The sequence below is a fragment of the Acanthochromis polyacanthus genome, chromosome 21, assembly GCF_021347895.1.
Source record: "Acanthochromis polyacanthus isolate Apoly-LR-REF ecotype Palm Island chromosome 21, KAUST_Apoly_ChrSc, whole genome shotgun sequence".
Taxonomy (NCBI): domain Eukaryota; kingdom Metazoa; phylum Chordata; class Actinopteri; family Pomacentridae; genus Acanthochromis; species Acanthochromis polyacanthus.
In genome coordinates this window covers 24791714-25029806 of record NC_067133.1, presented here as the reverse complement: position 1 = coordinate 25029806, position 238093 = coordinate 24791714, and the positions used below count along the sequence as shown (strand labels likewise).

The 238093-nt window shown below is 39.8% G+C and overlaps 11 protein-coding genes and 3 long non-coding RNA genes across 19 annotated transcripts; 10 read left to right on the top strand and 4 right to left on the bottom strand.

Annotated features, from left to right (window-relative positions):
• Window positions 1–4873: 4873 nt before the first annotated feature.
• On the top strand, window positions 4874–16309 carry LOC110956704 (ras-related protein Rab-37-like). Its single transcript, XM_022202347.2, has 9 exons — window positions 4874–5507; window positions 6557–6667; window positions 8624–8665; window positions 10118–10184; window positions 10350–10402; window positions 10809–10874; window positions 11690–11746; window positions 11824–11900; window positions 15570–16309. Exons 1-9 carry the CDS (start codon window positions 5397–5399, stop codon window positions 15673–15675), a joined length of 690 nt encoding a protein of 229 aa, XP_022058039.1. The 5' UTR covers window positions 4874–5396; the 3' UTR covers window positions 15676–16309.
• Window positions 16310–19456: 3147 nt separating this feature from the next.
• LOC110956702 (Na(+)/H(+) exchange regulatory cofactor NHE-RF1-like) lies at window positions 19457–62240 on the top strand. 2 transcript variants are annotated; one of them, XM_022202346.2, is made up of 6 exons: window positions 19464–20559; window positions 48629–48799; window positions 54359–54512; window positions 58586–58629; window positions 60685–60804; window positions 60889–62240. In XM_022202346.2, exons 1-6 carry the CDS (start codon window positions 19903–19905, stop codon window positions 61024–61026), a joined length of 1284 nt encoding a protein of 427 aa, XP_022058038.2. In that variant the 5' UTR covers window positions 19464–19902; the 3' UTR covers window positions 61027–62240. The 2 variants fall into 2 exon arrangements, with proteins under 2 accessions (XP_051797225.1, XP_022058038.2); XM_051941265.1 differs by having other exon boundaries at window positions 19457–20559; window positions 60685–62240.
• Window positions 37929–222230, bottom strand: LOC127531599 (uncharacterized). Its single transcript, XR_007938735.1, has 2 exons — window positions 221276–222230; window positions 37929–38136 (listed from the first exon to the last, which is right to left on the bottom strand). It is a non-coding gene; the product is annotated as an uncharacterized LOC127531599 (long non-coding RNA).
• LOC127531598 (uncharacterized) lies at window positions 50228–58813 on the bottom strand. The gene is made up of 3 exons (XR_007938734.1): window positions 58641–58813; window positions 58361–58466; window positions 50228–53934 (listed from the first exon to the last, which is right to left on the bottom strand). It is a non-coding gene; the product is annotated as an uncharacterized LOC127531598 (long non-coding RNA).
• LOC110956695 (uncharacterized) lies at window positions 74234–76983 on the bottom strand. Its single transcript, XR_002596052.2, has 2 exons — window positions 76515–76983; window positions 74234–75134 (listed from the first exon to the last, which is right to left on the bottom strand). It is a non-coding gene; the product is annotated as an uncharacterized LOC110956695 (long non-coding RNA).
• atp2a1 (ATPase sarcoplasmic/endoplasmic reticulum Ca2+ transporting 1) lies at window positions 84670–113146 on the top strand. 3 transcript variants are annotated; one of them, XM_051941263.1, is made up of 26 exons: window positions 84670–84825; window positions 84922–85058; window positions 85989–86006; window positions 86833–86915; window positions 90366–90470; window positions 96818–96956; window positions 98074–98154; window positions 98241–98326; window positions 99583–99738; window positions 100039–100180; window positions 101615–101781; window positions 101874–101962; window positions 102045–102147; window positions 102241–102372; window positions 103450–103575; window positions 103731–103949; window positions 104061–104172; window positions 104261–104484; window positions 104591–104811; window positions 105702–105904; window positions 106294–106379; window positions 106541–106674; window positions 108737–108854; window positions 110660–110777; window positions 111435–111479; window positions 112849–113146. In XM_051941263.1, the coding sequence occupies exons 2-25, from the start codon at window positions 84941–84943 to the stop codon at window positions 111437–111439; spliced, it is 2985 nt and encodes a 994-aa protein (XP_051797223.1). In that variant the 5' UTR covers window positions 84670–84825; window positions 84922–84940; the 3' UTR covers window positions 111440–111479; window positions 112849–113146. The 3 variants fall into 3 exon arrangements, with proteins under 3 accessions (XP_051797223.1, XP_022058036.1, XP_051797224.1); XM_022202344.2 differs by lacking the exon at window positions 111435–111479; XM_051941264.1 differs by lacking the exons at window positions 84670–84825; window positions 84922–85058; window positions 85989–86006; ... (1 more) ...; window positions 90366–90470; window positions 111435–111479 and adding an exon at window positions 95628–95725.
• si:ch211-11k18.4 (uncharacterized) lies at window positions 113828–121571 on the top strand. Its single transcript, XM_022202342.2, has 12 exons — window positions 113828–114111; window positions 115156–115267; window positions 115613–115706; window positions 115937–115991; window positions 116618–116758; window positions 117170–117330; window positions 118036–118134; window positions 118264–118409; window positions 118633–118804; window positions 118899–119011; window positions 120695–120779; window positions 120860–121571. Exons 1-12 carry the CDS (start codon window positions 113994–113996, stop codon window positions 120917–120919), a joined length of 1356 nt encoding a protein of 451 aa, XP_022058034.1. The 5' UTR covers window positions 113828–113993; the 3' UTR covers window positions 120920–121571.
• Window positions 127736–138791, top strand: rabep2 (rabaptin, RAB GTPase binding effector protein 2). The gene is made up of 12 exons (XM_022202341.2): window positions 127736–128054; window positions 132147–132302; window positions 132938–133020; window positions 133098–133484; window positions 133671–133766; window positions 133857–133955; window positions 134471–134584; window positions 135058–135136; window positions 135253–135264; window positions 135522–135676; window positions 136300–136416; window positions 137012–138791. Exons 1-12 carry the CDS (start codon window positions 127766–127768, stop codon window positions 137114–137116), a joined length of 1692 nt encoding a protein of 563 aa, XP_022058033.2. The 5' UTR covers window positions 127736–127765; the 3' UTR covers window positions 137117–138791.
• Window positions 142135–161040, bottom strand: nudt9 (nudix (nucleoside diphosphate linked moiety X)-type motif 9). 3 transcript variants are annotated; one of them, XM_022202338.2, is made up of 8 exons: window positions 160841–161040; window positions 158181–158468; window positions 157870–157980; window positions 149357–149443; window positions 149006–149117; window positions 146073–146219; window positions 145864–145948; window positions 142135–144948 (listed from the first exon to the last, which is right to left on the bottom strand). In XM_022202338.2, the coding sequence occupies exons 1-8, from the start codon at window positions 161023–161025 to the stop codon at window positions 144803–144805; spliced, it is 1161 nt and encodes a 386-aa protein (XP_022058030.2). In that variant the 5' UTR covers window positions 161026–161040; the 3' UTR covers window positions 142135–144802. The 3 variants fall into 3 exon arrangements, with proteins under 3 accessions (XP_022058030.2, XP_022058031.2, XP_051797226.1); XM_022202339.2 differs by having other exon boundaries at window positions 157870–157959; XM_051941266.1 differs by lacking the exon at window positions 160841–161040 and adding an exon at window positions 160021–160037.
• Window positions 161883–180424, top strand: mapk3 (mitogen-activated protein kinase 3). Its single transcript, XM_022202336.2, has 9 exons — window positions 161883–162105; window positions 163564–163746; window positions 166458–166647; window positions 170178–170294; window positions 170371–170485; window positions 170568–170699; window positions 172573–172682; window positions 173224–173350; window positions 176866–180424. The coding sequence occupies exons 1-8, from the start codon at window positions 161897–161899 to the stop codon at window positions 173341–173343; spliced, it is 1176 nt and encodes a 391-aa protein (XP_022058028.1). The 5' UTR covers window positions 161883–161896; the 3' UTR covers window positions 173344–173350; window positions 176866–180424.
• Window positions 186730–197785, top strand: gdpd3a (glycerophosphodiester phosphodiesterase domain containing 3a). The gene is made up of 10 exons (XM_022221771.2): window positions 186730–187329; window positions 187891–187933; window positions 190418–190553; window positions 191727–191772; window positions 191916–192034; window positions 192349–192438; window positions 192633–192766; window positions 193059–193118; window positions 193410–193461; window positions 196282–197785. Exons 1-10 carry the CDS (start codon window positions 187191–187193, stop codon window positions 196408–196410), a joined length of 948 nt encoding a protein of 315 aa, XP_022077463.1. The 5' UTR covers window positions 186730–187190; the 3' UTR covers window positions 196411–197785.
• ypel3 (yippee-like 3) lies at window positions 200632–206871 on the top strand. The gene is made up of 5 exons (XM_022221769.2): window positions 200632–201008; window positions 202369–202487; window positions 202670–202713; window positions 204280–204388; window positions 205646–206871. Exons 2-5 carry the CDS (start codon window positions 202371–202373, stop codon window positions 205733–205735), a joined length of 360 nt encoding a protein of 119 aa, XP_022077461.1. The 5' UTR covers window positions 200632–201008; window positions 202369–202370; the 3' UTR covers window positions 205736–206871.
• On the top strand, window positions 211400–219161 carry atp6v0ca (ATPase H+ transporting V0 subunit ca). Its single transcript, XM_022221770.2, has 3 exons — window positions 211400–211649; window positions 214368–214551; window positions 218028–219161. The coding sequence occupies exons 1-3, from the start codon at window positions 211577–211579 to the stop codon at window positions 218230–218232; spliced, it is 462 nt and encodes a 153-aa protein (XP_022077462.1). The 5' UTR covers window positions 211400–211576; the 3' UTR covers window positions 218233–219161.
• A 2821-nt stretch (window positions 222231–225051) lies between the features above and the next one.
• LOC127531687 (uncharacterized) lies at window positions 225052–228827 on the top strand. The gene is made up of 3 exons (XM_051941519.1): window positions 225052–225078; window positions 225676–226479; window positions 226602–228827. Exons 1-3 carry the CDS (start codon window positions 225052–225054, stop codon window positions 227037–227039), a joined length of 1269 nt encoding a protein of 422 aa, XP_051797479.1. The 3' UTR covers window positions 227040–228827.
• The last annotated feature ends 9266 nt before the right edge of the window (window positions 228828–238093 follow it).

Genomic DNA, 238093 nt, shown 5'->3' with positions numbered 1-238093 from the left:
GAGACAAGCTTCCTCTGTGTTATTCTCTTCTAGCAACAGTCCTAATGATGTTTACATGTCAACATCAAAATTTGATGTAAGAGGCATGAAATAGTAATATGTTGATTTCCCATTGTCCATCTAAACACTGCACTAGTTCCCCTTCACACAGAGCCTCGTCTCGAGTTTGCATCATTTGTAATTTAACAACAATTTCTGCTTGTTCCTACTCCCACTGTGGAGCAACATCAGCAGTCGACCTCCACAAACACTTTATAAAATAAAAAGCCTCATTTGACAGGATTGTTCACATTCTGCATGTCAAGTATGATCAGTCACTGTCTAGTTGCTGGATTTTTGAAGCTTTTCTGTATTTGCAGTGTGGAGATTTATGCTTTACTCAGCGTTTTAGAAGGCTGCATCCTCAAAGAGCGAGTGAGCAAAATCCACCACGATAGCCTCATCCTGTATATCTGCTCAAACTGTCACCGAGTTGGGTTTTTAACGGGAGAGCAAATCGAATGTGCAGAACATGAATGTCAGCGATTAAAGTAAACGCAGTGCGAGCGGCAGGGAGCTGCAGCCTGTCACTCTGCACCGTATGTGGGCTCTTTGAGGCTGCAGATAAGAGGCAGGCAGCAGAGTTGGGCCTGCAAATGGAGGCAGAGTTATATGTGTGCTGGGGAGGAGGGTGTTAAGGTGATACATGTCAACAACAGAGGCAAGCATCTGCTGCCAAGGAGCTCCAGGCTGGGTACACCACGGCTCCCAGTCACACAGTGAGATATCCATGGCGACAGGGCAAGTCGAAGCTCATGTCCAGAGCTGTGGTGGACAATCAGCTGATCGCTGCTGGAGGGACGGATGACCCTCAGTCATGAGCGCCGACGGTTATCGCACCAGCACTGACTGTGGTTTTCATTTGGACGCCACTCCAAAATGTATTTTACTTATTGTTACCTCACTTACATGCTGAATGAGCATAGCTTTGGAGGCTGATGAAAGTGGACAGCTAAGCATTCATTTCAGCAAATTCTGTGATACAACAGCTACTTTGGAAGCCATTTGTGGTCCAGCTTTCAGTAATGTGATGTGCAAACCTCCCAGTTACATACAGCGAAAACAGGGTTGACTATAACAGTTTACCATAATCAGGATTATGTGATGGGATTACAAAAATCCAACAATTAATAATTATATTCAGCCCTGAACATATTTCAGAAATGTATAATCCAACTGTTTTTACATTGTTTACACCTTTTAAAATATGAAAATTTCAAAAATGATACTGATTTTTATGCTACTACAAGTCAAAATTAATTTCTTCTTTCAGGCTGCAAATGTTGTTCATGACTTACCCTAATATTTGTTTTTGTTTTATGGCACGTGTAAATCTGCCTAGAGCTTGCTGTCCTCAACAACTGAGTGACTGTGCAAGAAAGAGACTAGTGAGGGAGGCCACCAAGACGCCTGTGACTCCTCTGAGGGTGTAACAGGCTTTAGCCGCTAAGGATTCACTGTTGCTAGTTCCTGACCAGTCAAAGCCTTAAAGCAGAGGGGCAATGAGAAACCCGCTGCTGAAAAAAGGCTCATGTTAAATCTCGACTACAGTTCACTTGAAGGCACATGGAAGATTCTGAAGTCAACATTAAGGAGGTTGTCTGATCTGATAAAACAAAAATTGAGCTTTTTGGCCATCAGACCAGACACTGTGTTTGGCATACAGCAAACACTGCACATCATCACAAACACATCATCACCCACCAAAAGCAAAGTGGTGGCAGCATCATGATGTGAAGCATGGTGGAGGCAGCATCATGATGTGAAGCACGGTGGTGGCAGCATCATGATGTGAAGCACGATGGAGGCAGCATCATGATGTGAAGCACGATGGAGGCAGCATCATGATGTGAAGCACGATGGAGGCAGCATCATGATGTGAAGCATGGTGGTGGCATGCAGGTAAAATGATTGGAGCAACGTATCCTGAAGGACAGCCTGATGCTGCGTGCAAGAGAACTGTGACTTGGGAGAAGATTTGTGAATTGGGTAAAATTACAGTGTTCAGAAGAGCAAAACAGGCAGCATATAGCACTTGAGTTAATGTACTTTCCACCACTGCTGGTGAACGTGTGAGTGATGGACGAAGTTACAAGCTCTTGTGTATATAAGCAAAAGTAACAATAACAGAACCACAGTGTAAAAATACAAGTTAAAAATCCTGCCTTCAAATGTTTACATATGTAGGAGTGCTAAAGCATTGTATCAAAATGTGCTTAAAGTACCATTTCAGAGTCACGGTATAAGTGGTTTATAATTACGAATTTATTTGTCATTTTAATCTTGCTTGTGGTAAATGTGAAGCTGATTTTAATAGTTTTATCTTCATCTGACAATAGCACATTGTAATTTAATTGGTGATTAGATTTTTAGCATTAATTGGAATATGCAGATAAAATTCACTCTGGACTGTTGAGGAGGAAGCATCAAAAACAAAACACCCAAAAGTCTACTTGAGACTTAGTTGTTTTACACCACTGAAAATGAGAAGCAGAAGAGAGATACTGGAGGTTTGTCTTCCCAAGAGGGTGCAAGAACATCAGTCCAAAATATCATAAAATTTCAGGCCTAAATCCAAGCACACTTTCCCTTTATCACTCCCAGGTCACTCGTCCACAGTGCCCTTCCCTCTTGAAGACAATGATCCGAGCTGTCACAAAGCATCACAGAGGACAGAGCTGTAAACTGAGCAGCAGATGAACACATCCAGTAGCCTACATTATGTACAGGCCTCAGGCAGCAGTGGATAGCTGATGTCGCCTCCCTTTCTTTATGTTCCTCTCTGCAGACGATCCGAGTGGGAGACAGTGGAGTGGGCATGATCTCTCTGGTGGTTCAGTACTACCAGGGCAAGTTCATCGCAGGGTCCTTCACCGCCACCGTGAGCATTGGCTTCACTGTGAGTCCACATGCTCCCTCTCCTCCACACACCCTGGATTTGTTTGGGCTCACTCATCTTTCTCCCTTTGCTCACACTTTCCCCTCATCTGTTTTCTCTCCCTCCCTCCCTCACCCCTTCTCGTTATGCTGTTGACTTCACCCGGGTAAGAAGGACATGTCACCACGGTCGGCTGTTTGTGCAGAAGTTGTGACATAACAGCTGAGCAAATCTTCTCTGTTTCCGTGCTGTGGAGTGTTTGACTTCCTCAGTGTGTCAGTGAAGTGAATCAGTGATGCTCTCCAGTGTGGGATGTTGCATTTTCTCACTGCATTCATTACAATCCGTAACACTCTGATTGGGGGGGTGGGGGGAGTTCTCGATAGAGGGTATGTTATTATTATGCTTAATGATGCCAATGCTATGATTAAATTACTGTGAAGAGACCACAACTAATGAATGTCATGGCAGTGGGCTGTTTGCTGCTGGATATGTGCAACAAAGCCATTTTAAACAAGACTGATTTTATGCTTGCCTGTGACAAGTTTTAGGGGAGGTTTAGGGTCTGTAGCAAATGGAGGCCAAAACAGGAGAGATACAAAACCCCATTTTGATTTTTTTTTCCTGCTGCTACACTGATAACTTTGGCTTTGTGTCATTGGCATTAGTGCAGCAAAGAGGAGCCAGAAATCTGTGCGAAGGTATAAAATTGGCTTTGCCATTTCATATTAGCATAAGTGCATGATTCAAGGTTCAAAAACCCTGCAGTAAATGCACTGTGAAAAAAAGAAGTGCTGTATATGTCTGATGGGTTTAAAGTCAAGGGGAAGACGACGCCTGCAAAAATGCCTTCATAATGTTTCTATTGGTGTCTTCAGGTGTCACTTTGATAGCGTCTGGTGGAGATGATCAAAATGAAGTTCCTTGAATGCACACAAGGGGGAAATTCCTCCTGCCTTCATCCTCGCTGTTTCATGAGTTGTGCTTAGCCAGCTGGAATACATTTTCACCTTCTATATTTAAGGCTTTTTCTGCCTCTTTGCTCATTCTGAGATACTAAAGATGTAACTCCTTACAATAAATAACAAAGTAGAAAAAACAGGCAGATTCAAGAACACACAGCATATCTGGGAGTTAATTTGCTGTTGTGTGTGAGTGACAGTTTGGTTGATATCGTCTGAAATGCTGAATTGACTCACCTTGTTCACAGCGCATCTTTGGGCTCTAACATCTCTGTGACCCTGCTCAGGATGAAATCACTCACCCAGCTCCATATACAAATAAATGCTTTGCCATTATTCATGCCAGAGGGTGAGATGTTGCCTGCAGATGCCGCTGACAGGGAGTGATGAGTTCATGTATGAACAAGAGATTGCATGGCGGTTATATAACATAACTGATCTCTGACCATGTCTCAATGCTCTTGTCTCCACACAGACGAGTGGAGAGGCTCATTCTGTTGACTTGGACACTAGGGGGAGACAAACACTGTAGCATTTTCAGACATACTTGGGGAAAGGACTCTGTGAAACCATTTTAGACATATATGACATGCTAATTAAATGGTGGTATTTATAGAATAATCTCGACAAAAGAGTCTTGGATGGTTGTTAATTTGTCTGTTGTGAAGAGGGATCATTTAGGAAAATGGGTTGATGAGGAAAATAACCAAGGATTGGAAACATTTCATTGTGATATAAAATGGTTTTAAAGGCATCTCAAGAAGCTAGAATTAAAGGACGCGACGAAAGATGTTTGGTTAAGACTGTGGAACATCTTTACGCACGGATGTTTTGTTTTTGTTTGTTTGTTTTACCTCGATGAACAGTTTATCCATATTTATGAGCAAAATAATGTCATTTATGATTTAAATTTATGGGTCGCAGTTCATGGTGCTGACTGCTGTCCGGGTGTGTGACTCTTTGATGAACCTCTCAATGAACACCACCTGTGGCAGATGAGTCAGCCTTCAGTGCCACTGACCCCTGCAGCCACTGAGGGGACGGTGTCACCACCAAACACGCGCACTTGCCCTTCCACTCCTAAGAAAATTCATGCTGGAGCTGTCGACGTCCTCGCACAGCTACTCAGTTAATCATCTGCCCACGCCAGGATGCACCGCTCCGCTCTGCAGATTCAGAGAAATGTTTCCGCCTGTTTGTCATTACTGCTTTCTTGACTGCTGGACGTAGACGCCGAGGCGCCGCCGCCGCTGCTTCCGTTCAAGTTTTGATCATCGCTTCAGTCTTTTCACAGTGTCAGCAAGGTGCGATCTGTGTTTTTTTTTTTTTCCTTGGAAAGCGCCCGGTGATAATTTTTGTGTCCACAGCCAACGCAGTATGCAAGCAGAGGGGCTGGAGGTTGGCGGACACCGGGACTGAGTGCGCGGCGGAGATCTCAGACACCGTGCGCGTCTTTCTTGGACACATATCGGGAGATAACTGAGTGTTGGGCTCTCACAGTTTTCCTTGGCATTGCGATGTCCACGAGAAAAGCATCGTTGACGGACAAGCAGACTAAAAACGGCACATCAAAATATGTGTTGGAGAGATGCGCTTCTATTAACGAGTATTATGATATTGCTTTCAAGGTGTGTATTTCCTTTATCGTCATGTGTGTTAGGTTTCTTTTTGTTCTTTGTGGTTCTTCTGGTGGAACAGGTGCGTAAAATTGACACTGTAGGTTTGGCACTGAATCCAACTGGGTGTTCCTGCAGCAGCAACAACATGGTTATTGACTCTTCACATCTGGAGAATGTGCAGCGCTCCCTGCTAATCTCAAGTGAAAACCATTAAGTACCAGCTGATTGGTGTGTCTTTATTCATTCTGCTTGTTAAACCATGTTCAGTGTTTGTACACCCACAAGAAAGCCAGTCATCGACCTGATGGTTTAATTTTATCACTGTCAAGTCTCTGAGCCTGTAGATCTTTGTCTGCCCTGACTGATGCAAATATTTACCAAGGGTGGAACTTGTTGCTCCTTGCAAACCTTTCAATTGAATATTTATTTAAAAAAATAAGCTGCACGGGCACACATCTAACTGTTGATTAAAGACACACTGACAAATGGAAAAGTTACATATAAGTTTTAATTGTATTATTACCTCCATTTCCACTTCATGTTTTATGCAACTATATGACTCTGAGCTGTAATATTTTCATCACATGCTGCTGAATTGATTGTGTAATTGCACATCCTGTTGTTGTAATTATATTGATTAGTTTTGGAGAAGGGGATGCATGCTGATAAACGACGAGAGTAAAATTACAGAGTTGGCTGCAAACATCTTGAATCCCCTCTCCAGTGCTGGCAAAGTGTCACATGTTGGTGGCAAATAAGTCGGCAGTGGATCACAATACTGTCTGTACTGAACTTTAGCTGTATTTGCCACCATGTCTTTTTTTAAAAGCCGACACCAAACAGCTTACCAAAGAGACAATATGGTCATCAAATATTATGATCCCATTTGTAAAATACTCCATTCTTGTTTGCAAAATAATTTATGCAACACATCTGTCGGTTTTGTTTATATCTTCACGGTGTTTTTAGTGTTTATCCACCTTCATGTATAGAGTCAGTCTTGTCTCTGACCAGCTGTAACCTGCTGTCCTTCTTCTCTGGTGTTGGGTTTGCTCCAGGTGATGCTGCTGGGAGATTCAGCCGTGGGGAAGACGTGCGTGTTGGTGCGCTTTAAAGACGGGGCATTCCTGGGAGGCAACTTTATAGCCACCGTTGGAATAGACTTTAGGGTGAGAGAGATGCTGCAGAGCCGTCCTAGTCTCACTGAATGCCTCATTATGATGTTCATTATTTCTGTGTGAGCCATTAATGGCTTGTTGTTTGTGTCATATTCCTACCGAGGAAATATTTTACATTTGAAAAACAACCTAATGATATTTACAAAACACCAAGAGATCCATTTGCACGGAGTGACATCGGGCCAATTATCACCTAATTTCCACGATGAACACTTCATCATTCCGCGATGATGGCACCCGATGTACGAATCCTCTCACCAATCAGTCAAGTTCACAGACCACTTGTGCTGCTAGGCGCTGTGGACAGCCTCATAAATGTCTTGGCAGATTCCTGCCCACGTCTCTGTCTCCTGGAAAGATTGGCTGCAGCTCTGTTCAGTCCTGGAGGAGTAACCCTGCTGACAGACATGTGCACACACACGTACCCACACAGTGACTGTTGCTGAATTTTAAGCAAATGTCAACTGTATATCTCCCTCTTACTGGTGCAAGCAGGCTGTCAGGAACAAGTGGACACGCTCCCCCTTCAACCTTCCGTTTTCCTCCAATCAAAGCAAAAACACTCACACTAATGACAAGTCAAGTAAGAGTGCCTGGTTTGAGGAGGAAATTGTGTTACATTAGCCAAAGTGAGGCAGTGCGTTCGTTGAATGGCAGTGACGGAACATAATGGATGTCTGACAGATATATGGACACTCTCTATTCAGTGGCATGAACATTCCACTTTCTCTCCACTTAAGCTAAAGCAACAGGTTCTGTAGCTAGAACAAATTCATAAAATGCATTTAAAAGACAAGTGACCCTGAATCACACATGCATTCATTAAAAAAAACATGATAGATTCAGTGTCACACTATTCATTCTGAATGGCTGGTGATAATGTAAGCAATTACCCTTTGTGTTTGTTTATGAAAAGGAGACGAAAGCTTCAGAGTAATCTGAGATAACAGTTGAGTCAATATGCTGAGGTTGTTGTCTGTGCATGGATAGGCAGGCAGGCTGTTGTGGCAGCTTGTAACATGGCCGGTCTATTTTCGGCATGCTTCCTTGTAGCAGTTACTCAGCATGCAGGCTCCTCTCACGTCATAATTGGGGGAAAAATGGAAACCCATGGCAACTAATGCAGGGGTTGAACCATGTCCATTCTGCCAAGGCGAAGGATTCAGCAGGTGGCAGTGATGGCTTTGCACATGTCGCAGTGGTTTCTGTTGTTACTGTGCAGGTTTTTTTTTTGCATTTCTTTAAAGGCCTGTTTGTGCTTTTGTGGCGGAAGGGCAGGGGCTGTTTGTGATGACTTGTCACTAATGCAAAGTTGTGAAGTGATTCAGGAAGTGCATTTGCTTGTTTCACTTCCTCTCCCTGTTTGGTGGTTTCTGCTGTGCAAAGTTGAAATATAATTGTGACCTGGTTTGTTGCTGCAGGTGGCAATAACATTTAAAAAAAAAAACACTAAAAATAGTCCATGAAACAGTTTCCATGGCACATGAATGTTACCTTACTGCTATTTTCACCATTCTCTTATACCCTCAGATTTTTTTTGTTTTCTTCTCTTTCTACACATTTAACAGTCACATCATTGAGTCTTTTTTAGCTCAGGTACCTAAACTATTTCAGACGTATCTTTGCTCCAGGAAATCAGAGGGCACCCCTACAGGGCTGAAGGAAATTAATGAGGGAGTCAGTTGTTATGCTGCCAGTCGTCTTTCTCGCTGTTGTGTAATTAAGTCTAATCCCAGGACCTTGTTGTTGTGTGGGTGTTGCAAATTACTTTCTCCGCCAGCATTCTAAGACACTTATTGTTGCCTTGTTTCTTTTGCCACTCGCTGAGTCTCTGAGCTTTTTTTGTCTGCTGTGATGTTCATCATTCTCGTCTGTGCCATTTTCCCAGCACTCCAGCCTCTGAAGCATATGGTGAATTGTCTCTCACAGCTCTTCTTGTTTCCATAGAATAAAGTGGTAGATGTCGACAACTTCAAAGTCAAACTCCAGGTGAGTGCATGCGCCTTTTTTTAAGACGATGTCTACATTTAGATCAATCTCATGCTTCTGGCAGTTGTTGGTTAAAAATATCTGAGGTAATTTTATAAAACGGTTAATCTAGACATGGTTTAAATTTCACCGCAATTGTTGCTGTTGGCAATCCAGTTATAGCCTGATATTGTGGCAGCATAAAGGACTCTGCAGGGTTATGTGCCAACAGCATGCTGTTAATCTAAGGCACATACACATCTATCATCATGACCTGTTCATTCAACACTGAGTGGGAGATGACAAAATTAGATTCCTCTGCTAGCTTCAGTAAATCCTCAGCTTCTCCTGCCTTGCTTGAGCCTTGCACCTGATAAAATCCTATGATTTATTCCAAGACCGACTCTGCCACCAGGAGTCGATGCTGTCCTGCAGAGAGAAATTACTGCAGGAAATCTGCAGATGTAAGAAAGGGGTTGTAGCAGAAGGATAGGATGTAATAGATTCAGTTTTCTAATTTCCTGGAATAATTATTTTACTCACTGACACTGTTAGTCTGCTATTTAGGGTATTTTTAAAAAAAATTAGGCTGGATATTTCTATTTGGTACAGATTTAAGGAACAAATTGTTTTGGGTTTTTTGTGCAGGGGGAAATGGTAAAGAAGCAAGTGAGCTAGCTGTTGGCTGATTTGTAGCTGCTTTGTTAGAAATAGCATGATGGCTACTGTGTGGTATAAATCTTTTATATGTTTAAACAAAAGTCATATTTGGGTGTTTGTGGCCTAATTTTTGTTTTATAGGGTGGGATAAGTTACACAGTGACTGAGAATGTTGCTGCTAAGCTAGGCTAAGTAGCAGAACTAGCAAAACTATTATTTATGTGTGATAAACTGAATTACCAGGATTTACGTTCATTTCAATTACAGGAAACAACTGAAGCATTAGAGTACAAAACAAAGAACAGTAACTTTTTACTGAAGCAGCAAGCTTTAGGCTGACTAAATTTAGCTTTTTTTGGTTTACCCATTTAATTTTTTGTTTGTTATTAGTAATATAAGAGGGGCAAAAAGGGTGAACAAACCCTGATTTGAGATGCTCAGTTTTCTGAACTAGACGCTTTGCTAGGCTGGCTAGCAAAACTAATTATTTATATGTGATAGCAAGCTTAATTACCAAGATGTAGGTTCAATACTGTGTATATATTTTAATTATATCCAAAGCAGAAAAGAAAAGAAAACAATAAATGTATTTATTTAGTTTTTTTGTATGTTGTTAATATTAAACACACAAAAATGTGAACACGTCAGATTCTGGCATGAATTAAATATTGACTAAAATAAGTTGCTGTGCTTCAGCCTTGTAGAGCAGTATAATTTTATGTTTCTGCTTTAGTATTGTGGATTTACTGTGAGGGTTGTTCGGGATGTTTTTTCCATGTTGGCTGCTGTGTAATTATGTGGTTTGCTATGCAGATCTGGGATACAGCCGGCCAAGAGAGATTCCGCAGTGTAACGCACGCCTACTACAGAGATGCCCAGGGTAACCTTTGCTTTTTATATTCCACTTCCTCATGCTCCCTGTGTGGGAAGGCCTAGTGTAGGTAAAGGAGCAACGGTTCAAACATGTACTCCTTTATTTTTGTGAACAGAAGGCATGTCTTCGTATATGAATGAGTGACACCTGCGCTTCTGTTTCCTTTTACAGCTTTACTTTTGCTTTATGATATCACCAGCAAGCCATCGTTTGACAATATCAGGGTAAGACTGTTTTTAAAATTGCATTTCTACTTTCACTCTCCCTCTTTGTGTCAGCTCTCTTCAGTTTCACTTCCTTCTTCTAAACCCTCACAGGCTTATACTTTGTCTATTTACATGCAAAGTGTTATGGAGGCTGCTAACATTTTCTCACGGACCTCTTTAGAAATGACACGATGTCGTCGTTCGTTTTGCTCCGCAGCTACTTGTTTCTGTAATGAAAAGCAATAAAAGTGTTGAAGGATAAGAGTGATTTGATGTCATTGGGATTTACTGGAGGACTTTAATAATGCACACCTCAGGTGGAAAAAAAGAAAAATGCCTTCAAGTGGTGCTATTTGTTTTGTTAATCCACCAATCCCTCCTTCTCATCCCCTCCTCTATCCATCCGTCTTCTCTACTTTTGAAGGCTTGGCTGACTGAAATACATGAGTATGCCCAGAAGGATGTGGTCATCATGTTGCTCGGCAACAAGGTGAGCATAGCTTCCTTTTTGTCGTTGCATAAAAGATCGGGAGGATAACTGGTCCCTTAGCACAATTTTTAACACACTCTTATCACACTCCGGCAGACGTGAACGCTTAAAAGCCAGAAAATTCTTCAACTGTGCTACATGTGCAAGACTGCAAAGTCTCCCTCGCTTACTTTGACATTTACAAGTGAAACATTATCTTAATTGTGTTTTTTGTCTTCACAGAATTGTGATATTAATGTGGGCATTTTTGTGTGAAAATAGAGTTGGTCTGTTTACAGAAGTGCTGCTTTTGAATGCACACATGTACGTATTATTTTTAATCCATCACCTCGTTTTATTTCATCATTCTGACTCGGAAGAATAAATTCAAAACACTATCTTGCTAACTGCTGTTTTTTTTGCTTCAACCCCTCGACGCATGAGACATTTTCTGTACAGTGCTGCTGGTGATGAAGAGAGAAATGTTCATGTGTCATTGCAACCAGCAGTCAGTGCTAATATATCTAAAGGCTCCCTCTGGTGGCTCAGAGAGGACTGACTTGTCTCAGGGGTCGTAGATGTCACGTAGCAGAAGCTCAGATCGTTTGCTGTGAACACAGTAGGACTGGCAGCATCCGTCTGTGGGAGTGCTGCTCTTCTGCTTTAGGTGGAGTTTCTAACATCTCGTAGGTATAAAGGAGCTGTGGGTCTGCAGCTGGTGGCAGATCAGATAACAGGATGTGCAGGCCTGGCACAGTGGTGCATCACAGTAGCTAATGGCATGTCCAATCTGTGACCCCTCACCTCTGCTTTGTCTTCCTGCTACTGTATTACAGTCAGACATGGCTGCAGAGAGGGTTGTGAAGACGGAGGAAGGAGAGAAGCTGGCGAAGGTAATGGAGTAAGTCTTCAAGCGGCTATTTTCTCCACAATAGTCACTCCTTGTGCTTCTAATGTTTTTCCATCTTAGGAATATGGAGTTCCGTTTATGGAGACCAGTGCGAAGACGGGAGTCAATGTGGATCTGGCTTTTCATGCTATTGCAAAGTAAGTTGCAAACTGTTGCACTTTATTTTTTTATATTAACAATGGATGAAATGAGGGCTGCACAGTGGATAGGTGGTTAGTACTGTCACCTTGCAGCTAGAAGATCCCCAGTTTGTGTCCCGGCTTTCCCGGGATCTTTCTGCACAGAGTTTGCATGTTCTCTCTGTGCATGTGTGGGCTATCTCTGGGTTCTCTGGCTTCCTCCCACAGTCCACAAATATGCTCAGGTTAATTGGTAATTCTAAATTGTCTGTAGTTGTAAATGTGAGTGTGATTGTTTGTCTCTATATGTAGCCCTGTGACAGACTGGCGATCTGTCCAGGGTGTCCCCTGCTTTCACCCTAAATCAGCTGGGATAGACTCCAGCCCCCTTTAATGAGGATTAAGCGGTGTAGCGATAATGAATGGATGAAATGGCCAGAAGAAATGTAAAAGAAGTCAACTGTAACGATGAACCCACATTAGGCTACACAGCTGCCATCCAACTCTTCAGTTCCTCTCAATACTGCTGAGTATCTTTCAGCTGATAGTTTGCCGTTTTACTGTTTTGACGCTCATAACCTTGTTGTACTAAAACTTGTTTCTAGGACAACATCTTCAGATTATGATACACTACCAGTCAAAAGTTTGGGCACACCTTCTCATTCAATGCTTTTTGTTTATTTGTACAGTATTATTTTCTACATTGTACATTAATATTGAAGATGAACACTTTTTTGTTTACAACATAATTCCTTATGTATTCTTTTATAGTTTTGATGTCTTCAGTATTAATCTACAATGTAGAAAGTAATTAAATAAAACCACTGAATGAGAGGGTGTGTCCAAACTTTTGACTCGTAGTGTATATCATTGGTATTTACAACTTATTGGACTGGCCTCAATATAAACCAGTTAATACAGGTTTAAGAGATGCTATGATTTTCCATATCTTGTCAAAGGCCGATGCTTTATTTGCAATGCTATTTCTTGTTCCACAAAACGTTTAATAATTGGATATGAATATTTTTTAGAAGAGTGTGATCATACATAAAACATAGCCTTTGTGTACTTTTGATTTTCTGATGGGGGAAATAATCTTACACATAAAATTGTATATTTTAACTGCTGGGGTTAGAGTTTGGTGTTTAAAAAAAAAAAAAAGAAAGAAACAAAAAAAAACCCAAACTTGATTAACATGCACAGAGCAAATTCCTGCAGCCAAAATTTAAAGGAAGGTCTTTTCAGAAGAGTATTTGCTTTTATCGCAGTTACCCATGGTTTTAGAATATGTTTATTAATCAGATATGAGTGGAATGTCAGTGTGCCTTGTAGTGTAATTTATGTTGTACTGTGATTGAAAGTACTGATGCAGTAGGTTTCAGGCAGAGATGTACTTAGCTTAGTCAAATGTGTCTTTCCCACCCAATGAAAAGTTCAGTCAATATAAAAATAGCACAGAAAATATCAGTAACTTTTTAATTGGGTCTGCAGGCTGCAGCCCATCTCCAAATTCACCCACTGCATAGTGTTTCCCAGAACATGCAAAACAAGTAAAAGGACAAACAGGGTCCCACAGTTCGAGGGAAATCAGTCACTCAGACTCATTAACTGCTCAAGTTTACACATGACTGGGAGCAAATAAATGTTGTATGTGCTTGTTCAGCTTTAGGTTTTAGCTTTTATCATGCTTATATATGTCGAAACGGACCTGGCCTCAAACCAGCAACACACTGATGACTCATCCACTTCACTGACCTTCTGCCCAAGTTGCCCACCTCATATTTCCACCTACCCATCATCATCTAGCCGCTAGAACTGAGTCTGATGTGTCACAATATGTGCATCCCATAAAAGACTGCATGAAAGTGTTAAATGTAATAAACCACAAGAGAGAAAAGCCTGAAAGAGGAAGATGTGATGTTTTCACTTTTGGAGACATTATGAGTCATCTGTATGTCTTTATTCAGGGCTTCATAGTTTGTTTTTTTAAAATGCAAAAGCAAATTCATACAGATTTTACTTGGGAATAATATAAAGAAGTCATTTTCATTTTCTCATTTCTACAGTCGTCTACAAGTGATTCCCACAGCTAACATTTTCCACTTCAATAGCTGCGTCTTTCTTTAATAAAAAAAACTCTTGCCAATGAGAAAATAGATTTATCAATAAATTGCGTTAAATCATGCAACTTTCTCCGTTTTGTAATACAAAAGTTAAAACAAATGAATTCAATTTAGTTTGGCTCAGGCCTCTGGAGTAATAAACGTTGAGAATTGAGCTGGGGAGTTTGTGTTTTAATCTGCTTTGTGCACACAGCCGCCTTCTTGTAAACACTGAGTTTAGTCTGGTGTTATTCTCTGGGTTGTGTATTTTTATACTTTTCTCTGACTTTGCGTTGATGCTATCAAACCCCTGTCTCACTCCTGCAGCCTATACACGCTAATTGTTTTAAGCTAATTTGGTGTTTGTTCCTGTTGTCTTCTTATAATGGGATTGTGCAACTCTGAGGCTCCCTGTGGATCCCAAACATCAACTGTGTAATTTGTGTTTTTGACTGACTGCCTTCTGCACACACCTTTCTTACTGAACAGCAGAAGCTGTTTATAAAGCACGTTCCCAAAGCTGCAGAAGGAAGTAAGAAAAGCACTCAGAGTGCAGTACTCCACCAAAGCTGTTCATTCTGCCATATGGCATCGTCAGAAATGCAGTTTTTTGTTTGTTTGTTTGTTTTAAATGCAGCAGTTATTAGTTATTGATGATCAGAAATTGCGACAACATAGAATGTGGCCATTTAATATAGATGTACCCACAAACAAATGACCTTGCACTGAAAACAGGCGTGTTATGCATGTGTACATTATGTAGGGATGCCGTAGAGCGAGACCTAAATATGTAGCAGGCTGCGGGAATTGATGGGACTCGGAAACACTGCCGCAATTTAATTAATTTTTCCTTGTATGATTTCTGACAGATAAGTCCGCAGCAGTCGATCTGTAGTGAGATCTCAATCATGTGACGTCAACAGGCAGCCGACGTAACGTTCGCTTGTTGTCATAGTTACAGTGACGCCATGCCGCTATCTCCCAATGATACAGAAATCTTTCTAAAATTTGTGGATCCAGCCTATAAGACGCATCACTGCCAAAATTTAATCATTTGGTTGTCATTTCTGACCTTCCCTGAATATTTCATCCAAATCTGTTTGTCCGTTCTTGAGTAATATTGCAAACGGACAGATAGAGAGACGGACAAACTAACAACGATCGCCACATAATTCTGCCAAGGCTCTGCCCTTACTGCCTAAAATGACACTGAAAAAGAAACTGAGATATTACATGACATGAGAGTTTAAAGGAACAGTACATGCACAACTATAAACTGTAGCCAAAGAAAAACTAAACCTTCGACCGAGATGCCATTTTGATTTCCGTGACAAAGGAATGGAATCTATGCATTACTATGAACCAATAATAATATAAGGGATATATTATCTTCGTGTTGGCAGGTTTAAGTGGAAGTACATGATATCATGCCAGCACCGTTTTGATAAAATCTATGCGCACGGCATTTTTTTTTTTTTCCCCTCTTCCTTTCTCATATTTCTTGATTTGCTCGCCCGGTCTGTGCTCCATCCCACACATCCACCCCCTCTCTAACTTCCAGTGTCTCCCTCTCTTTCTCTGCCAGGGAGCTGAAGCACAGAGCAACGCAGCAGCCCAACGAGCCCAAGTTCCAGATTCACGACTACATCGAGTCTCAGAAGCACAAGACCGGCTGCTGTGGCCTCGTGTAGCTGATGCTCAACACCAGGCAGAGAGAGACACGCATAGAAAAAGAAAGATAGAGGGGCGGGGGGGTGGGTGGGAGGGGACGAGGTAAAATCGTCTGCTCTCTCTTTTATGAAAGCCAATCCCAGCACCAAACCCTGAGAAGCAGACGCCCTCGTCTTCTCCACTGAGCTTTTTTGGCTGGAAGAAATCTGGACTGACTGCCATCCCTTAATCTGAAATGTGAATTTAAATCTTTTATGTCATGCGTAGAAACGTTTGTGGTCTTTGTGGTGACAGTTGTATCAAACTACAAGTCAGGAGTTACAATCTGAAATGCTATACCCATCTGCAGGGACTAAAAAAAAAGAAGACGCATTTATTGTTCTACTCTGGATAAACTGCAGGTTTCTATGAGCCATCAGTATGACCGCTGACGTGGATATAGCATTTTGCCATGCAGCTCTTAGTGTGTTTCATCCCAGTTTTACCAGGCTGTGAAATGAACCCCTTTTGGCCTTACAGTCTTTAATCTTTGACAATTTAGTGTGTTTGAGAAGTGGACTTGAGTCTCTCAGTCAGATTGTAGCTACAATGATCCAGTCTGTTCACATGTGTACTGCTGTTAGATAGAATAAAGCCAACGTTTGAGGCCGCTCACCCACTGTGTGTCTGTCTGTACATTCAATTCAGGGCAAGTGAGACTTCATCCAAAGTACTGTACATGTAACTGTGCTGGAGGATCATCCTGCTGTTGCACGAGGCTACATTCAAAGAGATTATTTTTTACTGCCTTCATGTCTCTGCTTATAGATTCCTCAGCATGCCCTTTTTACCATTACCTTACCATTCACACAGCAACAGCACAGCACTCCCAGACATTCCTTTAATGATGGATGTTGTTGTCTAGACTGTACTGGAGCTGTATTTGTTCATGCACTGCATCGTGTAACTCGTTTCTTTGTACAATGTTCATTATGAATGTTTGCTTGTCAAACTTGCTCAATGTCATGTTTGTCCCTCTTCAGTGATCACAAAGTGCCACAAAAAAGTGCTTTGTTATCATACTATATATATATATATAAAAAGTATATTTTGTAATGTACGTGGTGTCCTTTTATTGTCTTGTCTGTGTTTATCTGTGTGTGTTGGGGTTTTTAGAGGAGAAGGGGGGAGTTGGTGATGGATGACAGGATGCACTGAGGTTAATAAGCCACTGTGTGGCAGCAGTTGCCCTGTTTATTCTCCAGTGTGAACCACTTGAAAAAGTGAAGTGCTGTATCAATTAGACGAGTAATAAATGTTGATGCTGCACTTTAGAGTGTATTTTATGCCATTATGAAAGCACTCTGTTGTTGATAAGGATGCAGAATGTCTCTATCATGGCGTTTTTGTTCATACTGTGCTTGCAGTGAGGTTGCATTAATGTGCTGGGGGAAGCTGGAGGACATAATCTACTTTGAGCATATTCATGATTCACTGTACACCTGAACACTGCTCGCCTCCTCTCCCACTCACATCCATCTACAGTATGAGTCACTCTGCAGACTCACTGAGGAGTCTGTGCTCTTTCTGTCCTTCACTGTGAAAAAACACACAATTATTTGGATAAACTGAACCCCTGCTGTCTGTGTTCCACAGTGGGGAGATTCTCTTTCTGTCTTATCAGGTCTGGAAGTCTTCTCAGCTCACAAATCAAACCCTGCCCGAGGTTTAAGCAGCTTTCTATCAGGATTTATTTTGACTGTGGTGTTGTTCATATCTCTGAGGGGCCAGATGGGCTGTGGGGTGACTGGATCCAGAAGACTGTGGAGTTTAAAACCCAGGCTGATAAGAATCGTTGATAGGAAGGCAGATAGCCAGAAGTGAATCTCTACTTAGATGAGAGGAGGAATAAAAGTGAATTCAGTTTGATTTGATCATAAATATGTCCATAATTAACCACAACAAAGTCCTACTTCATTGCTAGAGCTAATTAAATTGTGGAAAATCATATTATTTCAGGCAGTATGCTTATGTAGGAATCAAGAATGGTGTGACTAAATAAACAATTAAAAATGTATTCTACAACTTTAACTAGATTCAAGAAACTGAATGGAAAGCAAGAGAATGGAAAATATAAGAAAAACAGCAAACATGCACGGGGATAAATGGTGTTTTTATGGCAGATTAGAGAAAATCTGCCGGGGAAAATAATTTTAATCTCGTATGTAAAAAACTAAAAACAAAAAGTTTTAAAATGTTTTTGAAATGAATTTACTGTCAGGTTACAGAGTTTCCAAGTTATCTGAAATGTGAAAATAACTAAGAAAAAATACTACAAAACAAATATTGATTTGCAATTTTAAAAAACATGCCTAAACTGTAAATAATGTCAACATGATAAATATGTAATTCATTCTTTTTGTAATGTCTGGAGGTAAAATTATTATTATTTTTTAAAAAGTTGTCTGGAAATAGTAACAAAATATACATGAAAATACAAATAGTGGTTTCTTTCTTTTTTTTTTTTACAATGTGTCACTGTAAAATTGGTTTTAATATATTATATTTAAATCAGAGAAGAAAAAGCTATTTAACAGATATTTGTCATTATGTATAATAAAAGTTATTTATAGCAAGGATTGAAAAATCATATGTATTTTGAAAAACTGTTATTTATTTTTCCTGTTATGTTCAATTACAGATAATATTCAGTAAAATCATAGAAAAACATATATGCAGTCTGTAAAAAACAACAAGCAAATATACAAAACTACAAATAGCTATTTGTTAGTTTACAATGTGTAGCTGTTACATGTGCTTTATTTTACTGTATTTAAATCAGCGAAGAAAAAAGCAATTTAAACTACAAATTATGCATAGCAAGGATTGAAAAATCCTATAAATAAAAAAACTCTTAGATTACACATTTTCCCTGTTTTATTAAATTACAGATAATATTTAGTGAAATCGGGGTGGGGGTGTGTGATATGCTGTCTGTAAATAAAAAAATACAAAAATACGAATAGTAATTTGTTATTTTGCATTGTATAACTTTAAAATTTGTTTTAATTTACTGTATTTGAATCAGAGAAGAAAAAAGCCATTAAACAGATATTTGTCATTATCTAAAATAAAAATTATACATAGTAAGGACTGAATATATATATATATATATATATATATATATATATATATATATATATATATACTGTTAAACTACAGAGTTTTCCTGATTTGTTAAATTATAGATGATATTCAGTAAAATCACAAAAAAATTAGACGGTGTCTGTAAATTGCAACAAAAACACACGAAAATACAAAATATTATTTTAAAATGTGTAACTGTAAAATCAGTTGATTTTGCTGTATTTAAATCAACTAATATCTGTTTTAATCAGCTTTTGATCAGCTATGTCTATTTTACAGACATTTGCCTGTTATTTTCACAGCTTCAATATTAGTTTTTATCATTTTTAACATATTTTTGTCATCTTTGCGTCCACATTTTTAGTTTGTTTCTGTACAGTTTTTTGTTGTTTTTTGTTGTGTGCGTGTGACTGACAGACTGTGATGAAGCCTGCAATATGTGGTATCTGACAGTGTCTTTGATTATTATATTAATTAAATGTGTTTAATTATGATCAAAAAGGTGTAGAAAAGGTTATTTTTTAAAAAGCTAAGTTAATTGGAGGGGGGGCGGACCCAATTTTAAAAAAATCACTTGGAAGAGAAAAGTTTTCACAACAAGATTTCAACGTGTCCGTGTTTACTGTGTGTGTTTGTGGGTTGACCAGGACTTATTTTTCATCTTCCTCCTCCTCATCATTCATCTTCCTGGACAACTTCGGTTAGCAGGAGTTCCTCCCCGCTCTGAACAGCAGCCGGCGGGGCTGTTCGTGGACGCACCTCCCTCTTCCTGAGTGGCTTTTCCACTTCAGCAGCAGCTCTGAAAGGCAGAAACCGCTCAGAGTTTATTCAGCCTCAGCTCAGTCTCCGGGTCAGGACCCTCCGAGCTCACAGGAGACCCACCGAGGAGGACCGGACCGGACCGCACCGGACCGGGTGTACAAGTGGACCCGAGTGGCACAACACCAGGACGCACCGTTTCCCACGGGCTGATCTCCCCAGCAGGGCGGGGGTTGGTGTTTTTTTCCTACAGGGGGACCTTTCATCCACACCCCCTCCTCAGCAGCATCCTGAGGAGCTTTTCTGCTCATTTCCACTGTGACCAAGCAACAGGTTGAGCAGCGCCGCCGAGAGAAGCCACCATGCCGAGCAAGAGCCAGGTTCTGCGGCCGCGGATGTGCACGCTGGAGAAGGGCGACAACGGCTACGGCTTCCACCTCCACGGGGAGAAAGGTAAGACCGGCCAGTTCATCCGTCTGGTGGAGTCCGACAGCCCGGCTGAGACGTCCGGGCTCCGCGCCGGTGACCGCCTGGTGTTCGTGAACGGGGAGGACGTGGAGAACGAGAGCCACCAGCAGGTTGTGTCCCGGATACGAGCCACCGAGGGCCGGCTGGAGCTCATCGTGGTGGACCCGGACACGGAGCAGCTGCTGAAGAAGCACAACATCAAGTGCCTGAAGGGCTTCGTCACCGACGGTGTCCCGTTACCGTTCGACGAGGAGGAGGAAGAAGAGGCGGCGGAGGAGAAGGAGGTGGTGGTGGTGCAGGCACCGGAGGAGGAGGAGGAGGAGGAGGAGCAGGAGCAGGAGGAACAGGGGGGAGAGGAGGAAGAGGCGGCGAAGGAGGTGCCGGAGGATGCGGAGCTGGACGGGACAGACAGCGGGGATGAGCGGCACGCCAAGCGGGAGGAGGTGGAGGAGGAGCAGGAGGAGACACCCCGGGAGTCCACGCCGGTCCCGGAGAGTAACGGAGAGATCCACGGACAAGTCGAGGAGAAGCTGATCATCAGCTCCGAAAAGGTGAGTGGAAGTTAGTTAAGGTGGAAAGTTTCTGCATCAGCTCACTTTCTGAAGTCTTTCCTTGATTCACACACTTCTATTTGTATTTTTTCAACACAAATTCATTCCACAAGTCTCACCCTCTCAGTCTTTGTTGTGCATATTTAATGGCACAAACACAAAAACACAGCATTTTTATGGGATTTTCATGAATTTATGGCATCTTGATTCTCTCTGTGATGACTTTGTTTTGTCTAAAACGGACTTATATGGAGACAAGATGATGCATGCACACTTGTTTTGTATTGTATGCTTCTTTTTCTCACAGATTCATACCACAAGTCTCACTCTTGCAGGCTTTTTGTTCATATTTTGGACACGGCCGCAAAAACATAACACTTTAATGAGATTTTCATTCATTTCTGGGATTAAACGTTTCTCTGGTGATGGTTTTATTTTGTCTAAAGGGACCTGGATTGAGACAACATGGTGCATATACACTTATTTTAGTATTTTGTGTTTCTTCTTCTCACAAATTGATCTCACAAGTCTCATCCTGTCAGTTTTTTTGTATACATTATTGAACACAAACACAACAAAACAACATTTGTATGGGATTTTGATGAATTTCTAGGATTTTGATTTCTCTGGTGATAGTTTTATTTTGTCTAAAGGGACCGAGATGGAGAGAAGATGATGCATATACATCTGTTTTAGTATTTTATATTGCATATTGCATACATATTGCACATATTCTTGTAGAAAGCATGTCTGATAGTTTGCGCAGCACTTACATGTGAACAGATCTGATTCAGTTTACAGTTAAAGGGCTGATAGTGGCATTAAAAGTGTCCTGCACACCTATAATTACAGTGCAGATAGGGACTGCTGTTTTCAATGCCACCAATTAAAGACCAACAAGCCAAAAATCAATCAAAACTGGGCTTAAAGGAAAATTCTGACATTTTTATGGGATTTAACATAATTTCTGTGATCTTGCTTTCTCTAGTGATGGTTTTAATTTTCCTAGCAGGTCCTTGATAGAGATATAATGGTACTTATACACTTGTTTTACCTTTTTAAACTATTTAAACATTACCCTGTCTTGCTTTTTGTACACATTTTTTGTTGCTGCCTGCCTGATCATTTGTGTAGCACTTAAATTTGATGTGAGTTTGGTTTACCTGAAGAGTATTGATAGAGGCATTAAAAGTGTCCTGCACATCAGTGGTTACATTACAGACACTGCTAATAGCTTATTCTGCATAATTAGAATGGCACAAGTGAAAAGTCAAGAAGCCAAAAAGCTCACATTAAAATTCCAGAATTTTTCTGAAATTTACAGCCATTTCTACGATAGTGCTTTCACTGGTGATGACTTTATTTGAGAAAATGAGACTAAAACTGGATTCAAAGGAGAATTCTGACTTTTTAATGGGATTTAGAGCAATAGCATAGTTTTCATTTTTCCAGAGGGCTCTTGTTGGAGACAGGATAGTGCATGGTTGTGTTACTTCTTTTAAACATTTTTTCCTTCAAACTGACTGCACAAGTCTCACCCTGTCCAGTTTTTTTGTCTATATCTTTGCTGGTGTCTGTCTGATAATTTGTGCAGCACTTAAACGTAATCACATTTGATTTGATATGTATTAAAAGTACAGATTGTTGCATTACATTTGTGGGTACGGTGCAAATGGGGAATACAAACAGCTCATTCTGCATACTTTTAATGGCACCAATATAACGCCAACAAGCCAAAAATTAGACTCAGCGTGTCTCTAAAGTCTAGACACAGAGAAACTCTCATTAACTGTAATTTTTTGCCTCCACAGATTAAATATGGATATTATATTTAATATATATTTGATTAATTATCAAATATAGAATAAATTCAATATATTAAAAAATTATATATTGAATAAAATGTTGTTACAGATTTCACTTCTTGAAAATCTGTATTTTTGTCTATGTGTCCAGACTTTAGGGACACTCTATAAAACTGGACTCAGCAACAACATAGTTTTAATTTTTCCAGAGGGCCCTTGTTGGAGACAGGATAGTTCATGGTTGTGGTACTTCTTTTAGTATTTAATTTGTATTTATTTTTTTGCTCTGTCCCAGTTTTTGTCCACATCTTTGCTGCTGTCTGTCTGAAAAATTGTGCAGCACTTAAACGTGATCAGATCTGATTTGATTTCCAATATAAGTGCTGATAGTGGTATTTGAAGTGTGCTGCTTTACGCTGGAACAGAATATGTGCTCTATGCCAATATCATGGGCAGCTGCAGCCACATGCAGAGCTGCCAGGCTGCGTTCGGGGTCAGCTGCTGCCTGTACAGTTGCTGTGGGCATTCAGGACAAACCCGGTTCAACTTTGGCATCATAAAATCAGGGGCCAAACTGGACCATGACCCCTCCCTCTATCACTCTGTTGCTCAACTTTCCTCTTGATGTTTTACGTGTGTCTCAGAGTGCAATGACTTGAAAATGTGAGGCCATCCTGCCCTCTGTTATTGCACAGACACGTTAGGCATTAAGTCAGCGACAATGACAGGCTTGCGAGTCTGTGCCAAAGAAAGCACAACAGGAGACAAAAAAAATGTGCCTTTGTGCTGTAAAGTGTAGAAAACAACCAGAACAAATAACTTACAGTGCTAAACCCTCGACAACAAACAACAGGAAATAGCTTGGTGCTGTTTTTTTTTTTTTTAAATCTCCACAAAAATGAATCCCACTAAGTGATTTTTTTCACCCCTTTGATCTTTGTCTGTTAAACATTATGGGCACATTCTCACTCTGCAGCAACTGCTTGTTGGTGTGCTTGCCCTGATTTTCCTGCTGTCACACTGTTTGTCCATGTGTGTGGAGCTCAGCGTCCCTCCAGTCTGGAACATCTGGGTCCTCCGTCCTGCATGTTTACCCCTGAGGCTGTTTGTGTCCGAGTCCCAGCGCTCATCCTCTGAACATTACTGTAGGCGGCAGGCGGCAGTGAGGAGGCAGAGAACGACCTGCTGCTGAGGGTTTATTTTTACTTAATGTAATACCGATTGATCCGCAAACATCCGCTGTGCTGCTGCTGCTGCTGCTCATTTGGGATGACTTCCTGAAGCCGACCGGAGGTCAAACTGGAGGTGATGCTGTGACCTTAAGGTTAAAGTGATACACAAAGCAATTTGGATGTTTTCTTTACGTTGGTGGCAAAAATGGCTACTTAGCTGTGCGATTTATTTACGCTTTCATGCTGAGATACAAATGCATGATTGTCTCAAAAAAACAGAGGATTCATCAACATATTTTGACTTTAGGACCTGTTCAGAGGTGAAACAGATGAATGTTCTTGACCGGGCAACATGACCTCAATCCAACTGAGAAGCCGTTTAAAGCTGATCGAACCCCTAAAACCTCATATTTTTGTATTGAAGTTGCATATTTAGTCTTCTCACCTTGGCGATGCCACAGTATGAAGACTTTGACTTTTCATGAAACGCTGTTGCTGTGGCTACACATCGTTGCCGTGGTAACACATCATTGGCGTGACAGAGTACTTTTTGACATGTTAGGAATGCTCAAAAGCTCACTAAAATTGCTTTACACATCAGAACTGGAAAAATATGTTGATATTTCAGGGGAATTGCACACGGGTGTGGCAAAATGACTCCATATCGCCCCCTGGAAAAATTCAAACAAAAACTACAGCCGGTGCACGTCACCTATAGCTATGAAATTTGGTAACTCGTCAAGATGCACAAAAATGTAATTGACACCCATGCCCGAAACACAATAGAAAATCAGCCATTTTTAATTATGTGTGATATTTTGGCCGGTTTTGGGTAATTTTTGGACAGTTTCAAAGGCTATAAGCTCAAACAGGGTAACCTTGACACAGTTCAAATTTGCCCATGATGTACACCAGACATGTGTGATTATCAAAATGCTCCACAAAAATCTGACAGCGTGGAAATGGCAACCAGTGGAATATCGCGATTTCGCCATGAAGCAGGAAATGCTGTGAACTACCCTGTACATGCTCCAGTCTGCCTCAAACTTTACATGATAACATGACCACACGCCGGGCATGATGACATTCACAGGCCAATATACAGTCACAGTGATAGCGCCACCTGATGGATGGACAGGAAGTGCTGTCTAAATAGCCTGTACATGCTCCAATCTGCCTGACACTTTACATGTGTGATCAGAGTCTGGCCTTCATTAGATTAGATACATAGGCTCAAATACACTCTCAGTCACAGCGTCACCTGGTGGACATGCTTGGATTTGCTGACCAGCAAGGATGCAAGGATGTCCATGAATACAAGCCTTCGATGTACCATTACATTCTACATAACAGAGATTTTTCATCAGTTTCTCGCTACATTTGTCTTTTCAAAGGAAAGTTAACAGCGTAATACGACAAAAGAGAGAAAGCAGACGTTTTACACATTTTTTGACCATGTTTGGGTGCAGAGTTCCCACAAAGCAGGAATATGTGTAATGTTGCACTTTATTCAATGCTATTAACAACCTCCAAATGTGCAAAAAGTAACCTAAATAGCAGATAATGGGCATAATACTGGAGTAAGCTTACTTTATATTTGTTTTAACTGACTGACTGTAATGTGATTATTAACAAAGAATCCCCAAATTTTTCATACTGCTGCTTCTATAATGGCCAGATCTAGCCACTCTCCACTCGCTGTAGCTCAAGCACACCAGCTCACCTCTGACTTTGGTTCAAGTGCAATGTTGGAGTAGTTTAGCCACACGAGTCTGAACTGAAAAACAATTCTAAAAAAAAAGAATGCCACAGAAAGCACGACCTAATAAGTCGACAGGATTAGTTCCTGATGTTTTTTATATACTTAACCCTGGAAGTCTGAATCTGTGCTTTTAAAATTGTTATTGTTGTGCAGCAGTTTAAAATTGGAAATGCTCTGCTAGCACTTTATCTGTTGATTTCACTCATAATTCATCATCTAGCACAGAAAAAGCAATACTTTAACACATTGAGAGGCTAAAAACAACTCAATTTCCATCAGAGAGGGTCTTTAATTTGCAGAGGAGCAGATTCAGACATTGAATAGGTGTGACTGCAGGACAGGCCAGAGTGCTTTGTATTGTCTTTATCTAGATGTTATCCTTTGTAAGATATGATGAACTATTTAGTCTAAGTATAGATGAGTAATTCTTTTTGTAAATGAGTAAAAATGTTCGGACGCCTTCATTCTTCAGTCTGATGTCATCAGTTAGCTTGTGTTCTTCTACCAGCTGTTCAACACATGCAACATGTTACACAGAAACTATTCTTAAAAGCAGATAGGCATCGATAAGTTGATTATTTGATTAATCGATTGCAGTGATTTTGAAGACAAGTGCGCTGTCATTACTGAACATCCTCTAAGCACATGGGTGGCCACTTGCTGCTTCCTTCCATCCGTCTTTTTTCAAAATAATGGCGTAATTGTAGCTTTTGCATATCCAGAGCATGCAGTGCTTTTTGGAATCATGTTTCTGGTATTTAGGAGATTTTTCTTTTTTTTCCCTCACATGAAAATAGCAACGGCCCACGCTCGTGCACAGCACTTGAGCAGTGCCGGGTTCTGTTGTTTGTCCTGGGAATATACAGCAATTGTTCCTGTGTTTACTCTCGATCCTCTCCACAGATGGCCTAATGGAACTGGGGCAGGACAAGTCACACTGGTACGCAAGCCACAAGGAAGTGGCATAAAGACAAACAACATCACTCCTAACCAATTCATTTTCACTCATTTAGAAGAGGAGAGTTTAACACATGGAGCAGAAATCCAGTACATGCTGAGCTGTGAGCCCAATTGGGAATTTCTCTTCTAAATAGGGGCACAAACTAAGATTTCACGGACTGAGGAAGTAACTTGGGGACTGAAGACACAGCAGAAAGTGTAAATTGGGCTCAAGGGAAACAGTTTTAGAGTCTGCTGTGTCTCAGCGTTGCAGTTTGGAGGCACCTCAGGGTGTGTTTTTCATTGACTCTACTGTTTCTGGAATTTTCTTCCTACATCCTGTCCGGCATTCCTGTGCCCGAGCCCTGTCGCCCAGCCATTGACACACACACAAAGACATGTAAAAAAGCTCAAACACACTTATGTACAGCCTTGGGGAGACGCACACGCCGTTGTTTTTTGCAGTTGTACTGACGTCCGCTCTCCGCCCGTCTGGCTTCATCTTTGAAGCGACACAAAGGAGGGTTCAAAGAGTGACGCCCTCTCCGGAAGCTGAGGAGCCTCGGTTGCTACAGTTACCCTGATGGCGTGTGTGTGTGTGTAAGCCATGTGGAGTTTGCGTGTGTGTATATATATATATATATTTAAATATATATGTGTGTGTGTGAGGTAGGCGAAAGTGAGAGCGTAGGGGAGGTGTGAATAAACAAATGAGCTGTGATGAAGGTCAAAACATTCGGAGCTAGTGCAGGAAAAGAAGAACAGTCACTGTCGTCATTGTGGCACAAAACACACAGAAAAACACATCACCGGTTCCAAAGGTTGGTGTTCTATTTACCAGGCAGTAAAATTTTTACTCTGCCATTGTGGAGTGCAGTGAAGTGTGCCGAGGAGATTCACTCTGAGCTCGTACAGAAAGACTTGTGGGAATACGTTTGGTGCTGTGGCTCAGCTGATGTCTGTTTATGAGTGCGTGAACAGAAACAAAAGAAACAAAACAGGACCTGAAACTATTCTTTGCTTGACCAACTGACAGAATGTTTACTTGCAACAACTATATTTTGAAAATGAACTGTTCTCTGAGTCATTTTTCAAGCAAAAATCACAATTTAAATGCCTTATTTTGGCTCTGGGAAACTGTTATGGACTTGGTTGTTGGTTTCTCATCCAAAAAATGATCCCACTATGTAAAAGAAGCTGTGTTTATCCAAATTGCTCTTGCTATTTCTTCACATAAAGCGATTCAAATTGCACTTAGAGATGTTTTTGGGATGTCCTTTCATGATTGCTGGCTGCTTGCTTGCATAAGTCTGTCTTTAAATGCTAATTACAGGAGAGGATGAGTGCTCGTGTCAGATGAAACTGACTGTGTCTAGATGAGATCTGGTACTTGGGAAAGTGTTTCCAAGAGAGTGTGTAACCTCAACTGTGTGTGATTCTACACTAGATAGAAAACCACAGGGCACGGAACAGGCCAAGACGGAGACTTTATGTCCATGCTGTCGCTGTTTGTCGCTGCTCTAATCTGCACATTCGTTTAAAACCTGCTTATTACAGAGCTTGAAACTGTGCTCAGCACACATGCTTGACTTTCTCCGCTTGGCTTTACATAGAAAGCGACGTGTTTTCCCTAAACAAATCATCCTGGAGCTGTTATGTGGGAGGATTCTGTCTCTATTTGTGTCCTCTCCACTGTATGCTGCATTAACAGTGCTCTTTTTAATTGTTTCCTATGGGCTGGCCAGAGAGCACTTTACACTTAAGACAACGATAGACTTCTTGTGTAGCAGAACTTGGCAGAAGGTATTCATCTAACATCCCATTAATGTGGCATTTTTGCCTGTGTGCTGTCACATCTAAAGTTTGTCTTATGTCCAATCTACATTCAATAGCATCTGATGTAATTCCTTGAGGAAGAGTCGCTGGATAAGGCTTTCTGTTAGGAGAACAGACGTCATCTTCCAGTGATCGTTTGTCAGGTATTGGAGGCAGAAGTGACCACACCTACAGTAACTATGTGAGCCAGGATGGTTGTGGGCGTGTTTCTGGCTGTCCAGGGGAGTCTTGGCCCGAGCTCAGACCCCAGGAAATTTGTGCCGGTTTCCTGTCATTGTTGTTGGTGGAAGATTCTCCTGCTTTGTTGTCTGGATCCTCTTTTCCCCTTCGGCCAGCAAGAAGAAGCTAGGCAGCTCATATCAGGGCAGTAAACTGGACTTCACTTTGCATTGACCACAGAATATAAATGGTAACAGACACTAGTTAAATAGTGTGTCGTCCCAGCATCAGTCAGTGATGGTTTAAAGTAAACAGAGCAACCAGCTAATAGTTTGCAGTGTTTGTCTGTCGGTTATCATTGAAGCCACCGTGACAAAGCCAGGTACTGTTCAGACTGTGTTTAGGTAATGAAGTGCGTGTCATTGTGTTTGTCTGACAGGATCAGATAGAGTCCATGATTCATCCTGCTGCTGCTTGACGTTCGCTCATATGTTTGGGCATGTGTTGGATTTGTGTTTGTTCTGTGTGGGTGTTTTCGCATTGATTTTAGCGCATGAAACGGTGTGTCTATGTGAGAGGGTCTGGAAGTCAGCCAATCCTACGCTTTGTTGAGTGAGAAGGTCTTGAAATTCATTGTGCTTCAACTAAAAAAGAATTGTGTATTAATAACAGCAACATGTTTCCTTATGAATATCAGTTTACGTGCAATCTAAATACTACAAGGAAAATATTGCTATGGTGATGTAACACATTGCTGCCTCTTTTTATTGATATGCTGGTGCAAGATTTTTATATTTTTATCAAAACATTCAGGCGATCTTAAAAATTCCCCAAACCAGTTTGAGTTACCTGAGTCACTACTTCATGTCAACTCAAGGAACCACTTATGAAATAAATGAGGCTAAAGTGAAGAGAAGTTCACTAACCTGCAGTAAAGAAAAAGAAACCTATGAAAGATAAAGGTAGTGTCTACAGATACGGACCCGTACTCATAGCCTGTGGGCTACGGATACGGCACTTGCCATTTGCCAGACAGATACGGACCCGTACGCGAGTCTCGTGACTCAAGAAGCTGCTAACCACTGCAAACTGTTGAAAGGTAAGCAAAGGTTAAGGTTAGGGTTAGTGTTAGGGTCAGGTTTAGGGTCCGTACCTGTAGTACCGATGCTACGGGTCCGTACCGCTAGCGTCTACCGGGAGTCACGTGACCAGATCTTGCGTATCTGATTGGCAAATGGCAAGTGCCGTATCCGTAGTCCACAGGCTACGGGTACGGGTCCGTACCTCTAGCAACAACCAAAGAAAAATGGCCGGTTAAAACATTAAAATCGAATAATAATGAAAATGCATTTACACTGTCACGACTGACACTGAAATGCAAGAAATACATAATTAAGTCCTTTTTTTACCTGATGAGGGACATTTTTTCTTCTTCATTTGCACAGATATCGTGATGTATAGCTGATGATTGTCTTTCAGTGTGTTCAACGTCACTGCATCACAGTTTCGCTGCTATCGTGAGTAATGATTCTATGATTCTAATGCTAACGCAGACATGGCCACATTCATTTTATTGGTCTGTAGCAGCTAAATGCAGATAAATACACTAAATCAATATGTCTTATGCCGTTACAATAAAGCCAGGTCAGGAGCAGATCGCATCCAGCTACCATTTTAAGTTGGTTTAGCTTAAAAGTGTGGCTTAACGTCATGTATTATACACAAACAACAAGTTTCTATCATGTCTGTTTTTGTCCTGCAACAAACTTACTTTGACAAAGTATGATGATTTCCAGCCCTTTTATTCATTCAACTAATCAAGTTAAAAGATTTTCGGTTAGAAGAATTCATGAGGCAGTTGAAAATTGAAGCTTAGTTAATTCCACTAAATTCTTCTTTGATGTTTTGCAGTATGCCAACCTGTTAAAATGAATAAACACAATATCTTCTACAGTTACATTAATAGTCTAAAGCCACATGCAGAGGCCAGATTCTGTGGTTTCATTTTGTGTCTCCATACACTGGCTTTCAGTACACGTTATACAGGCCTCTGTTGTCCGACAGCTTTCATTGACGTAGTTGTTTTTGTGTGTCTTATGGGTGGGTATCCCAGGGAAACTCAGAGTATAATGCTATCCCATAACACTGGCCAAGATGACGAGAGTATCATGATGCACGAGTCATTATGATTTAGAATCAACAAAGAGGTAAAGAAAGAATGAAACACACTGAAAACAGACAACCGAGCTCTAGAAATGTGTACTAAAATGCATTCTTTTTTATTAGAGAGCAAACAGTGGGGCGATGACAGGAAATGAGGGGAGAGGGACGCAAGTGGAGGCCATGAAACAAAGGTTTGTGTCTGGCCTTCAACCGGGAACATTGTCATGGTCATTGTTTTTACCCCTCAGGCCACCAGGACAAGCCAGTTTTTAATACCAACACATGCTCACATGCACTATTGTTTAAATGTCACACTGTTACAAACTGTCTGGCAGGATGCCATTTTAAATTTCTGCAGTAAATGACGGATCCGTGTGTATCACAGCAGAACAGCATGTCGTTGTATCGATCAGGGTTGTAATAAATATTTAACATCGAGAGTGTATCACAATATGTCGCAGTTTACAGTCTCACTGTCCAAACAACGGCGCCACTGTCCCCTCCGCAGAGGCCGGCGTGGCCCAGGTCAGGGGTGGAACCTGAAGCCTTAATGTGTGGGTGGTGGGTGGCTGCTGACTGGGTCCCATGAGATGCTGGATGGAGACTCCACAATGCCACATTCCATTTCCCGCCCCGTTCTGCCAAAGGTTCACCACCCCAGCTGGACAATGAGCCGGGGTGCCGCGCCCTGCCGGGAGGTGGGGTGGGGGAAATGACTTGCTGCTTACCCTGAAATAGACTCAGCTCCCCCCAACATCCACCTCACTTCCCACCGAGCAATGCAGAGACCCAGAAGTAGATATATACAGCAGAGACACGGCAAATGAATGCATGTTGTTGATGTGCATATTTACACAACCAAGTTTGAAGTGTTAATTTAGCCAGAAAAGGTTAATTAAGATTAGTAATCTTTTTTATACAGGGAGCAGCATAATTTAAGATATACATACATATTACAATTTAAACAAGAAAAGCACTTGGAGAGTGCACTACTCCGCCAAGGCTGCCCAATCGTACCATTTCGGATCGATGAAATCTTTAATAAAAAAGATCACCTTGTGAGCACCGGCGAGCACCGGCGTGTGTTATGCATGTGTACGTTATGTATGGATACCAAATCACATTATCTAAATAATGTAGCAGGCAGCGGAAATTAATGGGACTCAGAAACACCCCCACAATTAATCACTTGTTCCTTGTATCATTTTTGGCGGATAAGTCCCCATAAGTCCGCAGCGGTCGATTGTTAGTAGGATCGCAATCATGTGATCGTCAGCAGGCAGCTGGCGTAGTGTTCACTTGTCATAGCTACAGTGACACGTGCCGTTATCTCACGAAGATAAAGAAATCTTCAACAAATCCGTGGATCCAGACTATAAGCCGCATCACTGCCAAAATCTAATCACTTCATCATTGTGTCATTTCTGACCTTCTCTGAAAATTTTATTTAAATCCTATTATCAGTTTTTGAGTAATGTTTAGAACAGACAGACAAACAGACTGAGAAACGGGCACCGATCGTCACAGAACTTTGAGTAAATATTAGATTATTACAGTTCTCCACTTAGACCAGCTTCAATAGTGCAACACAGCCTAAAGGCATGTTTTAAGAAGTAAATCTTATTCTCTTGCACCTCCTAATGCCTTTGCCATACTTGTTATCCTCCACCTACATGAAATGTAGAAAATCATCATATACATACAGTAAATGCTGCATTGTCCAGTAATAGACACTGATTATATAATAGCACGCTCTTGTTTTTGCTTTTACAGTTGTCACTTCTGCTTCCATGTAACAATGACAATATTCTGAATCTTCATTGTTTTGTTGCCCAACTACTATTTTTTCTACATTTTCTTCTTATCTCTGTTGATGGATGTTCTAGAACAGGAGTGTCAAACGTAAGGCCTGTGGGACAAAACCGACCCACCAGAGGGTCCAATCCAGCCTGCGGAATGACTTTGCAGAATGTAAAAATTCCAGAGTTGAAAATGAATCCTTACTGTGAAAATATTTAAAGACACTGAGCATTGTGCAATATGAAGTGATTCAGCAGCTTCCGTAGTACAGAGTTTGGTTTGGTGGAACTCTTGATGATGTGTTGCCACAACTTTTATGCATTTTTTTAATGTATAAATTTTATACATTTACAAGGCAGGGGGATAACTTAACCTTTTCCTTAATAGTTCCCAGTTTAGTTTGTGAGTTCTGTTGTGTCAGTTCAGGTGGTCAGAATTAGTCCACAGATGTGTAAATGGGTGTAAATTTTAAAAACTTTCTAGATCTTGACAAGTAGTAAAATATTATATTGTTGAGTTCCAGATACCTGTGACTAAATGTTTTGTGCCTCTGTAGACACACTGTCATCTGTAGTTGTAATACAAAAACAATAAACAGAGGCATAATATTGTTGAAATTGCACTTATTTAACTTCAGGTTGTTCATAATGTTTTGTAAAAAAAGATAGTTAATTAAATGTCAACATTTTGCTTTTTTGCACAAAAACAAAGGAAAAAAAATGGAGTTGACATTATTTATTGGTTATACTTACTTACTTACTTATCCTCTTCATCCCTGGTGGGACATAAGGCCACAACAGTGCTACACCACTTTCTTTGATCCTGTGCTGTAGCTTTTATTGGTTATAATGCTCTGATTTTACTGGTTCGTCCCACTTGAGATTAAACTGGGCTTTATGTGGAACTAAAATGAGTCTGATTCCCCTATTCTAGACATTAATCTGTGCAGTGTGTTGTGTTGTGTGTTAAAGGAGGGAGGGGAACTTGTGTTGGAGTTTGTTGGACTCGTGCAGCGTCCAGGTCTGCAGGGGTGGAGGGTCAAGGACAGGAAGACTGGCTGAGGAGATAAAACTTGTTGACTTCTTGGTTTGTGATAGGACCAAACCGTCAGGCTTAGGGCTGGGCTGATCTAATGCAATCATGATTTTTAAAAATGAAAGCTGTACAGTGAGACTCTAGCTCCATTTTCAGAGTGAGGGTTTGGCCTCTTTGGTAATCAAGACCACTCCATTTGGACTTATCAGTGTCCGAACCCCTGCTGTGTTGACGGACGTTACTTTTCTGTTTTCAGGCCTTCCACCTAAAGAGACTATTGTAACGGGAACCCTCGGCAAAACCTTTCTTTGGTGTCTTTTGTAGAGCCAGTTAGTCCCATCCTCAGATGGAAGTAGGGGGGACAGTAGGGTGCTTTGTTCAACCCCTGTGCTTGCCTCGCAGCTGGTTCAGTGGTCCGGCTTGAAACCCAACACCCCCATCCTGCCTGAGAGAGTGGTGCGCTCCAAGCACTCAACAGGACAAAACTTGTGCTGTGGTTAAAAAGGAACCAGGTTTACATCAAACATTTATTAAGTCTGCCTTTGAGGCTGTTAATCTTCGTCAAAAACTGCACATGACAATCACAAGGGCCCCGAGGCCAGAGATTCGTCATGTCGCTGAGTAACCATGGTGCCTGGCAGTGTGTCGCTTTAGTGGTTATTCTTTATGTTGATCAAATAGGCCAAACTCATGGGAGAGCTGCCGTCCCCTATTAGAGCAAGAGAAGAAGCAGGGATGAAAGAGAGGCTGCTTTAGATGACATATCAGCATTCAGGGCTCAGCTGAGTGTGACAGGTCGCAGCTGATGATTTGCAGGACGTTGTGAGTTTGTTGGATGTCGTCAGCAGTCGAAAGCAGCTGTTTGAATAAAGTAGGAACCATGGAAATACGTCAGAGAGGCATTTATGTAATAGGAAATTTAAACATGTGACCTTTTATTAGTTTTTATTCCCTGCTGAAGTGAAACAAAAAGAGCAGTTGAGTCAGGCCTGCCGTAATAGGTGTCCTATATGTGTGCTCTTTTTATTAAGGCCTTTAGTTACACATCAAACCACCGGTCAAGTGTGAGGAAAATATGAAGTAACTGGCAGCCTCAGTGGCAGAGCTGCAGCTACTGGCACATCTAACGCACATTAAGTCACACAAACACACACACAAAAGCACACACAGATTGCTCCCTGCATGCCAGACAGTGAATAGCTCGCAGCTTCAGCTCTCCCCCGTTGAACATTATCAGCAGAGAAACTGGCAGATGCAGATCTCCAGTGGGCGAGTCGGAGGGTGATAAACATGATGGATAATGATTATGAAGGCTTGCTGCTCCCTGAAAGGAGGCAAACTAATCTGTCTGGCTGAACTGTTGGTACCTCCAGGGCAAATCGCTAGCACCTGTTGATGTTTAATCACCTTTATTCGGTGTGGGGCATCATGGCAATGTGGATGGTGAGCCCAGACCTTTAAATATCTCTGCACAGGGCTCCTTTGCAACGTGAAAGAGTATGAATTTAGGAATAAATGTAAATCAGACTTTCTACAAATATATTAATCGTGCAAGGTATTTTTACTGGTGTTTGGAGCAGGCAGCCAGTGCAGCATAACCTCTTTGTGAAAACTTGATGTTGTTTAAAGCAAGTCAAGAAGCCTGTCGTGCCCTAAATTCCGACGCAGAGCCGAGTACGTCACTGCCTGCACAACATTTCTGCCCCATGAGCCTCATAACTGCACCAAAACAGGATGTCCACTACCAAACTAGTCTGACAGACCGTTAAAAAAACGTTCAAAAGTTTGGGGTCTGTTAGAAATATGCTTGTTTTTGAAAGAAAGGCAGTTTTTCAATGAAGATAAAAATTAATTAATAATTAATCAGAAATACAGTGTGTGCCTAGCTATGCTGCAGGTGGTAACAGACTTCAGCAGAGACCTGGACCGCATGGTGTCCACATCAATCTCCTGACAAGATGGAAGCCCAAGAGATGAAACCTGCACGATGTCATACTGTCCAAAAGTTTGGGTCATTCAGACAATTTCATGTTTTTCATGAAAACTCACACTGTTATTCATTTGCTAACATAACTGCACAAGGGTTTTCTAATCATCAACGAGCCTTTCAACACCATTAGCTAACACAATGTAGCATTAGAACACAGGAGTGATGGTTGCTGGAAATGTTCCTCTGTACCCCTATGGAGATATTCCATTAAAAATGTGCTGTTTCCAGATCAAATAGTCATTTACCACATTAACAATGTCTCGATTGTATTTCTATTTAATTTGGTGTTATCTTCATTAAAAAAATAAGGACATTTCTAAGTGACCCCAAATTTTTGAACAGTAGTGATAAGATGATTGAATGGAATATGTTTTCTGTGTGAGGGAACTATACACTGTAAAAAAATGTTTAAAAGGGGCAATATTTCAAAAATATTAATGTATAATAGTACTGTAAAATATAGCAAAATAACCACCTCCATTTCACTAATAAACTTTTTTAGCTTTATTTTTCATTAGCTCGTGTATTATCTCAAATATATATATTGATACAAAGTGATAAATTGCAATAAATTTGCAAATGCTTTTCAAGTCTCTTCTGTCAAAAATAAAATCCTTTTTTTTCTTTTCACTGTTTTCATTTTCTGGTTGTTTAAAGTTACAAGTTTTAGAATGTTTTTTTTACATTGGACATGAAAATGCACTTTCTATTATGGAAAATTTTGTTGTATTTTTGTGTATTAAAAAATAGGAGAAAAACTTTAAACTCCTTTTTTTTTAAAGTTATGGGTTTTTCAGTTATATTTTACATTCAATGAAAATTTGCTTTCCGATATGGGAATTTCATTGGAATTTTTGTGTATTTTTTATGATATGGGGAAAAACTCACATGATCCAGAAACTCAGTTATTTCATTTTTTTGTGAACTCATTTAAGTTGTCATTTATAAATTTGGCTAAAAAAATATGGAGGAAATAACAATATGCTCTTTGTTGTTCAACATGTTAAGGGAAAGCCGTATTATAATGTAGTGCATGGAGCATGTTTCCTCTTTGGACAGAGATGTTGCTGCAGCTTGAATAAAACAAAACAGAACTGTAGGAACTTTGTCTGCACCGACTGAATTGTTGAATTGTAATAACTTCCTCTTGAGTCATGGTGATATTTTGCTCTCGTGTCAATATTGGACTAACATTTAAATTTGCTCACGACTTTAGTTTATGACTAAACACTGCAAAACTAATAACGTTCCCCTCAAGCTCAGCTCTGTTTATATTGTCTGCATTTTGTGCTTTTGTTACATGGTTAAACTACATGCTATGATCATAAAGCAGAACAACAGCGGAGAAACTGCAGCAGTTTGCAGTTTCATCTCTTGTCATGTGTACCAGTTAGGTTAATTTTCATTTATATAGACGTCTTGCAAAGTAATATAAATGACTCGTGGACTTTTTTTTACACATCTGTGACCTTGTGCAAGATATAAAAGGGAGATTTTCAACAGCATCCTTTTGTCAGATGCCTCTTAGTTGAACTTTGCTTCGATATCTTATCTCCTAGTTATCACAGCTTCCTGAGGAAAAACCAGAAACGAGTCTTAACCAGGGTCACACCAGTCTGGGTGGAGGGACTGTAAAATCTTAAAAACACTCAGACAAACTGTTCCGAAGCAGCTCTGAGTTCTGTGTGACTCAGAAGTGTGTTTGAGGAATATTAAAATGGGACCTGGTGTTGTTTTGGAGCGATTGGTATTCAGAGCAAATGCTTATTTTTTGGTTGCCAAACTCTTTGCAGTGGAGATAGAAACTATTCTCACATGTCGGTTTCCTGAAAGAAGGTGTTTCTGGGTGAAAAGCCGCAGCTCACTCTCAGCGGAAAGTGAAAATATTATGCAATTCTGCTTTCTACATGATAAAAAAGGCTTTATCGGCACTGCCCAGTGTTACTTAACGTTGTTAACGCTGTTATTGCTAAGAGAAGGAGATCTAGTGAGTTTAAAATGAACAGAATAATGAAATGAATTGTTAAAGTCATTCAAAGTCACATCAACTACAAATTTACATCAGTGTTTTAGTGCAGAAAATCACAATCCAACTAATGATACATCCCCAATGAATAACGGTGGTAAAAGATAGTTACTCCGCCAAGGAATGGAGTGGAGTTATGTGACAATTGACATACGTTTGTCTGTCTGTCCGTCTGTCTGTCTGTTTGTTTGTCTGTCTGTCTGTGTGCAACATTACTCAAAAACAGACTAACAAATTTGGATGAAATTTTTTGGGAAAGTTCAGAAATGACACAAGGACCAAGTGATTAGATTTTGGCAGTGATGCAGCTTATAGTCTGGATCCATGGATTTCTTTAAGATTTCTGTATTGTGAGATACACACGTGGACAAAATTGTTGGTACCCCTCAGTTAAAGAAGGAAAAACCCACAATTCTCACTGAAATCACTTGAAACTCACAAAAGTAACAATAAATAAAAATTTATTGAAAATTAAATAATCAAAATCAGCCATCACTTTTGAATTGTTGATTAACATAATTATTTTAAAAAACAAACTAATGAAATAGGGCTGGACAAAAATGATGGTACCCATAACTTAATATTTTGTTGCACAACCTTTTGAGGCAATCACTGCAATTAAACGATTTCTGTATTTGTCAATGAGCGTTCTGCAGCTGTCAACAGGTATTTTGGCCCACTCCTCATGAGCAAACAGCTCCAGTTGTCTCAGGTTTGATGGGTGTCTTCTCCAAATGGCATGTTTCAGCTCCTTCCACATATGTTCAATGGGATTCAGATCTGGGCTCATAGAAGGCCACTTTAGAATAGTCCAACGCTTTTCTCTCAGCCATTCTTGGGTGTTTTTGGCTGTGTGTTTTGGATGGTTGTCCTGTTGGAAGACCCATGACCTGCGACTGAGACCAAGCTTTCTGACACTAGGCAGCACATTTCTCTCCAGAATGCCTTGATAGTCTTCAGATTTCATCGTACCTTGCACACTTTCAAGACACCCTGTGCCAGATGCAGCAAAGCAGCCCCAAAACATTACTGAGCCTCCTCCATGTTTCACCGTAGGGACAGTGTTCTTTTCTTCGTATGCTTGGTTTTTGAGTCTATGAACATAGAGTTGATGTGCCTTTCCAAAAAGCTCCAGTTTGGTCTCATCTGTCCAAAGGACATTCTCCCAGAAGCTTTGTGGCTTGTCAACATGCATTTTTGCAAATTCCAGTCTGGCTTTTTTATGAGTTTTTTTCAGCAGTGGTGTCCTCCTTGGTCGTCTCCCATGAAGTCCACTTTGGCTCAAACAACGACGAATGGTGCGATCTGACACTGATGTACCTTGGCCTTGGAGTTCACCTTTAATTTCTTTGGAGGTTGCTCTGGGCTCTTTGGATACAATTGGAACGATCCGTCTCTTCAATTTGTCATCAATTTTCCTCTTGCGGCCACGTCCAGGGAGGTTGGCTACTGTCCCGTGGGTCTTGAACTTCTGAATAATATGAGCCACTGTTGTCACAGGAACTTCAAGCTGTTTAGAGATGGTCTTATAGCCTTTACCTTTAAGATGTTTGTCTATAATTTTTTTCGGATGTCCTGGAACAATTCTCTCCTTCGCTTTCTGTTGTCCATGTTCAGTGTGGTACACACCTTTTCACCAAACAGCAGGGTGACTACTTGTCTCCCTTTAAATAGGCAGACTGACTGATTATGAGTTTGGAAACACCTGTGATGTCAATTAAATGACACACCTGAGTTAATCATGTCACTCTGGTCAAATAGTTTTCAATCTTTTATAGAGGTACCATCATTTTTGTCCAGGCCTGTTTCATTAGTTTGTTTTTTTAAATAATTATGTTAATCAACAATTCAAAAGTAATGGCTGTTTTTGATTATTTAATTTTCAATAAATTTTTATTTATTGTTACTTTTGTGAGTTTCAAGTGATTTCAGTGAGAATTGTGGGTTTTTCCTTCTTTAACTGAGGGGTACCAACATTTTTGTCCACGTGTGTAGCAGCATGAGCACTTCCGGCTTGCAGCTGGAAGATCAGCAGTTTACATCCTTGCCTTCCCGGGATCTTTCTGCATGGAATTTGCATGTTCTCCCTGTGCATGCGTTGGTTTTCTCCGAGTACTCCAACTTCCTTCCACAATCCAAAAAACATGCTGAGGTTAATTGATTATTCTGAATTTCCTGTAGGTGTGAATGCGAGTGTGATTGTTTGTCTGTATATGTAGCTCTGCAACAGACTGGCGACCTGTCCAGGGTGTCCCCTGCCTTCACCACAAGTCAGCTGGGATAGGCTCCAGCCCCTCTGTGACCCGACTGAGGATAAAGCGGTGTATAAATAATGGGTGGATGGAGATAGTGACATGGCGTTACTGTAACTATGGCTACAGGTGAACACTACGTCAGCTGCGTGCTGACAATCACATGATTGCAATCCTACTGCAAATCCACCGCTGCAGACTTATCAGGACTTATCCATCAGAAATGATCCAGTCACTGAGCAGCCTTGGTGGAGTACTGAACACTCTGAGTGCTTTTTTTTGTTATACACTTGTAACGCTAGCATGGCTAGCAGCTTGTCCACACACCACATGTTAAACAGTCCCTGTTTGGTTCAGGTGAAAAAAAAGAAAGAAAACATGCAGAAATATACATTATTAAGATTATTGGTACTTAAAACATTACCAAGTTTAAACGTTTTCATTTTTTTTTCTTTTTTTGACATTATAAGCTTGTTTTCTATTAGATTATTGTCCCCTCTTTGTCTAAGGATAAACTCAGACATCCTGTTGGAATCTGTCAAGTTTCCAGACTTTGTCAGGTTGTTTTTGTTTAAAAAATATAACTGTAATATTAAAGAGGGTTCAGAAACTGATTAAAACTTATTTTATCTGTATCATTATTCATGATTCTGAATGTGACAAAGTGTGCATCTACTCAAAATGTTTCACTTACTGCCTTCATTCTTTAGCTGTCAAATACAGCAGCATAATCTATTTATCATCCCTTTAGAGGCTCTAAAGGCTGTTCATTTTTATTCACTTCATCCTCTACATGCAATCTAATGAAAATTTATTGTACCATGGCAGCATGCATGAGTGCATATGTGTTTCTGTGCATGTACTCTTTGTGTATTGATTTTTCTTTCATGTTGGGAAGTTAAACCAACGCAGAGGGAAGCATATTGAGGGAAGATGTGTCAACAGTTCCTGTTCAACACTTCCCTCCTCACAGGGAAAGTTTGTGTCACTGAGAGTGTGTGTTCATCTCAAAACACAGTTTTGTGTTGTTTAATTTTTTTAGAGAGGGCAGGGCAAAAGGAACATTTTACACAATAGGAGATTACAGAGTGACCTTAAAGTGATGCAGAAGTATTGATGATGGTGAGGAGTGTCAAACAACACGTGCACAGAACTGAGCTTATTTTGGAAGTGCCCAAAGTCCCCACAAAGATTTACAAAAATTTACTGGAATATTAATTAGATTGATGAGTGGTAACAAAAAATAGACACTCAGTGTAATATCAATCTTGTAATGAGTGTTTTTACAGTATTCGAAGTATTGAAGTATAGACAAAATCAAGAATCCTGTAGTCACTCAAGTTCTCTGCAGGTGCAACAAAAAATGTCTAGTGTGCTAGAAAATCTCTGTCTGTTCCCATTGATTTCTACTACAACATATACTTCTTGAGAATTCTGGACGTCCACTGCCCTTCTGTAGAGTCTCTGTAACCAAACAAAATCTGAAAAAGCAGCATCAGTAGATAATTTTATTGGCTTTCCTTCCACAGATCATGTACTCGCACATGCTTTGGGGCTTGGGAAAGTCTCTAAACTAAACAAAGTGTCAGGAGAAGCACATAAATGTTCCTGAACTGACCTGACCTCAGAACTGAGCCTGTCTGCTCTCATGCACAGTGTGAATGAGAGCAGATAAGGCAGCTGAATATATCACAGTCACAGCTGATTGCTTGAGGAGGACTTATGATATGAGCTGGGAGTTTATAGAACATCCCATGAATGTTCTCTCTGGTGCACGCAGCACATCAGCAGCTCATTTTCTAACTGTGACGTTATGGAGAACTTAGATCGCATCTGTTGTTGCAGAAACACACACGTGTCCGTCTTAGGTTCCCATGCAGGCTTGTGTGTGTTCAGCAGATTCCACAGATTTTAGACCCGCGTGGAGATTCTTCGGCCCTCCACTCCTCTCCGGCACAAACCCTCCTCTGTTGTCGCTGCCAGGGCCTCCCTCACCCTCTCTCTCTTAACATCAACCAGAGCGACCGATGAGTTTCAGGGAGTCTGATGCCAAGGCTGCAGGGTGTCTGGGTCAATGTTGCATCTCCAGACTTTCAAAACTGTGCACGTGGTGATCTGACTTGCTCTGAGTCATACTCGGTAGTTTGCTGTGACAGACTGAGAGCTCCTTGTTCTTTCAAAAATGCAGTCACATTCACAGCCTTCATGCAGATAAGGCTTTGCTGTGGCATCTCACAGCTCACAGTTAACTCTGTTAGGTGGCTTCAAGCTTTCAGATGAAGGAAAGTCAGTAATAAGAAACATTCAAACACTCACACAGCTAAACTAACCATCAAGGCTCAATAGAGACTCCTTTTCCTAAGTAATGAGGAAATTTGGATTGTCCCCCAAACTCCTTAGCAACTTCTACAGATGCACAGTGGAGAGTGTCCTGACCATTTCCATCACAGTATGATATGGGAACTGCAGCAGAAAGGACAAGAAGGGTCTCTTGTCATTAAGACAGCACAATTCATCTGTGGAGTTGCCTTCCACCCACTACAGAACATTTACATCAACCAGGTCACAAAGACAGCACACAATATCATCAAGGACCACACCCACCCGCAGCACACATTGTTCACACTACTGCTGTCTGGCAGATGCTACATGAGTGTGGAAGCAAGGACCACCAGACTGGAAACAGTTTCTATCCACAGGCCATCAGGCGACTAAATCACTGACTCACCTGCAGTATCTTAAAAATAGCAATATTTTGTACATTTCTCCTGTCTTTCCACATATCAACGCCTGTTCACATACAGTATTGTATTGTTTACATATGACAGTATAGCACAAGATGCCAACATTTGCACAAAGAAATTATTTTTGTAACTGTTTCTATTTTATTATATTCTCTTTTATTTCTTTTTATTTTAGTTCTTAAGTTGTGAGTGTGTGAAGGGAATTCGCAAAATAAGACTTTCATTATTCAGGGTAACCACTGTGGTTCTGCTGTGTGTATGACAATAAAGTTCTTGGAACTTGAATCTTGAATGCAACAGAATCAAAGAGATAAAAATCAGCCTCCACTTCTCTGTTTGGTCTGTACTTTCACATTTAAAGGACTCTTTGAGGAAGGGTGTTTTAGTCTGTTCTCGTTTGGATGTGACACTTCAAAAAGAGCTACTTTTTCTATAATCACATACCACCATGATGAAACTATAGCTGCAGGGCTCTTATCAGAAAACATCTAATCAGCTGTTCAGCTACTCAGCAGGCTCTTGACAGACAAAGATGGTCAATGTGCGTCACTGATGAGAACAGGTTACAGAACTGCCTGCATTTCAGATATCATATCTGAAGAAGTGTGGCATAACAGTGTTAGCTATCATAGAGCTTTTGGATGAGAAGCTTTGGGGCGTTGTTCATCTAGGTTTTGTTAATACTCCTGATCTGCATCTTGAACTTAGGCGTGATCCAGGACAAACAGATTAAATCCTTTGATAAAGGCTCTTTTATTTACCTCTAAGTTTGAAAGAATCCTTTCTTTGACTGATATACAAATAGTCCTTCATGCTTTTATTTCATCCAGACTAGACTACTGCATCTCTACAGCAGATTGCATTTAACTGGTAACTTTACCTTATTATTCCTGTTTTAGCTTTGCTTTTCTGGTTGTCTGCTATTTCCAAATAGATTTTAAGGTTTTACTGTTTGTGTTTAAGTCTTGAGCTTCAACATTTCTTTCCATTAATTCCAAAATCTGGGTTAAAAACAAATAGGGATTGTGCATTTTCTGTTGCTGCTACTGGACATCTTCACACCAGACTTTTACATCCTTGGTTAAGACATTTTAAAGACTCTTGCTTAAGAGTTTATTAATAATTTTGTGGTAGGGTGCAGAATGTTCCTGGTTACAAGTCACTCAGCTGGTTTTGAACTTTTGTTTCTTTATGCATTAAACAAATAAGATATAGCAGGTTAAATATTGAGCTTTAGAGTGGCTTGTTGTGCAGCCAGGCGGCTTCAGTGTTGATCAGTGATTGTGCAAAGACCGATACTGGATTTTCAGGGCTGATACAGATTATTAGGAAGTAAAAACTAACAATATCAATATATTTGTTGATATTATTTAAACATATATACATATGCACATTGTTACTTAACTTTCCAGTAGTCTATTTCACAAACTAGTTACTGCAAAGACACTGTTGGATTTTAACTGTGACGTGTGCTCTGCTACATGTGCTGCAGACTGGTGAAAATGTTGTAAACACTGGAGTTGGAGTTGCAATCTGAGGGTGTAACTTACAGGCTGAGAGGAAATTTCTTAATTTATTTGAAATAGTCTTTTCAGACTAGTCACGTCAGCATATTTATGCAACAATAAAGCCTTTCTGCCTCAAGACGCAAATGGTTTATAGGAGAATGAGCATTTTTATTCATTATTTGTCCACAATTTTACTCTGTTGGCTAGAAATGCATCTGAAAGTACACCATAAAAGTGAAGCTGCAAGTTATTGGGCTCACCAATTTAATTTCTGCCCCCTTTTTGGTGTCCTGAGTCCAGAAGTAGACTTGTACTAATAAACAGTAGCGCACTTTGGGCAGTGTGCTGTTGTCACATGACATGATTTCTAGGAAATAAAGTTCCCTGTTTTGGAACCGCCACTCTGCACAAGTCTTCATTTTTTACATCCCCTAACTATTTGAATGATGTTTACTTTAACTGGTTTCCTTGTTTTTCTGAAAAAGTTCCATTGGAAATAACATACCTTCCTTGTTATCGGTCATTCCTGGAAACAGGACCGAAGGTAAAACTTTTTTCAGGTGTTTTACTGAGAGAAAAGTCATTTTTGTTGGAGGTGGGATGGTGTCAGCTGACAACAATCATCTTATGTATCACAGCAGAGTGACAGTCAGTGACAAGTTGTATTATGAGAGAAAATGTTGAGTGAGGCTCGTTCAGTTTATTTAAATGTCCACAGTTCGTTTATGTTTGAAGTGCTTTTAATCAGCAAGGCGGCTGCCAGTGTTCTCTGTAGAAAATGACTCATTCACACTGACTTATTTATAGGAGCTTCATTGTCTTGGAGTGCTCAGTTGACTGAGGGTGGGAGCTCTGATGTGGAGGGAGTGTCGGGTCAGATCTGGTCACACTGACAGAGATTATCCCGACCTGACTGTCCCTCCTGAACTGGATGTGGCTCTATACACTGAGTTAACCTCTTGATGACAAGCCCATTAAAGTCCCCCTTCTGCTAAATAAAGAAACCACTTCATCCATACAGCGGAAGGGAGGTTCTGGGATTGAGCTTGAGTTTTTTCCTGAATGACAATACAGCTCTAACTCTTCCTGCCATCCCAGAGCAGGCCTGGGTGAGGGGAGGCGGTCAGAGGTCGACGCCCAGCTTCCATTGTCCTTCTCGGAGCCTGGAGCGAGCTGGGCTGCGAAACCCACCGGAACCGGTCCCTTCCTCAGAGCTCCCTCTCCTCAAATTCTCCACAAACCTTCCCAGCAGACCTCCAATCACATGCCTCCAAGACCCGCTTCCTTCCTGGCGAGCAGTCGGAGTCAGATGGACTCAATTCAATTCAATTCAATTCAATTTTATTTATATAGCGTCAATTACAGTCAAATCGTCTCAAGACGCTTTACAGAACCCATATGCCTGACCCCCAGAGCAAGCCCAAAGGCGACAGTGGCAAGGAAAAACACCCTTTTAACAGGGAAGAAACCTCGAGCAGAACCCGGCTCTAAATAGGGGGGACCCATCTGCCTGCTGGCCGGGCGGGTTGAGAAGGACAGAAGAGGGCAAGGGGGAGGGATGGGAGAAGAGGGAGGGGTGAGAAAGCAAGGAAAACACAACACACATTTGAATACATGCATGACAGGATATGTGACACAGACAAAGTATAAGCTAACATTGAAAACTGACTCATAGTTTACTCTTATGATGTACGGCTCTGACATTAAACATACTCCTTATATAGCTAGCAGTAAAATTCAAACAGTATGTAAGTTAGCATAACAGTATATTGAAGGCGATGCAGAGTTGACTCGTGGAAAAAGGGAATTGGAAGCAGAGGGCTGGTGGAAGGTCAGTAGCAGCATCCCACAGTGGACATGGTGGAGACTGGACCAGCTGGTGGAACATCGACCGCAGATCTGAAGCATCCAGCTCTGGGACCAGGGACACTCGGAGAAATAGCACAGGGGGAAACAGAGTGAATGTACTGCAATAACGGTATACATATTAAATGTAAAGGTAGATAGAGAAGGGCTCAGTGCGTCAAGAAAAGTCCCCCAGCAGCCTAGGCCTATAGCAGCATGACTAGGGGCAGAACGAAGGGACGTCCAAGAGGGGGTCAGCTGTACAATGAAGACACAAGCCGAACCTCTGTGGGTCACCCAGTCAGCCCCAACTATAAGATTTGTCAAAAAGGAACGCTTTAAGCCTGGTCTTAAAAATAGAGAGGGTGTCTGCCTCCCGAACCCAAACTGGGAGCAGGTTCCACAGGAGAGGCGCCTGATAACTGAAGGCTCTGCCTCCCATTCTACTTTTAGAAATTCTAGGAACAACAAGTAAGCCTGCAGTTTGAGAGCGAAGAGTTCTACTAGGATAATAAGGTACTATCAGATCTTTAAGATATGATGGAGATTGGTTATTAAGAGCTTTATATGTCAGAAGAAGGATTTTAAATTCTATTCTGGATTTAACAGGAAGCCAGTGAAGAGAAGCAAGTATAGGGGAAATATGATCTCTTTTGCTAACTCCTGTCAGTACTCTCGCAGCAGCGTTTTGGATCAACTGTAGATGTTTGAGAGAGCTATTTGGACAACCCGATAATAAGGAATTGCAATAGTCAAGCCTGGAAGTAACAAAAGCATGAACTAATTTTTCTGCATCACTCTGAGACAGAATGTTCCTGATTTTTACAATATTACGCAGGTGAAAAAAGGAAGTCCTACAGACTTGCTTTATGTGTGAGTTAAAGGACATGTCCTGGTCAAAAATAACTCCAAGATTCCTCACAGTAGTACTGGAGGCCAATGTGATGCCATCCAGAGTAACTATTTGCTTTGAAAGCGAGTTTCTAAGATGTTTGGGGCCAAATACAATGACTTCAGTTTTGTCTGAATTTAGCAGTAGGAAGTTAAAAGTCATCCAGGTTTTAATGTCCTTAAGACAATCTTGCAGTCTAGCTAACTGATCAGTTTCATCTGGCTTCATAGATAAATACAATTGTGTGTCATCTGCATAACAATGGAAGTTAATACAATGCTTCCTAATAATATTGCCTAAAGGAAGCATGTATAATGTGAAAAGTATCGGTCCTAAGACAGAACCCTGAGGAACTCCGTGATTAACTTTAGTCTGCTCAGAAGAGTTATTGTTGACATGCACAAACTGGAACCTATCTGATAAGTAGGATTTAAACCAATCCAGTGCTGTCCCTTTAATGCCAATTGAATGTTCTAGACGCTGTAATAAAATTTTGTGGTCGATTGTGTCAAACGCTGCACTAAGATCTAACAAAACAAGTATAGAGACTAGTCCATTATCTGATGCTATGAGAAGGTCATTAGTAACTTTCACTAGAGCTGTTTCTGTGCTATGATGCACTCTGAAGCCTGACTGAAACATTTCAAACAAATTATTCCTTTGTAGGTGTTCACACAATTGATTTGCAACTGTTCTTTCCAGAATTTTAGAGAGAAATGGTAGGTTGGATATCGGTCTATAGTTAGCTAACACATCTGGATCTAAAGTGGGCTTTTTAAGCAAAGGTTTGATGACAGCAACCTTAAAAGCCTGTGGTACATAGCCTGTTACTAGAGAGAGATTAATCAGATCTAACATTGAAGAATTAATTAAAGGTAAAATCTCCTTGAAGAGTCTAGTTGGGATAGGATCTAAAAGACATGTTGATGGTTTGGATGTAGAAACTGTTGAAATTAGTTCAGAGAGACATATAGGAGTGAAGAATTCTAAAGATTCATCAGGTCTAACAGCCAATTCAAAAGCATCTGTGACATTTGTAGGAAGGGCCAGATTAATTTTATCTCTAATCAGAACTATTTTATGCGTAAAGAAGCTCATGAAGTCGTTACTGGTTAAAACTAAAGGAATACAAGGTTCAACAGAGCTCTGACTCTTTGTCAGCCTGGCTACAGTGCTAAAGAGAAACCTAGGGTTGTTCTTGTTCTCATCTATTAAAGATGAATAATAAGTTGTCCGGGCATTATGAAGAGCTTTTTTATAGATTACTAGACTATTTTTCCAAGCCACATACACTACCTCTGAATTAGTGGAATACCACTTTCTTTCCAGCTTTCGGGATGCCTGCTTTAAAGTCCGCAGCTGGGAATTATACCAAGGAGCAAGTCTTCTCTGAGATATAACTTTCTTTTTACAGGTGCAACACTATCAAGAGTTGTACGCAGTGAGGCTGAAGCATTATTAACATAATAATCCACTTCTGTGGGGGTAAAATAATAATATTTGCCTTCTGATTTATCAGTAAATGTTGCTGAAGTAAACAGTGAGGGTATTATTTCCTTAAATTTAGATACTGAATTGTCAGACAAACACCTACTGTAATGATATTTGTTCTCAGCTGCTAAACAATCCTTTACTTTAAATTGAAATGTTATCATAAAATGGTCAGAAAGAAGAGGGTTCTGGGGAAATACTGTTAACTCTTCAATTTCTAAGCCATAAGTCAGGACAAGGTCAAGAGTGTGATTAAAACTATGAGTTGGTTTATTTACATGTTGAGAAAACCCAATTGAGTCTAATAATGAATTAAAAGCTGTTGTAAGGCTGTCACTGTCTACGTCAACATGAATGTTAAAGTCACCCACAATAATAACTTTGTCTGAACTGAGCACTAAGAGAGCAGCTTTGGTTTACTCATGATTGTTAAAAGCACAGTGCACAACACAGCAGCATGCGGCAGCTGGCTGCATGTTCAGCCTCGGCTTCATATTCATGGTTAACGACTCGCAGGAGCTCTCCGTGATCTTTGTGCCTGTCGTTCTTCCAGACCAGACACCCATGGTGGAGGTATTTTTTAAGAAAGCTAATATTATGGTGTGCTCCATACAAATTATTGACATTTTCTCTTCTGCTGCCTCTTCCAGGAGGTGTCCACTGAGCTGAGGCCTCGTCTCTGTGTGATCCAGCGAGGCCCCAGCGGATATGGCTTCAACCTGCACAGTGAGCGGGCGCGGCCGGGGCAGTACATCCGAGCTGTGGATGAAGACTCTCCAGCAGAGAGGGAAGGCCTGCAGCCCAAAGACAGGATAGTGCAGGTACTTTCATAACACTATGAGAGGCTGTAATTGTTCATGGTGTATAATGAGGGACATTATTTAGCTTAATAATAACTCTTACTTTCAGACCATTTTCCAGTTGGGAAACAACATGCACAGTGTATTAGTAGCTACAGCAGACAAAATACAAAATAACATCTCCCTGGACCGATGAATTTGAAAAACCAGGACAAGTGGTACAGAAGCTACCCTTTTTTGTGAAGGTTTAGATTTGAACTGAAAGACAGGCAAACGTAAATTTACACGTGTCTATTAATATAAATGTTCATACTTTTCCTGCAGTTTTTTTTAATTGAAATAATTTACAATTAGATGCTCAGCTGACTTTTAGCTAATCAGTTTTCTAAAAAGATTCCCAGAAGAAGTTCCCCTATACAGAAAGTGGAAAAATACAATATTCTTGACCTTTTTTTTCTCTTTTCACAGTCAATGAGTATTTATCAGACAGGTTCACAAATTAAATATTTGTCTGTTGGGATCAAAACATTATCTGCCAATCTGGAAGCTCCTTGAACAATATGGCATAAAAAGTACCATCACATTTATGTGAAAATAATTTTACCCCAAAATATCCCCGCTGCAAGTGTATCCTGATTAGTCTGCCGTACTTCCGCTCTAGACAGCCTCTAGTGATTTTCTTTACTTGGGTAAAAATAGAGAATAATGGCGTGGCGTCTAATCAGGGCTCCTGCAAAGTTAAAATAGGAAGTCTTTATTGTCTCTGTTCATGCCTGTCTTGTAATGCAATTATTAATTTTACAGGTACAAAGTATGAAGTAATCAAGTAATAATGATGTAAACAAAGATTGTTAAAATCTGTGCATACATTGTTTTCATTATTGACGTCTGTAGCCAAATATCATGTGAGAAAAAATAGACTGATACCTAATTTAACTGATACAAAGTTCTATGTACTAAGTAAATCATATCCACTTGATAAAACTTAGAGACAAGCAAGTAGTCCACCTTTAATTGATTGATTGAACTAATTAGAAACAATGCAGCACATCTGAGGGTTTAAGCTTTCATGTCAGTGGTTTTACAGATTCATGCACTTTTAATGCTCCATTATGTTACAGAGTGAATATTGAACCAATGCCTGACTGTGAAACACTGTAATAGACTACACCTGACTTAAAAACCCTCATAGTTTTACAAACAGCCCTGCAAACCCAACAGCTAACTGGATGAGTTGCTAGTTTCAGTGCAGGGAGCCAACGATGCTGCTTAAGAAACACAGGAAAAGCACTCAGGGAGCGCAGTGCTGCACAAAGGCTATACATTCCCCCATACTGCTTTGTCAGCAATGCAGCGTTTTTTGTAGCAATGCAGCATTTGTTTAATAGTAATGGATGATCAGAAATCTCAGCTACATAGAATGTGGCCATTTAATATAGATGTACCCACAAACAAAAGTACCTTGTGCTGAGAACAGTCAAGTGTTATGCATGTGTACGTTATGTACAGATACCGAAATATGACCTAAATATGTAGCGGGTGGCGGGAATTGATGTACCTCGGAAAGACACCAACAATTTAATGAATTGTATCATTTCTGATAAGTCTGCAGCAGTAGATTTGTAGTATGATCGCGATCATGTGATCATCAGCAGGCAGCTAGTGTTCACTTGTTGTCATAGTTACACCCTGCTGCTATCTTGCAATGGGAAATCCTTAACAAATCAGTGGATCCAGACCATAAGCCGCGTCACTGCCAAAATCTAATTATGTGGTCCTTGTGTCATTTCTGACATTCCTGAAAAGTTTCATCCAAATCCGTCAGTTCATTTTTGAGTAATGCTGCAAACAAACAGACAGACAAACCAACATGGATTGTCACATGCCTCTGCCACGTTCCTTGACGGAGTAAAAATATGAAAATAGACAAATCTCTCTTATCCAGTCTAGCTTTGTTGTACCTGAAGAGTTCATTTGCAAAAGCAGATAACTCTGTTTTGATAAATTTTCAGAAAACATTATTTTATTGTTTACTTGAGATAATATCAATGAAACTGAAGTTAAGTAGATTTGACTCAGTAGAAACATACATGACAAAATAGAGAAAAATAAATTATTAGTGTTATTATTATTATTATCTCAAGTGAACAATAAAATAATGAGTTTTCTGAAAACGGAGATACCTGTTTTTGTAAATGAACTCTTCATTTCTTTAAATCAAGCTAAGCAAAGGATGCAGCTTCAGTGTCCATTCACAATTGTGATGAGTGGAATTGTTTTGGTAGCACTGTCATTAAAAAAGATTATCAGTGGACAAAATTAGAAGGGAATGATTTACTGTACAATCCAAATCTTCAGTAAAGCTTGAAATGTTCCACTTTAGTAAAGTGAATTTTGAACCCACAGATAGTGAAGTGGGAGAACAAAGGCTTCTACCTGCAGCCTACATCCAGTGAGTCAGACTAAAATCAATCTTTCTTTGGCTTCTGACTCATAAAAGTCATTGCTGCATCCAATAGTAATAGAAAAGTGATCTGCATTGCATTGCTTTTTAATGGGGAATTCTTTATTTTCCATAAAATCAGTCATTGTCTGCCACTAGTTAGCTAATAAAAACAATCTAGGGCCTCCAAGGCAACCAGCCTACACTAGAACAGAGTAGAGCTTCACTAATCTGTAAAATAGTCATTTAGATTTTTAATCCAGTTTCACAGACAGTGTTAAATCTGAAACTTGATTTTTTTCCAAATCTCATCCGTAATGACTTACAGTCCAGCAAGTTTTAAATAAATACTGTTCTCAGAGGTGAAGAAAAGTAGTTTCACAAAGTTAACTGTGAGTTAAGAGGAATATAATGTGAACAACACACATAACAGCCTCTGTGTGGGGTCTTAAATCCGTCAGGGAGCTCGGCAGTAACAGCCTCACACTGGGGTCATCGACTTCTTAACTGCTCTGAGTTCAGCTCAGGAAATCTCTTTTTCTTTTTTATATTGTTTACCAGTCTGCAGAGATTGTGTGTGTGTGTGTGTGTGTGTGTGTGTGTGTGTGTGTGTGTGTGTGTGTGTGTGTGTGTGTGTGTGTGTAAGAGTTTGTATAAGCAAAAAATATCACTCAATATGCTGTCATAAAAACAATGACATTGCTAAAGTATTAAAGAAAAAAATTAAAAAGCAAAAAATACTATTTATTGTCTGGAATGAAGATATGAATAAGATGATAAAAGGAGCAACAGAATGGAAACAAAAAGAAGACAAACAATTAATTGTGTTGTGTTTGTGAATGTGCCACGTCTATAATAGGTTGTGTCAAGATAATTGCCATATTCAGTGATGTTTTAATTATGTGTCACTCAACTTCTGACATGCAGTCAGTCATTACGTTCCTCCACTAATAGAATCGTTTCCTTTTTGCTGTCGTCTTGCAGTCTAAAAGTTCTGAATAAAAAAATCAAACATTTCAAAGTGTTTTTCTCTTATACCATTGAGTTTGACACATTTGAACTATCATTCAAAAGTTTGGGGTCACTTAGAAATGTCCTTATCTTTGGAAGAAAAGCTTTTTTTTTCAACGAAGATAACATTAAATTAATCAGAACTACAGTCTAGACATTGTTAATGTGGTAAATGACTATTCTAGCTGGAAACGGTTGATTTTTAATGGAATATCTACATTGAGGTACAGAAGAACATTTCCAGCAACCATCACTCCTGTGTTCTAATGCTACATTGTGTTAGCTAATAGTGTTGAAATACTAACTGATGATTAGAAAACCCTTGTGCAATTATGTTGGCACATGAATAAAAGTGTGATTTTTCATGGAAAGCATGAAATTTCCTGGGTGACCCTAAACATTTGAATGGTAGTGTGAAAACAGGGAGTAATGTGCAAGATCTCTAAGTTAGATATATCGTATATCTAGCTTTGGACGAAGCTTTCTCAATTGCATTAATATAAAGACAGCAGAGAGGAATTATCTCTGCATACTGAGAATTATCCATCTTTAGAAGAGAAGAATGTAACTATAATTTGGTCTGATGAGAAACAAAACTTCATCAAAATTTTCAGGTCTAAACAAAAGTGAGAAGTATGGAGCAGAGACAAAAAATAAAACTGTAAAATCCCTACAGCACATGAATAAAAGTGTGAGTTTTCATGGAAAACATAAAATTGCTTGGGTGACCCCAAACTTTTGAACAGTAGTGTATTTGCATCTCTGATAATAAAGAGATATTTTGACAATTTGTTCTGAATTTTGTTGTTGATTCCTGCAAAGTTCCAGTTACGCATCTTTTATTAATGTCATGATGTTGTTGACTCTGATTTGCAGCGATGGTATGAGATTGTTATCTAATCAGAAAGTCTCAGGACCAGCTGACAAAAGGGACTTTTTGGTGTTACAGCTTAAGGGTTTGTAATTTCTCAAATCTCAATGTCTTGGATGTTTGATTTGAGATGGAATCACAATTTAACCTTAATAATCAGTGGATAGCAGCCTTATTCTGCCCTGAATGCTTTGGTTGATGTTTTTCTTTGGGTGTTTATTATAGACCTGCAGAATATAGACCACTATGTGATGCTTCTGAAGTCCTAATCGCTTGGGTTTAATTATGCTGTCAGATATTTTAGTCCAAACTCTAACTGGTATGTCTGTCTTGTTAAAATGTTTTCCTAATTGCATAAAATGTTCTGCTTGCTTTTTGTTTCGCTACATTCACTGTCAACATTTGCACATGTGTCTAAATGCAAAAACAAATAAGATTACATGCGCAGGAGAAGAAAGCCACCGACACGCAATGAACATCTCTGACTCATTCAGTGTAATACTTTTTATAACATGGTGAAATCAGTGTTGCTTTGTCCTCCACCTCCTCTCCCTCCCCGACAGAAAGTGAACAGACAGCATAAGAAACAGAGTAAAATGAAGGAGCAGAAAGAAAAGAAAATACAGAAGGATTAGAGGGACTGCAGGGTCCTTGTGGGAGCCTAGAAAGGGGTTTCCAGTCCCTGAGAGGGCCTCAGACGTTCACACCACCCACTGAGGAGCGGGGCTTTGTGAGGAGCGGACAGCCATTGTTACTGCTGTTACTGGCCGGGCAGCTATTGTCCAGCTTCCTCTGTAGGACTGGCTTAGACGTGCAGGTCCACCCTATGACCTAAACACACACACACAGACCCTTTGAGACATTTCTCACATGCTTTCCCATGGAGATTTTACACTAGAACACTCAGCTGGCCTCAGTAGAGCCACCTGACAGAGTTAAATGGCAGCAGTTGTAAATATGAGGAGTAATGAAAAGGGCCGTTGAGGACTTTGTGAAGATTGTTTTGCAAGTTGTTGAAAGTATGCGAGCGTGCGTTTGTGTGTGGACACACAGGATTTCCTCCCCCGGAGCCTCTGGCAGACAAAGTGATAATATTGAGAAAGAAACCCTGACAGTGATAAAAACAGTTTGCTCACTCCCGTGTGGGAACAAAGACAGACAGCCCAGAAAGAGAAACAATAGTGACTGAAGGATTTCCAGTCATGCCGCACAGTTTAAACGATGTAAAAAATAATATGTTCTCCTCCCTTCTCAGGTGAACGACGTGTCAGTGGAGGGGAAGACGCATTCAGAAGTAGTTGCTGCCATTAAAGCTGGCGGTCATGAGACCCGGCTGCTGGTGGTCAACCCGGAAACAGACGCCTTCTTCAAGAGGTGCCGAGTGACCCCCACCTCCCAACATCTGACCGGTGAGAGGATGAATTCAGCCTCTACTGTGAGGGATGGAGTGAATGACTGCAATTAGGCTGTAAAGTTTCACTCCGGGTTCATGGTCAGTCAGTGTTCACAGACACGTTAGAGACACCAGATGTACCCTCATCTCCAGTAAACAGCAGTAAATTAAAAGTCAGTCACACACATTCTTGGCTCTGCTTTACCCTCTCCTCCTTTATTTCTTTCTGTCTTTCTTTCTCTTGCTCTATTTCTGCTTTCTTTCTCTGCCAAGGATCACAGACAGACACAGAGAGCCACTTCCTGCCCCCCTCTTCATCCTAATATTGATGCCCTGTAGGGGAAAGTTAATCTTTTAGACATAAATAGAGCACATCAGAGTCAGACTGCACTGACTGAATGTATTGTTTTTAAGGTTTAAAGGCTTAGCAGTGGAGCTCTCTCACTAAAGTTTTGCACTGAAATTTGATACTTAAAAACAACTATAAATGCAAAAGTTACAAGATGCATCTGAAAGTGCCGGGAAGGGGACGTGGTTTTATTTAGTTTTTGATTGATGAAGGGAATATCAGATGGCATTTAACCCTCTGAACTCTGGGATTAAAAGGCTTGTTGTCTTTAAAAAATGGCCAAAATTACACCATTTATCAGAGCTCAAAACTGTCAAAACAGAAAGAATCATCAAATCGTTAGCTTTTCCATCAGGGAAATGAACCACATATAAGCTTAAATTCACTTTTTTTTCTACATTATCAGTCAGAATTTGGACACACCCTCTCATTCAGTGGTTTTTATTTAGTTGTTTTCTACATTGTAGATTAATACTGAAGACATCAAACTATAAAAGAATACATATGGAATTATGTTGTAAACAGAAAAGTAATTATCTTCAATATTAATCTACAATATAGAAAATAATACAAACAAATTGAGGCATTGAATGAGAATGTGTCCAGACTTTTGACTGCTAGTGTATATGTCTTGTTTTAAAGTTTTGCTAAAACGCATTGTTTACACTAACTTCATTCTATAAAAACAAATAGTTCTGCATTCCTCAACTGTGAAGATATTAATGACTCAGCTGCAATCAACAGTTACATGCCGAAAATTCAGGGAATTTTCAGCACAACTTGGTTAAACTGCAGGCTGTGTTGACACAAAGTAGATACTGTAGTAGACAGATATGGACATACATTGTATGGTATGGATATACGTTTTTCCAGTGTTGTGGGAAAAAATATTGCACATGTTGATTCCTGGTTCAATTGTTGCAGAATAAATAATCAAAGGAAATCAACTTTACTTTTTTTCTTAGCTTTATATCGGCTAAATGGCATAATAACTATATTCTCTCTATTTCTAGCCATGGTTGTGCTGTTTCCGTAGAGACGCAGGACCTTGTACTGCTGTGAAAAATAGTCTCACAGTGACTAAAAATGCCCAGAAACTGCCTGGAGTTCAGAGGGTTAAGTCTCATCCTGGTGTCCCTGCTGAGGCCCCCAGGGGGAGCCCTCATACAGCCTCTGATCAGGCTGGCCCCCTCACCATGCAGCAGGTGGTCCTCAGGGATGTGGGGGTTTGGTGGAGCGTCTGAGCACCAAGAGACTCCTCATATAGACACGATTCTGCCATCTGTTGGCATGGCAACAACAGGGGCATGAACGGAGGAAGCTGTATCCGTGTCAAAGTGGGAATAAGGAAATTTATTCACTAATTATACTTGTTTATGGTCCATAATGTTTTTCCAAGTAATTTTAATGAATTAACTGAACAGTGATGAAAGAAATTTCCATATAATTCAGTTCCAAATGTAAAAATACTCAATTAAATAAAGAATGTATTAAAAATCACAACTAAGTAAAATTACATAAATATTGTCTTCAAAATGCAGCCAAAGTATCTGCAGGTTGAGCAGTAAAATTGCTGCTGTTGCTGATATACAGCACTTGGATATATGACATTACTGCATTGGAAGTAGCGATACATCGTTGTGTAGCGGCAACGCGAATATTAATGAGGACTGCAAATAAAGTTTATGACTGATTAAAACTGTCAAACAACAGAAAAAAATACCCGTATAATTTTCCACTAGTCAAAATGAGGTCTTAAGATAACTTGGTTTGTCTAATCAGAAGTCAAAAATGCAAAAATGCTCAGTTTATTATCATATATCACAAAAAAAATCCATCAAATATTTGGTATTTTTCTTTTAAAAAGACCAAAAGGATTATTGTATCATTAGAAAAGTTTCTAATTAATAAGTCTAGCTGTCTCCTAATGGTCACAAGATAAGCTTGAAGGACCTTGAGATTAGTAATTGGTCAGAAAAAACACATTTAGATTCTGATACACAAATCTGTAATGTAGCTGCACTTTCGCCTTGCAACTAGAAGATCCCTGGTTCACGTTCAAGCTTTCCCAGGATCTTTCTGCATGGAGTTTGCATGTTCTCTCTGTGCATGCGTGGGTTTTCTCCAAGTGCTCCAACTTCCTCCCACGGTCCAAGAGTATGCTGAGGTTAATTTATTACTCTAAATTGCCCGGTGTGAATGCAATTGTGTTTATTTGTCTCTATGTAACCCTGTGATAGACTGTCCAGGGTGTCCCTTGTCTTGGAGCTGATAAAGATCTCAAACGTGACAAGAGCTTTCACATCAGCGTTTCAGTGTTTTTATGTGAAATCCTAATCTCTCTAGTCATTAGAGCTGGTAGATAACTGCAGTGCTGTCTAAAGCACATACAGTGTGTACCTACAAGCACAGTACTAATGGCTGTAACAGTAAAAACATGAAGTAGTGCGAAATGAAAACCATTTCCAAATTCTACTTAAATACACACTACCTTTCAAAAATTTTAGGTCACCCAGACAATTTCATGTTTTCCATGAAAACTCATACTTTTATTCATATGCTAACATATTTGCACAATCATCAATTTGCCAATCAACACCATTAGCTAACACAATGTAGCATTAGAACACAGGAGTGATGGTTGCTGGAAATGTTCCTCTGTACCTCTATGTAGATATTCCATTAAAATCAGCCATTTCCATCTAGAATAGTCATTCACTACATTAATAATGTCTAGACTGCATTTCTGATTAATTTCATGTTATCTTCTTTGAAAAAACTGCTTTTCTTTCAAAAATAAAGACATTTCTAAGTGACCCCAAACTTTGAATGGTAGTGTAGCTCTTGATCAACTGTAGTTAGCTTTTTCCTCCACTGTAGTTGAATGCACTGACTCTTTTAACCAGCAGTGTTTGAGTCCAGGATTAAAAATATTAACGCTCTACAGGGGAGATTCCACTGAGGAGTTTCCCAGGTAACTGCCTGCACTTCACATGCTGCCCACTCACAGGACACCTGCCCACATTGACTTTTCACATCCACACACACACACACAGCATCTCTGCGATCAGCCAGGCCGGCCAGAACCTTTGTTTGGTTTCCAAGGTGCTCTCTCCAAGTGGCCTCTCAGCCTAGAGCTGGAGCTGTATTAGGACCTGGAGAGGCTCCTCTCAGAGTCAGGGGACACAAACACAACAAAGAACCAAGGACTCACAGCTCAAATTAACTCTGAAGGACCAGCTGATATCTGCAATAATTAGCTCAGAACACTTTTTTGGCTGTGCAGAGGATCAGAGGGATGGAAGGTAAGCTGCAGGCACCGCATCTCTAAATGTGGTTTAATATCGCTTGTAGTTATATGAGAATGTCAGTGCATTTCTATGACAAACAAGACGGAAAAATGTTCCACTTTGGATATTTGAATGGTTTGTTGGAGGAGGAGGGGGAGGTAGAGTGGACCGGGAGCTTCTCATAGAAGATGACCCACATATGCATAATAGATAGTGTGCTCATACCTGTGCTATGTAACAGAGTAGGTGATGGTGGAATGAAAGGTGAGCTGCAGGAAGACTCTTGATCTAGCAGAGGGGATCTCTCTGCTCCAGTGGTGCCTCGCTGGGACTGAAGGACATAAAGTACCATGATGACAATAGGACCAGTGAGACAGTGAGGAAGAAAGGCAGGGAGAGCTGTATATCTGGAGACCATGAGTGATTGTTGTGTGATTTCCTTGTCGACAGGTCCGCTACCAGAGCCTGTCATTAACGGAGGGATGGAGGAGAAGGTAAGACTCACCAGCAGCAGCAGCAGGTCTGTCAGTCTGAGGGACACTTGAAGGTCTGCAGGACATCATTTGGTTTGAAAATCTGCTCCAGAGCAAAGCCAAAAGTAGGACTTGAACTTTGAAGCGAGGAGAGATTTGTCAGTCTCCCGCAGAGGCCACTTCCTCCTTTGCCGAAGCAGCACTGATAGCTCAGTCTTTAAAAGTTCTGCCCTGCAGCTCCTCGTGTGGCGCAGACGTACAACCCAGCAGGGGTCTTATTTTTTTCAGGTGTGGTATGCCACATCAGAGTTAATAATCACAGACGTGTACTGAACACACTTTCCTGTCATTGTCTAAACCTTCTGGTGCTCATTGTGTGGCGCTGCGTAGAAAACTCCACCCAGCTCCATTAACTTTTGAATTATTTGACACAGAGTTTACACAGAAATAGTTGATAGTGTAGCGTGTAGTAATTGGCGTATTAAAATGGAGCAGCTTCATGATAATCCTGCTGAGGGATTTGAATTTAATCCCAACGAGACACAACACCTTCCAGAAGGAGTAAAGGAGCAGTTTGGCATATTGAGTAAATACTTTCTGGTGGAGAGTTAGGTTCGTGTCTGAAAGAAAGTTCTCATTGTTAGTTGTATCACAGGAATGCTTTCTAAAAGGCCTCTCAGGTTACTGGAGTGTCTCGTTCCCATGTGAATACTTTTATGTAAATCAGTGTTGATGGGTCGAGATAATGGCAGCCTGGATGTGGACAAACTAAAAGAAAGTACTGTGTTTACGGTGCGTGTCAGCCTCGCTCTTGGGCACCCGGCCAGATATGCAAAGTGAAGCCTGACCCGGACTTCCCGTTACTTGTGGAACTGTATGTGCAGCAGCAGAGTTACATGTTCCACGTATTGTTGCGTAACAAGCGCAAAAGGTTGGAGGAGCGAGAGGTCAGGGAGAAGTCAGGTGGGAGACTGTAGGGAGGGTTAAAAATCTTAACTGCAATCAGGTTTTCAAGGTTTATGTTGGTGATATTGCAATTAATTGAAATTCCTCATCCTGCAACCTTATCAGCTCATTCAAACTGCTGCACGTTGCTGGGGAGAAAAATTAATGAGTGACGAGTAGTTCAGCCAGCAGGAAAAACAAGGAAGAGTTTTGTGAATTTCACGAATCTCTTGCACAACAAAGTTTAGATTCCATGACTTTTTCCACAGATATTCTCCACAAGAAATATCTCTGTTTAGTGATTCCTTGATCATTAAACAGACTTAACTGCAGAAATCTTTAATTTCTCTGGCATTTTTATACCTTTATTTGTGGAGATAGGCAGTAATGGAAGGCATTTTTATGTGTACAGCAAATTTCAACAGCAAGACAGTTCAAAGTGCTTCATACAAAACATAAAATGCAGCAAGACGATGTATAAATGGAACATAAAGCAATATAAAACAGACATTTCAGCACAATTAAGAATTATATAGTGAATAAAAATTAGATAGAAAATAATTAGTGCAAATAAAATATTCAAGAGCCTAAGGTTTGGTTTAATGAAAGGCAGAAACAAACAGAAAAGTCTTCAGGCTTTATTCGAAAGAACTGAGGGTTCCAGAAGACCTACAGTTTTCTGGAAGTTTGTTCCAAATCAGTGGTGCATAAAAACTGATAGCTGCCAGAATGTAGACCTGGGAGGTCTGGATGGTTCAACAGCAGATCACACATATATTTTGCTTCAGAAACATTAAATACAAAATCAAATCAGAAACTCACTGTTGAACTGAAGCCAGCTGAAGACATGTTTAACAGTAAAAAACCCTCCATCAGATTTTATTTCTACTTTTTTTAACAATCTTTCTTTGTGAAGCTCAATATATGTCTGAAAGGCTGGTTTGAAAACAGTTAAGCTATAAATGCCACTTCATAGGTCTTTCTAAGTGAAGTACACTTAAGCTTAATAGGAAAAAAGCAACTTAAATACAAGTCTGCCCCCTTGTGGTGAAGTCTGCAGCTGCATGAAGGCCAGATCAGGCTCATAGTAATGAAGTAAAGGAAGTGATGCTGATAAGTTTGTCTCTGCAGGTGAATGGTAGAGTGGCCAAAGAGGCGGAGAGGGACTCGAAGCTGTCCGTTAGTCCGTCTCCATCCAACGCCTCGTCCAACGCCTCGCTCACAACCCCGCCAGCAAACACCCCTCCTGAGGTACGACGCACAAAATACACCACAGCAGCATGTTCTCACCGAAATCTGTTCTCTATCACCATCTTTTTGTCCTTGTTTCTTCAGGGTCCAATCACAGATGCCATCCCAGCTCTCAATATGACCCTGCAGCAGGTCAAAGAGCTCGCCCACCAGAAACGCTCCAACAAGAGAGCCCCGCCAATGGACTGGACCAAGAAAAATGAACTCTTCAGCAACCTATAGGGCTCCTCACTTCACCTGGCACACATACACACACACACACACACACACACACACACTTTTATTTTGTAGGGATGCTTACCAGAAGACATCAAAAAGATCATTTTGTTAATCACCATGACAACGAAAGAGAATTTTAACTAAAGGCGCCAGACAAGCCATTGTGTAAAATATATCATTTTTCTTCTATTATTATTGTTGTTACTCCACGTGTTATTATAACCCAGATATTAAACGGTATAATGTGCTACTAACATGAAAGATACATTTGCCAATGAAAGAGAACTGGACCGTGTTGAAAATGTGAAAGGTCGGTCTTTTTTAAAAGTTTATACTAACATTTAAAACACTGAAGTGTCTTCTGTTAGAGCAACAACATTAAAAAAAAGACAGCCAGACAATCAATTCCTTTATCTCTATTTTGCTTTATGATCAGTTTTTCATGATTAAACAGCTGACAGAAGAGTTAAAATCACTTTCATTGCTTTTATTTCATTTGTGTAGTAATCTTCTCTTATTAACTTTTTGAGAAATATCACATTAGAGCTCTATTTGTTGTACTTTTGAAGAATCATATGATTCCAAAATAAAGGATGTCGCTTCCTTTATAAACTGATTTCTAATATGAATCTCTGATCTCTGTTTTGGGAAATACTTGCTGATGGCTTTAAACTGGAAATAACTGTATTTTAATGTATGTATATATATATAAATATATATCATATACCATGTATATTTTTACACTTTTGACATAAATTCATCTCTGAAACGAAGGTTAAATCCCGTGCTGCCACTCATCCGCGCTTTGTCTGGTCCACACTTTATTGAATGTGAACTACAGTATATTGTGACTAACTTATCCCACCTTTTATCAGCTGTCATTGCTGCTGTGAATGGCTCCTCAGTTCACATATTTAGAATATTGAATATTTTTATTGCTCCAACAGAAATGAAAATTTATGAGATTTTTACATGTTTCTGTTGATGTCTTAAAAACGATAACTGTGTAACTTTTAGATCACCAGAAGGAATGTCTGTGCTTGGGTAGATTGTATGCATTTGTCCAGTATTGACAACAGTGATCATTTTAAAACCAAATGGCTGAATCTATGAAGAGTTTTTTGTAGTTACTGTTAGCAGTAAACATTTTATTTACTGTAATGTCAGTCTTGAGCATTATCCTGTTATTTGAGAATTAATAAAACTATTCTCCAGTGCTCGCATGGTGTCTTCTGTGCAATATACACTCACCGGCCACTTTATTAGGTACACCTGTTCAATTGCTTGTTAATATAAATAGCCAATCAGCCAGTCACATGGCTGCAACTCATTTAGGCATGTAAACGTGATCAAGACAACTTGCTGAAGTTCCAACCGAGCATCAAAATGGAGAAGAAAGGGAATTTAAGTGACTTTGAACGTGGCATGCTTGTTGGTGCCAAGTGGGCTGGTCCAAGTATTTCACAAACTGCTCATCTACTGAGATTTTCATGAACATCCAGCTCTAGGGTTCACAGAGAATGGTCAGAAAAAGAGAAAATATCCAGTAAGCGGTAGTTGTGTGGGCCAAAATGCCTTGTTGATGTGTGAGGTCAGAGGAGAATGGGCAGACTGGTTGGGGATGACAGAAATTCAAAGGTAACTCAAATAACCACTGGTTACAACCAAGGAAGGCAGAATAACATCTCTGAATGCACACCTGTGAAGAAGATGGGCTACAGCAGCAGACTCCTGTCAACTAAGAAGAGGAAGCTGAGCTACAATTGGCACAGGTTCACCAAAACTGAGCAATAGAAGATTGGAAAAACGTTGCCTGCTCTGATGAATCTTCACTTCAGCTGTGACATTCAAATGGTCAGAACAAATAATGTCTTAAGTGTAACCCACCAAGCAACAGCATGAGTTTGATATCATTCACATTTTTGTGTAAGTGAACGCCTGTACTCTGTATTGGACAGAGAACGTCACCAACAGCTTGCGAGCCGTTGTGTGTTTGACCTTCTCCTACTTGCAAGATAATAAATGACTCAAAGACAGATCCAGTCTGATAGAAGCTTTTTTTTCTCACCTTGAGCCTGGTTAAACAGAAAATCCCACAACAACAGTTACCAGATCTCAATCCAATAGAACCTTTGGGCTGCATGGAATGGGAGATTCACATCATGAATCAAATCTGCAGCAGCTGCTTGATACTATCATGTCAGCAGGAACCAAAATCTCTAAGGAATGTTTTCAAAACTTTGTTGAAAGTATGCAATGAAAAATTAACACAGTTCTGAAGGCAAAAGGAGGTCCCACCTTTTTTTTTTAGGTGTACCTAAAAAAGTGGCCAGTGAGTGTACATTCAGGGGTGTAGGGTGTTCTCAGTTTGTTGTTTTAAGTCATGCTTCTATAAATAATGCACTTTGAGAGGAGGAAATAAAGGCATACTACAGTATATATTACTCATCTCTTTGCTTTCTCAACCTCTTATATTCTTTCTGTCAGCCATTTCGTGTCATGCATAACGCTTTGTTGGTTTTGTGGAGTTTGGAGCAGTTCCTGACCACATTTTGTCCTGTTAATAGTACACGGGGAGATGAGGATGAAGCATTGTATTGAGGACATCTTGGCTTGTGACCCACCCTCAGGTTAAATTCACTCCTTAGATGTGTAAATATCTTGATCAGCAACAATAAAACAAGTGACAGATTAAGTGTATGATGTTAAATTACACTGTGATGTTCTGCTGGATAAAATGGTTCCTGGTATTTATGTGGATATTGGTTTGATATACATCCACACACTGCAAAATAGCAACAGCACTAAGTGATGGCAACAGCAAAACAGCACCCCACCAGACCACAAAAACTACTCAAGAAAAGCTCGAGGAACCTGACCAAAAGCCTACAACATTATACCAGCATCCATATTCGCTAAACATTAGACAGCAAGAGAAATCCATATCCAGTAGGTCCTGTTTCCATGCCACAGTGGGGTAGAGCAGTTTTGGTATCTATATATGCAAGGATGGAAAAAGTGTGTTGAAGCTTCAATTGCATTATTAATCAATAATTCACCAAATGAGGAGAATTGTCAAAAAAAAACCAAACATTTGTACTAATGTGTTTGAAATATTAAAGCATTAACCAACATGACAGTTCAATTCAACTTTAGTTATGTAGCACCAATTGACAACAAATGTCATTTCATGAGCTTTAACACTGTAAGGTGAAGAACTTACAAATTTAGAACAGAGAAGCAAACAATCCAGAGTTCTCTTTGGATTTCAACAGTAGGAAGGAACCAAAACACCTCTCCGTTACTGGGAAGAAGTGCCATCATAACTGAGACAGCAAACATCCACTGCAAGAGCTTTGTACTTTACTGTGTGTGCATGTTTCTGCATATGATTTTAAGATAGAGAAGCTACTGTCAAAATCAAACAATGGACCATATGATTATTTGTAGTTACTATTCTGCAGACAACCATCACCCTGTTTCTATGAGTTCCATGGCATTTGACAGCATCTTTCAGCTCATTTCTTTCATTTTTTAGACTTCAACTTTACTATTTTTGATTCACTCAACTAATTTCTATAATTCTACAGTTTAATTTAGCACGTGTTTATGTAAAGCAACATGCATCTGAGAGTAGATACAACACAAGCACAGATCTAGTCAGGAGAAAACAACATGGATAAAAGTCATAGAACCAGTTCAAGTGTGATCCTAGGATGGTGGTGCCTACAAACAGTGTGGATGTAATAGGAAATTTGTATTTATTTATCTTTTTGCTTTCTTACAGTACAAACTACAAAGGTGTTCAGTGAAGAGCTGGGTTTTTGAGAGAGACTCTGCAGATCAGAGTTTGGTAACTTGTTCCACCACCGGGGAACCACAGAGGAGAAGAGTCGAGCTATCGACCCGCCCACTTGTGGTGGTTTCATCAGGAGCGTTTTGTTTGCCAAGCATAGTGAGCAGGAAGAAGTTAGAGGTTTCATTGTAGTTTTAAATGCAGGTGTTAGGGTTTTGAATTGTATATGGTCAGCAACTGGAAGCCGGTGAAGTGGTGACGTGCTCTTTTTAGCTGACTGAAAACCAGATGTGCCGCTGCATTCTGGATCATCTGCAGAAGTTTGACCGTGCATGAGGGGAGGCCTGCCAGTGAGGAGTGGCAGTAGTTGATGCATGACATTACCAGAGCTGAGACCAGGGGTTGTGCCGCATGTTCAGACAGGAAGGGTTTGATCTTCCTGATGTTGTACAGTGATAATCGACAGGACCAAACAACAGAGACCACATGAGCCTTAAAGGTTAGTTCGATCATGACACCCAAGTTTCTGGCAGACTTTGTGGATTTGAGTTAGGTTGATTCATAAATCTGCCATCCTTCAAGTGAATTGTTTATCTAAACATAAACCAAACTGATTCATTCCTTCAACAATTCCCACTCACTGAAGTTTGCTGAACATCCCCATCCAGTTTGACACTTGTGATTCTGTTCTCATAGTATTTTGCTCATCCGTTCTCAGACTGCGTTGATGTTTATTTATCACATGACTGGTACAGTAGCTGGGTGTCAGTGCTGGTCTTCTGTCCTCCAACATGTCACTCTGTCTCCAGCAGCTGTCTCTTACTAATGGCCTCGACCTTTCTCCTCCTCCACTCTCCTTGTAGCTTAGCTGTCATTATCACAGCTCACTGTCACACTCTGTCCGTCTCTGAGGGATCATTAACCTAATTGGACTTGGTGGCATTGATGGACATCAGGGTGAAATGAGGTGAAATGGTGACTAGGTATAGAAATACAATATTAAAGATGATGGTTGTCGTAATTGCTTATTATGAGATCTCTGTCAAAGATACAACAGCAGTGTGATTATTAATAGAAGTGGAAGGATTATGTTCAGAATGACTGTAATAGTCTCAAAGACAGAGATAATGATTCCACTGGAGTAAAGAACATTTTCATATCATGGAAGCAATTAGACACCTTTACTATGCACATAAAAATAGACTGGTCATCTTTAGTAATGCATATACTGTAACTTAACTCTGATGGTAAAATTTACACTAATTACAATAACAGAAAACTTTATGTGTGGCTGGTATATATGCTTTCTTGTGGGGACTGGATTAATGCCACTTAAAAAAGCATAAAATCAGAATCAGCTTTCTGTTTCTGTACCAATTAAACAAACAAGATATTATGCGTTAAATACACATCCTGCTAGGTACGTTTAATCACGTTTGCATAGATCCAGGGTGGCTGTTCTCCTGCTTCCGGTCTCTGTGTTAAGTTTTTAAATATTGATGCATATTAACAAAAAAAAAATACGGGAGCGGTTGTCATTGTGTCATGTAACTCTCAGCTGAAAAGATGTGGAGCATTTGTCCTTGTAATGTTATATATACATTTCTTGCATATACAGTATTTGAAAGCTATTTGGGCATTTGTACTCTCTGAATTTAAATAAAATTTACTTAAACAAATATTAGTAATTATATTATATTATATATTAATAAAATACCTCTGTCAAGTTAGCAGCTGATTTTTGTCAAAACCGAAAAAGCACCTAGCCAGGTAAATGTTTTCACTGTATTATTTCTTATCTTTTTTATTATAAAGAATTATCTCCAAGCCCAAAATAAATTCTATTATTAGAGTCAGTGTTACTCAGACTGACAAAATGCCTTCAGTTCTTCACAGAATATTTGTACAACTTCAACAAAGAACTCAGTTTGTTGCAAACTGCTCAGAGCAGGGGTGTCAAACATACAGCCTGTGGGCCACAACCGGCCCATCAGAGGGTCTCACCCGGACAGCGGGATGACTTTGCAAAGTGTACAAATTACAGAGGTGAAAATGAATCCTTACTGGTTTGGTACAACCCTATTGTTGATGCATTGCCACAACTTTTATGCATCTTTGTATGTATATATTTTATACATTTACAAGGCAGGGGGACAACTTAATCTCTTCCTTAAAAGTTCCCACTAGTTTGTGTGGTGTGATGTGTCAGTTCAGGTATTCAGGGTTACTACACAGATGTGGAAATGAATGTAAATTTAAAATAACTTCTAGATCTTGAAAAGTTGTAAAATGCTACATTGTTCAGTTGCAGATACCTGTGACTAAATGCTTTGTGCCTTTATAGGTACACTATGATCTGTAAGTTGTAATGTATAAATGAATTCAGGCACAACACTGTTAAAATCTCACTTGTTTTTCTATTAAAAACTCAGGTTGTTCATAATGTTTTGGAAAAAATAGTTCATTAAATGTGAACACTTTCAGAATGTACTTTTTTGCACAAAAACTAAGAGAAAAATTTGGAGTTATCATTATTGATAGGATATTTTGTCATGATTTACTGGTCCGGCACCCTTAATACCAAATTGGGCTATATGTGGAACTAAAATGAGTTTGACACCCCTGGTTTAGAGACTCATGTGATTCCTTTGTGAGCTGCAGAAATTCTGTTCAACTGCCACAAGATGTAGTCAGCGGTGGGTCTGATGTAGTTCCTTCAACGGCCACATGAGGCTTCAAAAATGAGTCACCCTCATGTTCAAATGTCTAATTTTACAGCACAAAATACACATGTTTATAGTGTGGTACAAAAACGGTTTTGGTCTCTAAAGCTAATTTCTCTCTTCCTGACAACCACATATTGTTTGAATTTTTATATAACTTACCTGTTTAAATTGAAAGGCTTTAAGTTATTTATAATTAAGAGCATAGCTGCTTTGAGTGACAGCCTTGTAGGTAATGTAGGTGCCTGGTTTTGTTTAGAAAGAAGATGAACTACTGCTATGATTTTGGTCCTGTTGTTTTTTGTTTTTTTTGGTGCTTTTTTTTTCTTTTTTACTGAGATTAAGCTTCTGCATAAGTTTAATAAGTGTGGTTGGTCTCCATATTTTTTTGTAAATATGGGCTCTTCCTTCGGCTCTGTTCTCTTCATCGGTTCCATTTTCCCACGTTGAAATCACTCCGCTCCCAGTCTGACCTTCGTTGATATATCTGCACATGTTCAACAAGCCTGAGCATCTCAGCCAGAATTTATCAGACATCTGCCAACTTCACTCTTCAAGTCGTGTCCTCATCCGCTTCCTTCATCTGGGACGTCACCGGCATCTAACTGCCCGATGAAACATGATAATGTTCCTGTAATAAACTTCATTATCTACTTTAGTATGAGCTCTCCTCATTGAGCTGCCTATTGTGAGACTAATAGAAATGCAACACTAAACAGTCAAAGCACATTTTCAAGAGAAAACAATTGAATTTCCTCATTAGCCATTGATGACTGAGCTTTCTCTTCTCCAGAAACTCCTTGCATACTTTAAACCAGCGTGTTTTCAAGAACACATCTCAGAATGTTTTTTACTGACACTGTCAAATATGCCAAATAAATTATATTATATATATTATAATACCAAACTTGGCATCAATGCAACCCTGCTTTAGGCTGAATGCATATTTTCTCCTCTCACTTGTCATAAATTTCGCATATGGAATGCAAATGTTTCAACACCTCACCAGACCGTTACATCCAGATTTTCATCTTCCAACTTTTACCTCCACTCCCTGAGATTCCCTTCCAAGACAGAGTAACACAACTTCACTCCTCTCCTGCCGCATTAACACCCCACGCTCAAGATAACGATGACGATATGAAGGAGGACAGGGGGCGATGGTGACTCCGATAATTAAGATGATGAAGGGCAGGTGTGGGTCGAGCGCTGGACCTTCACAGCTTAGGTGCAAACATGGCCGGTTGCTAGACAACCGTGTCCACCAGGGGGTCCTTGTAAGGTCTGGAGCTGGGGTGAGACAAGGGGTCGACACAACTCTACCTTCAAACCCCACAGCTGGCTAAAAATAGACCCGGGGTGTGAGTTTGTGTGAAAGCACAGTGGAGAAAATTACAGACAAAAACAAAGCTACATGGAATATGTGAGGAGGAGGATGGAGGAGAAGGTTTGGGGAAAGCGATACAAGGCAGTGAGCAAAAGCAAACTGTGACGCATGAAGCCCAGCAGTGCGTAAGGCTGCTGTAATACGAGCTTTTTCCTATGTGTCTTCTCTGAGAAACCTTCATCCCCTTCTGCCTTACTTTCCTCATGCACACACTCACACTCCTTTTATAAAAATACCCAAGGACAATCCTCACTATTAATAGGAAGTGTTGTCAACTGGCTCTGGAGAAATGGGACCTTCTGTTCAGCTAACTATTTTTGCAGTCCTTTGTGGTTGTGACCCCTTACACTGCCAATTACATCTATTTTCCAGATTTTTAAAGACAGTAAAACACAGTTCCCATGCACTACATACACAAATTACCCTTTTATGGTAGATTTCAACAAAATATATCAAAAACAAACCTGAAAAACTGCATTTTTCTCCTTTACAAAAACAACTAATGCAATCAAGTATTGCAATATTTGATTTTTCTAAAATGGACATGGCCATTGTTTTGTGCCTCAGAGAATAGTTCCAGAGCAGCAGTGATGCACTCAGTGTTATATTATTTACTTGGCTCCTCTTTCAGCACTTGGCTCTTTTGGTTCCAGCTCTGCAGCGGTAATCAAGCTCCGTGCATACTGCAGGTGATTTACAGGCCTCGGGGTCGACATCCACTGGTCCTGCTCCCAGCTATCCCTCAACTCTGACTGCAAACGCAATAAATAAACTGCAATTAAACAATGAAATACAATGGCAATGAGAAGAACCGTGTTTTACAGTTATGTAACTCTTCTGCATGGCACTAACTTTGTGTCATTGCTGTGATTTATTGTCTCATTTCTGATGTCTGGCTACTAAACTCACCAACCTCCTCAGTGTTTATTGTTTTTTTATGCATTGTTTGCCTGTTTTCTCAGCTCTCTTGTTCTCTCTCCTCTTCACCCTCACCCTAACCAGTCGTAACAGATGCCCTCCTTCGCTGTCCCTCGTTCTGCTGAAGGTTTGTTACTGTTAAAAAGGAGTTTGTTCTCCTCGCTTTTGCCAAAGAGCTGCTCCAAGAGAATACTTGGATTTGGAAGTGCCTTAGATGATTTATGTTGTGAACTGATGCAGTTGTTACTTATTTCACACTGATAATTAGCATCTACACACCTTCTTCGAGCTGTTACTGTACCGGAGGAAATTGCTTTAACATGACAAAAATAGTATTTTGTCTCTGTTACTTTAAACAAGATTCACTTGTCATTGTCATAATTTCTGTAATATGCAGACAGACTGTGTTTTTAAGCTCACTGCACCATGAAAAATATCATTTGGCACTAAGAAAAAGAGTCACAAATGTGTGTATAAATCAATTTTTAGTTAAGAAAGAACAAGAGGATACTAGTTGAAGCAAAGAAATATTTAACATGAGCCAGAAGAGAGAAGAAAAATTATTTATGAAGAAAAACTGGTGTATGGGAATGGAAAGAAATGATGCCAGCAGGTAAACCCAATATGATAAAAGCTTCATACACAGAAGGAATTCCAAGTTGCACTTAGGTTGACTTGGGCTTGTCTCAGCATCTTTGTTAACATTCATGAGATGTTTTTTATTGTGTATTTTTTATGCTAGAAGACATATCATGAGTGAAATAAACAGCCAGCATCATGACGGAACAATTCAACCTTGAGACTGCGTACTGATGATAGTCTCAAAAATACGGATTAAGACATTTAAAGTTTTAGACGTAACCAAACCAAAGGAAGTAATCCTCTCAATTTGCAAACTGGGTATTTCTGTATCTTCTTCTGAATCAGTTTCAGACATGCATGGCTCAGTTACTCCAATATTACAACTTGTCATTACGCAGAGCAATTTTGAAGTCTAAGCAGAAGAGAGAGAGGTCTAGAGTAGAGTTACACCTAAGTCATTTAAGGCAGGAAGACACTATTTTCATTGGGGAAAAAATCTTCTAAATTTATAAATTTAAAGTGAGTTTTTAAACAGTTGGGGTTTTAGGGGTATAAAGCCTTTCTTTAGGTGAATTTTAATGTTTCCACCAGACTAATTTTAAAACTAAGACGTCTGCTAAGGTGTCACAAAAATGCCCTTGACGGCTACATTCATGGTATACCAAAGGCTTCAAGCAAATATGTCACACCCTCACACGTTACTGAAGCACACGGAAGACAGGTAATAGAGAAACAGCCCTGCTAATGTGTTTCAGTTTGCATTTTACTATTACGATTTATTATTAATCATTATTTTTCAGGCTAGGACAATTTTTTAGTGATTGTTTTGCAAAAACTGAAACAAATATTATTTTCTAGTTGCAATAAAAAATATATATACTGTGCAATTGATGATGACTGTTGTGGTGTTTCCATGTGTGTTTGCGCACGTGTGTGTGTGTGTGTGTGTGTGTGTGTGTGTGTGTGTGTGTGTGTGTGTGTGTGTGTGTGTGTGTGTGTGTGTGTGTGTGTGTGTGTATACACCAGGAATAGGGTTTGGGTTGGGACAGCACTTAAAGCTTAGCACCATTCCAGCTAAACACCTGTCACACACACACACACATACACACACACACACACACACACACACACACACACACACACACACACACACACACACACACACACACACACACACACACACACCCTTGCATGCGCACTCACACTTGTCTGATGCATTCCATACACTCTCTGTCTGTCTGTCTGTCTGTCCATCTGTCTGTCTCACACTCACACTTGAACATACTGTGACATACTCAGAAATGTTGACGCTTGTGTCTGCAAGGTCACATTTAGACATTAGCTCACATGGCTGCTTGTTATTATTATTTTATTATTATTCCAGCTTGCATCCACGGCTCTAAGAGCTTTTGTTAGACATTTTTAAAGCTTTTTTGTGTAGCATGTGTGTAGTGTATTGTGTGCATGTGTGTGTTTGGTGTGTATTTAATCTATAACTGTTTTCCCAGGGGCTGTACCTGCTTTCAGTATTTATTTCTGAGCTCATCTGAAGAGCACAAACAAAGAGTCTGCTCAATAAAATACAAGAAAAAGAAGTGATAAACTCTGAGTTCTGTTTGCGTCTTCATAGTGGACTCCCTTCACTTTGCTCTAGACTCATCTGTCACCTTGTCTTTGCTGCAACTCCTCCAACCCTGAGCACCCAGCCGTCCTCAGCTGGCCCCGTGCTCAGGCCCCTATATGGAGGAGCCATCTGGCAGGGGAGCCACAGGGTTAAATATACTCTGAAGCTCAGAGAATGCCAAACTCCTCCAACTAACCTGCCAGAGAAAGATGCACTGTGGAGCAGAGGGGCACTCCTGCTCATTGTCTCATTAGCATAAGCATTTTCTGATTGTTGCGGTCACAGCTGGATAGAAAATACTCTACTCTTTCTCTAATAGAATATATAAGAAACAAGAAGTGAATTAATCAAGAAAATCCAGAGAAAAGCTAATATAAGTGCTCAATTTCCCACATTATATCTGTAATACACAAGTTTAAGGGGATGCTCAGTAAATAGAAAAGCCACATAGAAAAGCTTAAAAATGTTATTTGGTTAAACAGATAGTTCAGAGATACAGTAATGTTGAGAAGTTTTACTGTTTTTCTCACTTTCTGCAAGTCAGAAAGTGAGAAATGCTTGAAATATTTTGCGTAGTCTGAAGTTATGTCAATAAACAGCAATATTAGAGTATCTTGTTGAGTTGAGGGAAACCAAGTCAGTAAAATAAAGGGGAGCGAGGGGTGCCTTTTGTCTGCAGAATTTAAAAAAAATCTGGAATATACCTACCCTAGCATGAGGTATAGATGAAAGCATATGGAGGGAAGTGCAAAGGTTTCAAATTACAATCATGTCTTCAAGTTTTCCCAATGCAGCTTCGATTTAGAAGCCCAGAATCTTTGTGTCAACAGTACCTTTATCATCAATGCATTTACTTCTCTGGTCCAGTCACAATGGTAGCAGCAGGCCAAGCATTGCATTACAAATATCCCTCTCCAAAGTGACACAATCCAGCTGTTTCTGGGGTATTCTGAGGCACTCCGAGGCCAGATGATATATATAATCCCACCACCAGTTTAGGGTACCCATTACATGTATCAAGACGTAAACAATCCTCATAAGATACCGGAACCAACTCAGCTGGCTCATTTTTACATAAAGACACAGCAATTCTACTCTGAGCAGTCTACAGTAAACAAGAAAAGTGCTCAGAGAGCGCAGTACTCCGCTAAGGCTGCTCAGTCCCTGCATGATTTCTGACGGATGAAATCTTTAAACAATTCATGGTCTGCAGCGGTCCGTTTGTTGTGGGATCACAATCGTGATCTTCAGCAGGCAGCTGATGCAATGCTCACTACAGTGACACTGTGCCGCTATCTTGCAATGATACAGAAATCTTTACCAAATCGCTGGATCCAGACTATAAGCTGCATCCCTGCCAAAATCTAATCAGTTGGTTCTTGTGTCATTTCTGACCTTCCCTGAAAATTTCATCCAAATCTGTTAGTCCATTTTTGAGGAATGTGTCGAACAAACAAACAGACAGACAGACAGACAGATGCCGATCGTCACATTACTCCACTGCGTTCTTTGCCGGAGTAATGAACTTCTTCTTCTTCTTTTCCTTTTGGCTATAAACTGATAAACAGAACTCAAACCCAGTGTTTAACATCTGCGTACGTATACAAATGAATGTGTAGCATATTTAATGTGCGTGATTTTTCTAAAAAATTTTTGTTACTAACCAAAAAATCCCACCTTATTACAACCCGGAATTTATAGAGACACTCTCACTCATTTCAAAGAAACATAAATATTAACTTAACAGCGCCCTCTAGAGGCTGTCATAATTATGGTGGGATGAAAGCAGTAAGTCAGGTGATGCTGCCATACAGCCTTAAAGCCATAAGGACAAGGTTGGGGTGGATGGATGGGTTGACAAAACTTTGGCCTCTGAAAAGGTATTTATTCTCATTACTAATCAGTAGTTATTTCTGTTTCTTTTAATTGTGGCTGGTTTTCTTTTATTGTAATCATGACAACAAAGGCCCTCTACCTATGATTTTACCCCTACCTCGCTGATTATACACCATTTGAAAGCACAAAGCCACATTATCCAAACAGTGTAAACCATTTGAGATAACAATATCACAGCAATAGCAGCAGCAGCAATAAAAATAGTTAATTACTTTGTGATTAAGGGGCGTGCACAGCATTGCAGCAGTTTCTTAAACCTTTCTGAAAGGAATAACATCCAAGAGGAAATTCTGATGCCTTTATTTTTTTATTTGCTAGTTTAAATGTTAGAACATATAACTTGCATTTCAAATAAGTGCAATAAGATTGTAAGAACATCCAAGACGTCTCAGTTCTTTCATTGTAAAATGATATCTACAGTAGCTAAAACCAACAATGTCACAAAAAGAGATAATCTCAGCAGCAGCTACAGATCTATTACTTTGGAAATCTTGGCATCTGGACTACAATTAAGAATGAGACTGTGAGTGTGAACAGCACTTGTCTGCACACCATGAGCTGAAGCAGACGGAGTCATCCAAAGGCTCTGTGACTGAAGAGGTGAGAGACATTGGTGTAATTATCTGAGAGAATTAATGGACATTCTGACACAAACTTGACATTAGTAGTTTCCATGTGATATAGTTTGAAATTACACCCAACCCAGATGAGATCAATCATACGTCCAAGAGATCTGACGGTGTAACACAAGCAGTGCTGTAGCTGCTTCTGAGCTATTAACTGATGCCATCAATCTTGTTCCTGACTGGACAGGCCTCTGCAAACAAAACCACAACACACATCCTGGTGGCAGAGTCCAAAGTCTGTATATATCGTTTTGTGTTTGACTTGGCTGCTTTGGCTCAGCTTCACTGCAAAGCCCGAGCCGATCTTCTGAGGAGGAAGTGGCTCTTTATCAGTTTTCAGTTTCTCCTTGGACCAGAGAGGAGGGTCATCGGGGGCTCGATCAGAGATTTGGTGACATAACAGAGGAACATGAGAGCCTGGAGTGTGTCCTCACTTCATGTTCTCAGGGACGCACTTACTTAAAGGAGTGCCTGGCTTTGATTTATTGCCAGGCGTAGTTTTTCAGGACACGTGGCAGCAAAGTGAGGAGGCCGGAGAAGGAGAGGCAGGAATCATGGGCTGGTGAAACGGAATAAGGAGAGTTCAGGCGAGACATTACTGAGATGGCAAAATATGGGAGCAAACTCAAACATGTGAACTATGATACAGCAGTCACTGTGAGAAAAGCTACCAGGGTCTGGGTTTGCATCTTCAGATCACGTTCGCAAACACAGAAACATTGTGAGTGAAATGAACACACAAAGCTGCATCCACATAATAACTGATTACTGTTCAGGTTAGAAAGATACACTGCTCACACCACGTTAACATGCATGCCACATTAGCTTAATTACTCTAAAACCCCTGACTGCAATGTTTTGGTTAAGCAATTATTGCAAATTATGAAGTTAATGCCTATGTTTCACTTGCAAATTACAACCTTTATCAGCAGCAGACTGCAAATTGTGCACTGTCACTTAATAAAACCATCACTTTCCAACTGTAGCAACTGGATTGAGTAATTAAAGGACTGACACAGTGAACAAGGTGGGGCATTTGGCAGCCAAAAAGCTTCCCTCAGGTGACGGTAGAGACCAAACATTGAGCAACTAGAATGAATGCGGGATGCACAAGTCCTAATGTTGGACCATATTGACTGGCAGTAAGCAATATTTAACAAAAAATACACAGAAAGTTTGCCATATTGAACCAAAAGGTCAGATTTGTGTTGTGTGCAATTTCTTTCTTTTGCCCTAAATACAAAAGGAAAAGGCAAAAAAAAAAATTTAGTTAAAGTATGCTTATACACTTCAAACTAACCTCCAGTGTTTACCTATTTTATACCTTTAAGATGGCATTTCCTGGGTATAACAATGTCCCTGATTTATTATTGTTGTTTATTTATGTTGCTTTTTAACAATGCAGTGTATGGATTGCGGGGTGGGTGGGTTCGGGGCTGGGTGGGGTGGATTTGGGTCATAATTTCTTTCATCTTATTTTAATTATTTGTCTGTTTGTAAAGCACTTTGTGCTACAACTGCTGTACGAAAAGAGCTATATAAATAAAGATTATTATTATTACTATGCATAAAGACTGAAAACAAAAGAGTAGACACTTTAAATGTAGAAAAGAAAAAGTTCACATTTTAAATTCACTAATGAGCACAATATATCTTGTGAAAAAATCAAAGTGTAAAAATGAAAATGCAAGTTTTACTGTGAGATTATGTTACAAAAATAAAAGAAAACAGCTATTTGTTGATTCCACTCTTTGGTTTTTGCATGACTCCAGACATGAAAGCAATCTTTTGATCTAACTGTCAGCAAGAAAACACAAAGACATACTTCTCAAAAATGCAAAGCAGTTCCTTTAATTACTAATTAATACCCAGACTGCAGGATAAACAGCAAGACATTCAGGTTACTACAGTGCATATGAAAGCCAAACTCATCCCCCACCTTGAGGTAACCTTCAAGCCTCGGCGCAGCATCTAGGGGGGTCCTCGTCTGCAGGGTGTCACATTCTCAAACCTCCCTGGAAGAACACCGAAATTCTGCCATTGTGTCATAGCTGCCTGCCCACATGCCCAGCACACTATTTATACCAGAGGAGCACAACTGCTGCTATAGGTACAGTTACAGTGAGGCACTTCAAACCCCAGCTGCCCAGCATTAGCTAATAATACAATGCAGTATACTACCTACACATACAAACACACTGCTGCCTGCTCTGCTGCTACTGTTGGCCCTCATCATCCTCCCTCAAAGTGCTTCCTGTATCTATCCCAGTGATGAGCAGCCACAGGCAGGCAGCGTTGACATACCCACCTCCCACACCGAGCCGCCTGCCAACAAGCCCTCACACACACCGGTTACATCATGATCGCGTCTGTCCACATCCCAGCTACTAATCATTATGCACATAATCATTTCTTGGGAAAGGAGAATGTGAAAAACACTCCACTGTCCAAAAAAAACCCCCAAACAAACGAATGGCTGCTGAAGGAAAATTAGGAAACAGTCACAAATTTGAAATTGTTAGCTTCTCTAACTTTTGTTAGAGATGTAATTTTAATGTTATTTTATAGTGCATACTGCAGCTATTTGGACTAATATTTTTCCCATTGTTTATGCTTTTGCTTTTGAAAATCTTTGCACTGTATTTTGATTATAATTATTTGTCTTTTATTTTCTCCAGATCTTACACCCCCTGTCAAAAGTTTTAGGACACTTTCTCATTCAAATAAAGTAGAACCTGTCCTACAACTTTTGACAGGGGGTGTATCTACCAAATTTGGTACACATATGCAGCACATCAGGCTGAACAAAAAAGTCAGCCACATTCTAAGCCCAATAGGAAGTGAGCTATTTTGCGTTGAATGTCAGATTTTGCCCATTTTTCATTTTTTTCTAGCGCGAACTCCTCCTAGGGGGAAACTCCAATTCACCTCAAATTTGGCCAGTACATACAGGAGGCCTTGATGATCCAAAGTTATTAAAATCTTTTTCCAAAGTCAAAGGGCGTGTCCGTGGTGGCCTCTGGAATTTTGATCCTTCGCCATGAAATTTCAAATGCTGTGTAAATGCCCTGAACAGTCTCCAATCTGCCTGAAACTTCACATGTATGATCAGAGTCCTGCCCTGATCACACCCATATGATGAAATACACCCCCTGTCAAAAGTTGTCGGACAGGTTCTACTTTATTTGAATGAGACAGTGTCCTAAAACTTTTGACAGGGGATGTACATTTCACGAAGGCTGGTTTTAAGACTTTGTAAAGAGCTACAACACTTAGTCAATTAATTGATTAATCAAGTGACAGGAATAAAGCTATTTTGCTAATTTAAAAATGCTCTCATTTACTTTCAAAACAAAATTGACACATATTTGCTGTTTTTAACTTCTTATATATACGGATTTGTTGCTTTTCTTTGTCTCAGATGATCATTAATGGAAAATCTTTGGATTTTTGATTGTTTGTAAGACCAAACAAGACATTGTGTGACATCGCTATAATGGAGATTTTCCCTATTTTTGAGCAAATTGTAGGCAAAACATTTAGCTAATTCAAAAAAATAAACTACACATTAATCAGTAATGAAAAGGAATTGTTAGTTGCAACCCTAGAAAGGTGTACATTGATTAAAAAGCAGTATTACAACTTAAAAGAAACCTTAAAGTCTACAAAATCATTTCATTTCTTATAGTAATTATGCTTCCTATCTTCATTTAAGTAAATTCATAATTGCTGCATTAACTAAATGTTGAGATAACAGTTATTTAAATGTTGGCAAGAGGTTTTGGACAGACTGCAGAGTGGTGAGAGGTCGACACTGGAGGACATCCTACTGTGTCCTTGCCTTCATATCCCATGACTTAAATATTCTTAAGTCAACAATCATGACAGAAAACATGACACGTCAGCCCGCTGTGACTGCACCTTGAAAACATGAACTTACATGCTGAAACTGTCAGCAGCTGGATTAACAGCTCCAGCATGAAAGAACAACTTAATGAAAGTCATGACAAAAGTCAGCTGACTAAGGAAAATAATTTGTTAATGCAGGAATGATTTCAGTCATTTAAGTCAAGGTTAGGGAAGTATCATGTCAAGATTAAACACTATGCAGATGACTGACCAGGCTCAAAAGTACTTTAACTTGGCAAAAAACTCATTTTGTAGTTCAGAATGTACACAACACACAAGGAATTTGGTTTAAAAAAAAAAAAAAATTAAATTAAAAAAATAGCACAGAACTCCACCAAGACTGCTCAGTCATTGGGATTTCTGACAGATAAATCCTTTGTAGTAGGATTGCTATCATGTCATCGTCAGCAGGTAGCTGATATAGTGTTCACTTGTCGTCATAGTTACAGTGATGCCATGCCGCTATCTCACAGTGGTACAGAAATCTTTACCAAATCTGTGAATCCAGACTATAAGCTGTATCACTGCCAAAATCTAATCACTTGGTCCTTGTGTCATTTCTGACCTTCCCGGAAAATTTCATCCAAATCGGTTTTTGAGTAATGTTGCCAACAGACAGACAGACAGACAGACAGACAAATGTACGCCGATTGTCACATCACTCTGTTGAATTCCTTGGTGGAGTAATAATAGTAGTAGTCCATCCATCCATCCATTCTCTATACACCGCTTTTTCGTCACTAGGGTCGATAGTAGAAGTCATGAAAATAAATTTTAAAAACATATACAGATATTTACACATTTCAGAGAGAATATATGAACATTGTCGTGCAAAATGATAACTGCTGGAGTGATATTACAGTGAAAAAAACTCAAGTTTTTTTTGTTGTTTTTTTACAGAGGTGCCAATTATATTTTTAGCTAACATTTCCACCTTGTGGTTTTTTAGTTGTAGTTTACATTCATGTCTGTCCAGATTTATATAATGTATACTACCATGCAAAAGTTTGGGTTCACCTAGACAATTTCATGTCTTCCCTGAAAACTTGCACTTTTATTCATGTACTAACACAATTGTACAATCATCAATCATCTAATCGTCAACTGGCCTTTCAACATGATTAGCTAACACAATGTAGCATTAGAACACAGGAGTGATTTTTGCAGGAAATGGGCCTCTGTACTGTTGTGGGTACAATTTCTTCACAAATTAAACCTTCTGTCTTTATTCTAGGTCCTCATTTACGAAAAAATATCCTTAGTCAAAAATAATAGTTGCAGCAGTCTCACCAATGAACAACAATGAAGAGTCTTGGAGCAATCTTCAGATTCAAAGATAAAGTGTTTATTCCCTGCAGCACAGGTCAAAACACTCTGAGAGATACCCCGGGGTAAATCTGACTGTGCCCTCTTATGCCCTGTCTTTTATACTCTGTGGCTCTGGGGTTTCCATGCCCCAGGTCCATCCTATTTTTTGTTGTGAACATCACACTTGTCTGACACCATTATATCAGTTATTCTGTTTTGAATATTGTCTGAACTCCTGGTACTTTCCTAAAAAAATCAATAGTTGAGCAGATACACCAGGAGGTGTGCCAATTCCCTCCTGCTGTCTCACTGCCCAACCAATCAGAGCCTTTATTTACCACGGGACATCTCATCAAATAAGTTTTTCATACTCTTTACACCTCAGCAAATACATGTTTACCCAAAGTATCCCCTCCTGTCCTTACATGACCTCGCCTGACACACTGTTACAACCAGCCAAAACCAGTTTTGACCAGTTTTAGTCAGTAGGTCATGGAAGTCATCTCCTCTGTTACACTCAGCTCTTTCACATCAATCAAGCTGATCATTCTCACATCGTGCTACTGTGTCTAGAGCTGATCCTTCTTGATGTGACGCAGTTTCATTTTACACCCACTGCTGTGTTGCAGTTTAATTTCTGTTTTAATTTCAACAGTACCCCTATGTAGATATTCCTGATTAATTTAGCATAATTTTCATTGGAAAAAAAATCTTTTCTTACAAAAATAAGGACGTTTCTAAATGACCCCAATCTTTTGAACCGTAATATAATTGGCGTGGACTTTGAAGTGCATCAACTTATGCAGAGAGACAAAGAAAAAGTCAAATTTATGTATGTGTCCACATGTTTTGCCAATAAAGCTAATTCTCTTTTTAACTAAAAAGTTGTATACACGACAGTTCACGATGCTTCAAATGAATGAATGTTACTGCAAAGATGTGGATACCTAACACAGATCTTTATCTACTCAGCCAATGCACAAATTAATAGCGTCACCAATTCAGTACCCAACCAAATGTGAAATATGGTCACAGTCCCTCCTTCTGTTCCTGAAATATCATGTTGAGTAACTACAATTTTATTTTTTTTAAAAAGCAGGTTTTTGCAGAAATTTCTGATGTTGCAGAGAAGTTGATCTCTGACCTTTGGGCTAAAAAATCTAATCAATTCATCTTGTTTTGCTATTAAACATTAGTATGAAATGTTATAAATAATGCATACATTCTGCCAAAAACATACTGTGTGATTTCACAGTGACCTTGACCTCTGACCTTTGAGCATGAAACTTTAATCCCTTCATCCGTGTGTCCGAGTGAACGCTGGTGCCAAATGTGAAGACATTCCCTCGAGGCATTCATGAGATTGGAGGTGCGGACAACCTGAAAACAAAGTGCCTGCAGCCATGTCTGTCACTGTGATCTGTCGCTGCGATCTCATCACACACAGCTCAAATGGTTTTACATGCAGGACACACATCTAATCATTCTTTCCAAGTAAAGATCCCAAACCGGTGTTTTAGGAATTGCCTTCTCACTGTGCAAGAACACCAGTACTAGTGTGTGTGTGTGTGTGTGTGCAGGCGGTGCAGCATTATCACTGCTGTGTTTTATTAGCATTAGAGCACAGTGCTTAGAATGAGCAGCAGTAACCAGATACCAAAGGGAGATTGAGCTAAATGTCAGTGAGCCACCTTGAGCTTTTCACTGCTACAGCCGGACCCACAACACCACCACGGGTCAGCAGGGAAACACACAGCAGAGTGGCTTTAAACTCAGACCACAGCCTTGGGGGGAGGCGGACAGAAGCAGGAGTGAGAAAGACTGAAGCAGAAAAAGGGACATTAAAGCAACAGAGAGTGTACCGGTGCGAGATGCATGGATATTCAGCTGCAGAAATTATTTTCCTTGGATGCTAAGAAAGCAAAATGCTACAAAAGTGCTTTATGAAGGCTTACAACACGACATAAATTTACAAAAAACAAACAAATTTTGTCACCTTTTTTTAACAATATAATCTAAAAACTCAAAATTTCAACTTTTTCTATGTTTCTCAGCTGATTATAGTTGAAGATGTAGGCTGTTAAATGTATAAATGTTAACTTAAATCCGCAAGAATTCAAATCAACAAACAGTTAACTTCAAACTATTCAGTTCTTCTCAGCTCTTAAGAGCACTTCAGAGTCTTTTACGTCCTTGTTTAGCAGTATGGTGGCTCATTTCCATAAAAACTATCTGTATGTACTGTATATGCTCAGCAGCGAGTGGAAATCAGACAAAATTAGAAATTGATGTGAAAATTTGCGATCAGATTTGTGATCTGTCCTAGAGTGATGCACATAACTATGCTAGTGTAGATTTGATATTTGAAACACTTGTTAATATAAAGGCTTGGTAATTCGTGTGGGGTTTCTGAAAATAATCACTGTAAATGGGGTCATAATGAGAGATTTACAGCATCCATACAGCAAATGGATCAATCTTGGTCAATCTTGTTGTGATGCGAAACGTGGACAATATCAAACAATATGCAGAAGAGATTCCAGGCAACGAAAATGTGGTTCTTACGGAGAATGCTAAAGATACCGTGTAGAGAAAGAGTAACCAACGAAGAGGTGCTTACAAGAGCAAATACGAAAAGAACAATGATGGCAACCATCAAATCAAGGAAAATGAAATTCCTAGGACATGTGATGAGGAGGAATAGTATAGAAAATCTTACAATAACAGGCAAAATAGAAGGGAAGAAAGCTAGAGGACGCCAGAGAATAACATACATCGATAACATCAAAACTTGGACAAACATATTGAATGCAAACAATGTACTACATGCAACGTATGACAGAGAAAAGTGGAAAGGCATGGTTGTCAACGCGATTACACATGACACCTAAGAAGAGGAAGAATGAGAGATTTGGCACATAAAGAGCATGAAGCCCAAAAACAAGAAGGAAGTTTAACCTGACATTCCTCAGGTGGACTGAAACAGCTTAAGATGTCAGTCAGCAACTGTTTGCTAATTAATTTGCCATATCAAGCTAACAGGTTATGCAAATGTGGTGTTCACTGGTTGTTTCTGCTGCACTAAAAACATGTGTTATTGTACATTTTAAGTCTCTCGAGGTATTGATTTGACCCCTGGAAACTCATCTTTGTGTTTTAAAATCATATTGAGAGCTCTTTTTTCCCCATGTATATAATGTCTTCTATCCTTAAAATGGTTTTATTTATGCATTTAGATTCATGAAATCCCCCCATACTGAACAGCTTTGCTCAAAGTGTAAAATTCCTCTACACTATGCAATGGCAAGTTGTAATATTGGAGTAATTCAGCCATGCATTATTTGAAGTGGAGATTCTAAAATTAAATTAAAGGAGAAGTGCTATACTGTAAGTGGACAGGATTATTACATATCAAACTGCGGCTGGTGTTTTTAACACTGTTGTTGTTCTTTCTTTGACATGCTTATTATATCAAAAGTCCTCAGATGTTTAATTCTGACTATGTATAAATGCACTATTCCAAGCTGAAGCTGCAAATTCCTACTTTGAGCCAAATCAATGTCATAAAAATATATTAAAAGCATCAAAAGTAAAGGTACTCATGACAGATAATCAGTGTTGCTTCACAAACAGTAATGTATAACACATTACTTGTTATTTTTTAAAACAGAGATGAATTTCTTTCCTTGTTTTCTCTCTGTAGAATGCAGTTCATTACATTAAATTACTTTTGTGTGACTCTGCAACATCATCTTCCATGCATTATCAGATTATAAATCCAGCCTCAAAATAAGAGAAATAAATGATTAGTAACTGTATTGTGATTACTTAATTGAGGAGGAGTAATGTGTTGCAGTTACTGCATCACAGACAAATGTATTACAAAGTGATTTCAGGAATGTGTCTGCAAAACTGCAAATAGTGTATTTTATATTGTTAGATTGTTTGTGATTTATGAATATGTAAGTAGTATTTCACTGTTGTAGGGGCTAGTTTATCAATTTATCCACAGTTGTGTAATTTAGTCCAACATATGGTCCTGTCTCCTCAAGTTTGTGAGACAATTAATAATAGGAAAGAAGGGGGGAAAAGTTTTGCTTCACAAATTTGACTTAAATTAGAGAAAATTTGAGCTTTTGAACCTTTATTTTAAAGTGTAAAGAAAAAAATGCAGCAGCATATTCATCAGAAACATGAGGTTGGAAATAACTTATTAGATCTTTTTGTTTTTAAAATTTTAAACACTACAGCTATCAATGAAAGGAAAAAAAGTACATTTCAGAAATTTATTTAGATTAAAGTGTCATAAAGTAGAAATCCAGGAAAGTACTTCAAATGTTTCCTTAAGTGTTTCCGTAAATGTGCTTCTTCTGGAAAGTCATTATTATTTTCAGAATTTTAAAAACCCCCTAATAAAACATTCTGTCAGGTGCATCAAAATGAGTATTAAAAATGTTCAGTCTGGAAGATTGCTTCAGCAGAGCTACACCTCAGACAGAAAACTTTTTATTTTGTGCATGCACACCTTCTAAAATCTTTCTGTTACATTTCTTTTATTCCTCTGCTGAGTGGGCGAATGTACAGACATGTGAGCCCACATGTGCCCATCAGTGTCCTCTTATTCAGGCAGCCTCCCTCCTTTGTCCCGGCCATGCACGCTCTCTTATCCACATCTTATTTCCAGCTTGCTGGGCAGCAGACCCCTCTGCAGTTGTTGCCCACCCCTCCTCACCTCCCTCTCTGCCTATTCTTTACCCCAGGGCCATCCCTGCCCACCTATTTGTGACGTCCTCATCCAATGAGGGCCAAGTGCACGGGGGGCAATGCACCAATGAGGCCGCTTTTTCAGCTGTATAAAACTTTTCGGGACAGTTTGCCGGGTTGCACTTTCTGTCAGTCCGGGGCTCCAAGAGGAGAGAACAGCCCAGAGAGAGAGAGAGAGAGAGAGAGAGAGAGAGGGGGCAGAGAGAGAGCAAGTGTGAACACAGGGGGGTTGCCAGTTTCTAATCCCAATCCCACACTTCAAGAAAGTGGTGGGTTGAACACAGCATCATTGAGTTGCAGTATTCAGTAGGCCTGGCTGGGCCGCTTAGATTGATGTTTCTGTGCTTTCTCTCTGTGTCCTAAAGCCTCTCCGTTTCAGCGAGGATGGAGAACGCACACACCAAAGAATCACCGGACGTTCTGTCCTACTTTGGCGTCACTGAAGACACCGGCCTGACACCTGAGCAGGTGAAGAAGAACCTGGACAAGTATGGCCACAACGGTGAGAAGGATGGATGACTAGAAGGAGCGATTGGATGGAGAGTAGCAATGAATGGACTGATGAGTACTGGGATGGGAAAGAAAACATTATATTGGTTTTGAAGTGAGATGAGAAGGAAAACACAGAGTATCTGAGGGTTTGACAAGTTAAAATGGCAGAAACAGACATTGAGAAAGAGGAGGTGAAGGAGCAGAAGTAGACTGACAGACGAAGCAGCGCTCTGTGATGATGGTCTAATTAAGGGAAACTATCTAAGAGACACAAAAAGGGAGTTATGTTTGTGCAGCAGGTGCAGCAGCGTCTCTGGTTTCTGACAACTGCTACTGGTTTCAGTTTTGATTGATAATTTGCATTTTGAGAATATTTAAGAGTTCATCCTTGACTCAAGGTCATCTTACAAACTCTTGTCTCAGGGCCTTCCTCAGAGTTTACTCAGTTGTCATGATCTCACTGATCTTCATATAGAAGGTGTCAGCAGAAAGAGGCAAACTCCATGGTCAGCAGCTGTGTCCCAGAGGCCTGTTTCTCTTTACCTTGTCACAGCAGGTGTAAAGATCACTAAATACAGCTCACTGTTGGGACTAAGTGTCCCAGTAAGTCATGGCCCTGAAAATGGGACATCCTAATGGAACAGAGCCATCATTACTGGTATTATTTACACCTGTGCTCCGTGCAACAAGCATTTAATTCACTGGAGAATCTTCCAAATAGTAAAATGAATGGCAGAAATAGTTTTGTGAGCATGCATATTGGGGTAAATTTTAGTTTCACAGTTTCATTAAAGGCTGGAGTTACTATATTTTGTGTGGAGATTGCATTTTCTCTGATGAAATATACTGATAGTGTGTTTTAATTTCTGTTTACCTGGCTACACTTTTTCACTTTCTACAAAGTGCCTCATTAATACTCTTTGTCTCTCTTTATCAACAGAGCTGCCAGCGGAGGAGGGTGAGTCCACTTTAAGCCTCAGACACACAGCTTTTTAATTATTAATGTCTGAATTGCATGTCCAGTTGATCATCTTATAATGTTGCACCATCCGGACACACCTGTTCCCCTCACTTCCTGTGATGACATGTCATTTGTTGAACACCTGTCATTGGCTGTTGCTACTGGTTAGGGATAGACGCTGGCCCAAACAGCAAATAATATGAAGAGTTCATTTGCAAAAACAGATAACTCCATTTTGATGAATTTTCAGAAAACCTTTTTTTATTGTTTACTTGAGATAATATCAATCAAACTGAAGTTGAGTGGATTTGACTCAGTAGAAAAATACATGACAAAATAGAGAAAAGATAAATTATTAGTATTATTATCATTATTATTATTATTATTATTATTATTATTATTATCTCAAGTAAACAATAAAAAAATGAGTTTTCTGAAAACAGAGTTACCTGTTTTTGCAAATGAACTCTTCATATGTTCACACCACACGCTGTTAAAGAAATGAGTCCATCCATTTCTGTCAAACTGTCAGTGTAGCTGACAGAGCATGTACAAACAAGGCAACATGACAACCAGTTTGTAAACAGGAAGATGTAGAAAAATAAGCTTTATGTTACGATGTTAAGGTAAACTACTCATCACATATCAAACTGCAAATGCATACTCACAGAAATTGTTGACTTAATTAAAATTGTGTAATATTTTCATATATATATATATATATATATATATATATATATATATATATATATATGTGTGTGTGTGTGTGTGTGTACTTGAACACACAAGTTGAAGATTGTGATTTCCTTCGTGTTCTCATCAGGAAAGAGCATCTGGGAGTTGGTGGTGGAGCAGTTTGAAGACCTTTTGGTCAGAATCCTGCTGTTGGCCGCCTGTATCTCTTTTGTGAGTTCATTCACCCTTTAATTTACATAATACAGGACATCTGCATTTTTAATATTCATAGAAAAGAATGGAATAGAACAGCCACTTTATCGTCAACCAGAACATACACTAGCTGGTCCACATTATGACCAAAATTCATGATGGTTTCACAGTTAAAGATACACGATACAATGTGTGTATGCACAGGGCCTGCAGATGTTTCAATTTGTCATCTTATGGAGAAAAATGTTCTAGTTTGGATGCTGTTTTAACTGATTTCACATTCACTTTCCCTCACTGCATCCATCAGAATTTAATCAGACAAAACACTCCACTAGTATGACATGCTAGTGTCAAAGCCAAGATAGTAAAAAAAAGAAGGGAATTAAACAAAATGAAATTGCAAGTCAGCATCAGTTTGAAAAGGTTTTTCACAAAATTTAGTCCTTTTTTATATTCCCCCTCTACAAAGTTGTGTCATTCTTCAATCAGCCCCAGAATATGGAAAGTTATTTTCAGAATTTCAAGTTTTAGAATCCTGAACTCTGAGTTTTTAACATTATGTTCGATCAGGTTGTGTATTTCATCAATTCAGCACTGCTTTATTGCGAAAAAAAAAAGAGGAATTTAGCAGGTGAGAAGGTGGAATCAACAGTTTACACCTTTAAGCTCATATAATCCACAAGCAGCTCCACCAATCAAATGTAGGGTTTAGGTTATATTAGAGTTAAAAATTGAATGAGAAATATAATCAAGGATGAATTTTGGTGAATATTGGTTGCATTTTTTTGTGTAGTTCACATCCAAGTTCTGCACTTAAATAAGATATTGAATTTTGTTTACAATATGGAGAATGAAAGTACATCATTGCAATGGGAAAGAGAAGTACAAATGCACTTTAATAGTGAAAACAAATTTACATTATCCCCTTTTGGCTTGTTGAAAATTTGTTTTTTTAAGTTTAAACCTTATGGTCCAGTGTTATATACGTATATGTAGGAAATGGTGAGTTCATATTTCCAAAGACAAAAACCTTTTAAGGGTGTAAACATAATTCCTCTAGTTGGCCTTAGACCTTTTGACCTTTAGGCAAATCTACCATAATTATGCCGAGCTACATGAAAGCTACTCTGCTAACTCAGAACTCAGTGCAACTCATAGGTAATAAACGAGAACCTAAGGACTCATGACTCATTTTACTTTTCACACTGCACAAACAGAAAATAGAGAGATCTAATAGAAATGGACCAACTCCAAAAGAGCTCATTCAGGGCGCAATAATAAAGCAACTGGCAGCGTGAGCTAGCTGCAGTCCTCAGTGATGAGCTGCATCTTCTCTGACCTCTCGGCTGTTTTTCTTTGTAATCACACACACACGCACACTCAGGCTGACAAACACAGCGTGTACATCACCGAGTTATTAAATTACATTTGGACCCGCTCTCATTTACACAAGGAATCCCTTTCCCTCCCCGTCGCTCTCTCCGAAACAGTTTTGTGGAGGAGAGTAGGTTGCTCACATTGTCTTAATCCTTGATCTCTGCCCTCCGGCCTCCCTGTACAGCTGTCACTATGGCCTTAGAAGGCCTGACTGCTGCATGTGTTTGAAGCAGAGGGAGAGAGTAAGATAAAGAGAAAGACAAGGGAGAGAGAGAGTGGCAGTGTGTGTGCACATATGCATGGCGGGAGCTTTATTTTAAGAAAGTCTCAAGCCAGGATGAGAAACTGTATCCTTGGACAAAGGTCAGGGATGGAAGGAACGAGGGATGGCTTGCAGCAGCAGGAGAGAGTGAGAGGGCGAAGGGGGGAGCTGGGGATTGGGTTGCACAATGGCATTGTTTGTTACAATGACAAACGAGAGCAATAGATTCAGAGTCGTATATGGTTTCTAAAAGAGAGAACACTAAATACTGCAAATACACGCTCATCCTATTCATACACACTGGAATGCTGTACCGCTGCGATGTGCTGACAGGCTCTGACGCTCGTCCTGGAGATCGATTGTGTCTTTGAAGAGAAGCAGGGTGAAGACAGACTGGAGGGAGCAAGCAAGCAAGGCTGCTTTATTAAAAACAAAAGGGGAAAGATGTGAGGCAAATGGAGAACATTTCGATGCTGAGGAAAACAAGAACAGGATGGGAGGAATCTGCTTTTTTTCTCCAGTTTGGTCTTTGCTCTGCTGGCCTGCAACTAATCTGTGTCAATGTCAACACAAAGCCTTTCCGAAACAGAGCTGCGTTAGTAACATGGGACTCACAGGGGGTGCACACGTGTTCCACTATAGGTTTGGAAAAGAGTCACGTGGACGGGAAAGATTTCACACATAGGATGGCATAAGATACAACAAAGTGAAATGTCACTCGATCCAGCGAAGGGTCATAAATAGCTGCTCGCCGTGACAAATTTATGTTTGTGTTTTGTGCTAGTCAGCAGTAAAAGATAATACTGTGACCCTGAGCAACAGGTGCACAACAAACTTTAAGACACAAAGCAGCTTAACAACAGCAATAATGTATTATTTTAACTCTAAATGGAAGTCAACATCATTACACGATTAACCTCTTTGACCCTGAGACCTACCACTGGATCCAACAAATTAGACATTATTTAAACCAACACAACTTTATGAATGCTTTTTGGGGAAAAAAAAGTAAAATAAAGCAGCATACAGCATACAGCATACACAAACCCATGGGTTTTTTGGTCTATTTTACTCACTTTATGTATTTTTAATGCTTATATTTGCATGAAATAGTGTCAGAAATGAAGTCTCTAAATTGCTGTTATTTATTTATTTGTTTGCTTTTTAGTTTTTAGTCCAAAATAATATTCATATTAAAATAATTTAAAACCAGAGAAAATCAGCAAATCCTCATTTTTCCAGCTTCATCAGTGGCTTTAATGATTAGTTTGGTAAAAGCTCTTTATTTTGTGCCAACGGACTCATTATTTAATTGGCTTTTATAGCAGCACATCATGTAGCTTTACAGATAAGTCAGGACAGAATGTTGTTTTAACTTTTAGGAGGAAAATCATAGTTTAAGTTGGAGATTTGTACATCCAAATCATCTAACTGTCAAGCAAATAGCCAAGTTATTATGAAATTGATTTATTTTTCATTTATTTTAGTCATTTGTTTGGTGCAAATGTTAAACACTGGATGCATTTTTGTCTTACAAATGAGAGGATTTGCTTTTATATCACTGTAAAGTGAACGTCTTTGGGCTTCAGAGACAGCTGGTGGTTGGAATTTTTTTTAAAAATAGGAGTAATAATTATCTAATCTACAAGTTGCAGCTTTGCTCTCTTCAGTTGTTCTTCAGGAAGTAATGGCAATTCAGCAAAATTTCAGGGCGTAAAGTTTGAAAAATTTCAGTAGCTCTTCATTGTCAGACTTCACAGAAACATCACAAATATAAAGTAAATGTCATTAAAACTTGGGTTCTAATTTGCATTAATTCTCTCTCTCAGGTACTGGCTTGGTTTGAGGAAGGTGAAGAAACTGTCACTGCCTTCGTGGAGCCCTTCGTCATCCTGCTCATCCTCATTGCAAATGCTGTCGTTGGTGTGTGGCAGGTCAGTAAGCAGATACACATACAGGAACAATTGGAATCACAAGGACACATACCTGCTCCCAGAATGCTGTCTTTTACACACACACACACACACACAAACACACCTAAATAGACTCCTGTACTTAGTAACAGTCACACACAATAAATCACACATGTCGCCGGCCCGTTCAGGCCTTGTGTCCTTTACGGAGAGCACATGCTCCTTTCAGAGGGGCGGCTGAGATCTCAAAGTTCAAGGGAAGCCAGAATGAGAAGCATGACGTCAGCAGGAGGTGAAAAGGTGGAAGGTTAAGACAACAGAGCAGGTTGACGGACTGGGACCTGCTCTGTCTTGAAGGTTTAAACTGCTGCATTACAATATGCACGGTGCATAAAAATACAGAGGGACGATCACGTTACAAAAGGCCCGGGGTGTGTGCGCTGTGCATGTGTGGGGTTCATAACAACCCTGCGGCAGTCATTTGGAAACTATGCACAAGGATTCACACATGGGGGGTATGGAGGAGAATGGAGAGGGGGAGGGCAGCTGGCATAAGTTGGGCTTTACACTTTGAGGTGGTCGAGGTTCAGCCTTGGAAGAAACCACAGACTGAACTGAGCATCAACCTGATCAAGCTGTTTGAGGCTAGTTCCATTTGAGGAGGCCACAGTGCAACATGGTGTCTGAAACAATTGTACATTTTAAATCAAAATTAAATGAGCCTGCAAACCTGTGCAGGCTACGAGTGCATGGAGACGCTCCTACAATCTCAATATTTGTGATATATATATATATATATATATATATATATATATATATATATATATATATATATAGACAGCACCCTCCATAACTATTGCCCCCCCGGTTAAGATGCATTCTTTAGCTTCTAATAATTTTTTTCTAAATAATATAGGGCCACAATGAAAAAAAGAGGAAAATCCAACCTTTAATTCAAGTGCCATCGGATCCTACTCACCACCAGGTGGTGATCAGTTGACAGCTCTGCACCTCTCTTCACCCGCATACGGCCGCAGGTCTGACACTACAACTATAAAATCGATCATTGACCTTTGCCTAAGGTGCTCTGGTACCAGGTACACTTATGAGTAACCTTATGCTCGAACATGGTGTTTGTTATGGACAATCTATGACTAGCACAGAACTCCAATAACAAAACACCACTCGGGTTCAGATTGGGCAGGCCATTCCTCCCAATCACCCCCTCCAGGTTTTTCCATTGTTGCCCACGTGAACGTTGAAGTCTCCCAGGAGAACAATGGAATCCCCGGGCGGTACCCATTCCAGGACACCACCCAGAGACTCCAAGAAGGCTCAATACTCTGAACTGCTGTTCGGCGCATAAGCACAGACAACAGTCAGAGTTTTCCCCTCTGCAACACGAAGTCGCAGAGAGGCGACCCTCTCATTCTCCGGGGAGAACTCCAACAAAGCGGCGCTCAGCCAAGGGCTTGTGAGTATCCCCACACCCACCCGGCGCCTCTCACTTTGGGCAACTCCGGAGTAGGAGAGAGTCCAACCCCTCTCCAGGATTCTGGTTCCAGAACCCTTGCTGTGCGTGGAGGTGAGCCCAACTATATCTAGCTGGTATCGCTCCACCTCCCGCACCAGCTCAGGTTCCTTCCCCGCCAGTGAGGTGACGTTCCACGTCCCCAGAGCTAGTCTACGCTACCAGGGGGCGGCACGCCCAGGTGCCCGCTCTTGCCTTCTGCTCACTGAGCATAGCACTCGACCCCGACTTCCTGCCCTGCAAGTGGTGGGCCTACTGGGCGGTGGCCCCGTGTTTCTTCTTCGGGCTGTGCCTGACCGAGCCCCACAGGACCCCAAGGCTAGGCCACCAGACGCTATCTTACGAGCTCCCCCCCCGCCAGGCCTGGCTCCAGGGGAAGGCCCCGGTATCCCTAACCCGGGAGAGGTAGCGGCTTCACCTGTTTGTGCTTTCATCAGGGTTTTCTAAATCGCTCTTAGTCTGGTCTCTCCCCCAGGACAAATTTGCCTTGGGAGACCCTACCAGGGACTTATGCCCCGGACAACATAGCTCCCAGGATCACCAAGACACTCAAACCCCTCCACCGCGATAAGGTGGCAAATTTGACGGGGATCCGATGGCAGGGAAGACTGCCGGACAGACCTGGTAAACCCAAACGTGTAGTGTGGGTGAACTGGGAACATCTGGCGGAGGACCCTGTCCGTAGGGTTTTCAACTCCCACCTCCGGAAGAGTTTCTCCTACATCCCGGGGAGGTTGGGGACATGGATTCTGAGTGGTCCATGTTCAAAGCCTCCATTGCAGAAGCAGCTGCTAGGAGCTGTGATCTGAAGGTCACTGGTGCCTGTCGCGGCGGCAATCCAAAGACCCGCTGGTGGACACCAGCGATGAGGGAGGCCGTCAGGCTGAAAAAGGAGTCTTTTCAGGCCTGGTTGGCTCGGGGGTCTCCCGAAGCAGCTGACAGGTACCGGCTGGCCAAAAGGGTAGCAACTGTGGCAGTTGTGGAAGCTAAAACTCGGGTGTGGGAGGAGTTCGGGGAGGCCATGGAGAAGGACTTTCGGTCGGCCTTGGGGAAGTTCTGGCAAACCGTTCGACACCTCAGGAAGGGCAGGCAGGGCTTTGCTCAGATTGTGTACAGTTGGGGTGGAGAACTGTTGACCCGTACTGGGGATATCGTCGAGCGGTGTAAAGAGCGCTTTGAGGAACTCCTGAACCCGGTAAACACATCCTGTATGGAGGAGGCAGAGCCTGAAGACTCAAGGGGATCTTTGTCCATATCCGTGGCAGAGGTTGCCAAGGTAGTTAAGAAGCTCCTCGGTGGCAAGGCTCTAGGTGTGGACGAGATTCGCCCTGAGATGCTGAAGGCTCTGGACATTGTTGGACTGTCTTGGTTGACATGTCTATACAATGTCGTGTGGGCATCGGGTACAGTACCTGTGGAGTGGCAGACCGGGGTAGTGGTCCCTATTTTCAAAAAGGGGGACCGGAGAGTGTGTGCGAACTACCGGGGTATCACACTTCTCAGCCTCCCCAGGAAAATTTACTCTAGGGTGCTGGAAGGGAGGCTTCGACCGATAGTCAAACCTCGGATTCAGGAGGAGCAATGCGGATTCCGTCCCGGTCGTGGATCAGTGGACCAGCTCTTTACCCTTGCGGAGTTGCTGAGGGGGTCATGGGAGTTTGACCTGCCAGTCTACATGTGTTTTGTGGATCTGGAGAAGGCCTATGAACGTGTCCCCCGAGGGGCACTGTGGGGGGTACTACGGGAGTATGGGGTACCAGGCTCATTGCTACGAGCCGTTCGTTCCCTGTACAACCAAAGTGAGAGCTGTGTCCGCATACTCGGCACTAAATCAGACACTTTTCCAGTGGGTGTTGGACTCGGCCAAGGCTGCCCCGTGTCTCCAATCCTGTTTGTGGTCTTCATGGACAGGATCTCAAGGCGCAGTCGTGGTGGGGAGGGTGTCTGGTTTGGGGGCCTCAGGATCACATCTCTGCTTTTTGCAGATGATGTGGTTTTGTTGGCATCCTCAGACCGTGACCTCCAGCACGCACTGAAGCGGTTTGCAGCCGAGTGTGAAGCGGCAGGGATGCGGATCAGCACCTCCAAGTCCAAGGCCATGGTTCTCTGCCGGAAACTGGTGGATTGCTCCCTCTGGGTTGGGGGGAGTTGCTTGCCCAAGCGAAGGAGTTCAACTATCTCGGGATCTTGTTCACGAGTGATGGGAAAATGGAGCGAGAGATGGACAGGCGGATTGGTGCGGCGTCAGCAGTAATGCAGGCGTTGTACCAAACTGTCGTGGTGAAGAGGGAGCAGAGCCGTAAAGCAAAGCTCTCGATTTACCAGTCCATCTACGTTCCAACCCTCACCTATGGTCATGAGTTTTGGGTTGTGACAGAAAGAACAAGATCATGGATACAAGTGGCTGCAATGAGCTTTCTCCGTAGGGTGGCTGGACTCAGCCTTAGAGATAGGGTGAGGAGCCCAGACGTGTGAGAGTATGCTTCTGCAATAAAAATTGAATTGGTGTATATATATATATATATATATATATATATATAATATACATAAACATTTTCCATCAGAATATTTGACACTGTATTTACCTTAAAGACCCACCGAGGAAGATTTTAGTGGAAATGTAGCGTTGCTTCGAAGCAACGCTACATTTCCCGTGAGCCTTGACGCGCACTGTCGCAAACCGTTGGAAACGAGCGAACGAGCCTCAGGAAATCATTGTTGAACAATGGCCACCGACGAGGTAACGTATATCTAACAAAGAGGTTATACACTAACAACGTTTTGACAGTCTATATTGTTTGTTTGTTACATTAGCCAATACCCACACAGTGTTTTTGCCACAAAGTTAGTCAACTAAACGAGTCACAGTCAAACTAATCCCATAGTCTACTAACCACACATCGCAAGCAACACACACAAAAGACAAAAGAATTGTATCAAACTTACAAAGAGCTAAAGTTGTCTCGGAGAAGCACAGCCAGCTCGGCATCTGTTTGGATTCCTTTCTGCTCCCGGAATTCTCTCCACCTCTGAAATTCCTGTTCAAGATGAACTTTGCTTTTGCTTCGTTGTCACTCTGACAACCTTTTTGCTTGCAGACTTTGCTCCGTTCGCTTCCTTTTGCGCTCCATGTGTGCCATCGTCTCAACCAACTCGCCGCTCTGCTACTGCTAAAAACAACTAGCTCCGCTCTGCCACGCTCCGTCAGCGCCTGCGCACCGTATTTGCTGTAAATCGCTCCATCTCTCACAGGAAATTCTAGACGAGTCGACAAAAAATTAATAAAATACAAATATTTACAAAACCAAAATGATTCATGAATCAAAAATGGGGGCATTAATAAGTGTAAATAACGAAGATTCATCCACATTATTATGAGACTTTGTTACGAGCATAAAAATCTTCCTCGGTGGGTCTTTAATATGGCAAAAAAGGAAAAAAAATCCTCAGTACAAAACAATGACCTCACACAATGGCTGTGTCCGAAATGGCATACTAACATACTACTCATACTAAGTGTGATGTCAAAATAAGTATGTAGTGCGTTCACATTGGATAGTATGAAAAGATTGAGTACGCGAGAAATACCCGGATGTATACTATTTCCGGAAAAATTTTAAGTATGCACGATGACCACACTAGTCATACTCAACCGCCCCATAATGCTTTGCGAGCTACCCACCGAAATGGAAGCCTCCGCGGGATCTGTGGCCGGACCGGGGCGATTTTTATTTTATTTTATGTGGTTAAGTAGCCATCCTAATCACCCCACAAATTTGAGAAATAGGTGTTTTCTGTCCAACGTTTTAAATTTGTCAGACGCCTCACAATGTGCTACTGAATGCTAGCAGCTAGTTGCAGCAGCTCGCTTTTCATACAGAACAAGTAGCAGCTACCTCCAGTAGCCTGCAGCTACAACTGAAACGATTCGCATAATCTGGCTAATAACTGCATGAGGAGTGCCGGCTTGAAATTGTCACATTAATTATGCGACTGTTAGCATAAAATCGACCTGAAGCCGGCATTCAGCCGAGATATTTGATAGCCGTACTTCCGGTTTTTGTCGTCGGAGGTTTGAAATGCATTATGGGAAGTGTAGTAGTATACTACAGTGTGAACGGTTGGCATTCTAATCATACTTATAGTACGTAGTATGCAGTATATACTCAATGAGTATGTAGTTTGTAGTACGTTAGTATGCCATTTTGGACACAGCCAATAACTTGGATTCAAGTTAAAGGACAACTTCATAGATTTCACATGTCAAAGCCAACTTATTAGTCACAAATTGTATATAAAGTATTATGGGAAGTTCTTGATTCGGATACACTGGCCTCTGTTGCATCATTTTCTTTACCATACCCATGTTGATCTCACAATAGTTCAACAGTCCCTTTAAATTAACAAAAACATTTTACTGTAAGCTTCACAAACTTATTACAAAATATTGCCTGTGTTATACATTGAATAAATGTATTGTGCTTTGAACGTAGTTGCACATAGTAACAATCTGGGGATCTTGGAAGCCATAGATACTTCTGGGGGTCAAGAAATGATGAATGAAGTGAAAATATCATTCTGGTTGAGCTTCTTCGAACCTACAGACATATTAAAGTCGGGGGCAACTGTATTCTGTTTTGTTCGGGTTATTTTGTCCACCTTGATCAACAGATTGTGTAAAGCCTTGAAACTCATATATTTAATCTCACTACCTTCCTTTTCAGATACTCCTTAATAAGCTATATTTTTTATTTTATTTAGATATCTTGTAATTCTGTCTCTATGCATGTCTATCTCTGGGCCCAAATGACCGCCTATTTTGTTATGTGTGCAACAGGAGCGCAATGCAGAGAGCGCCATTGAGGCCCTGAAGGAGTACGAGCCTGAGATGGGGAAGGTTTACCGGGCAGACAGGAAGAGCGTGCAGAGGATCAAGGCCAGGGAGATCGTTCCTGGTGATGTGGTGGAGGTTTCTGGTAAGATTCATTGGAGAGGGCTTTCTTTCAAATGCACCACTGATAAAAATCTATTCATCCACCAGGTGTAGGAGGCACAATCATGATTTAAACCTAGATAGCATAACATTCTCACCTCATATTATAGCAGATTAAAATGAGGACAATGAAGCCTTTTAACTTCAGCGCAATCATGCATTTTGTAAGGGCCATTTAAGCAAACTGATCCCAACTGTTTTCAAATTTATTTACATTCTATACAATACATGCAAATTCTATTTCATGTGCAGTTTCCTAATGCAAAGGTAGCATGAAAAATGTATTAGCATGCATGCAACAAAGCTGGATTGAAATATCTCAGAAAGCATAATAAGCAGCATCAGAGAAATTAAATTATAGGATATTTATTTTGTATTTTTAGCCGTTACGTGCATGCAGTGCATACTATAGTGAATACGGCATCACAGAAATGCAACAAATTTTAATTTTTGACATGAATAACTAAAATGCAGTTAATCTTGGCAGCTTTTCCAAGACTTTTCAGTAAGTACAACTTGCAAAAACTTCCTAGTTTAAATGATTACTGATTAAGCAGAGAGCAAAAAAAAGTGGCTGATTCAGCCTGATCTCTTTGTTGGACCCCCTAAAGCATCTTGCAGCTGCTGAATAACTGTACACTCATATATCCTTACATGCATGTGTCAGTACATGGCTACCCATGTCCTTGAAAATAGATGTGGCCCTTGTAAGGCAGGCGAACCGAACAAACTTTCTGTGAGACCAAAAAAAAAAGAAAACCTCAAGAATAAATGTACTTAACATCACTCCTCTGTCTGTCCCTGTCTCTCTGTTTGCTGTACACCTGTTCTTTTCATTTCACGGCCTCCCCAAGGTCTCCCTCTCCCTCTGACTCTCACTGTGGTATCAGTTTTCAACAACAACACTATCTATCCAGAGTGCTAAAGCCAGTCAATCAACCCCGCTGCTCCCCCTTCCTCCTCCATCCTGCAGATTGTTATGAAGACTTTTGTACTGTGATGCCGACAGATAAACAAATCACTGCAAAAGCAGCTTTAAAGTACATATTTTGCTAGTAAAATGTTGGTTTCTTTGCATTTCTGTGTTGTGTGGACACTAGTTGGTGACAAAGTTCCGGCTGATATCCGGATCATCTCCATCAAATCTACAACTCTGCGTGTGGACCAGTCCATTCTCACTGGTATGTACTTCATCAAACACTAAAAAGTTAGATCTTGTTGATGTTCACCTCCTTCCCTGACCTCTCAACCCAACGCTTATCTGCAGGTGAGTCTGTCAGTGTGATCAAGCACACAGATGCTGTCCCAGACCCCCGAGCCGTCAACCAGGACAAGAAGAACATGTTGTTCTCTGTGAGTCCTTTCCCATCTTTTCCCCTTCACTTCACTTTTTTTCCCATCTACACCTGACAACACCATCTATTTTTTTCTTAGTAATCCTTTGCCTTCCTCATTCACCAAACAACCATGACAGCAGATATTTAATATTTTAGTTGGCAAAGCACAGGTGGAACTAATAACAATAAAACATTTCGGCTTTTAACCATCACACCATAAGAATTAGAGAGTTTGAATGTAAAATGGCACAAAAATGTATTAACAGCATGGACAAAAAGATTAATATAAAGCACTACATATTTAATTACAGAATATTATTGTCATTTATCAATGTATTTCAATGTGCATGTAATTTAGGAAAGCAGAAAAAAATGTTGCCTAGGTAATATACTAAGATTAACCATAAGATTATGAAGAAAATAGTTAAATTGATTGTACGAGCACAGCCATTTTAATAAAGACCTATATATGTATAAGTTATACAAAAGCCAAAAATAAATTCTATAAATAATGTTGTACATATTCTTAAAAAGAAAAAAGAAGAATGAAAAAAATCTTAGCAAAATACTTATAATGTTTGTTGGTTTGGTACTTTACAGATACTGTCTAGAAGTTAACTGACATTTTTACACAATGTCAAAAAAAAGAAAACTGTTTTTTAAAAGACATTTTGACATTTTGTGGGGTAGAAATGACAAAATTAATGATAGATGCTATTTATTCAAATATTTCTGTTGCAAAAATGGGTTACTGTTGTGTTATTTTATCAGAATCACAGGATTTATACCCTCTTCTATTTCAATCACTACTAGATAGATCACGTATTAATATAAACTATACATTTAATAAGCAAGAAGAAAAACAACTCTACTGAGAAAGACTGCAATATTTCATTACATGTTGTGATCAGCACCTGCAACTGAGCACCATGCTACAGTTGGCATGCTAACATGTACACAACATTAACATGCTGTAATGTTTACATGTTCTCCTCCTGAGCTTAGCATGGTAATATATTCTTATTAGCATGATACACAAAGAACAGGTGATGCCGATGGGAATGTCATTAGTTTTGTAGCACTGGACAGAAAAAAAACTTTTGACTTGAAGATGAAGGTAAAGTTGTTAAACATTTTTATTCAAAACCACTAATGTCATATAAAACCTTAAGAGAGGTTATTAGGATTCATCTTCTGAGCTCCAAGAATGAAATGCCGTCCATCCAGATTGCTCAAACAACGTTCTAAAGATAGTCTCCATCTCTTGTTCAGGGTACCAACATTGCTGCTGGTAAAGCCACTGGTGTTGCTGTTGCCACTGGTGTCTCCACTGAGATCGGTAAGATCCGTGACCAGATGGCTGCCACCGAGCAGGAGAAAACCCCTCTGCAGCAGAAACTGGACGAGTTCGGAGAGCAGCTCTCCAAGGTGGGTGAGACTTCCTTGAAATGTATCATCTGCTGGTTTGATTTATTCATATTTTAAACATGAATTACTTTTTTTGGTTCTTGAAAATGTTTCACCTCTTATCCAAGAGGAGGTAAAAGATGGAAGATCTTCAAGGGCCAAAAAAGAGAAGTCCAGCTGCGTTCTACTTAAGCTTTTATGATTACTATGACCTGGATGACTGAGAATGTACACAGTTGAATAAACTTTTTTGGACATATTAAGCATTACATTTAGATATTTGCATATTAACAAACATCCCTCTGGCTGCCTGTCCTCCAGGTTATCTCTCTCATTTGTGTTGCTGTGTGGATGATCAACATTGGCCACTTCAATGATCCCGTCCACGGAGGCTCCTGGATCCGGGGTGCCATCTACTATTTCAAGATCGCTGTGGCTCTGGCTGTGGCTGCCATCCCTGAAGGTAAGCCCCGGGGATCAACTTCTGTTTGGTTGTCTAAGAACATTATCATATCCAGTGTTGATGTTGTGTAGCTCGACTACATAATGCTGCTTCCAGGTTTATAAAAACTGTCTGCGAAGCCCAGGTGGCAGTGTTTGGTGGATTTAGGATAATAATTACTTCTTCACTGTTCTGACATCTGCTTTTCCCAATAAAATCGTAAGAGAGTATCTTCATGAGGTGACCAAACCCCAAAATGGGGATCTTTTTACCTAACAGAAGCAGCTGTTTGGCACTGACAGGAAACTTTACACAATTTTAGTCATGATCGATCTCCAAGATGAGATAAGAGTTGGACACTAAGCCAGTAAATCAAGAGCTTTCCCTGAGCATCATTATTACACTTAGTCCAACTGATTTCTTACTCAAACATGTTTTTCAGCCACTCAGGTGACAAAAGAACCCTAACTACAACTCTAACAATCTTCCAACTGTTCTACTTTGTGGATTTCTACAAGGTTTACCAAGAGCCAAGACCTTTTCAATACCACAAAAAGCATCATATGCACCAAAACATGAAAGTATGAAGTCCTATAGGGACAATTTGGCCTGGAATTATAGCTTGTTACCTCACATATATGAAAATATATGTGTTGTGATATGGTTATCGAAATAAATGCGAAACTGATACAGAAAAATGGCAGAAAATGAATGGATGGGTAGATGAAAATATTAAAAATGAGAGAAAAAAAAAGACAGAAGGCTCCTGCTTGTACAGTTCATTGTAATGTGAGCTTTATTGTGTAGATTTATAGCTATTTAGCTTCTAACATACAAAGAAATTATAACAATTTTTCTACAGTTGCAGAAGTTAATTCAAAACTCTCTATATACTACATTGTTTCTTGTTTTTGTTTTTTTTGCCTGATGAATGTAACTGATTATAATTTCCTGGAAAAACACTCCAATCGTTTGCTGCTGGCGTTCCTCCCCCGTCACACCACAGTCAGCTATAAACTGTGCCAGTGCTCATCAGAGACCACAATCTGACGCTGCCAAAAGGACAACATCATCTGCAAACACAGATGCCACGATAATGTCACTAAACTGGCCCCTCTCCAGACCTTCTCTACACCATTGTCAGGGCTGCTTTTTGCCAAGAATCTGAACACTCATCTCCCCTTCGTCCAAGTGCAGGAGGACTGAATGGCTTGCAGCAGCCCCTCCCTCAAGAATGGTTCTGGGGAACACGGTAGTTTGGGTGTGCTCCAGCCAATGTGTTAAGGACAGTGTAGGGACCATCGCTATTTGTCAGCCAGAAGTCCAGGTGGACTTGTCAGATCATTTGTTCTTGCCACTTGAGAAGTTCCTCGTGTTTTGTTCAACTTTCACCCTGTTCTCGATGTTTTGAAGCAGCGTGGTTGTGCATTTTACACCTCCCTCCGTCCTTCACAGGCCTCCCTGCTGTCATCACCACTTGCCTTGCTCTGGGAACTCGTCGTATGGCCAAGAAGAACGCCATCGTCAGGAGCCTGCCCTCCGTGGAGACCCTGGGCTGCACCTCAGTCATCTGCTCTGACAAGACCGGTACCCTCACCACCAACCAGATGTGTGTAACCAAGGTGGGTCCATACACACAAATACACACATTTTCATTCAAAAAGGAGATTAGATCAATGGTATAAACTGTGTTCTTTGTCATGCTTTTGTGCAGATGTTCATCATTGATAAAGTCGACGGTGAAAGCGTTTCCCTCGGACAGTTTGACATTTCAGGCTCAAAGTACACCCCCGAGGGAGAAGTGTAAGTGACATAAGAACACACATGACCAACATGACTATGAACTACACAATACTGACTATTTTTGTTGATCTTTTTCTACCAGTACAAGAAACGGCTCATTAGTGAAGTGCGGACAGTACGACGGTCTGGTTGAGCTGGCAACCATCTGTGCTTTGTGCAATGACTCTTCTCTGGACTACAACGAGGTCTGCAGAGCTTTCAGGATCTTCTGTGCATTTGTGTTTACAGCTTTATATGTCCTCAATTTCTTCAATTAATTCTGTCTCTCCACAATGCAGTCCAAGGGTATTTATGAGAAAGTGGGTGAGGCCACAGAGACAGCCCTCAGCTGTTTGGTGGAAAAGATGAACGTGTTCAACACTGAAGTTCGTGGTTTGTCCAAGGTGGAGAGGGCCAACGCCTGCTGCACTGTAAGTTCATGAAGATCTCCAACAGCACATAGCTGGTTATTATATATACACCTTCTGAGCTCAGATGACACATTGGTCTCCAAATTCAAAGTGTAATCGAAGTTTTTGTGGTTTCAAAGACTTTAAAATCAAGTTTTAATCTTGTTAACATGTCCATAAGGTGTCTTTTATATACTCCAGTCAGCAGTCAACACTCTAACTGAGAATTTCTACCTTGAAACTGGAGTTTACCAATGACAGTCTCTAAAACACAGTTTCAGAATCAAGATTTTTGAATAACAAACCCAAATAACCAAAACTGTCAGTTGCCTTTTTCTTCTTCTTTGCAATGTGATTCAAACATGTATGGCTGAAGTACTTTAATATTATAATTTGTGTGATTGTGTAGCATAAAGTACTTTAAAATGTTTGCACAGAGTCATAGGTGAGCTGGTGTGCTTGGCTTATAATCTAGAAGAATGATGTCAATTTTTAGGCAAGAAGAATTTTTTTCCTCTAAATCATTGTCATTTTGATGCTTTACTGTGAATTTTTAGGTATTTAATTCAATGATCAGACTTTAAAGTCACGTATAGCAGCCACATCCATTTTAAAATTTTAAAAATGTCAATACCATCATCACTACTTCATTTTTTTTAATTAACAGTGACTCAAATGACTACATTCAGTTGGTATTTTCACCTATTAAGAGCAATTCAGTGTCTTTAGAACCTTTTCAGGAAAAGAACTCTAGAAACTAATTTTACAATACCTGAGTAACAAACTGCAGATACACAGAATTATCAAGATTATAGTGAAGAATATAAAGAAATCAATTTCCCTCACGAGAAAAAAACAAAGCTAAATGACAGTGAATATTGGATTTACACTGATTAGGTTGCGGCATCAAATTAATGCTAATGTTTTTCATGGATGTGTAAATCAACAGCAAATTTCTCATACTTGTTTCCACTGCCACCTACAATAACTTAAAAAAAAAAACCATAAATACACTTACGGTGGTTGGCTCCAGGTTGGTTTGTGACCTTTTTGAACCTGCACCCTCAGTTTACCTTATTTTCTTTCACTTCTTGACAGGTCATCAAGCAGCTGATGAGGAAGGAGTTCACCCTGGAGTTCTCCCGAGACAGGAAGTCCATGTCAGTCTTCTGCTCTCCTGCCAAGTCCGCCAAAGCTCCTGTTGGAAACAAGATGTTTGTCAAGGTGAGTGTAACGTACGGAAAACGGCAAAAAAATTGATTCAATAGCCTCAGGGCCTCAGAAGAGATATGATGACACTGTAGTGAAAAAATCCTGACTAAAAAAGCAACATCTGTTTAAGAAATACATGCAAATTATTGTCTTAACTGTGCAATCAGGGTGCTCCAGAGGGTGTGATTGAACGTTGTGCTTACGTTCGTGTGGGCACCACCCGTGTGCCGCTGACTGGCCCTGTGAAAGACCACATCATGTCAGTCATCAAGGAGTGGGGCACCGGGCGTGACACCCTCCGCTGTTTGGCTCTGGCCACCCGTGACACCCCTCTGAGGAAGGAGGAGATGAACCTCGAGGACTCCTCCAAGTTTGCAGACTATGAGGTGAGACATTAGAACACTACAGACACGATCTGATACAAACAAATGATGATGCAGGAGACCATTTTCTTGCTAGCTCATATGACACTAAACTTTTTATTTTCCCACCTCCAGACTGACTTGACCTTTGTGGGCTGTGTGGGCATGCTTGACCCTCCTCGTAAGGAAGTCATGAGCTCCATTGAGCTGTGCAGGGCTGCTGGCATCCGTGTCATCATGATCACTGGTCTGTATAATGCTCACTATGATAATGGCACTGTAAAAGACATCAAATCAAGCAAATAATAAATCTTACGTTCTGTCCCCACCTCCAGGTGACAACAAGGGTACAGCTGTGGCCATCTGCCGCCGTATCGGCATCTTCAGTGAGGATGAGGATGTGACAGGAAAGGCCTTCACCGGCCGTGAGTTTGATGACCTTACCCCATACGATCAGAAGAATGCCGTCAGAAAGGCTTGCTGCTTTGCCAGAGTGGAACCGTCCCACAAATCTAAGATTGTTGAGTTCCTGCAAGGCTTTGATGAGATTACTGCCATGGTGAGAAGAACAAATAACTTTTGTTGAATTTCTTATAGACAGACCTAGATGACCTATTTCAGGCTAACATGTTATTCCTCTCCGTTTTCCCCTACCCTTTACAAAGACCGGTGACGGAGTGAACGATGCCCCTGCCTTGAAGAAGGCGGAGATTGGCATCGCCATGGGCTCTGGCACTGCCGTTGCCAAGTCTGCCTCTGAGATGGTCCTGGCTGACGACAACTTCTCTTCCATTGTGTCTGCTGTTGAGGAGGGCAGAGCCATTTATAACAACATGAAGCAGTTCATCCGCTACCTCATCTCCTCCAACGTAGGCGAGGTTGTATGGTGAGTTTGCTATAGCATAGAGACATTATAAGGAAAAGACTTACCACTTTAACAATCCTGAATAAATCTTTGGGTGAATTCTACAGCCTCGAAACACCTTCTTTGTGACAGCCCAACCAGGAAACATCAAGTCAGTTGTGTTGTTGCATTAATGCAACTGCAGTGTTGTGAAAATTTGTGCAAAAAATTCCTATCCTCTGCAGTTAAAAAAAGAAAAGGCTTTTTAAATGTGATTTTGAGGCAAACATTTTTATGGATTTCACTGATTGATGTAGACATCCAGTTTTTTTTTTTTTGTTCCGTCAGCCAATGAAATTCCAGTTATAGCTCTCCCCAGTTTTTTAGATAGGACCTTGGTCTGGGAGCATTACAAAGTTGGCTGTCGAATGGTGAAGGCTGCCTATAAGGACATGGCTTAAATTATTCTTCAGTGATCTATTGAAGTCATGAATAAAATCCTTATAAACTCATCTCTCTCTACATCTTTCCCTGTTCCACCCATCTCTCTGCCATTTGCTCAAATACTGAAATACTGTAAAATTACTTTAGAACCACAAGTTGGAATCGTGGAATAAATCAGCCATACATGTTCAAACCAGAAACCATATCTGAGGAAGAAGAATGATACAGAAGGCCTCCCCGTGCAAGTTGACAGGATTGATTCCTTAAGTTTGTTGCACATGAAACATTAGAAATCTGAATCTGTGTGTTTTAGATTGTCATCAGTACACACTGCAGCTTCAGGGCAAAAATGCTTAGTCCTGGTGCTGTCAGCTTATTTCACACATCACACATCTGTTAGCATATAAAACATGACATGGTAAAAAAAATAAAACCTAATATTCATTCCATGGTAGTCACATACAATCCTACTCTTCTCACTCTTTCAGTATCTTCCTGACTGCTGCCCTCGGTTTGCCTGAGGCTCTGATCCCCGTCCAGCTTCTCTGGGTCAACCTTGTGACTGACGGTCTGCCTGCCACCGCGCTGGGCTTCAACCCCCCTGACCTAGACATCATGGGCAAAGCCCCCCGCTCCCCCAAAGAACCCCTCATCTCCGGCTGGCTCTTCTTCAGATATCTGGCCATTGGAGGTAGGTTCTTTTTTGTTTGTTTGTTTGTTCTCATCCACTGAAGCATTTAAGTTGCTCTGTCATATTTCCCAAAATGTCTTTTGAGTTGTTTAAAAAAACTCTCCCACTTATGTAATCACACGAAACTTAGAGCTCAATCTTTCATCACAACAGCATCTATATTTTTCATCCTAAAGATACAGCTGTCATGGTAACACATTGGCCTCCTGTGTATTAAACACCACACTACAATCTGTTTCTTAACAATATCATCAGAAATTCTCTGGCAGCCAATAAAATTTGTCCTCAAGATTTTGCATTTAAACTTCTGTCACAGTTCCCATGGATATATGTGGGTTTCTTTGAATGACAGCTGAAGCAGAATCTCTGTTTTTTATCGTCTGTTCCAGGTTACGTTGGTGCTGCAACTGTCGCAGCCGCTGCATGGTGGTTCCTGTACAGTGACGACGGTCCAATGGTCACCTTCCACCAGCTGGTTAGCATTAAACCTCCATTATGTGTGAATTTTTCGTACAAAATATTTATTGTAAAATTGTTCCTTTTTTCAAAGTTAACTAAAACACACCTTTATAAGCATGCCCAATGAAATTTTAAAGACTGAGAATTGAGTTTTTGAGTTTCCGTCTTCCCCATCAGTCGCACTTCATGCAGTGCAGCGAGGACAATGAGGACTTTGATGGCATCCACTGTGAGGTGTTTGAGTCTGCTCCACCGATGACCATGGCTCTGTCTGTGCTGGTCACCATCGAGATGTGCAACGCTCTGAACAGGTGTGACTACACTGTAAACCCATAGGGCATTGTGGGTATTTTCACTTGAGCACTAACCTCAACACTACAATTCTACAATTTCATTTAGCAGACGCTTTTGTCCAAAGCGACGTACAACACAACCGAGAATTCAGACATAAGGAAAAACCTGTAGTAAGTGCTTCAAGTGCTTCAAGTGTAATTGTTCAAAGGTGTTGCCATCAAGTTGCAGAAAAATTGCCAACCTCCCCCTCCCCTTTTTTTAAAATTTGTCAGTGCTAAATAAGTGCTGGGTTTTGGACCACCTGACTTATTCTACCCCTAAAGTGGAGTCAGTTTAAGTGCCTAGGTGTTCTCTGAACAATTGAGTCTTCAATTGTCTCTTAAAAGTAGAAAGGGACTCAGCAGAATGCACAGAGTTTGGTAGTTTGTTCCACCATTTGGGAACAACAGAGGAGAAGAGTCTGGCTAGAGATTTCGAGCCGTGCTGGGCTGGAAGCACCAGGCGTCTCTCACATGCAGAGCGAAGTGGGCGTGAAGGGGAGTAGACCTGGATCAGGGAATCCAGGTAGGCTGGGGCCGTTCTTGTAAATGTTTTGTAAGCCAGGAGGACAGTTTTGGATTTGATTCTGGCTGCAACTGGAAGCCAGTGAAGGGAGATGAACAGGGGAATGACATGAGCTCTTTTGGGCTGGTTGACACTGCTAATGCTAACATTTTAAAATGCTGAATACATTTTGATAATAATACTTAAGTATGTGCTGATGGGCAATCACATATAATTAAATATTTGTTCATTGTGCTATTGGCACTTTTGAAGGACTGAATACTTCCTCCCACACTAATTGTAGTTTCGAAATTGAAATGTCATCCATACAGCTGTTTAGATTATTGAGTGCAATATTAAAGCCATGGTTATGTATCGAGATGCTGCCTAATATTTTACCTTTGAAAAAACAAAACCTGCCAGCAGATTTAAAAGGCATGTTATCTTTATTTTTTAATCACCAAAATTTCATTATTTATCAGAGTCAGAAATTGTTAAAACAGAATAAACAAGAAAGGCACTCAGAGACAGTACTCCACCAAGGGTGCTCATTCCTTGTATCATTTGCAATGTCTAAAATCTTTTTTAAAAATCCGTGGATCCAGACTATAAGCCACATCCCTGACAAAATCTAGTCAATTGGTCCTTGTCTCATTTCTGACCTTCCTGAAAATTTAATCTAAATTTGTTCATCCGTTTTTGAGTAAACAGACAGACGGACGGACGGCTCCTTGGCGGAGTAATCAACAGATGTTCAACTTCTTGACTGTCTCTGAATTATATGAGATGTGTGGTTCAGTGAGAAAAAAATAACCAAATCCAACCTTTAACTTCTCATATTTCTTCAAAAGATTTGACAAAAGTAATATTTTTTTGTAAATCAGATTCTGTAATATACACCCTTGGTGCAACTTAGAAGCCATTAGTGACTCATTTGCAACCAATATGTTACAGGTTTTTGAAATACACTAAACTGTAGGCTCCATTTACACAAAGCAAATGAGCAACAAGTGTAAGAACAAACAAAATATGTAAATAAGTTATCAACAGCATGTAGAGCCACCATTTTTTTTCAGTACTTGTAACACAATGAAAATATTCCCCTTTTTAAAAAAAAAAAATTCTAAATGAAAAAATTTAAGAAACTGAAGTTATGCTTTTTCTATTTTTGTGTCTCACAGATATTTTAGATTATCATACTGCAAGGCATTTTTGAGTTCTCTCTACCTCTGGCAATCGCTGTACTGTTTCCATAGAGGTTTAGGAGTTTATATTTCATTAAAAAAATTAGCCCATTCTGAAGATGATTAAAAACACATTGCTGTAAGAGCATTTCTTCTCTCAGTAATTACTGAAAAAATATGTTGTTGGGTTTTTTTTTTTTTTAGCTTTACACCCTTGTGTATACATTTAGTTTCATGCATTCACTTCCACACAGTCACTCTTTCGTATGCCCTTGCACATTTTCTGCCTGCATTAATGTACCCCTCCGCTGTCCCATCCATCCCCATGTCCCTCTTCCCTTCTCCCCTCCAGCCTGTCTGAGAACCAGTCCCTATTACGTATGCCCCCCTGGAGCAACTGCTGGCTGGTGGGCGCCATGAGCCTCTCCATGTCCCTGCACTTCATGATCATCTACGTCGACCCTCTGCCCGTGAGTCCGGCCTCCTGCACTACAACATCCATCTCCATCCAATCACCTTTCAAACACACCCCACACACTGCTTTTCCAAACCTCCATGTTGTGTCTCACATTCTCATTGCTTAAATTTTTACAGATGACCACTGTTACGATCCAACCACTAGGGGTTGGCTGGATGCAACAAAAATACCAGGTGTTATTGGTTTAGGTTAAGGGATTTATTGCTTAGTAGCAAAGGAACATAAAAGTGACAATAAAACATAAGACTGGTGGGTGTTGCTAAAACAAAAGACAGAATAAAACATAACGAGGGCTAACAGAGTTTGTAACTAAGCTAACACAAAGAAAACAACTAAACTCCCTAGCCAAACCGAACTACAGGAGCAACGCCCACCACCAGGAACAAAAACTAATACAAAGGGTGTACAAAACAAACTAAACAAAACTGGTGCCTCACACTCACTGGTTACACAATTCACAAAGACTCTAACACAGAATGGCTTCTTCCTAAAGTGGCAGGCTGCTGAATGGGAGCCCCAGTCTCTGCCCAACCGTAGGCTCCACACCAAGGTAGCAGCTGCCAACAGAAACCCAAGGTGTCAGTAGAACCCACCAGGAGTATCTACCAACCGAAGTGTCTGCGGTACCCACCAACCCCCCACCGTACCTGCAGACCGAAACACAGTGAAGTACAAACAAAGTTCACACACAGAGAGGCACCAGCCACACAAACTAATGGCATGGTGGCAGCTATATAAGTTGCAGGTGTGGTGCCTGGCTGCCTCTAATTGGTCCGAGGAGGAGGAGCTGGAGGGTGGCCCAATCCGGAAGGTTGAAGGGCGGGGAGAACCAGATTGCAGTGCAGGTCGTCATCAGCTCTGTCATCAGCTGAAATGGCTGGCAGCTGGGGTTCCAAAGACTCTGCAATAACCACAGCCAAACCCACACATAAACTTCTCCCACACAAAGGCCCAACAGGACACCACCCCAGAACAAAACGGCACACCAGTACTGGTGGTCGTAACACCACGGAGCTAGCAAAGATGGGAGTTAATGTGGCACACAAACAAGTTAAATTTATTTCAAATAGTGAGACAAAATAACAGTTTCTCCCCTCCCCAGATATTTGTGCTCTGTGACACTTTCATTTTTTGTGCCACTTATAGTAAAGATATTGTCATAATCAATATTTTTGGCTATAGTGTGGATCAGGAATTTAGTTAAATCTGCATTAAGAACTAGTTTCTGCTTCTTTAGTGCAACTTGTACCTCAGTGGAGTGGTACTGAAGTGCACTGACAGCACAATGTACAGTATTCCAACTTTATACAAAACTGCATCATCAGCATAAAGACTTTTCAACCAGATACAGAAGATGCAATGCCATATAAAGAGTTCACAACAAAGGTCCCAGGATTGAACCTTGTGGGACACCTTTTATCATTTTCGCAAATTCTTATTCCAATAGTGAGTTAGCTGAAACCAACAAAGAATTTCAATGACACCAATACGGCAAAATCCTTTTAAAATCCAGGCACAGTCGACTGTATCAAATGCCTTTGAAAGATCAACCAAAAAAAAAACAAAAAACTGCACAGTGCCTCCTAATACATGAGGATTGTCATGAATTATCATGACTCTGTGGTGGTCCCAGTGAGAAACATACAGAATAGCACAAACTATTGGAGTTCTTTAGAAGTGTCAAAAGGGTATTAATGGTAATAGTAGCTCTGTCTAATAGTATATACTGCATGTTTTTATTGGCAGTTGTGTATTTAGCTGAGTAATTTACCAAACTGCTGCTCCTCTCATCCACAGATGATCTTCAAGCTCACTCACTTGAATGTGGAGCAGTGGATAGTGGTGTTGAAGCTTTCCTTCCCAGTCATCCTCATTGATGAGCTTCTTAAGTTTGTGGCTCGCACATATCTGGATGGTAAGCTGGAACTGTTTAACAAATGCTTTCACATTTTTCTATCACCTTCAGTGAGCAAAACTGCTTGATACAGACAAAACAAATGTGTGGAGGTATTTACAGGCAAACTTTATGCGAAAAAAGTAATTGTGTGGTATATAGACAGTCATTTTGAGTAGTAAATATAAAATAGTTTTTTGTTATCTGACACATATCAGACTGCAAATTATACTGTGTAAATAATATGACATTTCCTTTTGGCAAATAATGTACTAAATTTCACTAATATGCAGCAATTATGTGTAGCTACAGAAATCAGGAATAGCTGAAGTAAACAGAGCTATCATCAGAAAGTATTTTTAAAATATGTGTATTTCCTTGTAATCCCTTCCCAGATGGATTAGTTATGAGAATATATGCCTTCATTTTCCTTTAACAATTCAACTGGTGTCGAAAAATATGTTTGATTAATGGAATGTTATAGAATAATTCACCTCCCAATTAAATGTATTTCGTTGTGCTTCAACTTTAACTTCTTTTCCCTCTAATTTTTCTTTTATTCCTGGCAGACTTTTAATTATTTTCCACCCTCTTTCCGCTTAATCGCTTACTCTGATGGCTTCTAATTTTCCTCTCCTTGGATGCTCTTTTTCATGGTTTCCCTTTCTGACATCCCAGTCTAAACCTGTTTCCCCCTCCTCCACACCCCTGTAACAAAACAAGGTATTCCCCTGACTCAAGCTAAAAGTTTAAGTTCTCTACATCATGCATGTCTTCAAAAAAGTTTCTGCATTAATGCATTTGGATCCCAAATGTAGCTGTGATCAGCTCAACAGCCTGTCGTGAACTTCCAGTAGCAAACTACACAGTAACTGTTTTCAGCGTCATATACAGCATTGCATATTTGTTTTTGTTTTTTTTGCTAGAAGATGAAAAATGCAGATTTATTAGCCTTATATCGTTAAGTAGCTTTAGATAAAAGTAGAATGAGTGCAATGCTGGTTAGCATTTGCTGCTTTGACTCTGTTTTTATTGTAACCAATATTGTGCATGTTTCTAGCAAGGATTACTTGTGTGATAATAAAAAACAACCCTCTAATACGTTTTATATGTTGCTTTCAATTTTTAGTGTTTCTATTGTTTCCTTATTTCCCTATTGCCATCACATAGTGGGGAAAAGTAACAGAGCCATAGCACTTTTTCTCTCTATGTGATGCAAGTGATGAACAAAATAACATACTAAAAATTAAAATACAAAGCTATCCTTGAAAGGAATGGTAAATTGGACATTTGAGGAACACATTCATAGATTTTGATGTGAAGAGTTGATTAGATGAGAAGATTAATGGCACTTAAATGCTTATCATTACAGTACATACAATAGGTGGTTGGAGTCAGCAGCCAAATTCACCTGCCAGCACCTGTAATGTCCTCTAATTAACATGTCATACCTTGTTTGTTTAACATGTGCACATCCTTAAGTATAACTGTGACTATTTGCCATTTTATTGAGGGATATGACTCCATCTTGCTCCTTGCAGTTGCCTGGCAACAAGCAGACTCCAACTAACCACAAGGAAATTTAGCATAAAACTCTGCCATTACAACCCAGCAACTGTTGTTTCGACACTCACAGTGTGTTCATGGGTTTTAGAGGTGCTGGTAGGTGGAGCTTGTTTCCTCAGTTTAATTTAATTTCTATGATACAAATTCACAACATACAGCATCTCAGGGCACTTCACAAACTAAAGTGAGGAACTTTGGATGTTGGATTTAGGGAGAAATCCAATATCCAAACAATCTGATCATGCACTTTGGGGAAAAATCACTTGAAAAGAAAGGAACCTTTGGCAGAACCAGGCTCAGGAAAGGCAGTTATTTGCCACAACTAGTTGGGGTGAGGGTAAAAGGGAGACAGATTCATAACAAAAGCAGCACAGGTCTTCTTTACGCTCAGCAGCTGAGCACAATACCATAGTTCCTCACAATGTCCAACTTCACTCCCTTCAACAAATGGACAACTTAGTCTAAATGCATTTAATCTTCTTTTTCTTTACCTGAAAACTCACTAGCATTTGTTTTGTCCATCCAGGGAAAGTCTAGAGGTGAAGTGAGGAGGTAGAGATCAGCTGAAGCAGAGTGAAGCACTGAGACACAGAGGATGGAGAGAAAAGGCGGAACGCTCTGGGTGAGAGCGGCCAAAAGTCACTTGATCAAACCTCAAGTGCCATGAATACAAAAGAAAACACATAAGCCATCTGAAAATGCATCAAAAAAAGCTGCGGAATATTTTTTCTGTGTATGTACTGAAAATAATATATAGTGAAGAGTTATTAAAACTATTCTGTGTTTATTCTATTCTTAAAGAATAAAGATATGTATTAAAGAAATTGTCTGACTTGTTATTGATTTCATGAGATGATCTCATGACCTTGATGGGCTACTTCATCTATTTTCAACAGGCTTTCCATCATTCTAAATAATTAGTGTCTTCATTTTCTCCATGTTGCCTTTACTGAGATCTCTTTGTAAGCTGTCATGTACACAGTATATGGTAGGGGTGTCAAATATACGGTCCATGGGCCAAAGCGTCCGCCAGAGCATCCAAACTGGTCCGAGGGATGACTATGCAAAGTGTAAAAAATACAGAGAAGACATCAGCTGCTTTTGTATAGTATATTGTAGATTAATACTGAAGACATCAAACTATAAAAGAATACATATGGAATTATGTTGTAAACAAAAAAGTGCTAATCTTCAGTATTAATCTACTATGTAGAAATAAAACAAACACATAAAAAGCATTGAATGAGAAGGCGTGTCCAAATTTTTGACTGGCGATGTAGTTCATTCAATACATTTTCAGACTTTTTTGCACTAAAATAAAGGTAAAAATCTGAATTTGTGGTTATTTATAGGTTATTATGCTGTGATTGTATTACTCCTGTTCAATTGAGAATCAATTTGGGCTGTATGTGGCCCCTGAACTAAAATGAGTTTGACACCCTTGATCTGTGGCCATATGCATTCACTACATTACCCAGAAGCCTTTGCGACTAAAGCCGCCCAAGCATCTGACGACGTGGCCGAGGTACGTTTGAACGCCGTGTTTCAGCGGACCGGGGCGATTCAAACCAGGCAAACCGGCTTTGTTTAGAGCTAGTTCGGAAATTCCTGGACTTTTAATGCTCGAACAAATCTTTGTAAAACTTTAATCTCACCACTGTGTCGTAAAAGATGTCTGGGAAAATCAAGAACCGAAGTGCCGCGAACGCAGACTCGATATCTGGCGGAGTGTCCTGTGATGAGCGCATCTTGCGGGATTGTCATCAGCTGTACACGGATCCAGACAGCGGTGAGTTGGCCGGCATTGAACCTCCGGGATTCAAGTCTTTCCCGGAATAGCGCCAGCATTCACCTGTTTGGTTATTAAGTTAAGATGGGAAGCCGTTTGCTAGCAGGGGGTTAGCTAGCTAACTTAGCTAGTAAGTTATCCCAGAAGTAGGGGGACTAATCGGACCATTAGCTCCGTTAGCTAGTACGGCCGTTAATGCGAGTTAAATTAGTGACCCACTTCTGTGACCTCTTTGATAATGTTATGCATTTATAATGAGTCAGTTGCACAATATTTGTGATTTGTTTCAGCATGCAAGAGGCAGTTTAGCCAGAGGCAGTGCTAGGAATTATGGATCCCCGTTAACTGGATCAAGTTCTGCCATTAAATTTTTTTTTTTTTTTTTTTGCTTGATATGCAGTGTGAACTACAAATGAACTAGGGGAAGTCTAGGGAGAGTTGACTGAGACTTGAGCTACCCTTAAACATTATTTGATAGGTCTCTAATATATTAATAATATTCTCATTTTGCTCTGAGTTTTTATTAATCAAGAATCATATGTGAAAAGAGGCTAATATTTTTGTGTAGATCATGCATAGATGAAGCTGATTAATACCTAATTCACCTATAAAGACATCAGCATGCATGCAGGCATTTCAGCACAATATCATAGCTCATTTTAGTATATTAACAAGAAAGATAAACTAACTTTGTTGGTGCCAGATGCCAAAAAACAAAACAGAAGAACCACAGGAAGCAGTGACTACTTTTCATGGAAGTAATGACAAATAAATGTATTGTAAGAAATAAGTAATTGTATACCTCACCTCTTTAGTTTACAGTAGTTTTTTTTCTTACTTTTTTTACTGTCACTTTGCTGTTGTAGCATTGCAAATTTCCCCTTGTGGTACTAATAAAGGATTTCTGAGCACAGAAAAGTGAAACAAGTGGGCTCCTCAGAAAGCCATGGTTTGTTTACCCTCTGTTTATAGATACACGCCTGATTTTGCACAAACCAATACACCTGTTGTGATTGTCTGTGTTGTGCTTTCTGTTTTCTTCAGGGTTGATAACAGTGGCTGAATCTGTGGGTGTGAAGTTGCTGCCGCCCAGGAAAAAAATCACTGTGATGCTGATGGGCAACCACTCTGCTGGGAAAAGCTCCTTTATCAACTGGTGAATATATTTGACAAACATTCACTGAAGATCAAATTACTCAGTGATGTACAGTACAAAATAGAAAGTGCATGCAACACTGATACCATGCTGAACTTGTACAAGCAGTCTAATTTAAATCTGTTCAGCTTAGTTTGTGTTTTTAGAATTAAGTTACATCCCTTATTGGTGTTTTTTATATGCGCCTAATCTGACAATTGCAATCCATAATGAGTGCAACAAAGATCACTACCAGTCAGTCATTACAGAGTAAACAGAGGTGTAAGGGTTTTAGTGTTTTGTTCTACTCTCTCAATGCATCACTGAACAATTGTAACGTATTTTCTGTTGCTGTGTTTTTATCAGGTACGTAGAGGAGCACATCCAACGCACTGGAGTGGCCATTGAGACTCAAGGCTTCAGCTTTGTTACAAGTGGACGCAAGAGAGAATCTCTCACAGTGAGTGCATCAGTATATTGTCTTTGTTAAAAAAAAAAAGGTGTATAGGAAGAGATGTGAAAACCGGTGTGTTCAAAATGCACATCTGAGAAGTTGTAATATCAGCCGCTCACCTTTCATCTTAGTCATTCTTCATGATGGTGATTTATGAGCTCTCGTGATCTCAGTGTTTCTGAAATGCCTGGCATCATCTGTTGAAAACTATGTCTGACAGATCTGGTTCTCTTTAGGGAAATGCCACTCTTCATCTATATCCACATTTCAAGCCTTTGCAAGAGTTTAAAGGTGAGAGATTTACACTGAATCACAAATTCTTCTTATGCTTTTCTAAATGATTCACCATATTCATATTACTTTGACATTTGCTGTGTATTTGGGCTGCACGATTGTGACCAAAGTGATAATTCATGTTGACTTTGATCAGTATTAATATCACAATTGTTTATGATGATCTCTTCATAGATTTTAGGGACTTTTCATTGTACAGTCACATTTAAATAGAGAACTGCTTTCTCGTCCATGTTGTTTCTCCTTGCATCAGAACGAAACAGTTTCTTGCTTCCAGTGCATCTCCAAGAATCATGATGTGATTTGGAGCAGAGCATGCACTTTAAACTTCAATACTGCAGTCAATATTTATTTGTGAGAAGCCAAAATATGAATATTTAATGTGCAGCTCTATTATATATGCTCTAGTTTGTTAACTGAGCTGAATTTGTTAATTTGTGTGTAGCCTTTTGAAGGAAATTACCAGCAGCCTCTTGGAACATAAACAGTGATTTTGGATGTATGTTGGTTATTGTGTTGCTTTTATTTAATCATGTGACTTTATTATAATTTCTTAGGTGTTCGATGTCAAACAGTCATATTTTTTTCCCACAATTCTCTGATCTTCTCAAATTATTTTCCAGGTGTTTCAGAGTACTTGAGCACAGAGATCTGCACATCACGACAGAAACGCTTCAGCCTGGTGACATTTGTGGATTCTCCTGGCTTGGTGGATGGTGATATGAAGTATCCGTTTGACGTGGATGAAGTGGTTCTGTGGCTGGGTGGGTAGCCACTTGTAATTGTTGTTTTCAAGGGCTCGCTACAGCCTGGTTTGGACACTGAGCTCCAGTCATTTAAATAACATTCAAATAATACAAGATAAGGGAGGTGGCTCTTCTTCTTCATTTGTTTTATTTCTGTGACACTGACTTCAGCAGGTGTCTTGTCAAGACTGATCCTAAATTTAAGATGCGGTGTGGATTTTAATTAAGTACCAATGAGGGCAACTTTTATAATCATCTTTTAGTGCAATTATATTGTATCTAAATTATGTTTACAAGTAAGAAGCAAGTTAGAGACTTCACCAAATTCTACAGTAAAGTTTAATGTCAGTCAGCAACACTATTCATATACATTTTCAAACTGGGTCTTCGGCCTCAAAAAATAACGATCTGTTCCACTGTCACTGACAGGTGACCTCTGTGACCTTATTCTGGTCTTCTTCGACCCCATGGGTCAGGCTCTGTGCAAGCGTACCCTCAACATTGTGGAGAGCCTGAATGAAAAACATGGAGACCGACTGCGGTTTTACCTGAGCAAGGCTGACGAGGCCGGAGGAGAATCTGACCGACAGGTACACACAGCAGCAGCTCAGTTTAAAAAAAGGGGGTCTTGGAACAGTCAAACTTTGATATTTAACTGATGTAAAACGCATCATTCACTCACACTATCTGTAATAAATCATGATTTATGTATGTCACTAACTGCTGCGGTTCAGTTTAAACAAGTCTGCAGAATTATAGAAGTTTCTACACCTATGTGCTGCTCATACAGTTTAGAGCTGTGCTGTCAGTGAAATGTGTGAACAGGCAAGGGGCAGAAAACAGCCAAGGTGATCTCATCAGAGCTTGATTCTGGAGAAGAACTGCAACTATTTAGACAGTTAGCATGTACAGGATTTACTGTCACTCTCGCTCCCACTACCTCCTTTCCTCACGTATGTGCATAAACGTGAACATGCAGAGAACACACTGGAATAGTGCCAGTCAATCTGAATCACTTTTTTTCCAACTTAGAGCCAAGGCAAAAAAAAAAAAACCCTAAACAAAACAGATGGCTAGCATACTGTGGAGATACATTCATTGAATTTGACAAAGTGTCTTTACCTGGAAAGGCTTACATGTATGTTGAAGTAGAGAAGCAAATGACCACTTGCTTTCTTAAAATGAATACCTCAGTAACACAATGACTCTACAGACTTTCAGTAAAGCTCGAAAGCAGGAATTAACATCCTTTCTGTCTCTCCCTGACTCGTTTATGTTGTGTGACTCTGTCTCAGAGAGTAATGATGCAGATTGTCCAGGAACTCTGCAAACGACCGGGACTCAACAAATGTGGTTTTGACATGCCAACTATCTACATTCCTAATCCAAACAAGGTGAGAGTTGTTCTTTCATTAAGTTCTTTATGATTGTCGTTGTATAGACTTGCACCTCTGCTATGTTATAATTAGTTTAGAGATTGTAATATCATCTTACTGAGTTAAAAGTTTTTGTTTTGTTCTCAGCCAAGTCGCTGTGTCAACCAGATTGAAGAGGTTTGTCGCACCATTGAGAAAACTATCAACCAAACAGTCCAGACTACACTGAACTCTTTGGAGAAGGACTGCGAGCTCATCAGCGAGGCCATTACCGACACTATCAATACTGACAGGTAACACACAGATATGAATTGTAAAGGTAGGTGTTACTGGGAATACTAGAATAGGTATTACTCATTTAGAAATAAGGGTCATTTGCTTTTGTTTTTTTAAACTGTTTCATTGACCCTTGTGCAGAGAATTATTTTATCAAACACACTGATTAGTGTGACACATGTACAGAAGCATCAGTCAGTGAGGCCTTCAGAGAATAAATCCAGACCCTCTGTGTCACAGGCAGACCACGATGGAGAACCGACGTGCACGATGCAAGAGCTGCTTCCTGACTCTGCTGGGTTTCAGCATCCCAATGGCCTTGATGGCCATACTGGTGCTGGGCGCTCTGTCCAAGGAACTGCTGGAGATGGCTCTGGGCCCTCAAGGAACAGAGGCTCTCTCGCTCTACCTGGTGAATGTCTCTGCCTCATTGCAATTTTTTTGCATAGTCCACATATTTTTATAAAGCAGTCAAGTCTAATCGCGGCTATTCTTACATTCTGCAGACTCCCATAGTGAGAATATTTGACTCCCTCTCTGTGGAGCAGCAGCTGTACAGCTGTGTTGGACTGGTCCTTACCTCCTTCCTCATGCTCATCATTGCTCGCTTTTCCTTCAGGTAGGGCAAGAAAGGTTCAAGGTTACTTTATTAATACTTGTTGATATATTTGTATTGCAGAAACAAATGATAGCATTTGACATTCCATAACAAAATACACATTGAACCTGGCAGGCATGTGCTTGATGGAGTGACAAGACAAAACAAAAAGTGGTCAAATGTTCTGCCATGGATCAATATAGCAGCATAGGAGTAAAAGATAAGATAAATAAAAATACAAACACACTAAAAAAAACCTTAAGGAAATAAAAGCAATCTCTGGGATAAAACCCAGGATAAGAACATAAAATTTAAAAGTCACAATGAATAACAATGACAATAAATATTCTGATTAATAAAGCTAAGAAATAACAATGCTGTTTTTATAAGAGACACAAATTCTTAACCCTGGTTGCCATTTTTTATTTTTGAAGTGTTTTAGTCTTAAGGGCTGCACAGTGGCTCGGTGGTTAGCACTTTCGCCTTGTAGCTAGAAGATCTTGGTTTGCGTCACGGGCCTTCCCAGAATCTGTCGGCATGGAGTTTGCATGTTCTCCCTGTGCATGCGTGGGTTTTCTCCAGGCACTCCGGCTTCCTCCCACAATTAAAAAACATGCTCAGGTTAATTGATTACTCTAAATTGACCGTAGGTGTGGATATGAGTGTGATTATTTGTATATGTAGCCTTGTGATAGACTGATGACCTGTCCAGGGTGTTCCCTGCCTTCACCCTAAGTCAGCTGGGATAGAATCAAGCAACCCTAATGAGAATTAAACTGTATAGTTAATGGTGAATGGATTTTAGTCTTAACTTGACCCTTTTTCCTAAGTACACTTATGCTATTATTAAAAAAAAATATTGCTGTTTGTTTTTCTTTCTCCACTCAGTATGCAGCTTAAACCAATCACTATACAGTTTATTTGATTAATTTTCCAAGAATTAAATACTTGTCATAAACGTGCTACTTCTCATCTTCTGGTAGCTTATGTTTTCTTAAAGCTACAGTGCAAAACATTTCTGTCTCCCTCCTCTGGTTGTAAGAGTAGTTACACAAATGTACTTATGACTTAAACCAACGACCGCTTTCTTTGCAGTGAACTAATATGACAAACTCTGGTATACTGCAAAATACAGAGCTTTCCCTGGTGTTGGTTGGTTTAATCAGCCTTATGTGGACATATTTTCTGAGGGCTTTAACATAGCAAACATTAATTTATTTATAGAAATTGCTCATTGTAGCTTTAAATTGAATATATTTGGTTTCGTAATTAATCGCACAAAACAGCTGATACAAATAGTACGATATAATATGAATCGATGACATCACCTTAATTTTAGGAACTGAATGAGGATATTTTAAATTATTTGCGTTGCTTACCTTACATTTATACTCCACACAGAATTTTTATTATAATATGTTACTTCTCCACAGCTGTTTTTCTTCACCACAGTTGTGGCATTTTCACTTCCTCCTGAGGAATCGTACAAAATAATCTCATCTTAGTTTTGGAATGGAAGCGTAAAAAGTCCCCTCACTCCATGTGCTTTAGTGTTTCAAATACAGGCAGCAGTTTCTTATTAAGCTGCGTGTGCTTGTGGATTTGACAGAGGATAGTAAATGCAATGTTCAGTTTTCCCAACTTCAGCAGACACTGTGCTAATTACAAATCTCATTAAACTCTTGGACTTTTAATCTTTTGCAGAACTCGACCAACTCTGTCAGGCAAACAGAAGAGGCAACTGCAGGAGAAGCTGGAGTATGTTCAGGAGGTGGTCAAGACCAAAAAGGTAGCGTCGTGTGTGTGATCGACTCTGAAGTGACAATAAAAACAGTGTTTGGTTTGTAATGTGCCGTTATTTCCCTCTAGAAAAAGCTCTATGAAGACTATCTGCGGCAGAGTGTCAGCGATCACGACATGGGCTTGTAAAAAAACGAGTCGAACGAAAGCATTTCCAGGACCAGATGAAAGATTTCACACCAGCTGCCATGTCACCCAGACCACTTCATATTTGTTACAAGCACAGGGTACATTGATAGAAGCCCATGCGAGTTCTGGTGCATTCATAAAGCCGGTTAACCTTTTAGATGATGTTACCTCTGTGAAAACTGTTAAACCAAACTACCTGCTTTTGTTACTGATCACTTACTTAGCTGTAAGCATTTATCTTTGTCTTCTGTGCCTCTGCTCCACTCCACTTTATGATATTTAAAACTTTCCAGACTATTTATAATATTCAGAGAAATTGTATTTTGGTTTAACAGCATATAGCACTGGTTTACGTGAGTCACTTTAGATGAGCTACTGTTTTTCAGGACCTTCACCAGCATTTTATACAGTACTTGGGATCATGAAGTTACAGTTTTGTACAAATCCAGTTTTGTACAAATCCAGTTCACGTCTCGAATGTCTGTGGGTTAGATAAGTAGAATATTCAATCATCTGGCCGACTCCTGCTGTAGAGGATTGTGAACCTGCAATCAAAAGTCAGTGAAGATATCAGTGACCAATTTTGTATTTTCTTTCTACATTGTGACCATGTTTGAAATACAGCTGATTAAATAAAAGACAGTGTTCAATATAGGAGGCTTTTTCTTTAGCTTAAATATTGAGTTATCTTTCCATTTGATCAAGTCATTGCGCCTATGATATCCTTGGATCCTGGGTTGGATTAAGGTTTAGTGTTTAAACAGTGAAGGCAGAAGACCTCAAATATGGCCTCTGCAACAGTTATCTAGACTGATCACTTAATAAAAGACAGACCAGGGCCAGATTTTGCTTGGTTGATTGAGATATTTATTTCAAATATGTAAAGACAAGTACCAAGAAAATAAAGAATTAATATTGGATATACATACACATACAGTGACATGAAAAAGTATTTGCCCCCTTCTCAAATTCTTTTTTTTTTTGTGTATTTTCCCACTTTAATGTTTAAGATCATCAAACAATGTGAATAACAGCAAAGATAACCCAAGTAAACACACAATGCAGTTAAGTTTTTAAATGATGATTTTATTTATTAAGGGGGGGAAAAACTTTTCAAAGCTACCTGACCCTGTGTGAAACAGTAATTGTCCCCTAAACCTAAAAACTGGTCGGGCCACCCTCAGCAGCAACAAGTGAAATGAAGCATTTTCTGTAACTGAGTCTTTCACATCTCTGTGTCTGAAGTCTGCTTTAGAAGTTATATCTCAGAGAAGACTTGCTCCTTGGTATAATTCCCAGCTGCGGACTTTAAAGCAGGCATCCCGAAAGCTGGAAAGAAAGTGGTATTCCACTAATTCAGAGGTAGTGTATATGGCTTGGAAAAATAGTCTAGTAATCTATAAAAAAGCTCTTCGTAATGCCAGGACAACTTATTATTCGTCTTTAATAGAGGAGAACAAGAATAACCTTAGATTTCTCTTTAGCACTGTAGCCAGGCTCACAAAGAGTCAGAGCTCTGTTGAACCTTGTATTCCTTTAGCTTTGACCAGTAACAACTTCATGAGCTTCTTTACACATAAAATAGTTATGATTAGAGATAAAATTAATCTGGCCCTTCCTACAAATGTCACAGATGCTTTTGAATTGGCTGTTAGACCTGATGAATCTTTAGAATTCTTCACTCCTATATGTCTCTCTGAACTAATTTCAACAGTTTCTACATCCAAACCATCAACATGTCTTTTAGATCCTATCCCAACTAGACTCTTTAAGGAGATTTTACCTTTACCTTTAATTAATTCTTCAATGTTAGATCTGATTAATCTCTCTCTAGTAACAGGCTATGTACCACAGGCTTTTAAGGTTGCTGTCATCAAACCTTTGCTTAAAAAGCCCACTTTAGATCCAGATGTGTTAGCTAACTATAGACCAATATCCAATCTACCATTTCTCTCTAAAATTCTGGAAAGAACAGTTGCAAATCAATTATGTGAACACTTACAAAGGAATAATTTGTTTGAAATGTTTCAGTCAGGCTTCAGAGTGCATCATAGCACAGAAACAGCTCTAGTGAAAGTTACTAATGACCTTCTCATAGCATCAGATAATGGACTAGTCTCTATACTTGTTTTGTTAGATCTTAGTGCAGCGTTTGACACAATCGACCACAAAATTTTATTACAGCGTCTAGAACATTCAATTGGCATTAAAGGGACAGCACTGGACTGCTTTAAATCCTACTTATCAGATAGGTTCCAGTTTGTGCATGTCAACAATAACTCTTCTGAGCATACTAAAGTTAATCATGGAGTTCCTCAGGGTTCTGTCTTAGAACCTATACTTTTCACATTATACATGCTTCCTTTCGGCAATATTATTAGGAAGCATTGTATTAACTTCCATTGTTATGCAGATGACACACAATTGTATTTATGTATGAAGCCAGATGAAACTGATCAGTTAGCTAGACTGCAAGATTGTCTTAAGGACATTAAAACCTGGATGACTTTTAACTTCCTACTGCTAAATTCAGACAAAACTGAAGTCATTGTATTTGGCCCCAAACATCTTAGAAACTCGCTTTCAAAGCAAATAGTTACTCTGGATGGCATCACATTGGCCTCCAGTACTACTGTGAGGAATCTTGGAGTTATTTTTGACCAGGACATGTCCTTTAACTCGCACATAAAGCAAGTCTGTAGGACTTCCTTTTTTCACCTGTGTAATATTGTAAAAATCAGGAATATTTTGTCTCAGAGTGATGCAGAAAAATTAGTTCATGCTTTTGTTACTTCCAGGTTTGAATATTGCAATTCCTTATTATCGGGTTGTCCAAATAGCTCTCTCAAACATCTACAGTTGATCCAAAACGCTGCTGTGAGAGTACTGACAGGAGTTAGCAAAAGAGATCATATTTCCCCTATACTTGCTTCTCTTCACTGGCTTCCTGTTAAATCCACAATAGAATTTAAAATCCTTCTTCTGACATATAAAGCTCTTAATAACCAATCTCCATCATATCTTAAAGATCTGATAGTACCTTATTATCCTAGTAGAACTCTTCGCTCTCAAACTGCAGGCTTACTTGTTGTTCCTAGAATTTCTAAAAGTAGAATGGGAGGCAGAGCCTTCAGTTATCAGGCGCCTCTCCTGTGGAACCTGCTCCCAGTTTGGGTTCGGGAGGCAGACACCCTCTCTATTTTTAAGACCAGGCTTAAAACGTTCCTTTTTGACAAATCTTATAGTTGGGGCTGACTGGGTGACCCAGAGGGGTTCGGCTTGTGTCTTCATTTGCACAGCTGACTCCCTCTTGGACGTCCCTTCGTTCTACCTCTAGTCATGCTGCTATAGGCCTAGGCTGCTGGGGGACTTTTCTTGACGCACTGAGCCCTTCTCTATCTACCTTTACCTTTAATATGTATACCGTTATTGCACTACATTCACTCCGTTTCCCCCTGTGCTATTTCTCCGAGTGTCCCTGGTCCCAGAGCTGGATGCTTCAGATCTGCGGTCGATGTTCCACCAGCTGGTCCAGTCTCCATCATGTCCACTGTGGGATGCTGCTGCTGACCTTCCTCCAGCCCTCTGCTTCCAACTCCCCTTTTCCACCAGTCAACTCTGCATTGCCTTCACTATACTTGTTATGCTAACTTACATACTGTTTGAATTTTACTGCTAGCTATATATGGAGTATGTTTAATGTTAGAGCTGTACATCATAAGAGTAAACTATGAGTCAGTTTTCAATGTTAGCTTATACTTTGTCTGTGTCACATATCCTGTCATGCATGTATCGAAATGTGTGTTGTGTTTTCCTTGCTTTCCCACCCCTCCCTCTTCTCCCATCCCTCCCCCTTGCCCTCCTCTGTCCTTCTCAACCCGCCCGGCCAGCAGGCAGATGGGTCCCCCCTATATAGAGCCGGGTTCTGCTCGAGGTTTCTTCCCTGTTAAAAGGGTGTTTTCCTTGTCACTGTCGCCTTTGGGCTTGCTCTGGGGGTCAGGCATATGGGTTCTGTAAAGCGTCTTGAGACGATTTGACTGTAATTGACGCTATATAAATAAAATTGAATTGAATTGAATTGAATTACAAATGGCTTTGTAGTCCTTTCCAGACTGATAGATGTCAGTGACTTTATTTCTCATCTGTTCTTGAATTTCTTTTGCATTTTGTTGCAGCTTTTTGAGATTTTTTTTGTTGATTTCATTTTGTCAAACAGATTCTATGGAAGTTATTTCTTCAATGAACAGGTCTGCAGGTAATCAGGCTTGGGTATGGTCAGTGAAACTGAACTCGCTAATTCATAATTTAAGGGAGGGGGGATTACTTTTTCATATAGGGTTAGGTAGGTTTGGATAGCTTTTATCCTTCAAAACATTAAATCATTTTAAAGCTGCATTTTGTGTTTACTTTGGTTATCTTTGTCTAATATTTAAATTTGTTTGATGGTCTTAAATATTTAAGCAGGGGAAAAATTCAACAAAATTGGAGTTTGAGAAGGAGGCAAACATTTTCATGGCACTACATACAAAACAAAATCATAAAACAAAAATATTCCACAATCCGGGACAAGGTTTACATATCTGAAAATAAAAGGACTAAAAAGAAGTAAATCCCCCTTCTTTCCATAAATTATTGATTAATGACTTTCATTTTTCTGTACATTATACAATATTTAAATAATATACAATTTCTGTTTATACATGTAAGATACAATACAAATATGTACAACTATGACACCACTATCGATATATATACACTTGATATTCCGATTTCCTAAAAGTCCAGATTTGGTGTTTTGCTATGGTTTTGAGTTTCTTCTTGCAAATCTTAGTATCTATTTTTGTATAATATCGATGAGTTACAATGTCAGTCCAGTAACAATCCCAAGTTTTATACTCCCATATTTCTCCTCTCCTCATGTTCTGCATCTACAGTTTTATATTATACCCAGTCTAACAGATGCAGGCAGAACGCATTCATTTGCAAATATCAGATTTCCAGATGAGGAGATGAGAATCAAAGACTGTAAGAGAGACGACTGGAAAGTCAACTCCAGTCGGTTCTATAAATACTCAGACTTTTTGTGAGAGACTGGATACACAGATTTTCATCTTCGCATCACTTTATAAAGAGCTAAAAGTAGTTTTGTGGCTTTTAGTTTGGTGAGGGATACAATCACTGCAAGTCCTGTGCAGGAAACCGTCCACCTCTGTGTAGTTGAACTTTTGTGAAACAAAGGATGCAAAACGACCCTAGTGCCACACTGCTGCTAATAAAATGCAGCGTCCAAGTTTCAAGGTTATTCTTTGGCGTGTAACATGTGCATGTCAACACCTCATATTAACCTTCCTCAATAATACCAGCATTCCTGCAGCAGAGGGTATCCTTATTATTTAGTGTAAACACTGATTTATCTGTATCATCATTTCATTTCTTTTCTGATTACCAATAAATAATAAGGATACATTTTATTAATCTGTAGTTTGTTTTGGCTGATGGAGCTTAGAGTTTAAGGAAAATAGATGGACTATGGTTAGGGTTAGATGAAAAAAAGATGATTTTTCTTCAATATTTCAGATATTATTTCATGGGATTCCAGTATTTTATTGCTTAATTTGTGACTGGACGTTTGTGAAGGCCTGAGATGTGATCCAACCTATGGCTAAAGTAATTACCCAAAAATGGCAGAAACCAAAAATTCCCCAAAACATAGTTTATATCTCATTGTTAACTCTTTTACTAACCATTTCCATCAATATTCAGTGTAGTGGTGTTCTTTACCTCTCAGAGATCATATGACAATAATTCACTCGTTCTTCACATAAAATGCACATTAAAACATTTTTAAATGTACATTTTGAAGACCTGTATATAAAATACAATAGTTTTATATGACCTTGATAGCTATTTTACATTTATTTTATTTTACTTTTTTTTGTCTTTTTATGGAGTTGATAAATTAACACAAGACACCTCTTCTGTTCAGGGGGGTTTAAGGAAAATGGATGGACCATAGTTAGGGTAAGATGAGAAAAATATGATTTTTTTTTTTCATAATTTCAAATATTATTTTATGGGACTCCAGTATTTTAATGCTTAATTTGTGACTAGACATTTGTGAAGACCACAGATGTGGTCCAGACTGTGGCTCAGTGACTTCCAGAGGTCACTAAATTCTGGACATGTCTGGAATTTACAACCTGCAGCTTATAAATAAGAAATGAGGATAAATAATCTGTAGTTTGTTGTGGCCGATGGAGCTTAAAGTTTAAGGAAAATGGAAGGGCTATAATTAGGTTTGCTGGCTATGTCATGACTTTTAGATGAGAATTTTTTTTTAAAATATTATGGCTTGGGAATCCAGTACGTTAACCCTTTGATGCACAGTGTGGGTCAGGAGATACCCGTTTTCCTTTGGATTTAGGTAACTTTTGACCCATGTTGCACATCAAAGGGTTGATGTTTCATTTGTGATTGGACTTTTGTTAAGGCTGCAGATGTGGTCCAAACTAATCCTGGACATATCAGGAATTTATAAGAACTAGTTTATTTTGGCTAATTAGAGTTTAAGGGAAATGGATGGACTATAGTTAGGGTTGTTGGCTATGTCATGACTGTTAGATGAGAAAAAAAATCCATTTTTGTTTTCAGTACTTCAAATATTATTTAATGGGAATCCATTATTTTAATGCTTAATTTGTGACTGGACTCTTGTGAAGGCCTCAGGTGTGGTCCAAACTGTGGCCCAGTGACCTCCAGAGGTCACTAAATCCTGGACATACCAGGAATTTATAACCCGCAAGGATAATGAAAGTGTAGCAGGTATAAAACTTGATATTAAGCAGCATGAAACAGACTGAACAGCTCTGTAGTCAGAGCCAGCAGGACATTCATCTGTGCGCAGGAAGGAGGTTGACGTGTTTTCCGCAGGCTCAGACCGGGGAAAGTTGTTTCCTGAAGTTGTCACTGAGCGGCTCGTTTCCACACCAGAGTCCTGGAGCTCGAATGACATGGCTTCGACGGGTTTCTCCGAGTTTTCTTAGAGATTTTCCGTCTGCCACCCCTTCGGTGAGTCGCCGTCCCTGCTGGATGGAGCTGACGGACGGGAAGATGAGCTCCAGCAGGGAAGACTCAGGTAATAAAAACTGGCAGCGTTAAACTTTAATCTGCCTATCTGCTAGCTAGCTGTCAGTGTTGGGAGAGAGGCGACACTGGCTGCTTTACCAGCTGAATTTTGGTAATTCTTCGCACCAACCTGTTGCTCCTCTTCACTGAAAGCTGCTGGTGTTGAAGCAGAGCCGGTCAGGTAACAGACTAACGGCCTGTTAGCATTGTTTACAGAAGAAATGAACGGGCGCTGCTAGCTGCTAGCTAACACGTTAACGCTAACTTAGTTGTGTTCTGTTGACTTTTAATGCTGCTCAGCTGTCACTTCACCTGAATATATTACCTCACTGCCAGTTTAGTTGATATTATCCGAACTTCCATGTTGTATTGTAGCACAGTATCACTTAACAGTGATGAATAAAGCATTTATATATGCTATAAAAGCGGCAACTAATTACAGAGACCGTTTTCTTAATTTGTTCAATATATCAAAAGTACTCAGGATTCCTCTTGTGATTTCTACGATTGGAATATTAATAAATAAATAAATATGAAAACAGCATTCTACTGTTGGGTAAAGCTAATTTTCATCACTTGATTCTGTTGAATTGTTTCATTTAGCTTATATGGTTTTATGTTTGCATGTCAAATATCAGTAAAGTAAGTAGTAACTACAACATGTAGTGTAGGTACATTTCCTCTGATATGTAGTGGAGAGAAAGCATAATATAGAATAAAATATACTTTCACATACCTCAAAAGTATCCTTAGGTGCAGTACTTGAGTACATGTAAATGTCTATCACAATTTGAGGATAAATTAAGTTGTAAACAATCATAAGTAGTCTTGTGAATTTAGTTTCCAGATCATGAAGATCTACAAAGTTGATAGTTACAGATGGAGTAACAGGTGTATGCAGCAAAAGATGGTAATGACAGGTTCATAGTACTGTTGTTCCTCAATAATTGCACTGATCATGTGAATTTCACACGTCAAATACCAGATAATTAACTCACACCATCTTTGATAATCAATAAATCATTTAGTTCCAGCTATTCTCAGCATTCAAGTTCCCAAATGTATGGAAGTGCTGCTTTTTGATTTATTGAACATCTTTGTGGTTTGGATTGTTAGTAGTTCAGCAAAGGGAGGAATTATTAAATGAATAATGAAACTAATAAGTCCAGTCTGGATTAAGAATAGAGCGACAACGAATAGTTATTTTAATTGTCGGTCAATCTGTTGATTATCTCCTTGACTAATCAGTTTGTTTTTTTGATCTATAAAAATGTCAGTCAGTGTTTCTCAAATCCAAAGATGACATATTCAAATGTCTTGTTTTGTCCACAACCCAAAAATATTCAATTTGCTGTCACAGAGGTGTAAAGAAATGAGAAAATATACAATATGTAATTGAAAGAGCTGTAATTAGAGAAATTAGAAGTATCTGATTAGTGGGCAATAAAAGGAATAGTTGACGACCAATCATGATGAGTTTTCTTCTTGTCTTATTGTAAAGAGCAGGCATTTGCAAATTCTGGATACCCTTGGGCAAATACATGTTTTGTTCAGAAAACAGACAAATAGTTTTTTCTTCAGATAGATAGATAGATCCTTTATTGATCCCACGCAAGGGAAGTTTTCAGTGTTACAGCAGCAGCTAGAGGAAAAAAAGTACAAAGAAAAGAGCAGCACACAGTGCACACAGTTTCCCGATAAAATAAGTCACTTTCCCCTTAGAGAAGAAATTTAAATGTTTGTAGTAAAGAATTCTGTGAAATTGCACATATTGAGCTATTCACACATGTTCTAGAAAAAAAAGCAACTTGTGGCCTATGCAAACATTTCACGCCCTGCTATATCAGTTGTTAACCTTCAGTTTGACAGATATCACTTCTTGCAAATGCGTTTTGTAGTGGACTAGCAGTGTTTCTTGTCCTGATTTCTGAATTCTCACCCACTTGCAGATCACCTCAAGTACTGAGATATTTTTAGGCCATCTTGCAGCATGTTTAATATCTGCCCACAGATTTTCAGCGATATTCTAGTCAGGGGAATCTTTTATATGCTAGAAATCTGCTTTGGCTTTCATCTGACTTCTAGAAGTCAGATGACTTCAAGTTTCAGTTCCTTGACTGACTGCATGACATTTGAATCCAGAAGTCCATTCTTCTCCGCATCCGTGCCATGTTTCCTGTGCACCTGGCTGCCCCACAACCCAAAAGTCAATATTTTTACCATCCACCCCAACAGTGGGAAAAGTGTTTCTGTCACAAAAAGTTGCCCCTTTTTTCTCCAAATAGTCTTTTGATGATTGTGACACAAGACATCAATTTTAACTTCATCTGTTTGCAGTATTTGAAGGCACAGAATGACTCTGGTTTATCAAGATGTTGCTTTGCATTCTTCAGATGTGGACTTTTGTAATGAGGTCACAGATAAGGTTTTCTTTCCTCTTCCATGTAGATCTTGTTTCAGAACCGCACAGTCAAACTATAAACCACCACTCCTGTGTCAGCTGAAGCTCCTGGACGAGCAGATGTGCAGTTTTACCTGAATGCTCTCTTGGTTTTCAAATCTTGTCCAGACTTCCACAGTTCTGCCTAACAGCCATTTTGTTAGTGCGATTTGAGGCAGTTCAAATTAGAAACTGAAAGCACTTTCTTGTGTGTGTGTGTTTTTTTTTTTGTTTTTTTTTTAACAATGCAGGCCAAAAATTTGGAAGCAAGATCAAGTTTGTACAAAAAAGATCATAGTTCATTGGCATCATGCTTTACAACAAAATAAACATTATTATTATATGAAGAGTGACACATTAGACTACATTTTTACTTCAGATATCATCTAATTATTATTCGGTATTTGCATCTGTACTCTTGTTTCTTTACTCATCTGTTTCCTTTTAGCCATTTCTGTGGGAGTTATAGAGATGGACACAGTTGAGATTAATTGGGATTTTCGAGTGCAAACTCTCAAAAGCCAAAGAGCTAAAGTGAATAATGCAAATTGTGATATGTTTTTTTTTTTTTTACTTTTGCACTGATGTTGTGACTCTTGTAAATTTTCTCAACTTTAAAATTAAGGCCTTGTTTTCTTTTGTTAACATTTATTCAGCAGTTTACTGATAACATCAATGTATACCGAATGGGAAATTGAGAAAAATGGTGCATAATATCAATGAAAGCAAAGTCTGATCATACAGTAAATGCATCCCAAAATCCATAGAATTCATACTGGTTAGTTTGCCAATAAATGCAACGGAGTTATGTGACGATTTGTCCGTCTGTCTGTCTGTCTGTCAGTTTGCAACATTGCTCAAAAACAGTAACAGATTTGGATGAAATTTTCAGCGAAGGTTTGAAACTACACAAGGACCAACTGATTAGATTTTGGCAGTGATGCAGCTTATAGTCTGGATCCACAGATTTGTGAAAGATTTCTGTATCATTGTGAGATAGCAGTCGGTGTCACTGTAACTATGAAAACAAGTGAACACTAGCTGATGATCACGTGATTGTGATTCCACTACAGACCACAAATTGTTTAAAGATTTCGTCCGTCTGAAATTTTACGACTGAGCAGCCTTGGCAGAGTACTGCGCTCTCTGAGTGCTTTTCTTGTTTTTATTATTTTTACCTTTTTAAGGAAGACATTGTTCCAGACATTCCAAATGTTTGGCCTGACGTGTATGTCTTTCCCTGCTTCATAGGCATAAGTTCACTGCAGTCACTTGCATCACCACAAGGTTTGAAAAATTAGAAGCTCTGGAGTTCATCCTAACCACAGCTCTTGGCCTGCTGTAAAAGTTCTAATGAATCTGTTTAGGCCGAATGAGTTAAGACAATGAATTCCTGAGACTGAACAAGTAGAGGGGTTCTCAGACATTCTGCACATAGTTATTGTTTATTTTTATCATGTCTTTAAAATCATGAAAAAATAAGTAACACTGCACTGTCATATTTATTTGTTGCCTGCTGGTTTATGGGGTTGTAGCTATTTTCACTTCAGTAATCAACAAAATGTCTAACTTGCCCTACATACAGCTTGCAGCGCAAGCAATGCAAACAATCATTAAACAACATAATTAAAAAGAAGCACGATATCATGTGTGTCATTTCAGAGGCGAGTCTGGAGGCCCAGCTAACCGAGTACCGAGCTCAGGTTGAACACTGGCAGGGCGTGGCGACGATCTGTGAGCTGAGCAAACAGGAGGAACTGGCAGAGCTGCAAAAACAATGTGATCAAGAGATTCAGTCTCTGCAGGAGGCTCTCAGAGGTCAGTGTTTGAGAGGTTTTGACTGTAAATTCTAATGCATGACATGCATTGTGTATTTGTGACACTTCTTGTGTGCAGTTTGGTCTAATTTGACATAATATGAGAGAAGTAATTGTCCCCTGCATGTTGTGCATATGTATAAAACTAGAAGGCTTGGTTGATGATAAACTTCTTACAAAATGCACTCCATATGCTTAATGTAGATAAATACAAGAAAATATACTCAAGCATATTTAACAAGCTAACAAGGATAAGTGACAGTTTTAAGAAGTAAGTTTTAAGGCTCTTCTGATAAGACGTTTTGCCGGATTTTGAGCAAACATATACCGCTAAAAGGGGTTTGTTTTTATTCACCAAGTAAGATGTCTTTTTAGACAACCTGAGAGAGCTTAGCTTTTATCTTTTCAATCAAGTCAGATATGTACAGAGATGGTAGGGCTTTAAAATTTGCTCCAGAGAGATACTACAGGTGATTTTTTTTTTAGTGTATATTGAGTGTAAAAAAAATCTGGCATTGTACTCAAACCTTACTGCAAGTAAGCTGCTGCTCATGTGCTTCTGAACATTTTGATGTATTTTCTGACTGGAGATAAATGTTTCATCATTATCTTGTTGCCCTCCTGTTGTTTTCTCAGAGACGGCAGCACAGTATGAGGCCAGGATAGCTGTTCTACAGTCTCAGCCTGCGGAGTGGAGGAGAAGCAGTGGACACAACATGGTCAGTATGCAAAGGGTTCTTCTAACTAGTTTCTAGTTTTGGACTCCATCCCACCATTTCTTTCCTCTACCTGCTAGATCAGTGGAAGGAAAGGCAGGATGGATGCAGAAGTCAACAGTAATGAGTCCCAGGCTTTGATCGCCAACAGTCTGACGGACGATGAGGCAGCAGCATCGCCGGACAGGACGCACAGCCAACCAGCACAGACAGCAGATCTTGAGGCGGCGGCTGAGGGAGAAGGAGGTCCACTGATGACAGAAGGGTATTTTTCACTCCAGCAGTGTGACTCGGCCTCGCTGTCCTCCTTCTCTTTAGACACGCCATCTCTGCCCAGAAAACTCCACGCTCAGGAAGACACCGACTCGTTGGTCTCCACAGGAACTTTGGTGCCTGAAGCCATTTACTTGCCACCAGCTGGACACCGGCTGGTCACGCACAGTGACTGGGATGCACTCAATGCTCAGGTTGAACATTTGTGGAGGCTTTTTACTACTTCATCCATTTGCAGGAATTTAGGTTTTGAAGAACAAACAATTACAACATTGTATAGCAGCAATAAAAAGGCATCTTTACACTCCAATCTGAGCAGTATTGATTTCTTCACGTTTGAGGACTAATTTTGCATTGTAAAACTGCAATGCACTCTGCAGGTGTCAGAGCTGCGAGGGGAGGTGAGTCGGCTGCAGGCGGAGAAAGAGGAGCTGGAGAGAGAACTGGATACACAGACCAACCACACACACAAACAGGTGGGCAACACTGCCTAAAGATGTGTCCTTGTACACTGTTTGGTGCATTTTGACATGTACAGACTTGCATGTGTTTGATTGTGTGTTCAGGTATCAATGCTCCAGACTCAGGTCCACACTTCAGAGGCCCTCCTCCAGGATTTGCAAAAATCTTTCAGCCAATCACAAAATGCAGTTCAAAGTCGACTGGTGAGTGACGTGATGTTGATCCTCCTTTTCCACTAAAGGAATAATTGAATATTTTGTTCGATGCAGTGTCATGAAATGCTGTAGGTTATACAAATGGGATATAACATGTAGTTCAGTGAGCTGTAGATTAGCTTTTAGGTGGATTTGTTTACCTGGAAAATGCAGGGTGTTCCTGTTTCCAGTCTTTGTGTGACATAAACTTGCTCCTCTACATATTTACTATACTGGCATGAGAGTGGAATTGATTATTTTATCGAACTCGGTGAAAAGTCATCCTCTAAATGTTTCATTTGATTCCAATCAGAAAAACTTCCAGGAACAGAAATTGACTGGCACCATTTCTTACCACAAATGTGCATCTCAAATGCAAAGTGACTCATCACACAGCATTTAAGCCAACAGCAGTCACTTGACTCCCAGAGCAAGTTTATATAACCGCCCATGAAGTATGTGTGCATTTTATTAATATGTGTACACAGTAAGAGGAGGTGTTTCAATTTATATTTCTTGACCAGGCAGAGCTGTCCCTGTCTCAGAGGAAGATGTGCAGCGAGCTGTCCAGGCTGAAAGGAGAAGAGGCCGAGGAGGATGTACCAGACACTAGCTCATCTCTACCAGCAACACTGCATGTAAACTGCTGTTTTATATTACCATTGGCAGTACATGTCACCCACAAGGACTTTGGATTAATTTAAACATGAATTATTTAGTGAAATCTGTCATGTTGTTTCACATCCAACATCTGGAAAAGAACAGTTTTGTATATTACAGTAAAGGGAACAGAAACCTGCTCCTCTTCATAGTTTGCTGCTCTTCCTTCTGCAAACGTTTTTGACACTGCTGGAAATAATTCAACCCTCACACATATTTACTTGATACATTTTAAGATTTGCATTTTTGTCAGGTCTCAGGTGTGACTTTCATTAAATTAGGATTTCATATCTGATAGTGAGCTGGCTTTTTATAAACGTTGCACGAAAAGCCTCCAGTACATCAGGAGTCAGGACGGCTTCATTGCTGCGTGTCTTTATGGCTGGCAGGTGTTTGTCTCTTGGTTCATTTGTGTGTGAATTTACTTTTACCTTATAACTCAAACCTGCAGAGCGCGCATCATGAGGAGCGCCTTCGCATTGAGATCGTCAACCTGAGGGAGCAGCTGGACACTCGGGCAGAGGAGAACGGTCTGTGGATTCATTTCTCGTGTGCAATTTTCTGTTGACTTTCTTGACACTGACACCATGTTTTTGCCTCCCCTTCTCGTTCCCTGCCTGCTGACACTTGAAACTGCTGTCATCAGAAGTTTTAGAGGGTGAGTGAACAACTCATGCTGTATTATTATGCTGCTAAGCCACTTAGTCAGCCTTGTGATTAGTGTAGGATAACATTTCATTCAGATTTTTTTTAACCTTTAACATTTGCTTCCTCTCTGGGAGTACAGTGTCATCCTAGCTGATAAAATGGATGGCCAAAATGGAGAAAACTTGCAAATAAAACATCCGTCCAAACTGTTCTGTGATGAGTCTCACAGCACTAATTTTACAGTCTTGTTTGTGATTCTGTGTACAGTGCAGCTTTCCAGTCTGAAGGTGGAGACGGAGAGGATCCAGGCTCAGAAAGAGCAGGTGCAGACTGAGCTGCTGGCCTGCCGCACTGAACTGGATGCCCTGAGGGTGGCGCTCTCTCATGTACAGAGCACCAACAAGAGCCTCAGCAATGATAAAGTAAATCTAGCTCGCTACTAGCAATATATGTAGTTGCTACTGTTGATGCTTGCGTAGTTACTTGCTGCCAATTTACCCCAGTAAAGTCTATAGTGATTTTTGAACTGATGTTTTTCTGAGATGAGCTAATGAGCCACGTTGACCAAAATCATAATTCTGATATTTAAGGATTTTACAACCATTATTTGTCTTATTATTTTAACTTGTCCACTATTATCCACTGTTCGGGCAGCCAAGAAATATTGTTTTCAGTCTCTGATCGTACAATATTTAAGTAATGAAAACCCGAATAGAGACTTTGGCATGTCCAGGTATATCAATGTTAACTTGATATTGTGAACTTCTGCTAATGTCCTTTTTGATGCTACAAAATATGAGGAAGTGGTTCCACAAGCTTGATTTGATAAGCAATCATTAGCAACGTTTAATTCAGATTCTACTTCATGGTTCTAAAGATATTTCTTTCATTTTAAAGTGTATGCTGCAATCACCTACAGTATATCTACTGCTGTGTCTTACTGCCACTTAATGCATTTGCTTTGACAAATCCAGAGGCCAAACAAACTAGTGATACAAAATAAACAGCTGAGGTTTAATGCAACTGTTATCTCTGTGGTTGTCAGGCAACTTTGCACCAGCAGTGTCTGGAGCTGCGTAGTCAAGTGATCAGTCTTCGCTCTCAAGTCGACACCAGCCAGACTGTACAGAGAGACTTTGTCCAGCTTTCTCAGTCACTGCAGGTAAGATATAATGTAAGATGTAATAGACAGTGGTAGAAGTAAGCTTGTGAAGAGGAGTATATTGAAAATACGACACTTCAATTAAATACATAAAATATCAAAATGCAACACACTTTCTCCTTTGGTAGCTGTTCAAGTCCTTGGCCACAAGATATATCACAACATGAAAAAGCAGAAACCTCAGCTGTCACCCAGAAAGGGAGATGTGGAGAAATGTTGAGGACCATTTCACAGATTAGTTTTTGTGTGTCCATTTATACTTAAATCCGAGGAAGAGAATGACACATATTCCCAACTGTCTCCCTGTTCCATTAAATAAGAATCATATTTGAGACAATGAAATAAACATGCATAAACAGTTAAATCAAAATGACAGTCAGTAAAATTATCATTAAAAACAACAGGCGTGGTAAACAATAACATTAAATTACAATTATTCCAGTTTAAATGTTTTTGTAAGTCAGTAAAAAAAATATTTTTGTCCTCAGAGGTGCAAAATGATCCGATCTTAATATTCAACACCAGCAGCTCATCCCTTACAGAAAATAATAAAGTTAGTGCTTTGTACTCACACTTACCACATCTCCTTCTTCAGGTGAAGCTGGAGTTGATTCGACAGGCGGAGACTCTGGAACAAGTCCATAAAATCCTAGAAGAAGGAGTCAGTCAGGATGGTTCCCCACCTGTGGATGCCTCATGAGTTTTAGAAAATTGTGTTAGAACCAAACAGCACAGACCAAGATTTAACATCACCAGAGTGACCAAGGAAGGTCCACAGGTAAAGTAACCACTGGAAATGTCACAGCTGGTGCTGCCAGCACTTGTATTGTGACACTGGAAATACTGTAAAAAAAAACAGAAGCATTATGTTGTTTCATTGTTGTCTCAGAGAGGATGGTTTGGTGTCAACTTGTTGCTTAGTGACCAAAGTGAGCTGTGACGAACCAGGAATAATTCAGTACCACTGTTTTTACACGATCCCTATTTTCTTACAACTACTAACACATATATTCCTGTACTAATACATGTGAATATATTCTGTTTGTAAAGCTGACGGACTCAAGCAGAACACTCAACACTTGATTTTCACTGTGTCAGAACTTCATAGTAATTAATATGTTTGTGCATCTTTGTGAAGGACCACAAAGCAATGGATCACAGTGCAATACTAAAGTTATGCAAACTAGACATTCACCTAAATTAGCAGTATTCAAATGTGATTTTATTATGTATGTTCAAGGTGGAGGAAGCCATTCTAATTTAATACACTATATGTCAAATTCAGTGGATTTCTCCTCTATTCCAGCTGACCAGCAACAGGAGATGTTTGTACATGTATGCAGGCAGATTACATGCAGAGAATAGTCCTGTGCATGCATTTTCTGGAAAATACGGTGAATTTATAATTAGACGTGTCAACAAGGTGGGCTGCAAAGTGGCGTACTGGTTAGCACTTCTGCTTTTCAGCAAGAAGATCCCGGTTCAAATCCTGGCCTGCGATCTTTCTGCATGGAGTTTGCATGCTCTCCCTGTGCATGCGGGGGTTTTCTCTGGGCACTCTGACTTCCTCCCACAGTCCAAAAATATGCTGAGGTTAATTGATGACTCTAAATTGCCCGTAGGTGTGAATGTGAGTGTGATTGTTTGTCTGTATATGTAGCCCTGTGACAGACTGGTGACCTGTCCGGGATGTCCCCTGCCTTCACCCGAGTCAGCTGGGATAGGCTCCAGCACCCCCCGCGACCCTAATGAGGATAAAGCAGTGTATAGAGAATGGATGGATGGATGTCAACAAGGTAGAACACCTGAAGTGAGAGGCAGTGACAGCTGTTTTCCTCCTCCCCGTTACCAAAAGGAAAGGTTGAGCAAGTAGCCGGCTCCTTTGCACAGCAGCAGGTTACCGTTGAACTCCAGCTCCATCAGGAAAAGGCTGGAATCTACAGAATCTGTGGTTCTCATTAAATAATTAACTCAGTAGTTTTTACTATGTTTTGGATGCTGTTTGTGTGTGGTATTAATTTGATGACATTTTACAATGTTTGTTTTGCTTCAGCTATAAAGAAAAGAGGTCCACTTACTCTGTAAAAGGCTAGAATGTTTCTCTTTCGGTCAGCGACCTACTGTTTTAGTCGTTGGCAGTACACATCCATGAATGTGATGGCCAAAGTTTCTGAAGAGTTGTGTTTGTTGTGTTTGAGCATCGGCACATTTTCTCAGGGATGGCTTTCTCCACCTTTTGAGTAATTTTATTTTTATTTTAGTGAAGCATTAACATTCCTGTCCTTCCTGCAACCATGATAGCTTTTAAACTGTAAACAAGTTGATGATTGTGGATTTGGGAAAGGAATAAAGTGAAAAATGGTAAAGATGGTAAATGTGTAACATTTTGTTATTTTCATTTTTTGTTAATACACATGGAAAACTGTATCTTGTCACCTTTTCTTCAACCTTTATAGGTGCATGCAATAGGTTTGGATGTACATGATTTAATGTCTTTCAATGTGGTGACTTTTAAAAGTTTTAAAATACAAGAAATTCATGCATTTAGGTCATAAATGGCTGAAAATAGCAATAGTTCCAAAAAATGTATGTCATACTGACAATTAGTCTAATTTAGTGCAGAATTACATAAGTTGTTATTTATGGACTTATTTAATTCTAATCATTTCACTGCAACCAGTTATAAACTCTATCAATATATTTAAATTATGCGATGGTGGCTCTCGTTAGTTTGAATGGGGCAGAAAGATTTTGGTCACACTTGAAAGAAGTTTTTGGCCAACATGTCCTCTTCTTACTGACTTTCTTCAGTCATTACAGACTGCATTATAATTCCTGTTGTTTTCCGCTGCATAACAAAATGTTGATTAATCCAGAATTTCATGGCTGGAGAGAAAGTTATGTCCTAAAACTAGGCTGTCTATTGAGTGAAAATGTGTAATTATACATTAGAAAATATATGCTCTTGTTGAAAAGGGGATAGCCAATACACTGAATAGAAAATATCCAGCAGGGGGAGACTCTCGTTACAAAAACTCAACAAGAAAATGACTCCACTTCTCTTGATTTATTGCCTTGGTAAACATTTTCCAAATTAGTTTATAGTTTCAGTCACTATTGTTAAGTGTCCTTCCGTGCAGCATTATGTTCATTTTGTAAATTACTGTCCTATTTAGAATGAAATAGACGGTGAAACAGGATACTTGTCACATAAAGACCAAGATGGGAACGGTTACATTTCAAATGTGAAAGGTGCACTCTAATGTCAATACTACAACACTATATAGTATGCCAGAAAAAAACAAGAAAAGCACTCAGAGAGCACAGTACTCATTTCCAATGGCTGAAATCTTGAAAAAATTTGTGGCAGAAATCATGGCAACATAGAATGTGGCCATTTAATATAGGTGCACTCGCATTGAACATAGGTGTGTGTTATGTACGGATACCAAATTGCGTGAAATAAATATGTAGCAGGCAGTGGGAATTAATGGGAATCGGAGACACCCCCACAATTTAATCAATTGTTCCTTGCATTAATTCTGACGGATCAGTCCCGATAAGTCTGCAGCGGTCGATGTGTAGTAGAATCGCAATCATGTGATCGTCATAGTTACAGTGACGCCATGCCGCTAATCTCGCAATGATACAGAAATCTTTAACAAATCCGTGGATCCAGACTATCAGCCACATCACTGCCGAAATCTAATCAGTTGGTCTTTGTGTCATTTCTGACCTTCGCTGAAAATTTCATCGAAATCCATTACTCCATTTTTGAATAATGTTGCTAACAGGCAGACGAACAGACAAACCAATGGCAGTCATCACATAACTATGCCGCATTCCTTAGTGGAGTAATTAGATCATGGAAAAAAATACACACACTTTACAACAAAAGCAACAACATTTCTCAGAGAGACTCTGCACATTGACAGAAGATGTGTAGAAGATGCAGTATTTATTCTTCTTTTTTTTTTTTTTTAGTTTCCATCAGACTCTGTGGAGCACAAATTTAATTATGTCTGCAGCAGGTAACCATACACTGTAACAGCTACATGCACTGAGGGCTGTGCATTGTCAGGCCTGCTGTTTATGAAGATGACTCTTTATCAGACATGATCTGTCTTCTGCATTTGAAACTTGAACCAGTCTGATGACCAAAACATTTTCCCATCAATAGCATTAAGCTTTGTTCAGAATCCATTCACATGCATAAATTTAGTATATAATGTCAGCGTTCTCAGCTTTAAAATATTCTTTTGCACCTCTTTGTATCTTTTGGCCTTCTTTATGACTGCACCAATAATGCAATCCAGCTCGAGGCCATCTGAGAAAAAAAGGCTGTCTAATTTAAGGACACTCAAAAATACATTACACTCAATTGAGTAAATGATTACCGACAACATCTATTATACAACAGCCTAGAGAAAGCATCTGGGCCTGCATTATGCTGGTGAAAAGACCAGCCACTGTGCAGACTCCACACAATTGAACAGTATAAGACAAATGCAGTAATGCACCTCAGTCCAAATTGAACATATTTATGGGTTGTCTTTTGAATAAAAAATCCGGAGGTAAAATTAAAACTGCTTTTTTGCACAAAACATACACTACCGTTCAAAAATTTGGGTCATTTATAAATGTCCTTATTTTTGAAAGAAAAGCTTCTTTTTTTTAAAAAAAATGAAGATAAAGAAATCAGATATACAGTCTGGACATGTTAATATAGAGCAACTTTAATTCATGTACACTGCCATTCAATCATTTGGGGTCACTTAGAAATGTCCTTATATTAGAAAGAAAAGCATTTTTTCAAAGAAAATATAACATTAAATGACTCAGAAATACATTGTAGACATTATTAATGTGGTAAATGACTGTTCTAGCTGAAAAGGGCTGATTTTTATTGGAATATCTCCTTAGGGGTACAGAGGAACATTTCTAGCTAACATCACTCCTGTGCTCTAATGCTACATTGTGTTAGCTAATGGTGCTGAACAGCTAATTGATGATTAGAAAACACTTGTGCAATTATGTTAGCACATGAATAAAAGTCAGTTTTCATGGAAAACATTAAATTGCCTGGGTGATCACAAATTTTTGAACGGTAGTGTAGAGCAACTTTCACTAATAAGGAGCAACTTTAATGAATGTGAAGCAGCTTTAACTAATTAAGAGCAACTTGAACTAATATAGAGCAACTTTAACTCATTTTTAAACAACTTTAATTAATATAGAGCAAGTTTAATATAGAGCAACTTTAATTCATTCAACAATTTGGGGTCACTTAGAAATGTCCTTATATTTTAAAGAAAAGCATTTTTTTCCAATGAAGATAACATTAAATGACTCAGAAATACAGTCTAGACATTGTTAATGTGCTAAATGATTATTCTAGCTGGAAACAGCTGATTTTTAATGGAATATCTACATAGGGGTACAGAGGAACATTCCCAGCAACCATCACTCCTGTGTTCTAATGCTACATTATGTTAGCTAATGGTGTTGAAAGGCTCATTGATGATTAGAAAACCCTTGTGCAATTATGTTAGCACACGAATAAAAGTATCAGTTTTCATGGAAAACATGAAATTGCCTGGGTGACCCCAAACGTTTGGATGGTAGTGGATGTTAAACAGTGCTTCTGATGTGAACATGCAGGCTGAGTTCAGTTGATGTTAGACACGCGATGGGAAAATGAGTACAGTAGACATGGCATAATGATACAACTTTTATTAGACAAAAAATTCAGTGCTTACTAGCAAACACCTTTGGCTCATTTGACATGGTAGCTTATAGACAGAAAATTCAGTCCGATTAGTAAAGCATTGTTGCAAATTAAAGGAACCTACAATGATTTAGCGTTTGGCTTTGCAGAATTTCAGTGGAAAAGCTCCATCATATTTACTTTTGCCTTGTACTAACCAATAACCACTTTAGGTAGAAAAAAATGTAATAAAACCAGAGCTTTAGAATGAAAGGTTGGAGGATTTTGTCACTGGAAGGTTGCCAATTTAAGTGGTACATCTGGGGAAATCTGGATGGGAAATACTCTCCTCTTCCACATCTCCCACAACAACAAATGCTATTAGTGCTCCTACTGTAAATGCTCCGGTGGTGAGGGAAAGTAGCCTGACTGCATTGAGAAACTTACTGGAGCTGAATGAGCTCCTATATGGGTGTGAAGAATTATACAATTAGGTTATATAATGGATCTATTGTGGTGAGGTTTGAACAATAGAACCTACGCACATGCTGCTGCTGGGATCACACCTTAAAACATGGAGGCAAATGTTGTGACCTGAGCAGCAATGAGAGCAAATCAGAAGGTTTAAAGGATTTGTAGAACTATTGTGGATATAATCTAATGACAGTCTTTTAATACTTGATAAACCCAATTATACCCACATTCTTCTTTCCTTTTTCCATAAGTGCTGAGTGATTAAATCACATCTTATTAGATTTGCACAGTCAGCTTGAAGACAAACATGTATTATTGCAAATCATGCAGCAGTTATTCATTTTTACTTAGCTAATTTCAGATTGGTTGACTACCTTTAGATGGCACAGGCTTCTATGTGTTAGTGTTTTCACCAGTGATTCTAACAGATATAAGGCCTTTCATCGCTGCCTCATTGATAAATATCCCCTGCAGTGAGATGACACCTACTGATGTGAACATTTGGAAAGGCAGGCTGTCGAGTGTGAAATGTCCTTTTGCATCTACCGTCTGCTGCTGCTTGAAAACATGCTTGTCTGCTAGCTTTGGTGCGTGTATTGAGTGCACAGTGGAGCTCCAGCACGTCATCATGTTCTTTTCACATGTAAAGATCAAAGTCACACTCCACTTTTTTTAAATTCTAATTTCCCTCCTTGTCACACCTAAATGAATAAAGTATGTGTTATGTTCAGCAGCTCATTGTGTTTGCTCTTGCACGATGACATTAGGTTAATGTGATCCCCGTTAACGTTGAATATATTACCCTAATATGCGCTAATGGATGTAATGTGACAACACTTGTAGTGACAGACTTGTGTTAAGTTTCTTACAAGCGATGAGTCAAAAGATTTTTGATGAAACTGTACAGTTGTTCTATTTTAATGCTTTTTCCCCTTCCAAAGAGCAGTTCTAAGGCTGCTGGAAAACCACGTTCTCTGATTCTGCAGCCATGCTTTTAACCTGATAGTTTCACTGATTTTATAATTTATTTATTGTTGCTGTAGACAATACAGTGGAAAGACAATACATTGATCAGCCACAACATTAAAACCACTGAGAGGCTAATGCTGATTATTTTGTTACTGCATCAGCTGTCATGGATTGGGATATATTAGGCAGCGAGTGAACAGTCAGCTATTGAAGATAATGTGTTGGAAGCAGGAAAAACAGGCAGCACAAGCATCCGAGTGACTTTGACATGGGCCACATTATGATTACTGTGTCAGAACATCCTCAAAACGACAGGTCTTGCGGTTTGTTCCCAGTATGTAGTGGTTAGTCCCAAACAAAAAGTCCAACAAAGGTCAACTGGTGAAGACATGTGACCAAGGCTTATTTAGGAATATGGGGGGCATGTGGTCCCATCCTGCAGAAAGAAATGAAATTCTTAAAGTTGTCAGAACAAATGGTGGATCATAGCCATAGATTATGTGACATGAGAACTTTGATGATGGAGCAACAGAAGAAGGTGTCCTGGTCTGATGAATCACATTTTCTTTCACATCATGTGGACAGCAGGAATGTGTGTGTTGTTAACTTGGGGAAGAGATGGCAGCAGGATGGGAGGAAGGCAAGTCGGTGAAGGCAGTGTGATGCTCTGGGTGATGTTCTTTGGGAAACCTTGTGTCCTGACAATCATGTGGATGTTACCACCAACCTAAACACTGCTGCAGGCCACACACACCCCGTCATGTCAAAGGTATCTCTGAATGGCAGTGGCCTCTTTCAGCAGGATAATCCCTCCCTGCCAGATAGCAAAAAAAAAAATCCAGAATAGTCACTGACTTGGCTTTCAAATTGTCCAGAATCAGATCAAGCATCTGTGTAATGTGCAGGAAAACAATCCACTGAGGCCCCACCTCGCTTAAAGGATCTGCTGCTAACTTCTCAGTGCCTGATGCCACAGGACACCTCCAGAGCTCTTGGAGTCAGACAATATGAGGCAGGTGGTTTTAATGTTGTGGCTGGTTCAGTGTATGTATGATTCAAACTAATACGATGCCTATGCTTCTAATTTTCTAGCTGTGATTATTTTGACGAACATAGCGAGGCAACATTCACAAAAGGTCTCATGCTTTACAAACTGGCACGCACTCAGCACACAGAGAGCAATAACACTTCTAATATTTCCTTCATCATAATATCAGAACAGTCTTTTGTCCTTGGTTACCAGTGGGCTTTCCTCTCTTTGGCAACCAGCTCCAGGAAATGGGAGTGACTCGCATAGAGGGCAAAAGACGAGTCAACATCAACCCATTTAACTTGTCCTGCGTCATCACCAGCTTGCAGCGGCAGCTCACTCACACTGTTGCCTACAGAAACAACAAAGACATTTTACTGGCTTATAAAGACATTACATCTCCATTTTGCTTTTTGTTGTTCTCACAGAATTAAATACTGGTATGTGAAATGTAAAACTATGGATAGTGTAATTAAAGAACCCATATTATGCAACTTCACATGTTCGCCCCACATGTTTACGATTTAATGTTAGAAAAACATTCTTCTCCTATTGCACATCATTGCAGCACCTTTTTGTGATACTCTGAAATACTGTGTTTTGTAACTGTCTTTGTAACTGCTGAAAAGCCCAGTCTGCTCTCATTAGTCCACTGGCCCAACAAAAGCAAGATAACATTGATCGCATTCTCAACTCCAGATCTACGAGTACAGGCAGAGAAAGGTCACCCTAGCAGAAGTGAAGAAAGAATTGCAGACTGAAGAAGCTGCTCATTTTTTGCCACTTTTACACTTGTCATGTTAAAGTGTGTTACACAATGATATAAATAAGTAACAGAAGAAAAGCATGGGCTTCAAAAGAGGTGCTTCAGACCGGTAAGGAGCAATGTTTCTGAGAGACAATAACTCCCTTGGATGTGGTTTTTGTAATTTTTGAAGATTTTTTACAAAATAGCTGCTGTACAATGTGCTAAAGGAAAGAGGAAACACTAATATGGGTTCTTTAAAAAGAAAAAAACATATTCTTCTATATAAATGAAGGGTTTGGAGGCAGAGCGGTCTAACCCACTTTCTGTAGTTTTTGAAAAAAAATGGGTTCAAAGTTTTGTGTTTTCAAGAGTGGTCTAACATTCGAAGCGCCATTTTAACGGTATATTTGACCACTTTCCTGCTAAAATCTAGACCATAAAACATGACAGAAATGATATAAGACTTAGATTTTTTTTGTGGGTAAGACCACTTTGCTTCCAAAAACCCTGAAATGATACCTGATTCATCATGAAAGTTGACAGCGACTGTCTCCATCCAAGCATTGTCAGTGTTCCTAGGATCATCCACATAGCCTTTATAGACCTGAATGAGAAACATCTCAAGCTCAAGTAAAAGAAAAAGCCTCTAAATTCTTTCAGTCTCTTAGTTTTTTCACTTGCTGACTAAAATGTGACAGTACACAAATGAGTGTGTGACTGCTACTGACCTGAAATCCTGGTGATTTGAAGAGTTTGTTGATCCGCTCGTGGATTTTCGCTCTCTCTGCTGGTGTGACCGAAAGAGAGTTCAGTGCTTCTTCGGAGAACTCTCGCTGAAGCGTGAGAGAAACTTGCTCTCCTGGATCAACCATCCCCTGCAAAACAAGCATGTGCACACAAATAAGGAAGTAAGTCAGAGAAGCTTGACATCCTACATACACCATGTCCCAAAAATTCGTTCTCATCAGAAAAGCAAAGCTCAAAGACTGTATATGCAATATAATCAATTTATTCAACAACCAGTATTTCCCCATTTCGCTTTGATCATGGCTGTCAGCCTTTCAGACATGAAATGTACGAGGTTCTTGAGTGTGGATGGTTCTATCTTCACCCACTAGAGTTGAGCTGTTTCGTGGTGGTTGGTGTTGGACTGTTAAAGATGCGACTGTACACGATTCCCCAACAGTTCTCAACTGGGTCAAGGTCAGAGGGGTTTGGCGGCCATTCCTCCTTATGCAGAAAGCCAGGTAGATGCTCAGAACACCATTGCTGAATCATTCCGGCAGTGTGAGCAGGGGCACCATCTTGTGTAAAATACAAATTCCAAACTTCTGTTAAACATTTCTTGTTCAGTCACAGGGGCCCGATTTATTGCTCCTGGCCAAAACAGAAAGTAGTATGTTTTCTAGAATGTTGTTGGTATAATATTGTGCATAAACAGTGGTACCTTGAGGCACAATGTGCAGCTCTAAGACACTTGAAGCGGACATAGTCCCTCAAACCATTCTATGGGCACTGAATTTCACTTGTTCAGAAGATGGAACTATTTCACGATAATCTGTCAAAAGTCTTTGAGCATTTATCAGTAAATAATCTTTTTGAGCCTCTTCAGTCAGCATTTAGGGCAAATCACTCCACAGAAACAGTGCTGACTAAAGTGGTGAATGATTTGCTACTAGCTGTTGACTCAAAGGCATCATCTGTTCTGTTGTTGCTGGATCTCAGCTCAGCTTTTGATACGGTGGATCACGGCATCTTACTGGACAGACTGGAGAATTATTTTGGTATTTCAGGTCAGGTGCTCAAATGGTTGAGGTCTTACCTGTCAGAGAGATCTCAAAGCGTTCTTTTCAACAACGTGTTTTCTGAGTCCTGTGCTGTTAGGCATGGTGTACCACAGGGTTCTGTACTAGGACCTCTGTTGTTCTCTCTCTATCTGACACCTTTGGGTCAAATGTTGCGTTCCTTTAGGATCTCTTTTCATTGCTATGCCGATGATCTGCAGCTCTACATGCCCTTGGTCCTTCAAAGTGTTTCTGACATTGATAAACTTCAGGCCTGTCTCTCAGCTGTTAGGAGCTGGCTATCAACAAATTTCCTGCTTCTGAATTCTGCTAAGACAGAAATGATAGTGATTGGACCTGAAGGAGTTAGTCCTCTGCTTGATGACTTTACTCTTTCTCTGGGTGACTGTGCTATTCATTGCAAAGACAGAGTCAAGAATCTCGGAGTACTCTTTGATAAAAATCTTTTGTTCAAATTTCATATTAAAGAGGTGACCAGAGTGACCTTTCTCCACCTCAGAAACATCTCTAAGATCAGACCAATTCTGTCATTTCAGGATGCTGAGGTCTTAATTCCCACCTTTGTTTCCTCACGGTTGGATTATTGCAATGTCCTCCTATCGGGTCTGCCAATGAAGAGTTTTCGTTGCCTACAGATGGTCCAGAATGCAGGAGCTCGCATTCTGACTAGAACGAGTAAATGTCAGCATATTACTCCAGTACTGGCCTCTCTGCACTGGCTACCTGTCCATATTAGAGCAGACTTTAAGGTGCTGCTGCTAACTTACAAAATTGTTAATGGAATTGCCCCATCTTATTTATCCAGCCTGGTGAACCTGTATGTTCCCACTCGGGCTCTCCGTTCCCAGGGGACGGGACTTCTGAATGTCCCAAACGTCAGTAAAAAGACGGTTGGGGAATGGGCCTTTTCATTCCGGGCACCTACTTTGTGGAACAGTCTGCCTGCTGAAATCAAACTAAGCTGAAGACCCACTTGTTTTCTCTTACATTTGAATCGTAAATTGTTGTTTTACTGATGTCCTTTTATTGTTCTGTTTTTATTGTTTTTTGTCTGTTTTAAATGTTTTTATCTATTTTTACTGTTTTTATTTTTTGTGTACAGCACTTTGAAAACACTTTATAAATAAAGTTATTATTATTATTATCTGTATAGATGCGGTTGTTTTGGCTGTTGAGTGTCAGAAATAAGTTGAGGACATTTATCAGAGAAAATCAACCTCTCTCAGTCTTTTGAAGTCAGAGTTATGTACTTATTTGTGAAAGTCAGTCTCTTCTCCTTTTGCAGTTTGGTGAGTCACAGGGTACATTGAATCTTGTAAGCTTTCAGCCCCAATATTTCTGTTACATAACAGTGTTCTTAGAAACTGCACCCAACGGATATTTCTGTCAAGGGCTTGAGCTACCTGCTGACGAGCTTTACCTGCATTTCGAAGAACAATGGCCTGTGCACGAATCTCAGACTCTGAAAGAGTAGCTTTTCCACCCTTACTCTTGGCCGTGGTAACAACACTTACAAAATTTGGTTGCAAGTGTAATGCATTTTGGCCAAGCAAGAAATTTATATTCTGGAAGCTGACAGTTTGACCAGACAAACAACCAAACAGGACCTGACTGACCAGGTGTAACCCATTTTGGTGACAAACAATCAAATGTGTTGTCCAGTGGGGATAACGAACTTTTGGGACACGGTGTACTCCATATCAATCACTTGCATAGGTTTGATTGCATTTTTTCTGTCTTTTGAAAAACTATCCTGGTAGACCAAATAAAAAGCAAGTTAGAATAATACAGGCATAGTGAAAGTTGTACAAAATAACAGACCACATAAATAGAAACAAAATGCTAAAGCCACCAACCCCAGGAATGGCCCACTCCCCACAGTCTTTCCTCTTGATGGCCACAAACTGCAGAATAGGTCGTTTGGAGACAGAGTGAAGTATCTTTGCTCCTTTGGCATCTGCTTTCCATCTACAAGACAGTGAGACAGATTAGGCAATCGGCATTCATAAAAACTCTCTTATTCTTTTGCGATGGAACATGTTGATTCTATAAAAATATGACAGAGACCTGTGTTAATTTCGTGATAGTCTGTACCAACGGGTTATAGACTAAATCTTAGTCTGTAACACGTTGGTATCCTTTGAATCTTTCTTTGTGAAATTAAACTGGCCACTGAATAGCCAATATGTAATGGAAAGAAAAGTTACCTCGTGACAATGGGATCGGCAGCATGATTGGGTCCCCATCGTCCAAGTAAACCTCTACCTGTCACCCCTGTGCGTCCATGAGGATTTCTAAGGAGTAAATGAATTTGCAAATTTAATTAGCCCTAACATACTTGTTTTGTCATTTGACAGCAGCAAAAATACCCTAAACCCCGTTCTTTTACCCTGAAATCTGATGATTTTTCCCAAAGTCAGCCAAAATACACAAAAATGACAATAAAATTTTATATTTTTGTACAGGTGCAACACATTTTTGTACACTGAGGCTGTTTTGGGCCAAATCTGAGCCATATCTGTTGAGATGGATTTTAGATCTACCAGTAATTACAGCCCCTCGGATAAAGAGGGTTAGGGTTAGTTCCACAATAATACATGTAAAGTTTCCTACCACTGCTTTGACTGCAGAGACCAGTTTCTAATAAGCTTTTAAGCATTTAATGTTTTGTGTTCTAAGTGGGTAATTTTGACATGTTATTAATAATAATGATTTCTTTTGATATAGCAGTGAGGACAGTGTGTAATGGTTGCAGTTGTTAAACATGGTTATATTTGAAGGCAACTCATCTACATTGCTAAATGTTTCTACTGGCGTGCCCCAAGGCTCAGTTCTGGGCCCACTTCTGTTTGTTGTTTATGTGGACACTTTGGGCAAATCTGTCCATATTGCCAAACTTCATTTTTATGCTGAAGACACAGTGATATACTGCTGTGCCTCTACCCTTGCTGAGGCCCTTGACAAATTACAGACTGCTTTTAACCTTGTGGAATGTCAGCTCATTGAGATAAAACTTGTTTTAAATGCTGCCAAAACTCAATTGAACATTTTCTCTATTATCAAGAAAATACATGAGTCCCCTCCCAGCATTTTATCTTTACAAGGTTCTGAGATTGAACTTGTGCACTGTCACAAGTGTTTTAGTGTTTTAATTGATGATCGTTTCTCTTTTAAACCCCACATAGAAAACCTGAAAAAAAGATTAGGGTTGAAACTGTTACGGCGGCAGGGTGTTTTGAACCCAAAAGCAGGCACAGACAGGTGGATGATTTACATGGATTTAATAAGAAGCTCAACATAAAACTCTCCACATGGAACGGGGATCAAACTTGAACTAAGGGCGACGAACCAGACGGCTGTAATGGGGGCTAACTAAACTCAAACAGGGGGGTGACTCACGTCTTAATTCGGGGATCCGGGCCAGAGGAGCTGGGCCGGGCAGGACGGGGCCGGCGGGGATCGAGGCAGGGACTGCGGGGTGGGGAGAACCAGAGCAGACGGGGGAGTCCAGAGCAGAAGGGGAGACTGGAGCAGACGAGGGATTTCCAGGACAGGAGGGGAGGGGAGACGGAGCAGACAAGGGAATCCAGAGCAGGTGGGGAGACAAGAGCTTTGAGCAGACCGGTGTAACTCTTGTAGAGGAACCGCAGGCAATGACCCAGCAGAGAGTAGTGGGGAGAGTCAGGCTTTTTCTGCCACTGATCGCAGATTAGGAGCTGGGGCTGCCAGCTGGCCAGGAGCGCAGCACAGGAGAGGGAGGGGCCATGACAGAAACTGGGATTCTTCTTCCGTCACAGGTCTTGTTTTTCTTTTACTGCCAGGAAAAAGTTGGTTGCTGCCACTTTTCTCCCTGTGCTTAATTACAGCGACCTTTTATACATGAATGCCTCAGCAAATTGTTTGCAATCTCTGGATTCTGTGTATCATGGTATCACGGGTTGAAGAGCCCCCACTCACCACTGCACCTTATATGATTGAGCTGAATGGCACTCTTTGATGACGCACTCTTATCCACTGGTACACTTTTATTTATAAAGCACTCCAAGGTCTACTTCTATGTTATTTATGTGACTACATTTCCAGAGCCCACAGCAACTACTGCTTACGTTCTAATGATTTATACTTGTTAAACATGCCAAAGGTGCATTCTGGATTAGGGAAACACTGTTTTAAGTATTCTGCACCTGCTGCCTGGAACTCACTGCAGAAGACACAATCTGAAGGATCTCATCACTACACACGTGGACAAAATTGTTGGTACCCCTCAGTTAAAGAAGGAAAAACCCACAATTCTCACTGAAATCACTTGAAACTCACAAAAGTAACAATAAATAAAAATGTATTGAAAATTAAATAATCAAAAACAGTCATTACTTTTGAATTGTTGATTAACATAATTATTTAAAAAAATAAACTAATGAAACAGGCCTGGACAAAAATGATGGTACCTCTATAAAAGATTGCAAACTATTTGACCAGAGTGACATGATTAACTCAGGTGTGTCATTTAATTGACATCACAGGTGTTTCCAAACTCATAATCAGTCAGTCTGCCTATTTAAAGGGAGACAAGTAGTCACCCTGCTGTTTGGTGAAAAGGTGTGTACCACACTGAACATGGACAACAGAAAGCGAAGGAGAGAATTGTCCCAGGACATCCGAAAAAAAATTATAGACAAACATCTTAAAGGTAAAGGCTATAAGACCATCTCTAAACAGCTTGAAGTTCCTGTGACAACAGTGGCTCATATTATTCAGAAGTTCAAGACCCACGGGACAGTAGCCAACCTCCCTGGACGTGGCCGCAAGAGGAAAATTGATGACAAATTGAAGAGACGGATCGTTCGAATTGTATTCAAAGAGCCCAGAGCAACCTCCAAAGAAATTAAAGGTGAACTCCAAGGCCAAGGTACATCAGTGTCAGATCGCACCATTCGTCGTTGTTTGAGCCAAAGTGGACTTCATGGGAGACGACCAAGGAGGACACCACTGCTGAAAAAAACTCATAAAAAAGCCAGACTGGAATTTGCAAAAATGCATGTTGACAAGCCACAAAGCTTCTGGGAGAATGTCCTTTGGACAGATGAGACCAAACTGGAGCTTTTTGGTAAGGCACATCAACTCTATGTTCATAGACTCAAAAACCAAGCATACGAAGAAAAGAACACTGTCCCTACGGTGAAACATGGAGGAGGCTCAGTAATGTTTTGGGGCTGCTTTGCTGCATTTGGCACAGGGTGTCTTGAAAGTGTGCAAGGTACGATGAAATCTGAAGACTATCAAGGCATTCTGGAGAGAAATGTGCTGCCTAGTGTCAGAAAGCTTGGTCTCAGTCGCAGGTCATGGGCCTTCCAACAGGACAACGATCCAAAACACACAGCCAAAAACACCCAAGAATGGCTGAGAGAAAAGCGTTGGACTATTCTAAAGTGGCCTTCTATGAGCCCAGATCTGAATCCCATTGAACATATGTGGAAGGAGCTGAAACATGCCATTTGGAGAAGACACCCATCAAACCTGAGACAACTGGAGCTGTTTGTTCATGAGGAGTGGGCCAAAATACCTGTTGACAGCTGCAGAACGCTCATTGACAAATACAGAAATCGTTTAATTGCAGTGATTGCCTCAAAAGGTTGTGCAACAAAATATTAAGTTATGGGTACCATCATTTTTGTCCAGCCCTATTTCATTAGTTTGTTTATTTAAATAATTATGTTAATCAACAATTCAAAAGTGATGGCTGATTTTGATTATTTAATTTTCAATAAATTTTTATTTATTGTTACTTTTGTGAGTTTCAAGTGATTTCAGTGAGAATTGTGGGTTTTTCCTTCTTTAACTGAGGGGTACCAACAATTTTGTCCACGTGTGTATTGGAATTTTTAAAACCATATGAAGGATCTTGCAGCAGCTACTTTTCACACTTGTTGTTTTATTTCTTTTTTTAAATTCAAGTTTTTATTGAATTTTGTATTTTATGAACACATACGAGAAAACTAAACAAAACAACAAGCAAAAAACAAACAAAAAACAAAAACCAAACAAAAAAACAGTCAGTGAGGTTAATAAGTCAAATCAGATCAAATCAAGCTGTAGACAGATACTTAGAAAAATTGTCCCATTGTTCCAGTGCAGGTTCATTCTTACATTGTAATCTTCCCAGCATCTTCTCACAAGCAACATTTTCTGATTACGCTGCGGATGTCCTGCCCATTATTTGAAAGAATTAAGTCCCAAACATCATTATCTATTATACAATTTAAATCTCTTTCCCATGCTGCTTTAAGGCTTTTACTTGTGTTGTTTTTCGCCCATGGGCAAATATTGTACCATTTTGAAGCTTTGGACAACAGTGACGGTAAAAGCAGAAATGTCTCTATCGGATTTTTCTCCTGTACTAGCTCAATTTTTCCTTTTAAACGGTCTCTTATTTGTAAATACTTCTAAAAGTGGGCAGGCCCCTCTAAATTAAATTTATGTTTTAGATCATTAAACGACATGAATGCATTCCCCTCCAATATGTCACCAACAGTTTTAATACCCTTTTGTAGCCATTGAGCCCAATAAATGGTCTGTTTACCAATTTTAATTTTAGGGTTATACCACAAGGGGGCATATTTCAAGAGATATGGATCAAGCTTATATTTTCTGTGCACCTCCAGCCACACCATCCTAGAAAACTTTAAAGCTGCTGTCCGGAGTTTGAATCGCAGCGTCTCCCAGAACACTGTTGGTCCCTCCCTCCCTCCCTCTGATTTCGCCCCTTTATTTGTGCACGCGCGCAGTACATGAGAGAAGTGCCCGGAGTGCTGCAGCATCTCGCCTGTTTTGCTGTTTTCCCCTCTTCTACATTTAGTACATTTAGTAAATAATAAAGGAATTACGTTAGAATGCTGTATTGAGTCTAACTTGTCCTAATACCAAAATAACATGAATCTGCTAGGACGAACTAGTAAAGTTTCAATATGTGATTACACTCGTGTATCCCTCTCGATGACGTTGTTTATCAGACTTAGTGCATTTACGCGTGTATATGTGTTACATTGTTTATTTATTTCTATCTAGAGTTCAGAATTGCATGACTCCTCTGACGAAGAGTATGTCCCAGACGCCCCAACATCTTCCTCCAGAGGTCGGGCATCTAAACGAAGCCGTCAGGCGGGCTATGGAGGGCCGTGGTCGGGGAGCGACGCGAGCACCCCGAGCCAAAAAACGTCCTGCAGTCTCTTGGCCTGACAAGCCGTGGGATTGGTAACTTTTCTGGAAGTTGCTGAGCCCTGATGCTCTCTCCTCCACAAGCAAAACAAATGTGCGCCCGGTTGCGTAGTGCGTAGCTCGCCCACCTCTGCATGGGCTTGCTTGCTGTGCGCGTAACCGTTGATTGACAGCATGACAAAGCTGAAGCTCGAACTTGATTGGTCGGCAGCAACCGGCGCTTTTTGGAATAACATGGGGGTCTATGAGAGGAAGGCGGAGCTCAGGAATAAATTTTCATATCGCGTTATTCTAACTTTATATTATAGTATCGAACTAGACTAACACATTTAAGCTTTGTTAAAAAATGATACATAGATTGAAAACAAACGGAAACTCCGGACAGCAGCTTTAAGACAGGATTTTCTATTTTTTTTTCCTTTATTTAACTTTTGAAACAAGAAGTCGATTGGTGTGAATGGAGAGGCGAGTTCTTGTTCTATTAAGTTCCAATCGAGGTCGTCTCTCCCTGCCCAATGTTTGGCCAGTCTAGACATTTCAAAAGAAATACTATAATGTTCTACACTGGGCAGGGCCAGCCCCCCTTCTTTTTTTGGTTGGCAGAGCCGGCTCAGGTTAATGCGTGGTTTTCCATCATTCCAAAGAAAATTTTTTTATCATCTTATTGTAGTTCAATAACATTGGTTGTGGAATAGACAAAGGTAAGATTCCAGTATAATAATTAATAAGAGGGCTATGGCCATTTTCACGGTGTTTACTTTACCCCATAATGTTAAATTTAGTTTACTCCATTTGTCTAAATTAACCTTAATTTTACCAAGCAATTTGCCCATAGTGGCAGCCATCATATCATTAATATTTGGGTTCAGTTCAATTCCAAGATACTTCATTCCTTTATCCACCCACTTAAAATTGAAACCAGACAAAAGATTATTACTGCAAGATTGGGAAACCGGCATAGCCTCAGATTTATACCAATTAATTTTGTACCCAGACAATGTTGCATATTCATCAATAACCTCTAGTAGAGTTGTAATAGAATTAGTAGGATCTTTACTCAAAACCAAGATGTCGTCTGCATACAAAAACAATTTATGTTCTCTTCCTCCCCCATACACACCTTTAATTCTCATATTTTCTCTTATCTGAATGGCCAGGGGCTCCAAAAAGATAGTGAATAAAAGTGGGCTCAAACTACACCCTTGACGGGTTGATCTAGAAATATTGAAAAATGGAGATAGGACACCATTAGTAAAAACAGCCGCCTTTGGCCCAGAGTATAATGTTCTTATCCAACGGCAGAAGTTGTCACCTATGCCGAATTTCGTCAGGGCAGTGATCAGAAAACACCATTCAACCCTGTCGAAAGCTTTCTGGGCGTCTAGAGATATGGCCAGCACGGGATCTGGATTGTTTCTATTCAACCATAAAAGATGCAATAATCTTCTCATGTTATCTGAGGTTGATCTGCCCTTGATAAACCCAACTTGATCTTTATGAATAATTTGTGGCAGTATGGCTTCTAATCTTGTCGCTAATAATTTTGACAGTATTTTACAATCAACATTTATTAAACTTATTGGTCTATAATTGGCTGGATCAGTTAAATCTTTGTCACCCTTTCAGATTAGCGTTATTATCGCCTGATTAAAACTTTCAGGGAGAGATCCCGGTTCAAAAGCCTCATGGAATACTTCAGTTAAAATGGACAGAGTGTATCTGAGAATTTTTGATAAAATTCAGCTGGGAAGCCATCTATCCCAGGGGACTTTCCAGTTTTCATTGAACCAATAACTTTTTTTTTTAACTTCCGCCACAGTTAGAGGAGCTTCCAATTTGTCCTTTAGATCTTCTAAAATTTTAGGTATTGTCAATTTCTCAAAAAATGCATCCAGTTGGTCCATGCTAACCTTACACTCAGATGTATATAGGTCCTGGTAAAATGATTTAAAAACTGTATTAATATCCAAGGTAGATGTAACTAGTTTATCATCCTTTTTAATTGCAGTAATAACATTTTGGTTATCCATTTTTTTAAGTTGTCTTGCTAATAGTTTCCTTGTTTTTTCACCATTTTCATAGAAATTTGTTTTTAACCGAAAAAGAACATATTCTGCCTTTCTATTGTGTATTTCATGAAGATTACATTTAAGTTGACAAATCTCTTTAAATTTATTATCACCAAATTTTCCAGCTAATTGTCTTTCTAGTGTACCTATATGTTCCTCCAAAGTTTGGGTCCTGTTCTTATTTTCTTTAACCATCCTAGGACTATAGCCTAAACATTTTCCACGTACAAATGCTTTCAGAGCGTCCCACACAGTGGCGAGTCTACCAGCTGAACCAACATTCTCTTGCAGAAAATTTGTGATATCAACTTGTAGTGCTGAGACAAATTGTTCATCCTGCAATATGCTTGAGTTAAATCGCCATCTACCTTTACTGGTTTTGTCCACCTGTAAATTAATGTGCAATTCCACAGGAGCGTGATCAGTTAGGGCAATAACACCGATTTTGCAATTCATCACAAAATCAACAGATGAATTGGAGATCAAGAAATAAGTCTATTCAAGAGTAGGCTTTATGGGCATGACAATAAAAGGTGTATTCCCTTTCCAAGGGGTTTACAAGTCTCCAGATATCTACCACTCCAATCTCCTCTTTCAGAGAATTTAATGCTAATCCTGTTTTAGAGGCTGAGGTTGCACTGGTGGTGCTCCTATCTATATATTCATCTAACACATTATTAAAATCTCCACCTAACAAAATATGACCTTCTATGCTTCCCAACATCTTATTAATCTTGGATATAAAATTAGGTTCACACTTGTTGTTTTAATGTAAATTCTTAATCCTGTGCTTTTACTCTAGCATACATTTTATTTATTTTGTTGAGTGAGTTAGTGTTGTCTGTTTTTAATTGTTGCACTTTTAATTTCTCTCTGACTGCTGTCTTGTTCAGGCTTCCCTTGAAAAAGGTGTCAATGTATCTCAATGGGACCGACCTGGTTAAATAAAGGATAAATAAATAAAAAACTTAAAAAAAATTAATTAGAAATCCCAACAGTTCCAAAATATCCATGCCATTTTTAAATGGCAGAGTCAAAACTGACCCAGACCATACTGTGAAGCCATCAGTAGAAGAAGTGAAGAATGTGTAGGTCAAAAATACTTGAAGTCTAAATAAATTGCCAGTGCAAACACAGAAGTCTTTAATAAAGTGCACACACAGAATTGCAGACTTTACTTTTTAGAATAAGTGCTCACAGCCCTACTCTGACCAGTCATTCTGATGTTGGTGTGCATTAATATTAAAGCTTCATTAAGCGATGACTTGGACATTAACAGTTAATGATGTGTTTCTGTAACATGAAAGAGTTGAGTGCTACAGATCCCTCCAAGACTGCAAGAACCAATTAAACTGACAGTGTTACCAGCTAAATTCAGTGAGACGTCAGAAAAAAGAACAGCTTAGAGATGTTTCTCTTGTTACTCCATAACTTACAGTGGCTTTCCATTCTCCACTTTGTAGGGGCCCTCAAAGGATGTCCTGTCCACACCAGCATCCACAGTGTTGAACTTTGGAGAGAAAACGCTGAAAAACAAGCCAAAGTCCCTAAAACTGGTATAAATTACCTCCAGCTCATTTTGTACATGAAAAAGTAAAGAAAAATCTTAAAATGTCTCACAAGAAAATGTAAATTTAAACCTTAGGTGCGATAATTATTTATCGTTCACATGGCACAAATTTAAAAAGAAGTCCTAATTTTATTAAACTGCATTTAGTTCATTTTAAATAAGCTATGTGTTACTCACCCAATCTCAGCATCCGCCCATACTGGCTTCTTTAAAACTGCAGGATCAGTATGGTTGACTGGATTATATTGCGGCCACTTCTGACTCCAGTCCACTTTGTCATCAGGCACAGGGAAGCGCTTGATTTTGGATCCTGGGTACTGTGGGCATCTGGACTTTACATGAAGCGCTGCTGAGGATGGCATTGTCCTGACACTGGTTGTGCAGAGTTTGCAGCAACTGGTAGTGGTGGTTGTGATGGTTTTAGTAGTTCTGAAAGGATAAGAAGGTGCGCAGGAGATTGTGGGCCTGCAGAGAAAGAAATATGAGATGTGAAAATCCAGTAAGTGTACCTTACTCTTTCGACCCGACACTGTATGCACTCTGCTGCAAATTATGAGAATAACCTTCCACCTTAAGTAATGACAGCAAAACTCATGAAGTGACAACATACAGATTACAGAAGGAGTCATTAAACTAGACCAATGAATTGGACATAGAAGAACCGCGTTAGAGCCTGTGGTATCTGATCTGTTACATGTATTACTTAATAAGTTAGTAGAATGGAATTTGTTTTGTTTGTTCTAGTATCTGATATGAGTTGCTTGTTATATGAAGTGTCTGCTCTGGTGTCTCTGACCACAGATGGAACCTGCATTATATGTGTGACTAATTCTACCCATGCCATTGGAATGTGTTTTCCTGTTCACAGAGCCCTGCTGGAGGTGTTGCTTCTGTCTGTATTGATGCTGCTCTTTCTTTTAACCCTTGGATGCATGGCCAACCAATACCTACACTCTTCCATGGGTGGGGTCAAAAATGACCCCAATTGAAATCAATGCATTTTTGCAATAAACTTGAGACATTTCTTTCATGTTGGTTAGACATTATATATTTTGTTCAACAAAAGAGTATTTTCAGTTTTGATATGTTCTTTCTTCACTTTTAATTTAAATTTTATCACATAACAATCACTGAAACGGTATCAAAACATGTTTAATCTTCCTCCGTATTTTGAAACAGACAGAGGGACACATAAATTAACATTCAGTAACAATAATCAATAACATTCATAACAATCATAACATTCAATAACATTCATTCAGCATTCATGTTCAGACACAAACATGTCTCTTCTCACTCTTCACAGCTTTCACAGACTATTTTCTTGTGGCTGTGACCAGTGCAGACAGGGCTTTTGCATTTCCAACAGAAGTTGGTGGCTTTGTGGTCTTCGCTTCGAGGACAAAGGTTGAAAAGAAAAGGAAAAAACATGAGAAAAGACACTGTTTGAATGCACAAAACTATAAATCATTTGTAACTTTGTAAGTAAATCTATGGGCGTGTGCACGCACACACTCACACTCACACACACACACCTCCACTCACATTCACACTGTTGTTACACTGTTATTACGCAGTATGTTAGCTCACAGGATTGTTAGGTAAAAGTATTGTTGGCTAACACAAACACACACACACACACACACACACACACTAACCCATTAGGTAGCCTATTATATGATCATCGATTATTCAATGGTGTATGTGTGTGTGTGTGAGAGAGTGTGTGTGTTTGTGTTAGCTAACAACACTTTAGCTAACAATCCTGTTAGCTAAGATACTGTGTAATAACAGTGCAACAACAGTGTATGAGTGTATGTGCATGCGTGCATGCATGTGTGTGTGTCTGATTGTGTTAGCTAACAATACTGTTTGCTAATAATAATGTTAGCTAACAGTATTGTTAGCTAACAGTATTGCTAGCTAACCACAAACTAGGCAAATTTCACAGATATTCACATAAAATTCACATATTCTGTCAATGAAAAATAAGTTCATAAATGGAGATAATACTTACATGTATAATGCTGTGCAAAAATGACCTCCTCGGTGGTGGGACTGCTGACATCAGTTGTATGAGGGACAGAAAATGTTTATTTACACTCACAGTTGCCAAGAACCAATGTTAAGTGAAATATCCCATTGGAAATACTTGGGGTCATTTTTGACCCCGCCCATGGAAGAGTGGGGTACTGATACAAAAACTGAATTTTTTTTAAATTAAAAAATGAATAAATGAAAAAATGAATAAAAATGCAAATGGCATCATGTCACAAACATGTTTTATGAGGAATACCTGGAATATGAAAATATCAAAACTTTTAATCTTAAAGATATTAAGGAATAACAACCTCTGGGGTCAATTTTGAACCCACCTATGCATCCTAGGGTTAATAAAATACTTTTAAAGAAAGTCAGTGTCACGGACATTTCTCCTTCACCTGCACATCACGGACACCAGAGAGAGAAACAACGACAAGCTACTGTTAAACTGCAAAACACATCTTATATCTATGTAATGATGACACTGATGAGTTTGTCAAACCAGTCCTGAATGATTAGTTGTAGAAGCTTGCTTTTTCATTATGTATTATATATAATCAATATCACATTCGGTGAAAATATAGTTTGGCTGTGATTTTAGTCAAGTTAGTAACTGTTTTAGATTTAGCTCATGGTAATGTCTACTGGGACATAATGTCAGTGACCGAGGTGTGCAGCAGAAAGGTAACTGTCTACGTTCGATTGCAACACCAGCTTATAAACTAGCTTCTCCTATAATGTCAAATAACACCAGTTTGTAGTTAAATCTGTATAACTAATGATTCCGTCCATACCTGACTCCGGAGCTGCAGACGGTAAACGGGAGACCGACGAGAGTCAGCGCTAAACGAATCCGGCCGATCCAGTTCCGTCGCAGGAGTAAATGTACCATTCCTTGAGACAAATAAATCAATAGTCCAACAACCCCAACATACAGCGCACAGTAACCAGGAAGTGCACACGCCTGGCGCGGTGACATATGCAGAGGGGTGTGGTCACGGCAGTCGCACTCGTTTCCATGGTGATCCGAGTCTCTTAAAAATGAGCAAATACAGTCAAGAATTAAATAAATGGATTTAAAATTTAAATCAATGCACTACTTGTTATATTTAGAAATTAATAAAGCATCGAAACTCTAAATATTGTGCGTTTATTGCCGTGTTTAAACGACAATACCCATCTTGTCAGTATCTACAATCGTGAATTGTGAACAGCACAAAGCCGGTGACTCTGTAGGGATATATTGTAATAATGTAGTGTATTATGTAATAATCCTGATATACAGCACATCTTTGTACATGTAAACAGTAATACCTCGCCTATGGGCACAGGGAAAACCAAACGTTACGTGCACACAGCCAGTTTTACAATTACAATAAATGAGGCTGGAGAACCACACACAAAAATAAGACGCTTTGATCAAAAACTCTATTATTCTTGTCAGAACGGGCAGCATGCAACATATTTCGGCACGCCCACTCGTGGCTGCTGCATGTTTAATTTGCAGATTACACTCGTTTCGCTGTCATTAAGAGGCCGAACGGGCGGTGCTTCTGGTTTGAGCATTAGCCAGCTGACATGACTCCGCTCGTAGAAGTCGCCCCTGTCACTAAATCTAACGCACTAGTATTACCGTAGTTTGGCACGCGCATTTACGCTCGGCTCTGAGACCAAATCCGCGCTCGCGCACAAAATCCATTTACTCCTCGGTAGTACAGAGGGCCCCGTCGAGTCTCTTCGCTCCGTCAATCCAACAATCCGCTCGGTTAACGCCGTAAAACAGTGCTGAGAGCGGCGGCGGTCCCTCCGTGAAACACTTTGACAGAGCCGGAGCGGTTAGGAGAGGAAGAATGGCGGATTCGAGCAGCGCTGCAGCGGTCGGGGCCGCAGGCTCCAACAGCGCTGCTGCTGGAGCGGCTGGCACTGTTGCGCATGAAGGAGCGCCCGGAGCTGCGGGACCGAAGACTGGGTCCGAGTCCGTGAAGGGCCAGATTTTTGATGTGGGCCCCCGCTACACGAACCTGTCTTACATCGGGGAGGGGGCATACGGAATGGTGTGGTGAGTAGAGCCTGTCGTCGCTGTCGGGCTGCCGTAGTATGAGCGACTATGCTAGCTAACATAAGCTGTTCGTTCGCACTCACTGCTAGCTAGCTAACCGTAGCTGATGTATTCAACAAGGGGTTTCAAGCAAATATGAGCGCAGCCACGATTTGTGTATTTTAATGAGCTGGGCCAACATTCAGAGATTATTAAGCCTCAAGGCACCTCAACTTGCGGTTAGCAGGTTAGCTGAGTAGCTACAGGCGTGGCTATGAGCTTTACAGGAAACAAGATTGAGAGTGATTGCGCAGGACGTAGTTTGCTTTCCGATTAGACATCTTCTGCAGGCTGCATTTTACCGCAAATGCTGTTTAGTTACTGCTACAACCGGGTTTTTTTTTTACGTCCAGCTCCAGTCTCCCAGTCACGTTAATCTCTTGAATTTATGATAGCCAAACAATCAGTCTGCTGCAAAGCTGCTGCAGAGGATGCGAGTGGGATTCGTCAGTTGTAGCGAGGCCTCCCCTCGTGTTATCGCTGTACATGATCTCTACAGCTCTGTGTGGACGTGTTAAGCAATTCTGTTGCACTTGATATCAATGTAGAGTCATTGCTATCGAAGTTGGACTGGGAACGCGATTAGTTGGGGCAGCACTGCGTGTCAGTGCGAAATGGATGGAGAGCAGGGATTACACATCCATCTGAGCAGGACACACCGTGTGGCTCACTGTCAGCTCCTAACGGGAGTGTGGTAGCACAGTGCTGTTTTGTTTATGTCATTGTGGTCATGTGATTGCACTGTTGCAGCATTCGGTGTTTGTAAACATTGTCAACACCCACCGGTTGGTACAGTGACAGAAACCCAAACTGCCCTTAAAGTGTAGGCACTTTGATGCACAACAGCTTCGAACCTGCATGCTGATCATTAAACAAGTGCACAGATGTTTTAATGTAGTGTGCACATTCCAGCACGTCATGTTTCTATGTTCCAGCCACTGAAGAAGGCGTGTGAACTTGCCCAGTTCATGCAGTGTGTTGTGCAATAAGAGAATGCGCTTTTACCAAGAGGAAAGATGTGATGTAATCATTCCTGTTGAGGGTTTGTGTCAGTGTAAAAACCTAGTTTGGATGTTTTATTTCTTACTTCCCACAACAGGCTTTGCTTCGAGGGGTTTCATGGCCACAAAGCTTACAGGGATTGCTAATAAGTTCAAGGATCCACATCTTCTTTCAGCACTGCCTGGTCTCCATGTACTCTACACCTCCACCACACTGACACTGCGCCTACACTCAGATCTACACCTACAGTGCTTCACGACATACTTTAAAAAAAAAAAAGAAAATGCGTGAATGTTGTCAGTAGAGACAGTCTGCAACGCCCTTTTGGAGTTTAGTATTAGGCCAGTTTCTGATGCTGTCATTGTGTGTTGAATTGTGCAGTGTGTAATATGACACCTGTTCTGTGCTTCCATCCAGCTCCGCTCTGGACAACTTGACAAACCAGCGCGTAGCCATCAAGAAAATCAGCCCGTTTGAGCACCAGACGTACTGCCAGCGCACACTGAGGGAAATCAAGATCCTGCTGCGTTTCCACCATGAGAATATCATCGGCATCAACGACATTCTCAGGGCACGGCACATTGACAACATGAGGGATGTGTATCCTGTCATGCTCTACAGGGACGGTCTTTACTGCTTTTGCTGTCATTCTGCTCATGCGTATGCAAACTAATCGTAAATGTTAGTTAATCAGGGTGTCTCATTGAGATCACTTTTAATGGATCCAAGAACTTCAAACATTTGTACTCAGACATGTAGACATACAACTAACCCCAGATAACCTAAAAAGGGGGAAAAAAGCAGACAAACATTTTTTAAAATGATAAAAGTCTCTACGGAGGCCTGAAAGAATTCAGCTTGAGGGCACTTAGCATCTCATTTAGTATGAATCGTGCGTAGTATCTGAAGACACTTCTGTGTTATTGTGGACACAGGGATTATCCAAGTTAAAATTTTATGATTGTGCACTTTGGCTGCATGTTAGAAATGATCTAAAAGCTTTAATCATACAGTTTCATAGTTGGATGTCGTCAAATGATAATTTTTCCCTTTTTATGAGGACCTTTGCGATACAGACATTAATGATGAATGTGAAATTTGTAAGTGTGTGATGCACTATGATAAACAGGGTTTAGTAATGATGGGACAGAATGACAGTACAGAATATCTAGAGACAACCTTCATTTTCGTACGTGGCGAAATGTATTTTTATGAGCATTATTATTGAGTTAAAAGATGAGTATGAAGTTTGAATAACAGACTGTTGCCAAGCTGAATTTCTAAGTATTTATTTGAGTCAGCAGTAGTGGTGTTTGTGCTGTTCAGAGTTTAATGGCAGGATAATCAGAGTCAGTGGTGGAGCTGGAGAGTTCTTTGTATTTATTTATATGCATTCAAAAGACGTTTCTGCTTAAGAAGTGATATTTAAAAGCATCAGGAGTGTGGAGATTAATTCTATACTTATTTAGGCGTAGTAATTTTGAAAACTTGATCCTTCCTCAGCTTTTGTGTTAAAAGCATTTTTCTCTACTGTACTGTATATACTGTAGTACCGCCTCCAAATCAGTCGCTTTAATCAGAAATCTAATTTTCTCACAAATCCCTGCAGCTTTTAACGAATAGACCTTTTTATTACTGCACTCAAAAAGTGTTACATTCAATAATCTGTTAAAAAAAACTGTAGTATTGGCTCGTGAAGTATCTGTAACTTTATTGCAACAGCTTTGTTTTTTGTGTGTTTGAGAGTTCTTCTGTGACCACATGATTCAAAATTATTGGACCTTGGCGTGACACATGGTGTGGTTACACCAGAAAGAAAAACAAACGAGTTATTACTCCAGCTTTTAGCCACTACACTTTGTCCGTTGAGCTTTGAGATTGATTTGACTGGGAGTTTGGTGGGATAGTTTAAGGGAAGAAAACCTCCTGGAAACATTGATGTTGTAGCCTGATGAGCCTAATCTTGGTTTTGTATGGAAAAATAATCCCGTGAGTTGGTTTAGAGTCACTGTTGCAGTTGGGAGTTATGCTGAACTGTGGTGCAGTTCGATTAATTGCATTCCTCAGAGGTAATAACGAACAGCATATTTCCCGAGAAGTAGATGCAAATGTTTAAAAGTAATCCATCTGAATTGTTAGCATTTACTCTCGGCTTTAACAGGGTTTGTTTTATGCAACACGCTCTAAAATTGTCCATTTTTGCTGGTTGTTACTGAGCTGCTAAGTCCTTGTGAGGATTGTTGTTATCTTTCAGCCACATTAGACAGTAGCGACTGTCCGCAGAGCAGCTAGCAGTGATGTGTAGGCACGGCCCGTCAGTCAGTGCTGCTCTGGCAGTTTCTCTGTGAAAAGCTGCATTGTCTTCTGAAAAATGGAAAGGAAATGTGTGAGTCGTCGTGTTTCCTTATCTTGTTTTATCTGCCTGGCTGCTCGCCTTTTTTGCACTGTGGTTTAGCTAATGTGCTCCTGAGCAATGCACATACAAGCAAAACCAAGGCTGATAGCATCATTTAGGGGTTGTGTTTTTCAGTATTTAGTCCGCCTAGTAATAGTACTACACTGTGTGACGGCTTACATTAAGAAGGCTTAGGCTACAGGTAACGCAGTATTTCTTTGGCACACTGGTGCTTTGAGTGTGATGCCAAGACAGCGTAGTGGATGTGTAGCAAATTTCATAGTAATTTATTCAGTTCAACCTCATCTTGGTACTGGAGGAAAATAAGGGGAACATCCTTTGAGAACCAGGAATGTGTGTACAAAATGTCTTCTCATTTTGTGTCATAGCTTTTGATGTAATTCTGTCAGAAGTGCTGGACTTGAGCACATGAATGATGGGGGGGGGACCCCAGATGTTTGCTGTGTGTGCGATAGATCAACTTACTGTAGCCGCTAGCTTCTTCAGGCACCATTTTTTGTTTTCTCATGCATGATTTGAGGAACAAAATTATTGCAAAACTCTGTGTGGACCCAAATTACCAACCTGACTAGTATAAAGTATTGTCAAGCATTAAAAAAAAAAAATAACAGAGAACCATTGTGCTCATAAGTTGGACCAGTTATTAAGATGATGTTGTTAGTTGCTGTCTTTCCAAACAACCAAACCCTGTAATCACACCTGAACAGAGGTGGCAGTTTTGAAATGAAACATAATTATTTACTCAGTTTTATCCATATGTAGCTCAGTAACGCAATGCAAACGTAACGGTCTTTTCAGTTTTTCCTGAATGTCTGTGCAAAATTTTCTAGTCCTTCATGATTAGTGGATACTGTCAGCTTTGTCGTTGTCCACCTTGACCCATTCGTCCTTCCAGCTACATCGTGCAGACTCTGATGGAAACTGACCTGTACAAGCTGCTGAAGAGCCAGAGGCTAAGCAACGACCACGTCTGCTATTTCCTCTACCAGATCCTGCGAGGCCTCAAGTACATTCACTCCGCCAACGTGTTGCACCGTGACCTCAAGCCCTCCAACCTGCTCATCAACACCACCTGCGACCTCAAGGTTAGTTTCCACACACACACCTAAATACCATCACCACTGGTTACAACTGGATACTGTCTGGTTTGTCTGCAGTTTGTGTGTTACTCTAGGTGACAGTAGAATTTAAATACGATATGCAGCCTTTGCACAGAATATATAGAGTATGTTCAAATCACTAAACCACATTTGTATGCTGTAACTTTAGTGTAGGTATACACGTTTCTGGTGATGTGGGAGAAAGCACAGTTCATGTTTTGACGAGAAATGATTAAAAAAAAAACAGCTCAGGTATGTTCCTCTTAAGGTTTTTGTAATTTTTTTATTCGGCTAAAAAGCTTTAGCTTTGGCACCCATAGAGAATGACACCAGCTCTCAGCAATTGTAGGAACTTTGGATGGCTCTGCAAAGAAGACCTAGTTTTCGGTGCAGCTGCATTGAGCTTGACAATTTAAACACTGATTCCAATTCTGTATTTGCAATTGCTTACTGTAAAAACTTTTTTTTTCTTAATTCCATTTTGCTCTTCAGTCTGTAGAGTTGTAGTCAAACGTGAAAGTGCCAGAAATAAAATACACTTTTAGTGTCCACAGTTTTATATTATTACATTATTGTTATTTTATGGTGCTTATAATTCTTTTGTGGCACTTATTCAGGTTGTTTTTTTCTTGACTAGATCCTTGCTTGTGTTGTATCTACTCTCAGATGTACGTCGCTTGGCTAAAAGCATCTGCTAAATTATATTGTATAATTGTATGTAATAAGCAACAAGAAAAGCACTCAGATGGCGCATCACTTAACAAAGGCTGTTCATTCCCCCATATGGCATTGTCAGAAATGCATGTAGCAGGTGTGGGAATTGATGAGACTTGGAAATATTCCCACAATTTAATCAGTTGTTCCTTGTATCATTTCTGACGGATGATTCCAGATAAGTCGGCAGAGGTGGAATTGTAGTAGGATCGCAATCATTTGATTGTCAGCCGGCAGCTGATGTAGTGCTCACTCGTAGCCATGGTTACAGTGATGGCGTGCCGCTATCTCACAATGATACAAAACTCTTTAACAAATCCGTGGATCCAGACTATAAGCCACATCACTGTCAAACTCTAATTACTTGGTCCTTGTGTCATTTCTTACCTTCATGAAAATTTCATCCAAATCCGTTTTTTAGTAATGTCGCTAACAGGCGGACAAACGTACACTGATCATCACGTAACTCGGCCGTTCCTTGGCAGAGTAATAATCAACATGCATATTTTTTTATGGTAGAGAAAATGTCCCTACAGACGATTAGGCCAAATGCATATGGTGTGCAGTCAAATTACTGGGGATTGTTGAGAGCCATCCTGTGATAGGCTCAAAATCCCAAATTGAAACTGTCCACTGCATGCAAGTGTACATTTACGGATGTATGAGGTACGATCAAGAAATTCAGAGACTGCACTTACAAACAACTGAAAAAAATATACCAGATTGAAAATTGGCCGTCGTCTTCTTCAAAGTAGTCTCCTTGTGCAGCGATGCTTCGCTATCATCGCCCCTGCCACGTTTGGAACGCTCCCTGGAAGTCCCATCCTGTTAGCATGTGAAGCACCATCTGTGACGCACTCTAGATCTCCTCCACTGTGTCAAAACGGTGACTCTTCAACTTGAATTTCATTTCGGTGAAGAAAAAAAGTCTCGGGGAGCTAAATCTTGCAAGTAGGGACCAGCAGTTTGGTGTTGTGGCCAAAAAACACGTACATCCTCAACATGCTGTGAGCAGACACACAGTGCACCCAAATGCCATCACGCCACAGTTCAGGCTGTTTGCACCAAATGTTCTCCTTCGGATGCTTCAGGACGTTGCAGTAGAACAGTAGAGTCTCACCACAGGGGACTAAATCATGGTGCGCAACCCTAATAGCAACAAACATGTTCTTGGTCACACTCCTGACCTGATGCGGCTTCTTCCATCTTGGAAACTGCGACTCTTCCACTAGAGCCTGCTGGTTGGTCCCTGAATTGTAGCTGTATATCAAACTCTGATCACCAGTAATGATCTCTCCATTAGGTTTGAGTTCCGCAAGGAAATTGCCAGTGTGTATCTGACACTAGCCACAAAAATGTATGTAACACAGCTGCCGACAGCGATGGCACAAAGTCACTTACAGTCTTGACACATTAGTTACTGGTTGCATGCACGTGTTCTGTTCAGAATGTTGTGATCAGCCGTCATAATATTCATCACAAATGAATGATACTTAGACAGATTTTATTAATCCCCAGATGGAAATTCTGTTAACACATGATAAAGTATCAAAGAGCCCGTTGTAATAAGGAATTACAATGATTTGAGAGTTTAATAACTGATCAAAAAGAGAATACATCAGTCAGTTTGGTGACTGAAATCGAACAAAACCTCATCTACAACCCCAGAGTCTGATTTGGCCAGTTTAATTAATAGAAGATTAAGTCAAATTTTGTTTTACAGTGATTTCTCAGTTGTGTGATTTTTCGTGGGTCACAATGAGCCTTTATTTGCCACTTTGTACAACCTCAAAGTACTCCTGTGAACTCTTATCAGCAGACCATTGATTGCTAAATTAGTTCATCGTTTGGATAATGGTGATAAGGTTTTTTTTTCTTGCCACTGTCGCCTTAGGGCTTGCTCTGGGGGTTCAGGCCATTTGGGTTCTGTGGAGCATCTTGAGACAATCTGAGTTGTAATTTGTGATATGTAAATAAGATTGAAAGTTGAATTACATGTGAAACCAGTAAAGAACAAGGCAGCACATGCCAGAGTTTCTTTATGATGCCAAAAACTCCAGGAGAAAAAATAATAATAATAATAAAAGGTACAGTTATAATAAATATAGTAAATAATACATTCTTGACTTCATGCTAGTAATCCTAAAAGCTTCAGTAGAATGCAACTGGACCTCTCTTTTTTTGGTGCTTGTCTCACTTGTTATCCATGAGGCTTATTGAATTCTAACTGATTATTGTTGAGTCTCAGATAGATACTGTCACCCCAAAAACATATGAGTAAGGGCCAGTTAATTCCTCAAGGTGGGAATATTTGTGAAATTGCTGGGTCATGACTCAAGATGTTAAAGCTGGTAAACCTCTCTGGCAAGGTATCTCAAGACTGCATGATAAATACCTGCTTTGTTTAGAGATGGCTGTTCTAGTTTAACTGTGATCTTGATGCCTAAGAATCTGCACAGACCTAAAATACCAATGTTGCTTAGTATATATCCATCTAGTAATACTAGCTGTTTACGGAGCTGAAAGAGGCATAATACAAATGATAAAACTTCTGAATAAAATGACTGTGGTCCCGTGATCATAATAAGCTGCAGCCCCTCTTTTAAGACCACTTTTAAGTCCACTTCTCTGTGTGTTATTACCCTGATGGAATACCTGATTTCTTACAATTTTGCCACATTACATTTCAAAACATGGCCTGAGGATCTGAAAAATGGCTCTTCTGGTTTAAGAGAAAGTTGACTGCTAAATATGACACATCTGGATTTTTTTTGTTAAAATCATTTTTGTGTTGTCCTCAGATCTGTGACTTTGGCCTGGCACGGATAGCCGACCCTGAGCACGACCACACAGGCTTCTTGACTGAATATGTGGCTACACGTTGGTACAGGGCTCCAGAAATCATGCTCAACTCAAAGGTAGGGGAACTGGAGTAGATTCTACATGTGACCCGAAAAGTTCTCAGTTTGTTGACTTTGTGTGTCTGTGTCTCAGGGCTACTCTAAGTCCATTGACATCTGGTCAGTGGGCTGCATCCTGGCTGAGATGTTGTCCAACAAGCCTATCTTCCCTGGGAAACACTACTTGGACCAGCTCAACCACATACTGGGTCAGAGGCGTGTTTGATTCATTTCCACATCCAAGGTGTTAAAACAATGGGTAGCTGTATGGAGGCTCTTCTGTCTGTACAGGTGTCCTTGGCTCTCCATCTCAAGAAGATCTGAACTGTATCATCAACATGAAGGCAAGGAACTACTTGCAGTCTCTGCCTGACAAACCCAGGGTCCCATGGGAAAAGCTTTTCTACAAGGCAGACTCGAAAGGTACGTTTGCATCTAGAAGGTTTATTTGCAGACCTGAAATGTCAGCAGTCGGGGCGTATGGGGGTGGTATTTATTTAACAAAAAACACAATTTGAGGTCAAATTCACATCTTTTCTTTTTGGTTAAATTGCTGTCAAAGTATTGCAGTTTTTTTCCTTGAAATATAGGCTCTCATACAAAATCTGCAACTATTATACCAAATGATTAAATATCTGGATAACCAAGACTGGTGTGAAAAAATACAAGATAAAGTATTTATGGCTGGCCCTAATTATGACCAAGAAAATAGCTTAAAAGTAGAGGTAGTGAAAGTACCCTGAAAATAGCTCAGTGGTCATAGGGTGGATCTGAGGTAACAGGTGGAGGCTGACGGTGCTTTGAAGTGACGTGATCCCAGCCCAGTATCGATCATGACCCCCGGTTATGAGTGGAATTCACTGTGTGGACAAACTACCCGACATAAAGGTGGCATGGAAAAAGCAGTGACGGATAAAGGAAAAAGGGCTTCTTTGGGTTTTTGTAGTTGTTACAATGTGATCATGTAATAACACAGGGTAGCATTACATAAAAAGTAGTGGTGGGATGCGATTAATAAATGTATTAAATTAATTACAGGCTTTGTAATTAATTGCATTTTTGTCAAATAGCAATATTTTACACAATAAGCAAAGTTTTTTAATTCTGGGAAATTTTGGTTTACTTACTGCAAACTCAAAGTGCAATTATAGCGATTATATTCAACATTTTAAGGCTTTTTATGAACTCAAGTACTTTCACTGTCTTGAAAAGTGGTCTATTATGGGATGGCTACACCGTTTGCCGGTACCAGGACTGACATAGCTAACGTTAGCTCTGGTGCTCGAAGCAACATGTTGAGCATTGAGGTGATACCGTTGGCTTGAAGTGCTACGGTGATTAAAAAAAAACGTTTTGTTGAATAATTTGCACACAACCACGCTTTTATCCAAGCTGCCATCGGGAAGATTTTTAAAAGAAAAAGTTACACCCAACAAGCTCAATGCGGTCTCGTCTTCCATCACTGTTCACCAGACTTTTCTGTGTGCTGACGTCACTCAGTGTGTCTTAAGCATCTTCTTCACAGCTGGAAAACAGATTTTAGGTTCATTACCGCCACATACCGGGCTGGAGTGTGCATCAGTGTTACCGGTGTGCCAGATATTATGGAACTGGGAAAGACGCAGTTAAATCCATTTGTTTTCTGTAATTAATTTATCGAAATTGATGTGTGAATGTCCCAGCCCTAATAAAAAGATATTCTTGCTACAAATTATTGCCTAGAACCAGTGTTAAGGTTGTTCATCACTCAATAATTTATTTAAAAATAATGCACTACTTTACTTATTTAATCCTTATAGACAGTATTTCATTACATTACATTTGCGTTAGTCCAACAGCATCGTCTGATGAACTGTCATGCAACTGACATTACAACATTAAAGCTCGCGTGTGTCCTCATATTGGCTGAGGATTGAATTTAGAAACAACGGTGTGCGTATCATTGCTTTGTTAATACAGACATGAGGATGTGATGTGATTGCAGTAATGCATTCCTTGCAGTGAGCTAGTATGTAATGTGTTAACCTCGTAGTAGTAGTATATAGGCTTCAGAAATATTTTGTACAAAAAAGCTTTTTACAAAGAAGCTAATTTAGATATTATCCACTGGACGACATACAGTATATTGGATAGACAGATGATCAGAGTTTTTATATAAAATCCTCAAAGTGAAGCTTGAATGGTTCAGTTTCAGTTCAGTTTGATTGTGAAATAAAATGGCTATTATTATAAGAAGACGCGTATTTTATATTGATACACATGAACTAAATAGATTTTTTTTAACAATCTCATGCAGCCCTGGACCTGCTGGGCCGCATGCTGACCTTTAACCCCATCAAGCGCATCAGCGTTGAGGAGGCCCTGGCTCATCCTTACCTGGAACAGTACTACGATCCCACAGATGAGGTAAAAATTCAGCGTTTGAGGCACATTTTTATTTTGGCAACAGAATCTACTGAATGCTCTGCCTACTAGTGTGAAGACTTTATTGTTGAGAGGAATTTCCACAGAACAACACCACATGGGGAAATAATTCTGCATCAAATTGCGCAAATGTTATAGGTCGAAAGGCTCAGTTGCTCAAACTTGCAGTGGCCGTTGTCACCACTGTTTTCTGTGTGATTTAATTGTAAGCTTCTGTGCTGGGAAGCCTCTTAGCTCAGTTTGGAATGCAATTAGTATAAGTTTGCACCATGGTTCGGCTTTAGAGAGGTTCAAGAACGTGATCAGTAATCACTTCTTAATTCATGTAATCGTCAACAGGATCCATGTTCTGCAATAAGTTGTGGATTTCAATTTTACACCATACCCAACAAAACGGAAGACACACATTTTTCCATCTTATTTTGTTTTGTTTTGTTTTTTGCCTCGATCATATGTAGGACATTGTACTGTGCTGTTTAAGTCTCTTCTACATTTATTGACAGTTTGTAAAATATGTGTGCAGCCTGTAGCAGAGGAGCCCTTCACTTTCTCCATGGAACTGGATGACCTTCCCAAGGAGAAGCTGAAGGAACTGATCTTCGAGGAGACGGCTCGTTTCCAGGAAAACTACCAGGGCTCCTGAGATACAGGTACATGAGCAGGCTGCCTCCATCGCAGCCAAACACTCTCTAGCAGTAGCAAATTAAACGGTGCATTTTGGAAGAAAGAAAAACTTTAATTTAAAATCAGATAGGGCTGCAGCTATTGATTATTTAGTAATGAAGTATTCTGTCGATTATTCTGGTGATTAATCGAGTAATCGGATTCTGCACTTGGCCTTACAGCATCAAAAATATGATGTGTACAATATATAGTACTATATATTGTACATACATAGTATAGTACAGGGGTATTGTACATATATAGTAAAGCCATGGGAACCTGACATGTATTTAGTTGGTGATGCAGAAATCACATAAATATATTTTAATGTTTGGTTCGTTTAAACTGCAGCTACTGCAGCTGATAGATCTCAAAAAGGAAGGCTGATTAGTTTATTCATATTTATTACAGATCATGTTCAATCAGTAACATTAGTTTCACTTTGATTCAGCCACAAATTACAGTGATTTCCTTCATTATGCGACAGTGTCAGACCTACATGCACTTCAATACAATGTCATGTTTAAATCTATGAAATTTGATATTTTTATTGTGCAGCTGTCTGTTAGAAATATTCAGTTGTGCTGATCGGTAAAAGAAAGACTTTCTCACTTTCAAAAGTTTTCTACTCGTACTCCTGTCTTGCATCATTTGCAGTAGTAGCGCTTTTGACCAACATCAGTTTTAGATTTCTTGTTGTTCTCCATGAAAACGACCTGCTGACTGAAGCAGTTGCATACAGTCAGTTCATTTTGTGCAGAAAACGAGTCACATGATACGTTAAACGCTCCTGTTTGTGTGGACAAGTTTGAAGCAGAAAGTCTGAGTTAAAAAAGACAGTTGAAAACCACCTTCAAACCTATTAACTGACTGGGGTTTTTGTCGAGCCGACTCACATAAAGGAAGCCTGACTATGTTAAACTGTCTTCATAGTTTAGTTCTCTGATCTGCGAAACCAACGCCATAAACACTAGAAAAGCTGCGCAGGTTAAAATCGAAGCGTCCTGTCAAATTTTAAATCCCCTTTTAATTTATTGATTATAGGTCTGGGTACATATAGGATGAAGTCTGGGTCTGGACCAGTTAGTAGTGTGGATTAAACGAAGCCTCCTTTCAGAGAGTTTTGCTTCAAGGAAATTTAGCAATCAAATTACTCAAATAACTCAAGGAATCAAGGAAATTTCAGCCCTAAAATCAGATGTCACTGAAGCCTCAGAAGGATTTTTCTGCCGCACCCATCCTGCAGTTCTCAGTGCTTTAGAAGCATTCTTTGCTTCTCACCCTTGATAATGTTATGCAATTATGCAGGTGCGAGATGAGTTAGTTTTAGGTTTAAATTTGATCAGTTTCTTCTGGATTACTGGAAGCTAAATTTAGCCTTTTTGCTGTTGTTTGACTCTTTTCTCCTATCATCCTGATGACGTATACAAGTGGAGTGAAAGATGCATTTAAATGGACCTGGTAGAAATCAAGCTAGTGGTCTGTTTATTGTAGAGCACAAACCAATGTTCTTGCAACGTCGTTGGAGAAAGAAGCGGTATCAGTCAGTCAGAGCTATCTGTTTCCTACTATGGCTCTGAATAGAATTTGCTGTTGATTGAGACCACTAGATGTCAGTGGAGCACAGTGCCGTTCATGCATGAAAACACACCATTGAACCTCAAATGGAAATTTTACAGCCAGTGTACTTGTGGCAGATACAAGATGACAGTAAATGTACAAATAAGGCATTTCCCACAGTCTGGGGGCAGTTTTACAAGAACTTGTGATCCTGTGTTATAATCAGACAAAAGCCAGGTGCTGATTTGATGAACCACAGAAGTAGCTACTGCTACTAAATTGACTTAACGTCACTCAATGGAAGGTAAAGTTTGCACAACATGTTCATCAGAGTGGTATTGTCCCCTCTGGAAATGTGGAAACAGAATTCATGGCACTTGAATCGGCATGCATGCAAGTTTTTCAGTCTTATCTGCATATCTAATATTTTTATTTTTGGTAGTAAATAGCCAATTTCTAGAAATAAAGTCACAAAATGAAATACTGCCCACAGAGAAAAATAATAAGTTAGAGGCACCGCAGTACCATCACAAAACCACAAAATGCTGCGTGGTTGCACTTTACTAGTTGTAGTGCTTTGCACACATTATGGTTCAGAGGTTTGGGGTCACAGCCCTGAGACAGACTGGTGACCTGTCCAGGGTGTCCCCTGCCTTCGCCCGAGTCAGCTGAGATAGGCTCCAGCACCCCCCGTGACCCTAGTGAGGATAAAGTGGTGTATAGAGAATGGATGGATGGATGATTTGGGGTTACTTAGAAATGTCCCTATTTTTGAAAGAAAAGCTTTTTTCAATGAAGATAGCATTAAATGAATCAGAAATACACACATTGTTAATGTGGTAAATGACTTCTAGCTGGAAAAGGCTGATTTTTAATGGAATATCTCCATAGGGATACAGAAGAACATTTCCAGCAACCATCACTCCTCTGTTCTAATGCTACATTGTGTTAGTTAATGGTGTTGAAAGGCTCATTGGACATTAGAAAACCCTTGTGCCGTTATGTTAGTGCATGAATAAAAGTGTGAGTTTTTGTGGAAAACATGAAATTTTCTGGGTGACTTTGAACGGTAATGTATTTAATATTTGTCGTCAATTCAGTACATTTAGTTGGACCACATCGAGGCCAGTATGTTGTTGCTTTCTGTGTGTGAGCCGTTCTCGTCAACATGAGATCACCTGCTGATTCATCTCCTCTATTGTCTCGTCAGAAAATTCAGTGTGGGGACACAGGAGGGTCTGAATGATGTTTTCTTTCAAAAAAATGTATCTGGTGCGTCACATGACATACAGTGAAAAGCAAAGGGCAGTCCCACTGGTGCTCCTAGTTTAGTTTTTTTAGCACTGTCTCCAAAAATGGGAGCAAAATGTGACTAAATGACAGCGAGCTGAAGACCTGGGAAATTCAAAAGGTTTACTTGTTTTGCAGCTGCATGAAAGGATTTCCATGTACCTGAATGTGTAAAATGGGCCATTTAAATGTATATATGGTTCACATAACTGTAAAACAAATTGGGATGGACTAAAGCAGAAACGGAACACAAAATTAGGAGAGCAGTTGCTTTGGTCTTTTTGTACAATTTGGTTCTTCATTTTTATGCATGGGTAGGTGGTAAAAAAAACTACTTTACATATTCTCTGAACCATTTCTTTGGACCTGCACAGAAGTGTGTCAGGTGAAAACAAGTGCGAAAATTTGGAAAGTAACAATTATTACCTTGAAGTGTTCATGTCTGGGTAAAATTTTGACCTTTTGACAGAAGTTTATTGGACATTATGGTTTGCCTGCCTTTGATTTTTCACCAGCACCACAACCTTAGTGTGAGTCAATCTTAACACAAAAGATCAGATCAAGTCGTGGAAAATGAAAATGTGAATTAATATTAAGCAAAAATGATCTCTTTTTAATGGCATTTTTTTGTACTTTTTTCCTTTTTTGTCAGTCCTAAGGAGTGACAAAGCCACATGGAGGCTTGGAACAAGAAGACCCCAAACGACATGCTAAAACAAAAGAAAAATGCATCTTCAAGAAACCAACAAAAGATAAAAACAAGAAATATGAACATTTAACTGCTTATCTTTCCATTTCTACTGCAAGAGAGCTAAGTTTAAATTTGATTTCTGTGGCTGGGTGGGGTGGTAGGGTCTGTCATACTGTTTCGGTTTCGTCCATGTTGAACTCCTCCCTCCTCTCGCCTCATGTTTGGTTTCTTGTTTTTCGTCCCATCTACAGTAACTCACTGCCCTTCTCCTCTCCCCATTGAACCCTTTGTTCATGTCGCTGATTAGTCTGAGCTCTCCTGTGTCTCCTCTCTCAGTAGCCTCCTCTCATATATACACATACTACTGTATTAACCAACACCATAACTTTCTTGTCTTGATCCATGTAAATCTCAACCTGGAAAAATTGAGGGCTTAAAGCACGGGGATGCTAATCGGGTTTGTGTATGTACATACAAAAATATAAAAGCTTTTTTTTCTTTTTTATGTGCTTGTCACGGTTTTCGTTTCTACACCATTATTTCAGTGTTTTGGGTTCGATTCAGTCGTATTTGTATGTTTTTGAGGTTTATATTTGCTAGTCATTTTTCAACTCTTTCTTTTGAGACAAGCTTTCAGTGTTTTTACTGGCATGTTGGCAGGATTTCTTTATTGTCGCTCTTTTTTTTTTTCTAAAAAACAAAAAGTGTATGATGTTCATATGAATGCATGCATTCCTGAAATTTACCAAAGTGGCAGAGATTCAAGGAACCTGGCTGGTGTGCAACATAGGAATACTAGTTTTTAAACATTTCTTGACCTAACTCTTGGACCAAGAGCAGAGGAACTGTACTCTGTCTATTTGTGAAAGATCTGATGTATCCAGGAGGTGCTGCGTGATTTGAACAAATTGGATAGAAGCAAAAACTACAAAATAATTTCTAAAAGTGCATGCTTGATAAGATGTTGTGGCTGTGATGTCAAAGCCCCATTATCTAGAACCTTCATGGTGCTCTGTGCCACATCAAATCAGTGTGTTTTATCTTTTTCTTACCACAGTGCTGCTCAGCTGCACCCACATTATCATCACCACACTGTGGGAGTCGCACTTGAAATTGAACAACCAACCTCAGTTAGTGTAAATTAAAGTGTTTATTTGTCAGAATGTAGAAACACGACTCTGGTGTAACATTACTGTATCATCTACATTTGGCCTATAACATCGTTCTGTATTGAGTTACGTTCCTGTAACAAATACAAAGCAGCAGACTGGTGAAGCCCTCTGTTTAAAGTTCACTTTAAACCAGTTTTTAGTGATGCTCATTCTGGAAAATGGGGGTTTGTTTGACAACCTTTCACATCCCACAATGCTATTCTTTCTTCTGTCTGCTGCTGTTTGACTCAGGACAGCTCTTGCATGGAGTCAAGCATGTACGCAGCCAGAGGCCTCAGCTGGCAGCAAACAGATTAATGCAATTTCCAACAGGTATTTTTAGAATTATGATCATTTCGGCTTAAAGCGAGGAAAAAAAACAAATTACGTCCCAGTAAGCCCAGCCCTGGTGCGATCTCCTCAAAATGGAATGCACTTCCATTATTATTAACCTTTGTGATTTTCCTGCTGTGACATGCCAGGATGTCAGCTGTGAGAAAGATCTGATGATGTGAATGGAGTGCTGCTTGTAAAAGGCCTGGATTTCTTGTTCTTTAAATTTTAACGAGCAGCACTGTAGAAAACTGGATATAATCAACAGAAAAATCACAGGAATGTACAGTTTTACCTGCTCAGTGCACAACTGTCATCAGTCTGGTTGTACAGTGCACATCATGGTTTCCCTTTCTGCCTGTTTTCTATCTGTGCTGCCGCTATCCTTTTCGCTTGTATGCGTTTTCTCACCTTCCTGTTAACAAACTGGGTGTGTATTCTCAGAGATGTCTTGTGCATGTCTCTTATTTCTGTCTGTTCATTATTCCTGTGTCTTTTTTCTGGATCTGACTGTACTAACTGCTGCTTGGTGGAGCTCCAGTTCAGTCTGCACTAATTATTCTTTTTTTTGCCTGTTGTACTTGGAACGCCCCAAGAAATGGACCAACACATGCACCGGATCGATGCTGATAGACCCAGATCCAGAGCGCTCACTGGCCTCGCAGATTCGTTGTATGTCTCGCGCTCGAGTTGTTCTCTCAGAAGCCATAGCCAGCACTCTGGAATCGATGTGAGGCTTTTTGGCGCATGCGGCGATCTTCATCTTTTTCGTTCAACCTCCAGACTCTCACCATGCTTTACTCAAAAGGGCTGCCTCCTCCTCCTCTTCGTCCTCCTCTTTCCTCCCCCGTCCTCCCACCTCTTTCTGCTTGTCCACAGCAGGACTGGTGAACACCTTCCATTGACTTTTGCTGCCGCTTTCCCTCCTCAGAAAACCCTCACCTGGATCATGAACAGTCACACAAGCAGGAAACTTGCTCCAATCACATGACTCAATCAGCACGTCTGCACTTTGTCTTTCCAGCCACGCGCCCCACCCCCTCCGTCTCTCCCTCCCATGTTCGAGGTTGTTTTTGGTTGTATTGGTTGGTCTTTCCTTTCCCCGTCTTATATCCTGCTTGTTGAGCTTTAAGTTTTCACGTGCTGCGTGTGTTAAGACTCATGGATGGTCTGCAGTAATTTATGTCTGTGTACAAGTGTTTGTGTATCTGCTCATCAGTAACATAAAGCCAAGACTCTTCTCGTCATGTCTGTGTGTTTGTTGTGGAACTGTTTCCTCGCCGCTTGGGCCCTCTCCTCTGCAGTTACCTGTGCTTTTACATCTCAGAGATGGTGGGTTTTTTTTTTTGTCTTTTAGACCAACACAAAAACTGTAACACAGATATTTTCACATGGTCACCAATTAACCAGGCCCTGCTAGCTTTTTTTTTTCCTCCAGACCAAACATTTTACTGGGTAACCATGGGAATGAACCAAGAGGACCACGTTTTCCAATCCTCCTGACACACACACTTCCTCTCTGACTTTGTGAGAAGTGTTTGTGAAAAGTTGCACTTAAACACACCATCTACATTCACACAGTATCGACCAGTCTAAAGGCCTGTCCGTCATGAAGGCCTGTTTCCAGATATTGTTGTTTTTAAATGGCTGTTCTTATTATTGCTATCGTTGATATTGGTGAGATGTTGTATTTTCTTTTTTCTTTTTTTTTTTTTTACATAAAAGGGAGTTAAAGTTGTATCATTTTTTAAAATTAGTATGTTTTTATTTGTATTTTTTTCCTTATTTCTTTTATGGGCGTGATTATTATTATTGGCAGTGTTTTCGATCTTTCTAAAACCTCTATTTTTTTTTTCTTTGATTTCCCCTACAGGACCTTATGAGGAATTATTTTAAAAAAAGATATAAGTAGATTGTCAGAGATATGAGTTATTGAGGGTTATAGTCTGTATATTCTATGGGTATTATGAATTAAACAATTAACAAAAACAAAATTATATACATATAATTAAATAAAATTTCCTGATACTGTTAAATCTGTGTTGTGGCATTGTGTTTATTCTTTTTTGTTTCTGCAACTTTTGCTTTCGGTAGATAAATTGCAGGAGAAGGTTCCACACAGAAAGACTTGGGATGATGTTTAGAAGTAACTCAGCCTAAATTCATGAATTGCATAAAGCTTTCTAGACCTTTAGTATTTTCAGTATGACCAATTTGTCATGATATCAGAATGTCTTTATTGTCATTGTATGAGAACAACGAAATTGGAAATGCAGCCCTTACCATGAAGGTAAATAAAAATAAACAACATAAAAAAACGCAAACAAAAAATTGTTCTTGCAAATGTTTGCAATTAAGAAACTTGGCTGCATCCAATGAGATACAAAGTAACCTGAGATACTAGTTATTGCACCTTTTGTGTGTTGTTGATCATTTATTTCACTGGATAAACATGTTACTGTCACTATTTTTTTTCTTTTTCTTTATTATTGCTAGTCAAGTCACCTTTATTGACACAGTACATTTAAAGCAACAAATGTTGATCCAAAATGCTTTCCAATAAAGAAATGAGAATATCGTTGCAAATATACCTGACAAAAAATGAAATAAGGTGAAAAATATATAAATAGAACCCAAGCCTTTGAAACTGGAAACTGCAGTTAATGCAGATGTGCCAAAAGATGCAGTTCCTTAAATTCCCACTTGAGGCTGGCTTCAAAGGCGGCTAAACACACCAGACTCCCATTATAAAATCTCTAACTTTACAGCAGAAATACATCTGTTTACGTCCTGGTATAAACAACAGTTTTGGTCTCTTCTGTTAATTTGTTGAGGGTCTTGAAACAGCTACAAACTAATGCAAAGCAACTCGAACAGCAAAAAACTAAAAAAAGACATTTTTATTGCATCTCTTGTGTGCTGTTAATCAGTTATTACACTGAATAACCATGTTACTGTCACTATCAAGTTTTTTTTATTGCTAGTCAAGTCACCATTATTGACATAGTGCATTTACAGCAACAAATGTCCCAAAGTGCTTTCCAATAAAAACTTACATTATCGTTGCAAATATACCTGATAAATTGAAATAAGGTGAAGAAACAATATGTAAATATAAACCAATCTATGAGGCTGAAAACTGCAGTTAATGCAGAAGTACCAAAAGATGCGGTTCCTCAAATACCCAGTTGAAGCTGGCTTCAGAGGCGGATAAACACACCAGACCCCCATTTAAAATCTCCAACTTTACAGTAGAAATAAACCTATTGACATCCTGGCACGAAACAGTTTTGGCATCTTTTGCTAATTTCACCGCTCATGACAGCTGTACAGGGATGAAGAGATTTTCATATCTCTCATCCTAATTTTCTGAGGACTTAGTTGCACATTAATAAGGGGCGTTGCTACTTTGACTAACCGGAAGGTGTCATCACAGGAACTTTTTTGGATTAGCTGGGAGTTAAGACAACACTGACCTCCAAATCTGCTGTTAAGGAAACGTGTGGGTGACATCATAGAGGTTTGTTCATCTTTGCATACAGTCTAGGAGAGAAACCTAGCGGATTTTAATGGCAATCGTGGAGAGAAAGAACTCTCATTTACAGTGCTTTGTGAAAGTATTCGGCCCCCTTGAACTTTTCAACCTTTCGCCACATTTCAGGCTTCAAACATAAAGATATAAAATTGTAATTTTTTGTCAAGAATCAACAACAATTGGGACACAATCGTGAAGTGGAATGAAATTTATTGGATATTTTATACTTTTTTAACAAATAAAAAACTGAAAAGTGGGGTGTGCAATATTATTCGGCCCCTTTACTTTCAGTGCAGCAAACTCACTCCAGAAGTTCAGTGAGGATCTCTGAAAGATCCAATGTTGTCTTAAATGACTGATGATGATAAATAGAATCCACCTGTGTGTAATCAAGTCTCTGTATAAATGCACCTGCTCTGTGATAGTCTCAGGGTTCTGTTTAAAGTGCAGAGCATCATGAAGACCAAGGAACACACCTGGCAGGTCTGAGATACTGTTGTGGAGAAGTTTAAAGCTGGATTTGGATATAAAAAGATTTCCCAAGCTTTAAACATCTGAAGGAGCACTGTGCAAGCAATCATATTGAAATGGAAGGAGTATCAGACCACTGCAAATCTACCAAGACCCGGCCGTCCCTCTAAACTTTCAGCTCGAACAAGGAGAAGACTGATCAGAGATGCAGCCAAGAGGCCCATGATCACTCTGGATGAACTGCAGAGATCTACAGCTGAGGTGGGAGAGTCTGTCCATAGGACAACAATCAGTCGTACACCAGTGGTGTAGTGGTCCCTGGAGAAGTGGGTATACTCTTAATTTTCACCTTTTTTTTTTTATTTTTTTTATTTTTTTTTTATTAGTCCAGAAAAACACCCTGTTTCAGAAACAGTGACATAGAAGACTACTCAATTTATTCAGTCATTTCTACTTGCCCACTATTATAAAATTATCATGACTTGATTAGGAGCAGTTTGTAGTTATTACTGGTCACACAAGCAAACTGGATTAATGTAACATGTATTTATCATGAGGCAAACATGGTGTTTCAGTTACTTTTGAACATTTATTTAAATAAAACACTTCAAATATGAAGTTGACAGTGCATCCTTGTTCATATTTCATCATGAATAAAACCTCAATATTGTTTTAGGTCGAATCTTAAACTACCTGTCCCCATTCTTGTGTTTTTACTTACTTTAAAATCAACTACCAGCCTAGAGGTTTTCCCACATTATCCCAATCTAGCTAGCTTCAGACTTACGTTAGAATAACGTTAGCCTTTCAAAACGTTAGTCAGACTCAGCCCGACACTCAGTTTAACCCGTTGCGCTTCAGTTGCGCTTCAGTGTTCCGCCCGCGGTACACTTTGAGATCTGCATAAGCAATTTGCTAAATGTCTGAAACTGCAAACGCGATTATACAAACACTATACGCCGATGGAAAGCTTAGATTCTCAGGAATCCGCCGGTATAAACCACTTTCAGATGTGATTACCACAGCGGGTAATATAAACACATTTGTCCGACAAACAACGAATATCCATCCATTCGTTCTCTATACATGGCTTCAACGTACACAGCGCGACTCGCATTTCCGGGTTCATTATTACACACAGATGAAAATATTCCACAAAAAACGGCCATAATCCAACCTTGCACATCCAGACGACACAATCCAGTAAACTATTTTGTCCAAAACATGTCTTGAAGACGGTATATGATCCACGAATAGGTCGTTTTCGAGGAAATGCACCTCGGGATGCGCGTCCAATATTCCCTGTATTTCTCGTCATATTTTTATTTACAAATAAAATATTAGCAATTTTTTTTTTTTTTTTTTTTTTTTTTGTACTGAAAATGGCTGGAATTGACTGCAGCTTTAACCACTGGCGACAAAATATCCTCTCCTTGAAATGTGCAGTCATGTTGCCAGTAGTTTAAAACAATGATTCATTTGGAAACCACCTTAAAACTTACCTGAGAATTATATCGTCCATGAAAGTAGGTTCGCTCGATACGTACCACTCATTTGAAAGGTGTTTATTCTGACTTTCTCGGATTTCCGCGCATCTTTCAAGCAGACCTGTCAATCAACTGGAGTGCCACAGAGGTGTTAGCAAAATTTTCCTCTGTATGACCCGCCCTACTCTGCCTTTGATTGGCTCATCCCTAAAGTTAACCAATCGAATCAGTGAAGGTAGCATGTACCAGCCAATTACAGGTAGAGGAGGGTTGTTCATGGCTTCATCAACCTTAAGGAAAAGAGGGCTACCTGACACACAGATATTACTGAATGATGCGCACCAGAAGTGGGTATACGCAATGCTAACTGAAAAATAAGTGGGTATACGCCACATACCCTGGACTACACCACTGTCGTACACTGCATAAATCTGGCCTTTATGGAAGAGTGGCAAGAAGAAAGCCATTTCTCAAAGATATCCATAAAAAGTCTCGCTTAAAATTTGCCACAAGCCACCTGGGAGACACACCAAACATGTGGAAGAAGGTGCTCTGGTCAGATGAAACCAAAATGGAACTTTTTGGCCACAATGCAAAACGATATGTTTGGCGTAAAAGCAACACAGCTCATCACCCTGAACACACCATCCCCACTGTCAAACATGGTGGTGGCAGCCTCATGGTTTGGGCCTGCTTTTCTTCAGCAGAGACAGGGAAGATGGTTAAAATTGATGGGAAGATGAATGGAGCCAAATACAGGAGCATTCTGGAAGAAAACCTGTTGGAGTCTGCAAAAGACCTGAGACTGGGACGGAGATTTATCTTCCAACAGGACAATGATCCAAAACAAAGCCAAATCTACAATGGAATGGTTCACAAATAAACGTATCCAGGTGTTAGAATGGCCAAGTCAAAGTCCAGACCTGAATCCAATCGAGAATCTGTGGGCAGAGCTGAAGACTGCTGTTCACAAACGCTCTCCATCCAACCTCACTGAGCTGGAGCTGTTTTGCAAGGAAGAATGGGCAAGAATTTCAGTCTCTCGATGTGCAAAACTGATAGAGACATACCCCAAGCGACTTGCAGCTGTAATTGCAGCAAAAGGTGGCGCTACAAAGTATTAATGCAAGGGGGCCAAATAATATTTCACGCCCCACTTTTCAGGTTTTTATTTGTTAAAAAAAGTTTAAAAAAATCTTTTTATATCCAAATCTGGCTTTAAACTTCTCCACAACAGTATCTCGGACCTGCCTGGTGTGTTCCTTGGTCTTCATGATGCTCTCTGCACTTTAAACAGAACCCTGAGACTATCACAGAGCAGGTGCATTTATACAGAGACTTGATTACACACAGGTGGATTCTATTTATCATCATCAGTCATTTAAGACAACATTGGATCATTCAGAGATCCTCACTGAACTTCTGGAGTGAGTTTGCTGCACTGAAAGTAAAGGGGCCGAATAATATTGCACACCCCACTTTTCAGTTTTTTATTTGTTAAAGTATAAAATATCTAATAAATTTCATTCCACTTCACGATTGTGTCCCAATTGTTGTTGATTCTTGACAAAAAATTACAATTTTATATCTTTATGTTTGAAGCCTGAAATGTGGCGAAAGGTTGAAAAGTTCAAGGGGGCCGAATACTTTCACAAAGCACTGTAACTGGGAGAAACCGCCAGCAGAACCAGGCTCAGGGAAGGCAGCCATCTGCCTCGACTGGTTGGGGTGAGGCTGAAGAGGAGGGAGAGCAGGGGCTTTAAATCTGAGTCCAATTTTACCGCGAAAACACTGGTTAACAGGTGTCAGCATGTGTCACTGATTGTTACCATGGAAACCTGGCTCTTAGCTCTGAGTTAGCCTGAGGGTGGGGTGGCTAACATTTTAGACAGAAATCAGTCATAATTTGGGTGTGTGTGAAAATGTCTTGCTTATCACAAGAAATTTCAAAATTTTTAGCAACACTTAAGATGTGACAAACTCAAATGTGTTTGTCAAAGCTGATTCAGGAGTGAACTGCAAGCCTGAAAGTCTTGGAAATGTATATTTCAACATGAAAGTTAACTTGCTTTTCCTGCTGCACAGCTTTCCTATGTTCCTCCATAGCATGTCTGAGCTTGGCTTCCCCCTCGCTGACTCTTTCATTCCCACAGTCTCGCAGCACTGTGGTCTGCTTAAAAGCTTTTAAAAGATATAAATAAAAGTACCTAGAAACATGACCGACCAGTATGGAACATGATCTGTCTTTGATGCTTTTTGAACATCAAAAAAGATAAACCTGTAATTTAAGAAAAAGCTGGAAAGTTGCAGTGCCCTGCAGTGAATAGATTTCTGTGTTCTGGTGAAAACCAGGCCTGTTGTAACATTTCAGAGCGGGCTCCGTCTGTCGCACCATTGTTTGTCACATTCCAGCTTTGTTGTTGAAGCTGAACAATATACTGCTGACTTTGTGCTGTACATATAGCGGGCATTCATGCTTGTAGACACATTGATTTTTTTTTTTTTTTTTTTTTTTTTTTTTTTCACATTTCTGGCCATGTGGGTCAGAGTTTGGTTTACATTTCTCCATGTGCCACATCCCTTTTGTCAAATACCAGCTACGGAACCTGCTGCACTTCCTGTGATGCCTTATATGTTTCACAATTATCAGTTTATGTTCAAATCCAAACAGAACACCTGCAACAATAAATTGTAACAACTAGTTTATTTACTCTTTTGATGTCACCTGAGGCATCATCATGGGGCTTAATACATTCTGTCATATTGCACTACTCCCAACAATAAAGCACAATAGAAGAAATCCTCGGAAAGTGTCTGCAGCATGCAGGTATGACACATCGAAAAAGCCATTCATTTCCAGGTGAACAACACTAGTTCACAGAGTGGAACTGCCAGTGGCAGGGGAGAGGCCAGAGAGAGAGAAGTGAGCTCTGGGTTATGAGCTGGTCTTTCATTAACAGATTTTTACAGCTCTCAAGGCTTCAGGTGTCTTTGCTAAGAGCGAGTAAGATGGAGACTTGATTTAGATGTGAGGAAAGGTGGGACATATTTCTTCCGTCTGACCAGTCTGTCCAGTTTTTTCTTATCTTGCAGCAACAGACAGCTGGTTTTCTTCAGAACAGCTTTTGGATTTGGTCACTGTTCTTCGGAAGCTCAGAGAGGGTTGCTGCTTTATAATCTGCTGATAAACGACAACACACCTCTCCGCCTGATTCGGTTTCATCATAGTTGTTGCTGGTGATTGAGAGCGACTCCCCCTCTGAGAGATTTTTTACAGAGACTGTCGAGGATTCGTGTTTGCAGGGAAGGATGAGCAGTTTTCTGTATTTTATCCTGCCAGCGCTGGGAGGATACACTCTCACTTCGCTGTACCTGCTGAAGAACCCACACATTCTCCACAGGAAGAAACGCACAGCTTTCTACTGCACGCACATTTCACACAGAGGAGGTAAGAGGCAGGAAGGTTCATGATCAAACTGAGTCAGAACATGATTATAACGCGTGCATTGCAAACAGCTGCAGTTTTCACCTTGTCATAATTAGTTGGTTTTTTTTGTTTCACTTTCACATATTTTAAAAGTGCATTTATTCCAGCAGTTGCAGAATTTTTTTATATGTGGTGTCTCTGATGTTTGCACAAATTATTGATGTGGACATTAGGGTAAAAACTGAACTTATTAATGAAGAAGTTTTTCAAAAATGCCACAATGTCCATATTAAAAACAATACAAACATCAGTTAATGTGTTCCATTCTAGTCCTAATATATCTGAATGTATTGGGGACATTTTAGATAATCTAGTATTTTTTTTTTTTTTTTGCCAGATGTTGATGATGCTGTGTGAATGTTAAATTATACAAAATCGTGTTTGCTGTTTTGTCCTTAACAGCAGTTGCTCAACTCTGCAACGAAAGGTGAACAGATTTGACTGAAGTTTGTTGAAATGTAGCAGCTATTGTCCTGTAGTCCTACGTCTTTATCAACCCTGACTCCTGTGTTTGTTTTTCAGGATGCGGAGAGAGAATAGAAAGCACCATGGAGGCATTCACATAGTGAGTACTGAACTGAAGATGCTCTCAGAACAGCTGTGGACAAAGATTGCATTCAGCTATTTCTAGAGGACAGATTTTGTAGAGTAATGGAGTCAGCTTTCAGAAACCTAAATACCCACCCTCAGCATATAGAGAAATGATTATCAGAGATTATGTTGAGTTTTATCTTTCTAAAACTAAACGAAAGAAATTCTAAAAGAGTACAACACACTTTGTAGTCAGGTATTTTGAAGTCTGATTTATGTTTTACGCCACATTCAAAGTGAATAACGTGACATTCATTCAATTCGATGCAGAAAAATTGACTCATGCTTTCATCACAGACTAGACTGTTTGTCAGCAGACAAAAAGAAAGAACAAGGAACACATCCCTCCAGTCCTGGCAGCACTACACTGGCTCTCCATCTCGTATAAAATTGATTTTTAAAGTCTTTCTACTTGTATATAAAACTCTTACTGGCTCCCTGATTCACTGCTGCCTCGTGTCACCGAGATTCTCTTTTGCCAACTTTCAAGCAGCACAAAACCACAATGAAAATCCAGGAAGTTTTATCAGTTATGGTACCAAGTTGTGGAATAATTTACCTGAAGCAGGTTGCATTTAAATACACCGATAAGGCAAAACATTATGACCACCTGCCTGATGTTGTATTGGTCTCCTTTATGCTGCTAAAACTTCTGAGTGTGGCATGAACACAGGACCTCTGGGGATGTCCTGTGGCAACAGGATGGTGGCAGTGAATTCTGTGGGTCCTGTGGGTTGTAGGGTGGAACCTACCTTGATCATGATTATCCTGACACATCCCACAGATGCTCGGTAAGATTTGGATCTGATGAGTGTGGATCCCGGGTGAACACTTTAGCTCTGTCGTGTTCCTCGGGTCACTCCAGAGCAGTTGTTGCAGTGTGTCAGGGTGCAATGTCCCGCTGAGGGTGGCAACTGGCATCGAGGACTGCTGTTGCCATGGAGGATTGAGGGTTTTCTTGAGCTCCAATGTTTAAATGAGCGGTACATGTCAAACATCCACATGAATGTCAGGACTCAAGGTTTCATAGCAGAATGTTGCATTATAACAAGATGTTTGATGTTATTCATTTCACATGTCAGTGGTCATTATTCTATAGCTGATGGATGCATTTCAAACTACAGTATACACTATTGTATTGTATATTGCATTGCATCTTTATGACAAACAAATCAATGCACCTGCAAGTATAGACATATTAGTGAAAGTTAAAGTAAGTGACTAGCAAGAAAACTGAAACCCTTGAGCATCAGAGAGTGGCTGTTCAAGCTAGAGTTTAGATAAATATTTGAGTGAGCATGGCGTCATGTTAATATATTGCAATAATATATGCTATCAGCATATTTAAAAAACAATAAATACGAAAGCTTTTCTTTCAAAGATGAGGACATTTCTAAGTGACCCCAAACTTTTGCGTAGTAATATAGTAATTTTTTCTTTACCTGCTTGTTTTGTGTATTCCATTTTTGTAGTTTTTATTTTGTATTTTACTTTATTATTTTGGTCTATTGATATTTGGTATAAATCAAAATTACAAACTTATTGTCTTATAAAGGAAAGATACAGTGTGGAACCTTATGTGAAGTATAATTTATGATAAACACAGAGATCCCTATGTGCACAGTTACACTGAAGAACATTACCATCCGCTTTAGAGACTGGGAGGTTTAATGGAGACTTGTTTGTTTGCTGTGAAATTTAGGTGAAGCTGAGAATGAGGTTTATTTTACGTTTTACTGTTCTGTATTCGAAGATATCAGGCAGGAACCTTTCAGTAAGATGTCCTCTGTTTAAACTGATTTGTTTTGGTGGGATGACCATGAAAAACTTGAGTTGTATTTTAGAAAGGCAGAATTTCTTTGCCAGGCCTGGGGAAAATAGCAGCATATTCAATTTGAGAAACGAGCAGCAGAATAATGTGTGTTTTGGATGTTTTGATGCAATGCTGGTGTAACCATGTCTCGTAAACCCATGAAGGTTGGGTACGAAAGTACAAAAATCAATCATATTAATGTATTCACAAACATAACAGACAGAAAAAGTATTTGTAGACTTTTCACAAAGAAATAATTTTTTTTCTATGATTTTATCTTTACTTTTACCAGTGTTCAGGTAGATACTGAGAAATTGACCAACCTCATAATACATCATCATGAATATGAAAAATTTGTTTAAGAATCTACTTTGTTAGAATGTTTAACATCTCATTTGGTGCCTCAAAATGAAGATCCTGGAATCAATTTTGTCTATTCTGCTGCTCATTATTGCTGCCTTAAAACACTGAATCATAAACTGTGCAAAATAGATTTATGTTTCAAAAGAAAAACAGCAAATCTTTTTATCTTTCACTATTTGTTGTACAGCATTTTAAGAAATTACTCACTAAGCTCTCTTAATTCACATGTACAAAACAAAAGCGTGCATCCTCCTTTATTCTATCTTCACTGTGTGTCATCAGTGCCGTGGAACAGGGAACAGAGATGCTGGAGCTGGACTGTCACCTGACAAACGACGGACACGTGGTCGTCTCACATGATGAGAATTTGCGAAGGCAGACTGGCCACGACGTCACTGTCTCCTCCCTCAACCTACAGGTAGGATCCTGCAGGACTACTGCTGAGGACAAAGGTCGAGGATGAGCTTTGAAGCCTCCATTTTAATTGCAACATGCAGAACAGTTGCATGAAATTCCGAATATTCCCTTTAAAATATTTTGTTCCTTACACTACCTTTTGAAAGTTTGGGGTCACTTAGAAATGTCCTTATTTTTGAAAGTAAAGCAATTTTCTTTCAATGAAGATCACATTAAATGAATGAGAAATGAAATCTAGACATTATTAATGTGGTAAATGACTATTCTAGCTGGAAACGGCTGATTTTTAAAAGAATATCTACATAGAGGTACAGAGGAACATTTCCAGCAACCATCACTCCTGTGTTCTAATGCTACATTATGTTAGCTAATGGTGTTGAAAGGCTAATAGATGATTAGAAAACCTTTGTGCAGTTATGTTAGCACATGAATAAATGTGTGAGTTTTCATTGAAAACATGAAATTGTCTGGGTGAGCCCAAACTTTTGAACGGTAGTGCATGTAAGTGTATGTAAAATTACTAGAGATTGTATCTTGGAGCCGGATTTTTATATTTGCTGAATCATTTTTCTGAAAAAACCTGGAACTGTAGTGTAGAAAATCCTTTACTTCTGTTGATTATGTCACATTTCAATCGTATGTTTGATCATTCATAATTTCATTTATGATTTCTATATTATTCATGCATTTTACTCATCAGCATTACTATTAAAAGTACTAATAGTCTGCTCGGTTGTGATCTTAAATTCTAAAGAATTTTAATTTTAACTCAATCTTCAAGCTGGACGAAAACAAGCTGTAATTTCCCAAAAGTCTTCTTCCTTTTCCTCCATTCCGGCTGACCTTGACTTGAACTTTATTTTGGCCCAGTTGTGGTTGTTTTTGTGACTTATTACATTTAAGTGGTCTTTTGCTATAAATCCAAGTCAGCCATAATATGAACAGCCACCTAAGTTTCTTCACTGAAGAGAGACGTGTTTAGCTGTTTTACATTTACAATAATCTCCAAATGTTGTCGTGCTGTTTGCTTTCATCTCAGCTTTTCCGAAGAAACAGCCCTACTTTCTGAATGTGACAGAAGCTGTGACAGATTAGCACTATCTACTCCCAGATGCACGTAAATTCTTTTCACGATTATCATTGAAACTTTTTATATCTCTTCTGCTTCTTTCAGGATTTGCCTTTGTACAAGGAGCGACTGGAGGTGACATTTTATTCAGGCAAGTTCCTCCTCTCACTTTTTTTTAATTCTCAGACATTAACAATAAGCCTCTGAATGTGAAAACAGGTCTGTAGGTGTGTGTGTGTGTGTGTGTGTGTGTTTATGCATGTGTGTGTGTTTTCCACCCCTCCCATCCTCCAGGCCGATTCAGCAGCGGTGCAGACAGGAGGTTTGCGCTGCTGGAGGACGTGTTCAGGAAGTTCCCTGAGATTCCTGTCAGCATTGAGGTCAAAGAGAACAACCACCAGCTGATAGAAAAGGTGCAGAACACAGTAAAACAAGCAGACAAACAACAACAAAAAACAACTCCTACCTGAAAAAAATCCTTAAAATATGAATGAAGAATGTAGATTTTTATATATTTAGATGTCAGCTGAAATCCTATGTGGAAAAATGAAGATGATGCGTCCTTTAATATGTATTAAGGTGGATAAACTGTAAATAATTTACATACTTCAGAGTTAAAGTGCTTTTTTACTCTTATACTCAAACTTACGTTCACTTTCACCTTCATATCTCATCATTTCTGCAATGCTTTTGCATTTTGTCGCTCAACTCACTTGTTTTTCTGCAGATATCTGACCTGGTTAAATGCTACAACAGGGAGGAGATCACTGTGTGGGCTTCTGTGAAATCCTCGGTCATGGAGGAATGCCGCAGGACGGTAAATAAACCAGCTGGGGGAGACAAAGTCAACTGTACAGCATTATGCGCCACCATACTGCTCATTCACAACAGATAACACACTTTTCCTCCAATTTTTTGATCCAAATATGTGAGATTTAGCTGTATGCCTTTTAGAAATTCCTTTTCTTTTTCAGCATCACATTTACAAAAACTGTCTCTGCTTCCTCGTAGAATGACTCCATGCCATACAGCTTCACTATGAGCCGAGGCCTGGTGCTTCTGCTTCTCTATTACAGCGGCCTGCTGCCCTTTGTGCCGCTGGGAGAGAGTTTGCTGCAGTTTTACCTGATACGCATCTTCAACAGGTCAGACTGCAGGAGTGTGTGTCGCTGCATGTTGAGAGAATGATTGTTTTTATGCACGTCTCATTCCACAATAAGGTATTTCTTGTTAAAAACCAGATACAGATTGCAGTATCTCTGCTCAGGCTATGACACTATGTTCTATTCCTTACAGAGTTTTAACATATTCAGTTGTGATCTCTGTGGCTGTAATTCATCCTCTGCTCATCCATCTGCATTCATTTTTATATTTAACCTGAGATAACTGTATTAAAGTACGCATTTCTGTTTATTTCTTCATCTCTGTGTGCTGAAGGACATTTATTCCTGAGCAGCCGATCCTGAGAAACAAAGTAGTCGCGTATTTGTTGGACAAGTAAGTTGAAAGTTGAAAAACTTTCTTACAGCTGATTTGTTTTGCTTTTTGAAATTTACAAAGCAATATGTAAGATGTATTCCCAGAATACCTTCCTGGAAACATTTTTGCTCAATTACATGGCCTAAATCAGAGCTGATCTATACAGATTTATAACATTTTAAGATGCAGTGAGGCAGTTTATATACAACAAACCTCAAATTCAACACCTCAGACGCAACAAATACTGAATCATTGCAGAAGTTTGTGTAAAAAATATGTTTTCATTGTTTTTGTATGCTGTAATTGCAGAGTAACTATGAGGAAGAGTCTTTTTAAACACCTCGCAGCTCGTGGAATTCAGGTACGTAATCATCGTCACAAGTGTTTATGTCACTGTTCAAAGAAAATTCATCGCTTCGATACTATAAGTGTTTCTTACAGATTGCATCAGAAAAGACTGACATGCACAGGTGATGATGTAGGGTTGCATCAGCAGTTGCTTTCAGCTGTATGAGTGTATTGTGCAAGAGCTGCAGTTAGGATGGCACCTGGTTAACTTTTATTTTGTTAAACTATAGCTTCTGATTAAATTTCTGCCATAAATGTCATATTTCCCAAAAATGTTTTATTAACGCTACAGATTTTAAAGTGCTGTCATCTATTAGTCAACATTGCACCACCAATATATCAATAAACATCTTACATTTATATCTGTAGTTGCGATGCTAGGTATAACGTACCATCGCAAAAAAATAGAAGTATGACATTCCTTCATGATGTGCTTCTTTTGACCACCAGTGTAAAGTACAAACCTAAAAGAGAGAATTGATCAAGTTCAGTACAGAAATGAATAGAAAAGAATTGTGAACCATTAAAAGATGAGGTAATAATTGGAAGAATAATTCAAATGTTGATTTGTGCAAAACAGACGCCCTGTCTGTTTGAGCTTTAATGTCCGTCTCTGGAGATTTAACACCTAAAAACTCATCATGTATCCAAATTACATGTTTAGAAGTTTTTCCATGAAAATGATCCACTAAAATTCCCTTTAAAGCCTTAAAATGGCTGCAGTGCAACCCCATATATCCACACCAGTCTATTTGCTGCAGCTGGAGCACACCAGCTCACCTATGACTCTGCTCTAACACTAAAAAACTACTCTGTGCTACAGAACGTCAGGTTATAACACTGGCGTACATGTTTGAGCTGGAAGCCGAATCTGGAGCCGAACAATGACACAGAAATCCCCACCCCGCAGACTGACAGGATTAGTTCCTTTTGAGGCAGTAATTGGAAGAATAATACAAATGTTGATTTGTGCAAAACAGATGTCCTGTCTGTTTGAGTTTTAAAGTTTCTTTCTAGGGATTTAACATAAAAAAACTCATCTTGTGATTCAAAATTACACGTTTTCTATGAAAATTGTCTACTAAAATTCCCATAAAAGTCTTAAAATGGCTGGAATGCAACTCTTCGTAATTACTTCCTGTATGTATGATATCCTTACCTCTTTCACTATCCACATCAATCCATTTGCTGCAGCTGAAGCACATCAGCTCTTCTTTAACACTGCTCAAACACTATAAAACTACTCTGTGCTACAGACTGATTCAGTTGTGCATGTTTGAACTGGAAACCAAATGTAGAGCAGAATAATGACACATAAATCCCCACCCTGCAAACTGACAGGATTAGTTCCTCTTGTTTGTTAAGTATAAAAACCTGGAAGTCTGAATCCATATGGACATGTAACACAGTACAAAAAAACTACTTTTTTTTTAACCAGGCTTGGGGTTTTTGTTTTGAAGAGAGCCCTTAAATTGTTTACCTGTTCATGTTTTAACTGTGTGGACAAAACGGAGACCTCGTTACTGAGCTCTGCTGAGACATTGTTGGACTGAACCTCCACTCCATCATGTTTAGGTCCTGCACTTGAAGATGCAGTTGGTGATTAGTGGAAGGAAAACCTCAAATCATCCTAATTCATTGATAAACACTTTAAAACTAGAATCTCTGATGTTTTAATCCTCATTGCTGCTTAGCCGGTCTCCACATCATCAACTTCATTCAATCCCCAAACATTATGATTTAACTCAAAAAACAGCTCAGCTATGACAAACAGTTGGGCTCACACAACCGCTGCAAGCGTCCTGAATGCATCACCTCCATCCTGATGTGAGTAATCTCTGCTGTGATGAGATCAGCCCCATTCTCAGGCCATGAGCGGTCACCGAATAGTCAGAGCATGTTAAACAGATGAAGTTATACGCCGACCATCGCCTTGTCAGCTGCTGCAACACTGACGAATAGACGATATAAATAGAAGTGTTTTCCCAGAACTGCTCCACATTCCAGGAGAACGTAGCCAAGTTTCAGTGTTAGAGCCAGGAATGACAGAGAACCTTGAAATGCTTGTTTCCCATGATTGAGCAATATGTCTTCAATTGGTGGAAAATCATCTATCCGTCATTATGACGTCTGTGTATTTGATGATGGAAACATAACGCTAACAGAGTGAACTGTTGTTTCTCCACTAGGAAGGAATCCATAATAAAGTACTTGGCAATGTCGTAAATAATCCACTGCACTGTGGCTATAAAAAGGATTCATCCCCTTGGAAATTTTCCAGTTCTTTTCAAAATTTAATTATGATCAATTTAATTTTGTTGTTTTGACAAGAATTGACAATAAAGACTATTTCATGCCAAAGTGAAAACAGATTTTTACAAAGTAGAAACAAAGTTACAAAAAATGGTTTAAGGAAAGTGGGAGCCCAAACTTCAATCCAATTAAAGAATTTATGTCTGGACTTGAAAAAGGCTGTTCACTCACAATCCCTATCAAAGGGCTAATTGATGATTAGAAAACTCTTGTTCAATTATGTTAGCGCACAAATGAAAGTGTGAGTTTTCATGAAAAACATGAAATTGTTTGGGTGACCCCAAACTTTTGAATGGTATTGTATAGCTTAGAATAAGTGCAGTATAATGTATATGTTACATATGCAGAACATCAAAATCCTACTTCCATGGTACTGATAGCGTATATTATTGCAATATATTAATATGACACCTTGCTATTATTTGTGTAAACTTCAGCTTGATGCTCTGATGCTCAAGGGTTTCAGTTTTTTTTGGATAGTCCCTTATTTTAACTTTCACTAATATGTCTATATTTGCAGGTGCATTTATTTGTTTGCAATAAAGATGAAGACATAAAGGCAGCATTCGAACTGGGAGCCACAGGGGTGATGAGTGACTATCCAAGTCTTCTGTCGAGCTACCTCAGCAGAAACAGAATGCAGGACTGAACCCGAACATACCAGCACATGACAGCGAGAAATGGCAGTGTATAAAAACGAAGCCACAACTGCTCAAGAGACAAAAATACAAGAATCATGAGGTCCATTTCCTCAACCGTGACAAGATCAGTATCGGTAGGGACAAAAGTATGACTTCACCTCCTCACTGTTGATAGAACGACTTGTTTGTGGTGCTGTTAGATTACTTCTACAGCCTCCACCCACAAGCTATCAAAAACAGGTCTGTATTTAAATAACACTCATGGAGCTCTGTCAGCAGCAACTCATGGGAGTGAATATTTAACCAGCCTTATCATGGTCACCCACGATAAGAGAGCGAATGTGACTTTGTTTTGACTGTTTCCAATGTTATTTTCTGCCATTATTTGACTGGTTTAAGTAAGTGCTGGACTTTAAAAAAAATCAACGATCTGGGACAAACCACTTGGATTATTGCCTTAATATTGTTTTTTGGCTGTAAAATGGAAATAAAAGTGAAGAAAATGTGCATTAAATGGCACTATTTACACACCCATGTATACGTGCAGTGTTATCTAATCAGGGTTGTGCATCTGTTTTTAATCCATTTCTTTCACCTGAAGACCGAAGGCTTGCATGTGCAGTAAACCTGAGCTGTGCCCTGGTTTCTCCCAGGCAGCAACGGTCAGAGTCCGGCTGTGAAAATAATTGTCTGTTGGTGAAACAATGGCTGCATTTTTGTGGCCAGGTTGGCGGCGTCCTGGAGTGTGACAAGTGAGTTAATGGAATACCGTATAAGTGGATCTGTGTTAACTGAGGTCTTTAGAACAGTTGAGGTGCAAAGAGCAAAGTGTTTGAATAAGTGACCCAGTAAACAAAACAAGAGGATGTCATTAGCTTTATTTCTTTGAATCTAGGGGGTTTACATTCCTACAGAGCACACACTGTGAGTGAACACTGTAAAATGGAGTTTGTAGGCAAAAGAAAATCTGACAGTATAAATGAAAGGCTTTTACACAGGGCTGAGATAGTTAGTTGATTAATAAATTGCCCCAAATATGATGAATTTTGGTCACTAAGTAATTATTTTGAGCCAAACGTCAGAGGTTTCACATTATCACACACAAATATTAGATGTTTGTCTCAATTCTTACTGGAATGTTACACCTTTGGGTTTTAGATTGTTGGTTAGACAAACTGAGAATTTGTGATGAAGATTTTTCAATGTATCGTAGATTTCCTATGATTAATGACTTACTTCTCATATGACAAATATAAAAAGATTAAACTGTTACATTTTTTTGTGACTTGGGTTATCAGTCTAGACATACTAAGACTTCAGTGTGGTAATCTGCAACTATGTTGATCATCTGAGTTAAAAAATAAATAAAAAAATTTGATTCCAGTTTCTTGCATTTCAACATTTATTGGTTTCTTTACTGGTTTCTTTACTGCTCTTTGACAGTAAACTAAAGATGTTGGGGTTGATCAAAACAAGGCATTTGAGGACATCATCTGATCGCCATTTTTCACCACTTTCTGACATTTTGTGGACAAACAGCTAGATTAGATCAGCTTTAACTTTATTACCATTATATATGTTTCAGTACAGGTAACAAAATGCAGTTTGACATCTAACCAACGGTGCAATAAGCAGCAAGTTCAAGATTTTCAAGATGTACAAAGATATACAGGTGAATGAGACTTGATATAATATTACCCTGACATATGAATGGTTTGTTAGACATAATGTACAGAATATTGAGATGCTATGCACACATTTACAGACTGTGATGTACAGTTGGAGGTGCAATGAACGTACTATACCAATAGACATAGTATAGGGATATATATGAATGGATATACACTACTGGTCAGAAGTTTAGGGTCACCCAGACAAGTTCATGTTTTCCAGGAGAACTCACACTTTTATTCATGAGCTAACATATTTGTCCAAAGGTTTTCTAATCAATGAGTCTTTCAACACCATTAGCTAACACAGTGTACTGCTAGAACACAGGAGTGATGGTTGCTGGAAATGTTCCTCTGTACCCCTATGGAGATATTCCATTAAAAATGAGCCGTTTCCAGCTACAATAGTCATTTACCACATTCACAATATCTAGACTGTATTTCTGATTAATTTAAGGTTATCTTCACTGAAAAAAAAAGCTTTTCTTTCAAGAAAAGGACATTTCTAAGTGACCCCAAACGTTTGAATGGTAGTGTAGACATAATATACAGATTATTGGGAGGCTATATACATGCCATACAGCTACAAGGAACGTGCTGTACTAGTAGACATAAGATATGGATATAAGGATGTATATGAATGATATAGAATAGTAGATATAATACAAAGATATATATGAATGATATAAACTAATCTATTAATTGAGATAAATCAGATTAATCAACAATGAAAATAATGGTTAGTTGCAGCCCTAGCGGTAACAATAAATACAGATCGGTGCTGTGGAACACAAGTGGCTTTCCTTTTTTAGTTTAACCTTTGCCCTACCGGTCAGGAAATCCGGGACAAAAGACACAAACAGGTTTAGTACATCTGATAACAGCAACACAAAACTGTAAAGCTTTATCCTGACATAATCTGATCTAAGTGTTGCAGCACATTAGGTGTGTACCTGATCAGATGCTGCCCACAATAAATGTCAGGGATTACAACCAATTTAGCATTTTAGTCACATGGATTTACCAGTGGGTGGTTAATGATCAAACTCTCATGACACACTTAAACAAAAATGTAACCACCTGAGCCAAAATGATCAGATGTGAATGACTAACGCTTAAGTCTGAGAAAGAAAACCCAACTCTGGTTTAATAACTCATAATTTATTCTTTAGATCCACCACTTTTAACTATGTTTATCATAATCAACCACTTTACTTCTCTCATATTAACATTTCCCCTGTTTTTTTAATTGCACCTTTTGCGCACACAATATCATAAACATTTAACTACTTGCTGCCACTGTGCAGCATAAGAAACAGAAACTAAATTTAAACCTCCTGAGCCAAAATGATAAGATGCCTGACTTAGTAATCCATAACTCTGAGTAGTCTGATTAGTACTACTCAGTACCAATCAGTAGTCTAGCTTACTATCTCACAACAGCCCCAAATCAATGGAAGTAATCATTGGTAACAGGCCTACTTTGTAAACTTAAATGATTTTATTAATCCCCAGAGGGAAAGTAAATAGTTAGAGCAGCATGGATATTTAATAGAGGAATAAACAAAAAAAAACAACACAGAATATTATCATATAGTGGAGGTAAGATAAAATAAAAATGTATAAAATGTAACATGCAAAAAAAATAATCAACAGACTATACAAGAGTGATACAGAAATGTGCAAATGAGAATGCGCTTGGAAGTGCAAATGACAAGTTAGTGCAGAGGAGTTTACGGATGTAATGAATGATGTTTAGAATGTAAAGTGGTTTCATCAAACAAACAATATTTAAACAGCTAAATGAATCTATAAAATGTGAATTGATGTGGGAATCGTTTCCAGAATTTATTCAGGGGTTGGTGTTCTGCTGAGGGAATCCTGTTTTTAAATCATGCAACACACACACAACCTCAAGTCAGACATGCAAAGTAATGAAGAAACCACAACAACTGCCTCCCCATGCTTCTTGCACAGAGATAACAAAGATTTACTCAATCTAAATATTTGGTATAAGCCAAAATCACAAGCTTATTGTCTTTTAAAGGATAGATAGTGTGGAACCTTATTTGAAGTATAATTTAAGCAAAACACAGAATTCTCTGTGGAACCTTTTTCATGGCAGGATTTCAATAGAAAAAATCTTAGTATTTTAGCATTATTTGTACTAGTTTTCAGGTGGACACTGAGATATTCTCCAGCCTCATATTACATTATAAATGCAGCAGAACAATGTGTGTTTTTGATGTACTACTACAATGTGCACTGGTGTCTTGTAAGCCCATAAGGGTGTGTGCATGACACGAAAATAAAGAAATCAATCAGTCAATCTAGTCACAGAACAAGTAATTCTTGTTCTTGCTCTGTCAGTCACTGTTTGCACTTTTATCCCAAACTCACAGCAGGAAACGATAACCCACTAACAGCATTTATGAAACTGGACCAACAGCAATCAACTGATATGCCATAAAAGGCTCCTGTGAAGTCGCCTCTGATTGGTTGACCCACATTCTAGACGTCACGAGGCGCCTCTGATTGGTCACTCGTCGTTTGTTTTGCACTCCTCAGACTTCCTCTTCTGCGTGTTTTTATAAACAAACCACATTTTTCTCCCGCCGGGGCCGCAGCAGCTCTCTGCCTATCAGCCTGCCAGCATTGTCGGATTCCAGCTCCCGTTTCAACCGAGGCCGTGGAAGAACTTGGAGAGCTGGTTCAAAGAAATTAAAAATAAACAAACAAGCGCGGGTAAACCCTCTGCTCTGCAACAAACCGGAGGGCTGCGTGTGTTGTTTTTTTTTTTGTTCGGACTGTCTGCGCGTGGTGGTCCGTTACACCGAGCTGACCTGCGGCGTCTCACCCGCTTTCATCGAGTGTTTTTCGGCTGTCAGCCCCATCGATCCTGCCGTGCAGACCGTGAGCAGCTTCGGCATTATCAGGTGAGCGGACAGACGCCGGAAAAATATCCTGCAATGCGCATCTACGCTGCTGTTGTGTGTTTACAGTGCGGAGCTAGCATGCTGAGCTAACACAAGCTAGGTCAGAACCAAATCGTGTTGATGCTTCGGGCCGCTTTTGGGCTCATGTGTGATTATAAAAGCGACTGACAGACGGTCACCAGTGCTGGATGGTTCACAAACTGCGCAGCACACGTTGCCAGGGCTTGAATTCGGGTTAACTGATTGCATCTGTGCAGGCTGTTATAAACCAGGAAGCAACTGTGCCCAAACCTGTATGCCAGCATTAGTCTCAACTAATAATACGTGCCCTGTTTAATATTCTGCACAGTGGCATAACGACATTACATAATTGTGATATTTTGTTCACAAAGTGTACCATTCAGCTTTTGTGTGTTTTTTTTTTAAATGAGCTATGAGCTTGCCCCATTTCTTCCAGGAAAATAGAAAACAAATAAAATATTGACATGAGCAAAGTAATCATGTTAATTTAAATTGTGAGTTAGTAAACGAGAGTTAGTAGGTCAGGTGGTTTAGTTTTTGTTTTTGTGTTTCATGAGGATTTTATCATTAACCAGCAGCTGATTAATGATAACATGTGGCTAAAACACTTACTTGATAATAAGCCCTGGCATTTATTGTGGGCATCATATGATCAGGTAACCACCTTATTTCCTGCAATAGTTGGGCCAAATTTTGTCAGGTTAAAGCTTTTAGAGTGTTGTTTCTCTGCTATCGGATGTCTTAAAAGCTGCTGGACAACCTGTTTGTGTCTTTTGTCCTGGATTTCCTAATCACTCTGATAGTAAACCCTGACATTTATTTTGTGCATCATCTCATAGTTAACTACATCATTTCCTGCAACAGCTGGGTCATATTAGCTGCTGGACAACCTGTTTATGTCTTTTGTTCTGGATTTGATAAGTAAAAGTTGTGTAGATTTGAATAGGAAAGCAACAAGGGCTTATATGTGTTTATGGTTAACGCCCACAGCTGCAACTGAACATTAGTTTTTAATGTTAGTGTCAAATATTTCCTGTCCATTGTTTGCACATTGTTTTGTTCGGTTTACTGTTGTTGAGGTGCAGAGAAACATGTAAATTTTCAGAGAATTTCTTTTTTTTTTCACTTAGAAATGATTCAAACGATATAATAGGTGGTCATAACGATGCAGAATAGTTCAATAGTCGACACCTAATGGATTAATTGCTGAAGCTGTATTAACCACATGGAAGCCTTAGTCCAGTATGACTAGATCACGAATCCATATACATATATATATATATATATATATATATATATTGAATACCGTCTTGTCTCCTCCTACCATCATCCTCCTCAGACATGGTGAAGCTGACAAAGGCCAAGACGTTCCAGGCCTACCTGGACTCCTGCCACCGTCGGTACAGCTGTGTGCACTGCCGCGCCCATCTGGCCAACCATGATGATCTGATCTCCAAGGTTAGTATGCCGCCCGCCTTTCTTCGTAATATTTAGGTGTCCCTTCATGTTAAAAACTAGGAAACACTTGAATATACACATTTTAAAGAATATTATTACAACCTTGGGTTTGTGATGCACATGGAAAGTGGGCATTTACAGCATTCCTTCCCCGATTTCACTTTTCCTTCTTTGTCTTCCAGTCTTTCCAAGGCAGCCAGGGCCGAGCCTACCTCTTCAACTCCGTGTGAGTATTTTACTTTGAAGTCCTGCCACATTTTTCACATTAAGTACACAAAAGTGGCTAATCTTACTTTAGGTTCAGCTCCTGTCTTTATCTTTATAATCTCAGTGCAGACAAGTGAAAAGTGAAATCCGTTAGTCTCACGGCTGATTTTATATTCATCACAGCTTTATAAACTCTTTTTCTTAACTGTTCCTATTGTTGGGATATCTAGGGTCTTTATTTTCACAGGACTGTGCCTCTGAAACAGTTTAGCTCTCTGTGAAAACCAATTCCCAATATCAAATATGTTTACGCAGACCACATTGTGAACAGATAATTTGATTTGCTCTGGAGTGAACCCTGATGTTGGGTGAGTTCCCGTTGGTCACGGCACTCCTGGGTTAGTGGGTCAGGAATGCACACTGAGATGTGAGCCAATTAAATAACTTTAATCCAACTTCAGCAGATACTCAGTTTAAGCCTTGATGTATTCAGTGAGTCTTTCCTTTAATTTACTTTTTCATCCCCATTTAAGGGGGACGAAACGGTAAACAGCCCTTCTGTACTGTTAGGGGCAGGAGCGTCAAACATGCGGCCCGTCAGAGGGTCCAATCTGGCCTGTGCAAATTACAAAGACGACATTAACTGCAAATTATGAATTTGTAAAACTATAAATATAAGTTTATTTCTAGACCATGACAAGTTGTTTTGATCATAAAATAAATTACTATATTGCTCTTTGTTCTTATTTTGTGTTGTTTGTATTGTTTGGTTTTTTTGTCTGACTTTTCTTGTTTGTCTCATGTTTTTGTCATTTTGTATTTCCTTTTTGTCATGCTTTGGTTTTTTTTTTTGTCTGACTTTTGTCATTTTGTGTTTTGCTTTATTCATTGTTTTGCCTATCATTTTTGTCATTTTGTGGTTTTTTTTTGTCTTGCTTACCTTGTTTATCTATTTTTTTGTCATTTTGTTTGTCACGTGTCATTTTTTGTCTCGTTTGTGTCTTTTGTCCATTTTTTGTCACTTTGTAACTTTTTTGTCAGATTTTTTGTTTTTGTTTTTTGTCGTTTGTCTAATTTTTTGTTGTTTTGTGTATCATTTTTGTCATTTGGTGTCTCATTTTTGTAATAAATTGTCTTGGTTTTGTTGTTTTTTGTCTGACTTTTGATCATAAAGTAAAATCCTATATAATTCAGTTCCAGTTACCTATGACTGAATGTTTTGTGCCTTTGTAGATATTCTTTGATCTGTAAGTTATAATGTCTAAATGATAAACTGAGGCATAATATTGTTTAAATTTCACTTATTTTTCCTCAGAAATTTCAGGTTGTTCATAGTGTTTTGTAGAAAGATAATTTTTAGTAAATATGAATTTTTTTTTGGCACCAAAACAAAGGGAAAACATTTGGAGTAATTATTTATAGGTTATCATGCTGGTCCGGCCCACTTGAGATCAAATTGGGCTGAATGTGGCTCCCGAACTAAAATGAGTTTGACACTCCTGGTTTAGGATCACAGTAGTACAAGCTAAGCAGAATAGTTTTATTGTTATCATGCTTTTGTTTGATGACACTGAATTTGTTTCAGGGTGAACGTCGGCTGTGGACCTGCAGAGGAGAGGCTGCTGCTCACAGGACTTCACGCCGTGGCCGACATCTACTGTGAAAACTGCCACACCACACTGGGCTGGAAATATGTAAGTTTGTGCAACAATGAATAGATGCTGTTTATTTTTTTTAATCAGTTTTAAAAGCGTGAATGTTCCCATTTGTTCCTTCACTGCAATGAAGACGATGACCAGAGGTCTTGTAATAGAGATGGCTTTGCTCGATTCTTTTTTTGTTTTTTTCTACTTCTCGGACGTTTACTTCATGCTGTCCATCAGCATCAGAAAAAGCCCAAGATGACCAGTTACAGTTCAAGTAGTCGTCTCTGTAGCTCTGATGTTACATGCTTAGTGATTGTGCTCCAAATCTGCACTCTGCTTGCTCAACACCAAACTTTAAATACAGCTTTACGCACTTTATGATGTTGTTGCAAGATGGCATATTTATTTTTTAATTTAAGGAATTAGAGTAGTAACAAACAATAGTTTTCAGTGCCACTTTAACACATTAACTATGGTACCCTGTTTTTATGAAAAATGCAAGTTATTATTTAGCTTTAAAAAAAAACTGTCAACATTGAAGTTTAAAGGCCACCTCAAGAATTCAGTTTTCATTTAGTTAAATAAATGAGCAAAAGGCGCATTCATTGTCAGCATAGTTTTACGAAAAGGACAGAAATGTAGGACGAACATGAACTTTTTTGGCTTTTTTGGCTGCATGTAAGACCAGTCAGATATTTCTTTCACTTGATTCCCAAAGGAATCAAACCAGCTATCCATTCAGAATTCCAGTTAGGAAAATTGGGATATCATGCTTGGAAAATGGGGATGCTGTTCCAAACACTGTGAGGTTGGAATGGATCCGCTTAAACTGTGGAAAAGGACACAACTCGTGGGGCGCAAAAGAGATATATTCTGTATACATGCAGAAAAAAAAAGCCTCAAATGTGTGCAGCAAAAGTTGTAATCCAAAAAGTACAATCATGTTTCACACACCCAAATCTATCAGAATATTCCTTGTATTTAGCTTTCAGTATCAAAATTAGTACATTGATGCACTGATGTTTCAGCTGATTCAGTGTGTCATTTTCATGGGTAAAACTGAAAGACTAAAATGAATATTCTGATTGATTTGAAATAGAACTGTCCAGGGTGTCCCCTGCCTTCGCCCAAGTCAGCTGGGATAGGCTCCAGCACCCCCCGCGACCCTAGGGAGGATAAAGCGGTGTATAGAGAATGGATGGATGGATGGATGGATTTGAAATAGTGAAGCCTTTTTACGTTTGTCTTGTCTCTAAGCTACACTTTTGTCTTCTCTGAACAATCCTTTGCATCCTCCCCCTGCAGGAACAAGCCTTTGAACTGAGTCAGAAGTACAAGGAGGGGAAGTACATCATCGAGCTGTCCCACATGATAAAGGACAACGGTTGGGACTGAGAGGGAAATCTTCGTCTTTCTTCATGACTTTTTCAAAAGTTGCATCCCCTTAACTTAAAAGGGTTCCAGTGTAGCTTTCTTCATCCCGCGTTCGAGCCATCGCTGTGCCACACTTTATCACTTCATAAAGCTTCGCCAAGAATAGCATGTGATGCCTTATCTTTATGTGTTCTTCATGTTTTTCCAGCGAGCACAACAACACATTTGCTGATATTGCTATCCCAATTGCTAGTTGTGCCGGGACATGGACGGAATGAGTGCAGGGTTTGTATGTGGAAGCCTGAGAGATGTAGTCGCACAGGCACCAGTGCGTGTTGGATTTTTCAAGTGTATTGGTGATCAAACCTTTGATCACGGAACAGCCTCGCCATGTGACAGCGAGGTCAGCGCAAGTCAAATAATTTGATCGTCTTGCACATGGGATGCAGATATGTGGGTTTTCCCTTCGAGTTTAAGGTGCACATTTAGATTTATCCGGCCCAAACTAAGTATTTAGGCCTGTTTAACCCATCGATCATTTTTTTAAGTGATGTAAGGGTATGGGAATGCTTTTTGCATTGTGAGGGCTTGTTTTTTTGTTGTTGTTTTGTTTTTTAAATCTGTGAAATTCATGTTTTTATGATAAGATCAGTAACATTTGTTTATATTTTTCCAAAGGCAATCAGGATGTGGAATTAGTAATGCAAAAATCACACCTGCAACACTTCTTAAATCTGAAGTATGAGTGTCTTCTGCATGCAGATAAACGTGTGTGTGCGTGCGTGCGTGCGTGCGTGCGTGCGTGCGTGCGTGCGTGCGTGCGTGCGTGCGTGCGTGCGTGCGTGCGTGTAGTGTTTGCTGAGATGTCTAAAGCTGGACAGTGTTGAGAAGCATTAGTCTGGAGTTGGTTCACGTCTAGAGTTTCCACTGCACAGTTGGGATGTTTTCACCTCTACTTAATGCTGATGAGATCTATCCTCTCTATGTGTATTTCCCTAACACCGAGCTGTTCTCACAGATACATTCGCTAGTTCGTGTTAGAGCCAAGTGTGATTAGGGTAATGTAGCATATTTATGGTGATTTTTTTAATGTCTGCTTCTTTCATTAAAGTGTTTTTATTTTAACCTGATCTTTCATTAAAATAGTGTGCCAGTAATGTTTGTGTTCCAGTTTTCTTTTGTTTGTGGTTTAATGTTGTATATTTGAATGTGAAATCTTGCTTCTGGTCCCTCATAACACACTCATACTCCTAAGTTAAATACACTACTGTTTAAAAGTTTATCGTCACCCAGGCAATTTCATGTTTTCCATTAAAATTCACACTTTTATTTATGCTCTAACATGATTGCACAAAGGCTGGAAATGTTCCTCTGTACCCCCATGTTGATATTCCATTAAAAATCTACCATTTCCAGCTAGAATAGACATTTACCACATTAAGAATTTTGACTATTTCTGATTAATGTTATCTTCATTGAAAAAAACTGCTTTTCTTTCAAAAAGCAAGAACTTTTTAAGTGACTCCAAACTTTTGAACGGTGGTGTACATAGGGTATGTTATTAATGCACTGAAAAGTGAAAATGAAGGCCTCTTTGTTTCTAGTAATGTACAGATTAGTGTGCAACTTGCTGTGAGGACACTGTTCGACTTGACATCACTTCCTGTTCAGCTTCATACTCTGCTACATGTGTCTAGACTGTATTTCTGATTAATGCTCTTTAAAAACAAGTTTTCTTGCAAAAATAAGGACACTTCTAAGTGACCCCAAACTTGAACGGTAGTGTAACTGTTAAGAAAGTTTCTCTTTTAAGCACAGAGACAACATGAAAGTCGAGGGCATAGTGTCAGAATTAGAAGAAACTACTAGGAAATATGCAGGATGTCAGTCCTAATTTAAGGAGGAGAAAGTTTCTCCTCTGTGTTTTTTAAGTTTAACAATAGAAGAAGGAATTTGTTGGCTTACTGACAAGTCAGAACAGTTTAACAACATCAGAGATGATGGTTTGCAGTCGTCTACATGGACACTGGAAAAATACAATCTGCACTGCTGATATCTCAACAAAACCAAAAATAACACTTAAACGTTGTTAGGACCTTCTAGTGACATTTAGGAGGACTCCCAGTGGTGAGATAAGCCCTTCTAATCACACAGGCCCTGATCACATCTCTGTGTGAAGAGGTGATAAACTTTTGCATGGATTCCAGACTTCCAACATAATTTTAACTTCCTTTTTAGTCAGTACTTGTTGATGCATGTGACATAGCAGTGTGGAAACTAGCTAAAGGTCACAGTTTCTGTTACGCAGGTTAGTAGAGCACTTGTTCTCATGAAGGAGAAAATGAAGCTGTGACTGGTCTGCAAAACATCCAGCAGAAGATGCTGTGAGTTCTGCTTGATTCTAGTTATATTAACATGTTTGTATACAATTCTGTGCATAAGGTTAAAGGCACCTTTCCTTCGCATCCAGCACATAATAACATCTGATCAGATTCAGTCCACGGCATGAGTCCAGACAGAGTCATAAAGAACTGCTTTGAGTAACAATTAGCCCTACAACAGATGGTGTGGCCCCCATAGAGCTCTGATCTCTGGGATTACATGAAGAGACAGAAGACGCTGAGGAAGCATAAATCCAGACAGGAACTGTAGAAAGGTCACCAAGATGCTTGAACTAACCTCTAACCTCTGTAAAAGCTGCATGTGAATGTTGGAGAAGTGGTTGAAAATGCACACGGTTGTGAGAAGAAGTAAAGCTTTCTGTTCCCCCACTGGATCAGAATGAGTGCTACAGAAAGTCTAGAATCATGTAAATGTTTGAATTGCTGTGTAGAGAAAGGTTTAATGCCACTATGAGGAGGGGATATCAAATATTGACCAAATTTAGCTTTTTTTTTCTGTTTACTGCTCTTTGTATGAAGTCATTTCAAGTATCAAAGCATTAAATATTACAACTTTAGAGAATATTACTCCCAGTTGGTTCTAATAGGCTACCACAACCCATACAAACAATGATGATGTGTTCAAAATCTACGTTTTTGTTGCAAAATTTAAATTAGGCACCTGAATCCTGAAGGTATTTTTATGGAATATCTTTTGTATTGACCAGATTTGCAACTGCAAGGCAAGGCAAGGCAAAGCAAGTTTATTTGTATAGCGCAATTCATACACAAGGGAATTCAATGTGCTTTACAAGGCAAAGAAATACATTCAGCACAACTTTAAAATCAATTATAAAAATGATTCTAAGGTAACAATTAAGATCATACATTAAAATCACAGAAGTGCATTAAAAGTAGACATTCATACATTAAAATCATAGAAATAAAACAATTATTTAAGCAATGAAAGTGCATTAAAAGTCAAGAAAATAAATGGAGCATCTAAGAGAAAGATGCAGCAAACAATCTGGTTTTCCGGGTTCAGCAGTCATGAAATACGTCCTACAGCGCCCTCCATAATTATTGGCACCCCTGGATAAGATCTGTTCTTTAGCTTCTAATAAATTCTTTTTTTTTCTAAATAATATAGGACCACAATGAAAATAAGAGGAAAACCCAACCTTTAATTCAAGTGCATTTATTCAATGGGGAAAAAATCACACATTAAAAAAAATTCTTCTCTATCAAATCATGTGTGCCACAGTTATTTTAGTACTTTGTACAACCTCCTTTTACCAACAAAACAGCACCTAATCTTCTCCTATAATATATTTTTCAACTATTTTCAGTGTGAGAGTATGCTTCTGCAATAAAAGTTGAATTTATTTTAAAACTTTCAACACATCTTAACCAGGGGTGCCAATAATTATGGAGGGCACTGTAAGTAGTGAAACCAAATCAAAATGGAAATTTCATATGAGTCATGAGTGATTGGACTCATGCATCTAAGTCTTCCATAAGTGGAGTAAAAATGACTCGTATAAGAATCGATGTGCTATTTTTATCATTTTGTTTAAGAAGAATAATTTGTATTATTCTTTGTATTATATTTTTGTCCACACAAGAATGAGTTCATGTTTCAAATGGGTTTATTTTTCACTTTATGCTAGATTCTGAACATTTTGATAATTGAAAAAGAAGAATATTACTCAGAACAGCAATAGAAAAATGTCAACATTCATTTTGTTGAAATTTTTTCACTCTTTTTCTCTAACTGTTGCTGCCTTCTATCCCTCCAAATTTGTGCACTGCGTCACCTCTTGTATGGTATTATCAGTGATAGAGAGATTAGGATAGTAATACAAATATTACAATTTCTTTGAAAGTGTAAAAGCTAACCTAAAATTTTAAATGGAATGATATCAAAAACCTGTTTTTTGAGGAATAGCTGGAATATGAAATGAGAGAAACTCTTCATTACAAAGATATCACAAGAAAACGACCTCACCGAGTCATTTTTGACCCACTTGTGTATCTAAAGGTTAAAGACTTAAAAACTTTAATCTGTGCACACAAATTTATATAATCATATAAATTTGGAAGCGCAGCATACATTTTTCACCAAATGTCTGGAAAGAAACAAAACAAAAAACGTTTTAGGAACATGAGGATATAGTGACTTGCCCTAGGACGCTTCAGAACGGTAATGGTAAGAAAAGACAGGAATGGTCAGAAAATTTTCTCGGCATAGTTGGCACAGTTTGGTCTTAACTGATGCCAAATGTTTGTCCTGTGCATGAATTTGATGATCTGGCACAAAGTTTACTGATCAATCTCTCATTGTAAAATAGCAGAACAAATCTTAAGGGCAACTAATGCAACAAAATTTGGAGATTCAATAATTTTTGTGGGTTTTCACACTCAAACTTACTTACATAAAAGCATATTTTAAAAGAAGTGAACTGGATTTTAGAGGGGTTGGATTACTAATAGTGAATTTTGTTTGGGATGCTGTGGGGTAAAATATACTTGTTATGAAATGAAATAGCGTTTTTAAAAATTGAGAGAATGTTAAAAATGAAATCTATGAACAAAATCTGCACAGAAGCAGGAAAAATGTTCTGCAGTAAATTATGAGGCGAACTGTCCCTTTAGCTGAGATCAGTAACACCCATTTTCATTAGTGTCACCTTGACAAAGGCAGCTCCAAGGATGCGACTCCAGCTTGTTCAAAGAAGGTTGTGTTAGTTTGTTTGACTCCTGGAGGGGATCTAGTGCTGTTTTAGGTTAATGTATCCCTGGCAGCTTTTTTGCATGCTTATAACAACATACAACAGACACACACTGTACTGTGCCTTCGGATGGATGAATGCTGGATGTGATATAAACCCCATGTCACTGTGTTTTCTGAGCATGTCTACATTACACAGTTTAATTGTTGCTGTTGTATTTTTTAATTATAGCGAACACACGCTGTTTGTGGTTGATTTTTTTTTACCATTTGTTTGATACTCTAACAATTAATACGCCAGCGTGTAGTGACGACTAGCGTTTCAGCTGCAGTCAGTGCACTTGCAGCAGAACATACCACAACAAACGCATGTAGAAACTATTCATATCATATCTCGTAGAAACACAACCACCTGTAGCATATATTTAAATTTAATATATACATGAAGTGTTAATGATTTCTAAGATATATTTTTTCATGACATAAACAGAAGAGTAGAATTTTATACGCCTTGTTTGTTTGTTTCGAGCACTCCCCGTGTCCACACAAATGGATGCGTCCGAGATGGTTGGTCACGTGACTTTTTCCGTTTCGCCATTTTCCTCCTCTACACCGGTGTTTCCACTGGCAGCTAAGTTGTCGCCCCCCTCTCCGTGTTTTAACCTGCCCATAGGTGACGGTGGGATAGGAGAGACCCTGAAGAGAAGATAGTCCGCTCCGTAGCTGTATCGCCCCGAGACAAAAGCGAGAATGTCCGCCGAGAGCCCCGAGTACTCGCCTTTCTTCGCTGTGATGGGTGCCTCTGCGGCCATGGTCTTCAGCGGTAACTACACCAGCTTCTCCATCTCACAGCTCACCCTTCAGTGTCACCGTTAGCTTAGCTGGGCTGAGAATTCGGTGTTAGAGACGGAAAACGTGCGGCCTGTCGCGATAGAGAATCCGTGTCTGTGGTCGCTGTGGTCGGTCACGGTTCACACACCTGTCAGGGATGCGAGAGAGAGGAGAGGGAGAGGCGGGGGGGAGGTTTCCGCCGACATCAAGCTGCTGACCGCCAGCTCCGCGGTGAGCTAGCTGCCTCCCTCGGTGTGATCCAGGTTAGGTTAGATCAGATCAGCCTGGAACGATGTTTTCTGGAAGCTGCTGATGCTGCTGCTGGTTGGTGACGCAGACCATCACCGGGGTGGCAGCTGCTCCGGTCAGGCCATTTGTAATCTGTCATGATGAAGGGAAGGCCAGGTCTTAGTGAATTACAGGGAAAAACACGATTCCTTCAGGGGTGTGGGTACAGCAGGTTTCTCATTGGTTTTAATCAGCTGCACAGGAGTGGCAGTACTGAGGCCTACACATCATGAGGACATTAAGGAGGAATTCATCCATCCATTCATTCATTCATTCATGTCCAACACCACCCATCACAGAGGAAATAAACTCCACTAAAGCTCTTGATGGGAGAAATTTTGAGAAAGTTAAGCCAATGAACTGCTGTTAACATAAATTAAGATTCACAAATCCTACTGTTTCTGTCATGAGGAAATCATTGATGATGATTTCACTGTGAGACAAGCTTGGCTTTTTATTTTGCTTAGTTTTAAGATGATGAATCTACAAATACACTTATCCAACTTTCTTCTATGCAAAGCCATGAAGTATTTTAGTATTAGTGGTTTTAAACTGACACTGACAGAGACGTGTTTTTTATGCGGATTAGTGACATTCTGTCCATCACCTAATTGGATCAGCGCATCCATAATTAAAGTTCAAAGACTTACTGACACTTATGTATTGGAGTGTGTGTGTGTGTGTGTGTGTGTGTGTGTGTGTGTGTGTGTGTGTGTCTGATCTTTTAAGTCATGGTTACCCTTTCACAAACTATTTAATTCCCCTTCCTTATATTTTCCGATGTACTGGTTCCATCTCAGTTTAAATAAGAATACAACAACACCTTGATACAGCAGTATAATTTCAGATTTACTGCTGTGAATCAGATGATGATATCCTCAGTAAAGTCTCGAGGTACAGTTGCATGAAGCACTGGTATAACTTTAAAGAAATTGGAGCTAATTTTTAAAAAAATACACTCAAGGCTGCTCAATCAAGCATTTAATAGTTGACATCTGTGAAGCTGCAGAGACAGAGAAATGTCCAACACTATTTATTATCAAAGGTATGTGAATATACCACCAGCGCAGATTCACTCTATAATGTTTCAGATCTTTAACTTTACGCAAATACAAACTGCAAAAAATACCCTTCCCTCACGGATTACAAAGACAAGAGGAGCTTTGAGTAAAGCAGAAAAATTGTTGGACAAGACGCTGGGTTGCATAGTTCTTTGTAAAAACTGTTTTTAGCCTCAGTACGCGGCCCCCAAATGTGACAGCACGGCCGGCCAAGTGAGAAGTGTCGAAAGCGCTGTTACTGTGTGATTTGTTTATTCGTTCACTCCAGCTAGTCGTCATTGCAAATAGATAAAATCCTGCTCACTGCTTGTGTCCAGTCGCATACAGTGATCAGTAATCGGTCACTCATGATCTGTGCTCTCCAGGAAAAGAAGAATTGCACTGAACACTGTGGAGTAAAAGTGTAGATGTGAGATGAATAATGTGATCTCCACTGCTCAATGCCACAACCTTTTCCTTCTTTTGATCGGATTAGTTTGACAACAAAACTGATCTCTTCCTCAACAGAAGAAAAGAATGTTTTTTGTCGCTCAAGCACACTTTTTAGTCCTTGTGTGTTGAAAACTCCCCCAAAATACATTAATTTAAAATATACGGACTTGCGCTTTTTTTTTTAGCTACAGTGACATCCAACACAATGCTGTCACTATAAACAACCTAATCAACAACCCTCTAATAGTTTCCATATCAGCTCAGCATTGCAATCTTCAGTCTTTAAATGTCTGGCGTTTAAAACATTTTAATTAAAGACATGCAGTCGTACATGTCTGACCAAGAGGCAAATAGAAAATCTTTTCTAATCTAGACAGTACATTTCACTATTGTAGCTTCTACGCAAACCTGATAAACTGGTAACTTTTTTGGTCAGGGATGTGCAGTGTTTATTACAATGTACGCAGACCAGACACTGATGAACCATGAGGTGAAAGCAAAGCAGAGCAGTGCAGAACACTGCAGTAGAAGCTCCAATCCGTGTCATTAGTCATAAAAATAGTCATATATCAAAGTATTGAAGTGGGCAGTGTTATCTTTGCTTCACGGTGCAACCATTTGTCATTTTAGTTTCATATTTCGGAGGTGGTTTCAGTGGAAAACAGTTGTGATTTGCAAATGTCTTTTTTTTTTTTTTTTTTTAAGTATGAATGTGACATATTCATTGCTGCACAAAAGGCAATTGAACGTCTTGTCTTTTAGCCCTATATCTGACCTCTGTGTCATATTTGACTATTTTTAATGAACTTGCTGAATTGAGATCCATCTTAATCCATCTGCTGTCGGGTTTCAGTTAGTAATGATCATTTGTGAAGCACTGATTCACTCTGAAACGAACGGCTGAATTAACAGGAACTCTCATCTCTCAGCATTAGGAGCAGCCTATGGGACGGCAAAGAGCGGCACAGGCATCGCTGCCATGTCTGTGATGCGGCCAGAGCTCATCATGAAGTCCATCATCCCTGTGGTCATGGCTGGTATCATCGCCATCTACGGGCTGGTGGTGGCTGTGCTGATAGCAAACAACATCTCAGAGAAAGTCACCCTTTACAAGTAAGACTGACTCATTTTTTCATGTGTTGTTTCTGCTCAAGTTAATTGGGAAACATGGCAGACATATTTTATATGTTCTTATCATATCTGTACCCTTGGGTTACAACCTATACATAACTCCCCAGTTAACTTAGCTTGTAAACACAATACTCAAAACAAAATTATTATGTTAAAAATCAATTCGTTTTTGACCACTAAAAATTCCACTTAATGACTTTAAGTGCAGTAATTGCTGTACTTCTAGCTTCATTTTAAATCTCTGCCAAGTCTTGAGAAAAACATCTGGCTCCTCATTTTACTGAATGTTTGACTTTCCTCTTCACGGTACATTTGCGACATCCGGCTCTTCAGTGTTTTGCTGGGCAGGCCTTAAACAGTCTACCCATCGTAACTTGTTTCCTGAAAATGACCGACTACAGTTTTAAAAGGTTGCTGAGGCTCAGTAATACTGTGTCTGTGGGATGAATTACCAAAATAATCTTACACGACTGCATTCAGACATCGAGCGTTTCCGGTCTCTTTCTCAAGTGTTTCCAACGTAAACAGAGAAGTGCGTCATGATGCATTTGAATGCAGTCTGGAATGGTTTTAAGTGTCCTTTTACATCATTTGAACATACATCATTCAAAAGTTTGGGGTCACCCAGGCGATTTCATGTTTTCCATGAAAACTCACTTTTATTCATGTACTAACACATGCGCAAGGGTTTTGTCATCATCAATGAGCCTTTCAACACCATTAGCTAACACAATGTAGCATCAGAACACAGGAGTGATGGTTGCTGGAAATGTTCCTCTGTTTTCTTATGTAAATATTCAATTAAAAATCAGCCGTTTCCAGCTAGAATAGTCATTTAAAACATTAACAATGTCTGGACTGTATTTCTAATTAATTTAATGTTACCTTCGTCAAAAAAACCTGCTTTCATTTCAACAATAAGGACATTTCTAAGTGAGCCCAAACTTTTGAACGATAGTGTTTATTAGAAAAACAAAATGTGTTTTTTTTATTCTTAGAGAGGTTTTTTTGTGTGTGTCATTTTTGTATGTGTGTGAATTAAAGGCATTATGGAGGATGTTTTTGTTGTTTAATTTGTCTGATTCACATAAAATAAATATACTGACCTTTAGTGGACTTAAATGTATGGTTTCTAAAACAATAAAAAAAAATAAAAAAAAATAACTGTGGACATAGCAGGACCTGAAAAACATCAGCCAATCAATGCGCTCGGACCAAGGCGTTTGCTTTGCTCCCTTTCCTGTCAATCAAAAATCTTCCGGCTCAGGCCTAGTTACGTAGATTACGTACGCCTTGGACTTACGTGTTTTGTGTATGTGTTGCTTTGGTATAGCTTCATAGTTAGCTGGCGACTTGTTTTGCTCATCTTTTTTTACATAATGGCAGATAAAGATCCAGGGGGACCCAGCCGTAAAAGAAAGTCTTTTTTTTTTGAGGTCAGAGAAAATAAAAGACAACTGGATCGCGAGAATGCAAAAACAAAAGTGATTATTGGCGAGTCATTTGGGCGATGGCGTTAGCTCAAGCAACAAATGGACCTAAAGACAGATGCCTTGGTTGCTAAATTCCTTCTGGACAGGTAAAATGTATTATTGTATTATACTGCGGCTGTAGGCAACTTCACGAGTCCTACGCAAGTTTCTGGAGGGGGGCGTTTCTTGGTAAATGTTAAGAGGGGGGAGGTTAGAGGGGGTGAGGGAGAGGTTGCATGTGCGCATGCGCATGCTACGTTAAAGTCGTAGGAAATTAAATCTCCTCTAATGCCTTTAAACACATACTTAATGCATACAATTTAATGACTAACCCAGCACATACTACTGTTTTTCGATCAGAATGAGCAGATTTATGTTGTGACTTGGACCTGTGGTGAAACATGGAGCCCACTTTATTTGTATTTTTACATTAGGAGGTAGGGGGAGACCCTTGACACATGACATGAGTCAGATTAGCTCCTTCAGCCTTTAGTCATATCACTAAATATATTTCATAGTGGGGTGATATCGATTATGGATAGGGTTCATCAGCCTTTAAGAATGTGTGCGTAGACTCTGTTCAAGATAATAAATCAGAAATATGCCCAGAAAGGGCAGACAGACAAAATACAGAGATTTTTATATAGAAAATGATGGTTTTTGCATATTAGAATAGATAACTAACAGAACTATATATTTTAAGCTCAGTTTTGTTTATTTTTCTTTGTGTTAAATGTTCCGGAGGAAGTCATTAAGCAGGAGACAGCATGCATTAAGGCCAGCTGATTATCAGATCTGATATTCAGCTTTTCCTTTTGCAGTTATCCAATGTCTTTCTTGGTTACATGTCATGAGTAGCCGTGTATCAGCACCAAAGAACAAATGTTGAAAAGTGTATTTTAACTAAACTCTTGTAAGACATGAATAAATACATGTTGGAGTTTTTGTTATCCAATTTTTTAAAACCAAAATTTACATTTTTACTGCAAACATATTGTGTAGTGTTTACCTTTGAATATCAGTCTGCTTGGTTACTGATAATTCCTTCAAAAACTGTTGGTCATCTTCTACTAAACAGACAAATCTATTCTTTATTGTTCTCACTATTTAAAAGCTACGCTTGTTTCTGTTGTATATTATGAGAATGTAGACAATAAGGAACCTTTAGTGAAGTTCTGACTGTCATTAGGGACATTACATGGACTTGCTTTTCAGTAGACTGCCTCTTTAACCCTTAAGTGGTCAAAAATGACCTGGTGAGGTTGTTTTCTTTCATTATCTTTGTAATGAAAACATTTTATCATTTAATAATCCAGCTATTCCTCAAAAAACAAGTTTTCATATCCTTTCAGTTAAATTTTTAAATTCCCTTTTACACTTTTAAAGAAATGTAATATTTTTATTACTACCCCACCCTCTTTATCACTGATATTATCATGTAAGAGTTGATGCATTGCACAAACTTGGAGGGACTGAGACCAGTAAGAGTTAGAGGAAGAGTGGAAATATGGCAACAAAATGGACGCTGACATTCTTCTGTTGCTGTTCTGTCTTTTTCAGTGATCAAAATGTGGCAAAATCTATTATAAAGTGAAAAATAAGCATATTTCAAACATGAAATCATTCTTGTGTGGACAAAAATATAATACAAACAATAATACAGATGATTATTCTTTACCAAAATGGCATGAAAACACACTTCTTCTGATACGGGTCAGTTTTGATCCTCTCGTGGAAGAGTGTAGGGTCCAATCATTCATGCATCTAAGGATTAAGCAACACACCACCTTAAACACTTACCTTCTGTTTCAAAGACTCCCAATGTACTGCTTCCACAATAAAGTGAAATAAACTACTGCTAAGTTGTTGGTGACACCAATTCTGATCTGTGCACTGGCATAACTGCAAATTCTAAATCTTAATGCACAATTTAACAAAACAACGTGGAGAGATTATTGAGCGACTCCTTCTCCTCCTCATCAACAGGAGTTTCCTGCATCTTGGTGCTGGTCTGAGTGTGGGCCTGAGCGGGCTGGCGGCTGGGTTCGCCATTGGCATCGTCGGGGACGCTGGTGTGAGAGGCACTGCTCAGCAGCCCCGGCTTTTCGTGGGCATGATCCTGATCCTCATCTTCGCTGAGGTCCTGGGTCTTTACGGCCTTATCGTGGCCCTCATCCTATCTACAAAATAAGTGTCTCCATCAAACACCATCTCATCCATTCCACATCAAAGCAGCAAGAACAAATAGGAGATTTTCACCTACTTCCATTACACTCCGTGGGTCTGACAGGATGGGATGGCGACAGAAACAAGTTGGCGGTCAACTTCGACAGCTCAGTCCTCAGTAGATGTGATCTATCCGTATTGTTTAAAGCCATCCAGTTGTGTCAGGTCCTGTGCGTACAGAACGGGCATGAAGATGTACTGTTTGTTGTGGGATGATGTGTGGACAGTCTGCCTGATTTATTGTCTGATCTTAAACTGTACAGTGATCCAGAGTCCCTCCACCCCAGTAAATGTAGTAACCAGTCTGTGCTGTGAGTGTGAGTATCAACGTTTACCCCTCTGCCCATTCCCCTCCTTGGACTTCTGTTTTCTGTTGGTGGTTTTTATTGTCATTCTCTGTTTTGAGACTACTGAAAAATTGTGCACACTAGTATTTTATTTTTTCATGTTCTTTTTCGGGGACCATTTTTGAAGCACTTTTTTTTTTTCACCATTTATGGAAAGCTATGAAGATTTTGAAACTGTCTAAATGGAATACTATTTATTGAATACCCTATATACATAAAATATATAAATTATCTGTGTATAGTTAGATTAATTGCACTGTGGGTAATTGTTCTAAGTGCTTGGAATTCCTCTGGATGTAGTGTGATTATTAATGGAGGATGTCCACATGTTCACATGGAGTTGACAGTGTGTGTGCGTGTGTGTGAAAGTGTGAGTGTAAAATGCGTGTGAAAGTGTATTTATGTTTAATATGACATTCTCAAACACTAGTATTGTTTACCTGTAGTGCTGCTGTCTTTTATTTATTTATTTATTTTTGTTTAAGGTGAGAGCTCACTGTTCAGCCATGCCTGTCAGATTTCCAAATAAAACTCAACCTCCTCCAGATTGTCGCTGTCATGTGTGTTTATTTAATATTAATGCAGTACAAATGTAAGGAATTAGAACTTGACGCTAGCCAACATATAGAATTTTTATTTAAACTGCAATGATAAGAAACTGCAATAGGTGGAGCCTTGTTTCAGCTTCCTCCAAGACAGTTAACGGGGTGAGAAATTGGAAAATGGATAATAATGCTGCACAAAATACTTCATATTAATTGGTGGTTCATTGCAAAATTTTAACCTTAGAGACTGCAGAGGCTGTGTGATCATTGTTTTAACCCTTTACATAGATTATACCACAGTATATAAAGCACAGTTTGCCCTTATACTGGTTAAAAAGCAGGGATTTTCCTGCAACAAGGCATTTATTTAGGCCTTCCTCCCAAAGAGATTTTTACTGGCTTCAGAAAAAATAATTGTTTATATCTCATTAACTCCATTACTCACCATTTTTAGCAATATTCAGTTCAGTGGTGTGCTTTATCTCTCATAGCTCATTGTTCAAATCAAATCAAAAGCCTTTGTCAGTGGATATATCTGCAACAATTTTTTGAGTGCATGTCCTTCGTGAAGTAACAAAAACATCAATCCATCCATTCACTATACACCGCTTAATCCTCACTAAGGTCGTGGGGGGTGCTGGAGCCTATCCCAGCTGACTCTGGCGAAGGCAAGGGACACCCTGGACAGGTCGCCAGTCTGTCACAGGGCTACGTAAGTATACAGACAAACAATCACACTTACATTCACACCTACAGGCAATTTAGAGTAATCAATTAACCTCAGCATATTTTTGGACTGTGGGAGGAAGCCGGAGTACCTGGAGAAAACCCATGCATGTACAGTGAGAACATGCAAACTCCATGCAGAAAGATACCGGGACGCAAACCAGGGATCTTCTTGTTGCAAGGCGAAAGGGCTAACCACGACTCCACTGTGCAGCCCATGACAAAAACAGATAAAGATAAAAAAAATATATATGTCACAGGCCAAATTAGAATCCAGGCAGAATTAGAATTTTGATTTTGCCTCGGCGAAAACAAAATCCTACCATGGTTGTTGTACGGATTTCAATCTTGATATATCAATAGCCTGTATATTAGAAAGAATAACCCTAACCCTCTAACAGGATTTTGGTATGGAGTATATGAAAAAAAAAAAAACAGAAACTACTTTGACAACATAATTTTTTCCCTGTTTATTTTACCAAGTGTTGAGGACAAAAGTTGACATTACTTCTAAAGTAATTATTTACCTTGTATCTAAAACCAAATTTGAAGGTACATAACTTTATGGAAAACAAATAATTACATTAACAGAGCATATCATATCCAAAACCCTTCAAATTTCAATCTAGCCTAGGCGAAATCAAAATTCTAATTCTGCCTAGGCGGATTTAAAATCTGCCTGGATTTTAATTTTGCCTGTAACACATATATATATATATATATATATATATATATATATATATATATATGTACTATGCAAAACATATATATACATACATATGATTTATTTATTTATTCTATCTCTCTCTCTGTATATATATATATATATATATATATATATATATATATATACACACACACACGTGGACAAAATTGTTGGTACCCCTCAGTTAAAGAAGGAAAAACCCACAATTCTCACTGAAATCACTTGAAACTCACAAAAGTAACAATAAATAAAAATTTATTGAAAATTAAATAATCAAAATCAGCCATCACTTTTGAATTGTTGATTAACATAATTATTTTAAAAAACAAACTAATGAAATAGGGATGGACAAAAATGATGGTACCCATAACTTAATATTTTGTTGCACAACCTTTTGAGGCAATCACTGCAATTAAACGATTTCTGTATTTGTCAATGAGCGTTCTGCAGCTGTCAACAGGTATTTTGGCCCACTCCTCATGAGCAAACAGCTCCAGTTGTCTCAGGTTTGATGGGTGTCTTCTCCAAATGGCATGTTTCAGCTCCTTCCACATATGTTCAATGGGATTCAGATGTGGGCTCATAGAAGGCCACTTTAGAATAGTCCAACGCTTTTCTCTCAGCCATTCTTGGGTGTTTTTGGCTGTGTGTTTTGGATCGTTGTCCTGTTGGAAGACCCATGACCTGCGACTGAGACCAAGCTTTCTGACACTAGGCAGCACATTTCTCTCCAGAATGCCTTGATAGGCTTCAGATTTCATCGTACCTTGCACACTTTCAAGACACCCTGTGCCAGATGCAGCAAAGCAGCCCCAAAACATTACTGAGCCTCCTCCATGTTTCACCGTAGGGACAGTGTTCTTTTCTTCGTATGCTTGGTTTTTGAGTCTATGAACATAGAGTTGATGTGCCTTACCAAAAAGCTCTAGTTTGGTCTCATCTGTCCAAAGGACATTCTCCCAGAAGCTTTGTGGCTTGTCAACATGCATTTTTGCAAATTCCAGTCTGGCTTTTTTATGAGTTTTTTTCAGCAGTGGTGTCCTCCTTGGTCGTCTCCCATGAAGTCCACTTTGGCTCAAACAACGACGAATGGTGCGATCTGACACTGATGTACCTTGGCCTTGGAGTTCACCTTTAATTTCTTTGGAGGTTGCTCTGGGCTCTTTGGATACAATTCCAACGATCCGTCTCTTCAATTTGTCATCAATTTTCCTCTTGCGGCCACGTCCAGGGAGGTTGGCTACTGTCCCGTGGGTCTTGAACTTCTGAATAATATGAGCCACTGTTGTCACAGGAACTTCAAGCTGTTTAGAGATGGTCTTATAGCCTTTACCTTTAAGATGTTTGTCTATAATTTTTTTCGGATGTCCTGGGACAATTCTCTCCTTCGCTTTCTGTTGTCCATGTTCAGTGTGGTACACACCTTTTCCCCAAACAGCAGGGTGACTACTTGTCTCCCTTTAAATAGGCAGACTGACTGATTATGAGTTTGGAAACACCTGTGATGTCAATTAAATGACACACCTGAGTTAATCATGTCACTCTGGTCAAATAGTTTTCAATCTTTTATAGAGGTACCATCATTTTTGTCCAGGCCTGTTTCATTAGTTTGTTTTTTTAAATAATTATGTTAATCAACAATTCAAAAGTAATGGCTGTTTTTGATTATTTAATTTTCAATAAATTTTTATTTATTGTTACTTTTGTGAGTTTCAAGTGATTTCAGTGAGAATTGTGGGTTTTTCCTTCTTTAACTGAGGGGTACCAACAATTTTGTCCACGTGTGTATATGAAAATAAATAGATAAATAACATATAAAGAAACATCAATGATGTTAACTCAATCACTCGTTTTTCATTTAAAAAAATGCAAATTAAAACTTTTAAAATGTACATTGGAAAGACCTACACTACTGTTCAAAAGTTTGGGGGCGTTTAGAAATGTCCTTATTTTTGAAAGAAAAGCAGTTTTTTTTCAATGAAGATAACATTAAACTAATCACAAATACATTCTAGACATTGTTAATGTGGTAAATGGCTATTCTAGCTGGAAACGGCTGATTTTTAATTGAATATTTACATAAGAAAACAGAGGAACATTTCCAGCAACCATCACTCCTGTGTTCTAATGCTACATTGTGTTAGCTAATGGTGTTGAAAGGCTCATTGATGATTAGAAAACCCTTGTGCACTTATGTTAGCACATGAATAAAAGTGTTTTCATGGAACGTAGTGTCTACAGATACGGACCCGTACCCGTAGCCTGTGGCCTTCGGATTCGGCACTTTACCTTATCATAAATATTAATGAGACGGACATGAATATTAATGAGCCGGCTGATGAACGCGCTTTGTGATTGGCTGGTAATCCGACGGACATAAATATTAATGAGCCGGCTTGGTAATCCGAGTGATGAAGGCGCTTCCGTGATTCGAGGTGAATCTGCGTGCCGAGCCTGTCATGTCAGTCATCTGCTGTTCTCTTTTCTATCATGCATAATGTCTTATAAATATCATTATCTGACTTTTTCACGGACAGCGATTTGGGGGTTGAAATCGGCACTACTATTAAAAATAGCAAAACTTTTTATTCACGTGACCCTGTTCTAATAAAGCACAAACAGCAAACAAAACAAATGGCGGAACTAACAGCCAGCAAACTACAAGTATTTTTTTTACCTTCAAAAGTAGCGACAGACTATTACATATTAACAACCTAAACAAAACCCTGACGTATTTTCTACGTCTGGCAACACAGACACTGCACGTCAGTCACTTTAATGTTAGCGGACTCTGTTGAATGGCTAATTTACATCACCACAAACAAATCTCACAATATCACAGTAAATCGAGTTTGTGTTTTTTTTAAATTCATGCCGAATTAAAGAGCTGCTCCTCACCATTCACGAGTGTTTGTTTCATATTCGACATCCTTAACTTTATCTTGTAAATTAGCGTCCGAAATTAAATGGGAACATTTGCAATGGAGTTCGTCAGCCGCTTCCACCACTGAACGCGGTAAACTAATTAATAGGAACTGGACTTCAAACAATTTAGACACGGCGTCTAAAAGCGTAAAAACTGCAATGTCTAAAGTGTGAGAGGAGACGGTGTATTTTTGGTTAAATTATACAATGTTCGCCGTCAAAGTCATTCATATAAACTGCCTGTAATGTGCAGCAAATAGTAGTTAACCGGCGCCAGCTCTTCAGTGACCTTAACGGGTCCGTACCTCTAGTACAGATGCTACAGGTACGGGTCCGTTCCTCATCACATGAGAGAGAGAGAAACACCTGCTTCACTATATCTAGCAATGAAACTACACCAGCAAAGTGGTAGTAGATATCTGGTGGAGACCATGCATAAAAGAGGAATGTGTGTGTCATATGACTGCTTGAAAACATTTAGCATCAATATAGCGAATTCAGCGATCAGTCACTGGGAGCAGATTGGTGTTGTTGTCCCTCCTCAGGCATTCAAGGGTGTCTTTACCAATGGTGGTTTTGATAACACTGACCACAACCCGTCATCGACAATAGCAACATCAGCCTTACATAGAACATGCATCAGCATTCAACAGCACTTCTCTTCAGACAACCAACTAACTGAGAATCTGACTGACATCCTAGATCCAGCTGAAATGGGGAAGAAGTGTGTGAAATCCTTGCCACCTCACTACACAACCATGGATCTCGATGTTTCTTTGACAGCTGATGAGGTCTTGTATGTTCCTGCCCTGAATATCAACAGTCATCCTCATCCAATCTCCCATCCTCTCATCAATGTAATTGAAGAAGGCTACCAGTGGTTAGAGAGAGTAAGAAACCTTCTCGTGAAAGAGAATCTTGAAGCCGGAGAATGGATCTCATGGGCTGCATATTATGCCAGCATCACAGAGGCTACGTCACCTTCCCCATCCAAATTATACATGTTGCCACTGTTCTCAGAGTCGCCTACCAGCCCCGCTATGGCTTGGCATGGAATGAAAGTCCTCAGACAAACAATCAACTCCCTTAATCTAGGTAAGACACCAGTCATGGTAGCTGATCAACCACTTTTCACACTGGCTAAGAAACTTCAGTGGAAGTTTCCTCAGACAGAGCTTGGTGAAGATTCCTTCCTGGTAACACTGGGGCCAATGCATATCGAGAAGATGCTGTGGAGCGTGTCTGGTGACTGGCTGGATGGCAGTGGGTGGACTACAGCTCTTACCAATAGTGGCATCTCAACTAGTGGCAAAGTTCAGGCTTTCATTAATGTTCACCACATCTGCAGAACCCGATACATGCATCAGGTGTCTGTGGCTGCTCTCTATGTTTTCATGAAGAAGGCTCACGATCAGTACATGGAGAAGGCAACAAATCACAATGATGAGGTGAACAATTTCATCCCTCAGCCTTTTGATGAATGGCTCAAGATTCTGTGTGCCTCACAACCACAAGCAGATTTCTGGTTCAAGTCCATGAAGCTGGATCTTCTCATTCTTCAGGTAAGATAAGTTCAAATTGTTTGTCTCATTCACTCTGCTATCCAATTCCTTCTCCTAGCATTTCATATGAATTTTTCAGTTTGTCAAGTCCTGTCGCTCAGTAGACTTCTACCTCTACATGGAGACACTTGATTCTCTGATGCCATGGGTATTTGCACTGGATCATACACACTATGCCCGGAACCTACCCATCCATCTCCGTGATATGGCTACACCAGAAGAACGGCATCCTGCTCTGTTTGTGTAGTTCCAGAGTGGTCACTTCATGGGGCAGCAGTCAAGACGAGTGTTCTCCATGATCCCCCATGACCAGATGCACAAGCAACTAATTGATTGGCTCAAGACTCATGGTGGTGTCATAGAGAACCTGGATGACCCAGACACAGTTCACAGAGAGCAGGTTGTTCGCCCTGAGCTGGCTTGCCTTGTCCGAGAATTCGAGGGATCAAAGGAATCAGATGAACAGAGGCACCATGAACAGTACCCAAAATTTCAAAATGATTATAAGGTCCATTTCTGTTGTATTGCAAATTGAGAGATAACTATGCATTTCAGTGGTCTGAATGATATGTATTTTTTTTTTATCTTTATTTTCAGACTGATGTACTGGCCCTGGTGGATGCCTTTGAGGATCTGGGAAATCCCTTCATGGAGGATAGTGGGGATTTAGATGAATCAGTTGTCATGCCCCCAGATGTGGTACACAGTGTAAGGGAAGTGAAGAACATTGGAATGAAAAGATACACAGTATTTGTTGACAAACGAGTCAGGTCACAAGAAGAGGCATTCACAGCTCCAATACCACTCACCAGGCTGAAGTTGTTCAAGGCTCCATTTTCCCAACGATGCAACAAATCAGAAGTGGCTGTGGTCAAAGACCAACAAGCAAAAGTGACCCAACTTTTGCTGGCTGTTCATTCTGGTTGCAAAATTGATGAGAGAGTGTTTTCACATGAAAGTTCTCCCCATCCACCTTCACTCACTCGGAAGGGAAAAATGCATCATGGAAACAAGAGTGAGATTCTAGATTGCATTGTACCCAGAGATTTGGACAACCACAGACCAGTGACAACTGCAGCTGTGCTAGATGGTGATGTCCTTGTTCAAATGCTTCGTCCTGGAAGTGCCGTGACCATTGGACAATATTTCACAGATGTGTTTGCTCCATACATCCTTTCCTGGTTTGAAAGAAATGACTGTGTTGATATTGTCTGGGATGTCTGCTCAAAGACAAGTCTAAAGTCCGGAATTCGGGAGCAAAGAGGCACCGATGCAAGAAGGAGAGTTGCTCTCTCAGCCAAAGTTCCTGGCAACTGGGCTTCCTTCCTACGAGTGGATCTGAACAAGAAGGAGTTGTTCATGGAGCTGGCCAAAAGTTTGACTCTCAGGACACTTCCACAGGTATTGATGCAAAAACTAATAACTTATATCTTGAATTGTTCTGTGACATGCAGTAGCCAATACAACTGACTTCACTGGCATATCCTCAGTTACACTCAGATATCATATCTGTCTTGTTCCAGGGAAGGGAGCTCTTCACTACTATGCTTGAGGACTGTCTAAGTTCACCAGCTAGCACTGACACTGATGCACTGGCCCCATGCACACATAAGGAAGCCGATACACGGATCTTCATATATGTGGCTGCAGCTGCTGTTGCTGGACATCGTCGAGTGATTGTTCGGAGCAGTGATAGTGATGTTGTAGTACTGGCCATTGCCACCTTTGTAGCCCTTGGACAGAAGATCGACGAACTCTGGATTGCCTTTGGAGTACGGCGACACTTCAGGTACAGATCATTTCATTCTTTTAGCTCTGATTTCATCAGACCAATCAATAACCATTTTTCTTTTACCAGGTATATTCCAGCACATGCTATTGCTCACAGTCTTGGACCATCCAAGGCAATGGCACTGCCAGCATTTCATGCCCTAACAGGGTATTTTTTTTTTTTTTTTTAAATCCCGTTCACTGTGTTCCTTACAGTGTTGTTTTGTTTTCCAGGTGTTCTATCCAGGAACACGGATTCACCCATTAGAGGAGTCTTTGTTACAATCACTGAGACACATTCAGTGCACAATTATTTTCCATTTAACATTTTTATTTATTATACATTACACTGTAGAAACCAGGTTTTACTTTGACTTAGGAAGACTTTTTAATTTTCAGTAAAAGCGAATTAAACTGACCATGAGTTAATGTCATGCACAGACATTTTGGGGAGCAGGTGCTCAGTGGAAAAAAGGGAACTTTGTGCAGTGTGTAGAACATTAGGCTAGGTTAAACGGGAATTTTTTACATTATCTTCAAGTTAAAAATATTATTAAGAAAAGAATCCCAACACTTCAAAGCACGCTCCGGCCGCCGGCATTAGCTGAAGCAATCATAAAGCTTTCTCCGACAACAACTAAAACCCTCTCTAAAATATATAAGTTACTCTTAAGCACTGATACAATACATTTACCTATCTCTAAATAGGAGTCAGATCTATCTATATCTCCGGAACCAGACTTCGGGACTCAAATTTGCGATAATGCATTTAAAATGACAAAACACACAAACTTACAACTCATCCAATACAAAATCCTCCATAGAACACATATTACTCAATATATGATGAACAAAATGGGATTCTCCGACTCCGACATCTGTCTCCAGTGCTCCCAGAACACTGCTGATACTTATTTTCATGCTCTATGGCTGTGCACCCCCGTAAAAAATTTCTGGACCAACGTCTCAGAAAAGCTTTCCGCAATCTTAAACTGCAGGATTCCTTTATCTCCAAGTCTGTGTTTACTCGGCGACTTAACAACAACGGACCTACCACGCAAACAATCTCAATCCTTACTTGTAGCCCTCGCCGTTGCCAAAAAAAACAATCCTTGTTAACTGGAAAAATAAGCAATCTCTGAACATTAATCTCTGGTTGAACCTCCTAATAAACCACATTTCAATGGAGAAAATCTCTGCTTCAAATAAAAATCAGTTGTTAAATTTTATACAAACATGGTCACCGTATGTTAACTCCCCTAACTTAAACCTGGTAACCTGACTCTGCCTGTTAGCGAGAACCACCACATCACCCCAATATATGTTGCTGCTTATGTATGTTGGCATTGCGTAACTAATGATTGTCTTCAGTTAGGAACCCAGTCGCTGTCAGCAGGATCGAGCGGGCCGTATCAACGACAACTTACAGTCAACAACTCCCCAGGTGTATGGGGGGGGCACTGGGCACGCGCGCACCTCCCTCCACCTGGCTGGGTGGGGCCCCGTGGGGGAAGTGGGGCTGTGGGCCGGTGGGGCGCCGTGGGGGTCTGCTATGGTCCGTTCTGCTGCGCGGGCCTTGGGGCTCTGGCTGTGTCGGGGGGGGGCCGCTCCGGGCTACTGGGCTGGGTCTCCGCTTGGTGGCTCCTGCGGGGGGGCTGGGTGAACCTCCTTGGGCTGGAGGAGACAGCTCCCTCCTTTTGGTGGAGGTTTTCATGCATGCCAGACCCACCACACCGGCACCTACCCAAACTCAATAGAGTTTGTTCCTCCGGTTACTGAGTCAGTGGAGGTTGCTGGGTTAGTGTCTGTGGATCTCACTCTGCTTTATCTATCCTTCTTGTGGCCTCCTGACATCTTCATGATTGATCCAGTTGGGACTTTGTCGTATTAGGTGTTTGTGAAGGGTTTCAGATTTGTAAATGGTTTTAAGGTGTGAATTAAAGAGTACAAACAAATAAAATGCACCTTTTCTCTTAGAACACTGTCTATGCCTCACCTTTCTGTCTGTCCTGTGTTTGTTCTATGTTTCTCTTGGGTGTGCACAGCCCTCAATGGCATAATGTAGGAAACAGCTTGAAATAAACATGATAGGTTAATTTGCCATGAGGACAGGTGATGGTCACAGTCACAAAGAAGAAAAAAATTGCACATGAAGCTTAAGCAATGGCACCATAGGTGGTTGGTGTCATTTTTGAGCGGACTTGCAGACAAAAAAAAAAAAAGAAAGAAAAAAGAACATTAGGCTACAACAAGGCAGAAAGCTACTTTTTCCTTTTTGTTATTTAGAAATAAGTCCCAGCAAGTGTTGCCTCTACCTAATGTAGGGTAATAGTAAAGGTAGTGTCTACAGATACGGACCCGTACCCGTAGCCTGTGGCCTACGGATACGGCACTTTCCCTTACCATAAATATTAATTAGCCGGACATAAATATTAATAAACCGGCTGATGAACACGCTTCATGATTGGCTGGTAATCCGACGGACATAAATATTAATGAGCCAGCTACGCTAGCATCAACCTTTTAGTTCAGGGGCCACAGAAAGCCCAACTTCCCAATTTGATCTCAAGTGGGCCCCAGCAGGAACAACACAGCACAATAACCAATAAATCACCACAATTCCAACTTTTTCTCCTTTGTTTTAGTTTAAAAAAACACATTCTGAAAATGTTCACACTTAATTATCTTTTCACTAAACATTGTAAACACATTGAAATTTCTTAAGAAAAATCTCACTTTCAAAAGTATTAATCCTCAGTTTATCATTTACACCTTACAACTGACAGAGTGTCTACAAAGACACAAAACACTTAGTCACAGCTATCTGGAGCTGAACAATCTAGTATTTTACTTAATGTTGAAAACAACTTATCAAGTTCTAGAAATTATTTAAAATGTACACTTTTACAAATTGAATGCCTTTTCTGTAATTCTCTGTAATTTTTACCCTTTGCAAAGTCGGGCCGAAATGGATCATCTGGCGGCCGTTTTTGGCCTGCATGTTTGGCACCCCTGGAAAAATAATGGGAGTAGAAGAACCGAGGTGGTCACGTGATCAAGTACGCCGGTGTTCCAATTGCACATTAACGATGCGTTCTCACGTTTTCGGGAGCCCGTAGCGCACAACCATAGATATAGATATAGATATAGATATAGATATAGATATAGATATAGATATCTGTGGGCACAACAGCCAGCGCAGTTTGTGCGCCGTGAAGAACAGACGTTAATAGTTCAGCTACTTAGCTCCGCGTAGACGGACCTTTTCCTCCCAGTCACTCGCCCCCGCCTTGTCATGCCTCACTATTTGAGAATCACTGATACACAGTCTATGCTGCTGGCACGCGCGGTGTCCGCTCCTCGTGTTCACGTTACGCAGCCCAGTCTCATGGCCAAATGTCAAATACCTATGTTTGTCCACAGAACAAAACGTAACAGTCTCACAATAAAGGTCTGAAAATTGTAAAATGTTTACGTTTTTTTCACCCTATTATTTTCTATTAGCCTGACGACAGGTCACGTGACTGCTTGCTGCAGGCCTCTCAAAATGAAAACATGGCGGCCTTTCCTTTCATTCTCTGTGGAAAATGCATTATTTCAAGACAGTTTGGACTTAAAAAAAGCATTTTGGTGACATTTCTAGCGAAAAATATACATTTTAATTTCACAATATTCGTTCAGTTCTTGTGTATGATCTTTGGTTTGTTTGTTATTACGATGAATCTTTCACGTCTCGGAATGGAATTGTTACATTGTTACGTTTTCCACTGTTGCTGTGATGGTTGCTAAGGACGCGTCCACAGGCTAAACCAAATGGCGTAGGCCTATATGTTATTGTATTTATTTGTTACATTGTGTCATTATCTGAGCTCTTAACATATTTGTGTAGTTACTGATGATATCTATTTTTAATCTTTCCTGCTGTCCGCTTCCTGACTGTGGTTGGGAAAACACAGGGGAGAACTGATACGTTTAACTGCTTCTATTTAAATAAAATGTGCGGAGATGGTCGTCCTTAGCAAAATACTAAAATACTTCAAGGGTTAGGTCCGCAGAAGGTGTTGTGTGAACAAAACACAAAGCATTCAGGCAGAAGTGAGAACAAAGTCTTTGAAATGGTGAATTTGAAAGTGTGACAGTTCTCTATCCAACTCCAGCTCTCTAAGATAAGATAAGATAATCATTTATTACTCCCCGTGTCCGGGGAAATTTCCCATGTTACAGCAGCATACATCATACAGTAGGAGCAACAATAAACACAATAAACAATAACACAAGCAACAATAAACACAATAAACAACAATATAATGATAATCATAATAATATTCACAATATGTTCAAGAGTGTAGGATGGAAAAAGTGGCTTATGGAATGACTTGAAGTACAAGAAGACTCAAATAGTGCAAGAACTGTGCAGATTATGTGGTAAAGGATGATGTGACAGAGTCCAGTTTTATGTTAACATCAGCCAGTGATGCTGATGTTATAAAGTCTTATAGCAGATGGAATGAATGACTTGCGATAGTGCTCCTTCTTGCAGGATGGGTGACTCAGTCTGCTGCTGAAAAAGCTACTTTGAGACTCCACAGTGTCATGCAGTGGGTGAGAGGGATTGTCCATGATGGATGTGAGCTTTGCTAACATCCTCCTCTCACCCACCTCCTCTATGAAGCCCAGGGAACAGTCCACCACAGAACTGGCCCTCCTGACCAGTCTGTTCAGTCTCTTTCTGTCCCTTTCAGATCTCCCTGCTCCCTAGCAGACCTCTGCATAGAAAACAGCAGACGCTACCACAGAGTCATAGAATGTCTGGAGCAGAGTCCTGCACACTCCAAAGGACCTCAATCTCCTCAGCAGGTGGAGATGACTTTGGCCCTTCTGGTACAGGACCTCAGTGTTGTGTGACCAGTCCAGTTTGTTGTTGAGGTGAACATCCAGGTATTTGTATGAGTCCACTATCTCAATGTCCATACCCTGGATGTTCACCGGTGCAGTCTGAGGTTCCCTTCTCCTGCGGAAGTCAATGGTCATCTCCTTCATCTTACTGGCGTTGAGCTGCAGATGGTTTCGCTCACACCAGTCGACAAAGTCAGAGATGACCGTCCTGTACTCCAGCTTGTCCCCATCAGACACACACCCAACAATGGCTGTGTCATCAGAGAATTTCTGGAGGTGACAGCTCCCAGAGTTGTAGTGGAAGTCCGATGTGTACAGGATGAAGAGAAAGGGAGAGAGCACTGTCCCCTGTGGGGCCCCCATGCTGCTGGCTACTACATCAGACACACAGTCCTGAAGCCTCATGCACTGTGGTCTGTTGGTGAGGTAGTCGATGATCCAAGCAGTCTGCAGGAGATCTTAGTGTCTTTTCCTGTGGAAGGTTCATAAACAGAAATACATGGGTCTTTGTCTGCAGAAAGGAGGTTTCCTTTGCCAGAGTCAGATGCCATCATAAATTAATTTATTTAATTTATAATGTCTTGGTGGAAGGTAGAGTGCTCTCTGGGGCCATAAAAACCCACTTTGGTGTGCTTTCTTTAAGACTCCCTTTGGAGAGAGTTTGTGGTTATCTGAGGTGCGATCACCTCTGGAATTTCCAGGGGCCTCATTTATAAAGCTTGCGTACGCACAAAACAGGGCTAGAAAGTGGCGTACGCCACTTTCTACGCAAAGGTTGTGATTTATAAAAACAAACTTGGCGTGAGAATGTGCGCACCGGTGCACCAACCTTGATTCTTGATGCTTCTTTACGCACAAAACAGGGCGTAAATCACAAACTTTGCGTAGAAAGTGGCGTACGCTGTGTACGTTGTGATTTCTAAAAAAAACTTGGCGTGAGAATGTGCGCACCGGTGCGCCAATTTTGATGCTTGCTTAAGCACATTTTGGAGACAGAGGGAACGGCAGTGCCGGAGGGTGAAGTGGCGAATTGAAACCAGATTGATCTCAAACCTTTATTGTTATCACATATTAGACTTGTAGAGCCTGATAATCATAAACCCTCATTGTTGTAGATGTTCCTATAGTGCGCCATTCGGCTGACGACTGTATTTGCAGAACTATGTTCATATATTAACAGGAGCGGATTGAACGTTATTTCATTCGGTCGTTTGACCGAAGGGCCGGTATCTGGGGCCGGTGCGGTGATCTTTATTAAATAATTTTGTTTACTGATCACCCGGTGCCCGTATGGCTCATCCATTTGTAGGGGTGGTCTCCGACACAGTGGCTCGGGTTCGATTCCTGCCTGCGGCACTTTTATGCATGTCTTCCCCCTACTCTTCTCCCCATTTCCTGTCACTCTTCACTGCAACTATCACAGTAAAAAGGCAAAAAAAGTAAAGAATTTTGTTTATTTATCGATATGCGGCCGAATGGGATGAGCATCCAACCATTAATCAGCCCTGTACCAGGCACGCAGGCACACATGCTTCACACCACAACTCCCGAGTGAAAATGAATTTCTCTATGTGAACCGAAAAAATGCACATTCAATCAGTGTGCAAATTATTTGTACATCGGACATGATCATAACAAATTTAGTGGCAGGGTGGCCTGGGTCAACACATGATTCATTCATCCTGACACACAGCAGTGAAGACTGCCAGCTATGGAGTTAGAACAGTCTCATAATTCACAAATACACACAGAAGAATTCACAAATGTAAACTGCAATCCACAAATGCACACAGAAGAATTCACACATGTGAACTGGGGTTCACAAATGTAAACTGCAATCCACAAATAAATTAAGAAAGTTCACAAATGTATTTCTGCATTCACAAACTGCTTTTGTGTGTGAATCTTTTTTGAGACTGCTCTGCCGTCAGCTCGATCCACAAATGCATTTTTTTCAACACGGAAGTTTCTGTAGCCAATCAGATGTCTCCCTCCTTTCAGCCAATCACAAAAACTCACCCCACGTGGGGGTGGGTGTACTGTTCAGCCAATCATATGAACGCGTCCGCACAGCGTTATACTTGACCGTGTCATTGGGTTGAAGAGTGAAGCTGCCCGTCGGAGAGACCATGGCGTCTGATGGGGACAATAGACCCTTTATTTGTTTACAAACATTGTGACGTTTTTTGTGGCCGGGGCTTATGCTGGAGGCAAAAGCTGAGCGAGAAGTCAAGCGGGACTGGGAGTATATAGTTTGCGCTGGGAGTTTGCAGCGCAAACTCGAGCATTTTTAACCCGTTAAACTTCAGTGTATCGCCGGCGGTACACTTACTAATTTGCATAGGAATTTAAAGAATGTCCGAAGACTGCAAACGCGAATATATAAACATTATACGCCGATGGAAAGCTTAGATTCTCATGAATCCGCCGGTATAAACCACTTTCAGATGTGATTACCACAGCGGGTAATATAAACACATTTGTCCGACAAACAATGAATATTCATCCATCCTTTCTCTGTACACGGCTTCAACGTACACAGCGCGACTCACATTTCCGGGTTCATTATTACACACAAAAAAAAAGATTCCACAAAAAACGGCCATAATCCAACCTTGGACATCCAGATGACACAAGCCAGTAAACTATTTTGTCCAAAACATGTCTTGAAGTCGGTATATCATCCACGAATCGGTCGTTTTCAAGGAAATACACCTCGCGATGCGCGTCCAATATGCCCTGTATTTCTCGTCATATTTTTTTTATTTACAAATAGAATATTAGCGATTTTTTGTACTGAAAATGGCTGGAATTGACTGCAGCTGATTTGTGGCACTGGCAGCGAGCAGTGACACTTTCTGTGGCACCGCTGCGGTGCCACGGTTAATGCCACTGTTTGGGCGAGATGCCACTGCCGCAGCGGCATTTCCAGTGGCCTCTGGAGATGCCAGCAGAGATACCACGGTTAATGCCACTGTTTAGGGAACATGCCACGGTTAATACCAGTACTTTTACCGCTGTTTAGGCGAGATGCCACGGTTAATGTCAGTATCAATGTCACATTGAGCCTAGTCTCAATGTGATAGAGACTAGGCTCTATCAACTTTTCTAAAATGTCGTCCTGCTGTGTTTTTGGATGCCAGAATAGGAGGAATTACATTGGCGAACGCAAATTAAAGTTTTATAGGATTCCACCGAACACTCGTGCTCAGAGGGAACGAAGACAGTTGTGGTTAAATGCACTGAGGAGAAAAGACTGGACAGAGACGATCAGCTGCAGTCAATTCCAGCCATTTTCAGTACAAAAAAATCGCTAATATTCTATTTGTAAATAAAAAATATTAAATTCAATTCAATTCAGTTCAGCTTTATTCCAGACACTGGGTCCAAATACACACACCATAAGGACACAACAAGACACACACACACAAAAATACAATCAAAAACAATAACCCGTTAAATATGACGAGAAATACAGGGAATATTGGACGCGCATCGCGAGGTGCATTTCCTTGAAAACGACCGATTCGTGGATTATATACCGACTTCAAGACATGTTTTGGACAAAATAGTTTACTGGCTTGTGTCGTCTGGATGTCCAAGGTTGGATTATGGCCGTTTTTTGTGGAATATTTTCATCTGTGTGTAATAATGAACCCGGAAATGTCAGTCGCGCTGTGTACGTTGAAGCCGTGTATAGAGAACGGATGGATGAATATTTGTTGTTTGTCAGACAAGTGTGTTTATATTATCCGCTGTGGTAATCACATCTGAAAGTGGTTTATACCGGCGGATTCATGAGAATCTAAGCTTTCCATCGGCGTATAATGTTTATATAATCACGTTTGCAGCCTTCGGACAGTCTTTAAATTCCTATGCAAATTAGTAAGTGTACCGCCGGCGGTACACTGAAGTTTAACGGGTTAAAAATGCTCGAGTTTGCGCTGCAAACTCCCAGCGCAAACTATATACTCCCAGTCCCGCTTGACTTCTCGCTCAGCTTTTGCCTCCAGCATAAGCCCCGGCCACAAAAAACGTCACAATGTTTGTAAACAAATAAAGGGTCTATTGTCCCCATCAGACGCCATGGTCTCTCCGACGGGCAGCTTCACTCTTCAACCCAATGACACGGTCAAGTATAACGCTGTGCGGACGCGTTCATATGATTGGCTGAACAGTACACCCACCCCCACGTGGGGTGAGTTTTTGTGATTGGCTGAAAGGAGGGAGACATCTGATTGGCTACAGAAACTTCCGTATTGAAAAAAAATGCATTTGTGGATCGAGCTGATGGCAGAGCAGTCTCAAAAAAGATTCACACACAAAAGCAGTTTGTGAATGCAGAAATACATTTGTGAACTTTCTTAATTTATTTGTGGATTGCAGTTTACATTTGTGAACCCCAGTTCACATGTGTGAATTCTTCTGTGTGCATTTGTGGATTGTAGTTTACATTTGTGAATTCTTCTGTGTGCATTTGTGAATTATGAGACTGTTCTAACTCCATAGGCCGGCCGGCGCTGCGTGAAATGCCGTGGATCAGCAGCTTATTTATATACAGATACATTCATGAGTTACTTTGCATTGACCATTCATGGTAAAATGTGGGTGTGTTGTGGGCGGAATGTGAGGTGGATCCACTGGTGCAATCTTCCAGCTGGTGTGTGATTTATCATAAATTACTGTGTTGAAGTCTGGGGTAATTGTTATAAAACCAATTTACTTCCTCTATTTGTATTACAAAAGCGGGCAATAAGAGTTGTGCATGGTGTACAGTATTATAACCATACTAATCCTCTTTTTCTAAAAATGTCTAATCTGAAACTATATGATCTGGTCGATTTTAAAACAGCACAAATAATGTTTAAGGCATCTAGAAACTCTCTTCCTGCAAATATACAAAGTCTTTTTCATGATAGAAATATCCATCATTCTCATTATTTGAGAGGAACTACCATGCTTTATCAACCAAAAGTGAGAAGTACTTTAAAATCAATGTGTATTTCTGTTCGTGGAGTTCAATTATGGAACAAACTTACAGAAGATGATAGAACCTGCAAAAATATTAATCAGTTTAAAAAAGCATTTAAAAGGAATGTCATGTTGAAATATTTGCAACAGAGAGACTGATGCCTTTGGCTGTGTGGATGTGTGCGGGCACTGGAAAGTGCTTACACACATTCGATGATGATGATGATGATGATGGTGATGTTGATGATGATTTGGTTGGGGGTTACAGTCAGTGTTGATGGGCCTGTTTGTCTTTGTATGTTTATCTCTGTAGTTAGTTGTTTTTTGTTTTTTTCTTGTATTGTTGTATTGTAATGTTTCGGTGATGGTGAGTGGGGGGTTGGAAATTTAAAAGCTTTTGCTTCATCCATCCCCTTTTCAAACCAAGATATAATTTTATGTCTGTTGTCCAAAGAGCTGTGTGCAGGTTGAAATAAATTTACTGATTACTGATTACTGATCAAGAAATTGCATGCAGCTGTGCTTACGCAAAGTTTTATAAATCAGGGGCGAGGGGCATACGCCCTTTTCGTATTATCAGCGTACGCAAACTTTAGTATGGATCCTACGCAATGTTTTATAAATGAGGCCCCAGGCCCCTAATGTGGATGTCGCCTACAGTATACTAGTGTCTAAAATGCTAAAATCCAAGGTGTCAGTCACTGACCTGTCCAGCATTTTTTGAAAAAAGGTCTTGCCACCTTCTTCTTTGCAAGACTTTCTCTATGGTCAACAAAATCTACATCTTAGCATTTAATTTTTAAAAAGGCCCTGTCACTGTTGTGTTTCTCAAACTTTCTCCATGAAAATAAATATTTGAAAAGCAATAAAAAGATAAAACTTTCAATGGTGGTAAATATTTTTTACAGGTGCTGTTTATATATAAATGATGATATGGAGCACCTCCAACAATTTCCACCTCTTACTGCTTTTTAGCTCATAAATTTAGAATACACAGATTCCATTTCTTTGTTGTTGTTTTATTTTTATTTTTTTGCCCATTCCTTATGTTAATTAATTCCTTGTTGAGCTCCAATGGAAACAGAACAAAAAAAAAAAGACAAAATAGGGAATTTTGTACAAAAATATCTGTATTATTAATCATTTAATAGTTAATTTAGTATTATCTGTCCCCGCTCGGGCTCTCCGTTCCCAGGGGACTGGACTTCTGAATATCCCGAAGGTCTGTAAAAAGACGGTGGGGGAACGGGCTTTTTCTTTCCGGGCACCTACATTGTGGAACAGTCTACCTGCTGAAATCAGGCAGGCATCATCCATTAATGTATTTAAAACTAAGCTGAAGACCCACCTCTTTTCTTTTATATGTGAATCTTAAATT

Excerpts from the sequence above, each read along its gene's own strand:
- LOC110956704 (XM_022202347.2), top strand. The coding sequence starts at position 5,397 with ATGTCCACGAGAAAAGCATCGTTGACGGACAAGCAGACTAAAAACGGC. Across the intron at positions 5,508-6,556 it reads ATTATGATATTGCTTTCAAG|GTGATGCTGCTGGGAGATTC; the intron begins GTGTGTATTTCC and ends GGTTTGCTCCAG. Across the intron at positions 10,185-10,349 it reads CTACTACAGAGATGCCCAGG|CTTTACTTTTGCTTTATGAT; the intron begins GTAACCTTTGCT and ends TTCCTTTTACAG.
- LOC110956702 (XM_051941265.1), top strand. The coding sequence starts at position 19,903 with ATGCCGAGCAAGAGCCAGGTTCTGCGGCCGCGGATGTGCACGCTGGAG. Across the intron at positions 54,513-58,585 it reads CACCTCCCAACATCTGACCG|GTCCGCTACCAGAGCCTGTC; the intron begins GTGAGAGGATGA and ends CCTTGTCGACAG. Across the intron at positions 58,630-60,684 it reads ACGGAGGGATGGAGGAGAAG|GTGAATGGTAGAGTGGCCAA; the intron begins GTAAGACTCACC and ends TTGTCTCTGCAG.
- atp2a1 (XM_022202344.2), top strand. The coding sequence starts at position 84,941 with ATGGAGAACGCACACACCAAAGAATCACCGGACGTTCTGTCCTACTTT. Across the intron at positions 102,373-103,449 it reads GGGCCAACGCCTGCTGCACT|GTCATCAAGCAGCTGATGAG; the intron begins GTAAGTTCATGA and ends ACTTCTTGACAG. Across the intron at positions 104,173-104,260 it reads CCGTGTCATCATGATCACTG|GTGACAACAAGGGTACAGCT; the intron begins GTCTGTATAATG and ends CCCCACCTCCAG.
- si:ch211-11k18.4 (XM_022202342.2), top strand. The coding sequence starts at position 113,994 with ATGTCTGGGAAAATCAAGAACCGAAGTGCCGCGAACGCAGACTCGATA. Across the intron at positions 114,112-115,155 it reads GTACACGGATCCAGACAGCG|GGTTGATAACAGTGGCTGAA; the intron begins GTGAGTTGGCCG and ends TGTTTTCTTCAG. Across the intron at positions 115,707-115,936 it reads GCAAGAGAGAATCTCTCACA|GGAAATGCCACTCTTCATCT; the intron begins GTGAGTGCATCA and ends GGTTCTCTTTAG.
- rabep2 (XM_022202341.2), top strand. The coding sequence starts at position 127,766 with ATGAAACAGACTGAACAGCTCTGTAGTCAGAGCCAGCAGGACATTCAT. Across the intron at positions 133,956-134,470 it reads ATGCAGTTCAAAGTCGACTG|GCAGAGCTGTCCCTGTCTCA; the intron begins GTGAGTGACGTG and ends TTTCTTGACCAG. Across the intron at positions 134,585-135,057 it reads CTCTACCAGCAACACTGCAT|AGCGCGCATCATGAGGAGCG; the intron begins GTAAACTGCTGT and ends TCAAACCTGCAG.
- nudt9 (XM_022202338.2), bottom strand. The coding sequence starts at position 161,025 with ATGTCACCGCGCCAGGCGTGTGCACTTCCTGGTTACTGTGCGCTGTAT. Across the intron at positions 157,981-158,180 it reads TGGGCGGATGCTGAGATTGG|GGACTTTGGCTTGTTTTTCA; the intron begins GTGAGTAACACA and ends TACCAGTTTTAG. Across the intron at positions 149,118-149,356 it reads GCCGATCCCATTGTCACGAG|ATGGAAAGCAGATGCCAAAG; the intron begins GTAACTTTTCTT and ends ACTGTCTTGTAG.
- mapk3 (XM_022202336.2), top strand. The coding sequence starts at position 161,897 with ATGGCGGATTCGAGCAGCGCTGCAGCGGTCGGGGCCGCAGGCTCCAAC. Across the intron at positions 162,106-163,563 it reads GGGGCATACGGAATGGTGTG|CTCCGCTCTGGACAACTTGA; the intron begins GTGAGTAGAGCC and ends GCTTCCATCCAG. Across the intron at positions 170,700-172,572 it reads CTACAAGGCAGACTCGAAAG|CCCTGGACCTGCTGGGCCGC; the intron begins GTACGTTTGCAT and ends AATCTCATGCAG.
- gdpd3a (XM_022221771.2), top strand. The coding sequence starts at position 187,191 with ATGAGCAGTTTTCTGTATTTTATCCTGCCAGCGCTGGGAGGATACACT. Across the intron at positions 190,554-191,726 it reads TCTCCTCCCTCAACCTACAG|GATTTGCCTTTGTACAAGGA; the intron begins GTAGGATCCTGC and ends TGCTTCTTTCAG. Across the intron at positions 191,773-191,915 it reads GGAGGTGACATTTTATTCAG|GCCGATTCAGCAGCGGTGCA; the intron begins GCAAGTTCCTCC and ends CCCATCCTCCAG.
- ypel3 (XM_022221769.2), top strand. The coding sequence starts at position 202,371 with ATGGTGAAGCTGACAAAGGCCAAGACGTTCCAGGCCTACCTGGACTCC. Across the intron at positions 202,714-204,279 it reads GCCTACCTCTTCAACTCCGT|GGTGAACGTCGGCTGTGGAC; the intron begins GTGAGTATTTTA and ends AATTTGTTTCAG. Across the intron at positions 204,389-205,645 it reads CCACACTGGGCTGGAAATAT|GAACAAGCCTTTGAACTGAG; the intron begins GTAAGTTTGTGC and ends CTCCCCCTGCAG.
- atp6v0ca (XM_022221770.2), top strand. The coding sequence starts at position 211,577 with ATGTCCGCCGAGAGCCCCGAGTACTCGCCTTTCTTCGCTGTGATGGGT. Across the intron at positions 211,650-214,367 it reads TGCGGCCATGGTCTTCAGCG|CATTAGGAGCAGCCTATGGG; the intron begins GTAACTACACCA and ends CTCATCTCTCAG. Across the intron at positions 214,552-218,027 it reads GAGAAAGTCACCCTTTACAA|GAGTTTCCTGCATCTTGGTG; the intron begins GTAAGACTGACT and ends CCTCATCAACAG.
- LOC127531687 (XM_051941519.1), top strand. The coding sequence starts at position 225,052 with ATGAAGCTGGATCTTCTCATTCTTCAG. Across the intron at positions 225,079-225,675 it reads TGGATCTTCTCATTCTTCAG|ACTGATGTACTGGCCCTGGT; the intron begins GTAAGATAAGTT and ends CTTTATTTTCAG. Across the intron at positions 226,480-226,601 it reads CTCTCAGGACACTTCCACAG|GGAAGGGAGCTCTTCACTAC; the intron begins GTATTGATGCAA and ends GTCTTGTTCCAG.